This window comes from Scyliorhinus torazame, chromosome 23 (assembly GCF_047496885.1).
Source record: "Scyliorhinus torazame isolate Kashiwa2021f chromosome 23, sScyTor2.1, whole genome shotgun sequence".
Lineage (NCBI taxonomy): Eukaryota > Metazoa > Chordata > Chondrichthyes > Carcharhiniformes > Scyliorhinidae > Scyliorhinus > Scyliorhinus torazame.
In genome coordinates, this window is record NC_092729.1 from 8,100,167 (window position 1) to 8,388,524 (window position 288,358).

General features: G+C 47.8%; 1 protein-coding gene and 1 non-coding gene across 2 annotated transcripts; one reads left to right on the forward strand and one right to left on the reverse strand.

Moving 5' to 3' along the window:
* Nucleotides 1–41,612: 41,612 nt before the first annotated feature.
* Nucleotides 41,613–41,802, forward strand: LOC140399816 (U2 spliceosomal RNA). The gene has a single exon (XR_011937890.1). It is a non-coding gene; the product is annotated as a U2 spliceosomal RNA (small nuclear RNA).
* Nucleotides 41,803–66,864: 25,062 nt separating this feature from the next.
* LOC140399560 (Fc receptor-like protein 5) lies at nucleotides 66,865–161,474 on the reverse strand. The gene is made up of 14 exons (XM_072489102.1): nucleotides 161,345–161,474; nucleotides 157,389–157,496; nucleotides 140,392–140,421; nucleotides 128,458–128,730; nucleotides 100,662–100,943; nucleotides 97,683–97,949; nucleotides 93,535–93,819; nucleotides 87,488–87,766; nucleotides 84,175–84,462; nucleotides 78,367–78,477; nucleotides 75,460–75,525; nucleotides 71,204–71,235; nucleotides 69,884–70,054; nucleotides 66,865–69,754 (listed from the first exon to the last, which is right to left on the reverse strand). Exons 2-13 carry the CDS (start codon nucleotides 157,417–157,419, stop codon nucleotides 69,914–69,916), a joined length of 2,085 nt encoding a protein of 694 aa, XP_072345203.1. The 5' UTR covers nucleotides 157,420–157,496; nucleotides 161,345–161,474; the 3' UTR covers nucleotides 66,865–69,754; nucleotides 69,884–69,913.
* Between the last annotated feature and the right edge of the window lie 126,884 nt (nucleotides 161,475–288,358).

Below are 288,358 nucleotides of genomic sequence, written 5' to 3' on the forward strand. Positions count from 1 at the left end.
TGGGAGGAAACCCACTCAGGCACGGGAAGACCTGCAAACTCTGCACAGACTGTAACCCAATCCGGAATCGAACTTGGGACCCTAGAGTTGTGAAGCAACTCTGCTACCATACTGCAACACAGGTGGAGAAGGAAGACAAGAAGGCATACGGCATGTTTGCCTTCATTGGCCGGGGCATTGAGTATAAGAATTGGCAAGTCATGTTAAGACCATAAGACATAGGAGCGGAAGTAAGGCCATTCGGCCCATCGAGTCCACTCCACCATTCAATCATGGCTGATTTCAACTCCATTTACCCGCTCTCTCTCCATAGCCCCTAATTCCTCGAGAAATCAAGAATTTATCAACTTCTGTCTCAAAGACACGCAATGTCCCGGCCTCCACCGCCCTCTGTGGCAATGAATTCCACAGACCCACCACTCTCTGGCTGAAGAAATTTCTCCTCATCTCTGTTCTAAAGCGACTCCCTTTTATTTTAAGGCTGTGCCCCCGGGTCCTAGTCTCCCCTGCTAATGGAAACAACTTCCCTACATCCACCCTATCGAAGCCATTCATTACCTTGTAAGTTTCTATTAGATCTCCCCTCAACCTCCTAAACTCCAATGAATATAATCCCAGGATCCTCAGACTTTCATCGTATGTTAGGCCTACCATTCCTGGGATCATCCGTGTGAATCTCCGCTGAACTTTAGTTAGGCCACACTTGGAGTATAGTGTTCAATTCTGGTCGCCACACTGCCAGAAGGATGTGGAGGCTTTAGAGAGGGCGCAGAAGATATCTACCAGAATGTTGCCTGGTATGGAGGGCATTAGCTACGAGGAGCGGTTGAATAAACTCGGTTTGTTCTCACTGGAACGAAGGAGGTTGAGGGGCGACCTGATAGAGGTCTACAAAATTATGAGGGGCATAGACAAAGTGGATTGTCAGAGGCGTTTCCCCGTGGTAGAGGGGTCAATTACTAGGGGGCATAGGTTTAAGGTGAGAGGGGCAAGGTTTAGAGTAGATGTACGAGGCAAGTTTTTTACGCAGAGGGTAGTGGGTGCCTGGAACTCGCTACCGGAGGAGGTGGTGGAAGCAGGGACGATATTGTCATTTAAGGGGCATCTTGACAAATACATGAATAGGATGGGAATAGAGGGATATGGACCCGGGAAGTGTAGAAGATTGTAGTTTAGTCGGGCAGCATGGTCGGCACGGGCTTGGAGGGCCGAAGGGCCTGTTCCTGTGCTGTACATTTCTTTGTTCTTTGTTCTTGCCCTCGGTTCTTGGTATGTGGGTGTCGCAGGTTGACTCAGCATTTGTTGCCCGTCACTAATTGCCCGTGAACTGAACAGGTTGGGTCGCTAGGCAATTGCATCAGGGTCAGTTGTGAGTCACCCCCATTGCTGTGGTAGCCTGGCGTCATATGGAGGCCAGACTTTGTATGGACGGCGGATTTTCTTTGCTGAAGAAATTTCGTGAACCAGATGGATTTTCTACGACAATCGACATGCTCATGATTATACTTTTGATTCCAGAATTTTATTGAATTTAAATTTCACCATGTGCCGTGGTGGCAATTGATCCCTGGACTCGAGAGTATTAACCTGGGTCTCCAGATTACTGGTCTGATGACAATATCACTGCACCAGCACCTTCTCTCAGTCTACCGCTAGATATGGAGACAGACAAGTCAAGGAAGGGAAGGAATGTGTCGGAAATGGAACCTGTGAAGGTGAGAGAGGGGTAAAAATTGGAAGCAAAATCGATTCATGGTACTAGATCCACAGAGAAGCATGAAGTGTCACTAATAAAGTCATCGTTATAACATAAATTGAGTTGCAAGAGGGGGCCGGAGTCGAGCTGGAACAAGGAGTATTCACATAACCCACAGAATGACAGATCTCGCGGGGTCCAAGAGGGTACCCAGGGCCGTACCTTTGTTTTTCAAGAAGGGAGACAGGTTGAATGAGAAATGATTGAGTGACAAACAGGTTCAGAATGGTGGCAGAGGGCGGTAGTGGTCGTGGATCGTCCGGGTTTCCGATCCAGAAAGTTGCTTAGAGCCCGCAGACCTTCCTGATGTGCAGAGCTGGGGGATGTTTAGAGTGACTGGTCATCCACAGTAAAGATTACACGGTTAAGACCAAAAAAACTGAATCTTGTTTATATAACATACAGTATCAAAGGAATCAGGAATATTAACCAGATGGGCCGGAACGAGGACAAGGAGGATGGCCTCAAGATGGGAAGAAATCCGTTTGGTGGGGCTCAACAGGCTGAAATAATGGGTCCACGGGGATAGTGCTGATTGTGGATTTTGGGAAGGAGACAGCAGTGCGAGGTTGATGCAGGATGTGTGGGGTTGCGGAATTATGAAGTTGGAGGACGTGGGCGGAACATCTCCAGAGTCGATGAGGTCAGTGAAAGTCCTGGAAACAATATCATGATGTCGGGTCCGGATCCAGGGGGATGTGTCTGAGAGTTGACGCTCAGCCTCTTTGAGGAAGAGGTCAGTGCGCCAAATAATAATGGCACCACCCTTGTGAGCAGCTTGGATCACCAGGTCTGGGTTGGATATTAGATGGAGGAGTGAAGCAAGTTAAGAGGGAGAAGGGATAGAGTGGGCGTGAGGGGCAGAGAAATTGATAAGGTCGATGGGGCACTGACAGATCTCAATGAAAAGACCAAGAGCAGCTAGGAGGTCAGAGGGTGGGGCCCAGATAGAAAGAGGTTATTCGAAGTGGATTTATTTCAACCACACATATCCATAACATTGACAGTGACAAAAGCAGAGACGCTATTGCCTATTCACGAATCATCAACAGAATACTACCAAAGGAGCGAAAGGTAGCAGTAGATTTTTGTTATTCCTCAATTTAACTCAGAATAAAAACAAATTCAGAAAGCAATCTCCCAGTCACAACGTCAATGGTAAAAAAATGGAATTAAAGTTGTGAGGGGTAAATAAATCTTGTTACCAGAGTATAATAAATAGTCAGCACATATTCCAAAATGAACACCATTCCTGATATATTTGATTGAATAATTTAAAAACTATCAGAAATTATAGTTTTGAGTAGTATGATAAATTGAGAGTGACAGTGAATACAGCGGAAGAATACAAATAAATACAGTGACATATCCAGCATCAATTATAAACTTGCAAAGTGAGTATTTCAACGGAATCTTATTTTCCCGGCAACTCAGCCACCTGAATTTTGATCAGGACACTAAGTCTCCCAATCACCCCTTCAAAAACAATTGTCTGAATGGTCTGGAGGGCTTTCTGTGCTCAGCAAAGCGGATTCACAAATCGTTCGATGCAGAAACACAGTTTAAAAACACCCGAAAAAATTGAACGCATTGGATATCATTTCAGGATGAACAGAAATTAGAAAAATATCACAAAACCTTTATGAATACTGGACTATTAAGGGGATTTTCAATATCATAGTGTAGGTGATATCGGTTATTGTTTGAGCAGTTCAATAGAAAACATCGATGTCGAGGCTTTTCACTTCACACAACAAATATTAAACGTCTGCAAAACACAGCCACACTCTTTCTGTTTTCTATCTATTCCAAAGGTAAAATGGAGAGATAGAGAAGGAGAGATCCATAAAATGGAGCGACCACTCACCAATAAAATAAATTATTTCAAAATAGAACAAACCAATTTCAGTTCACTTCCTGATCCACGCAAGGAAAGATAGTTTCAGTAACAGATGGATAATTGGAGCAGATATTCCTCTCTGGTGAAATATCCACACTCAATACAATTCTGCACTGACAGATAATTCCAGTAATACTTACTCACTGCTGTTAGATATCCCACTATGGTGAGAGACCCACATGCAGTACAATTCTGATACTTCCAGTAATCCTTTTTCACTGTTGTCAGATATTACACTCTGGTTAGTGATTCACACTCAATGCAATTCTACACTGACCAAAGATTCAATTAATCCTTTTCCACTGCTATTAGATATTCTACCCTGGTGAGAGACCCACAATCAGTACAAATCTACACTTGCAGATAATTCCAGTAAGAATTGTTCACTGCCGTCAGATATTTCACTCTGGTCAGAGACCGACATTCAGTACAATATTACACTGTCGGATACTTTCATTAATACTTGTTCATTGCTGTCAGATATTCCATTCTGGTTAGTTCTCCACACTCTGTGTGATTCCATTCTTACTCCCACTAAACCTTCCATCAAAGAGATTGCCTTCACTGAGATTCAATCTCACATTGACCAAGATTCCATTAAATATAATAACTTCATTGATCAGAGCTCCCGTGAGTTACAAACAGCACATTATTTTCAGTTGATGCAAGGGTTCATCCCATTGGCATGCTTACAGACATTTGACTTAATTGGTTTATATCGATCATCAGGCGTCTGCATAACAATGAGCACTGTATCAGAATTAAACATTTTCGGCCACAGTTTAAAATCAGCGAGCCACTCACAGACAAACTTATACAACTTCAATGGTGATTGTCACATACCAGGAACACCGACAATAGCAAGAATTGGGTAGAATATTTTCGCAAACAGTTGAATTGGATAAAGCATGTTCAGAGAGCAGTGGCGTGTCCCTTCGAGCTGTTGGCAGATTCTCTGTCTTAAACTCCGAGCTTATATATTCCCCAAACCATTAATTTAGACACAGAGGCACAGCCTCTGGGATATCGAGGTTGCGACATCATTGAACTTATTTGTTTGAAAGGATGAACAAACAGATTAGGACACTGCGTTCAAAAAACATAATATTATTTATTTGAGTGAGTGACTTCCTTCCAAACACTGGACTGTGTTGATCAGATTGATCAACTAACAATAGCAGAAAGGATGCTGTCACCCAGATACCATCAGTCCCATCTCTAGACAGAACATTGTTCTGGGACATCTGTCACTCGACTGTGACCATTCAGTGATTTAGTTCCAATTGTCAGTGTCTTTCTCTGCGTGGTTCCACAGCATTCTGCGATGTAGCTGCCTCTTTCACTATGACCATTCAGTGATTCAGTTCCAATTGTCAGTGTATTTCTCTGGGTGGTTCCACTGCGCTCTGGAGTGTAGCTGCCTCTGTAACTGTGACCATTCAGTGATTCAGTTCCAATTGTTAGTGTGCTTCTCTGTGTGGTTCCACTGCACTCTGGAGTGTAGCTGCCTCTTTCACTGTGGCCATTCAGTGATTCTGTTCCAATTGTCACTGTGCATGTCTGGGTGGTTCCACTGCACTCTGGAATGTAGCTGCCTCTGTAACTGTGACCATTCAGTGATTCAGTTCCAATTGTTAGTGTGCTTCTCTGTGTGGTTCCACTCCACTCTGGAGTGTAGCTGCCTCTTTCACTGTGACCATTCAGTGATTCAGTTCCAATTGTCAGTGTGTTTCTCTGGGTGGTTCCACTGCGCTCTGGGGTGTAGCTGTCTCTGTAACTGTGACCATTCAGTGATTCAGTTCCAATTGTCAGTGTGTTTCTCTGGGTGGTTACACTGCACTCTGGGATGTAGCTGTCTCTGTAACTGTGACCATTCAGTGATTCAGTTCCAATTGTTAGTGTGTTTCTCTGGGTGGTTCCACTGCACTCTGGGATGTAGCTGTCTCTGTAACTGTGACCATTCAGTGATTCAGTTCCAATTGTCAGTGTGTTTCTCTGGGTGGTTACACTGCACTCTGGGATGTAGCTGCCTCTTTCACTGTGACCATTCAGTGATTCAGTTCCAATTGGCAGTGTATTTCTCTGGGTGGTTCCACTGCACTCTGGAATGTAGCTGCCTCTGTAACTGTGACCATTCAGTGATTCAGTTCCAATTGTCAGTGTGTTTCTCTGGGTGGCGCCACTGCACTCTGGGGCGTAGCTGTCTCTGTAACTGTGACCATTCAGTGATTCAGTTCCAATTGTCAGTGTAATTCTCTGGGTGGTTCCACTGCACTCTGGAATGTAGCTGCCTCTTTCACTGTGACCATTCAGTGATTCAGTTCCAATTGTCAGTGTGTTTCTCTGGGTGGTTCCACTGCACTCTGGGGTGTAGCTGCCTCTGTAACTGTGACCATTCAGTGATTCAGTTCCAATTGTCAGTGTATTTCTCTGGGTGGTTCCACTGCACTCTGGAATGTAGCTGCCTCTGTAACTGTGACCATTCAGTGATTCAGTTCCAATTGTTAGTGTGTTTCTGTGGGTGGTTCCACTGCACTCTGGGTTGTAGCTGCCTCTGTAACTGTGACCATTCAGTGATTCGTTTCCAATTGTTAGTATGCTTGCCTGGGTGGTGCTTGTCTGAGTGAGAGACAAAGAGGGCGGGAGAGAAACAGTGGGAGAGAAAGAGGGTGCAAGAACGAAAGGGTAAAACTCTCGATGGAGATCGTTTGTCTGAGGGTGTGGGGACTAAACAGACGAGTGGATGAGGGAGACAGATTATATGAGAAGTATGGGAGTGTAAAATAATAACGTAACATAGGGAGTAGTCATCTCTATTATAAATATCTCGAGTGTGAGTGTGTACACGTGAGGGAGTGAGAATGAGAGCGGGATAGAATGTGAGCGACAGTGTCAAAGAAGGACGGAATATGAGAGAGAGTGGGAGGGAGAGAGGGAGAGAGGGAGGGAGAGAGGGAGTGACGGAGTGAGAGAGAGAGAGAGAGAGACAGAGCGAGAGAGACGAAGAGTGCGGTATATGAGGTAAGTCTGAGGGAGGGATAATGTGTGAGAGTGGGGGATATTGTGAGTGAGGGTCAATAAGGGAGAAAGTATGATGGTCGGGGAGTGTGTGAGTGTAAGCGAGTGCGAGAGAGGGTGAAAGTGTGAGAGAAGGAGAGATTGGGTGTCAATGAGGGAGAAAGTACGAGGGAGGGGGAGTATGAGAGAGCGAGGGAGTGTGAGAGTGGAAGAGAGTGTGTGAGAGGATGATTGTATAAGTGTACGGGGTGTGAAACAGGGAGGTCGTGTGAGAGATGGAGAGAGTGTGAGAGAGGGACAGAGTTTTTAGAGAGGGTGGGAGTCTGATAGATGAAAAGATTGTGAGAGAGGGAGTGCTTGTGAAAGAGTGAGGGTGCGAGAAAGGGAGGATAAATAAAGGCCTTTGGGTACTGAGCCACCCTGTTCTGTTTGACTAAACGATGACGTCCCTTTAGGTTCTGTGGCAGAACATATAATGTTAAATTATTAGTCGTGGCGAACAGTCTATCGTTGGAAGTATTATTCGCAGACGTCTCCTATTGCTGCCTTTGATTGTTGGAGCCAGTTTGGATCTTCCAGCAGAAAGACGGGTCATATGAAGCCAGCTCCCTTTTGTCAGTTCTGCGAATGAAGCTCAGCTAGAAGGTAGGGGACAATCACCGTGCCACCTTCCTTCTCTTTGCCAGGCGATTAACAAACGCTTTCCTGCTGGACCTGTGGGGATGTTCTTGCTTAAAAGCACAGCAACCATCAAAACGTACAGAATAGAGAGGGGTACTGATTCATGGTTCCTTGAAGACGAAGTTGTAGTTGGACAGGGTGGTGAAGAAGGCATTCAGCATCCTAGATTGTATTGGTCAGAATATTTAATACTCGAGTTGGGACGTCTTGTTGAAGTTGCAAAATACCACGCATCGAATACTGTGTTCACCCGGTCACCCTATTATAGGAAGGATATTGTTAAACTAGAAAGAGTGCAGAAGAGATTTACGAGGATGCTACCAGGACCTGTTGGTGTGTGTTATAAGAGAGGCTGGGTAAGCTGGGACATTTTCCCTGAGCTTCGGAGGCTTAGGGGTAATCGTATTGCGGTCTATAAAGTGATGAAGAACATAGATAAAGTAGGTAGGCGACATCGTTTCCCAAAGATAGAGTGGTCTAGAACTAGAGGGCATAGGTTTAAGGTGCGAGAGGAGAGATGCAAAAGAAACCAAAGTGGATGTTTTTTCACACAAAGGGTGTTGACCATCTGGGACGAGCTGTCAGAGGCAGTGGTACAGGCGGGTACAATTCCTTCCTTTTAAAAACAGTTTGACAGATACATGGGCAGGGTTGGTATGGAATCATGTGATCCAAATGTGGGCAAGTGGGACTAGCTTAATGACAGAAACTGGGCGGCACGGATAAACTGGGCCGAAGGGTCTGTATTAATGCTGTAAACATCTTTGACACTATGAGCCGATAAATATATCACTTGAATAAGGAAGCACGAGCCGTTTTTCCACAGGTCAGTAGAACTCTCAACTCCCTGTCTGAAGTGCTGGGAAGAGCTCACTTTAAAACTTAAAGTAAGAGTATTAGTGATAATACAGCCAGTGTGATGTATAAGAATCCGGGTAATGAAAGTCTGCTAAATCCAGAGTGAAAGCCCAGTAATTTCACAAGGAGACGAAAACTCTGATCTGAACAACCCTTGTGCAGCATCACCTGAGCCGTCGATTTGATATTCTCTGGCCTGAACAACCTGTGCCAAGCTCCATCGGTGGTCAAACGACAGAACTCTGCGGATCTAATTTTCATGAGCAAATGTATTCCCAGAGGCCACAACCAGTGAAGTAAAGACTCACCTCAACCTTTTCCCTCTGATCCCTAATTTCTTTTAATCGTTTTCTATCCTTACTTTGCGTCTGTCTTGTGTGTGCCTGGGTCAAAGGTGGGAGGAGGTTGTGTGTTTAGGTAAACTGGCAGACCATTGACCCGTTAGATATATTCTTCTTGTTATTAGTAAATGGTGTGTTAATGTGTTACTGATAAATCTGGTACCTGTAACTGATCGGAGCAGTCAAGGATTAACGATATTCGGAAAACACGATTTATTCGATAATTCACTTACGTTGGGACAAATACTGGACCCGACACTGAATCGCACTCCAATTTTACTTCATACAATGGAATTAGGATGCAACTTCGACCTGTCCTCTTCACTCTTACCTCGACATTCTTTCAGATCTTGCCTAATCCGAGGGTTTGAGTACCACATGTGTCCATTCAAATAGTTATGGCAAATGGTTTTGGCTACCCCCGTCCCGGAAAATTGTGTGATCCTGCCCTTCGACAGAAATGAGGAATATCTCTCCTCGAGCGCATTCCGTACACCAGCTTCCGTAGCCGTGTTCACCTGGCGTCCTCTTAGGTCAGTTAAATCTACAGTGTGTCGTATCGTATTCCTTACTTTTCTTCCTCTTTCCAAAACTTTCTTATGGATTTCCACACGTCCATGGGCATTTTTTGCAACATCCACTATGGTGAATGAAATTGCTATTACATTGGTAACACCTTGGCTTTTGAGTATCAGCGTCACTCTCAGTAACTGTCTTCCTAGTCTGAGGAGGGGATCTGGCGGCATTCTCAGCTATCCATTCCGTTCCTCAACCACCAGTCTTCCATTCACTCGTCCACTTCCTAGCCGTTTAAAATTACGAGGTTGATGGAACTACGATTTGAATTTACTGATTATTTTATAATGGTCAGAGATAATGGCAGCTTTCACCCGCTCGTATTTAACATGCGTTCTTCTGATATAGAGGTAGGAATCGTTAAATTGATCTCATAGATTGATGTCTCCCAGAGCCACGCATGTAGTTTCACCATGCAATGCTCATGCACACCTATTATAAATGTTTTGCGTATCCCTTTCAAATCTGTCACCTTAAATTTCGAAACTTGTGTCTTTATGCATCAAAGACCAATGCACATGCATCCACTATAACCTGATTAACCGTGGAAACATTCTCAGATTCCTGCTCTGACAGGTAAGTATACACTTCCTTTGCTCACCCTGGCAATTTGTTCCACATGGGTAATGTCCGCTTTTCTCTTGGCCACTCCACTTGGGTTGCTACGTTCTCAAAACTCCTTCATTTTAAACATTTCGGGAAGGCGGCACTAATTTAAACTAATGATTACTGGCACCTGTACTGCGGTTAGGCTTCCCTCGAATGACGGGCAGCTTCCCGCCCATTTCCAATGCCTTAACTGGAATTCTCCCTCTTTTGAATGTTCCTCTCTCCCTGTCTCTAATTCTAAACACGTACTTCCAACTCCATGGCCTTTTGCTTTAATTTCATTTCCTTGTTAGTTTTGCCTCACCTCCTTCTCTCTTTGCTTCATCTCCACTTTTCTCCATTCATCTTTGCTTCATCTCATGTACCTTTTGCTGCGTCTCTAATTGTTTTAGTTGACACTATAAATTAGCTAATTCTAAATGTAGAGTTAGATTGAGGTGTACCCTGTATATCAGTCTGAAATAAACTTAAGGGCTCACATGAGCTCCTCGTTGGAGAGACTGGGAAGGTTATGGAGACAGATAACATAGATCATTGAAAAGACAGTAAGTAAAGAGCCCAATCACGTGTCGTCTCTGCAAGGATGCCTGCATGCATATATTTAATTGAGATCCAGCAGCTAGCGCTCACGTGATCATCAGAAAACATTGGACAATGGGAGGGGGTCTGAAGGCTGTAGCTCAGGCGTATAGCTTGCACTAAAAGTCTAAACTGAACTTCAACTCGAAGTGTCGTCTGTTCAGTGGGACATTGAAATACTCTGTATTTGAATAATTACCAGTGAATCTCCCACAATATTTGTTTATTGCATCTCTTTCAAATATAAATGTTGAGCAACAGGTCAATTTCCTCCATCTCGGAGCTCTACTTGGTACATTAATTTCAGTCTGACCTACGGTTTCGCCAGGAATTTCTTTTCGAAGCTCCGGTAAATATACCAGAGGCACATCTTCCACTTGAAGAAACCACGTGGCAGTTGAATCGCCCATCCTGTTAAATCACTACAAATGTGGTGCATCTTTTCAAGGTATACTGAGATCCAACTGAACCGTCTACCAATCCAAACATCCTGGGAATGCCACAAATGATGTGATGACACCCTGGGCAAGGGCGCAGTCAATACCAGCCCCAAGCTCCCCGGAGTCACCGCACAAGTGAATTGGCCAATAAATCTTATCAAAATAGCCGAAGTCTTTGTGTCTTGTCTGCTCAATAATCACAGTCACCAGGTTTCCAAAGCTTTTTAATTACAAATGTACACTACCCAATACTTGTTTTTCTAATTAAGGGCAATATAACGTGGCCAACTTTACATCGAACCTGTACATCTTTGGGTTGTGTGAGTGAAACACACACAGACACGGGGAGAACATACTGGCCCCACAGAGCCAGTGACCCGGTGTCGGTATAGGCCGCGGGTCCTCAGAGCCGTATACAGCAGTGCAAACCACTGCGCCATGTATGCAAATGTAAACACAATTACTGTTTACCTATACCCAGAGCTATCAGATAATATGCTGTAAATAAAACTGGCTGACGGGATGCTATGCCAAGTATCAGCTAATATTAACGACCCTTGTTTAATTGCCCTACACCGAATACCGACAAACACAAGGGGCGCGGGGAACGGGGGGCGGGGGGGGGGGCTTAAATATAACGAAAGTCAGAAGCTAAGAGTCTTTGCTTCAATTAGTGGTACCTTCGAAACCGATGTCCACAGCTCCTTGCAGATTAGAACCTTTGGTTTGCAGACTTGAATGATCGTCTTTGCAGCTCCGTTTGTCAGGGTCTATGCAATGTGTAAAATGCGGTACTCACAAGGCAGTAGGCTTTATGGAGAGACACCGTATTTCGCATTAAGCTGAGCCAACAGCTCGGGGATTGGATTTAGGCCGTTGGCTTGCTGGAGAAGTTGGTCGTGTCTGAACTTCATCTTTTAGAAGATAACTTTGCCTGTAGATAGACTCATGAGTGTTTCTGCCAGTTCAGAAACACAGGCTGTTGAGAGAAACACGGATAGGCGAGGTCTGCTGAGTACCTTCAGGGCTGCGCAGAGTCAGACTGAATCCAAAAATTAAACATCGGGCCTCAGAAAAATCACAGCGGAATAGCATACAATTCGCATTGACTACCTAGCAGTGCACAGCCGTCGGACCGAATCATTGGTCACCAGCCAATCACGTAAAACGATGCCCCGCTCATATCTCTGTTACTGGTCAAGCTCCATTTTAAGCCAATGGATACTATTGCATTCCTCTGCTTGAATAAAAGCTACAGGCTTCTTGCCTTAAAATGACGTGTACAATACTCATCCATTGATGAAAATGAAGGGCAAAATAGCATAAAGGTAATATAAGGGCATAGACAGGGAACAAACAGGTTCAACGAAAAGTAAAAGCAACAACATATGACCGTGAATTAAAAAAGAGTGCTGATTGTCTTTGGAGTAGACTCTGATAGGTCGTTGCGGTGCCATGGAGAATGTACCCGCAACCTGTTAACTGGCAGTTAACTGCCAAGATTATTTTGCGTTTAAAAAGGTCAAGATTTTGAGGAATGAAAAAATATCAAGCATGTCCGTGGACCATTTTAATTAGCTGAAAGAGGCAGAATCTTTGGACCTGCTGTTTCAGAAGCCGGTGAATGGTGTTCAGAAATTAATTTCCAGCCTAATATTTACCATGCGTCGGATAACTAAGCAAATCCTGTTCACTCACTGAATCACAGACTGTATTAGACACTGTCTTTTTGTATTACACTCAGCGGTTATTTCGTTACAGCCTGTGTCTTGTTCTTTGCGAACAACGTCAAGGCCGTGTTTTTTCTTACCATCCAGCGGACTTTTTGATTTATTGATTCCATTAATTTTTCAATCAAATCCGCAAATCAAATTTGGCAGTTGTGTGACGGACACAATGTCTTCTTAGCTTTGCGGCAAAATTCTAATGGTGGAGTCTACCATTCCTGCTGTTACTGTCTTGTATCGCCCTTAAAAGCTTTCTATAGATATGTCAGGAATAAATTAATGACTAGGGTCAGAGTAGGGCCAGTCAAGCACAGTAGTGGGAAGTTGTGCTTGGATTCCGAGGAGATAGGAGAGGTGCTAAATGAATATTTTTCGTCAGTATTCACACACGAAAAAGACAATGTTGTCGAGGAGAATACTGAGATTCAGGCTACTAGGCTAGAAGGGCTTGGGGTTCATAAGGAGGAGGTATTAGCAATTCTGGAAAGTGTGAAAATAGATAAGTCCCCTAGGCCGGATGGGATTTATCCTAGGATTCCCTGGGAAGCTAGGGAGGAGATTGCTGAGCCTTTGGCTTTGATCTTTAAGACATCTTTGTCTACAGGAATAGTGCCAGAAGATTGGAGGATAGCAAATGTTGTCCCCTTGTTCAAGGAGGGGAGTAGAGACAACCCCGGTACCTATAGACCAGTGAGCGTTACTACTGTTGTGGGCAAAATCTTGGAAAGGTTTATAAGAGATAGGATGTATACTCATCTGGAAAGGAATAATTTGATTAGAGATAGTCAACAGGGTTTTGTGAAGGGTAGGTCGTGCCTCACAAACCTTTTTGAGTTCTAAGAAGGTGACCAAACAGGTGGATGAGGGTAAAGCAGATGATGTTGTGTATATGGATTTCAAGTAAAGCGTTTGATATGGTTCCCCACGGGAGGCTACTGCAGAAAATACGGAGGCATGGGATTATGGGTGATTTAGCAGTTTGGATCTGAAATTGGCTAGCTGGAAGAAGACAAATGGTGGTGGCTGGAGGGAAATGTTGAGTCTGGAGGCCAGTTACTAGTGGTGTACCACAAGGATCTGTTTTGGGGCCACTGCTGTTTGTCATTTTTATAAATGACCTGGAGGAGGGCGTAGAAGGATGGGTGAGTAAATTTGCAGATTACACTAAAGTCGGTGGAGTTGTGCACAGTGCGGACGGACGTTACAAGTTACAGAGGGACATAGAGAAGCTGCAGCGCTGGGCTGAGAGGTGACGAATGGGGTTTAATGCAGAAAAGTGTGAGGTGATTCATTTTCGAAGGAATAACAGGAAGACAGATTACTGGGCTAATGGTAAGATTCTTGGCAGTGTGGATGAGCAGTGAGATCTCGGTGTCCATGTACATAGATCCCGGAAATTTGCCACCCAGGTTGAGAGGGTTGTTAAGAAGGCTGTGTAACGGTGTGTTAGCTTTTATTGGTAGAGGGATTGAGTTTCGGAGCCATGAGGTCATGTTGCAGCTGTACAAAACGCTGGTGCGGCCGCATTTGGAGTATTGCGTGCAATTCTGGTCGCCGCATTATAGGAAGGATGTGGAAGCATTGGAAAGGGTGCAGAGGAGATTTACAAGAATGTTGCCTGGTATGGAGGGAAGATCTTATGAGGAAAGGCTGAGGGACTTGTTTTCGTTGGAGAGAAGAAGGTTAAGAGGTGACTTCATTGAGGCAAACAAGATGATCAGAGGATTGGATAGGGTGGACAGTTAGAGCCTTCTTCCTCGGATGGTGATGTCTAGCACGCGGGGACATAGCTTTAAATTGAGGGGAGATAGATATAAGACAGATGTCAGAGGTAAGTTCTTTACTCAGAGAGTAGTAAGGGCGTGGAATACCCTGCCTGCAACAGTAGTGGACTCGCCAACATTAAGGGCATTCACATGGTCATTGGATAGCCATATGGACGATAAGGAAATAGTGTAGATGGGCTTAGAGTGGTTTCACAGGTCGGCGCAACATCGAGGAACTGTACTGCGCTGTAATGTTCTATGTTCTATTTTAAATGTTTCGTTTCAGCATCAACTTAGGTTCAGGAGAATGGCACCCTTATAGATGTATCTGCTGCAGAATGAGCACTTTGCATAATATAAGATCTGCTACCATTAACAATTCATGTGCAACAGAGAGCATGTAGGTAACTGATTAGGGGGAGCTAATTTCTCACAAGATGTCATTGGTCAACCCAATTTCAGCATTGGTGGAAGAAATGGCTCAGAACTTGTCTACATATTTGACGATGAGGCGATTTTTATTGCGCGCCCAACTGCGCAAATGTTGACCAATGTAGGGAAGCTGTTGTTAAACTGTGACAGGTAATCTTATGGTCAATTTCTCAACCGGAAAGAAACGGCAGACAAAATTTGAATTCTCAATTTGAATGGCGAATTTGAGAGCAGGATGAAGCCCTTTCAGGTTTGTAAGCAGATTATTCTATGCAGCTGCGGATACAAATATCAAATAACGGCAATTTACGAGGGTTTTGTGTCAATCCATCAATGTGAAACGCAGCACATGTGTGCAGGAGTTGAAATTGTCGGGTAACGCATGGCAGTATAATTGATGTGGGCACACATTGTGCAAGTAAAACTGAACGGAGCTGCTCGTGTTGCAGAGGTATTTGGTTCGGTGAATACTGGATCGCAAAATGCTGACGGGCCTGGATGGCCCTAATGTGTTGTCGCAATGCATGTATATGACAACCTTTAACGCTGTAACATTAAATGTTTGAAATCAGACATAAGCAGCTACTTGGTCAGCAAGTGGGTAAAATGTAGTTGGATGTACTTCTGAGTTGAGATGACAAGACAATCCCCCATGATGCTACCGAAAAATTAAGTGGCCTGACACGACCGAATGTCCTCCCAATATTCCTCATTCATGTGTTAGTCGGTTCGAGTGAACTATTACACAAAACGCTCCAACGTTGGGATCAACTGAAAATGGAGGTGAATGCACGTATTAACTTTTTTTCCAAATCAATGTCTTGAGTTTTATTGAACCACCGCGTGCACATGATGTTATGATACAGGACAAGGATGGCCACCTTAAAATGCTTTACAGGCCGAACTGCTAAACATTCAGCATCCGTTACATTATTTCGATTTTGGTAATCCGGCATCAAACATATTTACAGATGATCAGGTGAACGGTGTAAATTTATTCTCCGCCCTTAACTCCTAAAATAAATCTGAATTCGGGCGATACGTCCGGGAGCAAAAAACGAGATGAATTTTATTTATTTTTTACTAAAAACCTGGGGTCAATAAAGATGATTTAACTCTGAAATTCAACCATCGTTCGATGCGTGTGGTGGAAGGTGGCTGCATGCGACACGGAGCCGAGTATACTGGGAAATGGACATGTGGGAAAAACGACGGAAGAGGAGTGAGGGAAGGGTCTGGGTAATTACACGGTTCCGAATCAGTGCGATCAATCGATATATGTCCAAGTACAAAGTCCAATGGAAGTGGAAAGATCACAGAAAGAGTGGGAGTTTCCTGTGTCATCGCGATTATGGGACTCCATGTGGGTAACCTGGACCGAGCATGAATAAGGTGGGGAGCCACATGGTCTCAGGTCTCCCTATGCAATCTGTATGAGAAACTATAATGACGGATAGGACATCTGAGGACTGGCAGTGGAATTATGCCAGGAATGAGTGCTTTGGTCCAATTAGTTGAGGTCGCCGATTTTGAGTTTTGGAATCTAGGCTTTGAAAAAGAACATTGTGACATAATGCAGGCTACAGAGTTTGTTCCCAGAGTATTATAGACATACACTGGAACGACAGTGACTAATCTCACTCTGCCCTGCTTCCATAGAGAAACATTGATTACATGCTATTACAATCGGATCACGCCTTGTCCCAGCTGAGCTGCCACAGCTAATCCTCTGTCAAAGTTCCTCTGTAAAATATGTGATTCTCGCTTAGTTAAGACAGCCTCAGCGTTTAGTGTCCAGGAACCCAACTGACATTTACCGCTGGTGCAATCTACAGCCGTCTCTCTGTAATTATTTCAGGACCACGGGCCTGTGGCCTTTCTGGTACCAGCGAGACTAATTTCACGCGTTCTTCTCTTTCTCTCTCGGTTCCCAACATCTCTACACCGTTATCATAGAGCCAGCCCCAGCCGCTGCAATTCTATTTCCACAGGCCCTCCAAAACTTTACAAAAATAGAGACAATGGACGTGAGCCCTTTATAATCATATCAGGCCCATAAGTTTGCCGCATCGCTAAAGGGGAACCACATTGACTTCTTGGAGTGAGGACCGGCTGACATCGCTCTGTTACCGCAAAAAACGGTCCTTTTATACCTCCGTATTATAACTACAGCACCCCTTCTGTTCACTAGAATTATATTAGAAAATGCTGGAATGATGTCATGGCTTGTTTCTTCTAATTATTTATTGAATCATTTGACGAATATTTGAGTTAATGGGTATTTAAGAACATGCTTCAGTTGCACGCTGAACATAGTCTGCGTCACGGCATAAATAACAGTGTTGGTGCAGCAACTCAGAAGCTGTAGCATGAAGCCCAATTCCTGGACAAACGCATGTGTTGATACGGAAACATACTACAAACCTCTGATCCGCCCCCATATAAAATAGATCAAGAACATCAAGAACGAGATAACAAAAAGTAAAATGATGGATTTATTTTATGGTCGTCAGAAAACTTGAAAACATTGCATCTGTTTTCTTTATCCAAATTGCTGAAGTATGTTGTGAATAGACAGTGCCCAAGAACGGTAGCGTTGTGGATAGCACAATCGCTTCACAGCTCCAGGGTCCCAGGTTCGATTCCGGCTTGGGTCACTGTCTGTGTGGAGTCTGCACATCCTCCCCGTGTGTGCGTGGGTTTCCTCCGGGTGCTCCGGTTTCCTCCCACAGTCCAAAGATGTGCAGGTTAGGTGGATTGGCCATGATCAATTGCCCTTAGTGTCCAAAATTGCCCTTGGTGTTGGGTGGGGTTGCTGGGTTGTGGGGATGGGGTGGAGGTGTTGACCTTGGGTGGGGTGCTCTTTCCAAGAGCCGGTGCAGACTTGATGGGCCGAATGGCCTCCTTCTGCACTGTAAATTCTATGATGATTCTATGAACTGATCCCTGCTGACGCCACTAGTCATCAGCTGTCATAGGGGCAAAGGCCCATTTCTTCCTACTCTCTGCCCTGTATCTCTCATCAGTTCTCAATACACGCTAATATATTGTCCCTAACCTCATATGCTTCAATATTACTAACTGACATCGTATTTCACTTTTCTTTCAAAACATGCGAGCTGGAAATTATGGTGTTTGTGTGAACAGCAATACTGAACGTACATCAAATGTTCTCATTTGTATAGTTAATTAACGTGTTACAAATATTTGGAATGTGAAGATTCAAAGTCAGAAATAAACTGTATGAAACAACTCAATGTCCCAATCTGTTTGTTCGCTAACAGAAAGATAACTGATGTTGCAACTTCAATTTCCCTGCGGTGATCCACGATGGTATAACTGAAAAGCTTCCGTCATAAAGCCCCTTACAAATTAACAGCAAGGCATTAACTGCAGCCGGAAGGATCCTATCAATTCACAGTGAAGATGCTGGAAACATTTGCAACTATCAGGAAAGTCTTTTACACGTCCCTTGTTTTTATTGGTGTTCCTGGTAAGTTACTCTGCTCAGCGCAGTTATGTAAACCTGTGATTGAGATTGTCCGGTTTTACACTTAATATACTTATTAAACTTCCAGCTGAGCCGATGGTTACCGTTATGCAGGCACGTGATCATTGATCTCATCTGTCTTCAAACGAATTACCCGAATTAGCTCTGTGGGATCACACGATTTCCTCAACGAATGAGCCGCCCATGTTCATAACTTACAGCCCAACGGAAATCTCCAGTTATTGTGTTTCATTTCATATCTTGAAATTTGAACCCAGACTTAAATTTATACATCGTTTTGAAGGACGGTATTAGCAGGAATACGAAACAGAATGAGGGTTGCAAATCAGATAGGATTACCTGATTCAAGTGGCAATGTTTTCCTGAGAGCAATTGTCGGTGTAGAATTGTACTGACTGTGTTTATTAATCGCAGTCGAATACATAACCACAGTAAATATCTATTAGTGAGTGCATCTGTCAATTCTGGTTTTGTTTGTTCAGAAAGGTAACTCGGGTTGGATATCTGACCATTGATAAATGTAGATATCTGTCAGTTTTCGAGTTGCACCGAGTGTATGTTACTAAACAGAGTGGAATATGCGATTTCCCCTCTAGTGCCCATGTATTATGGGAGTACCTGTCAGTGTAGAATTGTGTGGAGTGTGCGTCGCAAACTGGTGTTAAATAATTCGATTCAATTTTGAGATCATTACTTGGGGTCTGAGTGATCACCCCATTCCAAGTATCTGGCGCTCTGTTTTACCAATCTTTCACACTGAAAATCTGAATCTGTTATGCAGGTGGTTGACGAAACTTTGTAATGGGTGCACACAGTACAATGTGCAAATATGTGTGTGTTTCGTATTGATGTGCTCAAACAGAAACTGCTGTTTCAGATATTTGAACAGCCCGAAAAGGCTCTAACTGTGTCCCCATCCACTTCCTGGTTTGGTTCACTTCCATTCTTCCAGAAATTAATTCCAATTTCTGTTGTATTGTGTCGGTGTTTGAACCTGGGGCAATGTATTAATTGATTCATGAATCTGTTAACCCGAACAGCTAACTGCCCCAATTCCGTTCCTGAATTCTGATTGTGCAAGGAATATTTGGAAACTTAATTTTCGAATTGATATGAAATACTTGACGGGGAACATTATTGGAATAAAAATCCCAGAAAAACGTCAACTGACGACTTATTATCCATGTATTTACAAATTTGTTGTGTTCCTCCTATCAATTATATTTTGTCTTTTGTTTTGGAAATTACCTTGTTGTCTTCCGATTGCATCTCAGTTATGTAAGTGTGGAACAATATTCATCCGAAAGCCTTTCGCCATGGTACAGCACTTCCCAACGTCTGCTGCTTGTGCACTTAATTCCAATAGTTCTGTCATTCGTCGGTAGTCTACTGTTGCAACTTTGCACTTTAATTCGAAAATCAGAGAGTTTGCCAAATATCTTATCAATTAAATCCATAATGTAGATAGTTATCCAAATAATTTAATAAGGTGTGACCTTTTTTCAATGTGTGTTGAAGACAGTTGATTATATTCTCTGGGTTTTCCGTCTTCTTTTATTACCGTTGGCTTACTTTCTTTCCGAAGTCATCAGTTAGCCACGTTAAAATTCGTTGATCTTTTGCTCGCCTCTGTTTCAAATCATCTGACTTTAAATCCTTTAGCAATGAACGATTGTTAATGAATAGGTAAAACATTATCTACTCTCTCGCGCCAACATATTTTCAGCAACATTTTTGAATTAGATCCATCTACACCAGCTATTTAGCCTTTCTTTGATTACGTTGCTAAATAATTGCTTTAACTTAATCAAATGTTTTCGTTGGATTTTAATCGCTAGCATCTCACAGATTAGTCGATCCCGTCGAGATGCATTTCCCTTCCTCAGGTACAGGGTCCGAATGCACATCCATCGGTTCCTCCCGCGCCCAACGACTCACATCAACAGTGAACCCCTTCCTTGGAAGCACGGACCTGTGTTTCAGAATTATTTTTCCATTTCAAACTTGTCAGTCTGGTTGTCCCTGCTGCAAACGCCAATACACCTCGTTAGCATTAAAATTAGTAGATGGCATCAGATTATTCCAGACTCAAATTGGACGACATTGGAGTTAATAACTTCGTATGTTCGTCGGATATAAGAGCAAAATTATGCCATTCTGCCCATCAAGTCTGCTCTGCCATTCGATCATGGATGATATGTTCCTCATCTGTTATCTATAATGTTAGAGACCACGAACTGCATGGCGTCATCAGCCAGAATATCTCCCCCCTAGAAGCTAAACTAGGAGCGGGAGTCGACAATTTAGCCTCCCGAGCCCAACGCCCTCAATGTGATCATGGCTGATACTTTCATGGCCTCAACGCCACTGTCCTGCCCGTTTATTATTACTGTTCACAGATTAACAATTAAAAATCTGTATAACTCCTCCTTAAATGTACTAACTGGTCTATATGTGTTCAAGCTATGTAAGATATTTGGGCCAGTTCTGTCTCCTCTCTCACATGTATATTTACTTGTAATTTCTTGACTCTGTTGGTGAAATCATCATTTGCTTTGACTTCGAACATAGAACATAGAACAGAGAACATTGCAGCGCAGTGCAGTCCCTTCGGCCCTCGATGTTGCGCCGACCTGTAAAGCCGCTCTAAAGCCCATCTACACCATTCCCTTATCGTCCATATGTCTATCCAATGATCAGTTGAATGCCCTTAGTGTTGGCGAGTCCACTACTGTTGCAGGCAGGGAATTCCACGCCCTTACTACTCTCTGAGTCAAGAACCTACCACTGACATCTGTCTTATATCTATCTCCCCTCAATTTAAAGCTATGTCCCCTCGTGCTAGACATCACCATCCGAGGAAAAAGGCTCTCATTGTCCACCCTATCCAATCCTATGATCATCTTGTATGCCTCAATGAAGTCACCTCTTAACCTTCTTTTCTCTAACGAAAACGGCCTCAAGTCCCTCGGCCTTTCCTCATAAGATCTTCCCTCTATACCAGGCAACATTCTTGGGAAATGTCATCATAACTGTTGAATTCAACCGCCGTTCTCACCACAAGCTCCCTCTCTGACAGAAAATTCCCTTCCCGCATTTCTTATTAATTCATGCTATTGTATCCCGGACTTCCCCAACTGCCTTGAATATACTATTAGCCTCCACTCCTTACCCAAAGGACTGATTTCCAATATGTACGACTTGCTCCACATCGTACCAAACGATTCAGATGATGCTTCCCTGCAATATGCTCCTGAAATGTATTCATTATCCAGTAACCCAGGTTCCTCTCCAATGTGTTTGAAGGGACACTCTGCCAGATTCACGTTTGTGGATTTTGCTTCACTCAAACTTTAGAGGTAGATGGGGAAGAGCTCACAGACCGTTCTTTATTATTATAAGAAATGCTTAACGGTTCATCAAAAGTTGATCTTTTTTATTTTGCTTGAATGTTAACAGGGTTAATCGTGTGTTCAAAATAAAGATTTTTTGTATAACCATAAATCCCTACTTGTCAGAAGAATCACTTCTGGGAGTGAAGCATCATTTCCTCTCAGTTTACAAATTGAACAGATTGTTGGGATTTCTCACCCGATTTCCGAATATAAACTGGGGGTTGGTCTGGTGCTGTAGAAAACAAGTCCCGAACATGTACAACGTTCAGCTCCACTACATATTCATGCTCGAAATGAAACAAACATTTTACCTTGTTATGTTAACACTCCTCAATCATACCCAACATCCGCTTCTCTTCATGTTGCTGTGCAATAAATGCAACACCTGTCCCTGCAGTTAACCACGCTTCACTTTCCACCCACTTCCTAACATCTATATTATTGCTCACCCTTACACAGACTCACACCCATACATTCCATCGCTCACAGACTTACAGACTCACAGCGTCCGCGGTCATGTAAACTAGTTAACTCAAACACACACCTGTGCTCTTTTGAATTTAGAATAATCAGCGGCGTCCTTATTGAGACATATGGGATGGACGGGAGGCTCTACATGGTGGATACTGAGAGTCTGTGTACAATTGTGCGAGAGTCTAGGTCCTAGGGTCTTATTCTCAGTATACCTGGTCACCCATTTCGGGCAGAGATGAGGAGGAATTTCTTCTCACAAAGGTTAGTAAACCTGTCAAATTGTTTACTGGAAAGAATTGTATGGGCTATGTCACTTAGTATGTTCAAGGTTCACATGTACATTATTTTACTCAGTAAGGAATCAAGCGTTTGGGCGATAAGGTGGGAGAGTAAAGTTGAGGATTATCAGAGAAGCCGCGATCTCACTGGATAGAGGAGCAGTATCGATGGGCCGAATGATTGACTTTTGCTCCTGTGGCGTATGGCTCAATGGTCTGCTCTCTGCCTCACAAGCTTGAAGCAGTAACAAAGGTTCACAGCCCCACAATCTCACATGGTAAATGTAGGAAGTTGTTACATCTTTGTATTATTTGTTGCCGTAATGATATTCAGAACCCTGGTTTAACACAGCCATACTGTCTGATAATACTCTCATTAACGGCTGGTAACGGCGTGTCATTATTGCTTTCAACCATTTGCTTGTTTGCTGATCGGTCGTTAATGAAGCATGGTTATTATTTTGAAGGTTCCCTGCTGTGTAGATAATGTTGTGACGGATGTTCCTTAATCCTGAATACATGGGACGTGTTGGAGGGAAGAGACTGAAGAATGTTTTCTGACATAATATAAGGGATGGAGCCAGGTCTGTCTGTAGTTTTGCAGCTTTCAATAGGTCCTACTCTGACAATACGGGCCTTGAGCCAAATCCTGGCAGATTCTCTCCAAGGTTTCTGCATTCGTTCCGTATCTGAGGAACTGCCTTGTACCCCAACTTCATTTTTCCTCTTGACTTTCCTGATACTTGTTCTAAACTCACACGTGCTGAAACTAGCCATGAATGTGGTTTATTCTGAAATACCGAAGGTGTTTTTTGAAATTAAAGTGCTGTGCTCTATCTTACAAATCTATTATATAAATCCTCATCGTTCTTCGAATATTTCAGTTTCTTATGGTTGTTCTTGGACTTTGCATTGACTACTGTTTTTAATTAGTGGGAGCCATTGGCATAGTGATATTGTCACTGGACAAGTAAACCAGACACCCAGCAAAATGCTCTGAGTACCAGGATGAAATTCCACTGCTGCACATGAAATTTGAATTTCATACAAATCTAGATTTAAAAGTCTAATGATGACCATGGAACCATTGTCAATGGTCGGAATGATCCATGTGCTTCCCTGTAGGGAAGGGAATCTGCCGCCCTTACCTGGTCTCACAAAATGTGCCTCCACACCCACAGCAATGTGGTTAACTCCTCACTGCTCCCTCGCGGGCAATTAGGGATGGCCAATAAATGCGGGCACAGCCTGCGATGCTCCACAGCCCCTGAATGAATGAAAAAAATAACATTCTGCATTTCCAGTTGATTTATTTTCTATTATGTTTTGCCTCAATTTTTTTTTTTAAACTGACATTGCTTAAAGTGGTACCTCATTGGTGTTCTACATTGTGTTTGAAGTAAATTTATAAGATTAGCTTCCGTTTAGGCTGAGTGCCACCATTCCTTGTTGGATTCTGTAATATATTGTCGGTAGGCAGTGGAAGGCAGACATGTTAGCATTGTGTTTTGATTTGATTTGGATTTGATTTGATTTAGTATTATCACATGCATTAGTATACAGTGAAAAGTATTGTTTCCTGTATGCTATGCAGACAACGCATACCGTACGCAGGGAAGGAAGGAGAGGCTGCAGAATGTAATGTTACAGACATAGCGAGGGTATAGAGAAAAGATCAATTTAATACGAGGTAGGTCCATTCAAATGTCTGATGGCAGTAGGGAAGCAACTGTTCTTGAGTTGGTTCGTAAGTGACCTCAAACTTTTGTATTTTTTTCCTGGCGGAAGATGGTGGAAGAGAGTATGTCCAGAGTGAGTTGGGTCCTGAATTATGCTGGTTGCCTTTCCGAGACAACGGGAATTGTAGACAGTCAATGGATGGGAGGATGGTTTGCGTGATGGACTGGGCTACATTCGCGACCTTTTGTAGTTTCCTGCGATCTTGGGCAGAGCAGGATCCATGCCAAGCGGTGTTATAAGCAGAAATAATGCTTTTAATGCTACATCTGTAAAAGTTGGTAAGAGTCGTAGGTGACATGCCAAATTTCCTTAGTCTTGTGAGAAAGAAGAGTAATGGGCTTTCTTAACAAGAGTGTCTGAATGGCGAGACCAGGACATGTTCATGATAATCTGGACACCTAAAAACTTGAAGCTCTCGACCCTTTCAACTTGGTTACCATTCATGTTCTCCTCTACGCTTCCTGAAGTCGATGATAATGTGTGTACCATGTGCGAAACAGGTTCACTGGGCTACAGGGTGGTCTCGGTCTGCACTGCAGATCATGCCCCACATGACCATCTCACAACTCGCGTTCTCGCAACACTCCCAAACAACCATCCTCCCAGGCTTCCTTCCGCAACGCAACATATTCCCCGTCGGTGCACGGCACTGCGCCTTTGATCACCCCCCCCCCCCCCCCCCCCCCCGCGATGCTGCCGCCCAGGGTACCTGTGGCTGACCCAATTCATGCCGGCGAATGCACTGCGACTCCCTCCGGCGCCCTCCTGTAGGGGTAACTTCGGACGACCCCGTTGGGCAGGCGACGCCCGGTTGCGTGGAAAGCTGTAGCCTTCCGTCCGCTGTCACTCTACGGAAGCAAAGGCCATGATGAACGGTCCATGAAATGCGCACCATGAGGACTACCGTGTATACTGCGGCAGGGGCGGTCCGTGGCTGGACACTGCGGATGCTAGCCCGACCTCGGGGCCAATCCCCTAGCCACCACCCGTCACTATACGCTAAACCCGCACCTCATTACACTCCCCCAACATCCTCTCCCCCCCCCCCCCCCTTTCCTCCCCCCGCTCCCCAGCCCGGCTTGGCCAGCCGCAGGACTAGCTCTACGCATTCGGTCCTCTGGGAATAGATCCTTCCTCCTCTCTCACTCAGCACATGATACCTGTTTCCCGATTTTCAAAAGTACGGGAGAAACTCCCCGTTGGTAATTCCTCCTCGCCGAAGCTGAACATCCCGGGTGCCGCGAGATTAGAGGGTCAGGGCGTTAATGAAATGCCAACGGTCTTTACCGTCCGGGAGGGGTTAGAACGCATTGACCCCGCTGTCCAGGCACTGGACCCTGGCCTTCTGCGGGGCGCCTGGCGCTAGCCACAATTGCTGGCTCACGTGGGAATCTCCGCCCAATGGAGTTTCGGGATTGCGGTGTCACTGGACGAAGATCCCCTCCCACGTGCGGTGATCTGTTGACATGGTTGCTGATAATGTGTTGGAGATCCCGCTAATTGATGGGCAGAGTAATTGACACAATCCCAGTGAAGTGATCTGTGACTGGGGAGCCTCCAAGGTCTGTTGTCCTTTTTGTGAGGGCTAATCCTGAGTCGCTGCCGAATCGATGAACAGTGTGTCGTGTTTTCGAGCGTGGAGATCGTCCCTCAGGGGGAATGATGATGAATAAAGGATATGATCAAGAGGAAAGTAACTGGGCACTTCTTCTGTCAGTGGTACTACCCCAATAATGGTTACACTTGAGCAGAAGGAAGGCAGGTTATCAGTCACATGGCTGTTGCCGAATGTCGTAAATATTCTTCTGAGTGTTCTGATCCGGCAGTGCGCTCTTGTTCCAGAGAGTGATGTCTGAACCTGGTGGTCGCTGATCGCTGGGAATTTGTTTCATTCCTGGAGGGGAGAATAATTCTGTGCGGCTCTCATTCTGAGAGCGGTGTCATTTGATTGTGCTGGGCAGATGATCGTGAACTGAGAGTACTTATTCCTGAATTGCTGAATCAGGCTGGAGGGCTGATCCTGGGAGAAAGGCGATTGGTGGTGATGTCAAATTCCAAGAGGTGGATCTGAACCAGAAAGCCGAGCATTCATTGTGATTTCCACATCCCTAGATTGGAACCAACCCTGTGTCAATTCCCAACACAGCTCTGAGTCTCTAATTATCTGATCATGGATGATATTCAATACTGGGGAGCATGGGAAGGTAGTTTGCGTCTGACACATGGCCTGGATGGTTGGAAAATGGGGCACATTGTTCCATACCTGGTAGGTGTCAAAACCTGGAGAGGGCCTGTTGCTGGGATTGCATGCTGTGGGGAGGGGGGGGGGGAAGCTGGCGATAGCCGATTCCTGAGTATTGTTTGTTCGGGCGCCGTCTCCAGCGGCGCTGCTGTTGCTTTCCCTATCGTGGTAGACGATGTGGTCACGTGGCATTGGTGGTAATCGTTGCAAAATGCCGTAATCCTGCTGCCTGTTGCATCCACGGAAGACTCCTGTTCCAGCATGCGTAAATCTGATTTAGGATCCGATAATTTATTGGCGGGTCGATGGTTCGTCCAATGCCAAACGTTGCCGCCTTCGTATATACTTTGTTTTCCATTGTCAAAACGGGACCTGTCACAGTGAAACCTGTCAAAGAGATGAAATCGGATAGCCAATCTCATAAATCATTTGGGTTATTGAACGAGCGTTCAGCTGTACCGACAGGGCTGAGGTTGGGCTATTTACATTATGAACTCAGACCAAGGACCAATCCAGGCGGTTTGTGAAACTCAGATTCCTTTGTGCCTGATTCAGAAAAGGACAATGTGTTATCAGTAACTGGAAATATTTTCTCTCGTCTCTGTTTTACAGCTAATTTAATGGCAATTCTCATCCTGTCCCGGAGAAATTGTGGCCTTTCCGTCTGCGTCACTCGGTACCTCATCGCCATGGCAATGGCGGATCTTCTGGTCATTATCTTCGTGATCATATTGACCATCATCAATGGTTATTATTTCCCAGTGAGTTTCCTGTACATCACCCCTGTGTGCAGTGGTAAAATTGTCCTGATTGGGGCAGCCACGGATTGTTCCGTTTGGTTCACTATAGCGTTTTCCTTTGATCGATTTGTGGCCATTTGTTGTCAAAAGCTGAAAACAAAATACTGCACCGGGAAAACAGCGACTGTGGTTCTAGCAACAACTGGGATACTGTTATTTTTAAAGAACATTCCCTTCTACTTTACAATTGATCCTGCTTTCATATTCAACAATGTGCCGTGGGGCTGTTTAACAAAGGCCAGATCGTATATTGATCCTGGATGGGTTGGATTTCAGTGGTTTGACAAGGTCACAACTCCGTTGCTCCCATTCGGTTTAATTCTGTTGTTAAACGCTCTGACAGTCAGACACATTGTTATGATCAGTCGGGTCCGCCAGGGACTGGTGACGCAGAGTAAGGGAAAAAATTACAGTGATCCAGAGATGCAAAGCAGAAGGAAATCTATGATTTTACTCTTCAGCATATCTGGAACCTTCATTCTCTTGTGGTCGGTCAATGTTATAAAATTCGTGTATATTAAAGTAATTGGATTATTTAATATCGGTGAATCTGCACATACATTAGAACGTGCTGCATCTATGTTGCTCAATTTAAATTGTTGCACCAACACATTTATTTATGTGGTAACTCAGGCCAAATTCAGAGAACAAATCAAGTTAACGCTGAAATATCCGTTCAGAGCCATTGCACAGAGACTCAACCAATCCAGGAGCTCCGCCTGATGACTGACAGCCGGATCAGCGAATCAGGCGTAACGCAGTCTCACTACGGTCTGCTTCAGCGAGGCAGAAATCTTGTTCCAATCACTGCGATAACCTTTCAATCAGATCTAATCATCCAGTCAGTAAACTTCACCTCAGCAAACCGTAGAATATGACCTGGTGAAATACGGACTCATAAGCCAATCTGGCAATCTAAGAGAAACACCCGCAGATTAACGTCGCCGTTGAACGTGTCTGGAGTGACCCAGCTACATTTTGTGATATCGGACAAACATTCGCCTTCCCATTTTCAATCGAGATATTCGCAACTTGAAATACAAGGGATAGTGGTGGGGACTCCAGGAAAGTCACAACTTTAAAAAGTATTTTTGTCCAGAGTAATGTACAGTCACATATTTCAACACACCGTCTTGTTTCTATGTTTCGAGAGCGAATTAAATGGAATAAAATCTGGTAGCTAACGCAAAAAACTGCCTCTAGTTTCAAACATTTTCAAGACATGAAGAATGAGAACACTTTCAGAAAGGCAGTGCGTCCTACCTAATTTATCAGTCAGAATTACAGTTTTGATTGGATATTATGTCAATATTGTTCACATGGCAAAATGTCCCAGTCGACAACAATTTGAGAATGCTCAGTAAATCTGTATTGGATGAAGGTTCAGGTATAAATATCATTCACGCCATTCCCACTCTTCAGTATAGCCTCATATAATATCATGCATCGAAAAATAGAACATACGAGCAGTAGGACGCCATTCAGCCACTCGACACTGTTCCGCCGTTTAATGAGATCATGGCCTGCAATAACCTAGCTCACCGTGCTTACCACGAATCAATACACTTCTGTGTACAATTGTTTAATGACTCCGCTTGCACCAGTTTTGCAGGAAGTGTGTTCTGTAGATGCATGAGCCTCTGAGTGTCACATAAATAAACGGCTCATCTCAATTCGAAAGGGGCAAGCACTTAATTTTAAACAGTGACAGCTAGTTCCTCATTGCCATTATATTTATACAGATTGTAAGTAGTTGATGTCCCGTGGCACGGTGGCACAGTGGTTAGCACTGCTGCCTCACAGACACAGGTCCCGGATTCAATTCCGGAGTTTGCACATTCTCCCCGTGTGTTTCCTCCCACAGTCGAAGATGTGCAGGTTAGATGAATTGCCCAGATTAAATTGCCCCTTAGTATCCAAAAAACGTTAGCTGGGATTACTGGGTTACGGGATATGGTGGATGTGTGGGCTGCGGCAGGGTGTTACTGTCAAGGGCCGGTGCAGAATCGATGGACCAAATGGAATCCGTCTGCACTGTAAGGATTCTATGATTCTATTCTGATCCCTCTGGGACGCCACAGGTTATATTTTGACACCTGATAAAAATGTCCACTCTCTAAATCCTGTAATCCTTCAGACTTCTAGCGATGGCAAAGTGTTTTACCCGAGAATGTTTTCAATTTCGTTTTGTTATCCAAAATCAGCTTTGATACGGTCCTTTTTGAATCGCCTCCTTGAAATCTGAGAAGAGTAGACGAACCGTTATCCATTATTCATTGTTCATTTGACATCCTCTAAATAACTCCTCTAAGTTGCTAACAGAGGCTCTCTCTTGTAAGAAATCAGACTGATTCTGCAGGAATGTCTCGAACTGGGCAAGCACCCCGTTTCAAGTTAATTAATACCAACTTCTGATATTAACTGCAAAAGAGATGTTAGGCTAACTGGTCTGTAGTTTCCTACCTTCTGATATGGTGCCTTTTTGAATAGTCGAGCTACATTTGCAAACTTCCAGCATACTGGAATCTTCTCCGAATCTTTGGAGGTTTGGATAATTAAAGGCAATGCATCAACTATCTCACCAATACTTACTTGAATAATCAAGAATGACTTGCATCGAGAGCCGGACTCCTGCCAGCCTCCATCTCCCACAACTTACTCAATAGCACTCCTTTAATGGTTGTTTTCCTGTGTTGCACTCTCCCTTCCATGTAGTGAATAATTGCTGATTCTGGGGTGCTTCTTGTACCCGCCACAGGAAAACTTGCACAAGATAAATGTTCTATTCATTTTCCATAGCAGGCTACTTATTTTGTTTTTAATATTTGGGAACACTTTATTTGTTTTGCGTCGCTTTATCATGTACTTCAATGTTCCCTTATTAATATTCCAGTCCTCCTTTCATGTTACTATCATATCCTGTCCGATCTTCGGGCCTGTCAACTGGCCGTCACAATTACGTGTTTATTTTTTTCAGTTGCATGTTCTCTTCAAACGATTAAGCTTTATATAATTACAAACAAATTCTGAAAAGTTTTAAATTTAAGGGGCAATTTAGCATAGACAGTCCACCTAACCTGCATATCTATTGGGCTGTGGGGGTGAAACTCACGCAGACACGAGGGGAATGTACAAACGCCACAAATACAGCATTGCAAACCACTGCGCCACCGTGAGGCCCCAGGAGGGGATTAAGGAGGTGGAGAGTGGGAGCAGGAGGGAACGCAGCCTCAGGAAGGGATTAAGGAGGTGGAGAGTGGGAGCAGGAGGGAACGCAGCCTCAGGAAGGGATTAAGGAGGTGGAGAGTGGGAGTAGGAGGGGACACAGCCTCAGGAGGGGATTAAGGAGGTGGAGAGTGGGAGCAGGAGGGAACGCAGCCCGAGGAGGGGAGTAAGGAGTAGAGTGGGAGCAGGAGGGGTCTGGTGACGAAACCCCCCCCCCCACCTCTGTATCCATTTTGGCAATAAAATAATTTTTGGGGGTAAAATGTTTTTGGGAGGGGGTGGATAAGTTTGGGAGGGGGGAATTGAGGGGGGTAATGACATTTGGGGGGAGAATAAAATGGGGGGGGCAAATTTGGGAAAGGAATAAATTGGGGGGAGGAAATTATGGGGTGGGCGAATTGTGGGGGGGAATAAAACTGGGTGGGGGGAATAAAATTGGGGGGGCGAATTGTGGGGGGGATAAAACGGGGGGGGGAATAAAATTGAGGGAGCAATAAATTGGGGCGCGAATTGTGGGGGGGGGGAATAAAATTGGGGGAGGAATAAATTGGGGGGAAATTATGGGGGTGGGTGAATTGTGGGGGGAATAAAACTGGGGGGTGAATAAACTGGGGGGGAGATAAATTGGGGGGGGGAGATAAATTGGGGGGGAGATAAATTGTGGGGGGGGAAGATAAATTGGGGGGGAGATAAATTGGGGGGGGGGAGATAAATTGGGGGGGGGGAGATAATTTGGGGGGGGGAGATAAATTGGGGGAGGGGGAGATAAATTGGGGGGCTCCCTAATACTTGCACTGCAGCCATGAACTCACTTTAAACGTGAAATATTGAATGAAAGAGGGAGGCTGAGAGAGAGGGCGACTGGCAGAGAGATCTCGGGAAATGGAGGAAGGAAGGGGAAACTGAACAGGGAGAGGCCGGGGTGTGTGAGAGGCTCATGAGCGGTAGTGGAAAGAGACTAGATTCCGAGGAGAGTAAGGGTTGTCCTCCTCTGAAGTGGGCATGCTACCAGATTTGCTGTACCAGAAATGCCTTCATTGCTACTGTAATCAATTCATTGACTGAAGGGGCTTTATCATCTGATGGTGTAATTTTAAACGTTGAAACATGACATGTCCAATGTGAGGGGGAATCTATTTCTAATGATACGACATGAACTTGTCTGAGGAGATTTTGATCGAGCGCTCCCAAAGGCCTGGAATAAAAAATGGCTCTGATGGAAACTTGTTTAATTTGTCAATGAGAACAGGGCCTGTGTTATGGTGTAATTAATGCCACGTTTACATGTAAAAGCACAGGAACCAGAACTATTTTAAGTCACGTTATTGGGTTTGTGACTGTAGAATATTCTAGTGTATCTGTCTCTGTCTCTCTCTATGTATCTCTCTCTCTATCACCCTCAGTCTCGCCATCTTTCTCCCTCATCGAGAGAATTGTGTGGAAAGAGAGGGCGAGAGGGAGAGAGAGAGGGATATGCAGCATTGTGTGGACGAAATGAAGGTCAAATGTCCCTGCCTCTGTCATAATTCCAACTTTCGCTCTACATTCCCAGCCATTTCTTCCCATATTTGATCGTGTAATAAGTGTAAATGATAATGTCAGTGTACAATTGAGCGACGGAGTGAGGCTGGATAAGCTTGGGTTGTTTTCCTTGGTAAGAACTCTGACAACATCAGGCTGAAGTCCAACAGGTTCCAGCCGTGCTCTGACAGATGATGATTCGAAACAAACCTGTTGGACTTTAACCTGGTGATGTAAGACTTCGTACTGTGCTCACCCCAGTCCAATGCCGACATCTCCACATCATGTTTACCTTGGGGCTGAGAAGACTGAGGGGGGAGGTGTATAAGATTATGAGGGACATAGACATGATGGATAGGAAGCAGTCTTTCCCCTCAGCTGAAGTGTCAATAACAAGGGGGCATCACTTTCAGGTGAAAGTGGCCTTGTGGAAAGAAATTTCACCCAGAGGGATGGGGAATCCGGGACAGTGGAATCCGGGCCTTAGGAAGAGGAATGAGGATGGAAACCTCCCAATCTTTCAAAAGTAGCTGGATGAGCACCTGAAGTATCGCTGCAGGCTTGATGGGCCGAAGGGCCTGTTCAGTACTGTGCAACTCTATGATTATTACATCAAAACATGAAAGGCTATGGTGGAGACATTTTCTGTGTAAATCCGTCTGTGTAAACGATGTTGAATCTGTCCGGTTGTGTTTTAAAATATATTTCATAAACTCTCAAGTCTAAAACACCTGTTTTCAAATCTGGCGGATAACACATTGCAGGGTATGTCTGTGGGATCCTGCTGTGCACGGTTGAAATACATATTGAAGTGGAGTAAGCACGGGATGTTTCTTAGGAGAGAGGCACAGTTTCTGGGGTGATCTCCTGATAGGGCAGTTTCTGCGATCTTGCTCAGCACTGCCTCTAGAAACACCAATACATTGACTTCCAAATGTTTCGGCGTTCCGAATGTTAATCACTGATCAATATAAAAGATGGCCACAGCACACCCTTTCATTTATAATGATGAAATAAATGCTGGGAAGGGTGAGTTTTAAAAAGTTTGGCAAAGGAATGAACCCGGCTTTTTGCGGGGTTAAAGAGGTGAGTTTTACTACTTCTGGGGACAGAGGGAGTGGGATTCCAAACTCGGAATACCATGGCTTTTAGATGGTGGGGTGGAAGGATTATACAAGGTACTAGGATGGGGGAATGCAATGTGTCCGGTTCTCCATACCTGATATTATCACATTGCTGCCTGTGGGATCCGCCAATGACCGGCGGTCTTCCTTGAACTGTAACTAGTTACCACACAATTAAAAAAAACACAGCTCAGTGAGTGAAAAGTAATCGACAGGGGGTGAGGCAATGGGGCTAAAATTAAAAGTGGAAAGGCTTGTCCTCAATAACAGAGAGAGGATTTGTGTTTCGGACAGGGCGGTGACAGTTGGAGGATATAATAATATTTATTATTATAATAATATTTTACCCTCACCAACTAGGTTTACATTAACACTGTGATAAAGTTACTGTGAAAATCCCCTAGTGGTCAAATTTCGGCGCCTGTCCGGGTACACGAAGGGAGAATTCGGAATGTCCAATTCACCAAACAATACCTCTTTGGGGACTTGTGGGAGGAAACCAGAGCATCCGGAGGAAACCCACACAGACACGTTCAGAATGTGCAGACTCCGCACCCAAGGCGGAAATCGAACTCCTGGCCCGAGCGCTGGGAAGCAACAGTGCTAACTACTGTCCGACCGTGGATGTGAAATGAAATGAAATGAAAATCGTTTATTGTCACAAGTAGGCTTGAATGAAGTTACTGTGAAGTTACTGGAGGTGAGGCCATAAATGTCCCTTCCTCTGTCAACCTGTTTCAAACTTTCTCTCTCTTCCAACAATTTCTTTCGATATGTGATTGTTAGGGCCTAATTCTGCTCGCATTACTTTTGGTCTCCAGTGTAGAGTCAGTGCCCAGTCCCCATTATCTGGAGAGAAATTCCCAGTCACAGAGGGGGAGGGTTGTGGAGAGTCAGACGAGAAGACGGTGAGGGACAATTCACAGGAGGATAGGGTGCGGAGAGACAGAGGAGGAGATGGGAGAGACAGAGGGGAAGGGGTGGGTGGGAGTCAGAAGCGGAGAGGGTAGGGGAGAGTCAGAGAGAAAGAGGATATGGAAGAGTCAGAGGAGAGAGGCTAGGGGAGTGCCAGTGGGGGATAGTATAGGGAGAGTCAGGGGGGAAAGGGTTGGAATTGTCTCAGGGGAATGGGGTGGGTGGGAGTCAGAATTAACAAGGGTAGGGCAGAGTCAAAGGCGAATAGGATAGGGGGAATGTCAAGGGAAAGCGTAGGGAAGAGTCAAAATGGGAGACGATAGGGGAGGCAGAGGACAAGGAGGTAGAGGGTCTCAGAGGGGGAGGGAGAGAGTCAGGGGGGAGGCTGGGGGAAGTCAGGGGGAGAAGGTAGGGGGTTCGGAGAGGGAGAGGGTAGGGGGAGTCAGAGTGAGAAGGGAGGGGAGTCAGCTCAGGAGAGGATGGGGGGAGCCAGAGTGGGAGAGATTGGGGGAGAGTCAAAGGGGCAGAGGGTAGGGGCAGTCAAAGGGGAAGGGAGGGGGAGAGGGTGGCATAGTTAAAGGGCCACAGCGTTTTGGGCAGTCAAATAGTGAGAGGGTGGGGAAGAGTCAGACAGGGAGAGGATGGGGTGTCAGAGGGGGAGAGTCAGAGAGGGATAGGGGAGGGCGAGGCAGAGTGGTCCAATCAGAAGTTTGCTTGGCAAGGAAACACGGCGGACACGTCGCTGGAGGGCATCCCAGTTTAATCTTGAAATCCATAGTCCAGGTTCTCCCAAAGCCTTACTCTGGGATAGGCATGCTCCAAATCATGTCGACAGTGGATGGATTCGAGTCAGATGTGTGACAGACCGCGGAACAGTGTCTGCGGGAAAGCGTCCGCACGGAAAAAAACGAGAGGGAGAATGTGCAAACTCCACACGGACAGTGACCCAGAGCCGGGATCGAACCGGGGACTTCGGCGCCGTGAGGCAGCAGTGCTAACCCACCGTGCTGCCAACTGCATCTTTAGCTTCATTGAGGTGTGGCAAGATGCCCACCTCTCTGGATTACATTTTGTAATGTCTGCCATTTCAACTCAAACCTTTTTAATCGTCATTTCATTGGTTGTTATGCCCTAGTGAGGAGTGGCATCTCTACTTGTTGTCACCCTAAATTGTTATTCCAGTGAGTGATTGGTTTCACCTCTGCTGCCGAGTTGAACATGAAGTGGCAGATTTCCATTGGCTCCCCCTTTTTATTGTGATGGGCCAATTGGCACCTCTGGTCAATGACCTGACCTGTGCCCACAGTCACTGATGAATGCTGGCATTTATCGGTCATTTAATTAACAGCGTGCTTGAAGCCGGATTCCTTTAGTCACTTTGAGAAATTAAAGTTACTTCTCAGTATTACAGTTTGGATGTTTCCTCACGGTTTTCCCACCATGAAAATGCACTTTCCATAAGGAGACTCTGATCTGTTACACACGCCCTCACACGTGCCATGTATTAGTTTGCATGACCACAGTTAACAAGTGACCGGTACAACAATGAATGCGGGCCCGCAGGTCAGCTGCTCTTTATACTTCCTGTAAGGGGAGGAGCCATGGGCGAGCCCGTACATGCCCCGACATATCCCCCTGTGGGTGAAGCCGTGCAATGGCCCATAGGTGGAGCCCACAGGGTTAAACACGTAACGTAACGCGATACAGAAGTAAACTGATATCACAGTGCACTGGTGAATTAACAGTAGTTCCATTCACCACATTCACCCCCTGTTTAAAAAATGGAGTCCGGCGGGGGTGACGGGTTTACAGATTCAGTCGGTCTGGTGCCCGGATCGTACGTTGCGACAGCCGAAGCACTGGTGTTGCAGCCGTTTCGGGGGGCTGTGGAGCTGGGCCCGGAGCGGGCACAGGCGTGGACTCCGGGAGCGGCTCTTCCGGAGCTTCATTCCTGTGGACCGGTGCGGCGGGTGGGAGGGAGCGCGAGAACCATATCGGGGTAGGGGTAGGGGCGCTGAACATGGGAGGTTGGACGGGACCTAGTGTGCGGGATGCAGTAGTGGGAGTGGTGGTGGAGCCTGTGGGCGCCAGGTCCCGGAGGGAGACAGTATCCTGCCGGCCATCGGGGTGTCTGATATACGCATAGTGTGGGTTGGAGTGCAGGAGCTGGACCCTCTCTACCAGGGGTCGGCCTTATGGCTCCGAACATGTTTTTGGAGGAGGACTGGACCCGGTGTCATCAGCCATAATGGAAGCGAGGCCCCTGTGGTAGCTCCCCTAGGGAAAACAAACAAACGGTCACGAGGGGTCTGGTTTGTGGCCGTGCAAAGGAGGGACCTAATAGAGTGGAGCGCACCGGGGAAGACCTCCTGCCAGTGGGAAACCGGGAGATTCCTGGACCGTAGGGTCAGTAGGACGGTCTTCCAGACCATCGCGTTCTCCACCTGCCCGTTTCCCCTGGGGTTATGGCTGGTAGTCCTGCTCGAGGCGATGCCCTTACTGAGCAGGTACTGACGCAGTTCGTCGCTCATGGACGACGAGCCCCGGTCGCTGTGGACATAACTGGGGAAACCGAACAGGGTGAAGACACTATGCAGGGCTTTGATGACTGTGGGAGTGGTCATATCGGGGCAGGGGATGGCAAACGGGAAACGGGAGAACTCGTCTATGATGTTCAGGAAGTACGTGTTGCGGTTATTCGAGGGGAGGGGCCCTTTGAAATCGATACTGAGGCGTTCAAAGGGTCGGGATGCCTTTACCAGGTGGGCCTTATCCGGTCGATAGAAGTATGGTTTACACTCCGCACAGATCTGGCAGTCCCTGGTTACAGCTTTGACCTCCTCGATGGAGTAGGGCAGGTTACGGGCCTTGATGTAGTGGGTGAGTCGGGTGACCCCAGGGTGGCAGAGGTCATCGTGAATAGCCCGTAGTTGGTCATCTTGCGCGCTGGCGCACGTGCCGCGGGACAGGGCATTTGGGGGCTCGTTGAGCTTCCCAGGGCGATATACTATGTCGTAGTTATAGGTGGAGAGCTCGATCCACCATCTCAAGATCTTGTCATTCTTGGTCTTGCCCCGCTGCGTATTGTCAAACATAAAGGCAACCGATCGTTGGTCGGTGATGAGGGTAAACCTCCTACCAGCGAGGTAGCGCCCCCAGTGCCGCACGGCTTCCACGATGGCTTGGGCTTCTTTTTCGACCAAGGAGTGTCGAATTTCGGAGGTGGTGAGGGTGCGGGATAAAAACGCTACCGGTCTGCCTGCTTGGTTGAGGGTGGCGGCGAGAGCGACCTCTGAGGCGTCGCTCTCCACCTGGAAGGGGGCGGACTCGTCCACCGTGCGCATCGTGACTTTGGCGATGTCCGCCTTGATGCAGCTGAAGGCCTGGCGAGCCTCGGCTGCCAGTGGAAAGAGGGTGGCCTTAAATCGCGGGGGGGGGGGGGGGGGGGGGGGGGCTTTGTCCGCATACTGGGGGACCCACTGGGTGTAATAGGAGAAAAATCCAAGGCACCTCTTCGGGGCCTTGGGACAGTGAGGGAGAGGGAGTTGTAGGAGGGGGCGCAGACGGTCAGGGTCGGGCCCTAGGACCCCGTTCTCCACGACGTAGCCGAGGATGGCTAGTCTGGTTGTGTGGAAAACGCATTTCTCCTTGTTGTAGGTGATGTTGAGTTTTTGGGCGGTTTGGAGAAATCGGTGGAGGTTGGCGTCGTGGTCCTGCTGATCATGGCCGCAGATGGTGACGTTGTCCAAGTACGGAAACGTGGCCCTCAGCCCGTACTGGTCCACCATTCGGTCCATTGTTCGTTGGAACACCGAAACCCCGTTTGTGACGCCAAAGGGGACCCGGAGGAAATGGAAAAGGCGGCCGTCTGCCTCAAACGCCGTGTCGTGGCGGTCCTCCGGGCGGATTGGGAGCTGGTGATATTCAGACTTCAGATCTACCGTAGAGACCACGCGGTAGTGCGCGATCTGATTTACCATGTCTGCAATCCGTGGAAGGGGGTACGCATCAAGTTGCGTAAACCGGTTAATGGTCTGGCTGTAATCAACCACAATCCGTAACTTTCCCCCGGTCTTGACGACCACCACCTGAGCTCTCCAGGGGCTATTGCTGGCCTCTATGACCCCCCTCCCGCAAGAGAGGCTGGAGCTCGGACCTAATGAACGCCCTGACCTGCATGCTATACCGCCTGCTTCTGGTGGCTACTGGCTTGCAATCGGCGGTGAGGTTCGCAAAGAGGGGGGGAGGGTCGATTTTTAGGATCGCGAGGCTGCATATGGTGAGCGGGGGCAGGGGCCCCCCGAATTTAAGAGTTAGGCTCCTGAGACTGCACTGAAAATTGAGTCCTAAGAGGAGAGAAGCGCAGAGGTCTGGGAGCACATCTAGTTTAAAATTAGCGTGCTCAGCGCCCTGGACCGCTAGGGTTGCAGTAGTGCACCCTTGGATTGGCACCAAGTGCGACCCAGAGGCAAGGGAGATAGTTTGTCGTGTCGTGAATATTGGGAGCGAGCAGCGTCTTACCATGTCCGGGTGAATGAAGCTCTCGGTGCTCCCGGAGTCGAAACGGCAAGGTGTCTCGTACCCGTTTACCCGGACGGCCATCATGGAGCTCCGGGGGTGCTTCGGTCGCGACTGGTCCAGGGTGACCGCGCTGAGCTGGGGGTAGCCGGCGGCGTGATCGGAGGTGCTGGGAATGAGCAGAATGGTGCTTAAATTGAGCGTAAGATTGACACGAATCAGCACTCAAATAACAAATTGCCTGTTGATTACAGTGCAACTATACATTTTGGTACCACAGAAGAAAACTGCAATTAAAAACAGAAGCACTTTGAAGTAGACAATGGCTAAAGAGAGAAGCTTTGCAGGCAACGCTTCACCCCGCATTTTCCCGACCTTCCACTGGTGGGATCCTCTCGTCCCATCAAAGTCGACTCCCCTTTGACAGGATCCCCAGCGGTGAGAAGAGCGATCCACGCAAATAGCCTGAGACATCGATGGGAGCAGAACATCCCGCCAGTGACCAATGTCGGGTCTTCTGGAAAATGCTCGGGGGGGGGGGGGGGGAGGGGGATCTTGCCCCTAGCTTGAAGATGTCCTGTGAGATTGGTGACTGGTAAATCGATTCAGCAAATCAAAATACGATGGTGGGCATGAGAGGAGAACATGAATCGAGAGAGCATAGTTAGCACTGTGGCCTCACAGCGCCAGGGACCCGGGTTCGATTCCCCACTGGGTCACTGTCTGTGCGGAGTCTGCACATTCTCCCCATGTCTGCGTGGGTTTCCTCCGGATGCTCCAGCTTCCTCCCTCAGTCCAAATACGGGCAGGTTAGGTGGATTGGCCGGGAGTGCAGGAGGCGAAAGAGGCCGGTATTCTGGCCTTTGCGTCCCTGGTAGCCCGGCGGAGGATCTTGTTAGTGTGGAAAGATGCAAAGCCCCCCAGTGTGGAAGCCTGGATAAATGACATGGCAGGGTTTATCAAGTTGGAGAGGATAAAGTTTTCCTTGAGAGGGTCAGTGCAGGGGTTCTCCAGGCGGTGGCAACCGTTCCTAGACTATCTCGCGGAGCGTTAGATGGAGCAGCAGCAGCAACCCAGGGAGAGGTGGGGGGTCTCTTTCGGGGGGGGGGGGGTATATGGGTGTGCGGGGGGGGGGGGGTTTCCGAGGAGCACTTGAAAAAGGAAAAACATAAACATATGGGAAAGTCAATCTGTGCGGGAGGAACCCACTGTACAAGTTCTGTATTATGTTGGATTGATATGTTTCTATCTTGATCTGGTACTTTTCTTTTCAGTTTTTTTGTTACGGGGGGGGGGGGCGGTTTGAATGGTTGAAAATTGTTGTTGAAAAATTCTGAATAAACATATATTTTTTTAAAAGGTTAGGTGGATTGGCCGTGCTAAATTGTCCCAAAAGGTTAGGAGGGGTTATTGAGTTACGGGGATAGGGTGGAAGTGAGGGCTTAAGTGGTTTGGTGCAGACTCGATGGGCCGAATGGCCTCCTTCTGCACTGTATATTCTATGTTCTAATGTTGAAATAAAAATTGATAATGCTGGGTAAACAGCAGGTCTGGTACCAGCTGTGGAGGGAAGAAATAGAGCTCATGTGACCCTTCCACAGAACTTTTCATTTCATAGAAATTACAGTGCAGAAGGAGGCCATTCGGCCCAACGAGTCTGCACCGGCTCTTGGAAAGAGCACCCTATCCAAGGTCAACACCTCCACCCTATCCCCATAACGTAGTAACCCCACCCAACACTAAGGGCAATTTTGAACACTAAGGGCAATTGATCACGGCCAATCCACCTAACCTGCACATCTTTGGACTGTGGGAGGAAACCAGAGCACCCGGAGGAAACCCACGCACACACGGGGAGGATGTGCAGACTCCGCACAGACAGTGACCCAAGCCGGAATCGAACCTGGGACCCTGGAGCTGTGAAGCAATTGTGCTAGCCACAAGGCTACCGTGCTGAAGAGGGATAGAATGTAATAATTACAGAGGTGGGTGGGGCAGAATGGAAGGCCAGAGCTAAGGAGAGATTGACAAAGATGTCACGGTCATGAGACAAGTGGGGTGTTAATGGTGCCATCGAGGGGGTGAGGGGGGGTGTTAATAGCGGCATAAAGGTGAGAGATATCAGAATGTGTTAATAGGAGAACAGAGGTCAGTGCTCAGTGGGAGCACTGTGGGGGAGGGCTGGGGTTGTACTGGGACCAGCGAAGGGAACCAAGGAAACAAAAAAGAAAGGTATTTTGAAAAGTTGGAAGAGATCTCTGTGAATGCCGGACACGCACCATCCTCATGAGGGAAAAGGCATGCACAGTAATGGAGTAAAGAAATCAGTCTGAAGAAGGACATGAAATAAACATTCCAGAATGGAGGTGCAGGAAACAGACCAAGTAGAAATAAAGAGAAAATAACTTGGTCGAATTCTGAATTATAAGAGAAAATGCTGGAAACACACAGCAGACACAAAGGGGACAAAACCACCCCAACTCCGCAGTGTCCCTATACGTCCATTCCTCCTCCCTGAAGCTGACAGGACTGCCAAATGCATCCCCAACACTCCTATTTTTAATAGCACAGCACGAGTGGTTAGAATCTGCAATGCGCTGCCTGAGAGTTTCAACAATAAGAAGTCTTCCAACACCAGGTTAAAGTCCAACAGGTCTGTTTCAAATCAGTAGCTTCCAGAACACTGCTCCTTCCAAACCTGTTGGACTTTAACCTGGTGTCAGACTCCTTACTGTGCCCACCCCAGTCCAACGCCGGCATCTCCACATCCTGAGAGTTCCAAGCCTGCCTTTCAAAAGGGGAATTATCTGAAGGGGAAATGTTCGCGGGGCTCTGGGAGAAGGCAGGGCGAGTGGCAGCAGCCGAGTTCCTTCCCTCTGCTGCTGCCCATTCAAGGGTTTCCCCAAAGCTTGCCTGCGACAGTGACGTGCGTGTGGATAGGCACCGCCCGCTCCCATCTGATTGGCGGCCCACTCCTCATCTACATAGGTGTCACGCGGTCCGGCTGAAAAAGGGGGAAAGAGGCCGGTTTTGTAAATGTGAATCTCCTGTTCCGATGGGAAAGGCCAGCAGCAATAAGCCTAGAGGGAAAGTCTCAGTGTTGACATCGGAAAGGCTTTGAATGCTGTCAGTCTGCTGTAAAAGAGGGAAGGCATATGGCACTTGGGCAACTCCAGAGCCCTGGGCATCGCTTCTCGGCCTTTTGGCTCAGATCAAGTGTAGTTTCTGTTCTTTTCAGTTTAATATCTGGAACGTCCCTTATTGGGGACTGTATATTAAATTGATTTTTAGAGCAGGGAGATGGACCTGGGGCTTGCTCTGTCCACTCCACGCATCAACCTGATATTGCAGTATTTCCAGGAATGGTGCACACCCCCGTTTATGGGGAATTTCCAAGTCAAAAATCAGATTGCACACACAAAGCTGCCCTTTATCTCTTTTTTCTTTCATCCTCTTCACTCACAAAACAAAATTACTGCCCATTCTCCACATCCCACACACTCAATGCACCGCACTGCATCACCACTCTTTCTCAGCTTTGACAGAGAGTCAGCGGACTCAAAACCTCTTTCCTCTCCCGACAGATGCTGCCAGACTTGATCAGATTTTACAGCATTTTCTCCTTCCTTTCTGCCTTACCACTTTGCTTCGCACAACACCTCCTGCTGCCCAGCCAAAGTGCTCTTGTATCTAAGCCAGCTCTGAGGCAGCGGAGGCTCTCAAGACAAGGCCTCCCCGTACAGGGACGACATCGCCGCCTTCCGCTCAGATCCCGTGTCGGTACGCAGGCTCTTGAACGCCTGCGACCAGTTTGAACTGGCCAAGGTAATCCACGGCAAGGGCGAGGCCGTGTTCTTTGGTAACTGGGCCGACCGGCCCTTTGTCCCCTTTACCGTCAGGTCAGATTACCTGAAGGTGCTGGGGACATGGTTCAGAGTGGCTGGGGCATGCACCAAAAGCTGGGCGGAGCGCATCGCCAAGATACGACAGATACTGGGCTGGTGGGAGCAACGTTCCCTCTCCATTGCGGGCAAAAACCTGGTCATCAGGCGTCAGGTACTCTCGGTGTTGCTGTACGTGGCGCAGGTCTGGCCCATTACCCAACCCCACACCACAGCAGTCACCCGAGCCATCTTTAAGTTCGTCTGGAGATCCAAGATGGACCGTGTCCGAAGGGACACCATGTACAAATCTCTGAATAAGGGAGGGAGAAATGTATCCAGCGTCTCCCTCATCCTGATGGCCACCTTTGTGTGTGACTGCATCAAGCTGTGCGTGGACCCCCAGTATGCAAACACCAAGTGTCACTACGTACTGAGGTTCTACCTGTCCCCGGTGTTACGAAGGATGGGCCCGGCCTCATTGCCGCGGAACGCTCCAAGTAGTTGGACCGTACCGTACCACCTGTCCCTCGTGGAATATTTTCCCCCAGAAAAACACCTTTGACCACAAGGCAATGAAGCAGTGGTCAGCACGTAATGTCCTCGAGGCCCTCGGGGAAAAGGAGACCGTAGAGGACGTTGTATGGTTCCCTGAGCAGACTGCCAGAGTCATCTGGCAGAACGCCTCATCACCAGAACTTTCAAACAAGCACCAAGACCTAGCTTGGCTGGTGGTGAGAAGGGCCCTCCCCGTCAGATTCTTCATGCACAACTAAAGGCTCTGCGCCAATTCACGCTGCCCTCGGAGTGGCTGTGGGGGAAATGAGACGGTCACACACCTCCTTGTGGAATGTGCCTTTGCAAAGAAGGTCTGGAGAGAGATGCAGTGGTATTTGTCAAGGTTCTTGTCAGATTAAACTGGGATGCCCTCCAGCGACGTGTCCGCCGTGTTTCCTTGCCAAGCAAACTTCTGATTGGACCACTCTGCCTCGCCCTCCCCTATCCCTCTCTGACTCTCCCCCTCTGACACCCCATCCTCTCCCTGTCTGACTCTTCCCCACCCTCTCACTATTTGACTGCCCAAAACGCTGTGGCCCTTTAACTCTATGCCACCCTCTCCCCCTCCCTTCCCCTTTGACTGCCCCTACCCTCTGCCCCTTTGACTCTCCCCCAATCTCTCCAACTCTGGCTCCCCCCATCCTCTCCTGAGCTGACTCCCCTCCCTTCTCACTCTGACTAACCCTACCCTCTCCCTCTCCGACCCCCCTACCTTCTCCCCCCTGACTTCCCCCAGCCTCCCCCCCTGACTCTCTCCCTCCCCCTCTGAGACCCTCTACCTCCTTGTCCTCTGCCTCCCCTATCGTCTCCCATTTTGACTCTTCCCTACGCTTTCCCTTGACTTTCCCCCTATCCTATTCGCCTTTGACTCTGCCCTACCCTTGTTAATTCTGACTCCCACCCACCCCATTCCCCTGAGACAATTCCAACCCTTTCCCCCCTGACTCTCCCTATACTATCCCCCACTGGCACTCCCCTAGCCTCTCTCCTCTGACTCTTCCATATCCTCTTTCCCTCTGACTCTCCCCTACCCTCTCCGCTTCTGACTCCCACCCACCCCTTCCCCTCTGTCTCTCCCATCTCCTCCTCTGTCTCTCCGCACCCTATCCTCCTGTGAATTGGTCCCTCACCGTCTTCTCGTCTGACTCTCCACAACCCTCCCCCTCTGTGACTGGGAATTTCTCTCCAGATAATGGGGACTGGGCACTGACTCTACACTGGAGACCAAAAGTAATGCGAGCAGAATTAGGCCCTAACAATCACATATCGAAAGAAATTGTTGGAAGAGAGAGAAAGTTTGAAACAGGTTGACAGAGGAAGGGACATTTATGGCCTCACCTCCAGTAACTTCACAGTAACTTCATTCAAGCCTACTTGTGACAATAAACGATTTTCATTTCATTTCATTTCACATCCACGGTCGGACAGTAGTTAGCACTGTTGCTTCCCAGCGCTCGGGCCGGGAGTTCGATTTCCGCCTTGGGTGCGGAGTCTGCACATTCTGAACGTGTCTGTGTGGGTTTCCTCCGGATGCTCTGGTTTCCTCCCACAAGTCCCCAAAGAGGTATTGTTTGGTGAATTGGACATTCCGAATTCTCCCTTCGTGTACCCGGACAGGCGCCGAAATTTGACCACTAGGGGATTTTCACAGTAACTTTATCACAGTGTTAATGTAAACCTAGTTGGTGAGGGTAAAATATTATTATAATAATAAATATTATTATATCCTCCAACTGTCACCGCCCTGTCCGAAACACAAATCCTCTCTCTGTGATTGAGGACAAGCCTTTCCACTTTTAATTTTAGCCCCATTGCCTCACCCCCTCTCGATTACTTTTCACTCACTGAGCTGTGTTTTTTTTAATTGTGTGGTAACTAGTTACAGTTCAAGGAAGACCGCCGGTCATTGACGGATCCCACAGGCAGCAATGTGATAATATCAGGTATGGAGAACCGGACACATTGCATTCCGCCATCCTAGTACCTTGTATAATCCTTCCACCCCACCATCTAAAAGCCATGGGCATTCCGAGTTTGGAGACCCCACTCCCTCTGTCCCCAGATAAGTAAAACTAACCTCTTTAACCTGGGATAAAGCCGGGTTCATTCCTTTGCCAGACTTTTTAAAACTCACCCTTCCCAGCATTTATTTCATCATTATAAATTAAAGGGTGTGCTGTGGCCATCTTTTATATTTATCAGTGATTAACATTCGGAACGCCGAAACATTTGGAAGTCAATGTATTGGTGTTTCTAGAGGCAGTGCTGAGCAAGATCGCAGAAACTGCCCTATCAGGAGATCACCCCAGAAACTGTGCCTCTCTCCTAAGAAACATCCCGTGCTTACTCCACTTCAATATGTATTTCAACCGTGCACAGCAGGATCCCACAGACATACCCTGCAATGTGTTATCCGCCAGATTTGAAAACAGGTGTTTTAGACTTGAGAGTTTATGAAATATATTTTAAAACACAACCGGACAGATTCAACATCGTTTACACAGACGGATTTACACAGAAAATGTCTCCACCATAGCCTTTCATGTTTTGATGTAATAATCATAGAGTTGCACAGTACTGAACAGGCCCTTCGGCCCATCAAGCCTGCAGCGATACTTCAGGTGCTCATCCAGCTACTTTTGAAAGATTGGGAGGTTTCCATCCTCATTCCTCTTCCTAAGGCCCGGATTCCACTGTCCCGGATTCCCCATCCCTCTGTGTGACATTTCTTTCCACAAGGCCACTTTCACCTGAAAGTGATGCCCCCTTGTTATTGACACTTCAGCTGAGGGGAAAGACTGCTTCCTATCCATCATGTCTATGTCCCTCATAATCTTATACACCTCCCCCCTCAGTCTTCTCAGCCCCAAGGTAAACATGATGTGGAGATGTCGGCGTTGGACTGGGGTGAGCACAGTACGAAGTCTTACATCACCAGGTTAAAGTCCAACAGGTTTGTTTCGAATCACCATCTGTCAGAGCACGGCTGGAACCTGTTGGACTTCAGCCTGATGTTGTCAGAGTTCTTACCAAGGAAAACAACCCAAGCTTATCCAGCCTCACTCCGTCGCTCAATTGTACACTGACATTATCATTTACACTTATCACACGATCAAATATGGGAAGAAATGGCTGGGAATGTAGAGCGAAAGTTGGAATTATGACAGAGGCAGGGACATTTGACCTTCATTTCGTCCACACAATGCTGCACATCCCTCTCTCTCTCCCTCTCGCCCTCTCTTTCCACACAATTCTCTCGATGAGGGAGAAAGATGGCGAGACTGAGGGTGATAGAGAGAGAGATACATAGAGAGAGACAGAGACAGATACACTAGAATATTCTACAGTCACAAACCCAATAACGTGACTTAAAATAGTTCTGGTTCCTGTGCTTTTACATGTAAACGTGGCATTAATTACACCATAACACAGGCCCTGTTCTCATTGACAAATTAAACAAGTTTCCATCAGAGCCATTTTTTATTCCAGGCCTTTGGGAGCGCTCGATCAAAATCTACTCAGACAAGTTCATGTCGTATCATTAGAAATAGATTCCCCCTCACATTGGACATGTCATGTTTCAACGTTTAAAATTACACCATCAGATAATAAAGCCCCTTCAGTCTATGAATTGATTACAGTAGCAATGAAGGCATTTCTGGTACAGCAAGATTATAGTAGCATGCCCACTTCAGAGGAGGACAACCCTTACTCTCCTCGGAATCTAGTCTCTTTCCACTACCGCTCATGAGCCTCTCACACACCCCGGCCTCTCCCTGTTCAGTTTCCCCTTCCTTCCTCCATTTCCCGAGATCTCTCTGCCAGTCGCCCTCTCTCCCAGCCTCCCTCTTTCATTCAATATTTCACGTTTAAAGTGAGTTCATGGCTGCAGTGCAAGTATTAGGGAGCCCGGCAACGTGCGAACACAGCACGATCCCACACTCACAAACTGGTCACGGCTGGGGTATCAAAGCGATCTACACATTGAAACCTGGAGCAGGAGGACACCATTTGGCTCTGCTATTTATTATTATGGCTGATCATTCAACTCAGTTCCCGCCTCCCCCGGCAAACATCCTTGGATTCCTTTAGCCCCGAAGAGCTGTCTCTAATTCGTTGAAAACAAGTCGACATTAACCAGCAGCATTGTCCAACGTGGATCTCTATAAACACAAAATATAGGCTGGCCAAGAGAGTGAGAGAAATCCGCAATTAGCACCTTAATAAACTCGGTTCAAAATGCTTCCTGCACATTGCAATGAATCCCTAAATCCATCGCATTGCGGAGGGGAAACTGTCACCAGCATTATCCAGGAATAAAATTTCACCTTAACCAACTTTCAATTCAGGTCCCTCTTCCACCAGCTTCACAAGTTGATGACGGATTTAAAAATAAAAACAGCGTGTGCTTCATTTGGCAACATCTTATTGGGTCATCTGTGCACAGCAAGACCCCAAGTTACCGTTTCCATTCTCTCTCCTCTTCCCTCCCTCTCGCCTTCCTACCCATTCTCTCTCTCCCCCTTTTCCATTCTCTCTCCCTTTGCCATTAACTCTCTCTCCCTTCGCCATTCTCTCTCTCTCTCCCTCTCTCCTCATTTACCATTTTCTCTCCCTCTCCTTGCCGATTCTCTCTCTCCCCTTTCTCATTTCTCTCTCTGCCTATTTCCCATTTCTCTCTTATCCTTTCCCATTCTCTCTCCTCGATTGCCAATCTCTCCCTTTCCTTTCTCATTCTCTCCCCTCTAGACTTCTCCCTCTACGCTTTTCCATTTCTCTCTGTCCCTCTTTCCCATTTCTCTCTCCTCCTGTCTCTTTCTTTCTCTTTCTTTCCCACTCTTTTCTCTCGCCCACCCTTCTTATTCTCTCTCTCCATCTTTCTCTTTCTGACCTCCTTTCACATTCTCTCACACTACCCCTTTCCATTTTCAGTCTCTCTCCCTTTCCCACTTCTCTCTCTCTCTCTCTCTCCCCCCCCCCCATTTATATTCTCCCTCTAACCACAAAGAAATAAGAGACATACAGCAGGGAAATCCTCAATAAAAGTATTTAAAGAGGTGTTGCACTGATTAGGAGTTGGACAAATGCAGAAATTCTCCTGAGGCCCTCTCAGATGACGCCTTGTATTGAGGCCTAGTCAGAGAGGTTGAATTAAACATCAGGGGACAAAGAACAGGCCCCCTACTCTTAACTCGCATTTAACCCCGTTACAGTACCAAGGAAGCCACAGGAAGCGCAAGGTTTTGAGCAACAGTGTGTTACTTTGACAGAGCACTTTACTCCACTCAAAGCTAATGTCACAAATTAAAGGTCAAATGGGCTGTCGACATTTTGCTTTGAGCATCATCGTTGATTCCTTCGTCTCTCACTATCTCCTACTATTCACACAAAATCGACACATCTTTTCTTTCTTTCATTTGCGAATTAGCACAGCCCTTGCATTGTGGAAGCTTTTGCAAATTAATGTCTCCACTCATTCCCAGCCAATCAAATAACTTCCCTTCAGTCCTTGCTTCTCCCCAACCTCGAACATTTGATCAAAACACACGGCCTGGCCAACTTTTCCTTCTCTGAGAAAATCTCACTGGATGTAAAGTTGAAGACTTTTTCCCCAATAAATTTCGGATCAATCTTCAAATTATCCGCAGCATTTTTGATATTGTCTCGCCTCCCGTCGTCGTGAGAGTGAACACACCCGTGTCCCTGCATTTCACTTCATTCTCTCATTGCATCCTAACTGCAGTCGCTCCACCTGTCTGTAAAGAGTTATGGAGTCACATCCACTGTCTCTGAATCCAATCCAATCGATCGCCCTCAGTAGCAATATCCCAATTCCCGAAGTGACTACATCCCGATCTCTTCAGTCACCATATGTTGCTCCGCACAATCAGTCAATATAACCCACTCCCTACAGACAAAACACCGCACCCCACTGAGAGAGCATCTCATCCTCCGGTTAGGAACGTCCCCCTCCCCCCCACATCTACATCAGTCACAGCGTACCCTCTGATTTTAGTTTCTCTGCTGTTTTGCTTTTCCCACCTTTTGTTCTCTCTGGGGGCTACCATTAGCACTCTGTTCCCTTAGTTTCGGTGAGTATTAGCACTCTGTTCCCTTGGTTTGGGTGGCTATTAGCACTCTATTCCCTTGGTTTCGGTGGGTATTAGCACTCTGTTCCCTTGGTTTCGGTGGCTATTAGCACTCTGTTCCCTTAGTTTCGGTGAGTATTAGCACTCTGTTCCCTTGGTTTGGGTGGCTATTAGCACTCTATTCCCTTGGTTTCGGTGGGTATTAGCACTCTGTTCCCTTGGTTTCGGTGGCTATTAGCACTCTGTTCCCTTGGTTTCGGTGGCTATTAGCACTCTGTTCCCTTGGTTTCGGTGGGTATTAGCACTCTGTTACCGGTTTCTGTGGCTATTAGCACTCTGTTCCCTTGGTTTCGGTGTCTATTAGCACTCTGTTCCCTTGGTTTCGGTGGCTATTAGCACTCTGTTCCCTTGGTTTCGGTGGGTATTAGCACTCTGTTCCCTTGGTTTCGGTGGCTATTAGCACTCTGTTCCCTTGGTTTCGCTGGCTATTAGCACTCTGTTCCCTTGGTTTCGGTGGCTATTAGCACTCGGTTCCCTTGATTTCGATGGCTATTAGCACTCTGTTCCCTTGGTTTTGGTGGCTATTAGCACTCTGTTCCCTTGGTTTCGGTGGGTATTAGCACTCTGTTCCCTTGGTTTCGGTGGCTATTAGCACTCTGTTCCCTTGGTTTCGGTGGCTATTAGCACTATGTTCCCTTGGTTTCGGTGGCTATTAGCACTCTGTTCCCTTGGTTTCGGTGGCTATTAGCACTCTGTTCCCTTGGTTTCGGTGGCTATTAGCACTCTGTTCCCTTGGTTTCGGTGGCTATTAGCACTCTGTTCCCTTGGTTTCGGTGGGTATTAGCACTCTGTTACCTTGGTTTCGGTGGCTATTAGCACTCTGTTCCCTTGGTTTCGGTGTCTATTAGCACTCTGTTCCCTTGGTTTCGGTGGCTATTAGCACTCTGTTCCCTTGGTTTCGGTGGCTATTAGCACTCTGTTCCCTTGGTTTCGGTGGCTATTAGCACTCTGTTCCCTTGGTTTCGGTGGCTATTAGCACTCTGTTCCCTTGGTTTCGGTGGCTATTAGCACTCTGTTCCCTTGGTTTCGGTGGCTATTAGCACTCTGTTCCCTTGGTTTCGGTGGCTATTAGCACTCTGTTCCCTTGGTTTCTCTAACTCATCTTTAATTCCCTCGCGCCACATATAAACATGTCCTACTTGCTCCGTATTTTAGCTTTCATAAAGGCTCATGTGGACTCGAAACATTAGCTCTTTTCTCTCCCGACATCTGTTGCCAGAGCTGCTGAGATTTTCCAGCATTTTCTCTTTTCGTTTCTGCCACCACGCTCCCTCTTTCCCCCGGACCGTCACTTTCCTCACCAGCGGTCTTCACACTGAAAGGATCAAACCCTCTATTTGCACCAAGTCCAGCATGATTCCAGCACAGCAACATCTTCTGCTCTCTCCAAACACCCCCGCCACACATCTCCCCCCCCCAACACACACACACGCATACAGTTATTTGCATTCTGTAGGTTCCGTTCCTCCTTTATAACTTTGCCCACTCATCCATCGCACCAAACACACCTTCCATGTCCCCGTGCCCCTTCGATTGCAGCCGCAGGTTGTGAAACAGCTGCTCATTTACCCCGTACCCGGTTCATGATTCTCGGCAGCAACTCTCCTTTCAGGCAAAGCAGCCATTCACTTTTGCAGCCTGCTATTTGACCGACCCCATTCACTGCTTCCAATAGAGTCTCCTGTGCCTTGGAGGTACTAACCGAAGACATGGTGACCGCTTTGCAGAACACCTTCACGCAGCCCCAAGAATGGCCCAACCTTCCTCTCGCCTGTCATTGTCACTCAGCACCTTGCTCTGCTGCCCACGTGCCTGTGCTAGCCTGCTGCAAGGATCGAGTGAAGCCCATGTCTGATGGAAAAAGTCAGTCGCTGACAATTAAAACAGTCGCCCTGGTGTGAGAAACTGCGAACTTAAAATCGTTTTTCTCGCGGAGCCACATCGAAATGCGTAACTGATTTTTGTTTCCTGCTACATTTGATACACTGAGGCTGGCGGCCTGACTGTTCTGGTGAGAAAATGCAAGTTGACCCATTAGCCCGCCTGCAGTTGGCAGGGACCGAAGAGATGGGCAGCTTCAATCTTTCCACCTCAACACATGAATGTGAGCACATTTTCCATGCCAGTATCTGAGGGCTCGTGTATTAGTCTGGTGCTGAACGCTGTGTAATAATCAGCCAGCTTCCCACTTCAGATCTTACGTTGCAGAGAAGGTAACTGATAAAGCAATCGAAGATGGTTGGGCGACAGAGGGTCTGTGGCTATTTCCTGGAATATCCTGCCTGACAGTGAGGTGAAAGTAGATTCCATCATGACTTCAAGAGCAAATTCTGTGCAATCTCAAAGCATTCCTACAGGGCATGCACGACTATGGGCGAAGTGCTTGAAAATCGGGTTAGAATGAGTCGGTGGAAGTGTTTGACTGGCGCATTCACAATGGGCCGAAGGGCCTTTTGTATGGTATGTGATTCTGTGACGCTATGTATACAGAAGGTAGCCATTTCGCCATTCGAGTATTCACCAACCTTCCGAAAGAGAACTGTACCTCGGTCCATTCATCGCGCCTCCCGACCCCCATCTCCATAGCCTAACGTGCACATCTCTGTACACGAAAGGCCAATTTAACATGGCCAATCTGCCTAACCATCGCCACCTAATACCCCTGCTGTACCTGTTTGGGGAGAGTCAGAGGGGGATGGATTGTCTGCTGAGATTGAAAGGCCCAGTGCGACACATGATCTTAACCTGACGTCTCTCTGCCTCCGAATTATTCAACACTGGGTCGGAATGTGTACGCCACCGGAAGCACCGGGAGCAAACACATGTCGGTGTTGGTTAAACCCAACTCTTCAGTTCGCCCTGGTGCCCCTTTGACACACCAGGTGAGAGGTGAGTTTGGAATCCCTGTTGTGTTAAGAGTCATGGGCAACGTCCAATCTCAGGATCACTTTTTATTTGTTCCAAGGACTTTTCACCTTGGACAGCATCATGCTTTCAATGCTCACCTGGTCAACGGCCATCATTGAGATTTACCTCAACAGGTTAGAAATGTGACGTTGATTCCTGAATCCAGATGCTGACATTTCCACCGTTTCGGCGTCAAGAGCACCACGGTAGCACAGTGGCAAGCACTGTTGCTTCACAGCGCCAGGGTCCCGAGTTCGATTCCCGGCTTGGGTCACGGTGTGTGCGGAGTGGGAACACTCTCCCTGTGTCTGCGTGGGTTTCGTAGGGGTCCAGCTTCCTCCCACTGGACCCGGAAAACGTCAATAAACGTACTGTTCGGTAGTTTGGACATCTTTAATTCTCCCTCTGTGTACCTGAAGAGCGCCGGAATTTGACGACTACGGGCTTTTCACAGTACCGTCAGTGCAGTGTTAATGTAAGTCTACGTGTGACAATAAAGATTAGTATTATTATCACCGTTTGTGCATTGGTGCTTGTCCACAGTTGGCAATAGAAGAATATTAAATGGACAGTTTGATTGGATGAAATCATCATTTGGATTTACAAAGTGTTACTAGGGCTGGGAAATTGAACTTGCAGGGACGCACTGCCTCACTCCGCCAGGAACCCGGGTTCAATTCTGGCAATGGGCGACTGATTCTGGAGTCCGTATGTTCTCCCCGTGTCTGCGTGGGGTTTCCTCCAGGTCCAGTTTTTTCACACAGTCCAAAGATGTGCGAGTTAGGTGGATTGGCCACAGTGTCCGGGGATGTGCAGGTTAGGTTATAGGATCACGGGGATAGGGTGGAGTGGACGGGGGGGGGGGGTGGATATGGGTACAGCGCTCATCCAAAGTGTCACCTCTTGGCCCGCGCCCCTGCCCGCGTCCGACACACAGATAAAACGCAAGACGGTTGCCGACCGTTTCCCCATGTTAAGATTTGACCACGGATCGTCAACCCAAGCAACGCAAGATGGCCACCCACCTTCATTTGCAGGATGGCACATCAGGGTGAGGCTGGCTGGTGTTGGGCAGTTTCACCAGCAGTGGACGTGCGGTTCGGGGGAAGGGAGATGACGTGCGGGCTGGTTTTCCTCTCAGGATTTAATAATCGGACGAAAGGGAAATTTCAGCACATTCTTCAACTGCTGTCTGAACTGAGTCTGTGTCACGGCGTAAATCGCAGTGTTTGTGCAGCAACTCAAGAGCTGCAACATGAAGCCCAGTTCCATAACATAATAATCTATCCATACAGACTTATACCCCAGAAACCGCATCCGACCCCATATAGAAAAAAACATTAATGTTGACCATAACAGGATGAAATTAGCCGAAATAATAAATAGTAAAATGATTGATTTCCTCCGGTTCTCCATCTCTGGGTCTTTGGATCTGTCTCCACTGCTGTGAGCCCGGAGTCTCCTGCGGGCCCTGCTGCTCAGGACAATGTGTCTGACGGTGCAAACATTGAGCAGCAGGATCAGGACAAATGGAACACACGGGGTCAGAATGTTGTGGAGAAACTCGATTATTCCCCAGACACGGGATTTCTGAACATCATCTGTGATATCACAAAACAAGGGGGCGTTCCACAGCGAATACCAACCTGTGAACATAAAATACCAGAAAATGTTCTTCAAACAGCTCAGCACAGTCACTGTCCCCAGAACCGCAGCTGCCGTTTTCTCGCTGCAATATTTACTTTTCAGCCTCGTGCAACAAATGGCCACAAATCGATCAAAGGTAAAAGTGACGGTGAACCAGACAGAACAGTCAGTGGCTGCATAAAGCAGGACGGCGTGGATCTTACACACGGGGATGGACCACAGGAAATAAAACTGTTCCCGAAAAACAATGGGAATGTGTCTCAATATCAGGTCGAGAATAACGACCAGCAGATCCCCCACTGCCATGGCCAACAGGTAACAAGTCACACATTTGGACAGTCCACACATTTTTCTCTGCAGGATAACAATTGTGATGAGGTTCACTGTGAGGAAGGGAAATAAACAATTATATGATACATCAGGCTGCGGAACACAATCAGTTTCATTGAGGTGGTATTGACAAAGGCTAACAGAGAAACAGAAATACACACACTCACACACACAGATACAAATACAGACTCTGACAGAGAGAGACATAAATACACACACTGACAGATACAGAGACACAAGTACAAACACCCAGACACAAGGAAACACAAATACACAATTTCAGACAGACACAAACGCAGTCACACAAAACCATACGCACACCCAGACGCAACCACACACACAGTCACACAAAACAGCACATACCCAAACACAGTCACACACAGTCACACAGACACATTCACACACCCACACACACCAACGCACAAAGACCCTCACGAATATTAACACGCACTCACAAACATTCGTACAAACGCATTCACAACCTCACACTCACACAAAAACAATTCACTCACATTTACGAATGCACCAACACAAACACACATCAACCCCACACACATATAGCCACACACAGATACCATCAAATACACTCGCCCACACGCACCCACAAAAAGCACTTCCACATGCCATGCACACGCACTCATACCCAGCCATTCACACACAGAGACACCCACACATACATGCTAATACACAGCCCTTTACGCACAGTCATGCAGTCACAAATTCACATCAATACGTACTGACCCAAACACACACACACACACACACACACACATACAAACCCTCATCGACATCCACATACACAAACGCACACAAACCCTGACACACACGGATTCACACACACTTGACGACTGTGATATAAAATAGTTACTTTAGAGATATTAGTTACTGTAATGTAGAGATAGGCCAGTCTCATCCTGGTGAGTTCACAGACAAAGGATTTCAGACCGCATGGCAAAACAAGGAAGAGGTGTGTCCAGCCACGGAGGGGAAAAGGATGCTGGGTAATAGGGGGCCAGAGGAAGGGATTGGAAGTGAGCCAATTAGGATGTATGGGCAGGTCAGGAGGGGTATAGGATGACCTCTGGGAATCGTGTATGTGAAACTTGATGCCATTTGTGTTATTAGTAGAGATCCCTTTGTCCTACAGACTCATTTGATTCCCGAGGTGTACGAAGCAAGATGTGCTTTGTACCGCTGTGAATTGAGAAAGACTTGCAAGTCAAATAAAATAACTAATGCTGTACCTGCAAATCCACCTCGACTTTTATTGAGGCCAGACTGACGGGTAAAGAAATTTGGGATTTGTCACACTCAAACCCACAAAATGACTCAATCACTCCTCCGAATACACACACACACAAACAATCAGAAAGAAACCCCATCACGTATTAATTTTTATTATTGTCACGAATAGTTTTGGATTAAGACTGCAATTAAGTACTGTGAAATGCGCTCGTCGCCACACTCCGGCGCCTGTTCGGGTACACTGAGGGGGAATTCAGATTATCCAAATGACCTAACAAGCCTTGTGGGAGGAAACCGGAGCACCCGGAGGAAACCCACGCAGACACATGGAGGATGTGCAGACTCCGCACAGACAGTGACCCAAGCCGGGAATCGAACCTGGGACCGTGGCGCTGTGAGGTAACGGTGCTACGCACGGTCCTACCGTGCCTCCCAGACTCTCACCCTCACACCCGCATCCACAGACAGCATCACACAAACCCGCAGACATACCCACACAAACACACGACTCGCACAGAGGTACACTCACGCACACACACATCCAGGCACACTCACACGTACAGATACACAGACCCATAACCATACACATGCAGTCGCACATCCAAAGAAGCAGCCACAGCCACACCCTCACACGCACCCACACAGATGCACACACGCCCTCACACACATAAACTCACACACGTACAAACCTAACCACTCACACTTACAAATACACGCCCACAGACACACACACTCACGCACAACACCACACACATACCGCCACACATTAACGCCAATATATACATTCACGTATACACACAACTACACACAGCCGCTCACAGAAACACCATCAACACACACACATACCACACACAATTTTCCACACACGCACACGTGACTCACACATCCACGCACCCACACACAGGTGCATACACATATGCACATACCCATACACAAAGCCATACCCAAACACACACAGTCACACGTCCCCACACAACCACACTCACACATACCCACCCGCACATATAAACACACACACATCCGGACCCACAAACACATTACCAAACACAGATCCACTTACATGAACCCATACAACCACAGAAACACACACATGCATTGTCACACAAATAAAACACACACATACACCCGTCTGCATAAACACAATGCCCAGACACTAGCAGACACACATAAACCTATGCAAACACACGCACTCGTAAACACGTCCACCCGCAAACACCCACACGCCCTCACACACAGGCACACACACCACCAAACACCGCCCCGAATCAGGGGTAACCAAGAAGATAGATGACGGCAGTGTAGGCCACGTTGTCTACATGGAATTTTGCAAGGCCGTTGACAAAGAAGCGCTTGGTAGGTTGTTGCACAAGGTTAAATCTCACGGGATCCACGGTGAGGTAGCGAATTGGATACAAAACTAGCTTGCCAACTGAAAACTGAGGCTGGTTGTAGAGGGTTGTTGTTTTTTTTCAAACTGCAGGCCTGTGACCTCAGAGATCAGTGCTGGGACCACTGTTATTTGTTATTCATATTATTGATTTGGGCGAGTATTTTGTAGGCATGGTTAATATGTTTGCAAGTGGCATAGTGGACGATGAAGAAGGCTATATTATATTTGATTGAAACGGGATCTTGTTTAATTGGGCCAAAGGACCGATGAATGGCAGATGGAGTTTACTTCGGATAAATGTGAGGTGATGCATTTTGGTAGATCTAATTGGGGCACGACATGCATATTTAATGGTAGGGGGTTGGGAAGAGTTAGAGACCAAAGAGATCTAGGAGTAAAGGTTCAAAGCTCCTTGAATGTGGTGTCAAAGGTGGACAGGGTGGTGAAGAAGACACTCGGCACGCTTAATTTCATTGGTCGGAGCATGAATGCACGCGTTGGGATGTCATTTTGAAGTTATATTAGACATTAGTTAAACCATAATTGGACTAGGGTCGACAGTTCTGGTCACCCTACAAGAGAAAGGATTTATTAAACAAGAAACATTTACTAGGATGCTACCGAGACTTCATTGCTTGTGCTATTAGAGGAGGCTGGATAGATTGTGCCTTTTTACCTGCAGCGTAGGAGGCTTAGCGTTGAACTTGGGAGTGATGATATCCCATAGAAGCAGTTCAGGGAGTTAGATCGTAAACTAAACAGCACGAGCTCTTGGGTTGTGATCTCAGGATTATTCCCTGTGCCACGTGCCAGTGAGGCTTGAAATAGGACGATCGTGCACCTAAACACCTAAAATAACTGGTGGTGTAGGAGGGAGGGTTTCAGATATCTGCACGATTGGGATCTCTTCTCGGGCAGGTGGGACCTGGCCAAGAAGGTAAGGTTGCATCTGAACAGGGAGGCACCAATATACTGTCTGGGGGGTTTGCTCCAGTCACTCGGGAGGATCAAAATTGGTATTGTGGGGATTAGTGAGGAATGAAGTTAAATCGATAGCAAGGAGCGATACAGTTTCAGAAGGCATAGAATCTCTATGGTAGAGTTGAAGAATCACAAAGGTGAAAAGACCCTGATGGGAGGAATGTACAGCCCTCCTATCAGTAGCCAGGATGTGGGACAGAAAATGAATCAGGAAATAGAAAAGGCATGTAAAACAGGTAATATTACAATAATCATGGGGGATATGAATATGCAGGTGGACTGGAAGAATCAGGTTTGCAGTGGATTTCATCAAAAGGAATTTGTGGGATGACTAAGGGATGTTTTTTGGAGCAGCTTGCGACAGAGCTTACAGGGAACAGGCAATTCTGGCTTTATTGATGTGCAATGAGGCATACTTGATTAGGGAACTTAAGGTGAAGGAACCCTCCGGCAGCAGTGACTAAAATAGAATAGAATTTACCCTGAAGATTGAGAGGGAGAAGCTGGAATCAGATGTCATGGTATTACAATTAAATATGGGTAACTACCAATTAGGGAGGAGCTGGCCACAGTTCATTGGAAAAGGAGCAAAGCAGGGAAGACAGTGGAACAGCTATAGAGGCTGTTTTTAGGGGTTATTCGGGAGGCGCAACAGAAATTCATATCGAGGAAGAGGAATCATGCTAAGGGGAGGACAAGGCATCGAAGGCTGACTAGGGAAGTCAAGGACAGCATCATAGCAAAATAAAAAGCATTCAACGTGGCAAACTTTAGTGGGGAGCCAGTCGACTGGAAAACCATTAAAAGCGAGCAGAGGAAACTATAAAAATAATCGTGGGGGGTAGGGGGAGAAGATGACATATGAGTGCAAGCTAGCTAACAACAGAGAAGATGATATATGTGGTGTATATGGATTTCAGTAAAGCGTTTGATAAGGTTCCCCACGGTAGGCTATTGCAGAAAATACGGAGGCTGGGGATTGAGGGTGATTTAGAGATGTGGATCAGAAATTGGCTAGCTGAAAGAAGACAGAGGGTGGTGGTTGATGGGAAATGTTCAGAATGGAGTACAGTCACAAATGCAGTACCACAAGGATCTGTTCTGGGGCCGTTGCTGTTTGTCATTTTTATCAATGACCTAGAGGAAGGCGCAGAAGGATGGGTGAGTAAATTTGCAGACGATGCTAAAGTCGGTGGTGTTGTTGATAGTGTGGAAGGATGTAGCAGGTTACAGAGGGATATAGATAAGCTGCAGAGCTGGGCTAAGAGGTGGCAAATGGAGTTTAATGTAGAGAAGTGTGAGGTGATTCACTTTGGAAGGAATAACAGGAATGCGGAATATTTGGCTAATGGTAAAGTTCTTGAAAGTGTGGATGAGCAGAGGGATCTAGGTGTCCATGTACATAGATCCCTGAAAGTTGCCACCCAGGTTGATAGGGTTGTGAAGAAGGCCTATGGAGTGTTGGCCTTTATTGGTAGAGGGATTGAGTTCCGGAGCCGGGAGGTCATGTTGTAGCTGTACAGAACTCTGGTACGGCCGCATTTGGAGTATTGCGTACAGTTCTGGTCACCGCATTATAGGAAGGACGTGTAGGCTTTGGAGCGGGTGCAGAGGAGATTTACCAGGATGTTGCCTGGTATGGAGGGAAAATCTTATGAGGAAAGGCTGATGGACTTGTGGTTGTTTTCGTTGGAGATAGGAAGGTTAAGAGGAGACTTAATAGAGGCATACAAAATGATCAGGGGGTTGGATAGGGTGGACAGTGAGAGCCTTCTCCCGCGGATGGAAATGGCTGGCACGAGGGGACATAACTTTAAACTGAGGGGTAATAGATATCGGACAGAGGTCAGAGGTGGGTTCTTTACGCAAAGAGTAGTGAGGCCGTGGAATGCCCTACCTGCTACATTAGTGAACTCGCCAACATTGAGGGCATTTAAAAGTTTATTGGATAAACATATGGATGATGATGGCATAGTGTAGGTTAGATGGCTTTTGTTTCGGTGCAACATCGTGGGCCGAAGGGCCTGTACTGTGCTGTATTGTTCTATGTTCTATGTTCTATGATAGGAAGAGTATATTTTAATCATATAAAAGGTAAGAGAGAGGCAAATAGACAATGGACCGTTGGAAAATGTCGCTGGAGAAGTAATAATAGGAGACAAAGGAATGGCAGAACAAGTACTTTGCATCAGTCTTCACGGTGGAAGACGCCAGAGCTCCAGGATAATCAGAGGTGAGTGCAGTGGCCATGAATAAGGATAGACTACACCCCAGGCTTCTCACAGAGATAGCTGAGGAGACTGTGGAGGTACTGGAGGTTATCTGTCAGGAATCACTGGAGACAGGAAGGTCCCAGAGAACTGAAACGCGGCTAATGTAACACCACTGTTTAGGAAGGGAGGGAGGCAGAAGCCGGAAAATTATAGACCAGTCAGCCTGACTTCGGTCATTGGTATGATTTTAGAGCCCATTATTACAGATGAGATTGCGAGGGCAGCACGGTGGTTCAGTGGTTAGCATTGCAATCTCCCGGCGCCGAGGTCCCAGGTTCGATCCCAGCTCCGGATCACTGTCCATAAGACATAGGAGCGGAAGTAAGGCCATTCGGCCCATCGAGTCCACTCCACCATTCAATCATGGCTGATTTCAACTCCATTTACCCGCTCTCTCTCTCCATAGCCCTTAATTCCTCGAGAAATCAAGAATTTATCAACTTCGGTCTTAAAGACACTCAACGTCCCGGCATCCACCGCCCTCTGTGGCAATGAATTCCACAGGCCCACCACTCTCTGGCTGAAGAAATTTCTCCTCATCTCTGTTCTAAAGTGACTCCCTTTTATTCTGAGGCTGTGCCCCCGGGTCCTAGTCTCCCCTGCTAATGGAAACAACTTCCCTACGTCCACCCTATCTAAGCCATTCGTTATCTTGTTAATTTCTATTAGATCTCCCCTCAACCTCCTAAGCTCCAATGAATATAATCCCAGGATCCTCAGACGTTCATCATATGTTAGGCCTACCATTCCTGGGATCATCCGTGTTAATCTCCGCTGGACCCGCTCCAGTGCCAGTATGTCCTTCCTGAGGTGTGGGGCCCAAAATTACTCACAGTATTCTAAATGGGACCTAACTAATGCTTTATAAAGCTTCAGAAGTACAACTCTGCTTTTATATTCCAAGCCTCTTGAGATAAATGACAACATTGCATTTGCTTTCTTAATTACGGACTCAACCTGCAAGTTTACCTTTAGAGAATCCTGGACTAGGACTCCCAAGTCCCTTTGCACTTCAGCATTATGAATTTTGTCACCGTTTAGAAAATAGTCCATGCCTCTATTCTTTTTTCCAAAGTGCAAGACCTCGCACTTGCCCACGTTGAATTTCATCAGCCATTTCTTGGACCACTCTCCTAAACTGTCTAAATCTTTCTGCAGCCTCCCCACCTCCTCCATACTACCTGCCCCTCCGCCTATCTTTGTATCATCGGCAAACTTAGCCAGAATGCCCCCAGTCCCGTCATCTAGATCGTTAATATATAAAGAGAACAGCTGTGGCCCCAACACTGAACCCTGCGGGACACCACTCGTCACCGGTTGCCATTCCGAAAAAGAACCTTTTATCCCAACTCTCTGCCTTCTGCCTGACAGCCAATCGTCAATCCATGTTAGTACCTTGCCTCGAATACCATGGGCCCTTATTTTACTCAGCAGTCTCCCGTGAGGCACCTTATCAAAGGCCTTTTGGAAGTCAAGATAGATAACATCCATTGGATCTCCTTGGTCTAACCTATTTGTTATCTCTTCAAAGAACTCTAACAGGTTTGTCAGGCACGACCTCCCCTTACTAAATCCATGCTGACTTGTCCTAATCCGACCCTGCACTTCCAAGAATTTAGAAATCTCATTCTTCAATGGATTCTAGAATCTTGCCAACAACCGAGGTTAGGCTAATTGGCCTATAATTTTCCATCTTTTTTCTTGTTCCCTTCTTGAACAGGGGGGTTACAACAGCGATTTTCGAATCCTCTGGGACTTTCCCTGACTCCAGTGACTTTTGAAAGATCATAACTAACGCCTCCACTATTTCTTCAGCTATCTCCTTTAGATGTAGCCCACCTGGGCGCGGAAATTTATCAATTTTTAGACCTCTTAGTTTCTCTAGCACTTTCTCCTTTGTGATGGCTACCATATTCAACTCTGCCCCCTGACTGTCCTGAATTGTTGGGATATTACTCATGTCTTCTACTGTGAAGACTGACGCAAAGTACTAATTTAGTTCCTCAGCTATTTCCTTGTCTCCCATCACTAGATTACCAGCGTCATTTTGGAGTGACCCAACTTTTGCCTCCCGTTTGTTTTTAATGTATTTAAAGAAACTTTTACTATCATTCCTAATGTTACTGGCTGGCCTACCTTCATATTTGTTCCACTCTTTCCTTATTTCTCTCTTTGTTATCCTCTGTTTGTTTTTGTAGACTTCCCAATCTTCTGACTTCCCACTACTCTTTGCCACATTATAGGCTTTCTCTTTTGCTTTGATGCATTCCCTAACTTCCTTTGTCAGCCATGGCTGCCTAATCCCCCCTCTGATAACCTTTCTTTTCTTTGGGATGAACCTCTGTACTGTGTCCTCAATTACCCCCAGAAACTCCTGCCATTGCTGTTCTACTATCTTTCCCACTAGGCTCTGCTCCCAGTCGATTTTCGTCAGTTCCTCCCTCATGCCCCTGTAGGTACATTTATTTAACTGCAACACCTTTACATCTGATTCTACCTTCTTTCTTTCAAATTGGAGATTGATTTCTACCATATTATGATCACTGCCTCCTAAGTCTTCCCTTACTTTAAGATCTTTAATCAAGTCTGGCTCATTACATAACACTAAGTCCAGAATGGCCTGTTCCCTCGTGGGCTCCATCACAAGCTGTTCCAAAAAGCCCTCCTGTAAACATTCAATGAATTCCCTTTCCTTGGGTCCACTGGCAGCATTATTTACCCAGTCCACCTGCATATCCACTGTCAGTGTGGAGTTTGCACGTTCTCCCCGTGTTTGAGTATGTTTTGCCCCACAACACAAAGGTGTACAAGGTAAGTGGATTGAACATGCTAAATTGCCCCTTAAATTGGAAAAAAAATGAATTGGGCACTCTAAATGTATTTTTTAAAAAGATGAGATTGCGGAGTACTTGGAACTGCCTGATAAAACAGGACTGTAAGCACGGCTTCATCAAGGGGAGGTCATGTCTGACAAATCAGTTAGAGTTCTTTGAGGAGCTAACAAGGAAGGTGGACAAAGGAGAACCAGTGGATATGATTTATTTAGATTTTCATAAGGCCTTTGACTATATGTCTCACAGGGGACTGTTAAATAAATTAATGCTCCATGGTGTTGCGGGTAGGGTTCTGGCATGCAAAGAGGATTGGTTGACTGGCAGAAGGCAGAGAGTGGGTATAAATGCATCTTTTTGAGGGTGGCAGTGAGCGAATAATGTTGTGCCTCAGGTGACTGTGCAGGGACCACAACGTTTCCTAATATATGTTAAAGATCTGGAAGGAGGAACTGAAGGCGCTGTTGCTCAGTTTGCAGATTATACAATGGTCTGTGGAGCGACAGGTAGTATTCAGGAAGCAGGGAGGCTGCAGAAGGACTTGGACAGGCCACGGGAGTGGGAAAAGAAGTGGCAAATGGAAAACAATGTGGAAAAGTGTGAGGTCATGCACTTTGGAAAAAGAAATTGAGGCATAGACTATTTATTAAATGGGGAAATGCTTAGGAAATCAGCAGCACAAAGGACTTGGGAGTCCATATTCACGCTTCTCTTAAGGTTAATGTGCAGGTTTAGTCGACAGTAGAAAGGGAAATGTAATGTTAGCATTCATGTCAAGAGGGCTAAAATAAAAGGCCAGGATGCACTTTTGAGGCTGTGTAAGGCTCTGGTCAGACTCCATTTGGAGTATAGTGAGCAGTTTTGGGCTCCGTACGTAAGGAAGAATGTGCTGGCCTTGGAAACGGTCCAGAGGATGTTCACAAGAATAATCCCTTGAAAGACGAGGTTGCCGTTTAAGCAACTGTTGAGGAATCTGGGTCTGTACTCGATGGAGTGAAGGATGAGGGGGGATCTTATTGTCAGCATATGGGATACTGCGCGGGTGGAGTGGACGCACAGAGCAAGTTTCCACTTGTAGGAAACACTAGAAGCAGAGGGCACAATCTCAGACTAAAGGGACAATCCTTTAACGCAGATATATGGAGAAATGTCTTCAGGCAGATTGTGATGAAGCTGTGGAACTCTGCCTCAGAAGACTGTGGCGGACAAATAACTGAATATCTTTACGACAGAGATAGTTGGGTTGTTGGTTAATAAGGGGATCCGGGGTTGTGGGGAGAAGGCAGGGGTTGGGGATGAGAAAAATATCAGCCATGATATCATGTCGGAGCGGAGTAATGGGCCGAGTGGCCTAATTCTTCTCCTCTGTCTTCTGGCCTTATGGTCTTATATCCATGGACCGTGCATAAGAACACGAGAGAGTGTTCCTCGCATTGCTGAACCTTAGAGTGTTGACACAGATGCCCAGTGGACCAACGCACACTAAGTTTCAAAAACATGTGTCAGAGCTGCTGAAAGCTTTTGTCCAACATGGAGCGCCACACGGGAGGCGGCGGGAACTAAAGCCTGAGGATTTCATGTTTTCTGAACTCTGTCACACCAGAACCAGTGACTCCATGGAGGCCAAAATCAAACCCATGGAGAGATAATGAGGGACAGAAATTCACTTTTGACTGGGATTTGGACACATGGTTAAAGGGGACACGTTGAGGAAATCCGGCAAAGTGGAATGTGTTAAATTGGTTGTGGAATTGACAGACAAGAATGGGGAAATTGTAATTCAGGGACTGCCAGATTGATGTAAACAAGCTGGTTTGTATCACATTCAGAAGTTGCCTCGCGTTCATAGTATCGTCATAGGGTCAGAGAATTTACAGTGCAGCAGGAGGCTATTCGGCCCATCGAGTCTGCACCGACTCTTGGAAAGAGCACCCGACTTAAGCCCACACCTCCACCCTGTCCCCGGAACCCCACCTAACCTTTTTGGAAACGAAGGGCAATTTAGCGTGGCCAATACTCGTTGACTGTACATCGTTGGCCTGTGGTAGGAAACCTGAGCAGCCGGCGGGAACCCACGCAGAAACGGGGAGAAACGTGCAGGCTCCGTACTGGCAGCGACCCAAGCCGGGAGTTGAACCCGGGACTCTGGAACTGTAAAGCAACAGTGCTAGCCACTGTGATATCGTACCGCCCATTACCTGACCAAACAAGATACAACGCGAGTCAAAGTCTGTCCAGCACGGGGAGACGGCCAGGCCACACTGGAAGTGATCAGCAGTGTGGGTGCAACATTTATGGATCGAGATTTCCGCGGCACAGGGCAAGAGGGGCTGTATCAGAGAAAACTGGTGCCAGTGAGATATAGGGGGCGGGGTTGGAGACGGGGGTATTATGGGGATCGGGATCTTTTCAGGCTCTGCTTCAACGTGAACAAACAGAAACGTTTTGGGACATGGACAGAGTTGGACAATCAGACTGACACAGCCATGTGATTGGTTCAGAGCAGTGAGCAACTTAAGGCTTTCAGAACGGCTGGTGATGGAGGTCAGTCAGCACAAGGGTGATGAGTGAAGGGGACTTTGTCAGAGATTCGGAGGCGGACAGCAGAGTTTGAGATGACCTTTAATTCTGCAGCGTTGTAACTGGGAGTCTGGTCAGCTGTGAATTGGAATAGTTGAATCTGGAATTCACATTGAGAGCTGGGGAAAGCCAGAGGATGATATTCTGGAGGTGACAGTAGACATTATTGTTAATAAGGTGGATATGGTGTCATAAATCTTCTCAGGTTTAAAGGGTAACAGAGGTGGTAATTAGTGTGGGCTAGCCTCAGGTACAGGAAGGGGGTCAGTCCACAGGGAGCAGAGTATATGCTGGGAACTGAAGTCTCTGTCCATGTTCTCGTGACTTTTTTAACAGGGAGAATAATACATCGTAAAGTCGATTCCAAATATAACAGCAGCATAGAGACACTTAGCAGCAATTCCACTGGACGTCAGACGAGAGAGTGAAGTCTAAAACATTACAACAGTTACCAGTGTTTTGCAGAGTTAGCTGTGAAGAAGGCCTATGGAGTGTTGGCCTTTATTGGTAGAGGGATTGAGTTCCGGAGTCAGGAGGTCATGTTGCAGCTGTACAGAACTCTGGTACGGCCGCATTTGGAGTATTGCGTACAGTTCTGGTCACCGCATTATAGGAAGGACGTGGAGGCTTTGGAGCGGGTGCAGAGGAGATTTACCGGGATGTTGCCTGGTATGGAGGGAAAGTCTTATGAGGAAAGGCTGATGGACTTGAGGTTGTTTTCGTTGGAGAGAAGAAGGTTAAGAGGAGACTTAATAGAGGCATACAAAATGATTAGGGGGTTAGATAGGGTGGACAGTGAGAGCCTTCTCCCGCGGATGGAAATGGCTAGCACGAGGGGACATAGCTTTAAACTGAGGGGTAATAGATATAGGACAGAGGTCAGAGGTAGGTTCTTTACGCAAAGAGTGGTGAGGCCGTGGAATGCCCTACCTGCTACAGTAGTGAACTCGCCAACATTGAGGGCATTTACAAGTTTATTGGATAAACATATGGATGATAATGGCATAGTGTAGGTTAGATGGCTTTTGTTTCGGTGCAACATCGTGGGCCGAAGGGCCTGTACTGCGCTGTATCGTTCTATGTTCTATGTTCTATGAAACAACAGCAGCAAACTGGGCGGAGTTAATGACAAGTTCAATAATACAGTTAAACAGGGTTTACAGAATTAATGTCTGGACAGGGAGACTTACCAGGGACACCAACAGTAGCCAGGATCGGATAGTATCCCGCTTGAATAATCCAGAGTACACATTGAATCCTGAATGATAATAAAATCCCATCTTGAGAAATGAAGAAAAGACCCATGGATAAAGCCCTGTCCATTGCTGTAATGTTCCGATCGATTGTTCGCAGATTCGGATCCATTGCTGGAATATCCCACTCGATCGATCTCGGATTCTGATCCCACCTCCCGGTCTCTCTGAAGCCGCTGATCCCTGTCAGTGTTGGAGTTGATGCTCCCGCTGACAGTCTGGATAACTCATAGAAATGAATCGCTTTTAATGGAAGAGGGACATTCTCCAGTGACACAATCAGAATCCATGGAGACTGACATTAATTGCAGTCACTGAACAAACAGGGTATGTTAACCCCTTCCGATCCAACACTTATTATACACAATGAATACACGATTAACCGGGTCCAGACTGGCTGTGAGTGAGTCAGATTTGATTGGATTTGTTTATTGCCACGTGTACTGAGGTATTGCGGGAAGTATTGTTCGGAGTCCAGTCCAGACAGATCATGCATAAAAAATAATCATAGGGTAAAGATAAATACACAATGTAAATATACAGACACAGGCATCGGGTGCAGCACACGGGAGGTTAGTACTACTCAGTAGAGTAGATGAGTGAAGATATCATATCAGTCCATAAGAGTGTCATTCAGCAATCTGGTAACTGCGGGCAAGAAGATGTCTTTGAATCTGTTAGTGCGTGTCCTCAGACTTTTGTATCTCCTGCCTGATGGCACACGTTGGAAGAGGTTACAGAGGGACATAGATAAGCTGCAGAGCTGGGCTGAGAGGTGGCAAATGGAGTTTAATGTAGAGAAGTGTGAGGTGATTCACTTTGGAAGGAATAACAGGAATGCGGAATATTTGGCTAATGGTAAAGTTCTTGAAAGTGTGGATGAGCAGAGGGATCTAGGTGTCCATGTACATAGATCCCTGAAAGTTGCCCCCCAGGTTGATAGGGTGGTGAAGAAGGCCTATGGAGTGATGGCCTTTATTGGTAGAGGGATTGAGTTCCGGAGTCAGGAGGTCATGTTGCAGCTGTACAGAACTCTGGTACGGCCGCATTTGGAGTATTGCGTACAGTTCTGGTCACCGCATTACAGGAAGGATGTGGAGGCTTTGGAGCGGGTGCAGAGGAGATTTACCAGGATGTTGCCTGGTATGGAGGGAAAATCTTCTGAGGAAAGGCTGATGGACTTGAGGTTGTTTTCGTTGGAGAGAAGAAGGTTAAGAGGAGACTTAATAGTGGCATACAAAATGATCAGGGGGTTGGATAGGGTGGACAGTGAGAGCCTTCTCCCGCGGATGGAAATGGCTGGCACGAGGGGACATAGCTTTAAACTGAGGGGTAATAGATATAGGTCAGAGGTCAGAGGTAGGTTCTTTACGCAAAGAGTAGTGAGGCTGTGGAATGCCCTACCTGCAACAGTAGTGAACTCGCCAACATTGAGGGCATTTACAAGTTTATTGGATAAACATATGGATGATAATGGCATAGTGTAGGTTAGATGGCTTTTGTTTTGGTGCAACATCGTGGGCCGAAGGGCCTGCACTGCGCTGTATCGTTCTATGTTCTATGTTCTAAGAGTGAGTAAACCGGGTGGGACGCGTCTTTCATTCCGCTGCCCACTTTCCCAAGGCAGCGGGAGGTATGGACAGTGTAAATACATGGGACGCGGGTTCACAGAGCGGGCGGCGTTCACGTCCCTCTGCAGTTTCTTGTGGTCTTGGACGAGCAGTTGCCATTCCAGGTTTTGATTCAGCCAGATAGGGTGTTTTCCATGTTGAATCTGTAGACATTGGTAAGAGTCAAGGTGGTACTTCTGAATTTCCTGAGATTCTTTAGGAGGGAAAGGCGCTGTTGTGCTTTCTTGTTCGTAGCGTTAACGTGGGTGGGCCAGGACAGATAGTTGGTGATGTGCACACCTAGAAATTGAAGCTGTCAACCATCTCCAATTAGGCCCTACTGATGGAGAGAGTGGTGTGTACGACACTTCGATTCCTGAAGTCAGTGACCAGCCCTTTTGTTTTTCTGACATTGAGGGATCGATTACTGTCGTTACACCACTCCCCTGGGTTTCCTCCCTCCCTCCTGTACTCTGATTCAAACTTATTCGATAACCGACCCACTACGGTAGGGTCACCAGCAAACTTGTTGACACATGTAGAGCCAAAGTTTCCCACACAGTCGGGTGTCTACAGCGGGGATAGTAGGAGGCTAAGTATGCAGCCTTGCGAGGCCTCGGTTCTGAGGAGTATCTTGAGGGAGGTGTTGTTTATTCTTACTGATTGTGATCTCTGTGTCTTGAATCGAGGATCCAGTTGCAGATGAGGAGGCACGTCTTCGTTTCTAGAGCTTTGATATGAGCTTGGCTGGGATAATGTTGTTGCAGGTGGAGCAGTAGACAATGAATTGAAGTCTGCCATAGGAGTGCGTGTTGTCAAACTGCTCCACGGATAAGTGAAGGGCCAGGGAGATGGAGTCTGCTGTGACCGGTTGTCGCGGTATGCAATTTGCAGTGTATCAAGGCATTCTGGGAGTGTGGAGTTGATGTTCCTCATGACCAGTATCTCAAAGCATTCTCCACTATGTTGTAGATTGGTAAACACACATTTACCACATTACTCCCCAGTGGAGAACGTCAAATATATTTTGTTCCCTTTTCACTGAGATTATTCCTGTCAGTGTGAAAATGCCATTGCGGTGATCGTCCAGAAATTAGCCCCGTTGGCAGCCTGCACACTGAAAGCCTACGAAAACCATCGATATTCCTGACATGGCGAAGGTCAGCAATTCATTATTCACTAATGTGTACGTGGATTACGAAGTATTCATGGCAGCGAAAAAATAAAAATACAAAGCTGAACTCATTCCATGAACAAGTCAATAATTAATTCTGGTGGAGACGGCCAATCGAGCCATTCCTTCAACCCAATGGTCTACAGTTGACGTGATGAGGTCCATTTATGAGCAAGACTTGTATAAAAAACAGAGATTGGCAATCAGTCAATCCTGGATGATTCCTTCGTAACCGCAGCAGAGTTGCAGGGACTGGTCGCACCGAATCTCCTGTGTCAATGGTGTCTTTCCCATTCTCAGGGGTTGGCCCAAAACATTGTGGCTGATGCTCAGTTAACCACTGACATGTCCGAATAGCCGGTCCTCATTGTTGTTGCAAAGGAAATATTTATGATCACGAAAGTAGATGGACATAAGCTTTAAATGTTAATTTTTACCATTTGGCATTTCCATCCACATAAGGTTTTTTCTCTTGAAGCAAGCTGGGTGGTGTACCCGTTCCATGGTGATGATTCCGTCCTAATGCAGCAGATAGTAGGAATAAGGTCATGTGTAATAAGGCTCTTTGTGGTGTGAAAAATATACAAATCTTACTTTGCTTGAATAATTCAATGAGGGACACTCCCTGGCAAAATGGAACATATTTACCCATCGGCAGGAGCACGGTTCAGTCAGTGACTATAACCTCCGCACATTTTGGTAGATTTCAACATAATCTGAAGACCTTCCTTCCTCTTCCTGTCGGGGCACCAAGTCGCCATCCCTTTCCATTTGTAGATGGTTCAGAGTCGCGTAAGTGACATAATAATCGGCCTTGCCCTGAAAGGGAGTGGAGAGGATATCAATACACACGCTGCCTGCTCGAATTTAAACCGTATCGGTCAGAACCTCCTCCTCCTCCAGGTACTGTATGCGGTCAGAGCACTGGGACTAATACGTTTACATAGGGACAGCTTGTGTGTGTAATTTTGTATCTGTTTGTGTCTCTGGGAATAAAGAACAAAGAAAGTTACAGCCCAGGAACAGGACCTTCTGCCCTCCAAGCCTGCCCATCTAACATAAAACCGTCCACATTTCCGCGGTCCGTATCCATCCAGCCCCATCTTATACCTGTTTTGTTTTATTCGTTCAGGGGACGTGCGTGTCGCAGGCTGGGCCAGCATTTATTGTCCATCCCTAACTGCGCTTGCAGGGCAGTTAAACGTCAAGCACATTGCTGTGGGGCTGGGGTCAGACCAGGCAAATTTGGCAGATTTCCTTCTCTGATCCAGATGGAGTTTTACGACAACCAGCAATGGTCATCATTGCACATTTAATTCCAGATTTTTATTAAATTCAAACTTCGCCATCTGCAGTGCCGGGATTCGAACCCGCATCCCCGGAGCATTACCTTGGGTTTCTGGTTTAGTCGTCCAGTGATAATACCACTACGCCACTGCATCCCAGTGCTTACAGCATTGGCTATTCTCCAGTCCTCTGGGACCTCCTCTGTAGCCAGTGCGGAGACAAGGATTCGTGTCAGGGTCCCAGCGCTTACGTCCAGTGCCTCCCTCAGTATTCTGGGGTACATCGCATCCGGCCCTGGGGACTTATCGATATTAATGTTTTTCAAGACGCCCAACACCGCCTCCTTTTTGATATTAACTTGACCCAAACAATCTTAACACCCTTCCCCAGTCTCCACATCCATCAAGTCCTTCTCTTTGGTGAATACTGACACAACGTAGTCATTCAGTACCTCGCCAATTTCCCCTGGTGACAATCATAGATTCCCTCCCGTGTCCTTGAGTCGGGCAACCCTTTATGTTGTGAGAGTTTTCCTCCTCTGACACTCTTTGTGACAGTGAGTTTTTGATCCGCTTATCTACCTGCCCTGCTGCCTTCAACAAACTATGGACATGTGCCCCAAAATGTTGCTCTCCTCTGACTCCCTCCAACATTAATGATGTGGTTAAATAAGACACTTACTGGGATTCTTCCAGCTCCATTTCCATTGTCACCTATAGGGAACAAAATACTCAACTTTGAGTTTGCGCTCCGGGTGATATTCCAATTCCAGCCCCCCCTTCCCTCCCCTCCCCCCATTATCCTCGTTAATATGTCAGTAAACATGGCTGTTCTTCCCACAAGGAGACAGAACCTCTGCCGTTGGTGAAGTGGGATTGCAATAGATATGATAAATAGGGGCTGGTTTAGCACAGGGCTAAATCGCTGGCTTTGAAGGCAGGCCAGCAGCACGGTTCAATTCCCGTACCAGCCTCCCCGAACAGGTGCCGGAATGTGGCGACTAGGGGCTTGTCACAGTAACTTCATTTGAAGCCTACTCGTGACAATAAGCGATTTTCATTTTTCATTTCATGAACGAGTTCAGACAAGTGACTTGGAAAACACTTTATTTTACATTTGGAGCTTGGGTGCGCGGGGGGAGAGGGGCGGGGGGAGTGCACCACTTTGGCCAATGAAAGCAGCACACAATGCTGTTGGCCGATTGAAGATCAAAGTAAGGAGTCACCTTTATTTCATGGGGGTGTGGGCAGTGGCGGCAATGGCAGAATTCATTGCAATTCCCTTACTGGTCTACAGGAGGTGGCGCTGAGCCACCTTCCTCTGCATTACCCGTGGTGCAATAAGGGTCAGGGCTCCATTCCTTTATTGCAACCTCTCTCGAGTGGCATTCTCCGCCACTTTACCAGCACAGTTAGGGGGTCAAGCAAATCCCTGTGGATCTGGATGAGAACAGTCAGGACGGCAGACATACCTCCGCTCATGGAGGGGCAGCAGTGGATCACATTTCTGCTGCAATTGCTAAATGCTCACCGTCACTCAGACTTTCCAATCCCACATACTCATCATTTGTCACAGTTGATCTCCGCGAATTCCTGTGGTGGATTGTGAACCCATATCCAGAGATTATTGGGCAGGACCTTTGGGTTACTATATTGATCTTATAAAGCTGTGACCATCTCCCCAGTGGGAATTTTCGGTGTGCGACTACCCCCCCACCCACTTCCCCACCCCACCTTATTGTGAGGCCCAGTCAAAAACGCCAATAAACTGGTCATCCCCAAATCATTCCAATGCAATAACACATGAAAGTAAGAGTGTGAGCACTCCTTGAATGATGGAAGCACAGCATTCCTACTATGCTAAAGTAAGTCATTTGGACCATGGAGTCTGCAGCGATCCTCTTAAAGAGCCACTAAACCAGACAGCCTCCTGTAAGACAAAACTAGACACAACTGCACATGTTTGGACACTAAGGGGCAATTTAACACGGCCAATCCCCGTAACTTGCACATCTTTGGGCACTAAGGGGCAATTTAACACGGCCAATCCCCGTAACCTGCACATGTTTGGGCACTAAGGGGCAATTTAACACGGCCAATCCCCGTAACCTGCACATGTTTGGGCACTAAGGGGCAATTTAACACGGCCAATCCCCGTAACCTGCACATCTTTGGGCACTAAGGGGCAATTTAACACGGCCAATCCCCGTAACCTGCACATGTTTGGGCACTAAGGGGCAATTTAACACGGCCAATCCCCGTAACCTGCACATCTTTGGGCACTAAGGGGCAATTTAACACGGCCAATCCCCGTAACCTGCACATGTTTGGGCACTAAGGGGCAATTTAACACGGCCAATCCCCGTAACCTGCACATGTTTGGACACTAAGGGGCAATTTAACACGGCCAATCCTCGTAACCTGCACATGTTTGGGCACTAAGGGGCAATTTAACACGGCCAATCCCCGTAACCTGCACATGTTTGGACACTAAGGGGTATTTTTAGCATGGTCAATCCCCGTAACCTGCACATGTTTGGACACTAAGGGGCAATTTAACACGGCCAATCCCCGTAACCTGCACATGTTTGGGCACTAAGGGGCAATTTAACACGGCCAATCCCCGTAACCTGCACATGTTTGGACACTAAGGGGTATTTTTAGCATGGTCAATAAAGCTAGCAGGTACATCCGTGCATACTGTGAGCGATATCCAGCCCTATATCTGAGGCAGAATGTGCTGGCCTTGTAAAGGGTCCTGGGAAGGATTACAAAAACGATCCCTGGAATGAAGAGTTGGCAAACGGTTACTGTGCAACTCGTCTGTACTCCTTAGAGTTTGGAAGGATGAGGGGATGGGGGGTATTATTCAACTTATAGGATGATGTGAGGCCTGGATAGAGTGAAGGTGGAGAGGATGTTTCGACTAGTAGGAGAAACTAGAACCCGAGGGCACAGCCTCAGACTGAAGGGCGATCCTTTAAAACAGAGATGAGGAGGAATTTCTTCAGCCAGAGGGTGTTGAATCTGCGGAACTCTTTGCCACAGAAGGCTGTGAGGGTCAAATTGCTGACTGTCTTGAAGACAGATAGATATTTTTGATGAATAAGGCGATCAGGGTTTGTGGGTGAAGGCAGGAGAACGGAGTTGAGAAACACAGCAGGCATTATTGAACCGTGGAGCAGATTCGATGGGCCGAATGGACTAATTCTGCTCCTATTCACGGCACCGAGGTCCCAGGTTCGATCCCGGCTCTGGGTCACTGTGCGTCTGGAGTTTGCACATTCTCCCCGTGTTTGCTTGGGTTTCGCCCCCACAACCCAAAGATGTGCAGGGGAGGTGGATTGGCCGCGCCAAATTGCCCATTAATTGGAAGGCATGAATTGGGCACTCTAAATTTATATAATTTATATAAAAAGAATAATTCTGCTCCCATGTCTTATGTTCTTATCTTTGGACACTAGGGGCAATTTAACATGTCTAATCCCCCTACGGTGCACATGTTTGGACACTAAGGGACAAAATAGCATTGCCAATCCCCATAACCTGTACATCTTTGGACACTAAGGGACAATTTAACACGGCCAATCCACCTAACCTTTACATCTTTGGACACTAAGGGACAATTGAACACGGCCAATCCACCTAACATGTACATCTTTGGACATTAACGGGCAATTTAACACGGCCAATTCACCTAACCTGTACATCTTTGGACACTAACGGGCAATTTAACACGGCCAATCCACCTTCAAACCTTCGTAGACTTCTATCAACCTCCATCGCCCATCAACCTCCATCGTTCAATGAGAACGAAACGAGTTTATCCAACATATCCTCACAGCTAATGCCCCCCGTACCAGGCACCATTCTGGTAAACCTCTTTTGTACCCTCTGCAAAGCCTCCACATCCTTCCGCTGGCGTGGTAACCAGCATTAGACCCAATGTTGCAAGTGTGCAATTAGGGATCTGTACAGCTGCAACATGACTTGCCAATTTTTATACTCAATACCCAGGTCGATGAAGGCAAGCATGCCGTATGCACGGTAGCACAAGTGATTAGCACTGTGGCTTCACAGCTCCAGAGTCCCAGGTTCGATTCCGGATTGTGTCACTGTCTGTGCGGAGTCTGCACATCCTCCCAGTGTGTGTGTGGGTTTCCTCCGGGCGCTCCGGTTTCCTCCCACAGTCCAAAGATGTGCAGGTTAGGTGGATTGGCCATGATAAATTGCCCTTAGTGTCCAAAATTGCCCTTAGTGTTGGGTGGGGTTACTGGGTTATGGGGATAGGTTGGAGGTGTTGACCTTGGGTAGGGTGCTCTTTCGAAGAGCCGGTGCAGACTCGATGGGCCGAATGGTCTCCTTCTGCACTGTAAATTCTATGAATGCCTTCTCGACCTGCGTTACCCCTTTCAGTGACCTATGGACCTGGACACCCAGATTCCCCTGTCAGTCAATAATCTTAAGGGTTCTTCCCATTTACTGAATATTTCCCACCTGTATTAGCCCTTGAAAAATGCATTACCTCACATTTGCGTGGATTAAACTCCATCTCCCATCACTCCTCCCAAATCTCCAACTGATCTATATCCTTCTGTGTCCCCTGACAGTCCTCATCGCTATCCGCAATTCCACCAATCTTTGTGTCGTCCGCAAACTTACTAATCAGACCAGTTACATTTTCCTCCAAATCGTTTCCATAAATATGCTACTTTCGATGTGGGAGGCAATGATTTCACGGTTTCGAGTTCAACCAGAACATTGTGCCAAACGCCAGCCGGCTAAAAAAGACAACGTTTGCTTCAGGGCTACTGATCAGGGGTCCTTCAGTAATTATTTACCCCCTAGTACAATGTTCTGAAGAGTTCCAGCTCCTTATGTTTCCTGTTTGCTTTAAGTGCAGACCTGTGCAAAAAAATAGATTTCAATGCATATTACCAGCCGCCTTCCTCTTCACTTGGACTTCGGCGTATACAATTCCACCAGCGGACGGCACTTTGTGTTCTAAAAGAGAGAAGAGATTGAAGGGTTACATGTCAAGCAGCTGTCCCTCACCGCCTGATTCTGGCCTGCTACACTTTCACAGCACTGAGCAGTTTGGAATCATGCTTGAATTAAATGTACGTCAACATGACCCAAATGCTTGATCAAAGGAATCCTCAATCAGAGATATCAAATTGAGATAAGACCATAAAACCATAATGCACGGTAGCAGAATTGGGCAACTCAGCCCATTGAGTCTATCCGACATCCAATCGTGGCTGATATTATTCTCATCCCCATTCTCCTGCCTTCTCCCCATAACCCCTGATCCCCTTATCAGTCAAGAACCTATCTCTCTCTGTCTTAAAGAAACCCAGTGATTTGGCCTTCAAAGGCAAAGAGTTCCACAGACTCACTCGACTCTGGCAGAATGAATTCCTCCTCATCTCTTTTTAAAAGGAGCGTCCCTTAAGCCTGATATTGCGCCCTCTGGTTCTCGGTTCTCCTCCTAATGGAAACATCCCCTCTATCTCCTCTCTCTCCAGGCCTCGCAGTATCCTGTAAGTTTCTGTAAGGCCCCCCCTCATCCTTCTAAGCTCCAACGTGTTCTGATCCAGAGTCCTCAGCCCCTCATCATATGACAAGCACTTCACTCCAAAGTTAATTCTTGTGAACCTCCTCTGGACCATTTCCAGGACCATCACAACAAATACCCGGGCCCAAACCTGCTCACAATCCTCCAAATGGGGTCTGACCAGAACCTTATACACCATCAGAAATACATCCTGCTCTTGTATTTTACCTATCGACATGAATGGCAACGCCCTGGTTAGCTGAGTTCTGTATAAAAGACAGACAGAAAGCGCACTTATTCAGCTTTGCGCAGGTGAAGGAGACACATCCAGAGTGGGGATTGGAACTGGGTAATTTGGTGCAGTGAGGTAATTCGGGGCAGTGGGAGAAGGTGCTTTTTCAATACTGTTTCGTTCTCTTTCTTCACCTGTTATTCCGGTCACACCCAAGGTGCAGGCAGAGAGATGGGTGACCACCAGAAAGGGCAGGCACTCAGTGCATGAATCCCCTGTGGTTGTCCCCCTCTCGAATAGGTATACCCCTTTGGATACTGTCGGGGGTGATAGCCTATCAGGGGAAAACAGCAGCAGCCAGAGCAGTGGCACCACGGCTGGCTCTGATGTTCAGAAGGGAGAGTCAAAGCGCAGAAGAGCAAGTCATAGGGGACTCTAAAGTCAGGGGCACAGATAGGCGCTTCTGTGGACGTGAAAGAGACTCCAGGATGGTATGTTGCCTCCCTGGAGACAGGGTCCAGGATGTCTCCGAACGGGTAGAGGGCATCCTGAAGGGGGAGGGCAAACAGGCAGAGGTCGTTGTACATATTGGTACTAACGACATAGGCAGGAAGGGGCATGAGGTCCTGCAGCAGGAGTTCAGGTTGCTAGGCAGAAAGTTAAAAGAGTAAAGTAAAAGTTACTCTAGGGTGGTAATCTCGGGATTACTCCCTGTGCCACGTGCCAGTGAGGCTAGAGATAGGAAAATAGAGCAGCTAAACACGGGGCTAAACAGCTGGTGCAGGACGGAGGGTTTCTGCTATCTGGACCACTGGGAGCTCTTCCGGGGCAGGTGTGACCTGTATAAGAAGGACGGGTTGCAACTCAACTGGAGAGGCATAAATATCCTGGCCGCGAGGTTTGCTAGTGTCACATGGGAGGGTTTAAACTAGTATGGCAGGGGGGTGGGCATGGGATACTGGGCACCATACCCCCCGTCACGAGGAGGCAACACACAACCGCTGGGAGGAAGAACTGGAGGGGGACCGCAGGATCTCACGACAACGAAGCATCGGGAACTAGACCTGGTTGGTGGACACGGAGAGAGAGCTCCCGAGATGGAGGTCGGCCTAACGCGAGCAAGTGAGGCCCAGCTGAGTGACAGTTCCCCATAGCAAGTGTAGACCGACACCCCACCCCCACAACCTCCACACCTTCCCCCACCAAGACCCACAACACCCGCCACAACATCTCCACACCCCCAACACCCCGAATCACCGCCAAACCAGCCACCCCCACCACCCCCACCACCCCATCGCCCAACACCACCCCAACATGCGATTCAATCACGTGTCATACCTATATATCCTTTTGGGTGTGGGGTTGGGGTGATCTTTGTGCGGGGTTTCCAGGCTGGAAGGCATAGTGATCACAAAGATACACAAAGCTCTTTTGAAGAACTTAACTAATTTTATTAGTACTACTAAATTTGAGTTCTACACTTATTCTAAATATCAAGCATACATGTAAGAATTAAACTGCACTCACCAACACTATCTCCATCTACTAATTATAGCTATTATATCTGAGCTAATTCTGCAATGCAATGAGAATCTTCTTCAGCTCCAGTCTAATGAGCTCCCCCCAGCTGATGGGTCAGTGCAATTTATAGTAGAGTCCTCTCGCTCCCTCTAGTGGCTAAGCCCAATATAACATTAACTCTTCACATGCTGAACATTTGTATAATGTGACATGGGGGAATGTGGGAACTCGACACGGACAGTGCCATGGGTCCGGATCAGCGCCAGTTCCTTGGCACGGTGAGGCAGCAGTGCTAACCACTGTCCCACCGTGCTGCACGATAGGATTCCGAGGGTTAATGCGCTGACAACGGTTCTCCTCGATTTTACGAGGTGGATTATCCCCAAGTGCCTTTAAACACTGAGAAACTAATGTTTGCATCAGCACTGTGAACTCCATCTGGCTATCTGAGACTCAACATCCTGAACTCAGATTCTCCTGAAACCTCCTTAAACGTGGTTATTCTGGCTCCATTGTCGTGTGAAGTGAGTTTTACTTTTGTTGTGACGACGCCGTTTGCAGCGAAACAGTAGAATCAGTAAGGCGAGAATCAGGAACGAAACCCCCACTGCCACGTAGATCACAACGAGGGACCGTTCAGAGGTAACTGAAAAATAAAATCGGTAAAAGAACGGGTATTAATAATTGAACAGAAAGATGAAGTCGGTGCAGACTCGATGGGTCGAATAAACTCCTTCGTTTGGCATAAATTCGATCTTTTATTCTGTCCTCGCCAACATATCAGAGGTTTGTAATATTAGGTTTAAAAGGGTGGCACAGGGATTGCACTGCTGCCTCACAGCTCCGTGCTGCTCTTGAGAGTCGCAGAGTTAACATCTATTTGGACTAATCCGCTCGAATAGTGTCTCTGTTCCACTGCTGCTATTCCCCACTCCACTCTTTGTCCCAGACACACCCTGAAGTCCCCGAACCTCTGAAGTGTGCATTGCAGAAAATAGATATCTTGCCTATTTCATCTCTGGCCCTATGCTATCCTGAGGTGTAGGCCTGAAACTTCTCCACACTTTTCCTTTACTCCATGAATGATCGAGTCGAGTAAATGTATGTAATGGAAAAAGAGGTCGCAGATTGCTCCAGTGCCGGACACCATTCGATCCATGAGCAACAGATCGGGTGTTAACCACCCCGACATCTCCCCCTACGTATGCACATCGTTTCTGATCATATAATCATCGGAATTCCACTAGAATGCCGCCATGAAACCTGCCTCCACCACACTCCCAGCAAGTGCATTCTAGATCCTGAACCACACGATGTATAACCCCCCCTCCCCACCCTCATATCTATGTTCCTTTCCTTTGCCAAATACTTTCAATCCATGATTTGATCCACCTTGATCCATACGTCAATGGGAACAGTTCCCCACACCCATAATTCTCGAGATTCCTCTTGATTTTGAATACCTATACTCACCCCTATTACTACATCTGAGGATCTGTAAGCTCTAATAACTGTTCTCTGCTCCTCTCCCGCCATCTTCAGTGACTGATCCACACAGCCGCCTGTGTCCCTCTGCGTCTTTTAGAATAGTTAAATATATTAAATTATGTATCTCCATGCTCCTCCCACTAAATTGTATATGTCTCCATATTGAATTTGATCTGCCATCCTGCTGTCCATCCCACCAATATGTCTACCCCAATCTAATGCCTGCACATATCAACCAATCGTGTCCCTTGCAGGTAACGCCGTTCACCAGAAGGCTACAATCCGCCGACTTCCCAATTCAAAACGTAACGTCTGATCTACTTGAAACAAACGGATCCAAGCTCTATGAGATTGGTCCGGAATCGACTTCCCAACAGAGGTGGCTGATTATCCTTGGCTCTTCACTGACACACAATGTTTCTTAAACCCATCAAACGTCCAGCAGTTTAAATGGTAACAGCTGGGAAGCCCCACCTAAAGAAAAAATGCTATTTTCGTTATCTCAAGGAATGGAAGTGTCACACTATATTAATGATTTGGATGAGAATTTAGGAGGCATGGTTAGTAAGTTTGCAGATGACACCAAGATTGTTCGCACAGTGGATAATGAAGAAGGTTATCTAGGATTGCAACGGGATCTTGATCAATTAGGCCAGTGGGCCGACGAATGGCAGATGGAGTTTAATTTAGATAAATGTGAGGTGATGCATTTTGGCAGATCGAATCAGGCCAGGACCTACTCAGTTAATGGTATGGCGTTGGGGAGAGTTATAGAACAAAGAGATCTAGGAGTACAGGTTCATAGCTCCTTGAAGGTGGAGTCGCAGGTGGACAGGGTGGTGAAGAAGGCATTCGGCATGCTTGGTTTCATTGGTCAGAACATTGAATACAGGAGTTGGGACGTCTTGTTGAAGTTGTACAAGACATTGGCACGGCCACACTTGGAATACTGTGTGCAGTTCTGGTCACCCTATTATAGAAAGGATATTATTAAACTAGAAAGAGTGCAGAAAAGATTTACTAGGATGTTACCGGGACTTGATGGTTCGAGTTATAAGGAGAGGCTGGATAGACTGGGACTTTTTTCCCTGGAGCGTAGGAGGCTTAGGGGTAATCGTATAGAGGTCTATAAAATAATGAGGGGCATAGATAAGGTAGATAGTCAACATCTTTTCCCAAAGGTAGGGGAGTCTAAAACTAGAGGGCATAGGTTTAAGGTGAGAGGGGAGAGATTCAGAAGGGCCCAGAGGGGCAATTTCTTCACTCAGAGGGTAGTGAGTGTCTGGAATGGGCTGCCAGAGGTAGTAGTAGAGGCGGGTACAATTGTGTCTTTTAAAAAGCATTTAGATAGTTACATGGGTAAGATGGGTATAGAGGGTTATGGGCCAAGTGCGGGCAACTGGGACTAGCTTAATGGTAAAAACTGGGCGGCATGGACTGGTTGGGCCGAAGGGCCTGTTTCCATGCTGTAAACTTCTATGATTCTATGATTCTATGTATGAAGGACCTGAGGAAATGTGTGACAGATACGGGTGAGCTCTGGCCAGTCATGTGCACACGTTTTGGTCGTGCCTGAAACTGAGGAAATTCTGACACACCTCCTGAAGCCCCATTCTGACAGTTAGACCTAGAACCCGGCCTCCCAGGAGCCTTGGGTCCCAGGGTGTCCGACTTGCTGCAGCTCCAGGCAGGGGCGGATGTCTTAGCCATTGCCTCGATGGTGACGAGGAGGGGGATGTGTGGTCAGTTTCTCCAGCCTGTGTCTCAGCGTGCTGGTTTAGCACAGGGCTAAATCGCTGGCTTTGAAAGCAGACCAAGGCAGGCCAGCAGCACGGTTCGATTCCCGTACCAGCCTCCCCGAACAGGCGCCGGAATGTGGCGACTAGGGGCTCTTCACAGTAACTTCATTTGAAGCCGACTTGTGACAATAAGCGATTTTCATTTTTCAATATGGCTGGGAGATTTAGTGGAGTTTCTCAGCCTGGATAAGGTTACATTTAATTGAAGAGGGAATGAGGACGCGTTCCATAAAAAATGGCGCCTGTTCACATCTCACTTTCAGGAATTAACCGCAGTCAGCAGCTAAAAGGGGATAGGGTGGTAGTTAGTTATTTAACTGTTTTATCGTTGAGGACGGGATTGTTAAATGTTACTTAAATATGTCAAATGGAATTTCTGTGAAAAAAAATTTAAAAAGCTAATCAAAACATTTCTGAAAACAGGACTTTAAGCCTCGCAGGCCACAACTAATTGACAATTACTCAGAATGCTGTTGGTTAACTTAACCAACAGCTGACAAGTCAACTGTGCGCACTTAAGCTGACTTGTCTCAATACATTAATCTGCTTTGAGGTACAGAATACTGAGAATTGCGGACACAACTCACGAGGATACTAAAGGAAGAAATCCCTTGGCGAGGGATGTGTACGGCCAGACACATGACTATCTACTGAGTCATTTCGTCAACTGAAATATGTAATGCCAATTGGATGCCGAAAATGTCTGCACACACGTTTTGAACGAGCAGCCTACTAGGGCCCAATCCCCCCTCCTATCTCTATACCTCCACTTAACCTGCCCATCGTAGGACACTGAGGGACAATTTAACATCGCCAATCCACCTAACCTGCACATCTTTGGATGCTGACAGTCAATTTTAGCTTGACCAACCCAGCGACATTTGGTATTAGCAGAACTGTCAGAACTGCAAGGGGTAATGAAGTGTCGAGAGTAGCCACTAGAGGGAGCTACTGTTACATCTATATAAGGCATTGATGCTAAGTATTGTTGGAGAATGTGTTCAGCAGTTAGGTAGTAAGAGTCAGATGTAAATATAGTATAAGTGCGTGCAGGTCATAGTGTAAACCAGTATTGAGATTTGGTGTAGATAAGTGTAATTTAGATGTAATTAATAAACTGTGCATTCTATACGAGTACGTGTCGAATCATGGTTAGTAGTGTTAATAAATATATAGCTTTATTTAAGTTAAAGCTATTTTGTGGTCTTTTGAACACTACGCCAACCATGCTGAAATAAACAACACAAAGAACACCTCAGAACCTGCACGTATTTGGACACTCAGGGTCAATTTAACATGGCCAATCAATCAAACCTGCACATCTTTGGACACCACGGGACAATGTTAGCATGGTCAATCCATCGACCTGCACATCTTAGGACGCTAAGTGACAATGTTAGACAATTACTAGGGGGCATAGGTTTAATGTGAGAGGGGCAAGGTTTAGAGTAGATGTACGAGGCAAGTTTTTTTGCGCAGAGGGTAGTGGGTGCCTGGAACTCGCTGCCGGAGGAGGTGGTGGAAGCAGGGACGACAGTGACATTTAAGGGGCATCTTGACAAATACATGAATAGGATGGGAATAGAGGGATACGGACCCCGGAAGTGTAGAAGATTGTAGTTTAGTCGGGCAGCATGGTCGGCACGGGCTTGGAGGGCCGAAGGGCCTGTTCCTGTCCTGTACATTTCTTTGTTCTTTGTTCTTTCTTTGTTAGCATGAGCAGTCCACCAAACCTGCTCATTTTTGGACACTAAGGGAAATTTAACATGACCAATCCACCTAACCTGTGACAAATGTTTTGCCAAAGGGTTATTTGGACTCGAACGTAGCTCCTTTCTCTAACCGACAGATGCTGCCAGACCTGTTGAGATTTTATAGCATTTTCTCTTTGGTTTCAGATTCCAGCATCAACAGTAATTTGCTTTTATCCACCTAATCTGTACATCTTTGGACACTAAGGGGCGATTTAACACGGCCAATCCACCTAGCCTGCACATATTTGGACACTAAGGGGCAATTTAAAACGGCCAATCCACCCAGCCTGCACATATTTGGACACTAATGTTTAATTCCACATGGCCAATGCCTCTAAATTGGATATCTCTGGGCATTACGGGACAATTTAACAAGACCAACCCATCGAAACTTCACATCTTCAGACACTCGGGGGCAATTTAAATTGGCCATTCCACCTAACCTGCACACCTTTGGACTCTTGGCGGTATATTTTTTGCCTGGCCAATCCACGTACGCTGCTGATCTTTGGACGCTTTGGAGTAATGTTAGCTGGGCTAATCCGCCTAATCTATTGACTGCAGGATGGAACCAGGGGCACCCCTAAGAAACCCATGCAGGCACAGGAGAAAGTCCATACTCCACACAGACCGTCACCCAGGGTAGGAATCGAACCCGGGTGAAGCAACGCTAACCATTGTGCCAGTGTGCTGGCCAACATGTTGGACTATATGTGCTGAAAGTTAGGGCAGAATGGTTGATGGGACTTCCAGAAGCGAAATTAGTCCATTCAGTTTGAGATGTTGATTCCCAAATTTCTTTCTCCGTCAGTCTGGCCTCAATAAAAGTCGAGATGGATTTGCACGTAAAAATAAGTTATTTTATTCAGCTTGCAAGCTTGATTCATTTCACAGAAACATAAGAGACATCCAGTCTCCTACATCCCAGAAAGCGAATGAACAAAGAGACAAAGGGATCTCTGCAAATCAATTCAAATGGTATCAAGTTTCACATACTCGACGCCCATAGGTCAGCCTATATCCCTCCTGACCTGTTTGCTCTATTCTGATTGGCTCACTTCCAATCCCTTTCTCTGGCCCCTATCAATGCAGCATCACTCTCGTAGACACACCTCTTCCTGCTTTCCCCATGCGGTCTAACATCCTTTGTCTCTGAACTAACCAGAGTCAAAGTGGCTTATTTCTACATTACATTAACTAATATCTCTAAAGTAACTATTTTATATCACATGCGTCAGAGATAGCAACCTAAAAATGTGTTCTAACCTCTTCCCATCAGTGGTCGTTGGTTCTGAGTCATACCTGCTACTGTGAGACGCATTGGTTCTCCACATTGGTCCATACGCCCAAACCCATTGTCAGCACCACAGGAGTACAGGCCTCCATCCGCCACTGACGCCACTGTAAAGGTGAAGTTCCCTGTGCCGGAGTTAGTGACTGTCCTGTTGTCAATGACCTGGCCATCACGGTTCAGCAGGTATTGGATGGGTGGCGTTCCTCTTTTGCACTTGCATGTGAGTCTCGCCCTGTCTCCAATAGCAAAGGTTGAATTACCCCAAACTGAGATGAAGTCTGGACAGCTTACTGGAACTGTAAAACAATGGAAATCAAATAAGCACATTTCAGAATGAATAATCGCAACATGGAATACCACAAGGTCTGCACAATGTGGGCTGGTGGTAGATATTCACCATGTTGTCTTAAAATAGTCCTGTGAAAAATTAACTTGACATGTATTTAAACAGAAATTTCCATTATAATAGTGCTTTAAGTGTGGGCGATAGTGTAAAATTGGGTGTCACCTTAATGTTCCCTAGTAAGCCTCAACTAGTGCGACCATGTCCTACATTCCTCACCCTCACAAATTAAAATCACACCGCAATGATTCCTACACATCCTCGTTCTTCAAAAGATCAAAGGCTAAGTCATTAATAATTAATTCTCTCACTCCCTCTCTTCCTATATTCTGTCTCTTTTTCTCTCGCTCGTTTCTGTGTTCTCTCACTCTGTTTCCATATTTTAACTCACACTTTATCTTCCCTTTTCCACGTTGTCCCCTTCTATCATTCCTTATTCTCCTGTCTCACTCTCCCTCACTTTCTCACTCTCACTCTTCCATGTTGTGCCTATCTCTCCTCCCATATTCTCCTCTATCACTCTTCCTCTGTTTCTCTCCCTCCCTCATCCATGTTGTCTCCCTATATCCTCCCATATCCTCTTCCTCTCTCACTCTATCTCTGGTTCCCTCTCTCCCTTTTGCGTGTTGTCTCCCTCTCTCCTCTCATATTCTCTCTCACACACTATCTCTCTTTGTCTCCCTCTTTCCATGTTGCCTCTCTCGCTCTGCCTCTCTCTCTCTCTTTCTGTCTATCTCTCGGTCTGTCTCTCCCTCTCTCTCTCACTCTCTCTCTCTCTCCAAGCTCTTCCTCCTCCTATACTGTTTCTCCCACACCCCATCACTCTCTCCACTCATGCTCTTACGCTCTCATAGAGAGACACATTTATCTGCTCTGACGCAGAAAGTTAGTTTCACACGGGTGCACTCTGGGTAATGTATCGCCGGCCACATTGTACGTACCGAGTTAGAGGTTCGAACCTTAAATGAATAATTGGCAATGGCGCCACTGCATTTTCATCAACCACGTAATGCACTAATAGTAGTAATTGTCAAAGGAACCACATTGATAGAGTTGGCTGCAGTGGGGGATTACAATGCGAGACAATAAAATATTAGTTGCAAATTAATTTATAATCGTGGGGGCCTCAGGTTGAAATAGTTTGGATTGTCTAATCCATTCGCCATACTGGAGGTTTCAATGCAAGTGGCAGCCGGAGGGCACTGTGGTACGCTGGTTAGCACTGCTACCTCACAGCGCCAGGGACCCGGTTTGAATTCCGGTCTTGGGTGACTGTCTGTGTGGAGTTTGCACTTTCTCCACGTGTCAGTGTGGGTTTCCTCCGGGTGCTCCGGTTTCGTCCCACGGTCCAAAGATGTGAAGGTTAGGCGGATTGGCCATGCATGTTAGATGGGGTTACGGGGATAAGGCAGGAGAGTCATCCAAGGCCGGGGTCTCTTTCAGAGGGGCGCAATGGCCTCCTACTGTCCGAGGGATTCTAAGGGATTCTATAATGAAGTACATTTCAAGTGAGGTCGGGAGTTGAGCAAATTGGATTTGCATGCTCTGGGTTTCGGAAGATTTGGAGATGATCTCTTTGGGGCCTGCAAGATTCTGAAATGCTGTGATAGGACAGGCATGAGGAGAATGTTCCCCCAATGGTCAGGGAATCTGAAACAATGGGAAATGATGCTCGGGATAATGGGGTTGGTCATTTTGCGCAGAGCTGAGCAGAAATCTCTCCGCTCAAAGGGTTGAGAATCATTGCAGATGTCCATCCCTAGAGGGTTGTGAGTGTTCCACCGCTGGCTATATCAGAGGCTGGGATAGAGATTGTTCATCTCGAGGGTTGTTAGTCAGGAATGCGGGTAGCCACCGGGAAAAATGTAGCTGGAAGACGAGGATCAGCCTCGTATCCAATTGGGTGCCTCCTTGGGTCATATACTCTACTCCTTATCTCATTTCATGTCTTACATCATGGACGCTGACAATGTTAATGCAATTGTTGCCCTCTTCAGATTAGAATTGGAGCCATTCCTGATGTATAAACTGATAGAAACAGAGAGTAGGAGCAGGAGGTGGCCATTCGGTCCGTCAAGCCTGCTCCACATTCCGTAGATTCATTCTAGTGCATAATATGAACAAATAATTTGGGGCAGCACGGTAGCATTGTGGATAGCACAAATGCTTCACAGCTCCAGGGTCCCAGGTTTGATTCCGGCTTGGGTCACTGTCTGTGCGGAGTCTGCACATCCTCCCCGTGTGTGCGTGGGTTTCCTCCGGGTGCTCCGGTTTCCTCCCACAGTCCAAAGATGTGCAGGTTAGGTGGATTGGCCGCGATAAATTGTCCATAGTGTCCAACATTGCCCTTAGTGAAGGGTGGGGTTACTGGGTTATGGGGATAGGATGGAGGTGTGGACCTTGAGTAGGGTGCTCTTTCCAAGAGCCGGTGCAGACTCGATGGGCCGAATGGCCTCCTTCTGCACTGTAAATTCTATGAAATAAGAATATAGCACAGGATCAGTCTCTTTGACCCTGCAGACCGCTACTGGTCATGATACCACACTTGGCCAAAACCGTCAGCACTCCCTATTGTAATATCCCTCTCTCTGCATCATATCCATGTATTCGTCGAGATGCCTTTTGAACGCCATTAATGTATCTGCATCCACTGCCTCCCCTGGCAACGCGTTCCAGACACTCACCACCCTCTGTGTAAAAAACCTGCCTCGCACATCTCCTCTAAACTTTGCCCCACGAACCTTCATTTTGATCACGGCTGATCATCCAACTCAATAGCCTGTTCCTATCATCCCCTCATATCATCTGATCCCTATTGGTCCACGTGCTATATCCAGGCTGACTTGAAAGCATACAATGTTTTGTCGGACATAAAAACCTACATGAGTTAGCGGCATGGTCAGATATTTGCACAGTCTTCTGGACAATGTGAGTAACCAACAATTTCCAATGAAAGACTCTTTCTCTTCCAGATGTACCTGCTGCAGTCAGCTCCATTGTCTCGTTGCAGTTTGTAACAGCAGCCACCCCATTGACAGCACCACAGGAATAGACGCCTCCTTCCTGTAATGCAAAGTTGAAGATTCCAGGTCCAGAATCGAGGACTGTCATGTTGGCAAGGAGACGATGGCCACAATAGAGCTGGTAGCGTACTGGGGGGGTGCCTCTGTGGGACTTACACGTGAAGGTCACCTCGTGTCCAAGGGCAACAAGCGAGCTGTTCAAGTTTGAGATGAGCGAAGGGCAGCTCACCGCGACTGGGAAGACAAGAAGTACGTGCGTGAACGGGTTTCGAGGAATAAAACATACAGCAATGCGAGACATGGCATTTACACAACACGGCTAACACACAAATGTTTAAAACAGGACCAATGCACTTAAACACAGAACAAATTAATGTGAATGAAAATCTTTTACTGATGTGATGTGATACACACACAGAAGTGCCCCTTTGCGTCTCATTGCCCAACAATACATCGCAAGTAAATAACCGTGTTTGATCCCCAAGCTTCAATGGTTATGATCCTGAATTTATCGTGTTCTTTATATTATTCATAGAAATATTATCCGACAATCCCTGCAGTGCAGAGGGAGGTTCTTCAGACCATGAAGGCTGCACCGACCCGCTGAAAGAGCCCCTTACCTAGGCCCACACCCCCTCCCTACCCTATCCCCAACCCCACCGAACATTTGGACACGAAGGGCAATTTAGCGTGGCCAGTCCACCCAGTCTGCTCAGGTTTGAACTGTTGGAGGAAACCGGAGCACCCGGAGCAAACCATGCAGATATGGCGAGAAAATAGAACCTCCACACAGACAGTCGGCAGAGGGCGGAATTGTACCCTGGTCCCTGGTGTGGTGCAGCATCCGTGTTAATCACTGTGCTATAGGGAGGGTTCCTCGCACAAGTCCCAGAAGGATGTGGAGAGGGCCGTTTACCAGGATATTGCCTGGTATAAAGAGAATTAACTATGAGGAGAGTTTAAATACACTCTGTCTGTTCTCCCTGGAATGACGGAGGTTGAGAAACGACCTGATAGAGGTCTACAAGATTATGAGTGGCACGGAGAGTGGACAGACAGATGCTCTTTCCTAGGCTAGGAGAGTCAAGCTCTTGAGGACATAGGATTAAAGTGCTCCGGGAAAGTTTAGGACAGATGTAAGACGCAAGTTTTTTACATCAAATTTCCAATCTCAAATTTTGTTTCTTACTTTTTTCCTGTTCAGGAGGTTTGTTCTAAGATTCTCCCTTTCTATTACATCTGCATTACCTCTTACTATAAGTATGGTAATGGTGTCCTCCACCACGAAAACTGAGGAGAATTATTGATTGAGTGTCTCTGCCGTTTCTGTATTTCCCCACGATCAACCTGACTCACCCTCCAAGGGATCAATATTGACTTTTTTTACTTTTATATACAGAGCCAAGCTTTTGATATCCTTTTTAATATTTTGCGCTGGGTTTCTTTCATAACTTACCTTTGCTTTTTTTGTTACTTTTTAGTAACCCTTTGTTGATCATTAAAATGTTCCCAATCTTCCAGCCTACTGCCTTTGCAATATAGCATCCTGAGTGTTTGTCTTTATGTCATCTTGGACTTCCATCTTTGCAATTGATAGTTCCCCCCTCTGAAAATCTTTATTATTCTATGGAATATATTTTAGTTGTTAGCAACTGAATATATCCTTGAAGCCCAACATACCATTTTCCTTCTTTACCACCTGATGCACCTACCTGCATGCTTACCTTCAATGATTGGCGCACGACGACACCCAGGTTTCGTTACACATTCCCTTCTCCTAATTTATTGACATTCAGATAATATTCTGCCTCCCAGTTTTTGATACCAAATTATACTGCATCTACCATTCAATCGCCCAGTTACTCAACTTGTCCAAATCACGCTGAGCGTCCTCTGCGTCCTCCTCGCAGCTCACTTTCCCATTCAGAATTGATCTTTCCCAACTTTGTAAAACATGAATTATCACAACAGCTCAGTTCTTATTCAACACAATCTATGTGACTAGTGACTGGCTAGTGGTGTTCCGCAGGGATATGTGCTGGAATCTTTGTTGTTTGCAGTATAGAAATGATTTGGAGGAACATTGCTAAGTTTATGGACGACGCAGAATTTGGTGGAATTGCGGATAGCGATGAGGATTGTCTGAGGGAACAGCAGGATATAGATCGGTTGGAGACCTTGGCTGAGGAATGGCGAGTTCAATCCGGACAAATGTGATGAAATGCATTTTGGAAGATCTAATAAAGGTGGGAATTATATAGTAAAAGGCAGAAACCTTAAGAATATTCATCGCAGAGGGATTTGGGTGTACCGGTCCACAGGTCACGGAAAGTAGCAACCCAGGTGAAGAAGGTAGTCAAGAAGGCATGCTTGCCTTCATTGGCCGGGGCATTGAGTATACTAATTGGCAAGTCATGTTGCAGCATTATAGCCAAATATGACAAATTTCGGCAACCTTGGATAACGAGAGATATTGTAGTCGGCGTCAAAAAGGAAAAGGAGGCATTTGTCAGGGCTCGAAGGCTGTGAACAGCCGAAGCCTTTGTGGAATATAAGGAAAGTCAGAAGCAACTTAAACAAGGAGTCAGGAGGGCTAAAAGGGATCAGGAAAAGTGATTGGCAAATAGGGTTAAGGAAAAGCGAAAAGCTTTTTACAAGTATATAAAAAGCAAAAGGATAGCCAGGGAAAGGGTTGGCCCACTGAAGGACAGGCAAGGGAATCTATGTGTTGAACCAGAGGAAATGTGCGAGGTGCTAAGTGAATACTTTGCATCAGTATTCACCAAAGAGAAGAAACTTGTGGATGTTGAGTCTGGAAAAGGGTGATCAGGTAGGGCAGTGGATGTTGTCCATGTGGACTTCAGTAAAGCCTGTGACAAGGTTCCTCATGGCAGACTGGTAGAAAAAGCGAAAGGCTTTTTACAAGTATATAAAAAGCAAGAGGATAGCCAGGGAAAGGGTTGGCCCACTGAATGAGAGGGGAAGGAATCTATGTGTTGAGCCAGAGGAAATGGGCGAGGTGCTAAGTGAATACTTTGCATCATGTGCAGCTGTATAGCAGCTTAGTTAGGCCACACTTGGAGTATAGTGTTCAATTCTGGTCGCCACACTACCAGAAGGATGTGGAGGCTTTAGAGAGGGTGCAGAAGAGATTTACCAGGATGTTGCCTGGTATGGAGGGCATTAGCTATGAGGAGCGGTTGAATAAACTCGGATGTTCTCACTGGAACGAAGGGGGTTGAGGGGCGACCTGATAGAGGTCTACAAAATTATGAGGGGCATAGACAGAGTGGATAGTCAGAGGCTTTTCCCCGGGGTAGAGGGGTCAATTACTAGGGGGCATAGGTTTAAGGTGAGAGGGGCAAGGTTTAGAGGAGATGTACGAGGCAAGTTTTTTACGCAGAGAGTAGTGGGTGCCTGGAACTCGCTGCCGGAGGAGGTGGTGGAAGCAGGGACGATAGTGACATTTAAGGGGCATCTTGATAAATACATGAATAGGATAGGAATAGAGGGATACGGACCCAGGAAGTGTGGAAGACTTTAGTTTAGACGGGCAGTATTGTGGGCACGGGCTTGGAAGGCCGAAGGGCCTGTTCCTGTTCTAGTGAAATTACCAAGATATGGCCCTCACTCCTCTATTGACCTTGTTGATTATCGGGTCAGGTTTGTGAAACTCTGCTAATGCGGAGAGGGTGGAATCATGGTAATGGTATTGGACTAATCATCGGGAGGTCCAACCTAACGGGACTGGAAACCCCAGTGTTGAACATTCGCCATGGCAGTTGGTGGAATGTCAATTGTTGAAAATCGGGAAAATATAGTGGTAGCACGTTGTGACATTGGTTAGCACTGCTGCCTCATGGCGCTGAGGGCCCGGATCACTGTCCGTGTGGCGTCTGCACATTCTCCCGTAGCTGTTTGGTCTCACCCCCACGACCAACAAATGTGCAGGGGAGGGGGGAATGACCACGTTAAATTGTCCCTGAAGTGGGAAAAAATAATTGGGCACTATAAATTTATTTTATAGACAATCTAGAAAATAAGGCTGGTCTGGGGAATGGAGATCACAAACCCTTTGCCCATCTTTCCAAAAGCCCCTCAATCTTTAATTTGACTTTCGGGATTGAAATATGCCATCTTCACCTGGTGTGGCCCACATATAACTCCAGGCACATGGCGATGTGATTGGGCGTTTGGTCCCCTTATCTAAGAAAATAGCCACAAAGAACTGTGCAGAGTTTTGTGGCTGAGGTTGAAAATGTGTCTTACAATTACCAATATTGTGAACAGCCTTCGATCCCTTATCTAAGGAGCGGTGTGCTGACATGTATAGGAGGTGGCGGCATCGCGGCGTTGTCACTAACTTGTATTCCAGAATTCCAGAGTAATGATCTGGGGTCCCAGTTTCAAATCCCACCATGGCAGTGAAAGAACATAGAACATAGAACAATACAGCGCAGTACAGGCCCTTCGGCCCACAATATTGCACCGAAACAAAAGCCATCTAACCTACACTATGCCATTATCATCCATATGCTTATCCAATAAACTTTTAAATGCCCTCAATGTTGGCGAGTTCACTACTGTAGCAGGTAGGGCATTCCACGGCCTCACTACTCTTTGCATAAAGAACCTACCCCTGACCTCTGTCCTATATCTATTACCCCTCAGTTTAAGGCTATGTCCCCTCGTGCTAGCCATTTCCATCCGCGGGAGAAGGCTCTCACTGTCCACCCTATCTAACCCTCTGATCATTTTGTATGCCTCTATTAAGTCTCCTCTTAACCTTCTTCTCTCTAACGAAAACAACCTCAAGTCCATCAGCCTTTCCTCATAAGATTTTCCCTCCATACCAGGCAACATCCTGGTAAATCTCCTCTGCACCCGCTCCAAAGCTTCCACGTCCTTCCTATAATGCGGTGACCAGAACTGTACGCAATACTCCAAATGCGGCCGTACCAGAGTTCTGTACAGCTGCAACATGACCTCCTGACTCCGGAACTCAATCCCTCTACCAATAAAGGCCAACACTCCATAGGCCTTCTTCACCACCCTATCAACCTGGGTGGCAACTTTCAGGGATCTATGTACATGGACACCTAGATCCCTCTGCTCATCCACACTTCCAAGAACTTTTCCATTAGCCAAATATTCCACATTCCTGTTTTTCCTTCCAAAGTGAATCACCTCACACTTCTCTACATTAAACTCCATTTGCCACCTCTCAGCCCAGCACTGCAGCTTATCTATATCCCTCTGTAACCTGCTACTTCCTTCCACACTATCGACAACACCACCGACTTTAGTATCGTCTGCAAATTTACTCACCCACCCTTCTGCGCCTTCCTCTAGATCATTGATAAAAATGACAAACAGCAACGGCCCCAGAACAGATCCTTGTGGTACTCCACTTGTGACTGTACTCCATTCTGAACATTTCCCATCAACCACCACCCTCTGTCTTCTTTCAGCGAGACAATTTCTGATCCACATCTCTAAATCACCCTCAATCCCCAGCCTCTGTACTTTCTGCAATAGCCTACCGTGGGGAACCTTATCAAACGCTTTGCTGAAATCCATATACACCACATCAACTGCTCTACCCTCGTCTACCTGTTCCGTCACCTTCTCAAAGAAACCCAAGCCGGTAATGGAACCTGGGACCCTGATGCTGTGAAGCCACAATGCTAACCACTTTGCTGTCAGGCCGCCCCAAATGTCTGGCCAACATGTCAGTCCAGTTCCATGCAGCGATGCGGTGAACTATTAACTGGCGTCACAAACCACTCCATTTGAAGGCTGGACTTACCCGGGATGGTCATGAAGCAATCTCTAAAAGTAAATGTTCCGAACTTCAAATATAGACAAATTGTGGTTGGCGTTTTTCAGCACACGTGGTTAGCCTACCTTTCTGCTGTGATGACTTTATTACTACACTGAGCACTTTGGCAATGACGCATTGATCTGTTCACACAAGGATGCTGACTGAAGATATTCCTCACCTTCAGCCTCCACTTCGACAGCTGGGCTGTGGACAGCGGTGCTCATGTTATTGTAAACACTGCAGCTGTAATTGCCATCGATCCCTTCATGGAAATTGGAGAGTTGGTGAGTGACCTCTCTGCTGGATGAGATTTCCTTGTAGATCTCCATCTCTCCCCTGTACCAGGTGAACTCTATTGGAGCAGAGCCTGCAGTGACGCTGCACCTCAGTGTCAAATTGCCTCCTTCTCTGACGCTCCCGTTCACCGGATTGATGTTCAAATGTGGGTTGGTGACCGGAAGTCCTGTGGGAGATACAACCACAGATCAGAGCCTGGATGACTTCAATTTACAGAAAGATGGGGCGGGATTCTCTCTAGGCTGATACCTAAATCGGGAAACGCGATTGGCTGGAGAATCGAGGCTGAAATCGTGGCGGGCGGCCTTTTTCTCGCCAAATCGCAATTCTCTGCTGCCTCGACAGCCACGTCAATGTGCTCCACTCCACCCGTACACTAAACGGCATTCGCATGCCATTAATGGACAAGACACAAGGGGCCTCCTTGATGCTCCTCATCCTCTGCGGCGAATTCCAGGGTAACAAGATGGCACTGGTTACCCTGGAGCGCGCCCATGCCGCTTATGGGTTGGCTGGGACCAGAGGGCATCTACAAGGGTGGCCCGGAGGTACACCCACACGACCGGTGCCCATACGTTCACAGTGGGCAATCAGCAGCGTGCGCAGCTGCGTGGCTGCCTTGCAGGCTGTGGCAATGGTAGTGCGCATCCACCCCGAAACCACAGCCAACCTCCTGGCCATCAGACGCTACTCCAACCAGTGGCACAAGTGACAGAAAACTATGGCGATGGTGGGCACTTTCCGGACCCCCCCCCCCCCCCCCCCCCCACTCAGCAGCCACAGCGCCTGGTTCACGATTTCTAAAAGCACAAGTTGACGGGATGAGTGTGTGGGGGGATTATAATGTAGAAATGCGACTGCGGTTTGCCAGTCTTCCAAGTGTCAACCATGGACCCTGTAAGTCCCACACGTTTCCTCATTGGAATCGATTCTGTTCCATGTGGTGTCGATGCTATGAAATGAAAAAAGAATCTTTATTGTCACAAGTAGGCTTACATTAACACTGCAATGAAGTTACTGTGAAAAGCCCCTAGTCGCCACATTCTGGCGCCTGTTCGGCAACACAGAGAGAGAATTCAGAATGTCCAATTCACCTAACACCACATCTTTCGGGACTTGTGGGAGGAAACCGGAGCCCCCGGAGGAAACCCACGCAGACACGGGGAGAGCGTGCAGACTCCGCACAGACAGTGACCCAGCGGGGAATCGAACCTGGGACCCTGGAGCTGTGAAGCGGCTGTGAAACCGTGCTAGTCCCTCACCAGTCCAGGTGCGGCGTCGGGTTCGCTGTCGCGGAAGTCCATGAATCCTGCCCGGCATCAGCACTTCGGGCGGGATTCTCCGGTCGCCCACTCCGGAATCGCGTTAACCTATTGGCCGCGAGAAATCGAGGGTGGCGCCGCTTTCACGATGCTCCGCCCCTCCAAATCGGCTTACTCTAGGAGTACGCCGGATGCCGTATGGACAGCCTCAGGAAGTTCCCTGAGGCCCTTCCCCCTATTCTCCGCCCCCGACCGGCCGAGTTCTGGACGGCGTGGGTCTCTATGCTATTACTTATCGGGAACTCGGCGTGGCGCCTGCGGACTCAGTCCAGCGCCGCCACCGTCGGGGAAGAGCCTATCCCCGGGCAGGGGCGGTGAGGGGTGGTGGGCTTTGGAAGGGGCTGGGTGCAATTTCGGGGGGTGGTCCGTCTTTAGCCAGCCAACCACATAGTGGGGGACACTATTTGGCATTGTGGTCTGCACTCAGCTGTGCACATGTGCAGTGACGGACCCGGCAATTCTCCGGGCCATGTTAGCAGCTGGAGCCAGGTGCTCTGCACGGCCTTGGTGCTCGGCCCGCACCAAACCGAGACCAGTGGCCGTTTTGCACCAAATCTTCGGTCGTAAAACGCCACCGTTCCCAAGCTGGCGTGAGGACGGGACCTGAAAATCGGATTATTCCAGCCCTCAGTCTGTGCAACAGAGAATTCCGCCAATAAATTTTATTGAGCCGAAGGTAGAGGCAAATAGGAAACATTAGAGAAGTTCAAAGAGGACATAGAGAAAAACGTGGATGCATATTTAAGGAAAGGGTTGCCGCTGAGTTGCCGTGCGTGGGGGATGCCCAGAAGGCCAGATCTGTTATCTGTGAGTGTCAGAGAAGCTGTGAGAGTTCTGATTTGGAGAGAGCCGCTGAGCGTTTATCCAGAGATCTCTTGGTTTCAAGAAACAGTTTGTTAAAGGACCTCTTTTAGAATTCCTCATTAGAGTGGGTGTTTGTGCTTTCATGTATCATTCCTTTGTGAATGGAGCAACACTTCCTTGCCTTGTGCAACATTTCAGGGGTTTTGTGGTTAAAAATATCGACAAGATGTTTGTTGCCAGGAGGGTAGTTTCTTGTGTACATTGGATCAAACAGTCAGTTTGGGGCACGTCTTTTTAAGACTGTTTCAACCATGTAACTTTAATCTTGTGCACTTAAGTTTGTCTTCAATGAAGAGTTTCATTTTTCAAATTCTAAGGGGGTTCCTGGAGTTCTACGCTGATGAGATCATTGGTGCTTTGTCCTCACTTTCACAACGAAAACAATATTTGTGAAGAGTTAAACAAACCTCTCTGTGGTTTTACCTGCTCAGCAACAACATCTACTGGGCCACAAGAACTGTTTTAATCTGTTTGGTAGTAGTCATTTTGGGGGGAAAAAACATTCTCACTTAATTTGTGATGGGGGTCTGGGAATCGTTCTCCGTAAATAAAGCACGGGTGCAAACCGGCATAGCTTTTTAAAAAATGGATATACACCACAACTGTGGTAACCTGCAGTGTTACAGTCCGAGTAATGGATCGTAGGCTTTCTAGATAGATAGGCAAGTGAGCTACTTCAGTGCCAGAAACCGTGTTATCATTCGATAAAGTCACATGTTTCGCCAAATCAAATGACTCGGAAACACAACGTGTAATTTTCTGAGGAAAATATGTCAGATTTGCGTCTCAATGTGTTTTTTTTTTTTACAGTATTTATTTTTCACATCAATGAAGGTGAATTAAGGGCAACACAGAGATTAGCACTGCTGTCTCACAGCGCCAGCGATCAGGGTTCCATTCTTGCCTCGGTGACTGTCTGTGTGGAGTTTTCACATTCTGCCCGTGTCTGTGTGTGTTCCCTTCGGGTGCTCCGGTTTCCACCCACAGTCCAGGGATGTGCAGGTTAGAGGAATTGGACGGGATAAATTGTCCCTTAATGTCCAAAAGGTGACGGGGTTAGAGTTGGTGCCGACTCGATCAGCTGAATAGCCTCATTCTGCTTGTAGAGGTTATTTAATTCTATATTTTCCACGTGCTCTGCGCAGCCAAGACCGTTTGCAAACTTAAAACCAAGCAATAATAGGAAAGTGGCATGAATCAACATTAGGCTCTCGGGTTAATTCAACAGCACAGTTCACACACGATATGGGTGGAGAATCAGAGGTAATTGTACATGTAGAGGACATTCTGTGAAAATGCAAGGCCAGTTCACCAGTTGTACTGCTGATCCAATTTATATTATGCCATATCAGTTCAGATCAGTATCCCTCTTTCACAGTTTTTGCTATATTCTTTCCACAGAACCACAGACTTTCTACAGTGCAGAAGGTCATTCGGCCCACTGAGTCTGCAGCGACCCTCTTGAAGAGTGCCCTACCTCTGCCGATTCCCTTGCCTTATCCTTGTAACCCCATTTGAGCTGCACATTAATGGGCACTAAGGAGTAATCCATGAGGCTAATCGACCTAACCAGCACATCTTTGTACTGTGGGAGGAAACCGATACAGGCACGGGGAGAACGTGCAACTCTACAAAGACCGTCTCTCAAGCTCGGAATCGAACCCTGATTTCTAGAACTGTGATGCAGCAGTGCTAACTACTGCGCTAACGAGCCGCCCAATTTATTATCGCATGAACTACCAGGCCCTGGGGAGGAAGCTCTCATATATCTTGCCCATGCCCGCGGACAAAGATATATTTGTTCAACCATTGGCCAAACACCAACAGATGTTTTTGTACTCACTCCTCACAGTCATTTCCACACTTTTGGCCGTGTGTGTTAAACTGTTGCTGAGAACGCTACAATGATACCGTCCAGAATCCATCACGGTGGCTTGTGGGATGAGATAGTCATTGTGACTGACCGAATCAGAATTGAGAAGACTGTTGTTTCTGTAGAATGAATATTGTCCGCTCCCACAGGCATCTGAATCGCTGCACTCACAGCTCAGCGTTATAGTGTCGCCATCCTTTGGCGTTTCCGGTTTTACAGACAGCCTCACTGGAATATCTGAAATTGAAGAGGAAAAGGAGGTCACTGTTCATGATCGCTCGGTATTCCAAAATATGTGCCTAAGAGATGTTGCTGTGTTCAAAAGGGGTGGAGTGGGGGTGGGGGGGGGGGGGGGGTGTTGTTCTTATGCAGGAATGCATTCGGAAACAGTGAGAAACGGACGGTTTTGGCCATTTTATTTCATCGATGTGTTTGAAACGTACTTTTTATCCGTTAATGTGATATGGACGTCACTGGCTGGGGCAACATTTATTGCCCATCCCTAACTCCCCTTGAGAGGTTGGGTGGTGAACTGCCTTCTTCAACCTCTGCAGAGGGGAGTAGGTGCACCCACTGTGCTGTTAGGGAGGTAGTTCCAGGATGTTGATGTATTTCCAAGTCAGGGTGGTGAATGACTTGAAGGGGAACATCCAGGTGGTCGGGTTCTACGGTATATGATGCCTTGTCCTTCTAGATGGTGGTGGTCGTGGGTTTGGAAGCTACTGCCTAAGGATACTCAGTGAGTTCCTGCATCTTGTAGATGGTGCACACGGCTGCCACGGTGCGTCGGTAGTGGAGGGTTTCAATGGTTGTGGAAGGGGCGGGGGAAGGGGGGATTCAAGCGGGGCTGCATTCTCCTAGATGCTGTAGAGCTTCAATGTCATTGAAGCTGCACTCATCCAGGCAGTGGATCAGAAATTGGCTAGCTGAAAGAAGACAGAGGGTGGTGGTTGATGGGAAATGTTCAGAATGGAGTTCTGTCACAAGTGGAGTACCACAAGGATCTGTTCTGGGGCCGTTGCTGTTTGTCATTTTTATCAATGACCTAGAGGAGGGCGCAGAAGGGTGGGTGAGTAAATTTGCAGATGATACTAAAGTCGGTGGTGTTGTCGATAGTGTGGAAGGAAGTAGCAGGTTACAGAGGGATATAGATAAGCTGCAGAGCTGGGCTGAGAGGTGGCAAATGGAGTTTAATGTAGAGAAGTGTGAGGTGATTCACTTTGGAAGGAAAAACAGGAATGTCGAATATTTGGCTAATGGAAAAGTTCTTGAAAGTGTGGATGAGCAGAGAGATCTAGGTGTCCATGTACATAGATCCTTGAAAGTTGCCACCCAGGTTGATAGGGTGGTGAAGAAGGCCTATGGAGTGTTGGCCTTTATTGGTAGAGGGATTGAGTTCCGGAGTCAGGAGGTCATGTTGCAGCTGTACAGAACTCTGGTACGGCCGCATTTGGAGTATTGCGTACAGTTCTGGTCACCGCATTATAGGAAGGACGTGGAGGCTTTGGAACGGGTGCAGAGGAGATTTACCAGGATGTTGCCTGGTATGGAGGGAAAATCTTATGAGGAAAGGCTGATGGACTTAAGGTTGTTTTCGTTAGAGAGAAGAAGGTTAAGAGGAGACTTAATAGAGGCATACAAAATGATCAGAGGGTTAGATAGGGTGGACAGTGAGAGCCTTCTCCCGCGGATGGAAATGGCTAGCACGAGGGGACATAGCCTTAAACTGAGGGGTAACAGATATAGGACAGAGGTCAGGGGTAGGTTCTTTACGCAAAGAGTAGTGAGGCCATGGAATGCCCTACCTGCTACAGTAGTGAACTCGCCAAAATTGAGGGCATTTAAAAGTTTATTGGATAAACATATGGATGATAAAGGTATAGTGTAGGTTAGATGGCTTTTGTTTCGGTGCAACATCGTGGGCCGAAGGGCCTGTACTGCGCTGTATTGTTCTATGTTCTATGTTCTATAAGTGGACAGTATTCCATTGCATTCCTGACTTTTGCCGTGTAGATAGTTTTGCGGAGTCAGGAGGTGAGTTCCACCCCCCCCACACGCCCCCTTCCAATTCCTGACCTCTGATCTCCTCTTTTAGCCACAGTATTGACATGGTTAGCGCAGGTCAGTGTCCTGCCACTGGTAACCACCATGGTGTTGATAGTATCTTGGGGCGTCGTATAAACTGGCTGTAGCGCACAAAGACTCCGAGAGACGAATAGAGTGAAGTCGATGAGGCTTTATTAAGCGTGACTGTTCCCCCGCAGTTCAGTAACAGACTGGCCTGCGGGGGAGAACTCCTGGTTCTTATACTCCGCCTTCAGGGCGGAGCTAGGGGCCAACAGCCAACCAGGACCCGGGATCTGTCAGCCAATGACATCACGGCTTCACAGTCCCACATGACCCCTAATGCATACTACCACACTGGCGCTATCCAATGTGCGATTCACCTAACGTACAGCTCCAGATCAGTCATGGTTCTCACTAAAGGGTGACGGATTATCCCTCTGTTCAAAGGAGGGGAATACTGTCGATAAACTATTGTGGATCATGCAATTCAGCCCTTTGCAATCGTTTAATGAAGAGGGATAATTGGGCAAATTCTAAGAATGACGGCCAGCGCCGATTCTGCACCAACGACAAAGCGAATAGCTGCATTCAATGGTCAGAGGTAATGTCTTCAAACAGGTGTTTAGAAGGTTGTATATTTCAGAAGATGAAGGGGAAACCTTGGCGACTGTCCAGGGCATTCCTCTTCATCCGCCTCTTGGGTAGAAGTGTGTGTTAAACAATGAAGCAACCCGCCATTTAGCCTGCTTGGTAAAGACATTGGACTGTCGTGTTCATCCCCATTTGCACTTTCCCAGTTTCTTCCTTCCAAACATTCCTCCTTTTTTCCCAATAACTTTGCTTTTTTTCTCTTACTTGTTGCTAATGTACAGTGGCACATACCTTTAATGTCCACAAATTTATATGCTGATGAGTAGATGGGTCCATTGGGAAAGTTAACAAAGTGCAATTCGCAGCGATAACGTCCTTTATCCTCCACAGAAACACGCTGAATTTCAAATGTACCACTTCCATTCGAAACTGTTGCCTCGCCCAAACGAAAACCTTCTCGGTAAAATGTGTAAATTGCATCCTTCGGGAAGGGGAAATGACATCTTAATAGCAGATTTTCGTTGACCCACAGAATTTCTGGAAGAGTCTCAATGGTCGTTGTGCGATCTGGCTCTATTGGATAGAAATAATGGAAATTAACAACAGGGCAGGCACTCGTTCCTTAAAACATAATCACACATTACATTTTTTATAGCAATCCAAACCCCGACCACTACCATCTCGAAGTACAAGAGCAGAAGACACTTATGAAACCCTAGCATCTGGAGGTTTCCCTCCAAGTTACTCACCACCCTTGCTTGGAAATATATCACCTTTCCCTCACTGTCACTGGGGCAAAATGCTGTAACTCTCTCCATAGGTTGTACCTACATTTCAAGGACTGCAACGTCTCAAGAAGGCAATTTTCTGTAGGCAACAAGGGATGGGAGTAAATGTTGGTCTAACCAGCGACGTCCAAGTCCCGGATATGAAAAACAATCATTCAGAGGTGTACGGTCGGGAGTTTGGTACATCCAAATTGGCAATGGGCCCAAACTAATCTTCAGTAACCTGGACCACATCCAAAAATCATACAATCCTCAATGATGGAGGGTATGTAGCAGAGATATCTAAGTACATAGCCAGTAATACAGAGAGACATAGTTTGTTTCTTTGTGTGATAATCTCATTCTGAACAGCAGACAGTAGGATTGATTGATTAACAAAAGTGACCGTGCACAGCAGATTGAAGGAACATGGTAACAGACAGATCACGGGGAAAGAGTAGTGCGAGTGTGGTATTACTATGATTAAATACGTACCTAGCAGGAGAAACAGCTTCCAGATTTTCGGCAGGGGAGCAGTGTCCAGGGGCCTGTAGGAAAGGTAAGAATAACTTTAAATACTTACCTGTGCAGCTGCAGGAAGACGGCCGTGGGAATTTCTGGGAAGATTTGTTCGTACCTGTGTATAAGTTGGGCGGTTGCTAAACCCGAGACACTACACTTGTAGTGTCCCCCACCCTTCATCTCCTCTAACCTAAGGGGTTGAGAGAATATCAGAGAAGCTCTTCTTTTCTTTTTCTTGTTTTATCTAGAGGGGATGGCAGGGGAGGCAGTGCAATGTTCCTCCTGCAGAATGTTTGAGGTGAGGGACGCCATCAGTGTCCCTGCTGATTTCACCTGTGGGAAGTGCACCCATCTCCAGCTCCTCAGACACCGCGTTAGGGAACTGGAGCTGGAGCTGGATGAACTTCGGATCATTCGGGAGGCAGAGGTGGTTATAGATAGAAGCTTCAGGGATGCAGATACTCCGAAGAATCAAGATAGATGGGTGACGGTGAGAGGGGCTGGGAGGAAGCAGTCAGTACAGCGATCCCCTGTGGTTATTCCTCTTAGCAACAAGTATTCAGATTTAGATACTGTTTGGGGGGGGGGCTTACCAGGGGTAAGCCATTGGGTGCAGGCCTCTGGCACAGAGTCTGTCCCTGTTGCTCAGAAGGGAAGGGGGGAGAGGAGTAGAGCATTAGTCATTGGAGACTCCGTAGTTAGGGGGATAGATAGGAAATTCTGTGGGAACCAGAGAGACTCGAAGTTGGTGTGTTGCCTCCCAGGTGTCAGGGCCGCGATGTCTCGGATCATGTTTTCGGGATCCTTAAGGGAGAGGGGGAGCAGCCCCAAGTCATGGTCCACATAGGTACCTACGGCATAGGTAGGAAAAGGGATAGGGATGTAAGGCAGGAATTCAGGGAGCTAGGGTGGAAACTTAGATCTAGGACAAACAGAGTTATTATCTCTATGGAAGAGTGCCAGAAGACTGGAGGATAGCAAATGTTGTCCCCTTGTTCAAGAAGGGGAGTAGAGACAACCCCGGTAACTATAGACCAGTGAGCCTTACTTCTGTTGTGGGCAAAGTCTTGGAAAGGTTTATAAGAGATAGGGTGTATAATCATCTGGAAAAGAATAGTTGGATTAGAGATAGTCAACATGGTTTTGTGAAGGTTACGTCATGCCTCACAAACCTTATCGAGTTCTTTGAGAAGGTGACCAAACAGGTGGATGAGGGTAAAGCAGTTGATGTGGTGTATATGGATTTCAGTAAAACGTTTGATGAGGTTCCCCACGGTACGCTATTGCAGAAAATACGGAAGCATGGGATTCACGGTGATTTCGCAGTTTGGATCAGAAATTGGCTCGCTGGAAGAAGACAAAGGGTGGTGGTTGATGGGAAATGTTCAGACTAGAGTCCAGTTACTAGTGGTGTACCACAAGGATCTGTTTTGGGGCCACTGCTGTTTGTCATTTTTATAAATGATCTGGGGAGTGTGTACAAGGATGGGTGAGTAAATTTGTAGATGACACTAAAGTCGGTGGAGTTGTGGGCAGTGCGGAAGGATGTTACAAGTTACAGAGGGACATAGATAAGCTGCAGCGCTGGGCTGAGAGGTGGCAAATGGAGTTTAATGCGGAAAAGTGTGAGGTGATTCATTTTGGAAGGAATAACAGGAAGACAGAGTACTGAGCTAATGGTAAGATTCTTGATAGTGTGGATTAGCATAGAGATCTCGGTGTCCATGTACAAACATCCCTGAAATTTGCCACCCAGGTTGAGAGGGTTGTTAAGGCGTACGGTGTGTTAGGTTTTATTGGGAGAGGGATTGAGTTTCGGAGCCATGAGGTCATGTTGCAGCTGTACAAAACTCTGGTGCGGCCGTATTTGGAGTATTGCGTACAGTTCTGGTCGCCACATTATAGGAAGGACGTGGAAGCATTGGAAAGGGTGGAGAGGAGACTTACCAGAATGTTGCCTGTTATGGAGGGATGATCTTATGAGGGAAGGCTGAGGGACTTGAGGCTGTTTTCGTTGGAGAGAAGAAGGTTAAGAGATGACTTAATTGAGGCATACAAGATGATTAGAGGATTGGATAGGGTGGACAGTGAGAGCCTTTTTCCTCAGATGATGATGTCTAGCACGGGGGGGACATAGCTTTAAATTGAGGGGACATAGCTATAGGACAGATATCAGAGGTAGGTCCTTTACTCAGAGAGTAGTAAGGGCGTGGAATGCCCTGCCTGCAACAGTAGTAGACTCGCCAAAACTAAGGGCATTCAAATGGTCATTGGATAGACATATGGACGATAAGGGAATAGTGTAGATGGGCTTTAGAGTGGTTTCACAGGTCAGCGCAACATCGAGGGCCGAAGGGCCTGTACTGAGCTGTAATGTTCTACATTCTATTTTCCATGAATAGAATGGTTAGTGCTGCTCCAGTTGCAGTGTTCTAGATGATTAAATACATTTACCAATAATATAGGTAGAATTGGTTGTTATACTACTGAGGGTTGGACAGAGATCTGAGGGACAATATTAAATTCACGAGCTAGGAGTTGCAAGAAGAGTGAAACTCTGGAAAGGTCTCCAAAACAAATCGTCATTGAGTGCTGTGGTGGAGCCGGCAAACCATAGTTTCAAAACAGATAGAGATCCATTTTGATCACCAAGATGAGTAGGTGTAGTTTAGGCACAGCTGAAGCATAGTTGTAGATATTCCAATTTCTGAATGGCCTGCTCCTCTTCCCCACTTACAATGCAACGTGCAAAATGGACTGAGTATTTTCTGAAAATTCAAAGCCAGGGGAATGAGCCATCAGACACATGGGGCGTCATTCTCCGACCCCCCGCCGGGTCGGAGAATGGCCGTTGGCCGCCGTGAATCCCGCCCCCGCCCCCGCCGAAGTCTCCGAAGGGAGAAAAGTCGGCGGGGCGTTAATGGCGCCGCTGCCGCGGAGAATGTCACGGGCCTGCGCAAGGCAGCCGATTTTCGGCCTGCCGATATTCTCCCTACCGGATGGGCCGAAGTCCCGTCGACGTGATGACCGTTCACGTCGACGTCAATCAAACCTCCTTTTCATCGGCGTGACCCGGTGCTCCAGGCTCACGCCGACCAGCGAGGAGGTGAGTGACGGCCTGGGGGGTTGGCTCTGGGCAGGAAATGCGTGGCCGCAGACTGATTGCCTGAGGAGAGGTGTGTCTCGGCTTGTGTGTGTGTGCGGCGGGGGGGGGGGGGGGGTGGTTAGAGTAGGCTGGGCTCCGGGGGAGTGCCGGGAGGGGGTCCGTGCCGGGGTGGAGGTTGGGGGTTGTGGAGGGGGTCCGTGCCGGGGTGGAGGTTGGGGAGGGGGTCCGTGCCGGGGTGGAGGTTGGGGAGGGGGTCCGTGCCGGGGTGGAGGTTGGGGAGGGGGTCCGTGCCGGGGTGGAGGTTGGGGGTTGTGGAGGGGGTCCGTGCCGGGGTGGAGGTTGGGGGTTGGGGAGGGGGTCCGTGCTGGGGTGGAGGTTGGGGGTTGGGGAGGGGTTCCGTGCCGGGGTGGAGGTTGGGGGTTGGGGAGGGGGTCCGTGCTGGGGTGGAGGTTGGGGCGGGGGGGGGGTCCGTGCCGGGGTGGGTGATGGGAGGGCAAATGAGTTGGTCCACCTGGCCAGGTGCCAGCCTCCAACAGTTGGACCCATGCGGTCCATGCCACCTGGCTGGGGGGAGGAGGGGATATGGGCAATGATGACATGTCGTCGTTCCCCTCCCCCCCACCAGGTCGTCATGTTTTCAGATCATCCAGCGATGTTGGCCGCCGTGGTGGCAGCCGCTCATGTCTATGTTGCCCTGGATGAGGAGGAGGAGGAGGAGGAGGAGGAGGAGGAGCGTGCCAGAGAGGCGGCGCAGGCTGCCGCAGAGGGGCAGGCGGCAGCCGCCCAGGCTGGAGGGACACCTGACCGACAGGACGAGGAGGGGGAGGAGGACGTCGCGGCCCCACGGCAACGGAGGCACCCGAGGGCGCCCCGTGTGTACCGGCCCCGGCAGTCATACCAGGACCTCACGGACCGGGAATGCAGGAGGAGACTCCGGATGAGCCGGGAAACCGTGGCACACATCTGCCACCTGCTGGCACACCTGTCACCGCGTGGCACTGGCGGGGGACACCCTCTCCCCGTGTCCGTCAAGGTTACGGTGGCCCTGAACTTTTATGCAACGGGGTCATTCCAGGCACCGAGTGGGGACCTGTCTGGCATATCGCAGACATCGGTGCATCGGTGCATCCGGGCAGTGACAGATGCCCTTTATGCCATGGCGCACCGCTACATCCGCTTCCCCGTGGACCGGGCCAGCCAAGATGCCCGGGCCGTGGGCTTCTCTGCCATTGCCGGGTTCCCCATGGTCCAGGGCGCGATCGATGGGATGCACGTCGCCGTGCGGCCACCTGCAGATAACAGGGCCGTGTTCACTAATAGGAAGGGGACCTATTCGATGAACGTACAGGTGGTCTGCGACCACCGCATGATGATCCTGCACGTCTGCGCCCGTTACCCAGGCAGTGTACACGACTCATTCGTGTTGTCGCGGTCATCCATCCCCGGCATGTACGAGGGACGCCATCCCCGGCTGAGGGGCTGGTTGCTGGGCGACAGGGGCTACCCATTGCGATCGTGGCTGATGACGCCTATACGGAGGCCACGCAATGAGGCGGAGAACCGCTACAATGATGCCCATGTAGCGACAAGGGGAGTGATCGAGAGGTGCTTTGGCGTGCTGAAGATGCGTTTCAGGTGCCTGGACCTCTCTGGGGGCGCCCTCCAGTATCGGTCAGATAGGGTCGGCCGCATCATTGTGGTGTGCTGCGTCCTGCACAACATAGCCCAGCAGAGGGGCGATGTGCCGCAGGCAGAGGAGGGCGGAGTGGAGGAGCAGCAGGAAGAGGCCCAGTCCTCCCCAGATGAGGGGGATGGGGGCAATGGTCAGGGCAGATGGGGTAGACACAGACGGGTGGCTGTCCACCGTTACCGGCTGGCCCAGCGGGCACGGGACAGACTGATAGACGCCCGCTTCACTGACTAGATGGGCGTGGGAATCGGGTAGTATGGCCACAGACCGCACACCATGACAACAGCCGACCACCCACACCCCCCACCCATCCATCCACCCAGCACCATCACCCCCTCCCCAACCCCACACACCCCACCCGCATGCACACCACCCCCCCACTCCCAATTGCCGATCCACCGGCGGCACAACGGGCCGGGCTCACCCAGTTGCGGGTGGACGCGTGTCTATCGCAGGCCATGGAGAATGATGACAGCCCGCCTCCGATGAGCTCCTGGCTCTACATCGTTGGACTATGTCTGACCCATGGCCACAGTACCACCATCCACCCGGACCATCCCTGCATGCGGCTGTGACACTGCAGCGCACGGTCCCGTCCTCTGCCCGGGGGATGTTGATGGCGGCCCAGGGGGAAGGGGGCAGACTCACCTGGGGCTGAGGTAAGACCACCCCTCACACACACACTTGCGCTCAACGTACATGACACCCCCGCACACTTTGGACAGAGCACAAAGGCAGCTTCGGTAGGTGTAACATTGACTTTAATAACCAAAGGAGTTCATGCACGTGCCCTAGCGCCTAAAACTCATCTGTGCCCTGCACCCGTGCCAACTTACTCAGTGTCTAATTGTTTGGCCTTACGGGCCCTTTGACTACGTCTACGTGGTTCCCCAGACGGTACAGCAGAACTGGAGGTGGACTCCTGTGATTCCTGCCCTCTGACACTGGATCCCTTTGGCGGCCGTTTCCTGGGGCGTCCTGGCCTAGATGTGCCAGGCTGCGGCCCGGGCGACTGGGATGGCGAGCTGCCAGCCTGTCCTGCCCGTTGCCCACCCGATGCACCTGGGACGGAAGGGGGGGAGTCCGAGGTGTCGCGGTGTACCGGGACCTCCCCTACAGAGGGAGCCGGGACGGACCACACCACCTCCTCCTCCCTCGGGGTGCCCGATGGCCCCCAGGCCTCTACATGGGTGGGGGATGCGAACGGACTGGCCATCCGACGCGCCCCCGACATCTGGCGCTGCCAGTCCTGGAGGCCCGTGCTGGTATCGACAGGGGTCTGCAGGTTTGCAGCCATGGAGCCCAGGGGGTTGTCGAACCCTGTCTGCGACAGTGCGACGCCAGCTCGCACATGGCCACTGGCGCCGATGCCCTCAGCGATGGCCTGCTGAGACTGGGCCATGGCCTGCAGAGACTGGGCCATGGCCTGCAGAGACTGGGCTATGGCCTGCTGAGACTGGGCCATGGCCTGCTGAGACTGGGCTATGGCGTTGAGCGCCTCTGCCATCTGGCGCTGGCACTGGCTCATTGCCTCCTGTGAGAGGGCAGCCATTTCCTGGGCCACAGACGCCGCCTGCACGGAAGGCCCCAGGCCTCGCAAACCGTTCCCCATGTCTGACACCGTCGCACCCATTGCCTCCACCGCGGACGCCACCCGTGCGGTGTCAGCCTGGGTGGCACGCATGACCGGGACCACTCCCAGCTCCTGGACGCGGGTGGACTCCTCCACCTGCGACCGCAGCCGCCGCAAGCCACCCGTCACCCTATTCGCTCGTCTCCGTGTCGGTGGTTGCATCGGATCTATGTGTGGGTGTGGTAACTGCAGGAACCCGGGATCCATCTGGGCGGCAGATGTTCGCTTGGCCTGGGCTGCCCTCCGACCGCCCGGTCCCTCTGCTGCTCCTACCTCCACCTGCTGTACCGGGACGGCTGTGTTGTGCGCACCAGTGAGTGTACCAGACGCCTCATCACTAAAGTGCCCAACCGTGGTGAGTGTTTCTGCGATGGTGGAGGGTGTTGGTGACAGCAGTGGCGTTGTGTCGTGCTCTTCGTCCCACTCTGAGTCCATGGCACTTTGGGGTGGGGGTTCGTCTCCACCCATCCACTCTGAGTCACTGTCCGGTATTTCGTCTTCCCGGGTAGGGGTGTCCTGGGTAGTGCTGTCCCGGGTAGTGCTGTCCCGGGTAGGGGTGTCCTGGGTAGTGGTGTCCCGGGTAGGGGTGTCCTGGATAGTGGTGTCCTGGGTAGTGGTGTCCTGGCTCGGATGTGACGGGGGCCTGTGGCTGCCCCCCTCATCGCTGGGTGGTCGCTCCCGCACGTGACGGGGGTGTCGTCTCCCTGTTGCTCCGGGTCTCTCCGTCTCCCGTGGTCTCCGAGGGGCATCCTGCGGGCATCGCATGCTGGAGGGTCCGGGTCTCTCCGTCTCCCGGGGTCTCCGAGGGGCATCCTGCGGGCGTCGCATGCTGGAGGGTTCGGGTCTCTCCGTCTCCCGTGGTCTCCGAGGGGCATCCTGCGGGCGTCGCATGCTGGAGGGTGCGGGTCTCTCCGTCTCCCGTGGTCTCGGAGGGGCATCCTGCGGGCGGTCTGCATCTGCGGGGATGGGTGCCTGGACGTTTGGTCCTGCGATACACAATGAAGCATGCATGGTTAGACATCAGGCAGTGATCAGGTGATACGGGAGAGGGGGATGTAGGGGAGGGGGGATATGGGGACGGGCTGTTGGTGGCTCACTTGCTCGTGGGGCCCCGACCTCTGCATCAGCAACCTCCCGGTCGTCAGGTCCGCCAGCCAGTTCCAGGGCCCTTTCCTCGTGTACGGTCAGTGGCCTCTCATCAGCGGGCCCTCCTCCAGTCCTCACATGCTCCCTATTGTTGTGTGCGCGCTTCTCCTGGGGGGGGGGGGGGGGTGGCAGGGGTAAAAGGCAACAGTGTTAGGCAGGTATATGAATGCACGCCATCGGTTGCGCGTGCATTGCAGAGGTTAAGGTTAGGGCTGGATTCACTTGGGGATATGGGGGATATGGGGGAGGGGGGATATGGGGGAGGGGGATATGGGGGATATGGGGGAGGGGGGATATGGGGGATATGGGGGATATGGGGGAGGGGGGGATATGGGGGAGGGGGGAATATGGGGGATATGGGGGATATGGGGGATATGGGGGAGGGGGGGATATGGGGGAGGGGGGAATATGGGGGATATGGGGGATATGGGGGATATGGGGGAGGGGGGGATATGGGGGAGGGGGGATATGGGGGATATGGGGGATATGGGGGAGGGGGGGATATGGGGGAGGGGGGGGATATGGGGGAGGGGGGATATGGGGGATATGGGGGATATGGGGGAGGGGGGGATATGGGGGAGGGGGGATATGGGGGAGGGGGGATATGGGGGATATGGGGGAGGGGGGAATATGGGGGATATGGGGGATATGGGGGAGGGGGGGATATGGGGGATATGGGGGATATGGGGGAGGGGGGGATATGGGGGAGGGGGGGATATGGGGGAGGGGGGGATTTGGGGGAGAGGGGATATGGGGGATATGGGGGACGCTCACCCTGCCTGCTCTGACGAGGTCGTTCACCTTCTTGTGGCACTGGGTGCCTGTCCGTGGTGTCAGGGCCACAGCGGTGACGGCCTCTGCCACCTCCCTCCACAGACGCCGGCTGTGGCGTGGGGCAACTCTGCGGCCGTGCCCGGGATACAGGGCGTCCCTCCTCTGCTCCACCGCATCCAGGAGCGCCTCCACATCGCGTGACTCGAACCTCGGGGCTGAGCGACGGCCAGCCATCAAGTCGGGTGTTGCGGTCGGCTGTTCCGGTCGGGTGGGGGGGAGCTGCGCGGCCTTATGAGCCGTCACGCCGTGCAGCGCGTATGACGCTGCACGGCGTGAACCACTGCGCAAGCGCGGATCCCGTTACGTCGCTGCTAGCCCATTTCGGGCCGCAGACTATCGGCCCATTTTTATGACGTGACGCAAGTGGGATTTGCGCCGTTTTTTGCGCCGATCGGCGGACTTTCCGCCGATAACGGAGAATTTCGCCCATGGTGCGTCATTCTCCCAGAAGATGACATTGCAAAACGTTTGCCTCTATTGTGAGTAACTTCTCCATGGTTAATTGGTATAGAAGATCCATAACGATTCTAATTATTCCTTGATGCAGCTAGATCATCTCACCAGGCCAGCTCGTTTGGGAGTATTGGTCAGGATTTTCTGAATGGAGGAATGTGACTAGTGGTGTTCCGCAGGGTTTCAGTGCTCGGACCTTTTCTGTTTGCAGGATATATAAATGATCCTGGGATATATAAATGAGAAAATGTAACTGGTCTGATTAGTATGTTTGCAGATGACACAAAGCTTGGTGAAATTACAGATAGCGATGAGTTTCGTCAAAGGTTACAGCTGGATGTAGATCGATTGGATACTTGGGCAGAATGATGGCGAATGGAGTTTAATCCACACAAATGGGACAGCACGGTAGCACAAGTGGCTAGCACTGTGGCTTCACAGCGCCAGGGTCCCAGGTTCGATTCCCTGCTGGGTCACTGTCTGTGCGGAGTCTGCACGTCCTCCCCCGTGTCTGCGTGGGTTTCCTCCGGGTGCATCGGTTTCCTCCCAGAGTCCAAAGACTTGCAGGTTAGCTGTATTGGCAATGATAAATTGGCTTTAGTGAACAAAAAAAGAGGTTAGGAAGTTTAATTGGGTTACAGGGATAGTGCGAAAGTGTGTCGGTGCAGAATCGATGGGCCGAATGGCCTCCTTCTGCACTGTATGTTCTATGTTTTCTGTTCTAAATGTGAGGAAATGCATTATGGAAGGTCTAATGCAGATGAGAAATATACAGTAAACGACAGAACCCTCAAGAGTATTGACAGGCAGAGGGATCTGGATGAACAGGCCCACAGGAAACTAAGAGTGGCAATGCAGGTGCAAAAGGTAGTCGAGAAGCATACGGCATGCTTGCCTTCATCGGCCGAGGCACTGAGTATACAAATTAGCAAGTCATGCTGCAGCTGTATAAAACATTAGTGAGGCTACACTTGGAATTTAGTGTCCAATTTTGGTCGCCACACTACCAGAAGAATGTGGAGGTTTTTTTTTTGGGGGGGGGATACAGAACAGGTTTACCAGCATGTTGCCTGGTATGGAGGACATTGGATATGAGGAGAGGTTGAATCAACTCGGTTTGCTGTCACTGGAACGACAGAGGTTGAGGGGCGACTTGATAGAAGTCTCCAAATTTATGAGGGGGATGGACTGAGTCGGTAGTCAAAAGCTACCAACTAAAAGAAGAGTCAATTACTGGGGGACATATTCAACGACCCAGCCTCTACAGCTCTCTGTTGTAAAGACTTCCACAGATTCACTGCCATCTGAGAGAAGAAATTACTCCTCACCTCTGTCAGAAATGGGCGACCACTAACTTTGGTCCTAGACTCTAAAACAAGAGGGAACATCCTCTCATTATTTACTCTGCCAGGCGCCCTGATAATTAAGTACCTGTCAATAAGCTCACGTCTCATTCTTTTGACTTCTAATGAGAATAGGCCCAATCCACTCATCTTCTCCTCAAAAGAAAATCCCTGGATTCCCGGGATCAACCTAGTTAAATCATCTTTGTACAACTTTCACTACCATTATATATTCCCTTCGATCAGGGGACCAAAACTGTTCACGGTATTAACAACAACTGACCCGAATGTTAACGATTGAAACCCACAAGTTCGATATCAGCTACAAGATTGTGCCCAGTTCTGGATGCTGGGTTTTTGGAAAGTCGTGAAGGCATTGCTGAGTGTAGAACTGATTCACTAGAATGGTGCCATGGAGGAGGGATTGGAGAAGTTGGGACGCTGTTCCTTGGAGAAAAGGTCGTCGAAGGGAGATTTGATAGATGCATTCAAAATTCAGGGGTCTCGGCAGTGTAGAGAGAGGGGAGTACTTTTCACACTCCTGAAATTATGTGGACGAAGGGACCCAGATTTAAGTGATTGGAAAGAAATAGCAAAACCGACTCAAAAGACAATTTTAACCACACGGGAATGCCTGTCGCCTGAAATGCTCTTACCGAGTGTATGATGGGGATAGGTTCACTCTCCGCTCCCATCAAAGAACTGAAATAAAGCAATATTCAAGGTTGTGCGGAGAAGGTGGGAGAATGGTGAAAGGCTCATTGGGAGATACAGTGAGTAAAGATGAGCCGAATGGCCTACCTATGTTCTGGAAGCGTCCTGTGATTCTATGTGATTGTGTGGTTGAGCCCACAAGGGAACAGTCAATTCTGGATTTGGTGATGTATAATGGGCAGACTTGATTAGCGGTCTCAGGGTGAGGAAACCCTAAGGGACCATTGACCACAATATAATAGAATTTATCCGGCAATTTGAGAGCGAGAAGCTGGAGTCAGATGTAGCGGTATTACAATTAAATAAGGGGAACTACAAAGACATGAAGGAGGAGACGGCCAGAGTTGATTGGAAAGGGAGACTAGCAGGGAAGGCAGTGGAACAGCAATGGCAGGAGTTTGGGGCGTTATTCGACAGGCACAGCAGAAATTCATCCCAAGGAGGTGGAATCATGATAAGGGGAGGACACACATCCATGGTTGACGATGGGAGTCAAGGACAGCATAAAAGCAAAAGATAAAAGCATACAAAGTGGCGACGTTTAGTGGGAAGCCGGAGGATTGGGAATCAATTAAAAACGAGCAGAGGACAGCAAAACAGCAATAAGGAGAGGGAAGATGAAATAGGAGTGGCAGTTAGCTCGGAATATGAAAGATGATAGGAAGAGTTTCTTTCAAACAGTAAAAGATAAAAGAGAGGTAAAAATATATATTGGACCACTGGAAAACTTGGCTGGAGAAGTAATAATAGGAAACAAAGAAATGGCAGAGGAACTGAATAGTTACTTCGCATCAGTCTTCACGGTGGAAGACACCAATGGGATGTCAGAGCTCCAGGGGGCAGAGGTGAGTGCTGTGACCATCACTAAGGAGAAGGTTCTGGGGAAACTGAAAGGTCTGAAGGTGGATACGTCACCTGAACCGGATGGACGACACCTCAGTGTCCTAAAAGAGACAGCTGAGGACATTGTGGAGGCATTGGTGGTGATTTTGCACGAATCACAGGAGGCACATAGGGTCACAGAGGACTGGAAAGTGGCTAATGTAACACCGCTGTTTCACAAGGGAAGTCATCGGTCAGTTAGCCTGACTTCGGTCATTGGTAAGATTTTGGATTATGTTATTAAAGATGAGATCGCCAAGTGCTTGGACGGCAAAGAAGTACTGAATCAGCACGGCTTTGTCAAAGGGAGGTCATGTCTGACAAATCTGTTCGAGTTCTTTGAGGAGGTAACAAGGAAGTTAGACAAAGGAGAAACAGTGGGCGTGATTTATTTAGATTTTCAGAAGGCCTTTGACAAGGTACCGCATAGGAGACTGTTAAATACGTTAAGAGCCCATGGTGTTCAGGGTAAGATCCTGGCGTGGATAAAGGGTTGGCTGACTGGCAGAAGGCAGAAAGTGGGGATAAAGTGATCATTTTCAGGATGGCAGCCGGTGACTAGTGGTGTGTCTCAGGGGTCTGAGCTGGGATCTCAGCTTTCCACAACATGCATTAATGATCTGGCAGAAGGTTTGCAGCAGGTTCGAAGATCTGTAGAGAGACAGATGGTATTGTGGAAGCAAGGGGGCTGCAGAAGGATTTGGACAAACTAGGAGAGTTGGCAATGAAGTGGCAAATGAAATACAATGTGGAAAAGTGTGAGGTTATGCACTTTGGAAAGAGAAATTTAGGCCTAGACTATTTTCTAAATGTGGAAATGCTCAGGAATTCAGAAGCACCAAGGGATTTGGGGGTCCTTGTTCACGATTCTCTTAAGGTCAATGTGCAGGTTCAGTCGGCAGCTAAGAAGGCAAATGCAATGTTAGCATTCATAACAAGAGGGAGAGAATACAAGACCAGGGATGCCCTTCTCAGGGTGTATAACGTTCTAGTCAGACCCCATTTTGAATATTGAGCAGTTTTGGGCCCCTTATCTGAGGAAGAATATGCTTTGCCTTCGAAAGGGCCCAGAGGAGGTTCACAAGAATGATCCCAGGAATGAAGAGCTTGTCGTATGAGGAACGTATATGGGTCTGTCCTTGTTGGAGTTTAGAAGGATGAGGGGGATCTTATTGAAACTTGCAGGTGACTGCGAGGCCTGGATAGAGTGGACGTGGAGAGGATGTTTCCATTTCTGGGAAAAACTAGAATCAGAGGACACCATCTCAGACCAAAAGGACGATCCTTAAAAACAGACATGAGGAGGAATTTATTCAGCCAGAGGGTGGTGAAGCTGTGGAACGCTTTGTCGCAGAAGGCTGTTGAGGCCAGCAGTAATTTTTCAGTTTACTGTTCGTGTTTTTTGGTAAAAAAATGTAGCCCATTTCTTCCCACTTCATTCGCTACACCTCGACCTGACGTTTAGGAGTTTAATTCTTTTTGCTTACTTTTTAACCCTCACGGGGTGAGCTGACGACGGCGGTATATAGACGGTAATGGCAAGAAGTGGTGAGGTTTAACGGGGATTATCGGTTATAGAACAGGCTCCTCTAGGTGGGTGTGGGGCACCACCAAGTCCTTTGGGTTTTAAACTAGCGCTTGTAGTACCCTGGCGGACAATATAGTAGATTATTGTCTAAGTTTATGGTAGGGCATAGTAGGGTATCTAATCCTAGTTTGGGGCCCATCTGTCGTGACATCAAGATTTCTGGTAATTTAGAGTCACTTTCGTCGTTGATTATTCTGTTCATGAGTGCGTACAACAGCTTGATGAGTTCATAACTGTATTTAATTGGAGATTAATCCTTAAATCACACTTTACGCCGGGAAATGTTACTATGAGTTACTCGCATAACCGCGGTGGCTGGCACGAGATTTACCAACTCTGTTGACTTTAACTGATTCAAGCTTTCGCTTATGTTATCAATGTTTATTACTGCTGAAGTCTCTTGGGGGTGTGGCTTAGCAAGGCGCCTTGGGCCACGTGACGTGTGCCTGATGCCCGCTCCTAATTATTTAATAGAATACTTGGGGCATTCTCACGGGGATGCTGAAACTTGCATGTATAATTTTAGTTATAATTAACACTCAGGTCAGGACCAAACCTAACGTGCCCACGGAAAATTTTATTTCCCATCTTAGCATCTTCAGTGCCATGCTTTAAATTAAGCTACGTTAGCATCACATTATAACACTATACAGTGATTTTTCCACATGCTTAGTAAAATAATATATGTCGGCCCTCGTTTTCGGGGTTTTTCGAGGTGTCCGTGTATATTAAGGGTTTTTTACCAACAAAAAGGTTTTGAAATTTTATTTTTTCTTTTTCTCTCAAAGCCGGGTAGAATATAATAATTATCAATTATGCCAGATATATAGCTTTATGCCCCATATAATGATATACCAACCTGCACTAATTAATTACGGAGGTGGATTTTTTGTGGATTAATAGTATGTTTTCCTTAAACCATAGTTACACTAATCAAAAAAATCGAAACGTGACATATATGACGTCATTATCTCTATTCCTTTCAGATATGGTCTTTTGACAATCATACCGAAAAAAAAAAGCTGGGAGGGAGATAAATCTTGAGACAGTCAAGGATTATGTGTCATTAAAGGGAGCTAGCATAATACCAGTTTGATGCAGTTAAGGGTGATATGTATATCGAGCATTAATCAGATGCCAGATTTGATCAATTAGTGGGGATTAATCAGTAATGTGCCACAAACCGAACAATTTTTTCCATTAAATAGGGAGATACGGGTTTCTATCCAGCCCTCGTTAATTATAATTAAGTAAATGAGGGTTAAATGAATAATATAATGGAATGGAAATTTTGATCATATATGAATGAGGGTTAAATATTTAATGTAATGATATAGTTGGCAGTAACTTAATGTGTATTAAACATAGTATGTAATGATATAGTGGATTATAGATTAATGGGGACTAAGCATAGATATATGATACTAGTAGGGGATAGTCTATTAAAATTGATATATGAATGAGGGTATTATGTATATATTAAGGTATGTGGGCCATGTCATATATATGTTAAACTGAGCAGCAAAAATCAAAATTTGCAAATAATCATTTTTTATTCAAAAATCAGGTGGTTGGGAAAAGCATAATTGTTGGAATTAAAATTTTTAGCATTGAAGAAGATTTAGATTTTGTAAATTGTCAGAGCCGAGTGAGCGTGAGGCTGCGACTAGGATTGCTAGTCCTGCACTAGCTTCGCAGGCTGAGAAAGTAAGGAGAATCATAGGTCAAATTGAACTAGAAGTAGAATTCAATATTAAGGATCAGGTTGCGGTAGCAACAAAGAGGGTTAGTATTATTCCTTCTAAACATAAGAGTGCGGATAAGAGGTGTGAGCGGTTAAATGCGAGGCCTATCAGGCCCAGTATAAATGCTGAACTGAAGCTAAAATATATTGAGGACATAAAGTGTTTATGGACTCTCACCATAATTTACTAAGCCGAAATTAGTGGTCTTAATTTTGGACTAAACACTTATTCTGCTCATTCCAGTCCTCCTTGAAGTCATTCAAGGTAAGAAGGTAAGAAGAACTAGAATAATTGCCGTTCAAAATATTGTGGAGAATGGTGAAAATAGTTGATTTCCTCATGGAAGGGGGAGAAGAAGGGCAATTTCTAAGCCAAAAAGTAGGAAGAGGATGGCTACAAGAAAGAATCGTAGGGAGAATGGTAGGCGTGCGCTACCTAATGGGTCAAAACCACATTCATATGGAGACAATTTTTCGTTATCAGGTTTTAATGATGGAAGTCAAAATGCAATAAAAGCAAGGATTAGGGAAACCAGGGCCGTGATTGCGACACAAAACATGATGAGGCTCATTACTTTTCCTTGGGTTTTAACCAAGATTAAGTAATTGGAAATCACTTGTACTAATTTATATTAGAAAAGTAATTATGAGCCTCATCAATAAATAGACACATAGAGGAATAACCATACTACATCAACAAAATGTCAGTATCATGCGGCAGCTTCAAAGCCAACATGATGTTCAGATGTAAAATGATATTGGACTTGTCGTAGAAGACAAACTGCTAAGAATGTTGTGCCAATGATAACATGGAGGCCATGAAAGCCTGTGGCTACGAAGAATGTTGTTCCATACACCCCATCAGCGATGGTAAAGGGCGCTTCATAATATTCTATGGCTTGAAGGGCTGTAAAATAAACACCTAAGATAATAGTTAGGCTAAGTGCTTTAATAGTTTCTTTTCGGTTCCCCCCTATTAAACTATGGTGGGCCCAAGTTACGGTTACTCCTGAGGCTAGAAGCACTGCAGTATTTAGAAGTGGTACTTCGAATGGGTCTAGTGGACTAATTCCAGTGGGTGGTCAACACCCCCCTAATTCAGGGGTAGGGGCTAAACTTGAATGGTAAAAGGCTCAGAAAAAGCCTAGAAAGAAAAACACTTCTGATACAATAAAAAGAATTATTCCGTAACGGAGCCCTTTTTGGACAGGAGGTGAATGATGTCCTTGAAATGTGCCCTCACGAATAATATCTCGTCATCATTGGATTATGGTGAGGAGAAGGAGGGTAAGTCCTAAGTCAAGGAGGAGTAATGTGTGAAAGTGAAATCAGATGGCTAGGCCTGATGTTATAAGAAGAGCAGCGGTAGCTCCGGTTAATGGTCATGGGCTTGGGTCAACTATGTGATATGCATGTGCTTGGTGAGCCATTATACATTTTCTTGTAGATATAGGCTTAAAAGGAGAACAAATACATATGCTTGAATCATTGCTACAGCTACTTCCAAAATAGTTAATAAGAGCAGTACGAGAGAGGTTAATATAGCTACGGTTGGCATTATAGTTAAAAGTACAAAGGCTGCAGTTGCGATTAATTGTATAAGAAGGTGACCAGCTGTTAAATTGGCTGTTAATCGGACTCCTAAAGCTAATGGTCGAATAAATAAGCTGATAGTTTCGATAATAATTAATACTGGTACTAAAGGAGTTGGTGTACCTTCAGGTAATAAGTGTCCGAGAGCAATGGTTGGTTGATTAAGTATGCCAATTAATACAGTTGTAAATCACAAAGGTAAGGCAAAAGCTATATTAATGGAAAGTTGGGTTGTAGGGGTAAAAGTGTAAGGGAGGAGTCCTAGAAGATTGATGGTAATTAAGAATAATATTAGGGCTGTAAATAAAATAGCTCATTTATGACCTCCGAAATTTATAGGTTGTATAAGCTGATAAATAAATCGGTGAATAAATCATGCTTGAAGAGTCAATAGTCGGTTATTTAATCATCGAGAAGTTGGGGTGGGGAAAATTAATCATGGGAGTGAAATAGCTAGGGCAATTAGTGGAATTCCTAGAAGAGAGGGACTTAAGAATTGATCAAAAAAGCTTATAATCATGGTCAGTTTCAGGGGGCTGGTTTAGATTTTTCTGTACTTTTCAAGGTAGGTTCATTATTAAATAAGTGGTTTATCACTTTATTTGGGAGAATGGTTACGAAAATAACTCATGAAAATAAGAGAATAATAAATCAAGGGCTAGGATTTAATTGAGGCATATCACGAAGGGTGGTAGGGAATCACCAATATTTAGCTTAAAAGGCTAATGCTTGGCCCGGTTTAGCTTCTTAGTGAAGCTTCTTCTAATATTAATGAAGATCAGGTTTCGAAGTGTTCAAGGGGAACTGCTTCTACAACAATGTGTATAAAACTATGGTTAGCCCCACAAATTTCAGAACATTGGCCGCAGTAAACACCCGGGCGAGAAATAATAAAGGCGGTTTGATTAAGCCGTCCAGGGACAGCAGCTATCTTTACTCCGAGGGCTGGAACAGCTCATGCATGAAGGACATCTTCTGCTGATACTAGAACTCGGATGGGGGATTCTATAGGTACAACTATTCGATGATCTGTTTCTAATAAACGAAATTGACCCGGGGCGAAGTCTTGTGTTTGAATTATATAAGAGTCAAAGCCCAAGTCTTCATAATCTGTATATTCGTAGCTTCAATATCAGTGATGGCCTATAGCTTTAATAGTTAAGTGAGGGTCATTGATTTCATCTATGAGGTATAGAATCCGCAAGGATGGTAGAGCAATTATGATAAGAATAATAGCAGGGAGAATAGTCCAGACAATTTCGATTTCTTGAGAATCAAGAATATATTTATTTGTGAGTTTAGTCGAAACTATTGCTGTAATAATATCGAGGACTAAGGTGCTAATTAAAAATACAATTATTAATGTGTGGTCGTGAAAGTGAATAAGTTCTTCCATAACTGGGGAGGCTGCATCTTGAAATCCTAATTGTGAGGGGTGTGCCATTATTAATTAAGATGCGCGAGGTTTAAACTCACAATTCTGCCTCGACAAGGCAGTGTAATATGTTTTACTAGAATCTTATAAAGAAAGTGGCAGAGTGGTTATGTAGTTGGCTTGAAACCAACTTATGGGGGTTCAATTCCTTCCTTTCTTGTTAAAATGATCGTTGGATTTGTACAAATGCTGGTTCTTCGTAGGTGTGGTAGGGGGGTGGACAACCATGAAGTCATTCTACATTTGCGTTAGGGAGTTCAATGGATAACACTTCTCGTTTTGAAGCAAAGGCTTCTCAGATAATAAATAGTAATATAATTACGGCTACAAGGGAAATTAAAGAGCCGATTGATGAGACTGTGTTTCACAGGGCATATGCATCTGGGTAGTCAGAATAACGTCGTGGCATTCCTGCTAGGCCTAGGAAATGTTGTGGGAAGAAGGTTAAATTTACTCCAATAAATATAATTATAAATTGGATTTTTGTTCAAGTCGAGTGAAGGGTAAAGCCTGATATTAAAGGAAATCAATGAATAAAACCTGCTATAATAGCAAAAACTGCTCCTATGGAAAGAACATAGTGGAAATGGGCTACTACGTAGTAGGTGTCATGAAGAACAATATCTAAAGAGGAATTAGCTAAAACAATCCCTGTTAGTCCTCCAACAGTAAATAAGAAAATAAACCCAAGTGCTCATAATAAGGGTGTTTCTCGTTTGATAGATCCCCAATGAAGTGTTGCTAGTCAGCTAAATACTTTAACACCTGTTGGAATAGCAATAATTATTGTTGCTGAGGTAAAGTAAGCTCGTGTATCTACATCTATTCCTACTGTAAATATGTGGTGAGCTCAGACAATAAAACCAAGTAGCCCAATTGCTATTATTGCTCAAACTATTCCTATATAACCAAAGGGTTCTTTTTTACCTGAATAGTAGGCTACTACATGGGAGATTATGCCGAACCCAGGTAAAATTAAGATGTAGACTTCTGGATGACCAAAAAATCAGAATAAATGTTGATAAAGAATTGGGTCTCCACCTCCTGCAGGATCAAAGAATGTTGTATTAAGATTTCGGTCTGTTAATAGCATTGTAATCCCGGCTGCAAGGACAGGGAGAGATAGAAGAAGAAGAACAGTCGTTACAAGAATAGATCATACAAATAAGGGAGTTTGGTATTGTGAGACAGCTGGGGGTTTTATATTAATAATAGTTGTAATAAAATTAATTGAGGCCAAAATTGATGAAATGCCAGCTAAGTGAAGAGAGAAGATGGTTAAATCAACGGATGCTCCGGCATGGGCTATATTACCAGCTAATGGGGGATAAACTGTTCATCCAGTCCCTGCACCAGCTTCTACTCCAGCTGAAGCCAGTAGAAGAAGGAAGGAAGGAGGAAGCAATCAAAAGCTTATATTATTTATACGAGGAAAAGCTATGTCTGGTGCACCAATTATTAATGGTACTAATCAGTTTCCAAACCCACCAATTATTACTGGCATAACTATAAAGAAAATTATTACAATGGCATGGGCTGTCACGATTACATTATAAATCTGATCATCACCCAAGAGTGAACCCGGTTGCCCGAGTTCAGCTCGGATAAGAAGACTTAAAGCTGTCCCAACTATGCCTGCTCATGCACCAAAGATTAAATATAGGGTACCGATGTCTTTGTGGTTAGTAGAAAAGAGTCAACGATTAATTGCCACAGGTAAGATGGCTGAGAGTCAAGCGGCGGATTGTAGCTCCGTGCATAGAGGTTAAATTCCCCTTCTTATCACAGCTCTGCAGTATTTGTTTATGTTGGATTGCAAATCCAAAGCAGGAGACTAAATTCTCCCGGGGCTTTCTCCCGCCCTACCGGTATGACGGCGGGAGAAAGTTAGATAAAATTTCGTTGGATTAAACGCTTAGCTGTTAACTAAGACTTTCATAGGATCGAGGCCTATTTATCTAGAAGATTTTAGCTTAATAAAAGCATCTGGGTTGCATTCAGAAGATGTGAGATAAAGTCTTGCAAATCTTAGCAGAAATTAGAGGGGTTTCACCCCTATTTAAAGCTTTGAAGGCTTTTGGTCTAATTAACCTAAATTTCTTATGTTAAAAGTATAAGAATTAGGGCAGTTATTGGGAGGAGGAATATGGAGATGGAGGCGGATATTAATAAAATTAAGGCGGGGGCATAAGATTTTGTTCGTCATGTAGATAATATATTAATGGGACCGGGGACATAAGTTAATGTGGTAGCATAACATAGGCGGATATAAAATAAACTGAGGCGGGTTATTAAAGCTATAGCTGTGGCTGGGATAATTAGGTTCTGTTTTGTTAATTCTTGTAAAATTAATCATTTGGGTATAAAGCCTGATAGGTAAACCACCTAATGAGAGAAGGGTTATTAAGGCAATGACTGATAATAGGGGGGATTTTAAGGAGGAAGAGGAAATGGAGTTAATTTCTGTTGAGTTAAGCATTTTAAATAAGAGGAATGTTGTAAGTGTTATAAATATGTAAAGGATCAGATTTAATAGGGTTAAACCAGGTGAATAATGTAGAATTGTAATTATTCAACCTAAGTTGGCGATTGATGAGTAGGCTAGAATTTTTCGCAGTTGTGTTTGGTTCAGACCCCCTCATCCACCCACAATTGTTGATGTTACGCCAAATAAGAGTAGGAGGTTAGGATTTAATAAAGGTGATAGTTGAAGGAGAATAGCGAATGGGGCAAGTTTTTGTCAAGTTGACAGGATAAGGCCTGTAGTTAGATCTAATCCTTGAAGAACTTCTGGTAATCAGAAGTGGAGGGGGGCAAGACCAATCTTTAAGGCTAGTGCTGCTGTTGCTAGTGTGGCGGAGGTGGGATTAATTAATTCAATTAAACTTCATTCTCCTGAAGTTCAAGCGTTTGTGACACTAGCAAACAAAAATAAAGCTGAGGCAGTTGCTTGGGTGATGAAGTATTTTGTGGTGGCTTCTACTGCTCGGGGGTGATGTTGACGAATTATAAGGGGAATAATAGCTAGAGTATTAATTTCTAGTCCTATTCAGACTAATAATCAATGGGACCCAATGAATGTTAAAGTGGTCCCGAGCCCTAGGCTTGAAATAATAATGGTTAGTATGGTTGGATTCATTAGTAAAGGAAGGAATTTAACCACCATGGCTGGGGTATGGGCCCAAAAGCTTTAATTAGCTGACTTTACTTAGGAATGGTATAATAGGAAGTACATAGAGTTTTGATCTCTAAGATATGGGTTCAAGCCCTATTTTTCTAGGAGGAAGAGGAAAGATTTTAACTTTCATTATCCACTCTATCAAAGTGGCCCTTTGTTCAGGCACGCTTCCTGATTAGGTTAGGGGGGGTAGACTTGTTGTGGCAAGGGGTAGGGCTATATGTCATAAAATAATTGCTAAGGTTAATGGCAAGAAATTTTTTCATACTAAGTGTATAAGTTGATCATACCGGAATCTATGCTCGGATTCATAAGAAAAATACGGTGAGTATTGTGGCTTTAATTATTAGGCTAAATGAGGAGATTTGTGGTATGAGGGGATTATAGGAGGTTCCTATAAATAGAATGACGGAAAGGGTATTTATTAGTAAAATGTTTGTATATTCAGCAAGGAAAAATAGAGCAAAGGGTCCCCCTGCATATTCAATATTGAACCCGGAAACTAATTCTGATTCCCCCTCAGTTAAGTCGAATGGTGCTCGGTTGGTTTCTGCGAGTGTTGAAATGTATCATATTAGGGCTAATGGTCATCCTGGAATTAAAAGTCAAATTGTTTCTTGAGCAAGATTAAAGGTATGTAGGGTAAAGCCTCCAGCGAAGATGATTATTGAAAGGAGGATTAAGCCCAAGCTAACCTCATAAGAGATAGTTTGTGCTACGGCTCGTAGTGCCCCTATTAGGGCGTATTTCGAATTAGATGCTCATCCGGAGCCTAAGATGGTATATACGGTTAGGCTTGAGATTGCTAGAATAAATAGGAAACCTAAATTAAGGTTAATAATAGAGTGAGGGAGGGGGAGTGGTATTCATATTAAAAGGGCTAGGGCTACTGTTGGGGTAATTAAAAATAGGAAGGGGGAGGATGCTGAGGGGCGAATGGGCTCTTTAATAAATAATTTTAACCCATCAGCAATGGGTTGAAGGAGGCCGTAGGGGCCTACAATATTCGGGCCCTTGCGGAATTGCATGTAGCCGAGAATTTTTCGTTCAATTAAGGTAAGGAAGGCTGTAGCAAGGAGAACAGGGATAATATAGGCAAGAGGGTTAATTAAATAGAGTATTGTGGACTGGAGCGTAGTTGAGAAGAGGATTTGAACCTCTGAATTAAAGGACTTAGGTCTTTTGCACTTACCAGGCTCTGCCACCTCAACAACCCTTTTCTTGGGCAATAGATAATCTTTTCTTATCTATTTTAGTTTGGTTCAATAGATGAAAATGGGGCGTGCCAATAGTATTGGCCCCATTTCTCCGGTCATTTCGTACTAGGAAAAATAAATTCATAGATAGAAACTGGCCTGGATTTCTCTGGTCTGAACTCAGATCACGTAGGACTATTAATCGTTGAACAAACGAACCCTTAATAGCGGTTGCACCATTAGGATGTCCTGATCCAACATCGAGGTCGTAAACCCTTTTGTCGATAGGAACTCTGAAAAAGGATTCCGCTGTTATCCCTAGGGTAACTTGGTTCATTGATCAGGAAATCCTGGGTCATTTTTCGATAAAAATTTTATCGGTTAGAATTGTAATTCTAACTTTTAAGTACTTGAGTACTCAGTCGATAAGGGGGATTTATTTTTCCCCTTGGTCACCCCAACCAAAAATAGTTAAATTAGAAGTATTATATTTTTTGTTTATGTCCTTGGATTATTAATATTTACATAATTAATTTATGTATTTGAAGCTCCATAGGGTCTTCTCGTCTAATGATGTTATACTCGCTTCTGCACGAGTAGATCAATTTCATTGATTAGAAAGTAGAGACAGTTAAACTCTCGTGGTGCCTTTCATACGGGTCTTCATTTAAAAGACAAGTGATTACGCTACCTTTGCACGGTCAAAATACCGCGGCCGTTGAACATTGTCACAGGGCAGGCGGGACCTCTTATAGGGGGCAAGAGGCGATGTTTTTGGTAAACAAGCGGAGTTTATGTTTGCCGAGTTCCTTTACTTTCTTTTAATCTTTCCTTAAGACATTCCTGTGTAGGGTTAACGAATGGTAAAATAGGCTTTTCTAGTTAAGAAATAAAATTATGATGGCCTCAGTCTGGGATCGTTTAATTATCAGTGATTTAATTCTTTCTGACATACACTTGTGTCGGGAGAGGTTTATCCTCCTATTACTCATTTTAACAAAAGTTCTTTTATAATCTTATTAAAAAAACCAATAGGGTTAAGGGGGTTTTGAGTAAATATCTAAATTATGGGTTTTTATAAAACTAGAGCTGTGACGCTTTCTTAATAGGTGGCTGCTTTTAGGCCCACTTAAGAAAAAACCTTAATAACTATGATCATTAACCACCTTAAAAAGTTGTATCTTAATTTAGAAGGGCTGTTCCTCTTCTAAATAACTATTAATTTCTATGTTTAACTTTGATAAGAAAGTTCTTATTTAGTAGAAAGGAAATTAATGCAGAATTAAAGTTCTTTTCTTGGGTAACCAGCTATCACTAAACTCGGTAGGCTTGTCACCACTACCTGGAAGTCTTCCCACTCTTTTGCCACAGAGACGGGTTAGCTCTATTGTGCTGCTTCGAGGTAGCTCGTTTCGTTTTGGGGGGGTAGACTTAAAGGGCGTCATTCTCCGACCCCCCACCGGGTCGGAGAATGGCCGTTGGCCGCCGTGAATCCCGCCCCCGCCGAAGTCTCCGCTCCCGGAGATTGGGCGGGGGCGGGAATCTGGCCGCGCCGGTTGGCGGGACCCCCCGCTGGATTCTCCGGCCCGGATGGGCCGAAGTCCCGCCCAGGAATTGCCTGTCCCGCCGACGTAAATCAAACCTGGTATTTGCCGGCGGGACCAGGCGGCGTGGGCGGGCTCCGGGGTCCTGGGGGGGGGGGGCGCGGGGCGATCTGACCTCGGGCGGTGCCCCCACGGTGGCCTGGCCCGCGATCGGGGCCCACCGATCCGTGGGCGGGCCTGTGCCGTGGGGGCACTCGTTCCCTTCCGCCTCCGCTACGGCCTCCACCATGGCGGAGGCGGAAGAGACTCTCCCCACTGCGTATGCGCGGGAAACTGACAGCGGCCGCTGACGCTCCCGCGCATGCGCTGGGAAACTGACAGCGGCCGCTGACGCTCCCGCGCATGCGCCGCATTTCCGCGCCAGCTGGCGGGGCAACAAACGCCATTTCCGCCTGCTGGCGGGGCGGAAATCCCTCCGGCGTCGGCCTAGCCCCTCAATGTTGGGGCTCGGCCCCCAAAGATGCGGAGACTTCCGCACCTTTTTGCCGGCGCGATGCCCGTCTGATTGGCGCCGGCTTTGGCGCCAGTCGGCGGGCATCCCGCCGTTGGGGGAGAATTTCGCCCAAGGTCTCTTCGCCTAATTTTTCTAATTAAATCATGATGCAAAAGGTACGAGGGTTAACCTCTGCTTTTTAGTACTTTAATTATTTGTTTCATTTCTTTTTCAGCATTCCCTTGCGGTACATAAGCTATTGCGCTATGGTCCTTGTTCTGTCGCCCATACTTAAGGGTGAAGAATGTTTTAGTTTAAGGTTGTGGTATAAGTGAAATTAATATAGTTAGGATTTAATAATTAATTAGGCTAGCTTTAAGGTTCAAAATGACCCGAATTGCACGGGTATTTCCTCAGTGTAAGGGAGGTGCTTTGCTAGTTTAGCCACAATTTGGTTCCAAGTGCACTTTCCAGTACACTTACCATGTTATGACTTGCCTCCTCTTGTTTAAGTAAGATGTTTTATAAAAAATAAGTGAATTTATTGAGGAGAGTGACGGGCGGTGTGTGTGCGCCCCAGAGCCAATTTCAGAGAAGTACTCTGTCCTCTTACTGCTAAATCCACCTTTAGGTTAGACATCCAACGTAAGCCATCCACCAGTTCGACGGCTGCCACCGAGAAGGTAGGCCTCTCATTTAATAGACTTAGCATCCTGGAGATAATGGATAAAGATTTACTAGCGAGACATTTTCACGCTTCGTGAAGCACATCCAAACCGCCGTAGACCAAACTTTCTCAAACGTTGTGGCGGAACGAGCAGGGCAGACTTTCAAGAGGGAATTGTAGAAAGAGTCCATGCGACCCGTAGATACGAGGTTGGCATGTTTTTTTCTTCAGCCACCATAACACACCACACGTTACGACCAGAGCGGCATCGGTACAACTGCTGATGGGCCGCAGGTTGATAATCTGCCTTAGTTTGGCGTTCCCGAGATTGGCGGGAAAGTGCAAAGGAATCCAGATCTCCAGAGGCAGTATTGAAGCAGGCGGATGCAGGACAGAGGTGTTCAACCGGGAGACACTTTATACGTCTGAACCTGTGGAGACAGTGATACTGGGGATACTAGGAACGATGATGGAATGGACGGGAACGGTATCTTGCATGGCGTAAACACGGGAGGGGACGGTGTGGGAATACCTACAACCGCTGAAGCAGGGAGACAGCGTCAGGACCAATTTCACCATTTTCCAGCCCCGCTTGGCCTGGCGCGATAACCCCCCCCCTCCCCACCCACCCAGTGGCTTGAACACTGAGAACGGACTTAGACGATAAGATATAAGCGCAGAATTAGGCCTGTCGGCCCATCGAGTCTGCTCCGTCATTCAATCATGGCTGATATTTTTCTCAATCCCATTCTCCTGCCTTCTCACCATAACCTCTGATCCCCTTATTAATCATGACCTACCTATGTCTTATAGAAGCTCAGTGAATTGACCTCCACAGCCTTCTGCGGCAAGAATTCCACAGATCCACCACCCTCTGGCTGAAGAAATCCTTCCTCATCTCTGTTTTAAAGGATCGTCCCTTTAGTCGGAGATGGTGTCCTCTGCTTCTAATTGTTCCTACAAGTGGAAACATTCTCTCCACACCCACGCTACCCAGGCCTCACACTGTCCTGTAAGTTTCAATACGCCTCCCCCCCCCCCCCCCCCCGCCCCGGCCCCGCCCTCGACTTTCTAAACTCCATTGAGTACAGATCGAGTGTCCTCAACCACTCCTCATATGAGCAGTGGACCTTTGGGGAGACGGACGTTGTAAGCACCACGGAACCACGGGAACGATCCGATCGCTCTCCCCAGGGGGCTTGTGGAATACAATTTGCTCTGCTTAGGGACGGAGGCCCAATTTCTGGTCTCGTTAATTCCCCGAGATAAGAGCCAATTCAGAAGGGAATCGACAGCTCTGGCTGACCCTGGATAGGTCTTGCGGTGCTGTTAGCTGTTGTGATCGGAAATCAGTTACTGTTGACTTCCCTTCCGGGATTAATCATCGACGACGATATCTCAACTTGCACTTGTCAAAGAAGCAACATTGGAGGGGATGGATTCACCTCGTCGGTATATTTTGTCAGACACCAATTTCAAAAGTTTTTCAGAACAGTTCCTCCATTCAATTGTTAATTGATAAAAAGTTCGGATGTAAAAGTGAGAGCAACTTAACTTACCAGTGATGTTCACGTGAATGGTGTTGCTGTAGGGGGTGCTGGGACCAGATGAATCTGTTGTGGTTTTACATTTATACACTCCACTATCGTTCTTTGAAGCATTCATGATGGTATAACTTTCCTCCCCAGTTCTGTCACCCCGATCACTTTTATGCCATATATACTTCTTGGAGCGAGAACGCCTTCCAGCATCGCATGTGAGAACGATTCTGTCACCAGTCAGGAATCTCACCCATGGTGGTTCCATTGTCAGGACTGGTGCTGTGGTCTCACCTGTGGAGGCCAATGGAAAACAAGGAGGACATTTAAGTCTGTCAATCGATAGAAGTGTGTGTTGTTCATTCACTAATGTTCACCACACCGGCCCCAAATAGTGACTTTCGATTCAGACAAGCAACAATCACCTAACACGATGTCTGTTACTTCATTATTGCGCAAATAGAGATGTTAGTCAATCCGGGTCATTGCTGTTAGCACAAGGTGATATGAACTGAGTATTTATCTTCAAAAGGAATGATGAGACTGGGGTCTTACAGTGGTAACTGGATACACACACTAGCATACCTCAAATCCCATCCAATTCACGCGCTGTATCATCTGTTTTGAGTTTGACCCCAAAATGAAGTTTAAAAGCAATTATTCAAAACGATTTATTTAACCAACAGATTGCCAACTGTCTTCTAGTTACGGTGATCAATGTCAAAATAGCCCAGTTGATTAGCACCACTCAAAAACAGGACAGCGTCTGAAGTAATAATAGACATTGATACGTGGGTTTAGTTCATGTGTTATCGTGGCTGAGAACTGGCCCTGGACGGTGGGTGGATGGGTGGCGCAGACGTTAGCACTACTGCCTTACAGTGTCGAGGACCAGGGTTCGATTCTGGCAGGATGACTGCCTGCGTGGGTTTCCTCCCGGTGCTCCCGTTTCCTCCCACAGGTCAGTTGGATTGGCCATGTTCAATTGCCCCTTAGTGTCCAAACATGGACAGGTTAATAGAATTCCTATAGTGCAGAAGGAGGCTATTCGAGTCTGCATCATAGGGATGAAAGTGCACACTACCTAGGCCCACAGCACCACACCATCCCCATAGGCCAATATCCCCCCTGAACAAGAGGACAGTAAGGGGCAATTTATCATGGTCAATCCACCTAACCTGCACCTATTTGGTCTGTGGGAGGAAACCGGAGCACCCGGAGGAAACCCACGCACACACGGGGAGAATGTGCAAACTCCAACCCAACAGTTACTCAAGGCTTGAATTGAACCCTGGACTCCGGCATAAGTGCTAAATCTGCCCTCCCTAACCACAGAGTTACTGCGCCTGAACTTCCACTGTCATTACCTAGGCTGGCCTACATGATGGTCATCACCATGTGGTTGACTCTTACATTGTGGGCTAGGCGCTAAATACATATATTTTTTAAAATGCACCTAAGGTGAGATCCTTAGTGATTTCACACAGATGAAATCAGCGCTAGGCGGAATGATACCTGTGGTAGATTTTCCTGTAATCAATGCGAGGTAGATCAAACTTCACCAAGGGGACAATTCTAATCTAACCGGCAGAATGGATGGGGAATATGAGAGTTCGAGACCCCCTTTGCAATCCACCTTTGTTTACTCCCCACAGACTGAGAAACATAGGAAACTGCAGCTCAGCAGCAGGCCAATATAATCCTATTACGCCATTCAATAAGATCATTCCTGGTCTATTCGTATCTGATCCTGACTACCCCCACCCTTCCCAGTCCAGCCGATTAACCTTTGAATCCCTTGTCTCGTAAAATAAGTTGCAGATCTCAGCCTTGGATATATTCAATGACGCTGCATCCACGCCCTTGTCCGAAAGAGAATTTCACAGATTAATGACCCACCTGCGCCAACCATGCTGTCCATCTAACCTGAAACCTTCTGTATTTCCGGGGTCCGTCGCCCTCTATTACCATCCCATTCATGTAGTTTTAAAAGTCACTATCGTACCTGCTTCCGTCCCCTTCGGCAGATAGTTCCAGGCACAACTGTGCAAAAACACCTTCCCTCGCTCACCTTTCAAAATGTTGCCCCTTGCACTTTATACCTATGTCCCCTAGTATCTGACTCTTCCACACTTCGAAAAAAACTTCTGACTATCCACGCTGTCCATGCCCCTCATAATTTTGTAGATTTCTACCAGGTCGACCCTCGACCTCCATCATTCCAGTGAGAACAAACTGAGTTTATCCAACCTCATAGCTAATTGGATAGTCAGAGGCTTTTCCCCGGGGTAGAGGGGTCAATTACTAGGGGGCATAGGTTTAAGGTGAGAGGGGCAAGGTTTAGAGTAGATGTACGAGGCAAGTTTTTTACGCAGAGGGTAGTGGGTGCCTGGAACTCGCTGCCGGAGGAGGTGGTGGAAGCAGGGACGATAGGGACATTTAAGAGGCATCTTGACAAATACATGAATAGGATGGGAATAGAGGGATACGGACCCAGGAAGTGTAGAAGATTGTAGTTTAGTCGGGCAGCATGGACGGCACGGGGCTTGGAGGGCCGAAGGGCCTGTTCCTGTGCTGTACATTTCTTTGTTCTTTGTAATGCCCTCCATACCAGGGAGCGTCCTGGTAAAACTCTTCTATACCTCGCCAAAGCCTCCACGTCCTTCTGGTAGTATGGCGACAGAATTGAAACCTATATTCCAAGCTTGGCCTACTAAGCTTCTATGCGACTGCAGCACGACTTGCCTATGTTTATACTCAGTGTCCCGGCCGTTGAACACAAGCATGCTGTATGCCTTCTTAACTACCTTCTCCACCTGTGTTGCATTTTCCGTGACGTTGGGCCTGTACACCCAGATACATCTGTCTGTCCTAAGGGTTCTACCATTTACTGTTATTTCCCACGGAATTAGACATTCCAAATGCATCACCTCACATATATCCCGATTTAACTCCATCTGTCATCCCTCCCCCAAAACCGATATACACCCTGCTGCTCATCGCTATCCGCAATCCCACCAAACGTTGCGTCTTCCGCAAATTTGCTGATGAGACCAGTTAAATGTTCCTCTAAATCATTTATTTATACTACAAACAGTAAAGGTCCCAACATGCGGAACATCACTCGTCACAGCCCACCATTTAGATGTGCATCTTCCACTGCTTCCCTCTGTCTTTTATGACCGAGCCAGTTCTGTATCCACCTGACCAGCTCACCTCTGAACCCGTGCGACTTCACTCCTCTGCGCCAGTCTGCCCTGAGTGACCTTTCCAGAGGCTTTACTAATGTCCATGTAGACAACATCTTCTACCCTCCCTAAACCAATCATCTTCGTCACTTCTCGAAAAACTCGATCAAGTTAGTGAGACATGACTTCCGCTTCACAAAACCATGCTGCCTCTGCTTAACTCGCTTCATAAATGGGAGTGAATCCTGTCTGGAAGAATCCTTTCCAAAAGATTCCCTACCAGACGTGGATGTCACTGGCCCATAATGTCTTGGATTATTCTTGCTGCACCTCTTAAACAAAGGAACAGCATTCGCAATTCTCCAGTCCTCTGGGGACTCATCTGCAGCCAGGGAAAAGTACAAATATTCAGACAAGGCCTCAGAAAGTTTCCTACCTTGCCTCCCTCAGGTTCCTGGGGAGATCCCATCAGGCCGTGGGGACTTACCTACCTGAACGTTTTTCAAGACGCCCAACACCTCCTCCTTTTTGATCTCAATGTGACCCAGATAATCTCAGAGCTTTGTTGCAAATATATATTTGGTGCACTGAGGCCCGAAGGTAACCTCCCCTCTAAAACTGCCAGGCTGACTTTTTACTGCAGGCACGCAGCATTGTGATTGGCTCTGAACTGCTGTTAATAGTGGCCCACAATGCCACTCAGTTCCAGGGATTGACAACAAATGCTGATGCCATCAATTCCGCCCACATCCTGTCAACGACAAAATCGCACTATCTGATTTGTTCGGTCTCCTCTGGATTTTTGATTGACCTTTCCTGACTATTGCAGCATTACATTTGGAGAATGCTTCATGACACAAGAGAAAGACAGACCTGCAACTCAGAAGCTTCCTGACCACACAAGAGAAAGGAGACGTCTGCACAGCCTCAACTGGTGTTTGCTGATGGGAACTGAACTCACTGACATGACCGCGTCAACTCGAGATGGCTGTTGTACAATCATCAGCAGTAGCTCCAACATAAGCATTTAAAACCGCCTTCAATGCAATTAAAAATGTACCCCAGCACTTGATGGGGACTTTGAATAAATATAACTTGGATATGACTTCAGGTTTTTGAAAAATGCATTAATGGGACGTGAGCAAGCATGTTAATTGGCCATTTCTAATTGTCCATGAGAATATGGAGGTGTACCACCTTCTAGAACGGCTGTTGTCCGTGTGGAGTAGGCACATCCACAGTGCTGTTAGTGAGGGAGTTCCAAACTTTCACCCAGCTGCAGCGAAGTAACAGCCGATATAGATCCACGTGAATGTGGATTTGTAGCAAATGCTTGTGTCCCCATCCTGCCCGTGCAGTTCTCGTAGAAGACGTGTGTTTGCAAGGTTTTGGCGAAGGAGCTTGGTGGTTTCTTTGAGTCCACTTTTTTCAGAATTTACGTGGTCCCGCCACCGTGTGCCGATGGTGGAGGAAAAAACGTTGAAGGTGGTGGATGGGGTGCCGACTACGACACATGTGTGTGTGTGGGAGAGAGTGAGTGTTGCACCGGAACGTGTGAAGCTTTGCGTGTGTTATTTTTATAGAGGGATTGGGAAACATGATAGAAAGTGGAAAAGGTTTTCAGGGGCATTCCAGGGAAAACGGCCGAGGGAACAGAAGGTTAAACTCAGAACGATGAAGCAATGCATATGGGGGATGCACAAACGACCAGGATTAGAGAAATTCAGTAAAGCACCCTTCCTTTGCTACTGTCTGTCGTCTGTGACCGAGCCCGTTCTGTATCCACCTCATCAGCTCACCTCTGACCCCGTGTGACTTCACAAAACCATGCAGCCTCTCGCTCATACGTCCACTTGTTTAGAAATTGGAGCAAATCCTGTCTCGGAGAATCCACAGCAAGAATTTCGCTACTTCTGACGGAAGGCAAACCGGCCTGTAATTTCCTGGATTAATCTTGCTACCCTTCATGAACAAAAGAACAACAATAGGTTTTTCCAGTCCTCTGGGGCCTCACCTGCAGCCAGTGAGGACAGAAAGATTTCGGTTCTGGCCCTATAAAGTTCTTTTTACTGCAGACACACAGTATGTTTCTGGCTCGAAACTGCTGTTTAAAATTATCAACAATGCCACACATTCCCAGTGATTGGCAAAAGCTGTTGATGCCATCATTAGAACACAGAACATGGAACATAGAGTGCAGAAGGAGGCCATTCAGCCCATCGAGTCTGCAGCAATCCACATAAGCGCTCACTTCAACCCTATTCCCTTAATCCAATAACCCCTCCTCACCTTTTTGGTCACTAAGCGTAATTTAACATGGCCAATGCACCTAACCTGCACGTCTTTGGACCGTGGGAGGAAACCTGAGCACCCGGAGGAAACCCACGCAGACACGGGGAGAAGGTGCAGACTCCGCACAGACAGTGACCCCGTGGAGGACGAACTTGAGACCCTGGCGCTGTGAAGCCACAGTGCTAACCACTGTGCTACCGTGCTACCTGTGCGCCCACATCTTGTGAATGAAAACTTTGCAGTAAATGTTTTGTTCGGTCTCCTCTGGATTTTTAATTGACCTATTCCAACTATTGCAGGGTAACTTTCGGAGAATGCTTCATGACACAAGAGAAAGACAGATTTGTAACTCAGAAGCTTCCTGACCACTCAAGAGAAAGGAGAAGTCTGCACATCCTCAACTGGTGATGGGATGTCAACTCACTGACATGACCACGTCAACTCGAGATGGTTCTTGTGTAATCAACAGCAGTGCCTTCAACACAAGCATTTAATACTTCCTTAAATGCAATTAAAAAGTGTACCACAGCACTTCATGGGGACCTTGAATAAATATGACCTGGATATGACTTCAGATTTTAAAATAAATTCTTTCATGGGACGTGGGTTAGCATTTCTTTGGGCAAGTACGAATTGTCGAAGAGAAAATGGAGGTGTATCATCTTCTTGAACGGCTGCAATCCGTGTGGAGTAGGTCGACCCACAGCGATGTTAGTGAGGGCGTTCCAGAATTTCGACCCAGCGACAGCGAGGGAACGCCGATATAGATCCAAGTGAGGATGGGTTTCTGGTAAATGATTGTGTGCCCATCCATTTGCTGTCCATGCAATTCTAGACGGTAGAAGTCGTGTGTTGGGAAGATGCTGGTGGAGGAGCTCTGGTGGGTTCTTCCTGTGCACTTTACTTCACATTGTATGCGTTCCTGTCACTGTCTGTCCATGATGGACGGAATGGACTTTGAAGTTGGTGGATGGCGTGCCCAGTCACGCCATGTGTGTGTCTGAGAGTCAATGATTGTGTGTGTTCTATCGGAATGTGTGCAGCTTTGTGAGTGTAATTTCTATGGAGGTATTAGGCAACTTGATAAAAGTGAAAAAGTTTCAAAGGGCACATTCCAAGGAGAATGGCCAATGGAACTAAAGTTAAACTCAGAACGATGAAGCAATGATGCACAAGATGCACAAGAAAGAAGGAATGTTTATATCCCTGGCGTTCTGGGTCCAGAGGAATTTACAAATAGATAATAGGACGGCACAGTGGCTGCAGTTATCATGTTGCTTCACAGCGCCTGGGAGCCGGGTTCGATTCCCCGCTGGGTCACTGGCTGTGCGGAGTCTGCACGTTCTCCCCGTGTCTGCGTGGGTTTCCTCCGGACGCTCCGGTTTCTTCCCACAAACCCCCAAAACATGCTGGTATGTGAAATGGACATACTGAATTCTCCCTCTGTGTCCCCGAACAGGCGCCGAAATGTGTTGGCCAGGGGATTTTAGCATTATCTTCATTGCGGTAGCTTCAGTCGGGTGGCACGGTGGCACAGTGGTTAGCACTGCTGTCGCACAGATCCAGGGACTCGCAATAAATACTGGCCTCGGTAAATGGCTGAATGGAGATTGCATTTTCTCTCCCCATGTCTGCGTGGGATTCCTCCGTATGATCTTGTTTCCTCCCAAAGTGCAAAGGTGTGCAGGTTAGGTACATTGGCCATGCTATATTGCCCGTCGTGTCCAGAAATGTTAGGTTGGGTTACTGGTTTAGGGGGATCTGATGGAGGTGTGGGCTTAAATAGGGTGCTCTTTCCAACAGCCGGTGCAGACTCCATGGGCTAAATGACCTCCTTCTGCACTGTAAATCGAATGATTCTGTTGCAATGTTAAGGTAAGACAGCTTGTGACACTACTAACGATTATTATTATTAGTTGAGGCATGGAGAGAGATCAAAAAAAAGCAATGAAGTTAGGAGTAGTGCACATGTATAATATTCTGGGCATGATCTTCCAGCCTCGTTACGCTGTTGCCCCCCCCCAAAATGAGGCCAGTGAACAGCGGGAGAGGCCAAAACCGAGATCCGGGCCAGACACCAAACTGTTTGCGATGCAACTGACCAGCTCCCATAGACAAAGTCAGGATGTTGCCAGAGCCTGCTGAGCAAGCAGTTGTCACAACTTAAACCCCATTTCCAAAGGAATAATGCCAGCCGCCGTTTATCCATCGGCCTCCTGTCATTCTGAGGCGTCTCCAGGAAGTGCTCACGGTGGCTCCGATTCATTCTCCTTTCTAAAACGTGGAGCAGGCGGAATGGCATCAGGGACGGGGTCTCCCAGGTCATCAGAGGCCCCTTGATGGGCTTCTGCGGGACATGTCCTGCTCTCAGGTGGGAATGGCCGAGTTGCTGCTGAGCTGGTCCCAGTAGCAGGTCAGCATGGCTCAGGCACTGCCGAACATGGCCCGGTTACTGGGCGATGTGTCCCAGTTTCTGAGGAGCATAGCCGAGAGCAGTGACACGATAGCGCGGGATGTGGAGAGCCACCAGGGGTGGCAGTGGGCACCGACCGGGAGAAGGGGGCGCTGAGTGCCAACCGGGGCCCGTCACATGGACTGGAGACGGTGACCACTAACACAACTAAGTTGTACCCTTCTGATGAGACCGTGTCTTGAGGTCTACACGCGGGATAGGGGGCACGGCTCTGAATGTGTCGTCGACAGGTGAGCCGCTGCCCTCCTGCCCCAGCACCTCTAGATGACGCCCTCCAGCCACACCGAAGGCCACGGATCAGCTAAGCATAAGACCATAAGACATAGGAGCAGACTTAGGCCACTCGGCCCATCGAGTCTGCTCCGCCATTCAATCACGGCTGATATTTTTCTCATTCCCATTCTCCTGCCTTCTCCCCATAACCGCTGATTCCTTTATTGATCAAGAACCTATCTATCTCGGTCTTAAAGACACTCAGTGAATTGGCCTCCACAGCCTTCTGCGGGGAAGAGTTCCACAGATTCACCACCCTCTGGCTGAAAAAATTCCTCCTCATCTGTTTTAAAGGATCGCCCCTTTAGTCTGAGATGGTGTCCTCTGCTTCTAGTTTTTCCTACAAGTGGAAACATTCTCTCCACGTCCACGCTATCCAGGTCTAACACTGTCCTGTAAGTTTCAATAAGATCCCCCCCTCCCAGCCCCTCGAACTTCTAAACTCCATCGAGTACAGACCCAGAGTCCTCAAACACTCCTCATATGAGCAGCGGACTTAATCCAGGCCTCGCAGTATCTTGTATGTATCAATAAGATGCTTCTAAGCTCCAACGAGTACAGACCGAGAGTCCTCAAACGTTCGTCATACGACAAGCTCTTCATTCCACGGATCATTCTTGTGAACCTCCTCTGGACCCTTTCCAAGGCCAGCACACCATTCCTTAGATACCGAGCCAAAACTGCTCACAATACTCCAAATGGGGTCTGACCAGAGCCTCATACAGCCTCAGAAGTACATCCCTGGTCTTGTATTCTCGCCCCCTTGACATGAATGTTAACACTGCATTTGCCTTCCTAACTGCCGACTGAACTTGCACATTAACCTTAAGAGACTCGTGAACAAGGACTCCCAAGCCCCTTTGTGCTTCTGCTTTCCGAATCATTTCCCCATTTTGAAAATAGTCTGTGCCTAGATTCCTCCTTCCAAAGTGCATAACCTCACACTTTTCCACATTGTACTTCATTTGCTACTTCATTGCCCACTCTCCTAGCTTGTCCAAGTCCTTCTGCAGCCCCCTTGCGTCCTCAATACTACCTGTCCCTCTACAGATCTTTGTATCATCTGCGAACTTAGCAACAGTGCCTTCAGTACCTTCTTCCAGATCATTAGTGTATATTGTGAAAAGTTGTGGTCCCAGCACAGACCCCTGAGGAACACCACTAGTCACCGGCTGCCATCCTGAAAAAGACCCCTTTTCCCCACTCTTTGCCTTCTGCCAGTCAGCCAATCCTCTATCCATGACAGGATCTTACCCTTAACACCATGGGCTCTTCACTTATTTAACAGTCTCCTATGCGGCACCTTGTCAAAGGCCTTCTGGAAATCTAAATAAATCACGTCCACTGTTTCTCCTTTGTCTAACTTGCTTGGTAACTCCTCAAAGAAAGTTAACAGATTTGTCAGACACGACCTCCCCTTGACGAAGCCGTGCTGACTCAGTCCTATTTTACCATGCACTTCCAAGTGCTTCGTGATCTCATCTTTAATAACAGACTCTAAAATCTTACCAATGACCGAAGTCAGGCCAACCGGCCTATAATTTTCCTTCTGTCTCCCTCCCTTCTAAAACAGGGGTGTTACATTAGCAACTGTCCAGTCCTCTGGGACCATTCCTGCCTACAGTGATTTATGAAAAATCATCACTAATGCCTCCACAATTTCCTCAGCTGTCTCTTTTAGAACCCTGGGGTGTAGTCCATCCGGTCCAGGTGATTTATCCACCTTCAGACCTTTCAGTTTCCCCAGAACCTTCTCCTTAGTAATGGTCACAGCACTCACCTCTGCCCCCTGGATCTCCTGGAGCTTGGGCATCCCACTGGTGTCTTCCACCGTGAAGGCAGATGCAAAGTAACCATTCAGTTCGTCTGACATTTCTTTGTTTCCTAGTATTACTTCTCCAACCACACGTTCTAGTTGCCCAATGTCTATTTTTGCCTATGTCTTACCTTTTAGATCTTTAAAAATCTCTTCCTATCTTCTTTTATATCACTCGCTAGCTTTCACTCGTCCTTCATCTCCCCCCCCCCCCCCCCCCAACCCCCCACGCTTATTGCTTTGTAGTTCTCCGTTCTCCTCTGCTCGCTTTTAAAGGCTTCCCAATCCTCTGGTTTCCCACTAATCCTCGCCACTTTGTATGCTTTGTGCATCCTGGGGAAACACCGAAATATAGTGGTAGAGCTGGGAAGGCAAAGCACGTTGAGGATCACTGAAGGCACAGAGGTAGGGGTGTGTGGGTTAGGTAGAGGGTGGGAAGGGGGTGGGTTTTGGGGCCGCGAAGGTTGGGGTCGGCACTCTCGGGAATGGAGTATTGGACAGCACATTAAAACACCTTTTTGCACAATCATTACGATGCCTCTGACACTTTCTTCCGCACTGCGGGCTGACCCCTGACCCTTTACCTGTCTCTCCAAGCAACGCGCCCCTATGAGCGATTGCCTTCAGCTTCGCGGCCGAAGGCCTCCGCAGCCCATGTGGGGTTATGGTGGGGCAGACGGGCAAGGTCGGGGGTTGTCCCCGGAATGGGGTTAGGATCCAAGGGTGGGCACGATGTTACCCGAGTGATTCCCCCCCCCCCCCCACAATTTCCCCAGCCCCATGTCTCCCCCACCCTCACATGGTGGCCCACGCCTGGGGAGGCCTTGCCATTGCCAGGGTGCAATGCCGAGCTGGGCAGTGCCAGGATAAAAACATTCCGGGGGCAGTAGACGGAGCCATTCTGCACTTCCCCAGACCATCAAGGACCTCCGATGGCCTGGGAGACCCCCGTAGCCATTATGCCTTGTCCACGTTGTTAAAAAGGAGTTCGAATCGGCGCCAGCGTGACCAATTGCTGGGGAAGCCGCTGAATGACGGGAGGCTATTGGATAACGATGGCTGTCGTTAATTGTATGGACATGGGGCAAAAGTGTTAATAATTGACTTCACACCACGCTCCGCTGAATCCTGAATTCGCCTACGGGAGAGTGCCGGTTTCATAGCAAACTCTTCAGTGCATTGGTGCCGATTAATTTTTTGGCCCTGTTCCGTTATTCACTGGCCTAGTTTTTCTTGAGCGAGAGCGAGAGCGTGATGAGGCCGGAAGCTCCCGCAAGTCCGTAATTCAGCCCTGTGAACCTGCTCCACAATTCAATCAGATCATTACTGATCTCTTCCTGGTCTCAAATTAACCTACCTACCCATTTCCCATATCACTTTAACCCGTTTATTTTTCATCAGAATTACATATTTTGCTTCTCGAAACCATTTAATGATTCAGATTCCACCGCACTCCGGGGCAGCGAGTTCCACAGGTTTACCATCCTCTGTGAGAAGTAGTTCCTCCTCATCTGAGTTCTACATCTACCGCCTCGCATCCTATAGATTGGCACGTGAGCACAATGGTTAGCACTCTTGCTTCACAGCACCAGGGACAAGGGTTCGATTCCTGGCGTATGTCATTTTCTGTGCGGCATCTGTGCGATAACCCCATGTCTGCTTGGGATTCCTCCGGGTGCTCCGGTTTCCTCCCATAGGGTGCGAAAGACAATCTAAATTCTCCCTCCGTGTAGCCGAAAAGCCATTGGAGGTTGACGACGAGGGGCTTTTGAACGTAACGTCGTGACAGTTTTAATGTAAGTCTACTTGTGATACTAAGAAAGATTATTGGCATCTGTGAAGCTCATGATGAATATTGACTATCATGTCGTTGCTTTAAAAGGCTGCGAATAGTCGTTCAAAATTCAACGTACCTTGTGCTGCCGACTGAGATGCCATTCCCACTGAAAAACATAACGAGAAATATAATTTTTAAGACTCTGTTGATTTGCTGCAATCTTGCGTTGAGAGACAAGAGGAAGCTTGAATCAACCTAGAGAAGTGACACATTCCTGTTTGCTTTTTCTCAGAGCCATGTCCTGAAATAGAACTTTTGACCAAAAGTGATCTGTTGAAGATCGTGACTGTCAATAATCATGAGACTAACATTCGGGAGAGAAAGTGCTGGTCGTTGCTTTAATCTGTAAAACGGAGTTAATTGCAAATGGATTGGTGCTGAGGTGTGAGTTTCTCCAGCACCTTAACAGTCAGTTGGTGATTTGTGTGAGGGAGACAGAGAGCAGGGATGTCTCTGATCCTGAGTGTGTGAGTGTTGGTTGTGTGTGAGAGAGAAGAGATAGATATAGATATAGATAGAGAACAAGAATTTCGCTGTCCCTGTGGGTGCGCGTGTGTGAGTGCAGTTTGTGTGTGTGTGAGAGAGAGAGCGAGAGATAGGTAGAAAGACATATAGATAGATGGATGGATAGAAAGGTAGATAGATAATTGATAGATAGACAGACAGTTAGATAGAATGAAAGAACAAACAAAGAACAAAGAACAAAGAAATGTACAGCACAGGAACAGGCCCTTCGGCCCTCCAAGCCCGTGCCGACCATACTGCCCGACTAAACTACAATCTTCTACACTTCCTGGGTCCGTATCCTTCTATTCCCATCCTATTCATATATTTGTCAAGATGCCCCTTAAATGTCCCTATCGTCCCTGCTTCCACTACCTCCTCCGGTAGTGAGTTCCAGGCACCCACTACCCTCTGCGTAAAAAACTTGCCTCGTACATCTACTCTAAACCTTGCCATCTCACCTTAAACCTATGCCCCCTAGTAATTGACCCCTCTACACTGGGGAAAAGCCTCTGACTATCCACTCTGTCTATGCCCCTCATAATTTTGTATACCTCTATCAGGTCGCCCCTCAACCTCCTTCGTTCCAGTGAGAACAAACCGAGTTTATTCGATCGCTCCTCATAGCTTATGCACTCCAGACCAGGCAACATTCTGGTAAATCTCTTCTGCATCCTCTCTAAAGCCTCCACATCCTTCTGGTAGTGTGGAGACCAGAATTGAACATTATACTCCAAGTGTGGCCTAACTAAGGTTCTATACAGCTGCAACATGACTTGCCAATTCTTATACTCAATGCCCCGGCCAATGAAGGCAAGCATGCCGTATGCCTTCTTGACTACCTTCTCCACCTGTGTTGCCCCTTTCAATGACCTGTGGACCTGTACTCCTAGATCTCTTTGACTTTCAATACTCTTGAGGGTTCTACCATTCACTGTATATTCCCTACCTGCATTAGCCCTTCCAAAATGCATTACCTCACATTTGTCCGGATTAAACTCCACCTGCCATCTCTCCGCCCAAGTCTCCAGACAATCTAAATCCTGCTGTATCCTCAGACAGTCCTCATCGCTATCCGCAATTCCACCAACCTTTGTGTCGTCTGCAAACTTACTAATCAAAGCTTGAGAATCATAGAATTTACAGTGCAGAAGGAGGCCATTTGGCCCATCGAGTCTGCACCGGCTCTTGGAAAGAGCACCCTACCCAAGGTTAACACCTCCACCCTATCCCCATAACCTAGTAACCCCACCCAACACTAAGGGCAATTTTGGACACTAAGGGCAATTTATCACGGCCAATCCACCTAATCTGCACATCTTTGGACTGTGGGAGGAAACCCACGCACACACGGGGAGGACGTGCAGACTCCGCACAGACAGTGACCCAAGCTGGAATCGAACCTGGGACCCTGGAGCTGTGAAGCAATTGTGCTATCCACAATGCTACCGTGCTGAATAGAATAGCATGTGTGTCTGTGGCTGTGTGTGTATGAAAGAGGGGGAGCGATAGATAGAGATAGATAGATAGATATGAAGAGAGAATTAATGCCACTGTTCCTGCGTCCATGAGCGTTGTCTGTTTGTGTATATGAATGATATATATATATATATATATATATATATACAGAGAGAGAGGATGGGGGGGGGGGAGTGCATTAATACAACTGGTCCTTTGACCGTGGTTGTCTGTGTGTGAATGAAACAGAGAGAGAGAGATAGAGAGATAGATAGAGAGAGAGAGAGCATCAATGCCTCTGTGTCTGTGTATGCGCGCGAGTGTGAATCTTGTTTGTGTGGATGGAATAGAGAGATCGAGAGCTAGATAGACAGTCTGTACGCCTGTGCGTGTGAGCGTGAGTGAGTGCTGTTTGTGTGTATGAAAGAGAGAGAGAGAGATAGAGAGAGTATTGATGCCTCTGTGCCTGTGTGCGCGGAATACAGTGAGTATTGTATGTCTGTGTATGAGAGAGAGAATGGATGGAGAGATACTTAGATAGAGTGATAGACAGAGAGAGAGAGAGAGAAAGCGCCCGGAGAGAGAGAGACAAAGAGGGCGAGAGAGATAACAATACCCAAAGGTACCATTTGACAATACACTGACACAGTCTACAGTAGTATGAGAGGTGGGCAGAGTAAGGCCAAAGAGACTGAGTGAGAGAGGAAGTTAAGGACTGAGAGACAAGTTAGTCACAGAAATGACACATGAGATAGAGATAGGGAATGTGTGAAAAAAACTTATTTTTCTTCCAGGAGGTGATTGAGTGTATTTATGAGGGTAATGAGCTTGATCATAACTGCCAGGCGCAAGGACAGAAAACAAAGGGGAATATTGAATGATTTACATTGGAGAATGTGCAGTGATGTTTCGCACTGATTAGTCTTTGTATATACTATTGACTTGAACTTGTACATTGATCGGAAGTTAAGTGTTTGCAGTTTTGATATTAATTGCAAAGGGATTTGGGGCCCGGAGTAAAGGTTTCCTGCTGCGATTGTACAAAACGTTGACGAGTCCAAACATGGAGCATTGTGGACAGTTTTGCTCTCATGCGCTCAGAAACGCATGACTGCCCTGGAGGGAGCGCTGGACAGGTTCACCAGGCTGACTCCTGGGATGACAAAGGAAAATGAACCCAAGAACAGTACAGCACAGGAAAGGCCCATCGGCCCCCCAAGCCTGCGTCCACCACACTGTCCGTCTAACCTAAAAGATTTTACACTTCGGGGATCGGAATGGTGCTGTTACCATCTTATTCATGTATTTTCAAGACGCTCCTTAAACATCAATGTTGCCTTCTCCGGCAGCGAGTTCCAGGCCCCCACTACCATCTGTGTAAGAAATCTTCCTTCCCACATTTCCTCTAAAGTTTGCCACGTGCATCTTAAACTTATGCCCTCCTCGTAATTGACACTTCCACCCGTGAAAAAGCATCTGACAATCCTCTCTGTCCATGCCCCTCATAATTTTGTAGACTTCTATCAGGTCGCCCCCCAACTTCCGTCGTTCCAGTGAGAACAAAACAGTTTTATCCAACCTCCCTCATAGCTAATACCCTCCATACTAGGCAACATGCCGGTAAACCTCTTCTGTACCCTCTACAAAGCCTTAACCCTTCTGGTAGTGTGGCCACCAGAATTGAACACTATATTCCAAGTGAGGCCTAACTATGGTTCTGCACAGCTGCAACATGACTTGCCAATTATTAAACTCAATGACCGGGCCAATGAAGGCAAGCATGCCGTATGCCTTCTGGACTTCTTTCTCCACCTGCCTTGACACATTCAGTGACCTGTCGACCAGTGCACTCAGATCCCTCTACCTGTCAGTATTCTAAAGCTTTCTGGTATTTACTATATTACCTGATTGTCTTCTGAGAGGCAATTATCGATTGGGCGCTGGAGTGGGCCGAGGAAGGCGCACATTAAAAGGTTCGGTGCAGACTCGATGGGCCGAATTGCCTCTTTCAGCACTGTCGCAATTCTTTGGTTCCAAGACATTAGGCGTATTTTGGCGTACTTGGGTGATCTGAGCTCAATGTCAAAACTTCTTACATGTCATGACTGGGAACATGCACGTCGTCCCCTTTCGCTTTTGCGGCTGGGTCCAAAACCTCTCGAAATAAGGGGCAGGTCATTTAATATTGAGGTGCGAAGGAATGTTTTCACTTAGAAGGTGGTGCATCTTTAGAATCCCCCCACCCATTCCATCCCAAGGGATATTGAATGCCAATCAATCAGAGTCGGATTTCGATGGATGTGTGGATACCCATGACATTAAGGGACGTGGGGAAAGTGGGGAATTCTTGTAGCAGCAGACGATTTTATGACCGTGCAGATTAGGCCAGACTAATTAACAACCTTTGCTTCAATGTTCCTTTGAGAAATAATGCAATAAGAACGCGTCGATAGCAACAGGTCTCTGGTAGCCCGTTGGCAGTTTGCTAACATTGGCCTACATCTATTTGGTTGAGATAAACACAGGAAATTGTGCAGGGTTAAATCTTGGTGGGATATAGGGAACAGGCTAGAAGGACTGAATGGCCTACTCCAGCTGGTATTGTCGGTGTTTCTATAATAAGAAAGCGTTTATGATGACTAAATACCGAAATTTCAGTTCCAGTCTGATGGGAGGAATGGGGGGATAAGCTTTGCCAAAGACGCTTCTAGACTCAAAACATTAGCTCCGTTCTTTCCCCACAGATGCTACAAAAGTATGAGGGACAGAGCGGATACTCCCAAAAACATTTACCAGGGTGGAAGAATTAATTACAAGGAGATAGAGGTTTAAAGTGCGAATGGCAAAGTTGAGAGGGGATGTGCGAGAGAAGTTGTTTTTTACACAGAGGGTAGGGGGTGCCTGGAACTCGCTTTTCGAGACGTGTTGGAAGCAGGGACGAAAGGGACGTTTAAGAGGCGTCTTTACAAATACATGAATAAGATGGGAATAAGGGGATGCGGACCCCGGAAGATTAGAAGGTTTTAAGTGAGGCGGGCGTCATGTTCGGCGTGGGCTTGGAGGGCTGAAGGACTTGCTCCTGTGCTGTACCGTTCTTTGTTCTTTTTTCATTGGAAAAGCCAGGAGCAAAAGCAGTGGCGACATTAGTTGACCAACATGTTTTCAGCCAAGTGCTAGGGCTGGTTTAGCACACTGGGCTAAACAGCTGGCTTGTGATGCAGAACAATGCCAGCAGCGTGGGTTCAATTCCCGGACCGGCCTCTTCGAACAGGTGCCGGAATGTGCCGACTAGGGGCTTTTCACAGTAACTTCATTGAAGCCTACTTGTGACAATAAGTTATAAAACAAAGAAAAACAGCCATTCCCATGTAAAAAATTGGGGCAAGTGTCGCATATATTACCTGGAAGGAATCTGAGGAACAATGATCACAATATATTCAGCATTAGAATCGTTCTAGATAAGGAACACGTGAGATTAAATGGATTTGAGTAAAAGACAAGAGAAGATTTGGTACATTTGTACAAAGTCAGGTCCAGGTTGTCTCTGGAGTACCATGTGAAGTACTCATCATTCGGAAAAGGTCTGCTTACATTAGAGGCTGGACAGCCAAGTTTCACGAAACTTAACCCATGGATGAGTGGATTTCCGTATCATGTGACGCTGAGTAAATTGCACAATATTCTATGAAGTTTAGTAGAATGACAGGCCACCTCACTGAAACATTTAAGCTTCCGAAGATGATGATCGGGTATCTCTTGTTGTTTCCTCTGGTGGGGTAATCGAGAACACGGGACTCAGCCTCAGGAGGAAGCACAGTTCGTGTAGCATTGAGATAAGGAGGCATTAGTTAACGCAGAGGGTTGTGAAACTTTAGAATTATCTGCACCAGAAGGTTGTTAAATCTCCATTGCCGAATTGATTTCAGGCGGGGATAGGCAGATTATTGGCGTTTTGGGAAAATAAGCGATATGGGTAGAGGGCGGGAAAATGGAGTTCAAATTCTAGCTAAACCATGACCACATTGAATGGAGCGCCAGGCCCTATGGGCCGAATGGTCTCCTCCATCAACTGTATCATATGTTCATTATTTACTTAGAGCAAAGATGAGAATAATTATTGGATGTGGGCTAATCACAATGGTTAGAACAAGAATCTGTCCCAGATAAAATGCAAGGAACAGCCACAAGGGCGGCACTCTAGCATAGTGATTATCACTGTTGCTTCACAGCGCCAGGGTCCCGGGTTCGATTCCCGGCTTTGGTCACAGTCTGTGCGGAGTCTGCACCTTCTCCCCGTGTCTGCGTGGGTTTCCTCCGGGTGCTCCGGTTTGTTCCCACAAGTCCGCAAACACGTGCTTGTTGGGTGAATTGGACATTCTGAATTCTCCCTCTGTGTACCCGAACAGGCGCCGGAATGTGGCGACAAGGGCTTTTTCACAGTAACTTCATTGCAGTGTTAATGTAAACCTACTTGTGAAAGTAAAGATTATTATTCTCATTATTATAAAAGAGTAAAGGGATAATATTAGGCCTTCAAACAACGGGTAGCTGATGTACAGACCAGTTACATCACAAGGCAGAAGGTTGGTACTCCACGGTGGCACAGTGTTTAGCACTGTTGCCTCGCAGCACCAGGGTCTCAGGTTCGATACCCGGTTTGGGTCACTGTCTGTGATTTGTTTGCACGTTATTGCCGTCTCTGCATGGGTTTCTTCCGGGTTCTCCCGTTCGACCCACAGTCCAAAGATATCTGGGTTAGGTAGATTGGCCAGGACAATTTGCACCTTCGTGCCCAAAGATGAGAAGTAAAATAAAAGGGAGCTTGAGAGGCTTTTAATGAGCACCAATAACCAGATGACTCACTGATCGATACATCCCTGTGGTTGACTTTCTGAATCTATATTTTGCATTTCCTTGCAATGAAAATTAAAACTGACAATGTTTGCGGTCACCAGGACATGAAGAGGCATTGTAAAGGATGATTCATATCAGGAGGGAATTAATGATCTGCAGTCACTCAATCTAGAATAGAGAATGGAAAGGGCACTTTCGCTGTTGAGGGATCAAAGAGGAATCGTGAAATTTCCGTTTTCCGCATACAAAGGGCAAAGAAAAGTACAGCATAGGAACAGGCCATTCGGCCCTTCAAGCCTGCGCTGGCCATGCTGCCCGTCATGCCTAAAATATTCTACATTTCTGGTGTCCGTATCCCTCTATTCCCATCAATTCTTGTGTTTGTCAAGTCGCCCCTTCAACGTCACTATCGTACGTGCTCCTACCACGTCCTCCCGCAGTGAGTTCCAGGTACCCACTACCCTCTGTGGAAAGCACTTCCCTCGCACATCTGCTCTAAGCCTTGCCGGTCGCACCTTAAACCTATCTCCCCTAGTAATTGACTCTTCCACCCTGGTTAAAAAGCTTCTGACTCTGTGCATGCCCTTCAAAAATTTGTTATCTTCATCAGGTCCCCCATCAACCTCCATCGGGCCAGTGAGAAGAAACCTAGTTTATCAAACCTCTCCTCATAGCTAACGCCCTCCATAACCAGGCAACACATTGGTATACCTATGCTGTACCCTCACCAAAGCCTCCGCATCCTTCTGGTAGTGTGGCGACAGTATTGAACACCAAATCCAAAGAGTGGCCTAACTCAGGATCTAGACAGCTGCAACCTGCAAATTATTATAAGGAAGTCCAGTTTGATGAAGGCATGTATGCCGTATGCCTTCTTGACTACATTCTACAACAGCGTTACTACTTTCGTTGGCCAGTTGACGTGTACGCCCAGATCTGGTTGCTTGTCAAAACTCTTAAGGTTTCTGCCACACATCATAATGATGCCGGAAAAAAAGGAGATTTTCAAATGTTGAAAAGCTCATGTGAATATAATAACGAACGGCTAGTCAAATTCTTATTTGTGGGGGTCGAGGGTTGGGTGATGTGGGCGGGGAGTGTGGGCCAGTTTAAGAGTCATTCATCCAGACAAAATGAATTGTCCCATGTTTCAAATTCTAGTCTGCAAGGATTTGATTTTGAGACAAATTAAGGTTTAATAATTCAATTGCATTCTCTGGTAGCAGTGGAGGGAGTTAATGAGGGCAGTGTGTTTTGAATCAAAGAGGTACATAGTCATTTCTGGGAGAGAACAATGCCATTTTTGGTCACTGAGCCCAGGATGGGACTTCATAGAGAGACCCAATTCATTCCTTTTCCCCCAGTCACTCGCCCCAGCGAAATGTAGGAGTATTTTCTTCAAGGGCCCATTCAATTTCCTTTCAGCATCATCCATGACATCCCCATCTACCAGCCTCGTGTGCAGTGAGTTGCAGGTTACTAGACTCAATGAATTAAAAACTCGGAATCGCGCGGTACCTTTTACTGAGAATCTGGTCCTTGTGTCTTCAGCTATTTAACATATTTTCTTCGTCTACCTCAACCAAACTTCTTATACTTTTGCGCACTTCTGTCAAATCTATCTTCAGCCCATTTTCTTCAAGTAGAGCAATTTCAGCTTTCCCAAACTAAAACTCGAACTCCCAACCCCCAACTTTCGAAACATTCTGAACCCTCCCCATTCACCTGACATCCGCCCTAAACTGTGGCTGTCGGCAGTGGATTATGTTCAATCTCAGAAAGAGTTTGCTAAAAAAGAAGTGAAATATGAAAATATGAAAATCGCTTATTGTCACAAGTAGGCTTCAAATGAAGTTACTGTGAAAAGCCCCTAGTCGCCACATTCCGGCGCCTGTTCGGGGAGGCTGGTACGGGAAATGCGCTCCGCCTGGCTGACATTTGAGGAAAACACTGTCGGCCCATTGAAGCTCTGGACGCGGTGTTTACTTGGAGGTGATATTTGTTTAAAGAATGCAGAGACCAGACTGGATGCAAGTGTGACGTTCTGCAGGCCCTAATCCGGACGAAGAGGTACCCGACACCTCAATAACACCGACCCCCACACCTCCAGGATTCGATGGCGGTAGCTTCCGAGCATTATACTTATGAATCTGTGGCTGTAACGGGAGATAGGGAAGTGGAAAGATCGTCAGACACCCGGAAAGTTAGGTATATCAGTGCAAAGGTAGGCAGGCATTTGGAATAGTTATATCTGTGGAACGTTGGCTCGGTGTTTGGAAAGGTGGGTGGACAGGTGGAAAGTTAAATAGGTATTTGAAAATGTAGATATATAGGTGGAAAGTTAATTTAATCTATAACCTGTATTAGTGTCATAAGAAGGCGTACTTATGAAGTTAAGTCATGGATTTGCTGTGAAAATCCATTCATCACCACACACCAAATCCTGTTCGGATACACTGAGGGAGAACTCAGAATATCCAATTAATCTAACAAGCAGGTATATTGGGACATTTGGGAGGAAAACCGGAGCACCAAGAGGAAATCCATGCAGACGGGGAGAACGTGCATACTCCGCACAGACAGTTCCTGAAGCCAGGAATGAAACCCGCGTATTTGGCGTTGGAAGGCAGCATTGCTAACCACTGTGCTACCGTGCCGCCCATTAGGTGGGTAGGTAGTTATGTAGGCATTTGGAAAGGTGGGTGTTTAAATGGAAAGTTAGATGGGTATTTGGATAGATGGATGTATAGGTGGAAAGTTAGATGGTTATTTGGTTAGATGGGTGTATAGGTGGAAAGTTAGATGGGTATTTGTATAGATGGGTGTATAGGTGGAAAGTTAGATGGTTATTTGGTTAGATGGATGTATAGGTGGAAAGTTAGATGGGTATTTGGCTAGATGGGTGTATAAGTGGAAAGTTAGATGGGTATCTGGCTAGATGGGTGTATAGGTGGAAAGTTAGATGGGTATTTGGATAGATGGGTGTATAGGTGGAAAGTTAGATGGGTATTTGGATAGATGGGTGTAGAGGTGGAAAGTTAGATGGGTAATTGGATAGATGGGTGTATAGGTGGAAGGTTAGATAGTTATTTGGTTAGATGGGTGTATAGCTGGAAAGTTAGATGGGTATTTGGATAGATGGGTGTATAGGTAGAAAGTTAGATGGATATTTGGTTAGATGGGTGTATAGGTGGAAAGTTAGATGGGTATTTGGATAGATGGGTGTATAGGTGGAAAGTTAGATGGGTATTTGGTTAGATGGGTGTAGAGGTGGAAAGTTAGATGGGTATTTGGATAGATGGGTGTAGAGGTGGAAAGTTAGATGGGTATTTGATTAGATGGGTGTATAGGTGGAAAGTTAGATGGGTATTTGGATAGATGGGTGTATAGGTGGAAAGTTAGATGGGTATTTGGCTAGATGGGAGTATAGGTGGAAAGTTAGATGGGTATTTGGTTACATGGGTGTATAGGTGGAAAGTTAGATGGGTATTTGGTTAGATTGGTGTATAGGTGGAAAGTTAGATGGTTATTTGGTTAGATGGGTGTATCGGTGGAATGTTAGATGGGTATTTGGATAGATGGGTGTATAGGTGGAAAGTTAGATGGGTATTTGGATAGATGGGTGTATAGGTGGAAAGTTTGATGGGTATTTGGTTAGATGGGTGTATAGGTGGAAGGTTAGATGGGTATTTGGTTAGATGGGTGTATAGGTGGAAAGTTACATGGGTATTTGGATAGATGGGTGTATAGGTGGAAAGTTAGATGGGTATTTGGATAGATGGGTCTATAGGTGGAAAGTTAGATGGGTATTTGGATAGATTGGTGAAAAGGTGGAAAGTTAGATGGGTATTTGGATAGATGAGTGTATAGGTGGAAAGTTAGATGGGTATTTGGATAGGCGGTGTATAGGTGGAAAGTTAGATTGGTATTTGGATAGATGGGTGTATAGGTGGAAAGTTAGATGGGTATTTGGATAGATGGGTGTATAGGTTGAAATTTAGATGGGTATTTGGATAGATGGGTGTATAGGTGGAAAGTTAGATGGGTATTTGGATAGATGGGTGTATAGGTTGAAAGTTAGATGGGTATTTGGATAGATGGGTGTATAGGTGGAAAGTTAGATGGGTATTTGGTTAGATGGGTGTATAGGTGGAAAGTTAGATGTGTATTTGGATAGATGGGTGTATAGGTGGAAAGTGAGATGGTATTGGATAGATGGGTGTATCGGTGGAAAGTTAGATGGGTATTTGGTTAGATGGGTGAAGAGGTAGAAAGTTAGATGGGTATTTGGATAGATGGGTGTTTAGGTGGAACGTTAGATGAGTATTTGGATAGATGGATGTATAGGTGGAAAGGTAGATGGGTATTTGGATAGATGGGTGCATAGGTACAATGTTAGATGGTTACTTGGTTAGATGGGTTTATAGGTGGAAAGGTAGAAGGGTATTTGGATAGATTGGTGTATAGGTGGAAAGTTAGATGGTTATTTGGTTAGATGGGTGAAGAGGTAGAAAGTTAGATGGGTATTTGGATAGATGGGTGTTTAGGTGGAACGTGAGATGATTATTTGGTTAGGTGGGTGTACAGGTGGAAAGTTAGATGGGTATTTGGTTAGATGGGTGTATAGGTGGAAGGTTAGATGTGTATTTGGATAGATGGGTGTATAGGTGGAAAGGTAGATGGGTATTTGGATAGATTGGTGTATCGGTGGAAAGTTAGATGGGTATTTGGTTAGATGGGTGTATAGGTGGAAAGTTAGATGGGTATTTGGTTAGATGGGTGTATAGGTGGAAAGTTAGATGTGTATTTGGATAGATGGGTGTATAGTTGGAAAGTGAGATGGTATTGGATAGATGGGTGTATCGGTGGAATGTTAGATGGGTATTTGGTTAGATGGGTGAAGAGGTAGAAAGTTAGATGGGTATTTGGATAGATGGGTGTTTAGGTGGAACGTTAGATGAGTATTTGGATAGATGGATGTATAGGTGGAAAGGTAGATGGGTATTTGGATAGATGGGTGCATAGGTACAATGTTAGATGGTTACTTGGTTAGATGGGTTTATAGGTGGAAAGGTAGAAGGGTATTTGGATAGATTGGTGTATAGGTGGAAAGTTAGATGGTTATTTGGTTAGATGGGTGAAGAGGTAGAAAGTTAGATGGGTATTTGGATAGATGGGTGTTTAGGTGGAACGTGAGATGATTATTTGGTTAGGTGGGTGTACAGGTGGAAAGTTAGATGAGTATTTGGTTAGATGGGTGTATAGGTGGAAGGTTAGATGTGTATTTGGATAGATGGGTGTATAGGTGGAAAGGTAGATGGGTATTTGGATAGATTGGTGTATAGGTGGAAAGTTAGATGGTTATTTGGATAGATGGATGTATAGCTGGAAAGTTAGATGGGTATCTGGGTAGATGGATGTATAGGTGGAAAGTTAGATGGATATTTGGATAGATGGGTGTATAGGTGGAAAGTTAAATGGGTATTTGGACAGATGGGTGTATAGGTGGAAAGTTAAATGGGTATTTGGACAGATGGGTGTGTAGGTGGAAGGTTAGATGGGTATTTGGTTAGATGGGTGTATAGATGGAAAGTTAGATGGTTATTTGGATAGATGGGTGTATAGGTGGAAAGTTAGATGGGTATTTGGATAGATGGGTGTATAGGTGGAAAGTTAGATGGGTATGTGGATAGATTGGTGTATTGGTGGAAAGTTAGATGGTTATGTGGTTAGATGGGTGTCTCGGTGTAAAGTTAGATGGGTATTTGGCTAGATGGCTGTAGAGATGGAAAGTTAGATGGTTATTTGGTTAGATGGGTGTATAGGTGGAAAGTTAGATGGGTATTTGGATAGATGGGTGTATAGGTGGAAAGTTAGATGGGTATTTGGATAGATGGGTCTATAGGTGGAAACTTAGTTGGGTATTTGGATAGATTGGTGTATAGGTGGAAAGTTAGATGGGTATTTGGATAGATGAGTGTAGAGGTGGAAAGTTAGATGGGTATTTGGATAGACGGTGTATAGGTGGAAAGTTAGATTGGTATTTGGATAGATGGGTGTATAGGTGGAAAGTTAGATGGGTATTTGGATAGATGGGTGTATAGGTTGAAATTTAGATGAGTATTTGGATAGATGGATGTATAGGTGGAAAGTTAGATGGGTATTTGGATAGATGGGTGTATAGGTTGAAAGTTAGATGGGTATTTGGATAGATGGGTGTATAGGTGGAAAGTTAGATGAGTATTTGGTTAGATGGGTGTATAGGTGGAAAGTTAGATGGGTATTTGGATAGATGGGTGTATAGGTGGAAAGTTAGATGGGTATTTGGATAGATCGGTGTATATGTGGAAAGTTAGATAGGTATTTGGATAGATGGGTGTATTGGTGGAAAGTTAGATGGGTATTTGGTTTGATGGGTGTATAGGTAGAAAGTTAGATGGGTATTTGGGTAGATGGGTGTTTAGGTGGAACGTTAGATGAGTATTTGGATAGACGGATATATAGGTGGAAAGGTAGATGGGTATATGGATAGATGGGTGTATAGGTACAATGTTAGATGGTTACTTGGTTAGATGGGTGTATAGATGGAAAGTTAGATGATTATTTGTTTAGATGGGTGTATAGGTGGAAAGTTAGATGGGTATTTGGATAGATGGGTGTATAGTTGGAAGGTTAGATGGGTATTTGGTTAGATGGGTGTATAGGTGGACAGTTAGATGGTTATTTGGTTAGATGGGTGTATAGGTGGAAAGTTAGATGGGAATTTGGTTTGATGGGTGTATAGGTGGAAAGTTAGATGGTTAATTGGATAGATGGGTGTACATTTGGAAAGTTAGATGGGTATTTGAATAGATGGGTGTATAGGTGTAGAAGTTAGATGGGTATTTGGATAGATAGGTGTATAGGTGGAAAGTTAGATGGTTATTTGGATAGATGGGTGTATAGGTGGAAAGTTAGATGATTATTTGGTTAGATGGGTGTATAGGTGGAAAGTTAGATGGGTATTTGGATAGATGGGTGTATAGGTGGAAAGTTAGATGGGTATTTGGATAGATGAGCGTACAGGTGGAAAATGAGGCGGTTATTTGGATAGATGGGTGTATAGATGGAAATTGAGGTAGGTGTTTGGAAAGGGAGGTAGATAGGTGAATAGTTAGGATGATGTTTGGAAAGTGGTTTTATTGGTGGAAAGTTAGGTAATTATTTGTAAAGGTGGGTGTTTCAGTGGAAAGTTAGGTGGGTATTTGAAAAGATGGGTACATAGTTGGAATGTTAGGTAGCTATTTGCAAAGATGGGTGCATATTTGACGTTAGGTGTGTGTTGGGAAGAGGCGGTAGATAGGTGGAAAGTTATGTGGGTATTTGGAAAAGTCTATGACTTCCATATCTATGGCCATCAGTTCTCGAGGGTACCGCAGCACATCTCTTCACTGCTACCTATTACTACAAGCTGTGTTTTACCTGTAATTCCATCCCCCACCTCTTTCTAACGTTCTGTCATTGTTATCGTGTGAACGACGTGTGTCGAGGGTGCAAAGTTTCCTGTTCAAACATTAATCCACCCTCGCTGTTCACGTGTGGATTGACTCGTCTCTACCTCTGGAGCAATCTCTTGTCACATTTAGCCTCCATTTGGAGAAGTCCTCTAATTTCAATTCAGTACTAGAAGCAGCGGTCACTCGCACACGTCAGATATCTGTAGCTTCAGCTACCACTGGAAGCAATGTCAATGGAATATAAGCACAGGAATTGTCAAATAGAAGAATACCTTTCTGCTAATGAATGCCTACCCTGGGCCTTTTGCTATAATGTATGGGCTGCCCTTAAACAATACGATGCCGGTTCACAGCTAATCCTGCTCGGGATCCTTTGCAGGCTGTCTCATTCCTTAAATATAATCACACGCACACTAGCACAAATACACACATAAACAGACTCACACACACAAGTTCACACCTGTACATACATACCTATATATAAACACACATACAAATGACTCCAGACAGATTCCCTCTCTTATACACACAATCACAGAGAGTGTGGGAGTGTGTGAGAGGGAGCATGTGGGGGAAAGAATGTGTGACTGTGTGTGTGTTACTATGTGGGGGAGAGAATGTGTGTGAGGGTGTGTTTATGCGAGAGAGATTGTGTGTGGGGGCAGAGCGGGAGAGAGTTTGACTGCGTGTATGAGACTCTGTGGTAGTGTGTGTGGGAGAGAGTGTGTGATGCGTTGGAATGTGTGCGAGAGAGTGTGGGGGGAGAATGTGGTGGGAGGTGGTATGTGTGTGTGTGAGAGACAGTATGTGGGAATGTTGTCGAGAGAGTGTGTGATTATGTGTGTGACTGTGTGTGGCACGGTATGAGAGAAACTGTGTGAGAAAGAGTGTGTGAAGGAGTGAGTATGTGGGGGAGAGAGTGTGTGACTCTGCGTGTGACTGCGTGTGTCACCTCTACGAGAGACTGTGTGTGGGAGAGAGTGTGTGGGAGAGAGTGTATGTGACAGACAGTATGTGGGGGAGAGAGTATGTGGTGGAGAGAGCGAATGCATATGAAGGTGTATGTGAAGTGCGTGTGGGAGGAAAGCGGGAGTGTTTGGCTGCATGTGAGTGATGAATTGGGTGAGAGAATATGTGTTCGTGTGAGGGAGCGTTTCTCGGTGCATGTCTGTTAGACAGACAGAGAGAATAGGTGTGCTTGTAATTTCTCCCTCCGGTTCTCTGTATTACTATTCCAGTTATAATACCACTGCGCTACTGTCTCCCCGTGTGAGAGATTGAGTGAAAGGCGACAATGTGTGTGTGAAAACATATCAGTACAAGAGAGTGTGTGGTTATGTATGTGTCTGTGAACATATGTGTACATAGAACATAGAAAATACAGCACAGAACAGGCCCCTCGGCCCACGATGTTGTGCCGAACCTTTGTCCTAGATTAATCATAGATTATCATTGAATTTACAGTGCAGAAGGAGGCCATTCGGCCCTTTGAGTCTGCACCAGCTCTTGGAAAGAGCACCCTACCCAAACTCAACACCTCCACCCAACACCAAGGGCAATTTGGACATTAAGGGCAATTTATCATTGGCCAATTCACCTAACCCGCACATCTTTGGACTGTGGGAGGAAACCGGAGCACCCGGAGGAAACCCACGCAGACACGGGGAGGACGTGCAGACTCCGCACAGACAATGACCCAAGCCGGAATTGAACCTGGGACCATGGATCTGTGAAGCAATTGTGCTATCCACAATGCTACCGTGCTGCCCTTAAGAACAAATAAATCTACACTATATCATTTTCCCGTAATCCATGTACCTATCCAACAGCTGCTTGAAGGTCCCTAATGTTTCCGACTCATCTACTTCCACAGGCAGTGCATTCCATGCCCCCACTACTCTCTGGGTAAAGAACCTACCTCTGATGTCCCTCCTATATCTTCCACCTTTCACCTTAAATTTATGTCCCCTTGTAATGGTGTGTTCCACCTGGGGAAAAAGTCTCTGACTGTCTACTCTATCTATTCCCCTGATCATCTTATAAACCTCTATCAAGTCGCCCCTCATCCTTCTCCGCTCTAATGAGAAAAGGCCGAGCACCCTCAACCTTTCCTTGTAAGACCTACTCTCCATTCCAGGCAACATCCTGGTAAATCTTCTTTGCACCTTTTCCAGAGCTTCCACATCCTTCCTAAAATGAGGCGACCAGAACTGTACACAGTACTCCAAATGTGGCCTTACCAAAGTTTTGTACAGCTGCATCATCACCTCACGGCTCTTAAATTCAATCCCTCTGTTAATGAACACAATTCAATCCCTCTGTTAATGAACGCAATTCAATCCCTCTGTTAATGAACGCAATTCAATCCCTCTGTTAATGAACGCAATTCAATCCCTCTGTTAATGAACGCAATTCAATCCCTCTGTTAATGAACGCAATTCAATCCCTCTGTTAATGAACGCAATTCAATCCCTCTGTTAATGAACGCAATTCAATCCCTCTGTTAATGAACGCAATTCAATCCCTCTGTTAATGAACGCAATTCAATCCCTCTGTTAATGAACGCAATTCAATCCCTCTGTTAATGAACGCAATTCAATCCCTCTGTTAATGAACGCAAAGATTCCATGGACAGAATTACTCAGTATATCTTGTGATCAAACGCTCCATCAATAAATATATCAGTCGGCTTGTTACATCAGTAGTAACAATGAAGTTACTGTGAAAACTCCTTAGCCGCCACTGACATACTGATACTTACAAATGAGAAGAAAAGACCAGGGGCGATCCATAGAGACTCCTGCCTCTATCTCGTCTTGCTCCCAGTGATCGATTCCGATTCCGGCCTGGGACAGCGAGGACAGGGGGCCTGAAGGAGATAGAGGGGGAGCAGTGTATTACCTTATACCCCACACTTGCATAAAGTTGCAGTCGCTATTCCTGTGAGATGCTGCTGTCTGAACAGATGGTGACAGTTATTTAACAAAGTGTCCCCCAGGAGTTTAGACGGGGTGAGTAGGTTTTTTCAGAGCAGAGAGAGAACTTCTTCAAAAAGGTTTCCGTTCCTTTTTCGTGGTCTCCACTAGCAGCAGAGGCGAGAATGTGGCATCACACTACCCTGTCAGGCTGGGAATGAGAAATAAGACACTCAGGCCAATGATTCACAGCGCAACCAAGTAGGAGGAAGTGTGGAATTGAGTCTGCAAGAGTCCAACTCAGAAGTGTAAATCTAAACGGAAACATGTGCAGCGGTTGATTGGCTATCTTGTGACTTCAGGAAACAGCAGAGGGGCAAAAGGAGGAAGCTGTTCCTTTCTGATATCAACTCTCATCTTAAAGTGAACTTGTTCCAAACCGCAGCTGGGCTGATAAAGAAGAGTTTCCAACTCCCAGCTGGAGAAAAGAAGAAACGCTTTTCACCTCTTGTTCTCATCCTGGGGGGATTGATACTTCCACTTTTAGTCTTCCAGTTCCTCGTTCGGACCATCTCTCTGGAGACGGGGCCAATCTGCAGTTACTTAATTTATTTTTGATTGTTTAATTCTTTGGCATGTTGCCAACCAGGCCAGAATTCTTTTTTTTACCGGGGATAATCAAGGAAATTACAGGCTGGTGATCCTTAGGTCAGAGGGAGGGAAATTATTGAAGAGGATTCGTCTAGACAGCATTCAGTCCTTTTTGGAAGTGATTGGGCGTTTCAGAGTGAGGCAGCAAGGTTTTGTGAAGGGGAAGTCGTGCCTCACTAACTTGATCGAGTTTCTCGAGGAAGTGACAAAAGTGCTTGATGTTGTCCACAGTCCTTTGACAAGGTCCCTCATGGCAGGCTGGTACAGAAGATCAAGTCACATGGGATCAGAGGTGAGCTGGCAAGAAGGATACAGAACTGGCTCTGTCATAGAAGGCAGAGGGTAGCAGTGGAAGGGTGTTTTTCTGAATGGAGACTTGTGACTATAGGTGTTTCTCAGGGATCAGTGTATGACCCTTGCTTTTTACAATATCTATAAATGATTTCAAACAAAATGTGACTTTCTGATGAGTAAGTTTGCGGGCGACGCAAAGGTTGGTGGAATTGCGGATAGCGATGTGAACTGTCAGAGGTACATCAGGTATAGATCGGTTGGAGACTTGGGAGGAGAGATGGAAGATGGAGTTTAATCTGGATAAATGTGAGGAAATGCATTTTGGAAGGTCTAATACGGGTGGGGAATGTACTGTAAATGGCAGAACCCTCAAGAGTATTGACAGACATGTGACGCAGTGGATAGCTCGGGGAGTGTGGTGCTGAGGTCCAGGGTTCGAATCCCGGCCCTGGGCCACTGTCCGTGTGGAGTTTGCACATTCTCCCCATGCCTGCATGGGTTTCACCCCCACAACCTAACGATGTGCAGGTTAGGTCGATTGGCCAAGTCCCTTACTTGGAAAAACAAAAATTGGGTACTCTAATTTAAAAAAAAAAAAGAGTATTTAAAGACAGAGGTATCTGTGTATACAGGTCCACAGGTCACTGACAGTGGCAACGCAGGTCGAGAAGGTAGCGAAGAATGCATACGGCATGCTTGCCTTCATCGGCCGTGGCATTGAGTATAAAAATAGGCAAGTAATGCTGCAGCTTAGTTAGGCCACACTTCGAATATCGTGTCCAATTCTTGCCGCCACACTACCAGAAGGATGTGGACGCTTTGGAGGGGTTGCAGAAGAGATTTACCAGAACATTGCCTGGTATGGGGGCATTAGTTAATAGGAGAGGTTGGAGGAATTTGTTTTGTTATCACTGGAACAACGGATGTTGAGGGTTGACATGATATAAGTCTACAAAATTATTACGGGCATGGAAGAGTGGATTGTTAGAATGTTTTTCCCAGGGTGGAAGATCAGTTACTTGGGGACATATGTTTATGGCGCGAGGGGCCAAGTTTAGCGGAGATGTGCGATGGACGTTTTTTTACACAGAGGGCAGTGGGTGCCTGGAACTCGCTGCCGGAGAAGGTGTGGAAGCAGGGACGATAGGGACGTTTAAGGGGTGCTTGATAATGACATGAACAAGATGGGAAAAGAGGGATACGGACCCGGAGTGTCGACGGTTTTAGGTCAGTCGGGCAGCACTGTCGGCGCAGGTTTGGAGGGCCGAAGGGCCTGTTCTTGTGCTGTAGTTAATGTGTTCTTTGTTTGTTTACTCATCACTAATTGCCCTTGAACTAAGTGACCTTGCTAGGCGATTTCAGAGGGCAGTCAATCATACTAATATGGGCCTGAAGGAACATGTTGGCCTGGCCAGGTATGGATGGCAGATTTCCTTTCCTGAAGCATACCAGTGCCTTCAAAAGAGGAGCTGCGTTTAATCGTTCAGCATTTTGTCATCATTTAAACTAACATTACATCCCAGACAATTCCATGTTGGAATATGAATCCATGCCAAACAAGACATCAATTCTTGGGATCTGGTGATCCTGCCACACGCCAGGTTCTGTCCCTCAATGTGCAGTATCAGTTACAATTGATGCTCTTTTCACCCACCACACCACCTCTTCCCATCTTATAATCATGGAACGTTACAGCACAGCCATTCTGCCCATCATGTCTGCACCGGCTCCCGAAAGAGTTCCAGAGCTCGCCCCATTCCCCAGTTTGATCTCCTTGGCCTTTATAATCACCACTTTCAAGTATAGAACCAGATCTCTTCTCAAAACCTCCTATTGAATCCACCTCCGACACTCTCCCGGCACCGAATACCAAACTCCAACAACTCTCTGAGTAAATAAGTTTATCCTAAACTCATTCCTAGCTCTCTCGCAGGTCATCTTGAAATTCTGACCCCCCTCGTCACTGACTTACCAACTGGTGGAAATAGAATATCCGTCATTTCCCTTTGAAATGTTTTCAGTCTTTTGAACCCTTCATTAAAGTGGCCTTTTAATCTTCCCTGATCCAAGGGTTACATTGCGAATTTCTCCAATCCTTCCCTACCTAAAATTCCTCGTTCCTGGCATCACTCTAGTTAATCTCCGCTGCAGGGCTTTTGTATTGTTCCTTAAATAAATTTCCCACAACTGAACACAATACTACAAAAGTGATGTGGCCAATCATTTGCAGAGGTGTCCATCACTTCTTGCATTGATACATGTTGCCCCTATTTATAACCCAAGAATCCTGTTAGCATTCTCGACAACTGTGACAACTTGCCTGGCCAACTTCAGTGAATTATGTACTTGAACCCCAGCTCCCCTGCTCCTGTACTTCCTTCAAAGTTGTACAATTGAGTTTGTATACTCGCTCTTGTTTATGCTCCCAAAATACATTTAAACCTACAGTAATATTGGGGCAAGGAACATTTATATTACAACAGTTACAGCTTAAACTGAATCGAACCGACTCCCCTTGACATTCATAGAATTATACAATCCCTAAAGTACAGAGGGAGGCCATTCAGCCCATCAATTATGCACCAATCCTCTGAAAGAACATTCTGCCTAGGCCCACCACCCCACCACATTCCTGAGACCATGTTACCAAACGGACACACCGTTGGACATTAAGGGACAATTTATCATTTGTCTGGATTCTCCGATTGCCGATGCCGAAATCGCTTGGACGTTTGGCCGGAGAATCCCTTTGGAGGCCGAATTCGGGGCCGGCGCCTGTTTCCGGTACCCCGCCTGCTCCAAAACGGCATCATTGGTGGGTACGCAGCACGCTTTTGGGACCTTTTCAGGACCTCACCTGAAGGCCCTCTGCCTTGCACCGTCCCCGATGGGTCTACTTCCTGCTGGTGTGGATCACTCGTGGTCTGAGGTTTCGTCGCATGCAGCTGTGGACTCTGTCCGGCGCCGGCACAGGCGTGGGGGGGGGGGGGGGGAATTGGCGGGGGTTGGTCCGGTGGTGGCGAGGGTGTTACAGGAGGGCACGATTTGGCAGGCCAGCTCCGCGCACGGCTCGCGCCACGTGTCCAGTGCGATCGGTGGGGGCGGTCACCGTGCGCATGCGCAGCCACAGGTCCGGGCCTTCTCCGTCCAGTGCAGCCACAGTCGGGAGAGGGGGGAGCCGCTCCGCTGGGGCGGGGGCAGGGGGAATCACACTTGTAACCAGCAGCTCCTGGCAGCAGAGACCTTAGTGTTACCGACTGAGCCACATTACACAGATTGAGGTAGATGTGCTCTGCTAATGGCGGAATAGCACAGGAAACCGCAGCAGCTGTGTTCCTTCAGCCCCTGGTGCCTACATTTTGCCACTCTTACCAGTAAGAGGAGGTGGTGGGCATACATGTAATATTGGGGCGGGAGGGGAGGGGGTGAGAGGGAGAGAGGCAGAGAAAAGGGGGAGACAAAACAAGATCTAAATGTGTTAAAAATCTAAACAGAGTGAAGTCTATGGGTGTCATGGGAAAATAGAACCAATAGTGCTGAAGCAGGCCATTCGGCCCATCCAGTCTGCACCGACCCACTTAAGCGCTCACTTCCATAGAAACCCAAAAACCCTCCCAACATTTTTGGTCACTAAGGGCAATTGTTCATGGCCAATCCACCTAACCTGCACATCTTTGGACAGTGTGAGGAAACCGGAGGAAACCCACGCAGACACGGGGAGAAGGTGCAGACTCCGCACAGACAGTGACCCAGCAGGGAATCGAACCTCGGTCCCTGGCGCTGTGAAGCCACAGAGCTATCCACTTGTGCTGCCCAGCTCACTGACTTGATTTGATAAAAGCTCGTGTTAATATTCTGTGGGGAAGTGTTCAAGTCTTCCACTCCGTGACGCACTCCAACAGCAGCTCGTGGAAATTTAAATTCAGTTAATAAAATTTGGAATTGAAAGGAAGTTCCAGTAATTCTGACATGAATCCAACATAAATTGTTGATGTTGTTTTCATATTCGATACGGGATGTGGGCATCGTTGGCTGGGCCAGAATTTATTACCCATCACAAGTGGCCCCTTGAGAAGGTGGCGGTGAGCTGCCTTCTTGAACTGCTGCAGTCCCTGAGATGCAGGTGCACCCATTGTGCTGTTAGAAAGGGAGTTCCAGGATGTTTCCCCAGTGACAGTTAAGGAACGGTGATGTATTTCCAAGTCAGAGCGGTGAGTGACTTGGCGGGGAATCTACAGGTGGTGGGTATCTGCAGCTCTTGTCCTTCTAGATGGGCTGTGGGTTTGTAAGGTGCTGTCTCAGGTGCCTTGGTGAGTCCCTGCAGTGCAGCTAGTAAATGTTACACACGGCTGCCACTGTTCATCAGTGGTGGAGAGCACAAATTATTGTGAATGGGATAGCAATCAATGGGCTGCTGTTTCCTTGCATGGTGTCAATCTTCTTGAGTGTTGTTGGAGCTGCACTTACCCAGGCAAGTGGAGAGTATTCCATTGCACTCCGTGTACGTTTAGATCGTAGATGGGCTTTCGGGAGGTGGGAAGTTAGTTCTCCATCCCAGGAGTCCCAGCCTCTGCCCTCCTCTTGTATCCACACAATTCCTTTGGCTAGTCCAGTTGAGTTTGTGTTTGCAAAATAAATGGAGGGTTGATTTCTTCGATTTTGAGACTTGTTTTGAGTGTCTAGTTTTACAATGAAAAGGTTGGTGCAGCCCCCGCATCGATGCTCCGCCCAGTGGGGGGCCAGCGGTGGATCCGAGTAAAACTCCGCACGTTCCCGACAGAAACGGCCGGAGAATTGCCAGGTCCGTGGCCACGGATAAGGGAGGCACGATGACAGAAGGGGCTACCACTGTGGCTTCACAGCACCAGAGGCCCAGGCTCGATTCCCCACCGGGACGCTGCCTGTACGGAGTGTGCACGTTCTCCCCGTGTCTGCGTGGGTTTCCTCCGGGTGCCCCGGATTCCTCCCACAGTCCAAAGATGTGCAGGTTCGGTGGATTGGCCATTCTAACTTGCTGTTAGTGTCCAAAAAGGATTAGGGGGGTTATTGGGTTATGGGGATTGGGAAGAAGTAAGGGCTTAAGGGCAGCATGGTGGCGCAGTGGTAGCACTGTGGTCTCCCGGCGCCGAGGTCCCAGGTTCGATCCCAGCTCTGGGTCACTGTCTGTGTGGAATTTGCACATTCTCCCCGTGTTTGTGTGGGTTTCGCCCCCACAACCCAAAGATGTGCAAGGTTGGTGGATTGAACTCTCCTGAATGCTCAATAGATCTGCCCCCTCAAACCTTTGGGGCAGCACGGTAGCATGGTGGTTAGGACAATTGCTTCACAGCTCCAGGGTCCCAGGTTCGATTCCGGCTTGAGTCACTGTCTGTGTGGAGTCCGCACATCCTCCCCGTGTGTGCGTGGGTTTCCTCCGGGTGCTCCGGTTTCCTCCCACAGTCCAAAGATGTGCAGGTTAGGTGGATTGGCCATGCTAAATTGCCCTTAGTGTCCAAAATTGCCCTTAGTGTTGGGGTAACTGGGTTGTGGGGATTGGGTGGAGATGTGGACGTGGGTAGGGTGCTCTTTCCGGGAGCCGGTGCGGACTCGATGGGCCGAATGGCCTCCTTCTGCACTGTAAATTCTATGATATTAAGTGGGTCGCTGCAGAATAGATGGGCCGAATGGCGTCCTTCTGCACTGTGTGTTCTGTGTTCACGCGTGCGCACGGTCATGACCTCATTTACATTTTGCAGCTGCACGGACCCGGCCCGCCAAACAGTTTCCCCCTAAACAACTCCCCCACCCTCCTCCGCACCCCGGCAACACACCCCACCACTCCTCCCAGCCCCCTCCGACACCCCAGTGGCCAGCAGCTCGGCTCTCTCCCGGCTGTGGCAGTGGGGGACACAGTCTGCATCGCCACGCCGAGGCTCGGAAAACTGAGACCACACAGGATCCACCGGTCATGAACTCGGCCCATCGGGGGCGGAACATTGATGGGTTTCAGCGTCGGACAATGAACAATGCCACCTCTAATATTCTCTTGGAAGTAAATGTGCCAGCCTATCGGAATCTCGACTACACGTGACTGCAGATCTATAGCAATGGAGCTGAGTCCACAAAAGTTCAGCCATGATCTCATTGAATGGTGGAGCAGGCTCGAGGGGCCAGATGGCCGACTCTTGCTCCTAGTTCTTATGTTCTTATGTGTCTGACCCTGACTTGCCCTCTCACATTGCCGAGTGAGCCACCCATGTCTGGCTCACAGCAATGAGTCCAAATTGAAGGCACTCGGGCCTCCCACGTCCACTCAACTCCGCTCCACACAGACGGGATGTTCCACTGAAAATCACGGCAGTAAGACATCCCTGTGAAGAAAGGAGAGGAGTACCCGGAGATCCTGCAGTTGACATTTTGTCTGCCAATTGGGCAGGCTTCTCATAATCGAGAAAAAGTGGGGCAGCCCCTTTCTTCTCCATGTTGTAGTTATTGTGCTAACCAGTTGTGCTAGCCACAGTAGCACAGTGGTTAGCTCAATTGCTTCACAGCTCCAGGGTCCCAGGTTCGATTCTGGCTTGGGTCACTGTCTGTGCGGAGTCTGCACATCCTCCCTGTGTGTGCGTGGGTTTCCTCCGGGTGCTCCGGTTTCCTCCCACAGTCCAAAGATGTGCAGGTTAGGTGGATTGGCTGTGATAAATTGCCCTTAGTGTTGGGTGGGGTTACTGGATTATTGGGACAGGGTGGATGTGTAGGCTCTTTCCAAGAGCCAGTGCAGACTCGATGAGCCGAATGGCCTCCTTCCATACTGTAAATTCTAGTATTCTAAATTCTAGCACTACTCTGTCTGCAGGAGGTGTCCTTTTGAACAAGTGTGGGGCGGAGTTCAGGGGAGACGGAGGCCCCAACTGAGGTAGTAATAAATGCGAATTGCATTTGGGAGCATGGGTTCAAGGGCAAAGGACAGAATTTAAATTTATCTCATTGAACAAAATCTGGAATTGAAACCTAGTCTCTAACTGTGATCAAAACACTACCATTGCATTCAACACGCTTTGAAACTTAATTGCTCCATCGTTCTCTGGGCTGGAGTGTATGCGAATATCCATGTGGACATCGATGTGCTTGATATCGTTCACGGAGATTGGCGAGGCTGGCCCTGAGTGAGAGTTCGACCTCCATTGACGACATATGAAAAATAAATCTTTATTTTATTCGTTCGTGGGGCGTGCCGCAGGCTGGGCCAGCTTTTATTGCCCATTCCCAATTGCCATTGAGAGAACATAAGAACATAAGAACTAGGAGCAGGAGTAGGCCATCTGGCCCCTCGAGCCTGCTCCACCATTCAATGAGGTCATGGCTGATCTTTTGTGGACTCAGCTCCACTTTCCGGCCCGAACACCATAACCCTTAATCCCTTTATTCTTCAAAAAACTATCTATCTTTATCTTAAGAACATTTAATGAAGGAGCCTCTACTGCTTCACTGGGCAGGGAATTCCATAGATTCACAACCCTTTGGGTGAAAAAGTTCCTCCTAAACTCAGTCCTAAATCTACTTCCCCCTATTTTGAGGCTATTCCCCCTAGTTCTGCTTTCACCCACCAGTGGAAACAACCTGCCTGCATCTATCCTATCTATTCCCTTCATAATCTTATATGTTTCTATAAGATCCCCCCCTCATCCTTCTAAATTCCAACGAGTACAGTCCCAGTCTACTCAACCTCTCCTCTTAATCCAACCCCTTCAGCTCTGGGATTAACCTAGTGAATCTCCTCTGCACACCCTCCAGTGCCAGTTCGTCCTTTCTCAAGTAAGGAGACCAAAACTGAACACAATACTCCAGGTGTGGCCTCGCTAACACCTTATACAATTGCAGCAAAAACTCCGTAGTCTTAAACTCCATCCCTCTAGCAGTGAGGAAAGAGTAAACTACACTTTTGTGCGTCTGCACTCGAATCGTGGTTCGTGGACACAGAATGTCCAAATTACCGAAGAGGACGTCTCTCAGGGTTTGCAGAAGGAAACCAGAGCACTCGCAGGAAACCCACGCTGACACGGGGAGAACTTGCAGACTCCACCCAGACACTCACCCAAGCTGGGATTCGAACCTGGGGTCCTGGCACTGTGAAGCCACTGTGCTAACCACTGTCCTACTGTGAGAGTGAGTTCAATTAAGCTGTTATCACAGCGGACTACATCCCACCCCAGCAGGTGAAGAAGGCACTGGACAAACTGTACACTGTTGTGAATAACAAAAAAACAAAACACTTGGACGCCTTGCTCATCGCAGCCGGGGACTTCAACAAGTCCAACCTCAAGAGTGTACCGCCAAAGTTCCACCAACACATCTCCTGTTCCACCAGTGGCGGCAACACTCTTGGCCAAAACTACACAAAACTCAAAGGTGCCTACTGTTCCATCCCCGACAGCACTTTTGAAAAGCAGACGAGAAGACGGTTCTCCCTTTCCTGGCATACAAACAGAACCTTAAGTGGGAGAATCCGGCGAGGAAGGTCATGCAGTGTTTGTCCGAGGAAGCAGAAGAACTCTTGCGTGACTGCTTGGAGACAGTGGACTGGTCCACATTTAAGATTTCGGCATCAAACGTAAACGAGTATGCCACCCCCATCACAGACTTCATCAAAAAATGTGTGGACGACTGCGTGCCAAACAGAGCAGTACGTACGTTCCCGAACCGGATACCATGGCTCAGTCGCGAGATTGACTCGCTACTAAAGGACAGGTCTGAGGTGCTCAAAGTAGTTGACCCTGACCTATACAAGAAATCCACTGCAGGATTCGAGCAGGAAACCATCGATCAGCTGTCTAATGCTCCAGCAGCCCAGGACACATCCATACCCACCATCACAGCTTCCAAAGTCAGATCGGCTTTCCTGAAAGTGAACCCTCGGACGGCGACGTGTCCAGTCGGGATCCCTGGTCATGCACTCAGAGTCTGCACCGCCCAGATGTGTTCGATGACATCTTCATTCTGTTCCTAATCCGCTCCGAGGTCCCACCTGCCGCAGGAAGACACCATCACACCGGTGCCAGAGAATAACCAGGCAACGTCCCTCAATGACTACCATCCATTGGCCCTGGCATCAAGCTGAGTGTGTTGAGTTTGGGTAGGGTGCTCTTTCCAAGAGCCGGTGGAGACTCAGGGGGCCGAATGGCCTCCTTCTGCTCTGTGAATTCTATGATAATCTATGATCAATCTAGGACAAAGGTTCGGCACAGCATCGTGGGCCGAAGGGCCTGTTCTGTGCTGTATTTTCTATGGTCTATGTACATCCGACTCCTATTTATTGAATACAGCTCCACCGTCAACACCATAATCCCAGCCAAACTCATATCAAAGCACCAAAACGGAGGAATTGGCTCCTCACTCTGCAACTAGATGCATGATTTGCTGACCCATGGAACACAATCAGTAAGAATAAAGAAGAACACATGCTTTACAATAGTCCTCAATACCGGGGCGGCGCAAGGCTGCGTACTTACCCCCCTACATACCTCCTCTACACACACGACTGTGTGGCTAAATTTGTTTCCACCTCCATCTACAGGTTTGTTGATGGCACGAAAATAGTGGGTCGGATCTCGAACAACGCCGGGTCATACAGGAGGGAGATAGAGAACCTAGTGGCGTGGTGCAGCGACAACAATCCTTCCCTCAATGACTGCAAAACTAAAGAACTGGTCATAGACGTCAAGAAGCAACACACTGTACACGCCTCTGTCAGCATCAAGGGGGCCGAAGTAGAGATGGTTAACAGTTTCAAACAGGTTCGGAGGAGGAGGAGCAGTTTTTTTGTCTATTTTCCATCTGTAGAAGCATGGGCACAAGACGGAGAATGGGTGATGGATGGCCGGTCTGATTGTTTCATGTTCAGTTGGGATTGGAGGTCAAAGTTGGAACAATAAGAGACAAGTGAAGGGAGATGCATTTCTGTGTGTACTGTGTGCAATTCCGCTAGCCACATTATAGAAGGATGTGATTGCACTGGAGGGAGTGCAGAGGCGATTTACCAGGATATTGCCTGAGATGGAAGGTGTTAGTTATGAAGTGAGGTTGGATAGGCTTGGGGTGTTTTCGAAGGAGCAACGAAGACTGAGGGTCGACCTGATCGAGGTGTGGAAGATTATGGTTAAGTGGTATGACAATTTTCCACACGGGGATGGCGCGATAGTTATACATTCCTATGTGTTCATGTTAGAATTAGACACTGTTGAGGTAATTTGGACATTCTGAATTCTCCCTCTGTGTAACGGAACAGGTGCTGGAATGTGGCAACTAGGGTCTTTTCACAGTAACTTCATTGCAGTGTTAATGTAGGCCTACTTGTGATACTAATAAAGATTCGTATTGTTATCATGAGGGGCATGGACAGGGTGGATAGGTGCCGCTGTTCCGCTGAGTTGATGGGTCATTTACGATGGCACAATTTCCAGGTGAGTTTAGGGGAGATTGGAGGACACCCAAAGAGCGGTGACGATCTGGAATGCACTGCCTGGAAGTGGGGTAGAGTCAGGCCGCCTGACCTAAGTTTTTAAAAGTACCGGGATGAACACTTTGCACGTCGCACCATTCAAGGCTATGGGTCGTGAGTTGAGCTATTGTTCATCAAAGCCTTCTGCATTCCAAACTCCAAATCGAGGCAAAACTCTGACTACAGATCATGATAATAAATACACAGATTATACTAAATAACCTACATCATACAGGCCGTATATGTTCCTCCATGGGCCTCAATGGGGACATGATAATATTTCATTACAAAATCAGTTTCCTGTAAAAATATGGCTGAAAAATGGACTAATTCTAACATGAACAAATCGATCATAGAATTTACAGTGCAGAAGGAGGCCATTCGGCCCATCGAGTCTGCACCGGCTCTTGGAAGGTGCACCCTACACAAGGTCCACACCTTCACCCTATCCCCATAACCCAGTAACCTCACCCCAAACTAAGGTCAATTTATCATTGGCCGATTCACCACCTTGCACATCTTTGGACTGTGGGAGGAAACCGGAGCACCCGGAGGAAACCCACGCACACACGGGGAGGACGTGCAGACTCCGCACAGACAGTGACCCAAGCCGGAATCGAACCTGGGACCCTGGAGCTGTGAAGCAATTGTGCTATCCACAATGCTACGTGCTGCCTACGGTAGGCATATAGAACTATTTGGTATGTCCCTGTAAACTGTAATATTGTCATGCCAGTTGGATAGACTGATAAAACGCTGAAGGGAGTTGCAGCACCCTGGGCGTAATAATTGGTCTCGACCAGAAGGCAAGTGGACAGCAAGACAGTGCGGAATGAATTCTAACCCAGAACCAGGAAGAGTATTGACCAGTACGGCTACGGCAGTACAGACACTGATCACAGGCCTGTCCAAGTTTATATACATATTTGGAACAACATGAATCCATTACCCGGTCTGCTGTACAGATTCCCACATGTAATTCACAAAGTACAGGTTGTACTCATCGGATTTTATAATTACAGAATGAGGAAAATTTATACTCCTGCGCCAAACATTTCATTTTTACTTCATTAAGTGTTACTGCCGCCCGAGTATTGTGGGGTTCGTCGCACTGTGGTCGTTATTGGGCTAATTAGTCACAGATCCGGATATAACAGTGAGAACTTTCAGAACAGATCGTCCATGATAAAGATCTGAAATATCTAGATGCCGGTCGACGCATTCAGAGGTGCTTGTTCTTTTAAGCTCTTATGGAATGGCATCATATCATTGGATTCCCTGGGTCCAACTAAAGGTATCTTTTCCAGCTGTTAGGACGAGTGTGAGCAGTTGTCTCAGCTGAAGATGCTTCCGGAGATAAGACCTCGTGTTCGACTTCAATCATTTGCGAAGCAAATTCCGTTTTGGAAACTCGGTGTTGATTTGAAAACGTATCTCTGCTGGAGGAAACCCGGCTCAGCTTTACATTGTCAGCTCACGGCAGCCCTTCACTTTCACTCCTCCTCAGAGTCAGGCTCTGCAGTGAGCTAAACAAGGGCTTCCATCTGGGGACATGGGCTCCAGCACAGGGGACATTGCGGGAGGAATCAATCACATTTGACATCAGTTTCCAGTGAGGCCAACTTTGCAACTGCTTTCATTCGGTCAGGTTTTTGTACTTGAACTGGGCAGGGCTAAGTTCCCCTTTCCACTGCAGCACGGCATCTGCTGGAACTTCCCCTGGTTGCAGAAGCAACAGGAGAGGCTGAATTTGTGAGGCTGCGTTCTCAGGAGCAGGAACTGCCCACCGGCCCAAGCTGTGTGTGAGCGACTGATTTCTTATGTCTCTCCGTGACCGTATGATCCTCACCTGCCTTAATGGGAGCTGCATAGAAGTAAAAAGAACATAGCAGTTTATTTTGCATTTGTAAGCTGATGTTAGTAACGCGAGCTATTGACCCCAGTTAAATAAGCACATAAAACAGTTCAAATGCTGCGGGAAGGAGCCTGGTGTCCAGTTGCAAAGCTGGACGAGCAGCCGGCAGGCGTGCCGAGGATAGAATCCCCTCCTTCCATCCTCAATGATTCTCAGATTGGATGTTTTTCAGGAAACCGGATCACACAGCAGTTGGCCGGAACAGCGTGTCCTCCGAAACATATTGAATTTCAGCTCAGAATCCTCCTCGCAATCAACACGAGACTGTTGCCTCCTTCTGACCTCCAGTAAGTGAAATATTTCTGGGCTCTGTGGCAATAACTTTGGAAAGCCACCATTGGCAATAATCACTGTATATAGATACATTACTTCGACTAATCTTAACAGGACCTAATCATCAGTATATGCAGTGAAATATCTTGAATGTTGGACGGGATTGTCAGAGGAACGATACCTCATTCTAATATACAAAGAATATAATTCCATAACCTCAACCGGGACAATTTAAATTCAATGGATTGAAGTATCAGGATTGGAAACATAACTGATCTCCTAGAATGCACAGAATTTTCAGTGCAGAAGAAGGTCGTTCGGTGCATTGTGCCTCCGCCTGCCCTGAGGAAGAGCAGGGCACTGAAACTCATGCCTCCACATCATATTCACATCACCCAGTAACCATACTAGCGTTTTAAATTAGAGTACCCAAATCAGGGGCGTCATTCTCCGACCCCCCGCCGGGTCGGAGAATGGCCGTTGGCCGCCGTGAATCCCGCCCCCGCCCCCGCCGAAGTCTCCGAAGGGAGAAAAGTCGGCGGGGCGTTAATGGCGCCGCTGCCGCGGAGAATGTCACGGGTCTGCGCAAGGCAGCCGATTTTCGGCCTGCCGATATTCTCCCTTCCGGATGGGCCGAAGTCCCGTCGACGTGATGACCGTTCACGTCGACGTGAATCAAACCTCCTTTTCATCGGCGTGACCCGGTGCTCCAGGCTCACGCCGACCAGCGAGGAGGTGAGTGACGGCCTGGGGGGTTGGCTCTGGGCAGGAAATGGCGTGGCCGCAGACTGATTGCCTGAGGAGAGGTGTGTCTCGGCTTGTGTGTGTGTGTGTGCGGCCGTGGGGGGGGGGGAGGGGGGAGGGGGGGGTGGTTAGAGTAGGTTGGGCTCCGGGGGAGTGCCGGGGGGGGTCCGTGCCGGGGTGGAGGTTGGGGAGGGGGTCCGTGCCGGGATGGAGGTTGGGGGTTGGGGGGGGGTCCGTGCTGGGGTGGAGGTTGGGGAGGGGGTCCGTGCCGGGGTGGAGGTTGGGGGTTGGGGGGGGGGTCCGTGCTGGGGTGGAGGTTGGGGATGGGGTCCGTGCCGGGATGGAGGTTGGGGGTTGGGGGGGGGTCTGTGCTGGGGTGGAGGTTGGGGAGGGGGTCCGTGCCGGGGTGGAGGTTGGGGAGGGGGTCCGTGCCGGTGTGGAGGTTGGGGGGGTGGCGTGCCGGGGTGGAGGTTGGGGAGGGGGTCCGTGCCGGGGTGGAGGTTGGGGGGGGGGTCCGTGCCGGGGTGGAGGTTGGGGGGGGGTTCCGTGCCGGGGTGGAGGTTGGGGGTTGGGGAGGGGGTCCGTGCCGGGGTGGAGGTTGGGGAGGGGGTCCGTGCCGGTGTGGAGGTTGGGGGGGTGGCGTGCCGGGGTGGAGGTTGGGGAGGGGGTCCGTGCCGGGGTGGAGGTTGGGGGGGGGGGTCCGTGCCGGGGTGGAGGTTGGGGGGGGGTTCCGTGCCGGGGTGGAGGTTGGGGGTTGGGGAGGGGGTCCGTGCCGGGGTGGAGGTTGGGGAGGGGGTCCGTGCCGGGATGGAGGTTGGGGGTTGGGGGGGGTCCGTGCTGGGGTGGAGGTTGGGGAGGGGGTCCGTGCCGGGGTGGAGGTTGGGGGTTGGGGGGGGGGTCCGTGCTGGGGTGGAGGTTGGGGATGGGGTCCGTGCCGGGATGGAGGTTGGGGGTTGGGGGGGGGTCCGTGCTGGGGTGGAGGTTGGGGAGGGGGTCCGTGCCGGGGTGGAGGTTGGGGAGGGGGTCCGTGCCGGTGTGGAGGTTGGGGGGGTGGCGTGCCGGGGTGGAGGTTGGGGAGGGGGTCCGTGCCGGGGTGGAGGTTGGGGGGGGGGGTCCGTGCCGGGGTGGAGGTTGGGGGGGGTTCCGTGCCGGGGTGGAGGTTGGGGTTTGGGGAGGGGGTCCGTGCCGGGGTGGAGGTTGGGGAGGGGGTCCGTGCCGGGGTGGAGGTTGAGGGTTGGGGGGGGTGTCCGTGCTGGGGTGGAGGTTGGGGAGGGGGTCCGTGCCGGGGTGGAGGTTGGGGGTTGGGGGGGGGGTCCGTACTGGGGTGGAGGTTGGGGAGGGGGTCCGTGCCGGGATGGAGGTTGGGGGTTGGGGGGGGGGTCCGTGCTGGGGGAGGAGGTTGGGGAGGGGGTCCGTGCCGGGGTGGAGGTTGGGGGTTGGTCCGTGCTGGGGTGGGTGATGGGAGGGCAAATGAGTTGGTCCACCTGGCCAGGTGCCAGCCTCCAACAGTTGGACCCATGCGGTCCATGCCACCTGGCTGGGGGGAGGAGGGGATATGGGCAATGATGACATGTCGTCGTTCCCCTCCCCCCCACCAGGCCGTCATGTTTTCAGACCATCCAGCGATGTTGGCCGCCGTGGTGGCAGCCGCTCATGTCTATGTTGCCCTGGATGAGGAGGAGGAGGAGGAGGAGCGTGCCAGAGAGGCGGCGCAGGCTGCCGCAGAGGGGCAGGCGGCAGCCGCCCAGGCTGGAGGGACACCTGACCGACAGGACGAGGAGGGGGAGGAGGACGTCGCGGCCCCACGGCAACGGAGGCACCCGAGGGCGCCCCGTGTGTACCGGCCCCAGCAGTCATACCAGGACCTCACGGACCGGGAATGCAGGAGGAGACTCCGGATGAGCCGGGAAACCGTGGCACACATCTGCCACCTGCTGGCACACCTGTCACCGCGTGGCACTGGCGGGGGACACCCTCTCCCCGTGTCCGTCAAGGTTACGGTGGCCCTGAACTTTTATGCAACGGGGTCATTCCAGGCACCGAGTGGGGACCTGTCCGGCATATCGCAGACATCGGTGCATCGGTGCATCCGGGCAGTGACAGATGCCCTTTATGCCATGGCGCACCGCTACATCCGCTTCCCCGTGGACCGGGCCAGCCAAGATGCCCGGGCCGTGGGCTTCTCTGCCATTGCCGGGTTCCCCATGGTCCAGGGCGCGATCGATGGGATGCACGTCGCCGTGCGGCCACCTGCAGATAACAGGGCCGTGTTCACTAATAGGAAGGGGACCTATTCGATGAACGTACAGGTGGTCTGCGACCACCGCATGATGATCCTGCACGTCTGCGCCCGTCACCCAGGCAGTGTACACGACTCATTCGTGTTGTCGCGGTCATCCATCCCCGGCATGTACGAGGGACGCCATCCCCGGCTGAGGGGCTGGTTGCTGGGCGACAGGGGCTACCCATTGCGATCGTGGCTGATGACGCCTATACGGAGGCCACGCAATGAGGCGGAGAACCGCTACAATGATGCCCATGTAGCGACAAGGGGAGTGATCGAGAGGTGCTTTGGCGTGCTGAAGATGCGTTTCAGGTGCCTGGACCTCTCTGGGGGCGCCCTCCAGTATCGGTCAGATAGGGTCGGCCGCATCATTGTGGTGTGCTGCGTCCCGCACAATATAGCCCAGCAGAGGGGCGATGTGCCGCAGGCAGAGGAGGGCGGAGTGGAGGAGCAGCAGGAAGAGGCGCAGTCCTCCCCAGATGAGGGGGATGGGGGCAATGGTCAGGGCAGACGGGGTAGACACAGACGGGTGGCTGTCCACCGTTACCGGCTGGCCCAGCGGGCACGGGACAGACTGATAGACGCCCGCTTCACTGACTAGATGGGCGTGGGAATCGGGTAGTATGGCCACAGACCGCACACCATGACAACAGCCGACCACCCACACCCCCCACCCATCCACCCACCCAGCACCATCACCCCCCTCCCCAACCCCACACACCCCACCCGCATGCACACCACCCCCCCCCCCCATTGCCGATCCACCTGCGGCACAACGGGCCGGGCTCACCCAGTTGCGGGTGGACGCGTGTCTATCGCAGGCCATGGAGAATGATGACAACCCGCCTCCGATGAGCTCCTGGCTCTACATCGTTGGACTATGTCTGACCCATGGCCACAGTACCACCATCCACCCGGACCATCCCTGCATGCGGCTGTGACACTGCAGCGCACGGTCCCGTCCTCTGCCCGGGGGATGTTGATGGCGGCCCAGGGGGAAGGGGGCAGACTCACCTGGGGCTGAGGTAAGACCACCCCTCACACACACACTTGCGCTCAACGTACATGACACCCCCGCACACTTTGGACAGAGCACAAAGGCAGCTTCGGTAGGTGTAACATTGACTTTAATAACCAAAGGAGTTCATGCACGTGCCCTAGCCCCTAAAACTCATCTGTGCCCTGCACCCGTGCCAACTTACTCAGTGTCTAATTGTTTGGCCTTACGGGCCGTTTGACTATGTCTACGTGGTTCCCCAGACGGTACAGCAGAACTGGAGGTGGACTCCTGTGATTCCTGCCCTCTGACACTGGATCCCTTTGGCGGCCGTTTCCTGGGGCGTCCTGGCCTAGATGGGCCAGGCTGCGGCCCGGGCGACTGGGATGGCGAGCTGCCAGCCTGTCCTGCCCGTTGCCCACCCGATGCACCTGGGACGGAAGGGGGGGAGTCCGAGGTGTCGCGGTGTACCGGGACCTCCCCTACAGAGGGAGCCGGGACGGACCACACCACCTCCTCCTCTCTCGGGGTGCCCGATGGCCCACAGGCCTCTACATGGGTGGGGGATGCGAACGGACTGGCCATCCGACGCGCCCCCGACATCTGGCGCTGCCAGTCCTGGAGGCCCGTGCTGGTATCGACAGGGGTCTGCAGGTTTGCAGCCATGGAGCCCAGGGGGTTGTCGAACCCTGTCTGCGACAGTGCGACGCCAGCTTGCACATGGCCACTGGCGCCGATGCCCTCAGCGATGGCCTGCTGAGACTGGGCCATGGCCTGCAGAGACTGGGCCATGGCCTGCAGAGACTGGGCTATGGCCTGCTGAGACTGGGCCATGGCCTGCTGAGACTGGGCTATGGCGTTGAGCGCCTCTGCCATCTGGCGCTGGCACTGGCTCATGGCCTCCTGTGAGAGGGCAGCCATTTCCTGGGCCACAGACGCCGCCTGCACGGAAGGCCCCAGGCCTCGCAAACCGTTCCCCATGTCTGACACCGTTGCACCCATTGCCTCCACCGCGGACGCCACCCGTGCGGTGTCAGCCTGGGTGGCACGCATGACCGGGACCACTCCCAGCTCCTGGACGCGGGTGGACTCCTCCACCTGCGACCGCAGCCGCCGCAAGCCGGCCGTCACCCTCTTCGCTCGTCTCCGTGTCGGTGGTTGCATCGGATCTATGTGTGGGTGTGGTAACTGCAGGAACCCGGGATCCATCTGGGCGGCAGATGTTCGCTTGGCCTGGGCTGCCCTCCGACCGCCCGGTCCCTCTGCTGCTCCTACCTCCACCTGCTGTACCGGGACGGCTGTGTTGTGCGCACCAGTGAGTGTACCAGACGCCTCATCACTAAAGTGCCCAACCGTGGTGAGTGTTTCTGCGATGGTGGAGGGTGTTGGTGACAGCAGTGGCGTTGTGTCGTGCTCTTCGTCCCACTCTGAGTCCATGGCACTTTGGGGTGGGGGTTCGTCTCCACCCATCCACTCTGAGTCACTGTCCGGTATTTCGTCTTCCCGGGTAGGGGTGTCCCGGGTAGTGCTGTCCCGGGTAGTGGTGTCCCGGGTAGTGGTGTCCCGGGTAGTGGTGTCCCGGGTAGTGGTGTCCCGGGTAGTGCTGTCCCGGGTAGTGGTGTCCCGGGTAGTGGTGTCCCGGGTAGGGGTGTCCTGGGTAGTGGTGTCCTGGGTAGTGGTGTCCTGGGTAGTGGTGTCCTGGGTAGTGGTGTCCTGGCTCGGATGTGACGGGGGCCTGTGGCTGCCCCCCTCATCGCTGGGTGGTCGCTCCCGCACGTGACGGTGGTGTCGTCTCCCTGTTGCTCCAGGTCTCTCCGTCTCTCGTGGTGTGCGAGGGGCATCCTGCGGGCGTCGCATGCTGGAGGGTCCGGGTCTCTCCGTCTCCCGTGGTCTCCGAGGGGCATCCTGCGGGCGTCGCATGCTGGAGGGTTCGGGTCTCTCCGTCTCCCGTGGTCTCCGAGGGGCATCCTGCGGGCGTCGCATGCTGGAGGGTGCGGGTCTCTCCGTCTCCCGTGGTCTCCGAGGGGCATCCTGCGGGCGTCGCATGCTGGAGGGTCCGGGTCTCTCCGTCTCCCGTGGTCTCCGAGGGGCATCCTGCAGGCGTCGCATGCTGGAGGGTTCGGGTCTCTCCGTCTCCCGTGGTCTCCGAGGGGCATCCTGCGGGCGTCGCATGCTGGAGGGTGCGGGTCTCTCCGTCTCCCGTGGTCTCCGAGGGGCATCCTGCGGGCGTCGCATGCTGGAGGGTGCGGGTCTCTCCGTCTCCCGTGGTCTCCGAGGGGCATCCTGCGGGCGGTCTGCATCTGCGGGGATGGGTGCCTGGACGTTTGGTCCTGCGATACACAATGAAGCATGCATGGTTTGACATCAGGCAGTGATCAGGTGATACGGGGGAGGGGGATATAGGGGAGGGGGGATATGGGGACGGGCTGTTGGTGGCTCACTTGCTCGTGGGGCCCCGACCTCTGCATCAGCAACCTCCCGGTCCTCAGGTCCGCCAGCCAGTTCCAGGGCCCTTTCCTCGTGTTCGGTCAGTGGCCTCTCATCAGCGGGCCCTCCTCCAGTCCTCACATGCTCCCTATTGTTGTGTGCGCGCTTCTCCTGGGGGGGGGGGGGGGGGGGGGGAGAATGGTGGCAGGGGTAAAAGGCAACAGTGTTAGGCAGGTATATGAATGCACGCTATCGGTTGCGCGTGCATTGCAGAGGTTAAGGTTAGGGCTGGATTCACTTGGGGATATGGGGGATATGGGGGAGGGGGGATATGGGGGAGGGGGGATATGGCGGAGAGGGGAATATGGGGGATATGGTGGAGGGGGGATATGGGGGATATGGGGGAGGAGGGATATGGGGGATGGGGGCTATGGGGGAGGGGGGATATGGGGGAGGGGGGATATGGGGGAGGGGGGGATATGGGGAATATGGGGGAGGGGGGATATGGGGGAGGGGGGGATATGGGGGAGGGGGAATATGGGGGAGGGGGAATATGGGGGAGGGGGGATATGGGGGAGGGGGGATATGGGGGAGGGTGGAATATGGGGGATATGGGGGAGGGGGGGATATGGGGGATATGGGGGAGGGGGGATATGGGGAGGGGGGATATGGGGGAGGGGGGCATATGGGGGAGGGGGATATATGGGGGAGGGGAGGATTTGGGGAGAGGGGATATGGGGGATATGGGGGAGGCTCACCCTGCCTGCTCTGACGAGGTCGTTCACCTTCTTGTGGCACCGGGTGCCTGTCCGTGGTGTTAGGGCCACAGCGGTGACGGCCTCTGCCACCTCCCTCCACAGACGCCGGCTGTGGCGTGGGGCAACTCTGCGGCCGTGCCCGGGATACAGGGCGTCCCTCCTCTGCTCCACCGCATCCAGGAGCGCCTCCACATCGCGTGACTCGAACCTCGGGGCTGAGCGACGGCCAGCCATCAAGTCGGGTGTTGCGGTCGGGTGTTCCGGTCGGGTGGGGGGGAGCTGCGCGGCCTTATGAGCCGTCACGCCGTGCAGCGCGTATGACGCTGCACAGCGTGAACCACTGCGCAAGCGCGGATCCCGTTACGTCGCTGCTAGCCCATTTCGGGCCGCAGACTATCGGCCCATTTTTATGACGTGACGCAAGTGGGATTTGCGCCGTTTTTTGCGCCGATCGGCGGAGTTTCCGCCGATAACGGAGAATTTCGCCCCTTATTTCTGTCTTTGTTTGACATTTGTTCCCTCTGAATTTCTGACATGTTGGGAATGACCATTCGTCTGTCGCCTTAGGAAGGCTTTCCATAGAATGAGTAAAAACCAGCAAGAAATCACAGAATGTGAGTTAAACACAACTTCATTTCTGCCTCCATTTAGAGAGAAGATTCCTGGCCAGACAAACAAAGCTCATTGCAAAGTTTCACTTCATATTTTACTTGTTGTTCACGGACAAATTTCTTTAATGAGCTGCTTGAGAAATTTGGATTCAATTTCATTTTTTCACTCTGTGAGATGTAAAGTTTATTCCTGAATAAATACAGGGTCATCGGCAACAACATCATTTTATCAGACAAGGAGTTTCAATGGGATCTTTCACTGAAATCCTCTGATGTCAATTCCTGAGATTAGAATTTATAATGAAACAATTTATATTCAATGAAAACGGTCAGTTTGATAACCCCAACTGCTTTCTGTTACCTCGCCCCTCACTCTCCTCTCTCACCTTGTTTTTAATTTGGGGAATTCTGCAGGCAGCTTGTGCACAGGAAGAGCCCAAAAATGGGGCACTTTCAAAATTAAGTTCAGAGTCTCTGAAGATGGATTTCTTTCTCTCTTTCTACTTGAACCTGTACAAACTGACAGCAGGCATATTGATTGCACAGTAAGATTCCACAATCAGAAATGTGATCATGGTGGAAAATTCCCCCACGTCCCCTGTGGAAAGGATGAATTAACTCCCTCATTCCCACCTTTAAGTTTAAGACTTTTAACTCAAGACCTTCAAACCCATTTTGCAGTCCGTGAGCTAATTTTTTAAAAATGTGGTCACTGTTGCTGTGTTTTTTGAAAATATTATCATTCCGATGAGGACGGACATAACAAAATACAAACAATCAGTCACAACACAAACAAAATACTATTCTCCTCATTTGAGATTTATTCCTTTATTTCCATTAAACCTTTCCCCTCTTCCCTCCCCTTACCCACTGGCAACAAACAGATCTGTAAATAGAGACAAGAACAGCCTCCATCTCGTCCAGAAACCCCCACCTCAGCCACAAAGGGCTAACTTTAGTTTCTCAAGTTTAAGGAATTCCGCAATATCCCTCAACCATGTCGATATTTTTGCGGATCTTCTGACTTCCCTTCCAATAATATTAGCCTCTGGGCGATCAATGTGGCAAAGGCCACCACATCGGCCCCGTCCCCATCTATTAGTCCCGGTACTTCCGACACCCCAGAAATTGCCTCATGTGGTCCCAGTAATATTTCCACCTCCACAACTTTTGTTACTGTTTTAAATAGCGAGAGCCAGAAGCCCAATAATCGTGGACGTGACCAGAAGATGTGGACGTGGTTCACTGGTCCTCCTTTACACTCTCACATTTATCTTGTTCCTCTGTGAAGGATCTGCTCGTTCATCCCTGTGTCATATCGCCCCTGTGTACATCCTTGAATTGTATCAAGCCCATCCGAGCACGTGAAGAGTTCACATTGACCCTGTGTACAACCTCACTCCATAGTCCCCATTCCAACGCCACACCCAACTCTTCCTTCCACTTTTGTTTTATTTCCTCAATTGCTGCTTTCTTTCTGTCCATCAGCCAGCTGTAAATGTTAGTAATTCTCCCATCACCAACTCAGCTGGGAGGAGCAATTTATCCAGCAGCTTGTTCTCTGGTAGGCAACGAAAGAGGACAACTCCTTTTTCACCAAGTTTCATCTTTGAAGATAATTAAACTTCACCTCCCTCGGCATTTTATGTTTCTCCCTCAATTCTTCAAATCTACTTTCCAACAACAAGTCTGTAACCTGTCTCAGCCCAGCTTTATGCCGCTGTTTAAATATTGTATCCAGTCTTGCCGCCGGGGTGAATCGGGGGTTTCCATAAATAGGGGCTCGCACCGTCAAGTTTACCAAAGCAAAATGGCGTCTCCGCTTGCTCCAGATGTTGAAGGAAGATGCCAGCACCGGGCTTTGTGTAAACTTCCCCGGGGGAAATGGGAGTGGGGCCGCAGCGAAAGTCTGCAAACTAGCCCCCTTACACGATGCTTACTCCACCTGTACCCATTCCGCTTCTTCCTCTCCTCACCATTGCCGAATCTTCTCTAAATTCACCGCCCAATAATAATACAAAAGATTGGGAAGCACCAACCCTCCCACCCACCCATTCTTTTTAAATGTGTGCTGGTCCTTTTGAAGAGAAATCCAAAATCTCCTTCCATTTACCGATGGAGAAGTGATCTGCAGCATTTTCTATCTGTTTAGAGCAGGGTGTCTGTGTGAGGGTAAGTGTGTTACTGTGTGTGTGGACTTTTCTCTATCTGTCTATCTGCCAGTCGCCCTGGTCCAACATTCTATTTCTCTCTCCACAGATGCTGCCTGACCTGCTCAGTATTTTCCCTCATTGGTACAAGAGCAAGGAGGTAAGGCTGTACTTATACAAGACACTAGTTAGACCTCAGCTGGAATATTGTGGACAGTTCTGGGCGCCACACTATAGGAAGGATGTGAACACACTGGAGCGAGTGCAGAGGAGGTTCACAAGAATGGTTCAGGGATGAGAAACTTCAGTGATGAGGATAGATTGGAGAGGTTGGGTCTGTTCTCCACGGAGAGAAATGGCCAAGAGGAGATTAGATAGAGGTGTTCAAATTCTTGGGGGTGCCGGACAGAGTAGACAGGGAGAAACTGTTCCCAATATTGAGAAGCTCAAGAACGAGATGGCACAGAATTAAAGTGAATTGGAAAAGAAGCAAATATTTGTGAGAAAATGGAAACAGTATAGTGCAGAGAGAGCCCTGCTCGGTATCACACCCTGTGCTGTACCTCTCCTGGGAGTGTTTGAGAGGAAAAATGCAGAGGGAGCTTTACTCTGTATCAAACCGCGTGCTGTACCTATCCTGGGAGTGTTTGATGGGGACAGTGTAGAGGGAGCTTTACTCTGTATCTAACCCCGTGCTGCACCAGTCCTGGGAGTGTTTGATTGGGACAGTGTAGAGCGAGCTTAACACTGCATCTAACCCCGTGCTGTACCTGTCCTAGGAGTGTTTGATGTTGACAGTGTAGAGGGAGCTTTACTCTATATCTATCCCCGTGCTGTACCTGTGCTGGGAGTGTTTGATGGGGACAGTGTAGAGGGAACTTTACTCTGTATCTAACCCCGTGCTGTACCTGTCCTGGGTGTGTTTGATGTTGACAGTGTAGAGGGAGCTTTACTCTATATCTATCCCCGTGCTGTACCTGTGCTGGGAGTGTTTGATGGGCACAGTGTAGAGAGAGCCTTGCTCGATATCTAATACCGTGTTGTACCTGTCCTGGGAGTGTTTGATGGGCACAGTGTAGAGAGAGCCTTGCTCGATATCTAATACCACGATGTACCTGTCCTGGGAGTGTTTGCCAGGGACAGTGTAGAGAGACCTTGCTCGATATCTAATACCGTGATGTACCTGTCCTGGGAGTGTTTGCCAGGGACAGTGCAGAGGAATCTGTGTCTAACCCCATGATGTACCTTTGCTGGTCGTGTTTGACGGAGTTTCAAAATCTCAAATAAATGTCTTCTATTAGTTTCTCCATCACTCTGTTTCTGCTTCTCTCTCTGTCTGTCTGGGAATATTGTCAGAACAAAATCCACGATCAGCAGTCAGCCATTTTAAGTTACTTAATGGTGGCCATTTTAGGTGAGCACAGCACAGTCATTTCTGACATTTGTACACGTTGGTATAACAAAATCCTGATGGAAAGTGTCTGATTTAAACAGCGATTTGTTGGGGAATGTGGATGTAGAAAAGGAGCTGGCTGTCCTTGTACACCAGTCACTGAAAGTGGAGAGGGGGGTGCAGCAAGCAGTTAAGAAGGCCAATGATATGTTGGCCTTCATTGAAAGAGGGATTTGAGTTCAGAAGTGGAGATGTCTTACTGCAGTTACGCAAGGCCTTGGTGAGACCACACCTGGAGTACTGTGTACAGTTTCGGTCTCCCTAACTAAGAAAGGATAGAGTTGCCAGAGAGGGAGTGCAGCGGAGGGTCAATCGGCTGATAGGGAGGTTGCCGGACTGTCCTACAAGGAGAGATTGGTTTGACTGTGGCACAGTGGTTAGCACTGCTGCCTCACCGTGCCAGTGACCCGGGATAAATTTCGGCCTTGTGTGACTGATTACGTGGAGTTGGCAGTTTCTCCCCGTGTGTGCGTGGGTTTCCTCCGGGTGCTCCGGTTTCCTTCCACAGTCCAAAGACGTGCAGGCTAGGTGGAATGGTCCTGCTAAATTACCCCTTAGTGTCCAGGAAAGATTGTTTAGATTAGGTTAAGGAGTTATTGGGATAGGGCGGGTGACTGAGCTGACATAGAATGCTGTGTCAGAGGGTTGGTGTAGATTCGATGGGCAGAATGGCCTCCTTCTGCATTGTAGGGATTCTATCATTGTGCCTGTATTCACTAGGGCCTAGAAGGATGTGAGGAGATGTTTGCTGTGCTAAATTGCCCCTTAATGGCCCAAAGGTTAGGTGGTGTTACTGGGGTTATTTGGATAGGGTGGAGGCGTGGGCTTGGGTAGGGTGCTCTCTCCGAGGGCCAGTGCAGGCTCGATGGGCCAAATGGGCTACTCCTGCAATGTATATTCTATCATTCTGTGAGCTCTGATTGAAATGTATCACATTCCAACAGCGCTGTGCAGACGATACACAGGGATGGTGATTTCCACATTGTACTGCCTCTGCCATGTCTTGGGAGTGATCTTGGAGACAGTGCAGAGGGAGCTTTACACTGTATCTAGCCCTGTGCTGTAGCTGTCCTGGGAGTGTTTGGTGTGGACAATGCAGAGGGAGCTTTACTCTGTATCTAGCCCTGTGCTGTACCTGTCCTGGGAGTGTTTGATGGGGAGAAAGTAGAGGGAGCTTGACTCTGTACCTAGCCTCGTGCTGTATCTATCCTGGGAGTGTTTGATGGGGAGAGTGCAGAGGGAGATTTACTCTGTATCTGGCCCTGTGCTGTACCTGTCCTGGGAGTGTTTGATGGGGACAGTGTAGATGGAGCTTTACTCTGTATCTAACCCCGTGCTGTACCTGTCCTGGGAGTGTTTGATCGGGACAGTGTAGAGGGAGCTTTACTCTGTATCTAACCCTGTTCTGTACCTGGCCTGGGAGTGTTTGATGGGGACAGTGTTGAGGGAGCTTTACTCTGTCTCTAACACCGTGCTGTACCTGTCCTGGGAGTGTTTGATGGGGACAGTGTCGAGGGAGCTTTAATCTGTATCGAACCCCGTGCTGTACCTGTCCTGGGAGTGTTTGATGGGGACGTGTAGAGGGAGCTTTACTCTGTATACATCCTCGTACTGTAGCTGTCCTGGGAATGTTTGCTGGGGACAGTGTAGAGGGATGTGTAATCTGTATCTAACCCCATGATGTACTTTTGCTAACAGTGTTTGATGGCGATTCTAAATCTTGAATTAATGTATTCTGTTATTCTCCCCACCTTCTCTGTCTCTGCATCTCTCTATCTCTCTCTCTGGGAATCTGTCTAAACAAATCCACGATCAGCAGTCAGCCATTTTAAGTTACTGAACGGTGGCCATTTTATGTGAGCACAACACTATGACAATTGGGACAGTTGTCCAAGTTAATGTCAAACAAATTTAAACGGTGATATGTTGGGCAATGTGGATGTACAAATGGAGCTTGCACACCAGTCACTGAAAGTGGAGAGGGGGGTGCAGCAAGCAGTTAAGAAGACCAATGATATGTTGGCTTTCATTGAAAGAGGGATTTGAGTTCAGAAGTGGAGATGTCTTACTGCAGTTACGCAAGGCCTTGGCGAGACCACACCTGGAGTATTGTGTACAGTTTCGGTCTCCCTAACTTAGAAAGGATATAGTTGCCAGAGAGGGAGTGCAGCGGAGGGACAATCGGCTGATAGGGAGGTTACCGGACTGTCCTAGGGGTAGATATTGGTTCAATAGGGCCCGAACGAGCCCTGTTTCTCCAACCTAACCCTGGAGATCTAATCCCACATTCCTGCTGATGTCTCCACTCTCAAAGATGGAAAGTTATTGACCAAGTTTAAAGCAGAGATTGACTGATTTCTAAATCGAAATGACGTAAAGGGACATGGGGATAGTGTTGGGGAAAAGACATTGAAGTGAAGATATTTCACAGCTGGATTCACAGAATACAGACAGCAAAGTATCTTAAATTTTGGAAGTGCCACAAATGTTGTGAAACATTTGGGAAGTGATTGGAAACAGTTTGGACTGAGATCTCCTCAGTGACCTGTGTGCTGTCCCCACCCCCGACTTTCTGTCAGGAATGTCCCCCTCGATGTGTTTCCTGTGTCTGCAAAGGTAACACTTCTCCTGTCTATGGTTATGTTAATTCAGCAGTTAACAACAGATTCACAATGTCCTGTCCTTATTTCTGTCTTTGTTTAACATTTATTCCCTCTGAATCTTTTACATGTTTGGAATGACCATTCGTCTGTCGCCTTAGGAAGGCTTTCCAGAGAATGAGTAAAAACCAGCAAGAAATCACAGAATGTGAGTTAAACACAACTTCATTTCTGCCTCCATTTAGAGAGAAGATTCCTGGCCAGACAAACAAAGCTCATTGCAAAGTTTCACTTCATATTTTACTTGTTGTTCACGGACAGATTTCTTTAATGAGCTGCTTGAGAAATTTGGATTCAATTTCATTTTTTCACTCTGTGAGATGTAAAGTTTATTCCTGAATAAATACAGGGTCATCGGCAACAACATCATTTTATTAGACAAGGAGGTTCAATGGGATCTTTCACTGAAATCCTCTGTTGTCAATTCCTGAGATTGGAATTTATAATGAAACAATTTATATTCAATGAAAACGGTCAGTTTGATAACCCCAACTGCTTTCTGTTAACTCGCCCCTCACTCTCCTCTCTCACCTTGTTTTTAATTTGGGGAATTCTGCAGGCAGCTTGTGCACAGGAAGAGCCCCAAAAATGGTGGCACTTTCAAAATTAAGTTCAGAGTCTCTGAAGATGGATTTCTTTCTCTCTTTCTACTTGAACCTGTACAAACTGACAGCAGGCATATTGATTGCACAGTAAGATTCCACAATCAGAAATGTGATCCTGGTGGAAAATTCCCCCACGTCCCCTGTGGAAAGGATGAATTAACTCCCTCATTCCCACCTTTAAGTTTAAGACTTTTAACTCAAGACCTTCAAACCCATTTTGCAGTCCGTGAGCTAATTTTTTAAAAATGTGGTCATTATTGCTGTGTTTTTTGAAAATATTATCATTCCGATGAGGACGGACATAACAACATACAAACAATCAGTCACAACACAAACAAAATACTATTCTCCTCATTTGAGATTTATTCCTTTATTTCCATTAAACTTTCCCCTCTTCCCTCCCCTTACCCACTGGCAACAAACAGATCTGTAAATAGAGACAAGAACAGCTTCCATCTCGTGCAGAACCCCCCACCTGAGCCACAAAGGGCTAACTTTAGTTTCTCAAGTTTAAGGAATTCCGCAATATCCCTCAACCATGTCGATATTTTTGGCGGATCTTCTGACTTCTCTTCCAATACAATTAGCCTCCGGACGATCAATGTGGCAAAGGCCACCACATCGGCCCCGTCCCCATCTATTAGTCCCGGTACTTCCGACACCCCAGAAATTGCCTCATGTGGTCCCAGTAATATTTCCACATCCACAACTTTTGTTACTGTTTTAAATAGCGAGAGCCAGAAGCCCAATAATCGTGGACGTGACCAGAAGATGTGGACGTGGTTCACTGGTCCTCCTTTACACTCTCACATTTATCTTCTTCCTCTGTGAAGGATCTGCTCATTCGTCCCTGTGTCATATCGCCCCTGTGTACATCCTTGAATTGTATCAAGCCCATCCGAGCACGTGAAGATGTCGCATTGACCCTGTGTATAACCTCACTCCATAGTCCCCATTCCAACGCCACACCCAACTCTTCCTTCCAGAGAGTAGCAATGGAGGGATGCTTTTCTAATTGGATGGCTGTGACCAGTGGTGTTCCACAGGGATCAGTGCTGGGACCTTTGCTCTTTGTAGTATATATAAATGATTTGGAGGAAAATGTAACTGGTCTGATTAGTAAGTTTGCAGACGACACAAAGGTTGGTGGAATTGCGGATAGCGATGAGGACTGTCGGAGGATACAGCAGGATTTAGATTGTCTGGAGACTTGGGCGGAGAGATGGCAGATGGAGTTTAATCCGGACAAATGTGAGGTAATGCATTTTGGAAGGTCTAATGCAGGTAGGGAATATACAGTGAATGGTAGAACCCTCAAGAGTATTGAAAGTCAAAGAGATCTAGGAGTACAGGTCCACAGGTCATTGAAAGGGGCAACACAGGTGGAGAAGGTAGTCAAGAAGGCATACGGCATGCTTGCCTTCATTGGCCGGGGCATTGAGTATAAGAATTGGCAAGTCATGTTGCAGCTGTATAAAACCTTAGTTAGGCCACACTTGGAGTATAGTGTTCAATTCTGGTCGCCACACTAGCAGAAGGATGTGGAGGCTTTAGAGAGGGTGCAGAAGAGATTTACCAGAATGTTGCCTGCTATGGAGGGCATTAGCTATGAGGAGCGGTTGAATAAACTCGGTTTGTTCTCACTGGAGCGAAGGAGGTTGAGGGGAGACGTGATAGAGGTATACAAAATTATGAGGGGCATAGACAGAGTGGATAGTCAGAGGCTTTTCCCCAGGGTAGAGGGGTCAATTACTAGGGGGCATAGGTTTAAGGTGAGAGGGGCAAGGTTTAGAGTAGATGTAGGAGGCAAGTTTTTTACGCAGAGGGTAGTGGGTGCCTGGAACTCACTACCGGAGGAGGTAGTGGAAGCAGGGACGATAGGGGCATTTAAGGGGCATCTTGACAAATATATGAATAGGATGGGAATAGAAGGATACGGACCCAGGAAGTGTAGAAGATTGTTGTTTAGTCGGGCAGCATGGTCGGCACGGGCTTGGAGGGCCGAAGGGCCTGTTCCTGTGCTGTACATTTCTTTGTTCTTTGTTCTTGTTTTGTTTTATTTCCTCAATTGCTGCTTTCTTTCTGTCCATCAGCCAGCTGTAAATGTTAGTAACTCTCCCATCACCAACTCAGCTGGGAGGAGCAATTTATCCAGCAGCTTGTTCTCTGGTAGGCAACGAAAGAGGACAACTCCTTTTTCACCAAGTTTCATCATTGAAGATAATTAAACTTCACCTCCCTCTGCATTTTATGTTTCTCCCTCAATTCTTCAAATCTACTTTCCAACAACAAGTCTGTAAACTGTCTCAGCCCAGCTTTATGCCACTGTTTAAATATTGTATCCAGTCTTGCCGCCGGGGTGAATCGGGGGTTTCCATAAATAGGGGCTCGCACCGTCAAGTTTACCAAAGCAAAATGGCGTCTCCACTTGCTCCAGATGTTGAAGGAAGATGCCAGCACCGGGCTTTGTGTAAACTTACCCGGGGGAAATGGGAGTGGGGCCGCAGCGAAAGTCTGCAAACTAGCCCCCTTACACGATGCTTACTCCACCTGTACCCATTCCGCTTCTTCCTCTCCCCACCATTGCCGAATCTTCTCCAAATTCACCGCCCAATAATAATACAAAAGATTGGGAAGCACCAACCCTCCCACCCACCCATTCTTTTTAAATGTGTGCTGGTCCTTTTGAAGAGAAATCCAAAATCTCCTTCCATTTACTGATGGAGAAGTGATCTGCCGCATTTTCTATCTGTTTAGAGCAGGGTGTCTGTGTGAGGGTAAGTGTGTTACTGTGTGTGTGGACTTTTCTCTATCTGTCTATCTGCCAGTCGCCCTGGTCCAACATTCTATTTCTCTCTCCACAGATGCTGCCTGACGTGCTCAGTATTTTCCGCATTGGTACAGGAGCGAGGAGGTAAGGCTGAACTTATACAAGACACTAGTTAGACCTCAGCTGGAATATTGTGGACAGTTCTGGGCGCCACACTATCGGAAGGATGTGAACACACTGGAGCGAGTGCAGAGGAGGTTCACAAGAATGGTTCAGGGATGAGAAACTTCAGTGATGAGGATAGATTGGTGAGGTTGGGTCTGTTCTCCACGGAGAGAAATGTCCAAGAGGAGATTAGATAGAGGTGATCAAATTCTTGGGGGTGCCGGACAGAGTAGACAGGGAGAAACTGTTCCCAATATTGAGAAGATCAAGAACGAGATGGCACAGAATTAAAGTGAATTGGAAAAGAAGCAAATATTTGTGAGAAAATGGAAACAGTATAGTGTAGAGAGAGCCCTGCTCGGTATCACACCCCGTGCTGTACCTGTCCTGGGAGTGTTTGAGAGGAAAAATGCAGAGGGAGCTTTAGTCTGTATCTAACCCCGTGCTGTAACTGTCCTGGGAGTGTTTGATGGGGACAGTGTAGAGGGAGCTTTACTCTGTATCTAACCCGGTGCTGCACCAGTCCTGGGAGTGTTTGATGGGGACAGTGTAGAGCGAGCTTTACTCTGTATCTTACCCCGTGCTGTACCTGTTCTGGTAGTGTTTGATGGGGACAGTGTAGAGGGAGCTTTACTCTGTATCTTACCCCGTGCTGTACCTGTTCTGGGAGTGTTTGATGGGGACAGTGTAGAGGGAGCTTTACTCTATATCTAACCCCGTGCTGTACCTGTCCTAGGAGTGTTTGATGGGTACAGTGTAGAGGGAGCATTACTCTGTATCTAACCCCGTGCTGTGCCTGTCCTGGGAGTGTTTGATGGGGACAGTGTAGAGGGAGCTATACTCTGTATCTAACCCCGTGCTGTACCTGTCCTGGGAGTATTTGATGGGGACAGTGTCGAGGGAGCTTTACTCTGTATCTAACCCCGTGCTGTACCTGTCCTGGGAGTGTTTGATGGGGACAGTGTAGACGGAACTTTACTCTATGTCTAACCCCGTGCTATACCTGTGCTGGGAGTGTTTGATGGGCACAGTGTAGAGAGAGCCTTGCTCGATATCTAATACCGTGTTGTACCTGTCCTGGGAGTGTTTGATGGGCACAGTGTAGAGGGAACTTTACTCTATGTCTAACCCCGTGCTGTACCTGTGCTGGGAGTGTTTGATGGGCACAGTGTAGAGAGAGCCTTGCTCGATATCTAATACCGTGTTGTACCTGTCCTGGGAGTGTTTGATGGGTACAGTGTAGAGAGAGCCTTGCTCGATATCTAATACCATGTTGTACCTGTCCTGGGAGTGTTTGCCAGGTACAGTGTAGAGGAATCTTTGTCTAACCCCATGATGTACCTTTGCTGGTCGTGTTTGACGGAGTTTCAAAATCTCAAATAAATGTCTTCTGTTAGTTTCTCCATCCCTCTGTTTCTGCTTCTCTCTCTGTCTGTCTGGGAATATTGTCAGAACAAAATCCACGATCAGCAGTCAGCCATTTTAAGTTACTTAATGGTGGCCATTTTAGGTGAGCACAGCACAGTCATTTCTGACATTTGTACACGTTGGTATAACAAAATCCTGATGGAAAGTGTCTGATTTAAACAGCGATTTGTTGGGGAACGTGGATGTAGAAAGGGAGCTGGCTGTCCTTGTACACCAGTCACTGAAAGTGGAGAGGGGGGTGCAGCAAGCAGTTAAGAAGGCCAATGATATGTTGGCCTTCATTGAAAGAGGGATTTGAGTTCAGAAGTGGAGATGTCTTACTGCAGTTACGCAAGGCCTTGGTGAGACCACACCTGGAGTATTGTGTACAGTTTCGGTCTCCCTAACATAGAAAGGATAGAGTTGCCAGAGAGGGAGTGCAGCGGAAGGTGAATCGGCTGATAGGGAGATTGCCGGACTGTCCTACAAGGAGAGATTGGTTTGACTGTGGCACAGTGGTTAGCACTGCTGCCTCACCGTGCCAGTGACCCGGGATAAATTCCGGCCTTGTGCGACTGATTACGTGGAGTTGGCAGTTTCTCCCCGTGTGTGCGTGGGTTTCCTCCGGGTGCTCCGGTTTCCTTCCACAGTCCAAAGACGTGCAGGCTAGGTGGAATGGTCCTGCTAAATTACCCCTTAGTGTCCAAGAAAGATTGTTTAGATTAGGTTAAGGAGTTATTGGGATAGGGCGGGTGACTGAGCTTACATAGAATGCTGTGTCAGTGGGTTGGTGTAGATTCGATGGGCAGAATGGCCTCCTTCTGCATTGTAGGGATTCTATCATTGTGCCTGTATTCACTAGGGCCTAGAAGGATGTGAGGAGATGTTGGCCGTGCTAAATTGCCCCTTTGTGGCCCAAAGGTTAGGTGGTGTTACTGGGGTTATTTGGATAGGGTGGAAGTGTGGGCTTGGGTAGGGTGCTCTCTCCGAGGGCCAGTGCAGACTCGATGGGCCAAACGGGCTACTCCTGCAATGTATATTCTATGATTCTGTGAGCTCTGATTGAAATGTATTACATTCCAACAGCGCTGTGCAGAGTATACACAGAGATGGAGATTCTGAATATTGAATTAATGTATTCTGTTATTCTCCCCATCTTCTCTGTCTCTGCATCTCTCTATCTCTCTCTCTGGGAATCTGTCTAAACAAATCCACGATCAGCAGTCAGCCATTTTAAGTTACTGAACGGTGGCCATTTTATGTGAGCACAACACTGAGACAATTCGGACAGTTGTCCAAGTTAGTGTCAAACAAAAACTGAAGGAAAGAGTCAAATTTAAATGGTGATATGTTGGGCAATGTGGATGTACAAATGGAGCTTGTACACCAGTCACTGAAAGTGGAGAGGGGGGTGCAGCAAGCAGTTAAGAAGACCAATGATATGTTGGCCTTCATTGAAAGAGGGATTTGAGTTCAGAAGTGGAGATGTCTTACTGCAGTTACACAAGCCCTTGGTGAGACCACACCTGGAGTACTGTGTACAGTTTTTGGTCTCCCTAACATGGAAAGGATATAGTTGCCAGAGAGGGAGTGCAGCGTAGGGTCAATCTGCTGATAGGGAGATTGCCGGACTGTCCTAGGAGGAGAGATTGGTTCAATAGGACCCGAACGAGCCCTGTTTCTCCAACCTAACCTTGGAGATCTAATCCCACATTCCTGGTGATTTCTCCACTCTCAAAGATGGAAAGTTATTGACCAAGTTTAAAGCAGAAATTGACAGCTTTCTAAATCCCAATGACATAAAGGGACATGGGGATAGTGTTGGGGAAAAGACATTGAAGTGAAGATATTTCACAGCTGGATTCACAGATGCAGACAGCAAAGTATCTTGAATTTTGGAAGAGCCACAAATGTTGTGAAACATTTGGGAAATGATTAGAAACAGTTTGGGCTGAGATCTCCTCAGTGACCTGTGTGCTGTCCCCACCCCCGACTTTCTGTCAGGAATGCCCCCCTCGGTGTGTTTCCTGTGTCTGCAAAGGTAACACTTGTCCTGTCTATGGTTATGTTAATTCAGCAGACAGCCACAGATTCACAATGTCCTGTCCTTATTTCTGTCTTTGTTTAACATTTGTTCCCTCTGAATTTCTGACATGTTGGGAATGACCATTCGTCTGTCGCCTTAGGAAGGCTTTCCATAGAATGAGTAAAAACCAGCAAGAAATCACAGAATGTGAGTTAAACACAACTTCATTCCTGCTTCCATTTAGAGAGAAGATTCCTGGCCAGACAAACAAAGCTCATTGCAAAGTTTCACTTCATATTTTACTTGTTGTTCACGGACAGATTTTTCACTGAAATCTTCTGATGTTAATTACTGAGTTTAGAATTCATAAAGAAACAATTTGGATTGAATGAAAACGGTCAGTTTGATAACCCTAATGTCCTGACTGCCTCACGTCCTGGCACCCTCACACCATCACACCCTCATGTCCCCTAACCCTCACATCCTGACCCACTCCCGTCCCCGAAACCTCAGATCCTGACCCGCTGTGTACCTCTTTCTCTGTGTGTGTCCCTCACTCTCTCCGTGTGCCCACCTCTCTCTGTCCCTCTCTCCCTCTGTGTCCCTGTTGCTCTCAAAGTGTCCTCTCACTCTATCCCTCTCTTTCACTGTCTACCTCTTTCTCTCTGTGTCACTCTCCCTGTCGCCCTCTCCCTTTCTGTATCCCCCTCTCTCTGTCTCCCTCTCTCCCTCTCCCTCTATCTCTATCCCTCTTTCTCTTTGTCCCACTATCTCTCACTGTGTACATCTCTCTTTCTATCACTCTATCGCTCACTCTCCTTCTCTCGCTGTGTCCCTCGCTCTTGCTGTGTCGTCGCTCTCGCTGTGGCCCTCGCTCTCTGTGTATCCCTCACTCTCTGTGTGCCCCTCACTCTCTGTGTGCCCCTCACTCTCTGTGTACCCCTCACTCTCTGTGCGTCCCTCGCTCATTGTGCGTCCCTCGCTCATTGTGCGTCCCTCGCTCATTGTGCGTCCCTCGCTCACTGTGCGTCCCTCGCTCTCTGTGTGTCCCTCGCTCTCTGTGTGTCCCTCGCTCTCTGTGTGTCCCTCGCTCTCTGTGTGTTCCTTGCTCTCTGTGTGTTCCTTGCTCTCTGTGTGTCCCTCGCTCTCAGTGTGTCCCTCGCTCTCAGTGTGTCCCTCGCTCTTTGTGTGTTCCTCGCTCTCTGTGCGTCCCTCGCTCTCTGTGTGTCCCTCGCTCTCTGTGTGTTCCTCGCTCTCTGTGTGTCCCTCACTCTCTGTGTGTCCCTCGCTCTCTGTGTGTGTCCCTCGCTCTCTGTGTGTCCCTCGCTCTCTGTGTGTGTCCCTCGCTCTCTCTGTGCGTCCCTCGCTCTCTGTGCGTCCCTCGCTCTCTGTGCGTCCCTCGCTCTCTGTTTGTGCCCCTCGCTCTGTGCGTTCCTCGCTCTCTGTGTGTCCCTCGTTCTCTGTGTGTCGCTAGCTCTCTTTGCGTCCCTCGCTCTCTGTGTGTCCCTCGCTCTCTGTGTGTGTCCCTCGCTCTCTGTGTGTCCCTCGCTCTCTGTGTGTGTCCCTCGCTCTCTCTGTGTCCCTCGCTCTCTGTGCGTCCCTCGCTCTGTGCGTCCCTCGCTCTGTGTGCGCCCAAGCGCACGGTATCATTGTGGATAGCACAATTGCTTCACAGCTCCAGGGTCCCAGGTTCGATTCCGGCTTGGGTCACTGTCTGTGCGGAGTCTGCACATCCTCCCCGTGTGTGCGTGGGTTTCCTCCGGGTGCTCCGGTTTCCTCCCACAGTCCAAAGATGTGCAGGTTAGGTGGATTGGCCTTGATAAATTGCCCTTTGTGTCCAAAATTGCCCTTAGTGTTGGGTGTGGTTGGTGGATTATGGGGATAGGGTGGGGGTGTGGGCTTGGATAGGGTGCTCGTTCCAAGATCTGGTACAGACTCGACGGGCCGAATGGCCTCCTTCTGCACTTAAAGTTCTCTGATAAACTGTGATCGCTCTCTGTGCGTCCGCCGCTGTCTGTATGTCCCTCGCTCTCTATGTGTCCCTCGCTCTCTGTGTGTCCCTCGCTCTGTGTGTCCCTCACTCTCTGTGTGTCCCTCGCTCTTTGTGTGTCCCTCGCTCTCTGTGTGTCCCTCGCTCTCTGTGTGTCCCTCGCTCTGTGTGTCCCTCGCTCCCTGTGTGTCCCTCGCTCTCTGTAGTCCCTCGCTCTCTGTGCGTCCCTCGCTCTCTGTGTGTCCCTCGCTCTCTGTGTATCCCTAGCTCTCTGTGACTCCCTCGCTCTCTGTGTCTCCCTCGCTCTCTGTGGGTCCCTCCCTCTCTGTACGTCCCTCGCTCTCTGTCGTCCCACGCTCTCTGTGTGTGTCCCTCGCTCTGTGTGTCACTTGCTCTCTGGGTGTCCCTCGCTCCCTGTGTGTCCCTCGCTCTCTGTGTGTGTCCCTCGCTCTGTGTGTCCCTCGCTCTCAGTGTCTCCCTCGATCTTTGTGTGTCCCTCGCTCTCTGTGTGTGTCACTCGCTCTGTGTATCCCTCACTCTCTGTGTGTCCCTCGCTCTCTGTGTGTGTCCCTCGCTCTATGTGTCCCTCGCTCTGTGTGTCCCTCGCTCTTTGTGTATCCCTCGCTCTCTGTGTGTGTGTCCCTCGCTCTGTGTGTCCCTCGCTCTGTGTGTCCCTCGCTCTCTGTGTGTGTCCCTCGCTCTCTGTGTGTCCCTCGCTCTCTGTGTGTGTCCCTCGCTCTCTGTGTGTGCCCCTCGCTCTGTGTGTCCCTCGCTCTCTGTGTGTCCCTCGCTCTCTGTGTGTCCCTCGCTCTCTGTGTGTCCCTCGCTCTCTGTATGTCCCTCGCTCTCTGTGTGTCCCTCGCTCTTTGTGTGTCCCTCGCTCTCTGTGTGTGTTCCTCGCTCTGTGTGTCCCTCGCTCTCTGTGTGTCCCTCGCTCTCTGTGTGTCCCTTGGTCTCTGTCTGTCCCTCGCTCTCTGTGTGTGTCCCTCGCTCTGTGTGTCCCTCGCTCTCTGTGTGTCCCTCGCTCTTTGTGTGTCCCTCGCTCTCTGTGTGTGTCCCTCGCTCTGTGCGTCCCTCGCTCTCTGTGCGTCCCTCGCTCTGTGTGTGTGTCCCTCGCTCTGTGCGTCCCTCGCTCTCTGTGTGCCCCTCGCTCTGTGTGTCCCTCGCTCTCTGTGTGTCCCTCGCTCTCTGTGCGTCCCTCGCTCTGTGCGTCCCTCGCTCTGTGTGCGCCCAAGCGCACGGTATCATTGTGGATAGCACAATTGCTTCACAGCTCCAGGGTCCCAGGTTCGATTCCGGATTGGGTCACTGTCTGTGCGGATTCTGCACATCCTCCCCGTGTGTGCGTGGGTTTCCTCCGGGTGCTCCGGTTTCCTCCCACAGTCCAAAGATGTGCAGGTTAGGTGGATTGGCCTTGATAAATTGCCCTTAGTGTCCAAAATTGCCCTTAGTGTTGGGTGGGGTTGCTGGGTTATGGGGATAGGGTGGGGGTGTGGGCTTGGATAGGGTGCTCGTTCCAAGATCTGGTACAGACTCGACGGGCCGAATGGCCTCCTTCTGAACTTAAAATTCTCTGATAAACTGTGATCGCTCTCTGTGCGTCCGCCGCTGTCTGTATGTCCCTCGCTCTCTATGTGTCCCTCGCTCTCTGTGTGTCCCTCGCTCTGTGTGTCCCTCGCTCTCTGTGTGTCCCTCGCTCTTTGTGTGTCCCTCGCTCTCTGTGTGTCCCTCGCTCTCTGTGTGTCCCTCGCTCTGTGTGTCCCTCGCTCCCTGTGTGTCCCTCGCTCTCTGTAGTCCCTCGCTCTCTGTGCGTCCCTCGCTCTCTGTGTGTCCCTCGCTCTCTGTGTGTCCCTCGCTCTCTGTATGTCCCTCGCTCTCTGTGTGTCCCTCGCTCTTTGTGTGTCCCTCGCTCTCTGTGTGTGTCCCTCGCTCTGTGTGTCCCTCGCTCTCTGTGTGCCACTCGCTCTCTGTGTGTGTTCCTCGCTCTGTGTGTCCCTCGCTCTCTGTGTGTGTCCCTCGCTCTCTGTGTGTCCCTCGCTCTCTGTGTGTCCCTCGCTCTCTGTGTGTCCCTCGCTCTCTGTGTGTCCCTTGGTCTCTGTCTGTCCCTCGCTCTCTGTGTGTGTCCCTCGCTCTGTGTGTCCCTCGCTCTCTGTGTGTCCCTCGCTCTCTGTGTGTCCCTCGCTCTCTGTGTGTCCCTCGCTCTTTGTGTGTCCCTCGCTCTCTGTGCGTCCCTCGCTCTGTGCGTCCCTCGCTCTGTGTGCGCCCAAGCGCACGGTATCATTGTGGATAGCACAATTGCTTCACAGCTCCAGGGTCCCAGGTTCGATTCCGGATTGGGTCACTGTCTGTGCGGATTCTGCACATCCTCCCCGTGTGTGCGTGGGTTTCCTCCGGGTGCTCCGGTTTCCTCCCACAGTCCAAAGATGTGCAGGTTAGGTGGATTGGCCTTGATAAATTGCCCTTAGTGTCCAAAATTGCCCTTAGTGTTGGGTGGGGTTGCTGGGTTATGGGGATAGGGTGGGGGTGTGGGCTTGGATAGGGTGCTCGTTCCAAGATCTGGTACAGACTCGACGGGCCGAATGGCCTCCTTCTGCACTTAAAATTCTCTGATAAACTGTGATCGCTCTCTGTGCGTCCGCCGCTGTCTGTATGTCCCTCGCTCTCTATGTGTCCCTCGCTCTCTGTGTGTCCCTCGCTCTGTGTGTCCCTCGCTCTCTGTGTGTCCCTCGCTCTTTGTGTGTCCCTCGCTCTCTGTATGTCCCTCGCTCTCTGTGTGTCCCTCGCTCTGTGTGTCCCTCGCTCCCTGTGTGTCCCTCGCTCTCTGTAGTCCCTCGCTCTCTGTACGTCCCTCGCTCTCTGTGTGTCCCTCGCTCTCTGTGTGTCCCTCGCTCTCTGTATGTCCCTCGCTCTCTGTGTGTCCCTCGCTCTTTGTGTGTCCCTCGCTCTCTGTGTGTGTCCCTCGCTCTGTGTGTCCCTCGCTCTCTGTGTGCCACTCGCTCTCTGTGTGTGTTCCTCGCTCTGTGTGTCCCTCGCTCTCTGTGTGTGTCCCTCGCTCTCTGTGTGTCCCTCGCTCTCTGTGTGTCCCTCGCTCTCTGTGTGTCCCTCGCTCTCTGTGTGTCCCTTGGTCTCTGTCTGTCCCTCGCTCTCTGTGTGTGTCCCTCGCTCTGTGTGTCCCTCGCTCTCTGTGTGTCCCTCGCTCTCTGTGTGTCCCTCGCTCTCTGTGTGTCCCTCGCTCTCTGTGTGTCCCTCGCTCTTTGTGCGTCCCTCGCTCTCTGTGCGTCCCTCGCTCTGTGTGTGTGTCCCTCGCTCTGTGCGTCCCTCGCTCTCTGTGTGCCCCTCGCTCTGTGTGTCCCTCGCTCTCTGTGTGTCCCTCGCTCTCTGTGTGTCCCTCGCTCTCTGTGCGTCCCTCGCTCTGTGCGTCCCTCGCTCTGTGTGTCCCTCGCTCTCTGTGTGTCCCTCGCTCTCTGTGTGTCCCTCGCTCTCTGTGCGTCCCTCGCTCTGTGCGTCCCTCGCTCTGTGTGCGCCCATGCGCACGGTATCATTGTGGATAGCACAATTGCTTCACAGCTCCAGGGTCCCAGGTTCGATTCCGGATTGGGTCACTGTCTGTGCGGAGTCTGCACATCCTCCCCGTGTGTGCGTGGGTTTCCTCCGGGTGCTCCGGTTTCCTCCCACAGTCCAAAGATGTGCTGGTTAGGTGGATTGGCCTTGATAAATTGCCCTTAGTGTCCAAAATTGCCCTTAGTGTTGGGTGGGGTTGCTGGGTTATGGCGATAGGGTGGGGGTGTGGGCTTGGATAGGGTGCTCGTTCCAAGATCTGGTACAGACTCGACGGGCCGAATGGCCTCCTTCTGCACTTAAAATTCTCTGATAAACTGTGATCGCTCTCTGTGCGTCCGCCGCTCTCTGTATGTCCCTCGCTCTCTATGTGTCCCTCGCTCTCTGTGTGTCCCTCGCTCTGTGTGTCCCTCGCTCTCTGTGTGTCCCTCGCTCTCTGTGTGTCCCTCGCTCTCTCTGAATGTCCCTCGCTCTCTGTGTATCCCTTTCTCTGTGTGTCCCTCGCTCTGTGTGTCCCTCGCTCTCTGTGTGTCCCTCGCTCTCTGTAGTCCCTCGCTCTCTGTGCGTCCGTCGCTCTCTGTGTGTCCCTCGCTCTCTGTGTATCCCTAGCTGTCTGTGTCTCCCTCGCTCTCTGTGTCTCCCTCGCTCTCTGTGCGTACCTCGCTCTCTGTGCGTCCCTCGCTCTCTGTCTGTCCCTCGCTCTCTGTGTGTGTCACTCGCTCTGTGTGTCCCTCGCTCTCTGTGTGTCCCTCGCTCCCTGTGTGTCCCTCGCTCTCTGTGTGTGTCCCTCGCTCTCAGTGTGTCCCTCGCTCTATGTGTGTCCCTCGCTCTGTGTGTCCCTCGCTCTGTGTGTGTGTCCCTCGCTCTGTGTGTGTGTCCCTCGCTCTGTGTATCCCTCGCTCTCTGTGTGTCCCTCGCTCTCTGTGAGTGTCCCTCGCTCTGTGTGTCCCTCGCCCTCTGTGTGTCCCTCGCTCTTTGTGTGTCCCTCGCTCTCTGTGTGTGTCCCTCGCTCTGTGAGTCCCTCGCTCTCTGTGTGTCCCTCGCTCTCTGTGTGTGTCCCTCGCTCTCTGTGTGTGTCCCTCCCTCTGTGTGTCCCTCCCTCTGTGTGTCCCTCGCTCTCTGTGTGTCCCTCGCTCTCTGTGTGTGTCCCTCGCTCTGTGTGTCCCTCGCTCTCTGTATGTCCCTCGCTCTCTGTGTGTCCCTCGCTCTCTGTGTGTGTCCGTCGCTCTGTGTGTCACTCGCTCTCTGTGTGTCCCTCGCTTTCTGTGTGTCCCTCGCTCTTTGTGTGTCCCTCGCTCTCTGTGTGTGTCCCTCGCTCTGTGCGTGTCCCTCGCACTCTGCGTCCCTCGCTCTCTGTGCGTCCCTCGCTCTCTGTGTGCCCCTCGCTCTCTGTGTGTCCCTCGCTCTCTGTGTGTGTCCCTCGCTCTGTGTGTCCCTCGCTCTCTGTGTCCCCCTCGGTCCCTGTCTGTCCCTCGCTCTGTGTGTGTGCCCCTCGCTCTGTGTGTCCCTCGCTCTCTGTGTGTCCCTCGCTCTTTGTGTGTCCCTCGCTCTCTCTGTGTGTCCCTCGCTCTGTGCATCCCTCGCTCGCTGTGTGTCCCTCGCTCTGTGTGTGTCTCTCTCTCTCTGTGCGTCCCTCGCTCTCTGTGTGCCCCTCGCTCTGTGTGTCCCTCGCTCTGTGTGTGTCCCTCGCTCTGTGTGTGTCCCTCTCTCTCTGTGTGTCCCTCGCTCTCTGTGTGTCCCTCGCTCTCTGTGTGTCCCTCGCTCTCTGCGTCCCTCGCTCTCTGTGTGCCCCTCGCTCTGTGTGTCCCTCGCTCTCTGTGCCTCCCTCGCTCTCTCTGTGTGTCCCTCGCTCTCGGTGTGTGTCCCTCGCTCTCTGTGTGTCCCTCGCTCTGTGTGTGTGTCCCTCGCTCTGTGCGTCCCTCGCCCTCTGTGTGCCCCTCGCTCTGTGTGTCCCTCGCTCTCTGTGCCTCCCTCGCTCTCTGTGTGTCCCTCGCTCTCTCTGTGTGTCCCTTGCTTTCGGTGTGTGTCCCTCGCTCTCTCTGTGCCCCTCGCTCTGTGTGTGTGTCCCTCGCTCTGTGCGTCCCTCGCTGTCTTTGTGCCCCTCGATCTGTGTGTCCCTCGCTCTGTGCGTCCCTCGCTCTCTGTGTGCCCCTCGCTCTCTGTGTGCCCCTCGCTCTGTGCGTCCCTCGCTCTCTGTGTGTCCCTCGCTCTGTTTGCCCCTCGCTCTCTGTGCGTCCCTCGCTCTCTGTGTTTCCCTCGCTCTCTGTGTGCCCCTCGCTCTGTGCGTCCCTCGCTCTCTGTGTGCCCCATGCTCTGTGTTTCCCTCGCTCTCTGTGCATCCCTCGCTCTCTGTGCGTCCCTCGTTCTCTGTGTGCCCCTCGCTCTGTGTGTCCCTCGCTCTCTGTGCCTCCCTCGCTCTCTGTGAAGGGGCTGCACGCTTTTTTGGGCGAGCCTTGAACTTGGCCCCAATCAATTGGGCCGTTTCTCGATGGTTCCTATCGATTTCATCCAATAAAGGGGTGGGTGCCCTGATTGCTGGGCGTGTCCTAGGTGGCCGTTGGCCTGCTTTGTTCTGGTCTCCTCTGGTGCCGGGGTGTCTGCCTGAGTATCGGTTACTCAAATGTTACTCTTTTGATCCCGGAGATGGGCCATTAGTATACTAATGGACCTACAGTTTTTGGTCTTGTCTGGGAGCTGCGGCTCCAATCAACAGACAAACCCTGAACCTGCTTGTTTTCTCAGTATTGTCCAATTTCCCTGCAATCCTTACAAAGTGTCGATTTTGTAATCGGGAAGTGGCCATCCCAGATGGCTACAATACCACACTTAGTACTTCCTGGCGCCGTATCCCTCTATATCCATCTTATCCATGTATTTGTCGTTAACCCCTTTGAACGCCGTTAATATATCTGCTTCGACAAACTAATCTGATAATGCGTTCCTGGCAATCACCACCCAATCTAATAAAACCTGTCTCGCACATCTCCTCTAAACATTTCCCCACTGACCATAAATCCTCCTGGTGCCTGACTCCTCCACCCAACAGTAGAGTGCCTGCTCATCTACTCTCTGCACGCACCTCAAAATATTTTATGCCTTACCTCGGTTCCAAAAAAATGAAAAATGACTTTTTATACTGATATTCTCCAGCCTTATTCATCAACCTCCGGCGTTCTGATAAAAACAGTCCGGGTGTTTTCAGCCTTTTCGCATAGCTAACACCCTGCAGACCAGACAACATGCTGGTAAACCTCCTCTGCACCCTCTCTCAAAGCCTCCCCATCCTTCTGTGGACAAAAATCGTGCTCAATGATTCAAGTGCGGCCACACATAGGTTGGAAACAACTGCAGCATGAATTGGCAGTTCCTATGCTGACATACAACAGCGTTATTCTTTAAGTTGGCTCGCCACTTACCCAGAGAGCTTAAATTCATGGCCCTTTTCTGTAACTGTGTCTCCCAGTTCACCAGCGAGCTTATATACCTGAGCTATAATTCTGTAACTGTGTGCCCCATTTCCGCAGCTAGCTCTGATTAATGTCTATTGAATAGAACATGTGTTCTATTGCAGTGTCTCCAAGTTCTATGGCTTTGTATTTTTATGGAAGTATTATATTTATTTTCAATTATTTCATAACTTTGGTTATATCGTTTCCTCTAAGTTGTCATCCAAAATTAGGTCCAAAAATTATATTTCTTAATGTTATTTAAACTTAGTCTGAGCTTCCCTCACCCTGACCCCGATGTCCAATAGGGAAATACACTCAGAAGATCACCAGCAACTCTTGCAAATAATTCAAATCTAGAAGGTATATTTGCAAGTTGACACACCAGCCTCATTCACAGAGACAGCCTTTTAAAGATAATATCCTCAGCAGCTGAAAATTCACAGCGTTCTGGGGTAGAGAATTCAGAACATCCCAAAACCTCTGAAATAAATAATATGCCCCTTTTTACAGGCGTCAGTTGCTGCCAATTATTTCGAGACTGTATTTTCCAGTACCCGGGTTAGTGTCTGTACAAAAACGTGGATAAGTCACTGAAATAGCAATAGTTAACAAACAAAATTAAAGCAGAAAGACTGTGTCTAGCTTCCGGCATTATTAATCTTGTTTGTACATATCCTGAGTATAAATAATAGATTAAATGACTCCAGCCACAAAATTTAGCTTGCGGGTTACAAGATGGCAGCCATGACAGAATCATGAATGCAAGATTGTCACAGTTGTAAATGGTGACAAAGCAAGAGTAAAATACAAATAAATGGAGCATGAAAATAAACTCGCAATACTAAAATCATCACAGGGAGCTTTTGCAATTAATTATGAAAGTGAGAGTGGTCACATGGAAGGTCGTCCCTTGTTAACAGTTGATGGTGCATTTGTCAATTAAAATAAGGAAATGACAAACGTGCTTTTTAATGACTGTTTCAGTATTTACAAGAGAGGAAGAGTTCAAAATGCCAGCGATACGAGGAGACATATTATTGAAACAGGAGCAGGGTCTGGGCAAAATTCAGATATCTAGGAACCCCACTACCGGGTGATTTCCCTCCAAGTCACTCACCACCCTGATTTGGAAATATAGCCAAAGTCTGTAACTGTTTCTACTATTTCCCAACAAGCTTCACTTAATAACCCGTGCTGTGGCTGTGTCTCCAAGTTAAAAATCTTGTGTATTTACATTGCCCACACAATGTAACTGTGTCTCCTATTTTCATAGCCAGCCTCTTCATACAGTAATGGTATCTCCATGTCCCCATATAACTTAAGTACCTGAACATCATTCTATAACTGAGTCTCCTAGTTCCCAAGCTAGCTGAGATACATGAACATTATTCTGTATCTGTACCTCCTTGTTTCCCATAGAGCATATATAGAACAAAAAACAATATAGCACAGGAACAGGACATTTGGCCCTGCAAGCTTGTACCGGTCATGATACCATTCTTGGCCAAAATCCATAGCACTCCCTAGTGCTGAATCTTTCTATATCCAATCTAGCCATGTTTTGTCGACATGCCTTTTGAACGCCATGAAAGTACCTGCTTCTACGACCTCACCATGCTGTGTGTAATAAACCAGCCTCGCAGATCTCCTCTACACTTTTCCCCACTGACCTTAAATACATGACCCCTGGTGACAGACACCAACTTGGAATAGAGTTCCTGCCCATCCACTCTATCTATGCCCCTCATAATCTTGTAGACCTCTATCAGTTCGCCCCTCAACCTCCGGGGTTCTAATGAAAACAGTCCTTGTCTATTCATCCTCTCCACAGAACTAACATCCTCCTGACCAGGCAACATCCTGATAACCGTCCTCTTCACACGCAACATCATTCTGGCAGTGGTCGGCCAGAATTGAGCGCAATAATCCAAGTGCGGCATTACAACTGTTCCATATAAATGAAGGATGACTTGCCAATTTGTATACTGATATTCATCAGCCTTATTCATAACGTTGGTCCGTCACTTCGTCAGAGAGCTGGTATACATGACTCTTATTCTGTTACAATGCCTCCTAGTTCACCAGCTAGCTGATATTCATGACCTTATTCAATAACCGTCACTCCTCGGTGCCCAGCGAGGTTACATACATGACCCGTATTCTGTGTGTCCAATTTCCGCAGCTAGCTCATATTAATGATATGTCTTCTATTGCAGTGTCTCCAAGTTCTCTGGTTATGTACTTTTCAAAGAGTATTATATTTAATTTCAATGATTTCGAACCTTTGTTTACATCGTTTCCTCGAAGCGAGCTCCTGTAGAACAATGAACACGAAGATGACCTTCGGTCCTCCAATGCTTTCACGGTCATGATACCACACTTAGCACTTCCTCGTGCCGCATCCCCCTATATCCATCTTATCCATGTATTTGTTGTTGACTATTTTGAACGCCACTAATATATCTGATTCCACAACCTCATCTGATAATGCGTTCCAGCACTCACCACCCTGTGCAATAAAACCTGCCTCGCACATCTCGAAACTTTGCCTCACTGACCTTAAACCTATGCCCCCTGGTGGCTGACATCCACTCAAGAGTAAAGTGCCTGCTCACCCACTCTATGCATGCTCCTCATAATCCTTTAGGCCTTACAGCGGTTCCAAACACATGAAGGATGACTTTTTGTACTGATATTCATGGGACTTAGTCATCATCCTCCGGGGTCCTGATAAAAACAGTCCGGGTCTATTGAGACTCTTTGCATAGCTAGCATCCTGCAGACCAGGCAACATCCTGGTAACCCAACTCTGAACCCTCTCCCAAAGCCTCTCCATCCTTCTGGGGACTACAATCGTGCTCAATATTCCAAGTGCGGCCTAACATAGCTTCGAAACAACTGTAGCACAAAGTGCCAGTTTGTATGCTGACATACATCAGCGTTATTCTTTAAGTTGGCTCGCCACTTACCCAGCGAGCTGATATAATGGCCCTTATTCTCTAACTGTGTCTACCAGTTCAGCTGCGAGCTTATATACATGAACTTTATTCTGGAACTGTGTGCCCCATTTCCGCAGCTAGCTCTTATTAATGTCATGTTTTCTATTGCAGTGTCTCCAAGTTCTATGGCTATGTATTTTAATGGAAGTATTATATGTATTTTCAATTATTTCATAGCTTTGGTTATACTGTTTCCTCTAAGTTGTCATCCAAAATTAGGTCCAAAAAATTATATTTCTTAACGTTATTTAAACTTAGTCTGAGCTTCCCTCACCCTGACATCGATGTCCAATAGGGAAATACACTCAGAAGATCACCAGCAACTCTTGCAAATAATTCAAATCTAGAAGGTATATTTGCAAGTTGACACAGCAGCCTTAGTTACAGAGACAGCCTTTTAGAGATAATATCCTCTGCAGATGAGAATTCGCAGCGTTCAGGGGTAGAGAATTCAGAACATCCCAAAACCTCTGAATGAAATAAATATGCCCCTTTTTACAGACTTCAGTGGCTGCCCCTTGTTCCGAGTTTGTATCTTGCAGTATCCGTCTCCCGGGTTAGTGTCTGTACAGAAACGTGGATAAGTCGCTGAAATAGCAACAGCTACCGCGTTTGGGTAAAACAAAATTAGAGCAGAATGACTGTGTCTAGCTTACGATATTATTAATTTTGTTTGTACAGACACACACAAAACGTTTGAAGAATAGATTAAATGACGCCAGCCACAAATTGAACTTCCGTGTGACAACATGGCAGCCATGATAGAATCGTGGATGCAGGATTGTCACAGTTGTAAACAGTGACCAAGCAAGAGTAAAGCACAAATAAATAGAGCATGGAACTAAAATCGCAAGGAATCATCACAGGGAGCGTTTGAAATTAATTATGAAAAGGAGAGCCGTCGCATGTAATGTTGTCCTTTTTTAACTGTTGATGGTGTATTTGCCAATTAAAATAAGGACATGACAAACATGCCTTTAATGACTTGGTTTCAGTATTTACAAGAGAGGAAGAGTTCAAAATGCCAGCGATACAAGGAGACAAATAATTGAATCCGGAGCAGGGACTGGACAAAATTCAGATATCGAGGAAACCCACTACCGGGTGATTTCCCCTCCAAGTCACTCACCACCCTGACTTGGAAATATAGCCACAGTCTGTAACAGTTTCTACTATTTCCCAACAAGCTTCACTTAATGACCCGTGCTGCACCTGTGTCTCCAAGTTAAAAATCTTGTGTATTGACATTGCCCACACGATGTAACTGTGTCTCCCATTTCCCTAGCCAGCCTATAGACATGGCTCTTCATTCAGTAATGGTGTCTCCATATGCCCATATAACGTAAATACCTGAACATCATTCGGTTACTGAGTCTCCATGTTCCAAAGCTAGCTTAGATACATGAACCTTATTCTGTAATCGTATCGCCTTGTTTCCCAGCGAGCTTATATAGAACAAAAAACAATATAGCACAGGAACAGGACATTTGGCCCTGCAAGCTTGTACCGGTGATGATACCATACTTGGCCTATATCCATAGCCCTTCCTCGTGCTGTATCGCTTCATACCCAACTGATCCATGTATTTGCGACATGCCTTTTCAACGCCGCAAAAATTATGTGTTTCTACAACCTCCCCTGGCAACGTGTTCCAGCCACTCTATACGCTGCGTGTAATAAACCTGCCTCGCAGATCTCCTCTAAAAATTTCCCGTCTGACCTTAGGTCCATGACCCCTGGTGGTAGACACCACCTTGGGATAGGGTGCCTGCCCATCCATTCTATCCATGCCCCTCATAATCTTGTAGACCTCTATCAGTTCGCCCCTCAACCTCCGGGGTTCTAATGAAAACAGTCCGAGTCTATTCATCCTCTCCACATAACTAACATCCTCCTAACCGGGCACCATCCTGATAACTGTCCTCTTCACACTCTACATCATTCTGGCAGTGTGGCGACCAGAATTGTGCACAATAATCCAAGTGCGGCTTTACAACTGTTCCATATATATGAAGGATTACTTGCCAATTTGTATACTGCTATTCATCAGCCTTATTCATAATGTTGGTCCGTCACTTCACCAGCGAGCTTATATACATGACCCTTATTCTGTTACTGTACCTCCCAGTTCACCAGCTAGCTGATATGCATGACCTTATTCAATAACCGTGTCTCCTTGCTCCCCATAGAGGTTACATACATGACTCGTATTCTGTAACTGTGTGCCCAATTTCCCCAGCTAGCTCATATTAATGTATGTCTTCTATTGCAGTGTCTCCAGGTTCTTTGGTTATGTATTTTTCAAAGAGTATTATATTTAATTTCAACTACTTCGGAACTTTGGTTACATAGGTTACTCTATGTTTTCATGTAAAATTAGGTCTAAAAACATATTTCGTCACGTTATTAAAACTTACTCTGAGCCTCCCGGACCCCAGGGATGAATGTCCAAAATGAAATACACTCTGAAGATCAGCAGAAACAATTGCAAATTATTCAAATCTATAAGATATATTTGCAAGTTGACACAGAAGCCTCAGTCACAGCGACAGCCTGTTAAAGGTAATATCCTCTGCTGCAGAAAATTCACAGAGTTCTTGGGTAGAAAATTCAAAAGATACCAAATCCTCTGAAATAAGTAATATGCCCCTTTTTACAGACTTTACTGGCTGCCCCTTATTCCGAGATTGGCGAATGTCGTGCCCCTGTTCAAAAAAGGAACTAGGGATAACCCTGGGAATTACAGGCCAGTTAGTCTTACTTCGGTGGTAGGCAAAGTAATGGAAAGGGTACTGAAGGATAGGATTTCTGAGCATCTGGAAAGACACTGCTTGATTAGGGATAGTCAGCACGGATTTGTGAGGGGTAGGTCTTGCCTTACAAATCTTATTGAATTCTTTGAGGAGGTGACCAAGCATGTGGATGAAGGTAAAGCAGTGGATGTAGTGTACATGGATTTTAGTAAGGCATTTGATAAAGTTCCCCATGGTAGGCTTCTGCAAAAAGTAAGGAGGCATGGGATAGTGGGAAATTTGGCCAGTTGGATAACGAACTGGCTAACCGATAGAAGTCAGAGAGTGGTGGTGGATGGCAAATATTCAGCCTGGATCCCAGTTACCAGTGGTGTACCGCAGGGATCAGTTCTGGGTCCTCTGCTGTTTGTGATTTTCATTAATGACTTGGATGAGGGAGTTGAAGGGTGGGTCAGTAAATTTGCAGACGATACGAAGATTGGTGGAGTTGTGGATAGTAAGGAGGGCTGTTGTCGGCTGCAAAGAGACATAGATAGGATGCAGAGCTGGGCTGAGAAGTGGCAGATGGAGTTTAACCCTGAAAAGTGTGAGGTTGTCCATTTTGGAAGGACAAATATGAATGCGGAATACAGGGTTAACGGTAGAGTTCTTGGCATTGTGGAGGAGCAGAGAGACCTTGGGGTCTATGTTCATACATCTTTGAAAGTTGCCACTCAAGTGGATAGAGCTGTGAAGAAGGCCTATGGTGTGCTCGCGTTCATTAACAGAGGGATTGAATTTAAGAGCCATGAGGTAATGATGCAGCTGTACAAAACCTTGGTAAGGCCACATTTGGAGTACTGTGTACAGTTCTGGTCGCCTCATTTTAGGAAGGATGTGGAAGCTCTGGAAAAGGTGCAAAGAAGATTTACCAGGATGTTGCCTGGAATGGAGAGTAGGTCTTACGAGGAAAGGTTGAGGGTGCTAGGCCTTTTCTCATTAGAGCGGAGAAGGATGAGGGGCGACTTGATAGAGGTTTATAAGATGATCAGGGGAATAGATAGACAGTCAGATACTTTTTCCCCAGGTGGAACACACCATTACAAGGGGACATAAATTTAAGGTGAAAGGTGGAAGATATAGGAGGGATATCAGAGGTAGGTTCTTTACCCAGAGAGTAGTGGGGGCATGGAATGCACTGCCTGTGGAAGTAGTTGAGTCGGAAACATTAGGGACCTTCAAGCAGCTGTTGGATAGGTACATGGATTACGGGAAAATGATATAGTGTAGATTTATTTGTTCTTAAGGGCAGCACGGTAGCATTGTGGATAGCACAATTGCTTCACAGATCCATGGTCCCAGGTTCGATTCCGGCTTGGGTCATTGTCTGTGCGGAGTCTGCACGTCCTCCTCGTGTCTGCGTGGGTTTCCTCCGGGTGCTCCGGTTTCCTCCCACAGTCCAAAGATGTGCGGGTTAGGTGAATTGGCCAATGATAAATTGCCCTTAATGTCCAAATTGCCCTTGGTGTTGGGTGGAGGTGTTGAGTTTGGGTAGGGTGCTCTTTCCAAGAGCTGGTGCAGACTCAAGGGGCCGAATGGCCTCCTTCTGCACTGTAAATTCAATGATAATCTATGATTAATCTAGGACAAAGGTTCGGCACAACATCGTGGGCCGAAGGGCCTGTTCTGTGCTGTATTTTCTACGAGACTGTACCTCCCAGGAACCTGATTGTCTAGTTTCCAGACATGACCCTAAATGTGTAAATGCATTTCCCAGTTCCCAGCTGGCTTATATATAAGGCCTTGATTCTGTAATTTTTTTTCTGCTACTTCTCCAGTCAGCGATACACATTATCCTTATTCTGTATCCGTTTGCATGCATGACTCTTATTCTGAACATAGGCCTCTCAGCTTCTCAGTTGGCTAATAAACATCAAACTGACCCTGCGCATGTCTCTGTTCCCCAACTCAATTCTCTACCTGTCCCTTATTCTGATCTTGTGCCTCCTAATTCTTCATCAAATCTGTACACATGACCGTGATTCTGTCTCTGTACCTCCGAGTTCCCCTTTGAACTTATCTCGCCAACCTTCCTTCTTAACCGTCTTTACTCGGTCCATCGTTACTTTTGAAACTTGAGACTTATTCTGCACCCGTGCCTCCTGGTTCTCCAGCTAGCGTATTTACATTACCTAATTCTGGAAGTTTCTCCAAGTTCGCCAGCAAGCTTATCTTAATGATCCATATTCTGTAACTGTGTCTCCTTGTTCCCCAGCTAGCTTTGATACATGACCCTTGATTTGTAACCATATCTCATTGTTCCACAGAAGCTCACTTGGAAACAATGAACACGAAGAGGACCTTCTCCTCCAAGCCTTTCACGGCCATGATACCACACTTCGCCAAAACCCTCGGCACTTCCTAGTGCCGTATCCCTCTATATCCACCTTATCCATGTATTTGTCGAGATCCATTTTGAGCGCCGTTAATAGATCTGCTTTCACAACCTCATCTGATAACACGTTCCAGCGTCATATATATAAGCTAGCCGGAGAACTCAGGGTCGCAGTTATAGAACATGTGTAAGGCGTATAAGCACAATGGTGAATTGGGAGACACCGTTACACAATAAGAGTTATGCATATTCACTTGCTGTAGAACCGAACTGGGGGTCAGCGAGCAGGTTATTACTGAGAGTAAGTGTCACTTGGTCGCACTGTCAGTGGGTGGCACAGGAACACATTGGTTAGCACTGTTTCTTCACACGCCAGGGTCACAGGGTCGATTCCTGGCTTCGGTCACTGTCTGTGCAGAGTCTGCGTGTTCTCCCAACGTCTGCGTGGGTTTCCTCCGGGAGCTTCGGCTTTCTCCCACGGTCCGGGAATGTGCAGGTTAGGTGGAGTGGCCATGCTAAATTGCCCATTATGTCCAAAAAGGTTTGGGTGGGGTTACTGGGTTGCGGGGAGAAGGTGTACTTAAAGTAGGGTGATTTTTCTAACGGCCTGTGCAGGCTCGATGGGCCAAATGGTCTCCCTCTGCACTGTGAATTCTATGAACTTGGAGGCACAGTTAACATTGCGTGTTTCATCTCTATAAGCTAGCTGCGGGACTGTGAGACACAGTTGCAGAATAAGAGTATGTATGTAAGTTCGCTGGGGAACTGGGTGACAGTTTCAGAATAAGTGCCACGTATTCATGGTCGCTGGAGAACATAGAGACACTAGGCGACATAGGTACACACTAAGGGCCATGTATATACGCAAATGGGGAAATTGGGAGTCACGGGTACATAATAAGGGTTAGTTAAACATGCTAGCTGGGGAATGGGAGACACGAGTACAGAATGAGGGTCCTGTATATAAACTAGCTGGGAAACGAGGCACGACAGGCACAGAATAAGGGTCTTGTCTAAAAGGTAGATGGGAACTAGCAGACACAGTTTCAGAGTAAACCTTACCTATGTAAGTTAACTGGGGAACTAGGCGATACAGGTACGGAGTAAGGGTCATGTACGTAAGTTAGCTGGGGAACTAGGAGACAAAGTTACAGGATGACAAGGAGCCAGCTATAGAATAAGGGTCATGTATATAAGCCAGGTGGTTATAGAAGATACAGTTACAGAAAACATGTATATACTCTACCTGGAGAACAAGCAGACAATGTTGCAGAATAAGAATCCTGTACAAAAATTAGTTGGGGTACAAAGAGGCAAATTTACAGATAATCGAGCTGGGGAAAGTCTATACACGTTACAGGATGGGTGTCATTTTTATTAGCGAGGTGGGAAACTAGGAGACAGATTTTTAAAAAATATAATCATGCATATTACCTAACTGTTACCAGAAGACACAGTTGCAGAAACTGGATCATTTGAATAACCTAGTTGGGGACCTCTGAGACAGTTACAGAATAAGGGTTATATGTATAAGTCATACAGAGAGCCAGGCGACATAGTTACAAAATAAGGGACAGGTATACTATGTGTATGTGGAACGAGGAGCCACATTTCAGAATGAGGGTCATGCATATAATTCAGCTGGGGAATTAGGAGACACAATTATAGAACAATGGTCTGTATCTCAGGTATCTGGGTTCTACTGATTTCAGGAATCTGCAGTGTTTGTATCTCCCCCCTTGAAGACCCTGAAATGGGAACGGTCTGTTGGTGGGGAGTTTTCACGTTCGAACACTATTAATTTCACCATTAGTGACACCCCGACTGAATTTTTTTCAGTCCCTGCTCCTGTTCAATAATAGTTTCTTAGGCTCCCTGACATGGAAACCGCGCCCTCAATGGTGAAAACTGTAACACATTCATCCTACATGTTTTTCATCACTTTATTTTCATTGAGAACAGAACCATTTTGAATTTACAAGGAGCCACATTCTCTCCGACCACTCTCCTTTTCCACATAAAACTACACATTTTCTGTGAATGTTTTGTTTTCACTTGCGAGTTTATTTCAATACTCCATTTTTACGGATTATACTATCTACTTTGTCACCCTTTACAGTTGCAACCATCTCCAGACATGTCTTTTCTGGCTGCCATGTTGCAACCCCAAGTTGAATTTGAGGCTGGGTTCATGAAAAGTTTTCTTCATACTCCATCAGTTTATATCAGGAACAGTGTTGATACTGTAAACTGCAAAGTGTTCATCTCTAATACATTACCCAAATGTTTAATATTCATCTTAAAGTGGCATATCCACCCGTTTCTGTACACTATGCGGGGAGACCGATATGAGGTGATACAATCTCAGTGTAAGGGGCAGGCACTAAAGACTAAACCGAGGGGAATATTATTTATTTCAGATGATTTTGGATCTTTTAAATGTTCTACCCCATATGTCTGTGCATGTCCAGCCGCAGAGACTATAACCTTTGACAGGCAGTCTCTGTAACTGAGGCTGATGTGTCAACTTGCAAATGTATCGAGTGTATTTGAATAGTTTGCAAGTGTTTCTGCTGATCTGCTGAGAGTATTTCACTGTTCGACATAAGAACACAATAAAAACATAAGACCCAGAGAGAGGAGTAGGCCATCTGGCCGCTCGAGCAGCTCCGCCATTCAATTAGATCGTGGGTGATCTTTTTGTGGACTCATCTCCACTTACCCTCCCGCTCACCATAAACCTTAATTCCTTTACTGTTCAAAGATATATCTATCTTTGTCTTAAAAACAGATTCAACGAGGCAGCAATAACTGCTTCACTGGGCAGGGATTTCCACAGATTCACAACCCTTCGAGTGAAGGAGTTCCTCCTAAACTCAGTCTTAAATCTGCTGTCCCATATTTTTAGGCTATGCCTTCTAGTCCTAGATTCACTCAGCAGTGAAAACAACCTCCCTGCATCTATCCTATCTATTCCTGTCATTTGTTTCCAGAAGGTCCCACCTCATTCTTCCAAATTCCAATCAGTATAGTCACAGTCTACTCAGTCTCTCGTCAAAAGACAAGCGTTTCAACTCCGGAATAAACCTGCTGAATCTCCTCTGCACCCCTCCAGTGTCAGCACATCCTTTCTCAAGGAAGGACACCAAAACTGTGCACAGTAGTCCAGGTGTGGCCTCACCAGCACCTTGAACAGCTGCAACATAACCTTACTGTTCTTTAAATTCCATCCCTTTGGCAATGAACGACAACATATCATTTGCCGCCTTAATCACCTGCTGAACCTGCAAGCTAACATTTTGCGATTCATGCACATGGGAACCCAGGTCCCTCTGCACACCAGCAAGCTGACATTTTTTACCATTTAAATCATAGTCCATTTTGCTTTATTCCTACCAAAATAGATTGACACATTTACCAAACATGTACTCCACCTGCCAGATCCTTACCTACTGACTTAAACTATCTACAACCTTCTGCAGACATTCAGTGTCCTGTAAACTTTGCTCCAACACTCATCTTAGTGACATCTGCGAACTTTGACACGTTACAATTGGTCCCAAACTCCAAATTATCTATGTAAATTGTAAACAATTGCGATCTCAACACTGATCCACGAGGAACACAACTAGCCAATGATCACCAACAAGAAAAAAACTGTTTTCCCCACTCTTTGCTTTCTTTCAGTTAACCAATCCTCTATATATTCTACTGTATTACCCGTAACAATTTACACCTTTAACTGATGTAGCAGCCTTTCGTGCGGTACCTTGTCGAATGTCTTCTGGAAATTCAGATTCCTCACATCCGCGAGTTCCCCGTTGTCTCCCGAGCTAGTAATGTCCTCATAGAATTCCAGACAATTAGTGAAGCATGACCGGCCTTTCATGAACCCATGCTGCGTCTGCCTATTGGGACAAATTCGATCCAGATGTCTCGGTATTTCTTCCTTGATGATAAATTCTAGCATTTCCCCCACTACAGAAGTTAAGCTAACTGGCCTTTTGTCTCCCTCCTTTTTAAATCAGTGGCGTCATATTTGCTGTTTTCCAATCTGCCAGAATCGCCCCAGGTTCCAGCGACATTTGGTAAACTATCACGAGTGCATTTGCTATTTCCGCCGCCATCTCTTTTAGTTCCCTGGGATGCATTCCATCATGGCCAGGAGACGTGTGTACCTGTAGCCCCAATAGCTTACCCAACACTATCTCATTAGTAATAATGATCGTTTCTAGGTCCTTACCTGCCATAGCCTCCTTGCCTTTAATTATTGGCATGCTGTTTGTGGCTTATACTGTGAAGACCGACACAAAATATTCGTTCACTCCATCGCCATTTCCTCAATTCCCATTATTAAATCCCGTTCTCATACTCGAAAGGAACAATGTTGACCCTAGCCACTCCTTTTCATTTATATTCTCAGCTACTTTAGCCTCTTAATCTATCTTCCTTTTCTTTATTTCTTTTTTTGTGGCTTTCTATTGACTTGCAAAGGTTTCCAAATGATCTAGTTTCCCACTAATCTTTGCCACTTTGTTTAGATTTTTATTCACGTTTTCCCTTCGATATCCATGGCTGATTATCCCTTTTCCTCCACTCCTTCAATTTCACTGCAACATACCTTTGCGGAGCACTATGAATAAACTCTGAATGTACTCCACGTTTCGTCAATTGTCCAACCATGAAGTCTTTGCTCCCAGTCTACATTAGCCAACTCCTCCCTCAGTGTCGTCTCCTTTGCTTAAGCAGATGAAGCTGCAATAGGATTTTAGCTTCTTACCCTCCATCTGTATTTTAAATTCAACCATACTGTGACCGCTCCTTCCGAAAGGATGTCTACCTGTGAGATCTTTAATTATTCACCAGATCCGTCGGTGAGGCAGAATCCGAGTCAGTTTAAATAACGTGAAGGAAGATCATTATTGAGGCCAAAGTTTGCAAGAAAATTTAGACGGAAATATAGAAGCAAAGGTCGGAAAAAATTGGACATGAATATTAAAACCATTGAAAATTTCATAGGCAGCGACCTAGGAGAAACAGCAATAGAACAAGTGACATTTAAATGATGTCGCTATAGAACTAGGAGACAACGTTGCAGAATAACGATCATTTTTACAAACTACCTGTTAACTGGGAGACACAGTTACAGAGTAAGGATCATGTGTGCACATTGCCTGTTAACCAGGAGATACAGTTACAGAACAAACGTCATGTGTGTCAGTTCCCTGTGGAACTGGCGGGCCCAGTTACAGAACAAGAGTACTGTAAGGAAGCTTGCTTGAGAATTTGGCGACAGTTACATGAAATATATTACGTGCATACACCTCTGGGTGACTGAGAAACACGGTTACAGATTAATGGTCATGTACATGAGCTCGCTGGAGAACTAAGACTCACATTTACAGCATGAGGATTATGCATACGAGCTCACTAGTTGAACTCGGAGACACAGTTCCAGAATAAGGGTCATGTTCATTGCTAGCACGGGTACTCGTCATTTCAGGAATCTGCAATGTTCCCAACTCCTTCCTTAAAACCCCTGGAATGGGAAGGGCCTATTCCTTGGTATCTGTCACATTCCAACACTAGTAATTTCTCCATTAGTGATGCGCAGACTGTGTGAATTTTAATAAATCCCTGCTCCTGTTTAATAATATTGTCCTTGAGACCTCTGGCATGCCAATCTCTTCCTCTATTGTAAATATTGAAAGCAATCCATCCTTCAGCATATCTGTCACCACCTTCTTTTAATTGAAAACAGCCCCATTATAAGATTAAAAGGGTCCACATATATTCTAACTTTTCTCATTTTCTTAATAAAATTGTAAATATTTCCTGTGATGCCGATGTTTTCACTTGCGAGGTTGCTTTCAGGCACCGTTTTTGTGGATTTTATTAGCTGTTTGGTCAGCCTTTCTAGTTGTGAGCATCTTGCAGTCATGTCTCTGTCATGTCTGCCATGTTGTGACAGCCAAGTTGACTTTGTAGCTGAGATAATTCAATTTGTTCTTAACACTCTGTGTGCCTGTACAAGGAAGACTATTTGTACCATAAACCTCACACTGTCCTTCTGCTCTCATGTCTCACTCAAATACCTACTCCGCATCGCGATATATCCACCCTGATCTGGAGACACTCACCGGTCAATCTGGATAGGGGAGACGCAGTCTCAGGGGCCGCCACAAAAGACTGAAACGAGGTGAAAATTATTTATCTCAGAGTGTTTTGGATCTATTGAATTCTCTGTTCCAATACCCTGTGGATATTCAGCCGCTGAGGGTATTATCTTTGACACTGTCTCTGTAACTGAGGCTGCTGTGTCAATTTGTAATTGTAGACGTATCTTATAGATTTCAATATTTTGCAAGTGTTGCTCCTGATCTTCTGAGTGTATTTTCCTATTGGACATCGATCCCTGGTGTGAGGGAGGCTCCTAGTTAATTTAAAAAATATGGAGAAAGATATTTTGTAGACCTAATTTTGGAAGACAATTCAGCGGAAAATCTGTCATATAAGGTCTGAAATTAGTAAGACATAAATAATAGTTATGTATATATTTTACATATGGTTACAAAGAAATAGAACATGAATATAACCTAGATGAGGAACGAAGCGACACGTAACAGAGGAAGGGCCATGTTGATAGGGAGATGAGATCCAGGTAGAGGAGTCCAGGAGGTAGAGTTACAGGATCCTCAGCCCGTGTACATCTCCAAAAGTTTGACATTCATTCCTCCTGTGTGGGTGGAATCGGGGACTGGAGAGAGGATGACCAAATTGACCATCGTACAGGCATCGGTCAAAGTGTGAGTAGGGGTGGGGCGGGAGGGGGGGCGGCTGGGGGCGGAGAAACAAATGGAGGCGTCATTGGGGAGAGTATAGTTACGGGCATTGACATTGTTTACTGTGACCAAGATGGATAATCTCGCAGGGACTGGTGCCTGCCTGGTGCACGGGTTGGGCCTTCTCGTCTGGGGTGAAGATGAACAAAGAACAAAGAAAGGTACAGGACAGGAGCAGGCCCTTAGGCTCCACAAGCCTGAGCTGACCAATGTAACCCACCCTTCCCCAGACACATCATCCCTCAAGTCGTTCTCTGTGGTGAATGCTGATGCAAAGTGCTCATTCAGTACCTCGCCGATTTCCTCTGGTTCCAAGCAGATATTCCCTCCGCTGTCCTTCACTTGGCCAACCGTTTAACTGGCTCATCTCTTTCCCGTTATATTTGTCGAACAGACTTGGGCTTTTTTTTAATCCTGTTTCCCGATGACGCTTTTCATGACCCTTTAAGCCCTGACTACGAGCGTATGTTCCTTCCTGTTTTATTTAAATTCCTCACAGGCTTTGTGTGTTCCCAGCCATCCAGCCCTTACACATGCTTCATTTTACTTTGGACCTGGCTCACAATATCCCTCGTTATCCAAGGTTCCCAAAACTTGTCCTTCTTATTCTTCCTCACAGGATCATCCCGGTCCTGACTTCCTTCAACTGACATTAGAAACCGTTCCACATGCCAGGTGTTGATTTACTCTCAAACCTCCGCCTCCCGCGCCCCCCCCCTCCCCGTCTCCCAATCTGGACTGTTCAGTTCCTGCCGAATATTGTTATAATCAGCCTTCCACCAAATTAGCACCTTCACCCGAGGACAACTCTTATCTTTGTCTAACAGTACCTTAAAACAAAATAGATTATGGTCACTCTACATGTAATGTTCCCCAACTGAAATTTCGAAAGCCTGGCTATGGTCATTCCGCTGTGCCTGATCCAGTGTGGACCCTTTCCCAGTTGGACTATCTATATATTGTTTCAAGAAGCCCACATAGATGCTCCGTACAAGTTCTACCAGATCCAAGCCCCTGGAAATAAATGCGTCCCAGTCAATATATGGACAGTGAATATGACCCCCACAACAATCCTGTTAATTTTAAACCTTTACAAAATCTGCCTGCATATCTGATCCTCTATCTCCCGCTGGCTGAGTCCTATAGTAAAACCCCAAAAGTTTGGCTGTACCCTCCCTGTTTCTGATCTCTACCCACATTGCCTCGCTGCATGATCCCTCTCAGGTCTTCTCTCGCGGTACTGCTGTGCACTCGGAGTAGGAGAGTAATGATCCAGTTCTAGTGGTCTACGTTGGTACCCAAGGCATAGCTAGAACTAGGACAGAGGTTCTGCTACGTGAGTGTGAGTTCTAGGAATTGAATTTTTAAAAAAGAGAACTGAAAAGGTAATAATCTCTGGATTGATATCTGAGCCACGAGCTAATTGTGACATGGGCCAGGGTTTAGAGAACACCAAAGTATATCATGGAGTTCACCTGACCCACAACTTTTAATAGATTTTGGTTATGGGGTGCACAAGGGCCCACTTTACAGGTGTGATGCAACAGAGATCTAAAGTATTTTTAAAACGAAACAATGTTTATTCTATGAATTCAGTTAAAATTTTATAAACTGACCAGTAAACGTCTTTCCAACTACCAACACTGATAACCCCCCAAAAAGATACTGTACTCTATAGGTAACTCTTAGTAACTTTCCTAACAACACCCATCAGCCAAAACACTTTTTACCAAAGACAGAAGGTTTGAGTTCTTTACAGAGAACAGCTATCACTTTTAAATTATCAAGTGATGTGAACATCTTGCTTAACATAGAGGGAGAGAGACCAGTATACACCTGCTTGGTTTGAACGCAGCTCTCCAACTGAAAGTGAAACTAAAGCACAGAGCCAAAAACAGCTTCCAGCTCAAAACGCAGGAAGTAAAACGCAGAATCACATTCCAGATCCACCTACAAATGACATCACTGCAGCCATTTGATAAAACACACTTTTATTAAAGGGACTGTCACATGACAATTGGTACTGGTAAATAAGATAAAGGAGGGTAAGATAGTTTTTGGGAGAAATCGGTTCAAATCCATGTAACATTGGCACGTTCATCTGAATCATACTTGCACCAGAGTCTTGGCGAATAGCAGACCTCGGGCTGTAGGCGCGGCTTTTAACTAAATAGTGGCGCGGGGTGGGGCGGGGGGGGGAGGCGGGGGCGGGTGCGGGTGGTGCTTCAGTTGTATGAAGAATGAGAAACACCATCTTAAAGGAGAAGGTAGAAGTGCATTTCAATGGCGAGGACTTTAATTTAATTAAAGGGGCCGAGGCCTCCACAAAGGATAATAAAGTTTCCAGAACACCTAGTACAACAGTAGAAGGTGGCAGAAGTCTAACTTCAGCTGAAGCAAAAGAGGGGACAAATATGATAACGTAGTGGGGCGTGGTGGCGGTCTATTCTGGAATGAGGGGGGTTGCACCTAATTGCCCGCATTATACGAAACAAGGTGAATAAGATGGTCGCGCACATTGAAATTTGGCCGGTACGATGTTGGGGGCATCATAGACTCGTGGTAGCAAGGGGATCAGGGTGGGATTTGACTATCCAATGATATATGTCCTCCAGAAAGGACAAGAAGATGGGACGAGGGAACGTGGTTGTATTGTTCGTATGGAAATAAATCCAATTGATGGTCAGAAGCGATATTGGGTCGGAAGGCATAGAATCTGCGTGGGTAGAGTTGAGGAGCAGAAAGGGGAAAAAGCCTGATGGGAGTTAGGTACAGACGCCCTATCAGTAGTCGGGATGTGCGACAGAGATAAAAAAGGAGTATAAGAAAGGCATCATGAAATACACGAAGATGATGTTCCACTGTGAAGGCGGTGGCTGACTGGTATCGTCGCTGGACTCATAATCCAGAGACACGGGATAATAATCTGGGGACCTGGATTCAAATCCCACTCGGAGGAAACTCTGAGCGTGGCAAGGATGCAGCATGTGTTCCGGGTGAGGCACTTCAATGTTTGTCACCAAGAGCGACTTGGTAATACCACCGCAGACCGCGCTGGCTGGGTCCTAAAGGACATAGCGGCCAGACTGGGACTGAAGCAGGTGGTGAAGGATCCAGCAAGAGGGAAAAGCATAGTTGACCTCTTCCTCACCAATCTGCCTGCTGCAGATGCGCATGTCCATAACAATATAGGTGCAAGTGACCATCGTCCAGTTCTTATGTAGACAAGGTCCCGTCTTCAGTTTGATGATACCCTCCATTGTGTTGTGTAGCACTAACAACGAGCTGAATGGAGTAGACTTCGAAAATATGTAGCAACTGAAGACTGGGGATCCATGAGGAGCTGTGGGCCGTCAGCAGCAGCGGAATTGTATTCAACTACAATCTGCAACGTCATGGCCTGGGATATCCCCCACTCTACCATTACTACCAAGACAGGGGTTCAACCCTAGTTCAATGAAGAGTGCAGGAGAGCCTGAAAGGAGCAACACCAGGCGTACCGAAAAATGAGGAGTCAACCTGGTGAAGCTACGACACAGGACTGCGTGTGAGCCAAACATCGTACGCAGCAAATAATAGACAGAGCAAAGTGATTCCACAAGAAACGCATGAGATCTAAGCTCTGCAGTACTCCTACATCCAGCCGTGAATGGCGTTGGACAATTAAATAACTCACTGGAGGAAAGAACTTCACAAATATCTCCATAATGGAGGTGCCCAGCACGTATGTGCAAAACACAAGGCTAGGCATTCGCAGCAATCTTCAGCCAGATGTGCCGTGTGGATTACATAGCTTGGTCTCCTCCGGAGGTCCCAAGCATCACAGACGTCAGTCTTCAGCCAATACGATTTGCTCCACGTGATATGAAGAAACGGCAGAAGACACTGGATTCTGCAAAGGCTATAGGTCCTGACAATATTCCGGCAAGAGTACTGAAGACTTATGCTCCAGAATTTGCCGCACCCCTCGCCAAACTGTTCCAGTAGAACTCCAACAATGGCATCTACACGGCAATGTGGAAAATTGCCCAGGTGTGTCCTGTACACAAAACACCGAACCCATCCAACGCAACCAGTTACCTCCTTATCAGCCTACTCCTCATCATCAGCAAAGTGATGTAAGGAGCCATCAACAGTGCTATCAAGCGACACTTACTCAGCAATAACCCCTTCACGGATGCTCAGTTTCAGTACCGCAAGTGTCACTCAACCCATGACCTCATTACAGCCTTGGTTCAAATATTGACGAAAGAGATTACTGCCAGAGGTGAAGTGAGAGTGACGGCATTTGATATCAAGGCAGCATTTGACCGAGTATGGCATCAAGGAGCCCTAGCTAAACTGGAGTCAATGGGAATCGGGGAAAACCCTCCGCTGGTTGGAGTCATACCTGGCAGAAGGTACGATGGTTGGACATCGCTGCAGGAGTTCCTCAGGATATTGCAGGGGCCCAACCATCTACAGCTGTATTGTTCGGGTGGGTTTAAACTAATTTGGCAGGGATGGGAATCAGAACAGTCAGCGAGCAAGTGCATAAACTGGGTATGAGCATGGCACCAGTGTCAGCCTGGATAACAGGAAGGGTAGGCTGAGGGAGGTCGAACTCAGTGGGCCTGGAGGTCTGGAGTGTATCTTCTTCAATGCACGGAGTATAACAAGTAAGACACATAGCATACAAGCAAGCCTCCCAGTCAGGGTAATGGTGCCCCTCTAGTTCAGGTGTAACCCGCCCTTGTACAGGCCTCGCCTTCCGTGGAAGACATCCCAGTGATCAAACAAATTGAAGCCCTCCCTTCTGCACTAGTTCTTTAGCCACGTGTTCATCTGCACTATATCCCTGTTGCTAGCCTTGTGAGTACAAGGCACCTGGAGTATTCCTGAGATTACAACCCTAGAGGATTTGCTTTTTAACCTTGTACCGAGCTGCGTAAATTGCGGTTACAGGACCTCGCTACTCCTTCTCCTATCTCATTCCTGCCAATGTGGACAATGACCTCTGTCTGATTTCTTCCGTTTGAAGTGCTCTGCAGCCGCTCAGAGACGTCCAGGACTTTGGCATCAGGGAGGCAAACTACCATCCTGGAGTCCTTCCGCAGCCACAGAAGCGCTTTTCAGACGGGCAGCAAAGTGGCTGCAGTCTTGAAGGGCCGAAGGGCCTGCTATTGTGCTGTAATTTGCTTTGCTCTTGTTTTCCTTCGTTGTGACGTGATGCATTTTGACAAGAGTGATAGGGAGGGACTACACGGAAATCATGTCTCCGTTCTGAAGAGTGCTGGGCTACAGTGTCCGGACCTACATGTGGATAGGGATCTGAAGATGGCCGTAGACAACGAGACAGGATCTGAGATACAGATGTGCTATTAACCTTCACAACAAAGGACGTTCGTCCAAATTCAGGGGTTTTGATGAACATTTTACAGGCACTGTGTCTGTATATGCACTCTAAGCACAGCTTCATTTCGGAGGGAGAGGCTGTCAGCAAGAGGAACACATCATGTGGAACACTAGCGAGGTACACTGCTGTCCCCTTTCCATTGTTCAGTTTAGCAGCTGTGTGGATCTGGCTTTGCTAAAGGCGACATTCATGGAAATAAGGCAGCATTAAGGAAAACAGTTTCCAATGATATTACTAGGAAGCAGTCACGCCATCTCGTGGGATAATAAAAGCAGCAACACTCCGTGATTAGATAGAGAAGAGATCTACACCAGCATTCTGACCGTAACTCTGACAGACCCCAGCGAAGATGCAGAAAGCGCTGTTCCTGGTGCTTGTACTTCTCGTGCTGACTCAGAGCAATCCTACTGGAGCGAGACTAGATATTATGGAAGGAAGTAAGAATCTCTTAACGTTCTCCAACACTAAAGCCGCTGGGGTTCATGCAGATTAATTTTAAATCGATTGTATTTTCTTTGTGTGCAATAGTTTGATAGGTTAAGAGATGTGGATTGTGAGATTCTAAAACAAACTGAAGAATTCAGGATAAACAATCTCCATTGGTAAATCTCTGATATTTTAGTCACTATCGGAGTGTTTCGCGGGGCTTGTTGGTTTTGTGAGCTGGTCCACACGGATCAATAATGAAACCACAGGTTACTGGGCGGGGCACGTTGCTGGGTCATAGTGGGATCATTGATCCGGAAACTCTGTCATTGTCCTTATTGCAGAATTCAGTTACTGCTCCTGGTCACTGACACTGCAACAGATTGTGAGAGTGTGGACTGTGTGTGAAGACAGGATCAGCATCTCCATCAGCCATTTCTCCCCATTTAATTTTCACTGTACTTCGGTACAGGAGGTAGAGGGTGGGAGTTCGTACAGACCAGGATGTGGAGGGACGGAGTGAATTTGTACAGAACAGGATGTGGAGGGACGGAGTGAATTTGTACAGACCAGGAGCTGGAGGGAGGGAGTTTGTAAACACCAGGAGGTGGAGGGACTGAGTTTGTACGAACCAGGAGGAGGAGGGAGTGAGTTTATACAGGCCATGAGGTGGAGGGAGTGAGTTTGTAAACACCAGGAGGTGGAGGGAGGGAGGGAGTTTGTACAGACCAGGAGGTGGAGGGAGGCAGTGTACTTGTACAGACCAGGAGGAGGAGGGGGGAGTGGGATTATACAGACCAGGAGGTGGAGTGGGTGAGTTTGTAAACACCAGGAGGTGGAGGGAGGGAGGGAGTTTGTACAGACCAGGAGGTGGAGGGAGTTAGTTTGTGCAGACCAGGACGTGGAGGGTGTGAGTTTGTACAGAGCAGGAGGAGAAGGGTGTTAGTTTGTACAGACAAGGAGGTGGAGGGAGGGAGTTTGTACAGACCAGGAGGTGGAGGGAGGGAGTTTGTACAGACCAGGAGGTGGATGGAGTGAATTTGTACAGAGCAGGAGGTGGAGGGAGTGTGTTTGTGAAGACCAGGAGGTGGAGGGAGTGAGGGAGTTTGAACAGACCAGGAGGTGGAGGGAGTGAGTTTGTAGAGACCAGGAGGTGGAGGGAGTGAGTTTGTACAGACCAGGAGGTAGAGGGAGTGAGTTTGTACAGACCAGGAGGTGGGGGCAGGGAGTGAGTTTGTACAGACCAGAAGGTGGAGGGAGGGAGTGAGTTTGTACAGACCAGGAGGTGGAGGGAGGGAGTTTGTACAGGCCAAGAGGTGGAGGGAGCGAGTTTGTACAGACCAGTAGGTGGAGGGAGTGAGTTTGTACAGACCAGGAGGTGGAGGGAGGGAGTTTGTACAGGCCAAGAGGTGGAGGGAGCGAGTTTGTACAGACCAGTAGGTGGAGGGAGTGAGTTTGTACAGACCAGGAGGTGGAGGGAGGGAGTTTGTACAGACCAGGAGGTGGAGGGAGTGCGTTTGTACAGACCAGGAGGAGGAGGGAGGGAGTGGGTTTGTACAGACCAGGAGGTGGAGGGAGAGAGTGAATTTGTACAGACCAGGAGGTGGAGGGATTGAATTTGTACAGACCAGGAGGTGGAGGGAGTGAGTTTGTCAATACCAGGAGGTGGAGGGAGTGAGGGAGTTTGTACAGACCAGGAGGTGGAGGGAGTGAGTTTGTACAGACCAGGAGGTGGAGGGAGTTTGTACAGACCAGAAGTTGGAGGGGGTGTATTTGTACAGTCCAGGAGGTGGAGGGAGGGAGTTTGTACAGACCAGGAGGTGGAGGGAGGGAGTTTCTACAGACCAGGAGGTGGAGGGAGGGAGGGAGTTTGTACAGACCAGGAGGTGGAGGGAGTTTGTACAGACCAGGAGGTGGAGGGAGGGAGGGAGTTTGTACAGACCAGGAGGTGGAGGGAGACGGTGAGTTTGTACAGACCAGGAGGTGGAGAGAGTGAGTTTGTACAGACCAGGAGGTGGAGGGAGGGAGGGAGTTTGTACAGACCAGGAGGTGGAGGGAGTCTGTACAGACCAGGAGGTGGAGGGAGGGAGGGAGTTTGTACAGACCAGGAGGTGGAGGGAGTGAGTTTGTACAGACCAGGAGTTGGAGGGAGACGGTGAGTTTGTACAGACCAGGAGGTAGAGGGAGTCTGTACAGACCAGGAGGTGGAGGGAGGGAGGGAGTTTCTACAGACCAGGAGGTGGTGGGAGTCTGTTCAGACCAGGAGGTGGAGGGCGTGAGTTTGTACAGACCAGGAGGTGGAGGGAGGGAGTTTGTACAGACCAGGAGGTGGAGGGAGGGAGTTTGTACAGACCAGGAGATGGAGAGACGGAGTGGGCTTTTTCAAGTTCTGGAGTGGGAGGCTGTAAACTGTGGAATATTATTATATACAACAGACCTAATGTTGCTGCTTTGTGCCGAGTGTGTCCCACTCCGGCTGACAGATTCTGCTTTCTGTTTTCTCAATGTTCTCCATCAGGCTGAAGAACCCGTATTTAATTCCATCATCATGTTTTATTTTACTTTTAGGGGGTTTTCATTCAAAACATCCGCCGAGTGACGTGACCAGACTCAGTGATGAGCCAATCACTGAGAAGATGATACCTGACGTTCCCCTTTCCCGGAAAAAAAAAATTCTATCGAACGATTAATGGTCAAAATGGTATTGAAGGTAGAGATGAATGATCCAGTGAGGGGCGACCATCAACCCGAGATCTCCATGTTCTCTCTGAATGGAAGCTTCTTTCCTGGACAACAGGCTAATTTATTACTTCACTCCTCTGACACCTGACCTTGTATTCCTGCTGTCTGGATAATGGCCTGTAATCAGAAATAAAACTTACTGCATTGGTCACTGCTTCATGTCTTGTTAACCCTCAGGATCAGGCTGTCTGTAGCGAAGGTGTCCGGTTTGAATTGAGGCTGGGAACAGATGTGTACATTCCAGATAAAGGGGAGGGGAGGTGGATGCAAATGGTCTGAGATAAGATAGGGGGCCACAATATCAGCTCTCTGACCACTTACATGTGAGGGTGTCTCACAAATACTGGGCTATGGAGAACGAGCTGGGGGTCTGGAAGTGATAGAAGGTAACCATGGAAATGGTTCTGGAGCTCGGCAATTGATTCAGAAAATAGGGAAGAGATTTAGTGGGTGGGTAAGAGGATGGTAAAGTGATTCCGAAGCTGAGATCATAATTCAGGGGATGGTGCAGGAGATCAGAGTGTGGAGGAAATGTTGAGTGGGTGCTGAGGTTTGCTTTCATTTTTCTCGGCACCCCGGATGTTTTCAGGTGACCACAAAAGTTTTCCGGGAACCGTTAACGGTTTCTAGGCGCCGTAAAGTGTTTCAGAACACCGTTGCGGGTTTCACGGCATCATGGACGGGGTCAGGACACCGTGAAGGGTCTCTGGGCGCCATGGAGGGGGTCAGGGCACCGTGAAGGGTCTCTGGGCGCCATGGAGTGGTTCAGGGCACCGTGAAGGGTCTCTAGGCGCTATGGAGGGGGTCTGGGCACCATGAAGGGTCTCTAGGTGCCATGGAGGTGTTCAGGGCATCGTCACGGGTCTCTGGGCGCTTTGGAGGGGTGTAGAGCACCGTTAAGGGTTTCCAAGCGCCAAGGATGGGTGCAGGGCACCATTATGGGCCTCTTGGCGCCATGGAGGAGGGCTGGGCGCTGGGAAGGATTCCAGGCGCTATGGGGGGTGGCAGGGCACCGTGAAGGGCCTCTAGGCGCCATGGGGGGGGTTCAGGAAACCGTGAAGGTTCTCTCGGCGCCATGGAGGGGCTCAGGGCACTGTGAAGAACCTCTCGGCGCCATGGAGGGCTTCAGGACACCGTGAAGGGTCTCTAGTCGCCATGGGGGAGGGGGGGGGGCAGGGGGTTCCGAACACCATGCGTGGTTGTAGGTTACCGCAAAGGTAGAGGACTGGGAAAGGTTTTAGCGGACGGAACGATATTCGCTCTGGAGGGGAAGAGGTTTTATGCGTCACAGGTGGATTGATCTTGCTACAAGATATTTTGAACGGTCGGAGGGAGAAGAATAGTGAGGGGAATTTCCAGTGAGTGCAGATGGAGCTGGGAAACGTTTCAGCGGAGAGAAAAGTGGTGGTGACAGGGGTCAAGGTAACTTTCAATGGGTGGGGAGGGAATGAGTAGCTAAGGAAGATTTTCAGTGTGTTTAGAAAGGATTCGGAGAGATGGGAATGACTGTCACTGGGTGCGGAAGGCAAAGAGAGGGTGGGGACGAGATTCGGTTACTGCCAAAAGGAATCAGGAATAGGTGTAGAGGGGAGGCGGTGGCGTAGTGGTATTTTCATTGGACTAGTTAAGGAAAGACTCAGAGAGCCTAAGTAATGCTCTGGGGACGCAGGTTCAAGTCCCACCATGGCAGATGGTGACATTTGAATTCACTAAAATCTGATGGCGACCATGAAACAATTGTCTGTTGTCGTAAAAACCCATCTGGTTCACAAATGTCCTTCCGGGAGGAAATCTGCCGCCTTTACCTGGTCCGGCCTACATGTGACATCAGACCCACAGCAATGTTGTTGACTATTAACTGCTGCAACATTGAGGATTGACCGAAAATTATGGCACAGACGGCGGTGCCCACATCCCATGAACGAAGTTTTAAAAAGATCTTTGAATGAGTGTCCTACATGAAGCGGACATGAAGAAACTAACATTAAAAATATAGCTGTTTTAGAAATAGTTTATTTAACCAGTGTCCTGAATTTAACAGAGACTATTTAAGCCAAGTACAATATTAAACACAAACTACTACAGCAATGTGAGGTCATTTAAACAATGTCACACATTAAATAAATCAATGAAACAGTTTCCTACATTAAACTGCGTCCATTTAAATACAGTCCGACATTCAAAAGAGATGATTGAAAAAGTGTTCTCCACTCAACAGAGAGAGCTAAAATAGTGCCCTGCACTACATTAAAGGGAGAACATTTAAATAGTGACCTCCAGTCAGCACAGATTATTTAAAAGATTATTTAAAAGAATTACTTTAAAGAGCCGATTTTAATAGTGCTTTCCCCGCAAAAATGGCCATTTGAACAGTTTCAAGAACAAAGAAATGTACAGCACAGGAACAGGCCCTTCGTCCCTCCATGCTGACCTTGCTGCCCGACTAAACTACAATCTTCTACACTTCCTGGGTCCGTATCCCTCTATTCCCATCCTATTCATGTATTTGTCAAGATGCCCCTCAAATGTCACTGTCGTCTCTGCTTCCACCACCTCCTCCGGCAGCGAGTTCCAGGCACCCACTACCCTCTGCGTAAAAAACTTGTCTCGTACATCTACTCTAAACCTTGCCCCTCTCACCTTAAACCTATGCCCCCTAGTAATTTACCCCTCTACCCTGGGGAAAAGCCTCTGACTATCCACTCTGTCTATGCCCCTCATAATTTCGTAGACCTCTATCAGGTCTCCCCTCAACCTCCTTCGTTCCAGTGAGAACAAACCGAGTTTATTCAACCGCTCCTCATAGCTAATGCCCTCCACACCAGGCAACATTCTGGTAAATCTCTTCTGCACCCTCTCTAAAGCCTCCACATCCTTCTGGTAGTGTGGCGACCAGAATTGAACACTACACTCCAAGTGTGGCCTAACTAAGGTTCTATACAGCTGCAACATGACTTGCCAATTCTTATGCTCAATGCCCCGGCCAATGAAGGCAAGCAAGTCGTAAGCCTTCTTGACTACCTTCTCCACCTGTGTTGCCCCTTTCAATGACCTGTGGACCTGTACTCCTAGATCTCTTTGACTTTCAATACTCTTGAGGGTTCTACCATTCACTGTATATTCCCTACCTGCATTAGACCTTCCAAAATGCATTACCTCACATTTGTCCGGATTAAACTCCATCTGCCATCTCTCCGCCCACGTCTCCAAACAATCTAAATCCTGCTGTATCCTCTGACAGTCCTCATCGCTATCCGCAATTCCACCAACCTTTGTGTCATCTGCAAACTTACTAATCAGACCAGTTACATTTTCCTCCAAATCATTTATATATACTACAAAGAGCAAAGTTCCCAGCACTGATCCCTGTGGAACACCACTGGTCACAACCCTCCAATTAGAAAAGCATCCTTCCATTGCTACTCTCTGCCTTCTATGACCTAGCCAGTTCTGTATCCACCTTGCCAGCTCCCCCATGATCCCGTGTGACTTCACCTTTTGTACTAGTCTACTATGAGAGACCTTGTCAAAGGCCTTACTGAAGTCCATATAGACAGCATCCACTGCCCTACCTGCATCCATCATCTTAGTGACCTCCTCGAAAAACTCTATTAAGTTAGTGAGACACGACCTCCCCTTCACAATACCATGCTGCCTCTCACTAATACGTCCATTTGTGTCCAAATGGGAGTAGATCCTGTCTCGAAGAATTCTCTCCAGTAATTTCCCTACCACTGAAGTAAGGCTCACCGGCCTGTAGTTCCCTGGATTATCTTTGCTACCCTTCTTAAACAGAGGAACAACATTGGCTATTCTCCAGTCCTCCGGGACATCTCCTGAAGACAGTGAGGATCCAAAGATTTCTGTCAAGGCCTCAGCAATTTCCTCTCCAGCCTCCTCCAGTATTCTGGGGTAGATCCCATCAGGCCCTGGGGGCTTATCTACCTTAAAAAATTTTAAGACACCCAACACCTCGTCTTTTTGGATCTCAATGTGACCCAGGCTATCTATACACCCTTCTCCAGACTCAACATCTACCAATTTCTTCTCTTTGGTGAATACTGATGCAAAGTATTCATTTAGTACCTCGCCCATTTCCTCTGGCTCCACACATAGATTCCCTTGCCTATCCTTCAGTGGGCCAACCCTTTCCCTGGCTACCCTCTTGCTTTTTATGTACGTGTAAATAGCCTTGGGATTTTCCTTAACCCTATTTGCCAATGACTTTTCGTGACCCCCTTCGAGCCCTCCTGACTCCTTGCTTAAGTTCCTTCCTACTTTCCTTATATTCCACGCAGGCTTCGTCTGTTCCCAGCCTTTTAGCCCTGACAAATGCCTCCTTTTTCTTTTTGACGAGGCCTACAATATCTCTCGTTATCCAAGGTTCCCGAAAATTGCCGTATTTATCCTTCTTCCTCACAGGAACATGCCGGTCCTGAATTCCTTTCAACTGCCACTTGAAGCCTCCCACATGTCAGATGTTGATTTGCCCTCAAACATCCGCCCCCAATCTATGTTCTTCAGTTCCCGCCTAATATCGTTATAATTAGCCTTCCCCCAATTTAGCACATTCATCCTCGGACCACTCTTATCCTTGTCCACCAGTACTTTAAAACTTACTGAATTGTGGTCACTGTTACCGAAATGCTCCCCTACTGAAACATCTACCACCTGGCCGGGCTCATTCCCCAATACCAGGTCCAGTACCGCCCCTTCCCTTGTTGGGCTGTCTACATATTGTTTTAAGAAGCCCTCCTGGATGCTCCTTACAAACTCCGCCCCGTCTAAGCCCCTGGCACTAAGTGAGTCCCAGTCAATATTGGGGAAGTTGAAGTCTCCCATCACCACAACCCTGTTGTGCTTACTCTTTTCCAAAATCTGTCTACCTATCTGCTCCTCTATCTCCCGCTGGCTGTTGGGAGGCCTGTAGTAAACCCCCAACATTGTGACTGCACCCTTCTTATTCCTGATCTCTACCCATATAGCCTCACTGCCCTCTGAGGTGTCCTCCCACAGTACAGCTGTGACATTCTCCCTAGCCAGTAGCGCAACTCCGCCACCCCTTTTACATCCCCCTCTATCCCGCCTGAAACATCTAAATCCTGGAACGTTTAGCTGCCAATCCTGCCCTACCCTCAACCAGGTCTCTGTAATGGCAACAACATCATAGTTCCAAGTACTAATCCAAGCTCTACCTCATCTGCCTTACCCGTAATACTTCTTGCATTAAAACATATGCACTTCAGGCCACCAGACCCGCTGTGTTCAGCAACTTCTCCCTGTCTGCTCTGCCTCAGAGCCCCACTGTCCCTATTCCCTAGTTCTCCCTCAATGCTCTCACCTTCTGACCTATTGCTCCCGTGCCCACCCCCCTGCCATACTAGTTTAAACCCTCCCGTGTGACATTAGCAAACCTCGCGGCCAGGATATTTATGCCTCTCTGGTTTAGATGCAACCCGTCCTTCTTATATAGGTCACACCTGCCCTGGAAGAGCTCCCAGTGGTCCAGATAACGGAAACACTCCCTCCTACACCAGCTGTTTAGCCACGTGTTTAGCTGCTCTATCTTCCTATTTCTAGCCTCACTGGCACGTGGCACAGGGAGTAATCCTGAGATTACAACCCTAGAGGTCCTGTCTTTTCACTATCTGCCTAGCTCCCTGAACTCCTGCTGCAGGACCTCATGCCCGTTCCTGCCTATGTCGTTAGTACCAATATGTACAACGACCTCTGCCTGTTTACCCTCCCCCTTCAGGATGCCCTCTACCCGTTCGGAGACATCCTGGACCCTGGCACCAGGGAGGCAACATACCATCCTGGAGTCTCTTTCACGTCCACAGAAGCGCCTATCTGTGCCCCCTGACTATAGAGTCCCCTATTACTATTGCTCTTCTGCGCTTTGACCCTCCCTTCTGAACATCAGAGCAAGCTGTGGTGCCACTGCTCTGGCTGCTGCTGTTTTCCCCTGATAGGCTACCCCCCCCCCGACAGTATCCAAAGGGGTATACCTGTTCGAGAGGGGGACATCCACAGGGGATTCCTGCACTGACTGCCTGCCCTATCTGGTGGTCACCCATTTCTCTGCCTGCACCTTGGGTGTGACCACATTTACATAACTGCGATCTATGACGCTTTCCGCCACCTGCATGCTCCTAAGTGCATCCAATTGCTGCTCCAACCGAACCATGCGGTCTGTGAGGAGCTCCAGTTGGGTGCACTTTCTGCAGATGAAGCCATCCGGGACGCTGGAAGACTCCCGGACCTGCTACATCTCACAGTCAGAGCACTGCACCCCTCTAACTGACATTGCGTCAATTAATTTAAATTTAAAAAAAAATTCTTTTTTTTTTTATATATATATTTTTTTAAATTTCAAAGTTACTGCTAACTATCTGTTTCCTAGCACTAGATTTCTAATAGAAATGCGAAAACTAAATATAGTACTCTCCGATCTCTGGCTTAGATACCCCTCTAAATTATAATTTAGTAATTATGTTTAATTAGTTACCAATGCTTAATTTTTAAAATTAAGTGTAGATTCCCAACCAGCCACTCAGGTCACAGCTTTTCTGTGATGTCACCTCAATTTCCCCCGACACACAATTTGAAAAAGTTATAAAAGTAAAAATGAGTAAAAATCACTTACTTACCTTCTTACCTTCTGAGTGTCTTAGATGTTCTCAGGTTCTCTCCCTGACAGAGACTGCTCCTCCACCTCCGAACCTTGACCTGCACAATGCTAATAATATAATATAATAAAATATAATATGGCACTTACCTCACACCAATGGGTCTTATTATTAGGTTAGAGGAGGAGGGCGGGTGGGAGACACTACACGTGTAGTGTCTCGGGTTTCCTCTCCACCAGAATTTATTTGTTGGGGTGGGCGGGGGGGGGGGGGGGGATAGGGGGGTCTTCCCAGAAATCCCCGGGTCGAAAAAAATAAAACAGAAAAGAAGTGTTTTTTTTTAAAGGATACACTTACCTCCCAGAAATCACTTGCGCACCGCTCCCGCTGAAATCGACTGGCCTGTTCCTGTGAAGGTAAGAGTTTTTAACGGATACACTTACCTCCCAGAAATCACTTGCCCACCGCTCCCGCTGAAATCGACTGGCCTGTTCCTGTGAAGGTAAGAGTTTTTAACGGATACACTTACCTCCCGGAAATCACTTGCCCACCGCTCCCGCTGAAATCGATCTGTTTCTTATATTAAACAGAGACCATTTGAACAGTATACACACAAAAAAACAAAGATTATTGAAACAATGTCCAACATTAAACAGGGACCATTTAAACAATATACATTATCAAACAGATTATTAAAACAATGTCTGAAATTAAACAGCGGCGAGTTAAAACAGTATACACAATAAAACAGGTATTATTGAAACAATGTACGACATTAAACAAGGACCATGTCAACCATTTTCTCCATTAATACGAGGCTAGAAAATGACTCCTTCCTCGAAAGAGACCATTTAATCATAGAATCACAGATTTTCAGTGCAGATATCCTTAAAGGCGTGGGTACACTTCCGTTCAAGTGTAAGGTCCTGTTGAGGACTGATGCAAAATCTTTGGTACATCGTCCTCGGAGAATTCCTGCTCCACTAAACGAAAGACTAAAACTAGAATTGGGAAGGCTCAAACAACAAGGAATGATTTCATGAGTCACTGAACCGACTGACTGGGTCAGTTCGATCCTTTGTTTGAAGAAGCCGTCAGGTGATCTACGGATATGTATGGACCCCAAGGATCTCAACAAGAGCATCATGAGGGAACACTAACCCATTCCAAAACGGGAGGACATCACCAGCGAGGTGGAAAATACGCCTGTTAGTGTCCAAAACACACTTTTTCAATTTGAGCATTTCGACATTCTGTTGGTGTAATCGCAGTAGATGCACATGCAACAGGAACTAAAGACGAACTGTCGTCTTTTTGCAACAGTACAGCTCCTATCCTGTCCTGACTCGCATCAGTATAAATTTTCATCTTCCGATTTGGATCGAAAGATGCTGTTATAGGTGCAGTCGTTAATTGCGATTTCAAATCAAGCCACTCTGATGATCACTTGTCCATTCGAAAGAGGTGTATTTTGTGATCAAGTTTCTCAGAGCTGTTGTTCTGGTTGATAAGAAAGGTATGAATTTGCCTAAGAAGTTGTCAACGCCTAAAAAATGTACAACTGCTAGACTGGTAGTGGTTCAAAGCAGGGGTGGAATTCGTCAGTGTAGCTGCTGCTTACAAGAATGGAAATTAGTCGGGGTAGGGGCTGTTCATTGGCAGGGGAATTAGTCAGGGTAGAGGCTGTTCACTGGCAGGGGAATTAGTCAGGGTAGGGGCTGTTCACCGGCAGGGGAACTAGTCAAGGTAGGGGCTGTTCACTGGCAGGGGAATTAGTCAGGGTAGGGGCTGTTCACCGGCAGGGAAATTAGTCGGGGTAGGGGCTGTTCACTGGCAGGGGAATTAGTCGGGGTAGGGGTTGTTCACTGGCAGGGGAATTAGTCGGGGTAGGGGCTGTTCACTGGCAGGGGAATTAGTCGGGGTAGGGGTTGTTCACTGGCAGGGGAATTAGTCAGGGAAGGGGCTGTTCACTGGCAGGGGAATTAGTCAGGGTAGGGGCTGTTCACTGGCAGGGGAATTAGTCAGGTAGGGGCTGTTCACTGGCAGGGGAATTAGTCAGGGTAGGGGCTGTTCACTGGCAGGGGAATTAGTCAGGTAGGGGCTGTTAACTGGCAGGGGAATTATTCAGGGTAGGGGTTGTTCACAGGGAGGGGAATTAGTCAGGGTAGGGGCTGTTCACTGGCAGGGCAATTAGTCAGGGTAGGGGTTCTTCACTGGCGAGGCAATTAGTCAGGGAAGGAGCTGCTCACAGGGAAATGATAATTAGTCAGTGAAGGGGCTGATCACAGGGGATTGGAATTAGTCATGGGATGGTAAGTTCACAGGCAGGAGGAATTAACTAAGGTAGGGGATGTTCACAGGGAGGGGGCATTAACCACCATAGTGGTTAATTAGTCAGGGTAGGGGCTGGTAACTGGGGAGCAGAATTAGCCATGGTACCGTGTAGTCACAGAGAGGAGGAATTGGTCAGTCTGGGATCTGTCAAAGTGAAAAGGAAATTAGTCATGGTATTGTCTGCAATCAGTGATCATAGAATATAGAATTTACAGTGTAGAAGGAGGCCATTCGGCGCATCGAGTCTTGGAGAGAGCACCCTACTTAAACCCAGACCTCCACCATATCCCCGTAACCCAGGTCCCCACCTAAACGACATAGGTTAAAAAAGGGATGAATCCCCAAAAGCAGAATACAGGGAATTAGGACGGGTTAAGAAATCGGACCTGAAAGGTAGTGATCTCAGGATTACTACAGGTGCCACGTGCTAGTCAGAGTAGAAATGTCAGGATATATAGGATGAATACGTGACTGAAGAGATGGTTTCAGGGGGAGGGTTTCAGATTTCTGGGGCATTGGGACCGTTTCGGGGGGGGCGGTGGGACCAGCAACACACAGGACGGGTTACACCTGGGCAGGACTGGGACTGATATCCTCGGGGGCTATTTGCCAGTGCGATTGGAGAGGGATTAAACTAATATGCCAGGGGGATGGGAACCTATGCAGGCAGACAGAGAAAGAGGGAGCGCAGACAAAAGCAAAAGGTAGAAAAGTGAAGAAGAGAAGTGATAGGTGGAGAAACCGAGAGTAAAATTCAAACAGGGCAATAGAGAAAAATATTGGGAGCAAGTAAAACTCTGTGAAAAAGACAAACTGAAAGGCTCCGTGTCTTAATGCACCGAACATTTGCAACGAAATGGATTAACTAATCGCGCAGATAGAAATCAATGGATATGACATCATTGGGATTGCAGAGACATGGCTGCAGGGGGAACAGGGATGGGAACTGAATTTCCCAGGATTTTCAATATTTAGGAAGGACAGGCATAACAGAAAAGATGGTGGCGTGCCGCTGCTGATTAAAGACGAAAATGAGCAGTAGTGCGAAAGGATATTAGCTCTGACAATGTGGAATCTGTATGGGTACTGTTCAGAAATACCAAGGGACAAAATACATTAGTGGGTGTCACATATAGGCCTCCATACTGCAGTGGTGCGGTTGGGATTGGCATTAAACAAGAAATTAGAGATGCATGTAACAGGGGACCTGGCTGTCCTTGTGCACCATTCGCTGAAGGTAAGCATGCAGGTGGTAAAAAAGGCTAATGGTATGTTGAACTCCAGCAGAGGGTAGTAGAGCAGAGCTGCTGATTGGCTGTTGCGAGGGAAATTTGCATACTTCCGTGTGCTCATCCTAACTTGAAGGTGGTTTGTATAGGAGCTGTTGTCAAGTGGCACTTAAACCCGAAACACTTCTTCAGTGTTTCCCACCCTTCCCCCTCCTCGAAACAAAAAAACAACCGCTGTAAAGATCAAGAGGAAGGCTCGCGGGCAGGTAGAAGTAAAAAGAAGTTGAACCGTAACATTACTGCCTGCAGGTAACAGATTGGCTGGTGACTGGTAAGTAGTTTTTAATTTATTTTCCCTCAGGTGTTATCGTGCGGGGCGCAGAGGTTGCTGAGTGAGTGCTTGCTGAGAAGGGGAGTGAATAACAGGTAAGCTCTTTCTTTTTTTTATCTGGAGGGGATGGCAGGGAAGGTGGTGCAATGTTCCTCCTGCAGAATGTTTGAGGTGAGGGACGCTGGCAGTGTCCATGCTGATTTCATCTGTGGGAAGTGCACCCATCTCCAGCTCCTCAGAAACCGCATTGGGGAACTGGAGCTGGAGCTGGATGAACTTCGGATCATTCGGGAGGCAGAGGTGGTCATAGATAGAAGCTTCAGGGATGTAGTTACTCCGAAGAATAAAGATAGATGGGTGATGGTGAGAGGGGCTGGGAGGAAGCAGTCAGTACAGGGATCTCCTGTGGTCGTTCCCCTTAGTAACAACTATACCGCTTTGTAGACTGTTGGGGGGGGGGGAGACTTACCATGTGTAGGCCATGGGCTCCAGGTCTCTGGCACAGAGTCTGTCCTTGTTGCTCAGAAGGGAAGGGGGAGAGGAGTAGAGCATTAGTCATTGAAGCCCATAGTGAGGGGGATAGATAGGAGATTCTGTGGGAACGAGAGTGACTCGCGGTTGGTGTGTTGCCTCCCAGGTGCCAGAGTACGTGATGTCTCGGATCGTGTTTTCGGGATTCTTAAGGGGGAGGGGGAGCAGCCCCAAGTCGTGGTCCACATAGGTACCAACGACATAGGTAGGAAAAGGGATAGGGATGTAAGGCAGGAATTCAGGGAGCTAGGGTGGAGACTTAGATCTAGGACAAACAGAGATATTATCTCTGGGTTGTTACCGTGCCATGTGATAGCAAGACGAGGAATAGGGACAGAGAGGAGTTGAACACGTGTCTACAGGGATGGTGCAGGAGGGAGGGTTTCAGATTTCTGGCTAATTGGGGCTCATTCTGGGGTCGGTGGGACCTCTACAAACGGGATGGTCTACACCTGGACCAGAGGGGTACCAATATCCTGGGGGGGGGGGGGGGGGGGACATTTGCTAATGCTCTTCGGGAGGGTTTAAACTAGTTCAGCAGGGGCTTGGAAACCTGAATTGCAGCTCCAGTATACAGGAGGTTGAGAGTAGTGAGGTCATGAGTAAGGTTTCAAAGTTGCAGGAGTGTACCGGCAGGCAGGAAGGTGGTTTAAAATGTGTCTTTGTCAATGCCAGGAGCATCCGGAATAAGGTGGTGAACTTGGGGCATTTGTTGGTACCTGGGACTTCGATGTTATGGCCATTTCGGAGACATGGATAGAGCAGGGACAGGAATGGTTGTTGCAGTTGACGGGGTTTAGATAGTTCAGTAAGCTCAGGGAAGGTGGTAAAAGAGGGGGAGGGGCGGCATTGCTAGTCAAGTACAGTATTACGGTGGCAGAAAGGACGTTTGATGAGGGCTCGTCTACTGAGGTAGTATCGGCTGAGGTTAGGAACAGGAAAGGAGAGGTAACCCTGTTAGGGGTTTTCTATAGACCTCCGAAAAGTTCCAGAGATGTAGAAGAAAGAATTGCAAAGATAATTGTGGATAGGAGCGAAAGCAACAGGGTAGTTGTTGTGGGGGATTTTAACTTCCCAAATATTGAATGGAAACGCCGTAGTTCGAGTACTTTAGATGGGCCCGTTTTTGTCCAATGTGTGCAGGAGGGTTTCCTGACACAGTATGCATATAGGCCAACGAGAGGCGAGGCCATATTGGATTTGGTACTGGGTAATGAACCGGGACAGGTGTTAGATTTGGAGGTAGGTGAGCACTTGGGTGATAATGACCACAATTCGATTACGTTTACTTTAGTCATGGAAAGGGATAGGTATATACCGCATGGCAAGAGTTATATATGGGGGAAAGGTAATTATGATGCGATGAGGCAAGACTTAGGATACATCGGATGGAGAGGAAACCTGCAGGGGATGGGCACAATGGAAATGTGGCGCTTGTTCAAGGAACAGCTACTGCGTGTCCTTGATAGGTATGTACCTGTCAGGCAGGGAGGAAGTAGTCGAGCAAGGGAACCGTGGTTTACTAAAGAATTCGAAACACTTGTCAAGAGGAAGAAGGAGGTTTATGTAAAGATGAGACATGAAGGTTCAGTTAGGGCGCTCGAGAGTTACAAGTTAGCAATGAAGGACCTAAGGAGAGAGCTAAGAATAGCCAGGATGGGACATGATGAGTCTTTGGCAGGTAGGATCAAGGATAACCCTAAAGCTTTCTATACATATGTCAGGAATAAATGAATGACTAGAGTAAGAGTAGGGCTAGTCAAGGGCAGTAGTGGGAAGTTGTGCTTGGAGTCCGAGGAGATAGGTGAGGTGCTAAATGAATATTTTTCGTCAGAATTCACACAGGAAAAAGACAATGTTGACGAGGAGAATACTGAGATTCAGGCTACTAGACTAAAAGGGCTTGAGGTTCATAAGGAGGAGGTGTTAGCAGTTCTGGAAAGTGTGAAAATAGATAAGTACCCTGGGCCGGATGGGATTTATCCTAGGATTCTCTGGGAAGCTAGGGAGATGATTGCTGAGCCTTTGGTTTTGATTTTAGGTCATCTTTGCCTACAGGAATAGTGCCAGAAGACTGGAGGATAGCAAATCTCCTCCCCTTGTTCAAGAAGGGTAGCCGAGACAACCCCGGTAACTATAGACCAGAGAGCCTTGTGGGCAAAGTCTTGGAAAGGTTTATAAGACTTAGGATGTATAATCATCTGGAAAGGAATAATTTGATTAGAGATAGTCAACACGGTTTTGTGACGGGTAGGTCGTGCCTCACAAACCTTATTGAGTTCTTTGAGAAGGTGACCAAACAGGTGGATGAGGATAAAGCAGTTGATATGGTGTATAGGGATTTCAGTAAAGCGTTTGATAAGGTTCCCCACGGTAGGCTACTGCAGAAAATACTGAGGCATGGGATTCAGGGTGATTTAGCAGTTTTGATCAGAAATTGGCTAACTGGAAGAAGACAAAGGGTGGTGGTTGATGGGAAATGTTCAGACTGGAGTCCAGTTTCTAGTGGTGTACCATAAGGATCTGATTTGGGGCCACTGCTGTTTGTCATTTTTATAAATGACCTGGAGGGGGGCGTAGCTGGATGGGTGAGTACATTTGCAGATGACACTAAAGTCGGTGGAGTTGTGGACAGTACGGAAGGATGTTACACGTTACAGAGGGACATAGATAAGCTGCAGAGTTGGGCTGAGAGGTGACAAATGGAGTTTCATGCAGAAAAGTGTGAGGTGATTCATTTTGGAAGGAAGAACAGGAAGCCAGAGTACTGGGCTAATGGTAAGATTCTTGGCAGTGTGGATGAGCAGAGAGATCTCGGTGTCCATGTACATAGATCCCTGAAAGTTGCCACCCAGGTTGAGAGGTTTGTCAAGAAGGCGTACGATGTGTTAGCTTTTATTGGTAGAGGGATTGAGTTTCGGAGCCATGATGTCATGTTGCAGCTGTACAAAACTCTGGTGCGGCTGAATTTGAAATATTGCGTGCAATTCTGGTCGCCACATTATAGGAAGGATATGAAAGCATTGCAAAGGGTGCAGAGGTGATTTACCAGAATGTTGCCTGGTATGGAGGGAAGATTTTATGAGGAAAGGCTGAGGGACTGAGGCTGTTTTCGTTAGAGAGAAGAAGGTTAAGAGGTGACTTTATTGAGGCATACAAGATGATCAGAGGTTTGGATAGGGTGGACAGTGAGAGCCTTCTTCCTTTGATGGTGATGTCCAGCACGAGGGAACATAGCTTTGAGTTGAGGGGAGATTGATATAAGACAGATGTCAGATGTAGGTTCTTTACTCAGAGAGTAGTAAGGGTGTGGAATGCTCTGCCTGCAACAGTAGTGGACTCGCCAACATTAACGGCATTCAAATGGTCATTGGATAGACATATGCACGATAAGGGAATAGTGTAGATGGGCTTTAGAGTGGTTTCACTAGTCGGCGCAACATTGAGTGCCGAAGGGCCTATACTGCGCTGTAATGTTCTATGTTCAATGTTCATTGCGAGAGGTTTTGTGTATAAAAGCAGGGATGTGTTGCTGCAATTGTAAGGGCCTTGGTGAGGCCACACCTGGAGTATTGTGGGCAGTTTTGGTCTCCTTCTCTGAGGAAGGATGTTCTTGCTCTCGAGGGAGTGCAGCGAAGGTTTACCAGACTGATTCCAGGGATGGCGGGACTGTCGTATGATGAGAGATTGACTGGGTTGGGATTGTGCTCGCTGGAGTTCAGAAGAATGAGGGGGATCTCATAGAGACTTATAAAATTCTAACCGGACTAGACGGTGGATGCAGCGAAGATGTTACCAGTGATGAATGTGTCACGAACCAGGGGTCACAGTCTGAGGATGCAGGGTTAACCATTTCGGACTGAGTTAAGGAGAGATTTAGTCAGAAAAAGAGTGGTGAGCCTGTGGAATTCATTACCACAGGAACTAGTTGATGCTAAAACTTTGAACATATTCAAGAGGCGGCTAAATGTAGCACTTGGGGAGAATGGGATCAAAGGCTACGGGGAGAAAGCAGGATTAGGCTATTGAGTTGGATGATCAGCCATGATCGTGATGAATGGCGGAGCAGGCTCGAAGGGCCAAAAGGCCTCCTCCTGCTTCTATCTTCTATGTATCTCTGTATCTAGGTAAACTTTTTAAACACGAAGCAGTAAACTAGCATGGACAATCTACCCAACCTGCACATCTTTAGACTGCGGGAGGGAACAGGATTCCCCGAAGGAACCTCACACAGACACGGGGAAATACTGCAAACTCCAAACAGGCAGTCACGTTAGGTCGAAATGCCACCGTGCCTCCCAGGGGTATTCGTCAGGGTGGTCACAGTGAGGGATATTAGTCAGGGTAGGGACTGTTCAAAGGGAAGGGAATTAGTCATGCTATGCTCTGTCCGGAGGCTGGGGGAATTAGTGAGTTTAGGGGGTTACACCGGGATATTCAATTAGTCAGGGGAGGGATCGATACGAGTGAAACACATTTCTCCAACGGTCACCTCAGCCAACTCGTGAATAATAAAACAACCAAGCAGGATCGGACAGTGACTCACGGCTACTGGTGAGGAACAGAATCGCCGATGCAGGTGATCTGCATCCTGCGATATTCAAACAACTGTCTTCGAACCACGATTAACATGCAAAAACTGTCCTCCAAATGTAATAATTTGAAGTACTGGATCACCTCTCAACACGCACCACTCTCAATCCAAGAAATGTCGAGCAAAGTGAGGCACAGTCAATTCTCCTTAACCGTGGTTCCTAAATTTGTCTTTTATTCATCTTTTCTTCACTGCTCTTCCCATTATAACGAAGTAGCGGGAAATGAAATCTGCCTTACAGTGTATTGAATGTCATTGATGCGCCATGCAGACTCCGTCCCGCAGAGACTGTCCCCGGTCCCCCAAACTTCTGAAACTAATGTACCCACCGTCGACGTGATTAGTGATTTTGGAACCTGTCTATCCCACCTCTCTTTATTCTCTGTCCTGTTGGTGAGTAAGACAGTTTAATTCAATGTGTTTTCTGCGAAAAACAAATATACGAATCCCTGATTTGCACAAAAGTCTGATGTATAATGTTCGTTGCTGACGTTATAAATAGTGGGCCTGCTTAGGCAACTGGTCAATCCAAATCGTTTTTTTTTTTAAATGGAGCCAAATATAATTCGGTGACGAATTTCTGCTGCATCTCATGTCTCTGGAACAGATCGCCTGAATATTCCTGTGAGGAGCTGGCAATTGAGCCATGAGCCCTCCTGCAGATGTCAGGGTCTGAATTGAACAACCGCCTCACTGCTTGCAGCTCAACGCACGCCGAAGCGTTTGGCTGCTTCTGCATTCTGTCTTCCAAAGTTAATCTGGGAGCATCTTCATTTAACACAGTATTTATTTGCCACGGCAATTACTGATTTCACAGGCAAAGCGAGCAACTGCAGTGAACCGAGTGATTTTAGAGGAGAAGCAAACCTCTGTCGGGCACTGGGGGAAATCAAACCGCAGTTCCTCGTTAGTGTAGTGGTTAGTATCCACGCTTATCACGCGGGAAACCGGGGTTCAATTCCCCAACGGGGAATTTGTACCTCTCCAGAAAAACGACGGGGGATCCTTTTGAAAGTTGGCACAGCGGCTGCCAAATCCGCCAAAGCACATCGCTCAAAAGTTGTATTCAACGGGGCGGACTTGACACCACTCCTCAAAACCGCCCGCACCAATTTTGTTGTACAATACTTCGGTCAGCGAACAGAACACATATCGTTTCAGTTCACAAATTTGCCCGTTGAAAAGTCCAAATGCTGCCTTCAACGGGAGCCATTTTTCGCACAAGATATGCGCTCGCAAAAGCGATACGAGTGAATCACATATCTCCAACGGTCACCGCAGCCAACTCGTGAAGAATAAAACAATCAAGCAGGATTCCAGTAATGGTGCACTCGACCCTCACCAGGGTATCAGAGCTGGGCTTGATCTCCCAACTAGGGGAGGGGAAGCCTTCCAGCCCGTCAATCTCGCCTCCGAGCCATCGACTAGGTGAAATACGTCCCGTTTCCGACCCCCCGTATACAACGCCAGGTGAGTCGGTGGCCAAGGCTCCAGCTCGCTACCAAGACCCCCTGACATGGCGTTAAAGAGGGGATCCGGGATCTGACAAGTTTAGAGCAAAACCAGAAGGCATGATACCCCGCACCTCAAAACTAACATATGCACATATCCCCCACCCCTGAGGAAAATACCACTCATCCTTGCCCTGGTCAAGGCCGCCCTGTGCACCATCCTCAACCGGATCAAGATGAGCCGAGTGCAGGGGAAGAACATAAGAACTAGGAACAGGAGTAGGCCATCTGGCCCCTCGAGCCTGCTCCGCCATTTAATGAGATCATGGCTGATCTTTGTGGACTCAGCTCCACTCTCCGGCCCGTACACCATATCCCCGAATCCCTTTATTCTTTAGAAAGGCATCTATCTTTTTCTTAAAAACGTTTAAAGAATGAGCCTCAACTGCTTCAATGGGCAAGGAATTCCAGAGATTCACAACCCTTTGGGTGAAGAAGTTCCTCCTACACTCCATCCTAAATCTACCTCCCCTTATTTTGAGGCTATGCTCCCTAGTTCTGGTGTCCCTGACCAGTGGAAACAACCTGCCCGCACCTATCCTATCTATTCCCTTCATAATTTTATATGTCTCAATAAGATCCCCCCCGCATCCTTCTAAACTCCAATGAGTAAAGTCCCAGTCTACTAAACCTCTCGTCATAATCTAATCCCCTCAACTCTGGGATCAACCTAGTGAATCTCCTCTGCACTCCCTCCAGTGCCAATATGTCCTTTCTCAGGTAAGGAGACCAAAACTGAACACAATACTCCAGATGCAGCCTCACCAACACCCTATACAATTGCAGCATAACCTCACTAGTCTTGAACTCCATCCCTCTAGCAATGAAAGACGAAACTCGATTAGCCTTCTTATTCACCTGTTGCACCGGCACACCAACTTTTTGCGACTCGAGCACCAGCACACCCAGGTCCCTCTACAGAGCAGCATGTTTTAACATCTTACCGTTTAAATAATAATCCATTCTGCTGTTATTCCTCCCAAAATGGATAGCCTCACACTTGCAGACCCTAGCCCATTCACCTAACCTATCCAAATCCTTCTGCAGACATCCGGTATCCTCTGCACTTTTTGCTTTACCACTCATCTTCGTGTCGTCTGCAAACGTTGACACATTGCACTTGGTTCCCAACTCCAAATCGTCTATGTAAGTTGTGAACAACTGCGGGCCCAACACTGATCCTTGAGGGACCCCACTAGTTACAGGTTGCCAACCAGAGAAACACCCATTCACCGCACTCTCTGCGTTCTGTTAGTTAACCAATCCTCTACCCATGCTACCACTTTACCCTCAATGCCATGCATCTTTAGTTTATGCAGCAACCTATTGTGTGGCACCTTGTCAAAAGCTTTCTGGAAATCCAGATATACCACATCCATTGGCTCCCCGTTATCTGCTGCACTGGTAACGTCCTCAAAAAATTAGTCAGACACGACCTACTCGCTGACCCCGTGAACAGCCTCACTCCTGACTCTCAGATTCTGACATTTTCTACAGGGGATGGATTAGTAGAGGTTTATGTGTGTAATTCTGACGTTTCCCATTAGAGGGTAGATTGGTAAAGGTTTACCTGTGTGCGATTCTGATATTTTGCATTATGGGGTAGACTGGTACAGGTGCTTCTGTGTGACCCTGTCATTCCCCATTAGGGCAAAGGATTAGGAGGATGGGGGGTGAAAGGAGAGAACCAGGGTGAGAGAGAGTTAAACAGAGAGAGGGGGCTTGAGTAATGTTGGAGACGCAGTGGGAGAAATACATGGCTGTATCTGGATGTGGGGGTGCGGGTGCGTTTTCCTGCATGGTGAGACTTGTTGCAATGTCTTCATTGCAACTTTAATTATTCACTCATTGACGAGTGGGGGTACGAGTTTTGGAATTTTGTTGTATAATACTAAAGCATTCCAATGTTCACTCTGGTGGGGACATTTAATGCAAATGGGAAGACAGGAGCCTTTCAGAATGCATTTTAATCCAGCTCTCACAGGGCCTGGATTGAAAAAGGCTGCAATTGGGGCTCAGTTTAATTCGCCAATCACAGTGTCCGAGGTTTGCTGTAATGAATGTCACTGTTCCCGGTAAAAGCCCAGGGGAACGTTTGAATTGAATTTTATTGAGTTTCTGCTTGTAAATGGGGCTGTTTAGCACAGGGCTAAATCGATGGCTTTGAAAGCAGATCAAGGCAGGCTAGCAACACGATTCAATTCTCATAACAGCCTCCCCGAACAGGCGCCGGAATGTGGCGACTAGGGGCTTTTCACAGTAACTTCATTGAAGCTTACTTGTGACAATTAGCGAATTTCATTTCATTTCATTCATTTCCATTTCATTTCAAATTCCTCGTCTGTCTCTCTCTCTCTCTCTGCCTCTCTCCCTCCATCTCTCTCTCCCTCCCTATCACCGTTTCTCCTTCTCTCTCTCTCTCGCTCTCCCTCTTCCTCTCTTTCTCCATGAATAAGAGAATAGAAAGAGAGGAAGGGGGAGTGAGGGAAACAGGAAGAGACAGCAGAATAGAGGTAGCATTTGATGGGGGATCTCAGGGGAGGGAAGGTGATAGTCAATTCCCACCCAGACCCCCTTTATAATGGGATACTGTCGGTGAACTCTGTCCCTCATTCCCCTCTCCCCTCATTGGGAGATATTGTCTGGAGATTGTACTCGGGGTGTGTGCGTGCATGGGATGATCAAATTCTGCAATGTGTGCATGTTGGGTCAGTTATCCGATCACAGACCCATTCAGAATGAGAGTTCAGGGAAGCTTTGCTGAAACTCTCTTATTCCTCTGACACATTCTCAATGTAGGCGCTGATTTTTTTCATGTCTGGAAAGAAAATGTGTCCATTTCATAAACCTGGTTGTCTCAATATTTTTAAAAACTTAGAAATAATGCTTTTGCCAGGGCATCTATTTCTTGAGAGAACTTTTGCAGCCTTTATTCCCATTGTGGCTGCTCTTCCTCCTCCTCCTCCCGCCGGCCATGGGCTCCATAGCTCTCCTTGCGGCAGCTGCTGCTCCTTCCAGAGTCACCTCTTGGCATCGCATCCCCTGCTTCCCACACACACAAAACGCAGGTTGAACGCCGACCGTCACCAATGCAAGATGGCTGCCTACCGACTCCAAAGAGAATGCAACATAGCTACCTACAGTCTCCAATGGGAATGCAAGATGGCTGCCCACAGTCTCCAATGGGAATGCAAGATGGTTACCTACAGTCTCCAATGGGAATGCATGATGGCTGCCCACAGTCTCCAATGGGAATGCAAGATGGTTACCTACAGTCTCCAATGGGAATGCATGATGGCTGCCTGCCATCTCCAATGGGAATGTAAGCTGGTTACCTACAGTCTCCAATGGGAATGCATGATGGCTGACTGCCATCTCCAATGGGAATGCAAGATGGCTGCCGACCGTCACCCCGGAAATGCAAGATGGCCACCGAACGCCTGACCTGACAACACACGATGGTCCCTCACCATCTCCCCGGCAACTCAAAATGGCCACCGAACGCTTCACCAGGTAATGCAAGATGGTCGCTCACTCTCTCCCTGGCAACGCAAGATGGCCATCGAACGCCTCACCAGGTAACGCAACATGGCAAATTAGGGTAAGGTGGCTGGTGATGGGCACTTTCACCGACAGTGGCAGGAGAAAATACTGGGAAATATCTGACGGACTGGCAGCATGTTTAAGTGGAGAAAGCAGCTAACATTTCGAGTCCAGGTGACTCTTTATAAAGGTCTGATAAGGGATCATCTGGACTCGAAACGTTAGCGCTGTTCTCTCCTTTCAGATGGGAACAGGCCTGCTGATATTTTCCAGCAGTTTCTCTTTTGGTTTGAGATTCGAGAATCCCCAGTAATTTGCTTTAAAATATGAGGAGAGTGATGCCGTGTAGGAGGGATTTCTGCTCAGGGTTTAATTAGTTGAATAATCGGAATAAAGGGAAATTTCAACACATTCTTAAAATGCTGTCTGAACTGAGTCTGTGTCACGGCATAAATCGCAGTGTTTGTGCAGCAGCTCAGGAGCTGAAACATGTAGCCCAATTCCCGAACATAACTATCTAACGATATAGGCGTAGACCTCAGATAAAACATCCGGGTCCATATGGAATAAAACATTAACACTGACCACAGCAGGATGAAATTAGCCGAGATAATAAACAGTAAAATGATGGATTTCCTCCGACACTCCATCTCCGGGTCGCTGAGACTATTTCTACTGCTGTCAGCCGGGAATCTCCTCCGGGCCCTGCTGCTCACGGCAATGTGTCTGACGGTGAAAACATTCAGCAGTAGAATGACGGCAAATGGAACACACGGGGTCAGAATGTGGTGGAGGAACTCGATTGTTGCCCAGACCGGAGAGAACTTCACAGTCCTTGAGACAACACAAAACCAGGGTTCATTCCACAGCTGATACCGATATAAGAACATAAAATACCAGAAAGTGTTCTTAAAACAGCTCAGCACAGTCACTGTTCCCAGAACCACAGCCGCCGTTTTCTCGCTGCAATATTTACTTTTCAGCTTCGGGCAACAAATGGCCACGAATCGATCAAAGGTGAAAGTGACGGTGAACCAGACAGAACAGTCAGTAGCTGCATAAAGCAGGGCGGCGTGGATATTACACACGGGGATGAACCGCAGGAAATTAAACTGTTCAATAAAAACAATGGGAATGTGCCTCAATATCAAGTCGAGCACAACGACCAGTAGATCCCCCACTGCCATGGCCACAAGGTAACAAGTCACACATTTGGACAGTCCACAGTTGTTTCTCTTCAGGATCACAATTATGATGAGGTTCGCTGTGAGGAAGGGAAATTAACAATGACATTGATCATCAGGCTGGGGAAGACATTACCAGTTTCATCGAAACCAAAGAGAAAACGTTGGAAAATCTCAGCAGATCTGGCAGCATCCATAGGGAGAGAAAAGAGCTAACGTTTCGAGTCCAGGTGACGCTTTGTCAAGTTTGACTAGTTCGACGGAGGTGGTGTTGACAAAGACAAACAAATGCACACAAAAACACTCTCACAGGCACAGAGATAAAAATACACACACTCACACACGCTGAGAGACACTAATGCAAACACTGACAGACACAGACACACATATATACACACTCACAGAGACAGAGAGAGGCGCGATTACAAAATATAGACATATATGTTCACACACTCACAGACATAGAGACAGAAATACACACACTCACAGACATAGAGATACAAATACACACACTCACAGACATGGAGACAGAAATACACACACTCACAGACATAGAGATACAAATACACACACTCACAGACATGGAGACAGAAATACACACACTCACAGACATAGAGATACAAATACACACACTCTAAGAATCAGAGAAACACTGATTCCACTGATTCACCACTCTCTCGGTGAAGAAACTTCTCCTCCCCTCAGTCCAAAAGGGTTTACCCCGTACCCTCAAACTGTGACCCACAGTTCCGTACTCTCCCACCATCGGGACATACTTTCTGAATCTAGCCTGTCTAATACTGTTCGAATTTCGCAATTTTCCACAGGACCCCCTCTCACTCTTCTAAACGTCAATGAATGTAATCCTAACCGATTTATTATCTCCTCGTATGACAGTCCCGCCATCTCAGGAATCACTCAGGTAAATCTTCGCTCCACTCCCTCCATAGCACGAAAATCTTTCCTCAGATAAGTGCACCAAAACTGCAGACAACACTCCAATTCCCGATATAGTTGCAGTCAATAAAAATAATAATCCTGGAACTCCCTGCCTTAGAGCACTGTCGGTGTTCCTACACCACGTGGACTGACCGATATCCATAAGCAATCCTGGAATTCACTCCCTATCCGCACTGACGTTGTACAGAAGCTACGTGGACCGAATGATTAATAATAGCAATTATATTACGTATTAGCTGACAGCACTCTGGGTGTACCTATGCCACAGGGTCAGACTGATGTGCAATAAAGAAAATGGATCCCCTCCCAAACAGCACAGTGGGGTTGTTTTTTTAATTCATTTACGGGACGTGGGTGTCGCTGATTCGGCCCAAATATATTGCCCATCTCTAGTTGCCTAGTTGAAGATGGTGGTGAGTTGCCTTCTTGAAAAGCTGACGCCCTACAGGAGTAGGTACACCCACTCTGCTTTTAGATAGGGAGTTGAAGTTTAGTCCCCCAGCGATAGTGAAGGGACGGCGATATGTATCCAAGTCAGGATGGTTACTGTTTTGGAGGGGAATCTCTAGGTGGTGGGGTTCCCAGCTCTGCTGCTCTTGTCCTTCTTGACAGCAGTGGTCGTGGGATTGGAGGGTTTAGTCTAACCAAACGTGCTGTGTTGCGGCAGTGCATTTTGTAGATGGCACACACGGCTGTCACTGTCTGTGGAAGGGGAAGAAATCAAGCGAGCAGCTTTGTCTTGGATGGTTATTTCAGGACATTCTGGAATGGTCCACTCCAATCGCACGGACTACGAGGTAAGATCCGGGAAATAAAGACGGGTCATCATCGGATCTGAGGAAACAGCACAAGGCATCAGCGACCTCCAGAGGCCGGACAAAACAGCACATTGTTCCCAGGATTGCTTGAACCCAGACCAAACAGCACATTACACCAAGCGGTCTGCTGAGGTTGGTCCAAACAGCACATTGTACCAGGGGGTCTCCTGAGGCCGGAATAAACAGCACATGGCACCATGTGGCCTGCTGAGGCCGGACCAAACAGCACATGGTACCATGCGGTCTGCTGAGTCCAGTCCAAACAGCACATGGTATCATGTGGTCTGCTGAGTCCAGTCCAAACAGCACATGGCACCATGCGGTCTGCTGAGTCCAGTCCAAACAGCACATGGCACCATGCGGCCTGCTGAGGCCAGACCAAACAGCACATGGTACCACGCGGTCTGCTGAGGCCAGTCCAAAGTGCACATTACACCATGCGGTCTGCTGAGGCCAGTCCAAACAGCACATGGCACCATGCTGTCTGCTGAGGCCAGTCCAAACTGCACATGGTACCATGCGGTCTGCTGAGCCCAGTCCAAACAGCACATGGCACCAAGCGGTCTGCTGAGGCCAGTCCAAACAGCACATGGCACCATGCGGTCTGCTGAGTCCAGTCCAAACAGCACATGGCACCATGCGGTCTGCTGAGTCCAGTCCAAACTGCACATGGTACCATGCGGTCTGCTGAGGCCAGTCCAAAGTGCACATGGTACCATGCGGTCTGCTGAGTCCAGTCCAAACAGCACATGGTACCATGCGGTCTGCTGAGGCCAGTCCAAACAGCACATGGTACCATGCGGTCTGCTGAGGCCAGTCCAAACAGCACATGGTACCATGCGGTCTGCTGAGGCCAGTCCAAACAGCACATGGTACCATGCGGTCTGCTGAGGCCAGTCCAAACAGCACATGGTACCATTCGGTCTGCTGAGTCCAGTCCAAACAGCACATGGCACCATGCGGTCTGCTGAGGCCAGTCCAAACAGCACATGGTACCATGCGGTCTGCTGAGTCCAGTCCAAACAGCACATGGTACCATGCGGTCTGCTGAGGCCAGACCAAACAGCACATGGCACCATGCGGTCTGCTGAGGCCAGTCCAAACAGCACATGGTACCATGCGGTCTGCTGAGGCCAGTCCAAACAGCACATGGTACCATTCGGTCTGCTGAGTCCAGTCCAAACAGCACATGGCACCATGCGGTCTGCTGAGGCCAGTCCAAACAGCACATGGTACCATGCGGTCTGCTGAGTCCAGTCCAAACAGCACATGGTACCATGCGGTCTGCTGAGGCCAGACCAAACAGCACATGGCACTATGCGGTCTGCTGAGGCCAGTCCAAACAGCACATGGTACCATGCGGTCTGCTGAGGCCAGTCCAAACAGCACATGGTACCATGCGGTCTGCTGAGGCCAGTCCAAACAGCACATGGTACCATGCGGTCTGCAGAGCCCAGTCCAAACAGCACATTACACCATGCGGTCTGCTGAGTCCAGTCCAAACAGCACATGGTACCATGCGGTCTGCTGAGCCCAGTCCAAACAGCACATTACACCATGCGGTCTGCTGAGGCCAGTCCAAACAGCACATGGCACCATGCGGCCTGCTGAGGCCAGTCCAAACAGCACATGGTACCAGGTGGTCTGCTGAGGCCAGTCCAAACAGCACATTACACCATGCGGTCTGCTGAGGCCAGTCCAATCAGCACATGGTACCATGCGGTCTTCTGAGGCCGGAATTAAACAGCACTTTGTACCAGGGGGGTCTCTTGAGGCCGGACAAAACAGCACATTGTACCAGGGGCCTGCTGAGGCCGGACAAAAAAGCACATGGTGCCATGCGGTATGATGAGGTGAGTCAAAACAGCACATTGCACCAGGGGATCTGCGGAGGCCAGGTTCAACAGCACATTGTACCAGGGGATGTGCTGAGGCCAGACTAAACAGCACATTGTACCAGGGGGCTCCTGAGGCCGGAATAAACAGCACATTGTACCAGGGGGCTCCTGAGGCCAGACCAAACAGCAAATTGTACCAGGGGTCTCCTGAGGCCAGACCAAACAGTTCATTGCACCAGGGGGTTTCCTTCTTTTAAAATTGAAAGTGAAATCCATCTTCTTTTTATAAGCCCCAGTAAGTATCCAGATAGTAAAATTATAAAATCCAAACTAACAGAAAATAAAGGGAAGCAAGGTGGCTGATACACAAGATTTACAAGAGGATCCTTACATATGAAATGAATGAAAAAATTAAAATCGCTTTTTGTCACAAGTAGGCTTCAAATAAAGTTACTGTGAAAAGCCCTTAGTCGCCACACTCCAGCGCCTGTTCGGGGAGGCTGCCGTGGGAATTGAACCGTGCTGCTGGCCTGCCCCCGGTCCGCTTGCAAAGCCAGCGATTTAGCCCTGTGCTAAACAGCCCCAGCGAATGGCCCTGACTGATGGCATCGGGACAAATCAGACCAATTTAGGCCACATCTCATCAGAAAAGATGCACTCCGTTGTGAGGACAGAGTATTCCTCTTGGTTTCCCGGGAGGTGTTTCCCCCCCTAGAAAGACAGCCACTGCTGCAGGAATTACAGTGCACACTGTAAGTAACGTGCGAAATCTTTGTCTGTTTTGTGTTCCTCTTTTCAATCCCTCTCTCCGCAACTTTGCGGTTTCATTTTGGAACGCGGAACTAAGCCAATTTGCTCAAACCAAAAACACTCCGTGTCTACTGCCTGCGTCCTTTTTCTGCCTGTCCAGCTGGCTGGGCTGAAAATCACAGCCTTTTATTTTTGAACTGAACCCACGCTGCAAGCTACTATTTGGACTGATCCCAGATCTCCCCTTTTCGCTAATTGGCACAGCCCGTGATGTCAGTTTGTTGGAATTGGCAAGCACCCAATAAATGTGGTTTAAATTCTGGAGCAGCGCCTTCTCTCGGTTGATGTTGGCGGGGCCATTGAGAACCTTCTGGAAGAAAGTCGGGTCTTGTGATGTCTACATTTTTTGTCCTGGGTTCCTAGAAATATCCAAGGATGAAGCAGCTTTAAAACTCTCTTTCTCTCAGCTCTCTCTGCCCGGCGAGTTAAAGCTCTTCCAGCCACACCTGTGGAAATCACACCTGTTTGTAAAATTGCAGACAGCAGCGAGACCTGTGAAAGGAACTATTGGTTTAAATCTTCCACCACCTCTCCATCAATGTTATCCAAATAGCCTTCAGGCTCCGGCTGAATCCATCATTAGGTAATCACTGGCAACAAAGGTCGTTGCCCCGGCAGTAAAAAAGAAACACCTCACACCCATTAATCCCTGTTACCTACCCCCTCTCTCCACGTGTATCAGTCCTGGGATGCGGTTTGTGGAACAGTTTGATTAGCAGACAATTGCTCCATTCTTGTCATTGTTTATTCGTCCTTTCCTGTTATAAATAAACAGTTTGAATGCATTATGTGGTGCCTGTAACTCATTGGAGCATTCCTGGCCCAAATATTTCAACAGGTTTTTAAGAATTATTCGATAATTCACATACGTCGCTACTCCGGGTCGAGGGAGACTGGAATTGATGGAACGCTCGCCCAGCGCTTCATAACAAGACCCTGGGGATAAAATATGGGAATGTTGGCCAGAAACTACATATGGTGACCCGGCATTCATAAGGATATTGAGCCACGGGAGCAGAGCAAACTTTGCCACACAGGGTCCACCTGAATCCATTAAAGTACCTGGTCCTTCGTGGACGAGATTACATATTGAATTCACAGGCGCTTTCCTGGGAAGAATATTCCTGATACTAGTGGATGCCCACTCCAAGTAGTTGGATATTCAGGAGGTGTGGGCTACAGCCGCACCTGCCACCACACACACTCTGCTTGGCATGTTTGCGATCCACGGCCTTCCAGGCAATGGTGTCTGACAATGAATCTACGTTCACCGGGGAGGAATTTTAGAACATTATAAAATAAACCACATCCATCACATTCAAACAGCCCTCCAGGAGCCCCCGTCGGGCGGATTAGCAGGAGAGCAGTTCAGAAGTTCAGTCTGTTGTGAGGAAGAAACCCAGCTAACCCAAGTTGGCTAACTTCCTTCTCTGGTACAACACTACCCGCCTCCCCCTGCTTACAACCACTGGAGTTAGGTCGGCAGGGCTATTCATTTGTCACCAATACCAGAGTCATTCAGAACTCGTTTTCGCCACCTTGGCGGGGAAGCTGGAGGCCAGTCAATAGAAGCAGCAGAACTCGGTAAAAGGAAACACGTCACGTAAAGTTGGCAACCTGGTCTTTCCTTCAGGCCCACATTGGTTACCCGGCAGAATTGTGGTGAAGACTGGTCCAGTCTCATACATGTTGGAATTGCAAAGCAGACGAGTGAGGAAGTACTTGGACCATTTAAAGAGGTGAGCGGTCACACAGCCAATGTTTGAATAGTTGGAACCACTGTCCCCGTTGCAGAGCCGGAAAAGAGGGAACTGGGGAGTTCCATGGAGGACCCGCCGATGACCTCGATGGGCCTCGATGGAGCTTTTACCGAGTTCTGCTGCTTCTATTGACGTGGTAATCCACGAACTGCTGACAATGAAACTGTGCCATTGGTGGAGGATCCGGGTGGTGGACTGAGGCGATACACCATGCCTCCGAAGTTCCTGGGAGATCCATCCTCTGAAAGGCTGTTTTAAATTGCCTCTTTTTCATGTCTCAAACTTTTCTGAGATAGTTGATGCAAAATGACTCATGTTTTATGTCTGTTACTGAGGGACATTAATGGGTAGGAATGTAATAGCGCTGCTCATTTCAGGGGTGACCCCTTGCGATCCACGTGACCAACTCGAGGCCTCTTATGTGTGAGCTTGGACTGCGGCCAATAGGGAAAACGTGGGGAACCTGGAGCAGGGAGCCTGACACTGTGGACCCGTGAGTCCCAGAGTAAAAAGCTGCTTCAGGTACCTCTGTGCCTGTAATTAGTTCCCCCATCCTTGTTCTCAATACAACCGAGTTGTTCTACAGGAAGTGTCCGCAGTCTTGCCTCAAACCAGCAGTTTCAGGGTCACCGTTACTGAGACAGGCTTTTCAATTCCGGATACTGAGAAGGTCAATGAAGTTGTGATTGAAACGGCCACTGACAGCTCCATCCTCACCCTGGTGTGAGGCTCCAGGTTGATTTGGAGGAGGGGATGCAGCTCTGTGACCATCGCCATGTTGAATCAGAGTCACCTCAATCCTGCTTCTTCATTAGGTGTAGGATTGAGTTTGATTCGATCCATGAGCTCACAGAACCACGGAAACATACATTGCACATTAATGCCCTTCGGCCCATCGAGTCTGCCATGACGCATGGAAAATATCTGGCCGACAGATCTAACCCATTTACTAGTATCAGGCCTCGATACTAGTATTGAATACTCGATACTAGCCTTGAATTTTATGACGTGCCAAGTGCTCATCAAGGTACTTTTTAAAACATAAATTTGGAGTAACCAATTCATTGTTTTTTCAATTAAGGGGCATTTTGGCGTGGCTAATCCACCTACTCTGCACATCTTTGGTTGGGGGCGAAACCACCGCAAACACGGGGAGAATGTGGAAACTCCACTTGGACAGTGACCCAGAGCCGAGATCGAACCTGGGACCTTGGCGCCGTGAGGCAGCAGTGCTAACCACTGCGCCACCGTGCTGACCTGTCAAGGTACGTTTTGAAGGATGTGAGGCAACTCGCCTCTACCACCCTCCCAGGCAGTGCGTTCCAGACCGTCACCACCTGTGTTTAATTTCACAGGGGAAGTTAAACACTGGAATTGTTACCCAGGCGACAACAGACTAACAATGACTAAGCATGTTCAAGAAAGAAGTCGATAGGTTTCGAGGTTCTAATGATGACAAGAGAGATTGGTATTCTACAGAAAACTGGGTAAGTGGAAGCTTATCTACCACGACACTGTGAATGGAAGAGTGGGCCTTACTGTACCAATAGCCTCGTCCGAGGAATATCCCTGTGTTTTCCTGTTCGTAAACATCTCAGTTTAGGCCTTCACCTAATATCAAACCGCTTTGCTGCAGACTAGAGGAATACCGGACAGACAACTACTCTCAGGGTACGTGTTGCAATTTACAGACGATAATGGAACCTCCAAACTCCAGAAGGAGGCTGTTCGGCCCATCAACTGTTCCTCAATCCTCGGAAAGAGCACCTAATCCTCACCATGTCACAGTTACCCCACCGAACATTTTGGACAACAATAATCAGTTTAGCATGGCAAATCCACCGAACCTGCACATCTTTGGACTGAGTGATGAGACCTGAGCACCCGAAGAGAGACCATGTGGAAATGGGGAAAATGTACAAACTCATGCAGAGTAACCGAGCACGGAATTTAACCCGTCTAGCTGGCACTAATGAGGCATCTGTGCTAACCGCTGTCCAACGTGCCGCGCCTTGAGATGGTTCACAAATGAAAGGCTGCAGCAGCCAGGTTCATGGCACCGTGTCTGGCCCTGCTGAACTTGAGGGCAGGAAAAAGAGTGGCAGAGCTATAGTGATAGGGGATTCAATTATGACGGGAATAGACAGGCGTTTCTGCGGCCCCAATCTAGATTTAGGATGGCAAGTTGTCTTCCAGGTGCAAGGGTCAAAGATATCTCGTTGCAGCTGCAGGTCATTCTGGGGGAGAGTGTGAACAGACGTCTGCCGTAGTGCATATGGGGACCAATGATACAGGCAGGAAACGGGATGAAGTCCTACAAGCTGAAATAAGGGAGTTAGGATTTTAATTAAAAAGCCGGACCTCAAAGGTGGAATCTCAGGATTAGAACCAGTGTCACATGCTGGTGACAGTAGAAATGACAGGATAGCTAAGATGAATACGTGGCTTGAGGGATGGTGGAAGTGGGAAGGATTCAAATTTCAGGACATTGGAACCATCTCTGGGGGGAGGTGGAGCAGTACGAAACGGATGATCTGGGCAGGATCCGAACAGATGTCCTCGGGGGAGAATTTGTTGTGCTGTTGTGGAGGGTTAAACCTAATATGGCAGGGGTTAGGAACCGATGCAGGAGATCAGATGGAAGTAAGGTGGGGACAGAAACAAACAGCAGTAACAGGAAAAGTGGAAGGCAGAGAAACCAAAGTCAAAAATGAAAAAGGGCCATATTACATCATAATTCTAAATGGGCAAAAAGAATATACGAAGAATATATATGTCTACAAGGTGAATTTGTAATAAGTTTGATGAATTTTCTGCGCTGACGATCATCAACGGATATGATATAATTGGGATCACTAGACTTGACTCCATGGTCACCAAGGGTAGGAACCCAATGTCCTGTGGTATTCAATATTCGGAAAAGCTAGAAGGAAAGGAACGGGAGGTGCGGTACCGTTGCTGGTTAAAGAGGAGATTCACGCAACAGTAACAAAGAACATTAGCCTGACGATGTGAAATCTGTATGGGTGAAGCTGCGGAACGCCGAAGGGCAAAAACGTCAGTGGGATTTGAGTGCAGACCAAAAAAACAGTTGTTGTTTGGGGATGGCATCAAACAGGACATTAGAGATGCGTGCAGTACGGGAACAACAGTTATTATGGGTGATATTAATCTGCATATTAATTAGCCTAATTGAACTGGCAGCAATACGATGGAGGTTAATTTCCTGGAGAGTTTAAGGGATGGTTTTCTCGACCAATATGACCAACTGGAGAACAGCAGATTGTGCAATGAGCGATATTAATTACCAACGTTGTTGTGCGAGTTCCTTTAGGGAAGAGTGGCCCTAATAAGGTAGAATTATTGATTAAGATAGAGAGTGCCACAGTTGAGTATGAGAATAGAGCCTGAAATTAAAGAAAGCTAACTTTGATGGTTCGAGACGTGCATTAGCTAGGTGAAGTTGGCAAATGATGCTGAACGGGTTGACGGCGGATAGGCAATGGCAGACATTTAGCGAACACAAAGATGAACTTCAACAAGTGTGCATCCCTGTCTGACGCAAGAGTACATCGGGGAAGGCGACTCAGCCATGGCGAAAGAAAATTAGGCATAGTGTTAAAGCCAAAGTGGAGGCATATGAATAATCAGAAAAACCAGTAAGCCTAAGGAGTGGGCGAAATATAAATTTCAGCACAGGAGGACAAAGGGTTTAATTCGTAAAGGGGAAAACAGAGTACGAGAGTAAGCGTGCACAGGACATAACCAATGACTGCAAAATGTACTATAGATAAGCGAAGAGACAAAGAGTGGTGAAGACAAATGTACGCACCTTACAGTGAGAATCAGGTGAATTCATAATGGGAAACAAAGAGATGGCAGACCAGTTGAAGAAATAGTTTCGACCTTTTTCACGAAGGAGGGTAATTGTAGCCTTCCGAGCACAGACGGTCCAGCATGAAGGAGAATCTGAAGGACATCCTTATTAATCAGGAAATTGCATTGACATTGAGATTAATCCCCAGGGCCTGATGCTCGACATCCCAGAGTACTTAAGGAAGTGGCCCCTCGAAAAAGTGCAACCATTCATGATTATTTTCCAGCATTCAATAGAGTCCGGAAGAGTACCAATGTATCGGAGGGTAGCTAATGTAACCACTCTTTTTAAATAAGCAGGGAGAGAGCAAACGGGGAATTATAGACCGGTTAGCCTGACATTGGTAGTGGGGAAAATACTGGACTAAACTAGTAAGAATGAAATAACTGAGCATTTTGAAAATGGGGCCAGGATCGGTCCAAATAAACATGGATTCACTGAAGGAAAATGATGCTTCACAAATCTTCTGGAATAGTTTGAAGGTCTGACCAGTGGAGTACACAACGGTGAACCAGTGGAAGTTGGAATTTAAGAAGGCTTTTGACAAGAGATTATTGAGTTAATTAGAGGTCATGGGATTATGCGTAATGTATTGACGTGATAGACGTTGGCAGTCAGGAAACGGAGTGTTGGAAGAAACGGGTTATTTACTGAGTGGCATGCAGTGACTCGTGGCGCAGTGGTTCAGTGCTGTGGCCTCAGCTGTGAACAATATACATCATGATTTGCATGAAGGGATTTCATGCAATATCTTCAAATTTCCATACGACACTAAGGTGCCTGCAAGTGTGCTGCAAAGAGGCTGCAGTGTGATTTCGACAGGCTGGCTGGGTGGGTACATACTTATCAAATGCGATATAATGTGGGCAAACTTAGCCAGAATGCCCCCAGTCCTGTCATCCAGATCGTTAATATATGAAGAGATGAGCTGTGGCCCCAACACATGATAATGTCATCAAATATATGTTAGTAGAAAACAAGAATAATGGTGGGATGTATGGAAGATGGGACTGTCGGGCCAGAAGTATATATACCTTTAGCTCCCGCCTTTTTAAGGCGAGATGAGTTTCGTCTAACTCCATAATCGAAGGATAAGACAGACTTAATCTCCGGCCATTTTGCAACCTTGAAACATGCATTTGAACAGAATGAAACGTTTGATCCTCGTCTACATTTTCTAGTCTAACACAGTATGTCTAATGGCCATAAGGAGAATGGGATTGGTGAGAATGGGCGTCGACCCATTGGAGACAGGACAGGTGAAATGATAAATGAGAATTGAAGATGTCAAATGGATTAAAGAAATAAATTGTAGCTGACATCAATTTGAAATTGCCAAGAAAAAGGCGTCACAATAATTATAAGAAGTCACGCTCTCGTGCGCATTTTGCACAGATAGAAAACACTATGAATGAACAAAGATAAATGGAGCGATTAGTTGTCAAATTAACAAAATACGCCATGGACCAGATGGGCAGCATCACTGGAATTACAAGAGATTGCGCTGAACAGAAATCAGATGCATTACTTCTGTTACTTTCCGAGCGTTTGAAAGGTATAATGCAAGAATTGTTGAAAGAATTGGTGGAAGAAGAAAATAACAATAATAGGATGTTGGAATCTACCATTAGTAACGTTGTGAAAGCCACTGAAAGATAAAATTTAAGGCAGTCGCCAGGGAACCGGATTCGACTCGTATGTTTGCACATTCTCTCAGATTTAGCGTGATCATGTGGTTTCCTCCCACAGTCCAATGATGTGCAGATTAGATGGATTGGTCATGCTAAAGTAACCGTTAGTGTCCAGAGATCTGGTTCGTGTCCAGAGGATAGAAATTAATATCGTTTTTTTAAAAATTCGCTCATAGGATGTGGGCGTTTATTGCCCATCCCTAATTGCCATTGAGGAGGCAGTTAAAAGTCAAGCACATTGAGTTGGTATGAGTCACATGTAGGGAAAGTGCGGCAGATTCCCTTTCCTAAAGGACAGTAGTGAACGAGGTGGGTATTTATGAAAATCGACAATGGTTTCATGGTAATCATTTGACTTTTAATTCCAGATTTTTTGTGAATTCAAATTTCACCATCTCCAGTTTTGGTATTCGAACCGGGGTGTCCACAGCATTACTCTGGGTCTCGAGTATACTAGTTCAGTGACAGTACCAGTACGCTACCACTTCTACCGCTATTTACCGGGACAGGGCGAAACACTCTCTCAGCATCTACCCCGTCAAGTCCCCTGATAGCCCAGCACGGCTCAATATGGTGGCCTCTCATTCTTCTAAACTGTAATGAGTATAGTCCAAATCTCTCAAACACATCTCTTATCAATATCCCCTCAAGAGGTCTGTTCCCTCCTTGGTTTATCGCCACTCATCCAGTGCATTGGAGGGTTATTCAGATTACTAGCGTATATTTGTTTTACATCTTATCCTGTGGGAGACCCTGGTTTTCAGTGTTACTTGGACTTGCCGCTGCCTGTCCTGTCTTCATTACTTTTGCCAATATGATTGCCATTGATTCTCTCCCGGAACTGAATGATGGCTCGACTTTTTGGGGGTACCGATGTAACCTCTCCTTCGAGCTAGTATTTTAGTGGACTTCATTTTTTTTGGAGCGTTGAGCATGACAGATCCTTCCTTGGCTTTTGCATGATTGTTGTTCAAATCCGATTCTGGGAGTTGGTGGAAATTACATTTAGCTGAACAATCTAGACGATGATGCCGCCTCCGTAATGCTGGAAACTGCTTTCCGTTGTTGCAACAACGTATTTTGATGAAGAACGTCCTTTAATGACGGAAATCTTCCATCATTGCCTCGCCCGATTTCCTCCCATAATCCAGAGGTCTGTAGGTTAGGTGGTGATGCTTTGATAAATTGCCCCTTAGTGTCACAAAGTTTAGGTCGGGTTAATGGGTTATGGGAATAGAGTGGAGGCGTGGACTTAAATTCAGTACACTTTCCAAGGAACTGTGCAGACTCGATGGGCCGAATGGCCTCCTTCTAAACTGTAAATCTATGATTCTATGATCGAGGAATTGGCAACGGCTGTTAACCTTGTAGCAAAGTCTAGATCCATCAATTCACACACAGGACAGAAGAGGGAGATGAATTAGTAAAATCTATGCTACCATCGATGCAAATACTTACATGGACCAATATAGCCTCACAAAACCGTGCAACGTTATCCAATCCAATATTTCCAAACAAGCTCTTTGCAATATATTTTCACTGAATTCACCCCTTGGTCAATCCTCCATGGACCTGCATAATCTCCACCCACCACCTGCCCCTCTTTACTTCCAGAGAGAATGATTTTTTAACATCCTGTAGGAAATGCCCTAATAAAGCACGACAGTTTCTGTATTACAGAAAAGATTGACTTTCAATGTGTCAAGGCAGAACTTTCCCTCCCCTCTTGCTCGTTTATCATATTTAACTTGCAATACCGTTGATCAAAATATCGTAAGCCTTACAGTGAGTTCACATCCTCCTTTTCCACTCTGTAAAAACACGTTTAGAATCTTGACCACAGCTTTTAATTCGTTCTGTGTTATGCCCACATGTACGTGCACCAACAGCCCCTTCTCAGTTCAGATGGTGTCATATTCAATTTAGCGTGAAAATTTAACTTCAATAGTTAAGTACGTTTACTAAACCTGTGGAGACTCATCATAGTGAGAAGTCTTACAACACCAGGTTAAAGCCCAACAGGTTTGTTTCGAATCACTAGCTTTCGGAGCACTGCTCCTTCCTCAGGAGAATGAAGAGATATGTTCCAGAAACATATATAGAGACTAAGTCAAAGATGCAAGACAATGCTTTGAATCCGAGCATTTGCAGGTAATTAAGTCTTTACAGACCCAGAGATAGGGGTAACCCTAGGTTAAAGAGTTGTGAATTGTCTCAAGCCAGGACAGTTGGATGAATGTAATGCAACATGAATCCAAGGTACCGTTTGAGGCCGAACTCATGTGTGCGGATCTTGGCTATATGTTTCTGCTCGGCGATTTTGCATTGGTGCGCGTGCTGGAGGCCGCCTTGGAGAACGCTTATCCGGAGATCAGGGGCTGAATGTCCTGCACAGCTGAAGTGTTCCCCGACTGGAAGGGAACATTCCTGCCTGGCGATTGCCGCGCGATGCCCATTCATCCGTTGTCGCAGCTTCTGCATGGTCTCGCCAAACAACCACGCTTCGGGACATCCTTTCCTGCAGCGTATGAGGTAGACAACGTTGGACGAGTCACACGAGTACGTACCGCGCACCTGGTGGGTGGTGTTCTCACGTGTAATGGTGGTATGTCGATGATCTGGCACGTCTTGCAGAGATTGCCATTGCAGGGTTGTGTGGTGTCGTGGTCGATGTTCCGAAGGTTGGGTAGTTTGCTGCAAACAATGGTTTGTTTGAAGGCAAGTAGTGGGGGGTGGGGATGAATTTGGCAAGATGTTTATCTTCATCAATGACGTGTTGAAGACTGCGAAGAAGATGTCGTAGTTCCAACTGTCCTGGCTTGAGACAATTCACACCTGGGGTTACCCTTATCTCTGGATCTGTAATCCACATTTCAAGGGATTAAACTCCTTCTTAATCAAATCACGGGGACATGGACAATGACTTCAGTTCCACTCACAAACTCTGCTCCCATCCACTGACTCCATTCCTGCACCTCAGGGTGTTACCATCTCTGTTACCCTTTAACGCTGAGCATATTTCTGACTGCATATCAACCCCATCATTCACCACGTCTACTGTCACCTCCAGAATATCATTCTTTGGCACGTCGCAGCTGTTAATGTCGATTCCAGACTTAGCTATTCCAATTCTCTGCTGACCAGCCTCCCAGTTACAAAGCTGCCGAATTAAATCTCATCTGAAACTCTGCTGTCCATATCTCAATCTCTGACCAAATCCCCGTGATCCATCGTCCTTGTTGAACACACCTTCCCGTCATTCCCCCTAGCAGCGTTCCACAGAGACCGTTCCCTCCCGGATAAGCAATCCACTTGGAGATCATCCCAACACCACTGTCATCACCAATGGCACCTTCCCTTGAAATCTCAGCAGGTGTAACATCTGCCCCTTTACCTCTTCATGATTAACATCCCAGACTCAAAACACTCATTCCAAGTAAAGCAACTGCTCCCAATGTGGTCTCCTGTATATCGGAGACACCAAAAGTAGACTGTGCGATCGGTTGCTGAATACCTTCGTTCTGTGTGGATTCAGGATCCTGATCTCCCCGTTACTTGCCATTTTAACACAAGGCCCAGTTCCCATGCCCACACGTCTGTTCTTGGCCTACTGCAATATTTCAGTGAAGCTCGGCAAAAACTGGAGGAACAGCACCTCACTGTCCGGTTAGGCACGATACAGCCTCCCGGTCTCAACATCGAATTCAAAAACTTCAGATGATTACCTCTACATGACGTCGCTCCCTTTTATTTACTTATTGTCTTTCTTTATGTATATTCCACCCACTCTTTCCCCCTATCTCCCCCCCCCCCACACACACAGACATTCCTTACATTTTATTCCCCCTTCCATCTTTTTTGCCATTTTTCTCTCTCCCACCCATGTCCCCCCTCACCCCACATCTGCATCTGTCACAGCTGACCCTGATTTTAGTTTCTCTGCCGTTTGGACTCCCACACCTTTTATTCTTTCTGGGGACTGCCATTATCACCATCTTCCTTTGGTTTCTGTGGCTAAGACTCATCTTTCATTCCCTCACCCTGCAGCATAACTATCTCCCACTTTCTATGCCTTTCAGCTTTGCAAAGTGTCATCTGGACTCGAAACGTTAGTCCTTTTCTCACCAGACAGACGCTGCCAGACCTGCTGAGTGTTTCCAGAATTTTCTCGTTTGGTTTCAGATTCCAGCATCTGAAGTAATTTGCTTTTACACAGAGCACACCCTTCTGCAACCCGAAAGTCCATGAGCTCATCTCATTTGTCCGTCCGCTTGCCGCTGGATCCAAGGACAGCAACTGTCCATGCCACAAACTTTGGCCCAAACACGAAACTTCTCAGAAGCTCGAACAGATATTGTAATTCCATCACGTCAAGAGCCTGCACCGCGTCCAGAGACACCACGACCTCCGGTACCCGTCCCCTCGGTGGGGTCATGCCCACATTCAATAACCGCCGAATATTACTCGAAAGTTGCCTCCCCTTCACAACGCCCTTTTGGTTCTCGGTAACCAACCCGGAACACATGTTTCCATCCTCCGCCACCAACAGAGCCACCACTTTCAGAGGCTCTTTGCCAGTGATCTGGGCCTGTATGACCCACACTCCAATGGGGTTTCCCTTGCTTTGAAAATACCGTGATCGTTGCTTATGTCATTGTCTCTGGCACCTCCCTATTCTCCAGAGACTCACTAAAAGCGCCCACTATATACGGTGCCAAGTCTGTCACAAACTCCTTCTAAAACTCCGCTGGACAACCGACTGGCCCCAGGGCCTCCCCGAATTCAACCCTCCTATGCTTCCCATCACTAATCTCAACCCAAATGGCTCTTCTACCACTGGATCAGACTGTAAACGACCATAAACCAGGCCTCCCAGATACCACCCCATATCCCCTTCTTACCCACCTGCCTCCTGCTGTGTACTGGAGAATGTCACATAATAATCCCTGGACGCATCGTTTACCCTCGCCAGATCTGACACGACCTACCCCTTCACTAACTGCACCCTCCAAATTTCTCTGCACGCGGCCTGCCTCCGCAGCTTTTTGGCGAGCAGGCAGCTTGTCTTTTCTCCGTGTTCACATTGCGTGTCCTCGCCGGCCACAGCTGCCCAGCAAACATTCCAATCGTCAGCCTGTCAGACTGACCCAGTAACGTCTTTCTTTTCGCCAATCCCTTTGCACTGTGGTCCCTCGAATATTTCCTATATCCCGCGACTATCTCATCCTGTAATCCTCCACACTCCTCTCCCCTCTTCCCCTCCTTGTGCGCCTTGAAGTACAAAATAATGCCCCCGAAGCACCGCCTTCAGTGCCTCACAGAATACAGCCGCTGATGCCGCCTCCTGTCGGTTCAGCCCTACATAGCGCACAATCACTGATCGCACCTTATCGCAGAACCCACTGTCTATTGACGGCCCTGAGTCTAGGCTCCACCCTTACCTCTGTAACTGCCTCAAGCAAAACCGAACCTCCAGTCAGTGTGGTGCGTGGTCACTCTGCTCCCACCACACCCACTAACACCTCCCAGCTCCCAAAGAAAAAAGCAATGCCGGAGTACACTTTGTACACGTGAGAGAAGAATAAGTAGTCCCTCTCCCCCGGGGTCCTGATGCTCCACGGGTCCAACCCCACTCAAGAAAAGGACACATAAAAAAAACGCAGGTCACCTAGAGAACAAAGAACAAAGAAAAATACAGCACAGTAACAGGCCCTTTGGCCCTCCAAGCCCATGCCGACCATGCTACCCGTCTAAACTAAAATCTTCCACACTTCCTGCCTCCGTATCCCTCTATTCCCATCCTATTGATGCATTTGTCAAGATGTCTCTTAAATGCCACTATCGTCCCTGCTAAAGAACAGAGAAAAGTACAGACAAAGAAAATTAAACATCGTCACAAGCAGTTGGGGGAAGGAGTGAGCACCCTTCTCAAATAATCGTCACTATGAAATCATCCCACACAAGACTAGATAAACCCCCACGCCCATCACGCGACCCCCACGCTACCGGCATCTTCCGAACTCCATTGTTCCAAATCGTCCACCTCTCATCAAAATTCAGTTCTTACTCAGTTTCTGTTCTGTGATGAAGTCATTGGCTTCCTCTAGGGGTAATAATAATTTTCTCGGCCTTCAAACCCCCCCCCCCCCCCCCAGTCCCCCGGATACAGCACCCCGGACCTGATCGGGGCCGCTTTGGCCCTGGTAAAACCGGCTCGCCGTTTCGCCAGTCCGCTCCAATGCCGGCGTATATTGGGAACTTGTAACGCTCCCATTCGCAGTTCCGGTTCTCCTTGGCCAACGCAGGATCTTCTCTTTCTCACCTAACTCGTGGACCCTCACAATCACCGCCATTCGCGATTCCCAAGCTCTTGTCTTCTGCCTTAGAAACGTGTGCGCTCCATCCACCTCCAGGGCCTTGATCTGAAGCCCCTCCACTACCAGCCCAGCAGGCATCCTCGACAATTATCTCGTCGCACTCGTGCCGTCCACGCGTTCAGTCAGGTCAATGAAACGCAGTCTCTGCCTTCTATATCTGTTGCCCTGCTGCTCTAACATTGCTCTCTTTCTCCAGGATCCCCACCTCCGCCTCACGATCACTGTGGTCAGATATCACCCTCTCCATCTCGCCAATCTGCGACCCCTGCACCTCCAAGCGCATCCATCGAACCTTTCACAGGTGCGGCTGCGCCACCAATTGCCTTCGATTGGTCTTCCTGCATCTCCATTCTTTGCTGGCGGAACTCCCCTTGGATGAACGTCATCAACTGATCCACCTGCGACTCTCCAGCCTGCGTCACCCCTTCCCCTTCCGCCATCTTTCCAAAATACTGCTGTGCTACAGGTCGATTCCAATTTCTTGCCCAGGTCTTTCACCTTCTTCTGCCGGGGCTGATAGCCGGCAGATATGCCATTCCCGCGGGAAACTTCTCCTCTACTCCTCAACTGCACATTTCCATTACAATTCACCCTTTTTCTGATACAACGAGCTCAAATCTAGGCCTTCGAGCCGGAGCTGCCCTGTTTGCGACCACTCACTCCATGGCCGCCATTGATGTTCAATACTTCCCTGGGTTGTCATTGCCACCAGGAATATAGGGGCCTGGATAGAGGTGGGAGAAACGCGAGGACGAGGATAAAGCAGCGACGTAATTACCTGAAGTTGCTGAACCCTGACAGACTATCTTCCCATTGGACAACTTCCCTTTGCCAGCTTTGATCCCCATCCCACTGTTACAGCCGCCTGAGACAATCCCATCCCAGCTTCTCCTTGATCACCATCCTGTCATTAAACCCAGCAACCAGAACTTTTCATCATCATCTATATCCACCAACAAACCAAATTATATAAAATCAAAACGCACCCCTATGTCGTCCCTTAGTTCCTGTCTTGCGGGACCTCTCGACTTGCCGAGTGCTCGACATGGGCAGCATCAGTCTGGGCTAATATGAAACAGCAGGGACAGAGGTGGTGAAGAGAGTACAGGTATTGCCTGTAATTCCTTTGTAAAAGGATCGATTGGCTGAATGCAAACATCCTCATCCTCTTCAAAAAGGACTGAATAAATCCACCTTCTTCCAATACAACTGACCCAAGATACTGAATCGCCTCCTACTCATCCTATTCGTAGTTTACAGAGATGAGGGATTGAAAGATCACCACCACTTTTCATCTAACAGACACGAGGGACTGAGGGGCTTCCTCCTCCTGTTGTGCAGTAACAGACTAGAGGGCGGAATGGGCTCCTCCTCACATGCTGTTCTTGTGTAAAAGACACAAGGGACTGAATGGCAGTCTATTCCTGTTCTGCTGTAACAGAGTTGAGGGAGTGAATCGCCACTTCGGCCTCCTCCTCTGGTTTAACAGGCAGGGTGGATTGAATGGCCTCCTCCTCCTGCTCTCGGGGAACAGGCTGAGGGACTGAACGCCCTCATCTGCCTCCTGTTGCAGTATAACAGAGTGGAGAGACAGAATGGTCTCCTCCTCCTCTCCAGCAGAACCAGCAACGGCGACAGCAGGCACCACTGCCTTGTACCCCTCTGTACGTCAATGCTCCGCAGACTCATGATATTGATCCTCACACTCGCCTTTGGTGCCACATACAGCATGGTCGGCACGGGCCTGGATAGCCGAAGGGCCTGTTCCTTTGCTGTACATTTCTTTGTTCTTTGTTTGACGCACATGCCACGAATCACGGCGAAACCCAAAACTTCCCAAAACCTCGAACAAGTACATCGAAAATGTACCACCACTCCTCCCGATGAAATGCCCCCCTCCGCGTCCATGGACACCATCACCTCTGGTGCCAGGGCATCACGACATACAACAGCCGTCTGATATTACTCTCGAAGGCTGCCTCCCCTTCACAAAACTTTTTGATCTTCTGCAACCACCCCCCGGGACTGAATCCTCCATCCTCCCCGCCAACAACTTAGCCAATACTTTCATTTCCGTGTTCAATAGTCATATGGGCCTTTACGCTCCACTTTCGATTGGACCTTCCCCTTTTTCAGGATTCGCGTGATTACTGCCTGCGTCATCGGATCCAGCATTGCCCTGTTCTCCAGAGATACATTAAACGCCCCCAATAGATGTGGTGCCAGGTCCGTCACAAATTCCTTTTCAATTTGCGCTGGGTACGAAACAGGCCCAGGGGCCTGCCCACAATTCATTCTCCTGACACTATGCTGCACCTCCCTCAGACCCAGGTGCTTCTCCAACGCCTGCATCTTTGCTTCTTGGGTAAATTCCAGCTAATCCAGAAACCGCCGCATGTCCCCCTCCTCTCCCCTTGGGTCCGCCTCGTAAAGTCCATGGTAATATCCACTTAACGACTCCGACACCACATCTCCAGCTCTAGTCCGTATCTGCAATATTTCCATGGACGCAGCCTACCTCTCCAGCCAGCATGTGGCTCACCTTCTTGCCATACTCATATTGCACCCCTCTTGCGCTACTCAGTTACGGTCCTCCCCGTTGCCAATCTGTCAAACTGGCCCTGCAACCTTTTCCTCCTATCTAATCCCTCGAATTCTCCCTGTGCACCTTCACTATCTCGCGACCCTTTAACCGGCTCATTTAGTCCCCGGACGTTCCACGTTACCAGCCATACCGGATACTGACGCCTCCATTCCCCTTTACTGGCCGTCATCCCCCCCATTTAACTTCCGCCACCTTAATATCGGTGTGACATGAGCTACCCTCCAATCTGCAGGGACAGATCCAGAGTCTAAAGAATCTCGGAAGATGAACACCAATTCATCCATTAGTTCCAGAGCTACTTCCTTAAGCTCTCTGGGATGCAAATTCTCGGGCTTTTGTGCGACCACTCACACCAAGGCCAACACCGGAAGTCAACAGAGACAGACTATTTGAACTGCTGCGGAACACAGGCTGCCGCCTGGACACCTGGGCGTCAGTTCTTCTTTCCACGGGAACTTATACATTTAGTCAGTGACGATGAAGCATCATCAGAGTCTTCCCCCATCAGTCACTGGGAAAAGCAGGACTGGGACCTGCTGCTCACTGTCTGTGACATATTGGTCGAAAGTTTGCGAAATTATACTTTTGACAAGTTTGGGTATCGGCCAGTATGACAAAGCTGACAACAAGATATTCAACTTGGGAAGGCTGCACAGAAAGACCGACGTGTGTAATGTCCTGGTCAATGAGTTGCTGTTTACTAATGATACCGCGCAGACATCTCATACTGAAGTTCACTTACAGCAGCTTGTAGATCGGTTCACCTGAAACTGCAGGGAGTTTGGATGGACAATCAGTCTGGTAGTGAGATTTCAAATTAATCCTGATTGGAGACGATACTTGGGAAGTCGGTAATCCCAAGCAAAGTGTCTGGAGACAAGCTGTCAGGAAGGTTCTGGAAAAAGCACAGGACAATAAAGAATGTCTGGATGACAGAACTGAGAGCTCGCTGGAAGGGTAAAGAACAGTCCACCTGTGGCAAGATGTTTATCTGTACCAGCTGGGGAAGGGACTGCCACTCATCCATCAGCCTCTCCAGTCAGAACAGAGGGTGATCAATCCAAAGTGACTTTCAAAACAATAACAATTATCATCTCTGAGACGTTGGGTGAACGTTATCAGGCCCGAGGGGCAGAATAGCCTCCTAACATTACTGTGGAAGAAGCTCAACTGGACAAACAACATCCCAATGTTCCACCGTAACAGCCTCAAGGGACTGAATGGTCCCCTCCTTTTCATATCGAGGATGTCATTGGCTGACACTTGTGAGACCTGAATGTAAATCGCCACTGCACAGCCCCGATATTGTCCATCTTCAGTATCTGAGTCATGGACTGTGCTGAACATTGTTAAATCATCAGTGAAAATCCGCACTTTCATTCTTATGGTGAATGGAAGGACATTGATGAAGCAGCTGAAAATGGCTGGGCCGAGGACACCGCCTGCGGAAAACAAGGGGTTATGTCCTGGAGCTGAGAAAAGACACTCCAAGAATCACAACCATCTTCCTTTGTGATCGATATGTTTCCAATCAACGCAGAGATTTCACCCTCATTCCCATTGACTCCAGTTTTGTTCGGGCACCATGATTCCACTCTCGATCAAATGCTGTCTTGATATCATCTAACCTGTTACTTCAGTGTGTTGTCCATGTTTGTCCGAAGGCTGTAATGTTGTCAGAGGTTGTGTGATCCTGGCACAACACAAACTAAGCGTCTGTGAGTCGCTTGTTGCTCAATAAGTGCCACTTGATTGCACTGTTGTTGATGCCTTCTGTCACATTGTCACACTGAAGGGGCGGGAATGACCCAGGTTGTATTTGTCCTGCTCTTTGTATGCAGGTCGTAGCTGGGCAATTTTCCACATTGCCGGGTAGATGCCAGTGTTGAAGCAGTACTGGAACAGCTTGGCTAGGGGCCAAGGTCTGGAGCACAGGCCGTCAGTGCTATTGCTCGAATATTGTCAAGGCCCAGAGCCTGTGCAGTATCCAATGCCTTTTGCCGTTTCTTGATGTCATGTGGAGTGATTCAAATTAGCTGCTATGTGATACACGGAACCTCCGGAGATGATTGAGATGGACCGTACACTCGACACTTCTGGCTGAAGGTAGTTGCGAATACATCCATGTCTTTTGCACCGATGTGCTGAGAGCCCCGATTATTAAAGATGGGGTTACTTGTGGAACCTGCTGCTGCAAAGGATTGTTTAATTGTCCACCACCATTCACGGCTGGATGTGGCAGGGCTGCTGAGTTTAGATCTGATCTGAGGGGTTTCATACCTCTGCTTCTCCTGTTCAGTGTGTCGCTCCTGTGTTGTAGCTTCACCAGGTTGATCCCTCATTTTCAGCTCAGCCTGGCACTGCTCCCGGCATGTTCTCCTGCACTCCTCATTGGACCACGGTGCATTCCCTGGATTGATGTTATTGGGAGAGTGGGGAATGTTAGCGGCAATGAGGTTACAGTTTGTGGTTGTTACAGTTCTGCTGCTGCTGCTGGCCCACAGCGTCTCTTTTTTGAGATGCTCGATCTGTTTGAAATCACTCCTGTTTAGTGCGATGGTGGTGCCACACAACACGATGGAGACTCTCCTTAGAGCCAAACTGATCTACATTCCTTCCCGGTCTGGCTGCACCTCAGTATTGGTTTATTCGTTTACGGTGTGGGTGCCGTCGGCTCGGCCAACATTTGCTGTCTCCCCCCCCCCCCCGCTAGTTGTCCTGGTGGTGAGCTGACGTCATGGCCTGGTTGTCCCTGAGGTGTAGGTGCAGCTATTGTGCTGTTAGCGAGGAAGTTACATGATTTTGACCCAGCGACAGTGACAATCAGCGTTATATTTCCAAGTCAGGATGGTGACGTGGAAGGGAAATTCCAGGTGACTATATTCCCAGGGATATGCTGCTCTTGTCCGTCGATTTGGTAGTGGTTGTGAGTTTGGAAGGTGATGGCCAAGGAACATAGGCGAGTTCCACCATTTCATATTGAACATGACACACACGGCTGCCACTGAACCCATGACTGTGAGAGTGTGAGTGCGTGTGCCTGGATTTGGGTATGTCTAGGTGTGAGTGTGGATGCGTGTGCCGGTCTGTGAGTGTGTGAGTATGGGGGATGCGTCTGGGTATGTCCGTGTGTGTGTGTGTGGGGTGTGTTTATGGGTGTGTGGGTGTGTTTGGGTCTGGATCTGAGTGTGTGGGTGTAATTGTGTGCTTGCGTGTCTGTTTGTATCTGGTGGGGCACCTGTGCCTAGTTCTTGTATATGTGTGTGTTTGTGTGTGTGCGTGTGGCTGATTGTGCTTTCATGTGTTTGTGTGTATCTATCTGGATGTGTGTGTGTCTGTGTGGGTCTGTTTATGCGTGTGCACATCAGTGTATTGTGTGTAGGTGTGTGTGTATGGGTGTGTGTCTGTGTGGGTGTCAGTGTGCGTGTTTTTGTGTGTATATGTCTGTGTGTATATGTCTCTGTGTTTGTGTGTGGATGCGGGTGTTTCTGTGTGTGGGTGTGTCTGTGTGTGTACGACTGGCTGTGTATGAGGATGATACGTGTGGCTGTGGGCGTGAGTGTGGGTTAGTGCGTTTGCCTGTGGGTGTTTCGGTGATGGTCTGTCTGGTTGTGCGTTCCTGTGTGGGTGTATTGATCTGGGTGAATGGGTGTGGTTATGTGTCGCTGTGTGAGGGAGTGTGGCTATTTATGAGTGTGTCTGTGAGGGTGTGTGTCAGTATGAATGTCGGTGCGTATGCGAGCGAGTAGGTGAGTGTGTGAGAGAATGTGTATTGGAGTCCGTGTGTGCATGTGGGGTGATTAGGTAGATATGTGGGAGTATGTGTGTTATTGAGTATGTGCGCGTCTACATGTGGGTGTGAGAGAGTCATAGTGAGTGTGAGAGTGTGCATGTGTGGATGTGTGCGTTTGTGTGTGTGAGAGAGCATCGGTGTGTGGGTTGTGTGTGCGCGTGTTCCTGGTGCGTGTTCCTGTGCCTGTGTCTGTGTGCTTGTGTATGTAGGCGTGTTGTTGAATGTCTGTGTGTATGTGGTTCTGTGTGAGTGTGTGAGAGTGCATGTGGGTATATGTGCGTGGATGTGTGCTTGGGAGAGTGATAACGTTTGTTTGACGTGTGTGTGTGTTAGTGTGTATGAGTGTGTCTGTTTGTCTGTGTGAGGGTGGGTGTTTGGTTTTCGGTGTTCACCTGTGGGTGGGAGCGTGCGTGTGTGTCTATGTGCGTGTCTGTATGTGGATGCGTGGCTGTGTGTGTGTGTGTGTGTGGTTATGCGTTTGTGTGTATGGCTGTGAGTGTGGGTGGCTGTAAGTGTCTGTGTGGAGGGGAGGGTGTGTGTATGTAGGTGTGTCTGAGTGTGTGTGAGGGTGTCTGTGCATCTTTATGTGTGGGAGGGTGCATGAATATATATGTGATTTTGTGCGTGTGTCGTTGTGTGTGGTGTGTGTGCGTGGGTTCGGGTTGGTGTGTGTGTGCTTTGGTGTGTTTCTGCGAGAGCGTGGGTGTGAGTATGGGGCTGTGTGTGTCTGTTTGAGGCAATGTGCGTCGTTGTGTGTGGGGGAGGTTGTATGTGTGCGTGTGTGCGTGAGTTTGTGTTTGTCTTTATGTGTGGATGTCTGTGTGGGTGCGAGTTTGTGCGTGGGCGTGGGTGTGTTTGTGAGGGTGTGGTGGTGTTGATGTGTTCGTGTGTATGTGCAGATTTGTGTCTGTGGATGTGAGTGTATGGAATTGTGTGTGTGTGTGAGTGCGTCTTTGTCTGTGTGTCCATGTATGTGTGAGGGTATGTGTGTGCGTTTTTATGTGTGGATTTGCCTGTGGGAGTTTGTGTGTGTGGGTATGTTTTGGTGTGGTTGTGTGCATGTGAGTGAGGGTGCAGGTGTGGTTTGTTAGAGTGATTGTGTGCATGTGACATTTGTGGATCTGGGTGTTGCTGTGCGTGTGAGTGTATGTATGTGCGGGTTTGTAGGTCGGTTTTGGACGTTCTGTGTGTGTCTGTTGGGGTGGGGTGTCTGTGTTTGTGTGTGTGTGTGAAGGTGTGTGTGCGCCTGTGTGTGTGGATTTGGATGTGAGTGTGTGGTTGTGTGTGGGTTTTATGTGCGCATGCGTGTGTGTGCGTCTTTATGTGGATGTGTGGTTTTGCATGTGTGGTTTTCGTGTGTCGATTTGAGCCTGTGAGTGAGTGTGTGTGTGTGTTTGCTTGTGCATGTTAGTTTGTGTGTGAGTTTTGTGTGTGTGTGTGGAGGTGCATTTGTGGGTGTGAGTGAGCGGGAGTGTGTGTGTGGGGGGTGGTGTGCGTCTTTGTTTGTGCGGGAGGGTGCATGGGTGCCTGCGCGTGAGTTTGTGCCAGCGTGCCAGCGTGTGAGTTGTGTGTGAGGGTAAGTGCATCTGCCTGTGTGCATAGGTGGGGTAAATGTTTGATTTGATTTGATTTATTGTCACATGTACCGAAGTACAGTGAGAAGTATTTTTCTGCGGTCGAGGAACGTACACAGTACGTACATAGTAGACACAAGAATAATCAACATGGGAACATTGACAAATTTTTCATTGACAAAATAGTGATAGCTCACAGTGCGGAACAAGGGGCCAAACAAAACGAACAAAGCAAATAGATCAGCAAAAGCAGCAGAGGGCATTTGAGTGGGTATGTTTTGCCGTGTATTTGAGTGCCGGTGATTTAAACGGGGAAGAGACGACACAGGTAGTGTCTGCCACCCATCCTCCTCCTCAAACCAAAAAAAAAGACTGTGTGGTGAGTTGGTGATTTAAGCTTTTCTTCCCTTTTCCTCTCTCCATCCTTCCGCCACCTCTAAATTGCGGTTGGTGTGAAAATCAGGTACGCTTTTTTTTCTCTCTCTGCAATTGTCACGTGGATAAATAGAAGGGATGGCAGAGAGGGCAGTGCAGTGTCCTTCCTGCAGGATGTTCGAGGTGAGGGACACCGTTAGTGGCCCTGCTGGATTGACTGAATGCCCTTCACAGCTGAAGTGTTCCCCAACTGGAAGGGAATATTCCTGCCTGGCGGTTGTCGCGCGACGTCCGTTTATCAGTCTGCATGATCTCGCCAATGTACCACACTTCAGGGCATCCTTTCCTGCAGCGTATGAGGTAGACAACGTTGACCGAGTCGCACGAGTATGTACAATGTACCTGGTGGGTGGTGCTCTCACGTGTCATGGTGGTACGTCGATGATGTGGCATGGCTTGCAGAGATTGTCATGGTGGGGTTTTGTGGCGACGTGGTCGCTGTTCTGAAGGTTTGCTGCAAACAATGGTTTGTTTAAGGTTGCGCGGTTGTTTGACGGCAAGTAGTGGGGGGGGTGAGGATGACTTTGGCAAGATGTTAATCTTCACCGAAAATGTTTTGAAGGCTGCGAAGAACATGTCGTAGGTTCTCCGCTCCAGGGAAGTACTGGACTACGAAGGCTACTCTGTCTGTTGTGTCCCTTGTTTGTCTTCTGAGGAGGTCGGTGTGGTTTTTTGCTGTGGCGCGTTGGAACTGTCGATCAATGAGTCGAGCGCCATATCCCTTTTGTACGAGGACATCTTTCAGCGTCTGTAGCTGCCTAATACGCTCCTCATCCTCTGAGCAGATCCTGTGTATACGGAGGGCTTGTCCATAGGAGCTAGCTTCTTTAATGTGTTTAGGGTGGAAGCTGGAGAAGTGGATCATCGTGAGGTTATCTGCGGGCTTGCGGTAAAGCGAAGTGTTGAGGTCAACATCCTTTATGGAGGTGAGAGTGTGCAAGAACGTAACCGATTGAGGAGAGTAGTCCATGGTGACTCTGGGGTGGAATAGAACTTATTGATGTCATCTTGTCGTCGTTTCTGTGATTCTTCGCCATGGGTCCAAAGAAAAAAATGTAATTTATGTATCTGGTGTATAACGTCGGTTGTAGGTCCTGTGCGTTGAGGAGGTCTTGTCCAAAATTTTGCATGAAGATGTTGGCATATTGAAGTACGAACTTTGTCCCCATGGCTGTTCCGGGCGTCTGGGTGAAGAACTTGTTGTCGAAGGTGAAGACGTTGTGATCCAGAAAGAAGCGGATGAGTTGCAGAATTGCGTCTGGAGATTGGCAGTTGTCGGTGTTGTGTACTGAGGCTGTTGCAGCAATGCTGGTCGTCATGGGAGATGCTGGTGTAGAGTGCCGAGACGTCCATTGTGACGAGGAATGTTCCTGGTTCAACTGGTCCATGGGTGCTGAGTTTCTGTAGGAAGTCCGTCGTGTCAAACGGAGAATCGCCGAGCAGAAACATATTACCAATTTCCACACACATGAGTACCACCTCACCTGGGACCTTGGATTCATGTCGCATTACATTCATCCCCACTATCTGGCCTGGGTTTGCGTAATCCTACCAACTGTCCTGGCTTGAGGCAATTCACACCTCTCTAAACTGGGGTTACCCCTATCTCTGGATCTGTAAAGACTTAATTACCTGCAAATGCTCGGATTCAAAGCATTGTCTTGCATCTTTGACTTTGTCTATATATATGTTTCTGGAACATACCTCTTCATTTATCTGAGGAAGGACCAGTGCTCTGAAAGCTAGTGATTCCAAACAAACCTGGTGTTGGAAGACTCCTTACTGTGCTTCACCTAGTCCAACGCCGGCATCTCCACATCACAGCGACATATCATGTTTGCAAGTTAATTTGGAGAGATTTGAAAAATGAATGGAAAATGAAAATAGCGTATTGTCACAATTAGGCTTCAATGAAGTTACTGTGAAAAGCCCCTAGTCGCCACATTCCGGCGCCTGTTCGGGCAGGCTGGTAGGGGAATTGAATCGTGCTGCTGGCCTGCCTTGGTCGCCTTTAAAAGCCAGAGATTTAGCCCAGTGTGCTAAACCAGATTTGGCTATTATCATGTAACATAATATATTTTTATATGTGAGAGTTTGATTAATTTTCATAGAATTTGCATTTCAGAAGGAGGCCATTCGGCCCATCGTGTCTGCACCGACCCTGGTAAAGAGAACTCCATCCAGGCCCACGCCTCCACCTTATCCCCGTAACCCAGTAACCCCGTCACCCAAACTAACATTTGTTCTGGGCACTAAGGACAATTTCTCAAGGCCTAACCTGCAGAGCTTTGGACTGTGGGAGGAAACCGGAGCACCCGGCGGACACCCACGCAGACACGGGGAGAACGTGCAGACTCCGCAGAGACAGTGGCCCAAACTGGCCATCGAACCGGGGAGCCTGGAGCTGTGAAGCAACTGTGCTCACCACTGTGCTAACTTGCTGCCAATATATAAATATATATATTCACATACGTATTTCTTCTGAAATGCGCATCTTTGGAGGGCAGCACGGTAGCACAACTAGATAGCACTGAGGCTTCACAGCGACAGAGTCCCAGGTTCGATTCTACGCTGGGTCACTGTCTGTGCAGAGTCTGCACGTTCTCCCCGTGTCTGCGTGTTTCCTCCCACAGTTCAAAGGTGTGCAAGTTAGGTGGATTGGCCATGCTAAATTGCCCTTAGTAACCAAAACGATTAGGAAGGGTTATTGTGTTACGGGAATCGGGAGAAGTGAGGGCTTAAGTGGGTCAGTGCAGACTCGATGGACCGAATGGCGTCCTTCTGCACTGTATGTTCTATTAGCCGTGCTCCTGATCACTAATAACATAATTTTATGGCGAAGAACCTTTTTTCCCATCCGATATTCTCACCTCTAGAAATGTCCTCAAGATTAACATTATACTGACGGCTCTGTCGCTCCAGGATTTATCTCTCTCTCTGAATGGAACATTGATTATCCTCCAATCCCCTGGAAGCACTCATATATCAAAAGGGGATTAAAGATTATGGTCAATATTTTCACTATTTGCAAAATGTCATCCCTCAGTCAATCTCACACTGCCAATCTCGACACGGTTGATCTTCTACTTTGTTGTGATATAAAAAGTATTGGATTGAAAAGGGTTAACTAACCCTGTTTGTTCAGTGACTGTAATTAATGTCAGTCTCCATGGATCCCAACCGTGTCATTGGAGGGTTTCCCTCTTCTATTAATAAGCGAATGCATTCAATGTGTTATCCTAAACTGGCAGCGGGAGCATCAACAACACTGACAGAGATCAGCGGCTCCATGGAGAGTAGGGATCAGAATCTGGTAAAAATCGAGTGGAATAGTCCAGCAATCGATCAGAATAAGAGAACAATCGATCGGAACGTTCCAACAATGGACAGGGCTTTATCCACGAGCCTCTATTTTATTTCTCAAAATTTGATTTCTTTAGAAAGTATGATTAGACATGTGCTTATGATTATTCAAGCGGGATACTATCCGATCTTGGCTATTGTTGGTGTTCCTGGTAAGTCCCCCTGTCCAGATATTAATTCTATAAACCCTGTTTCACTGTATCACTGATGTTGTCAGTTACTCCGCCCTGATTGCTGCCGTTGTTTCAGCTGAGTCTCGAATCATGTTATTAACTCTACAGAACACTGCTAAATATTTTAGTATTTTTAATACTTCACTCCTCTTGCTCCGACTGAAATTTCTGTGAAGTCTCTACATGCAGCTATTGTATTTGTAATTCACATTTCAAAGTATTAAACTCCTTCTTATATGTCACGGGGACGTGGACAATGACTACTGTTCCACTCACAAACTCTGCTCCCTATCCACTGACTCCATTCCTAACCCTGAGCATCCTTCTGACCGCATATCCACCGCATCATTAACACGTCTACTGTCACCTCCTGAATATCATCCTCTGGCTCTTCGCAGCTGCTAATGTTGATTCCAGACGTGACTATTCCAATTCTCTGCTGACCAGCCTCCCGGTTACAAAGCTGCCGAATTTAATCTCATCTCAAGCTCTGCTGTCCGCATCTCAATCTCTGACCAAATCCCCGTGATCCATCATCCTTGTGGAACACATCTTCCCTTCACTCCCCCTAGCAGAGTTCCACAGAGACCGTTCCCTCCCGGATAATCTAGTCCACTTGGAGTTCGTCCCAAGACCTCTGTCATCACCAATGGCACCTTCCCTTGAAATCTTAGCAGGTGTAGCATCTGCCCCTTTACCTCTTCCATGCTTGACATCCCAGGTTCAAAACAGTGATCTGCTGTATATCAGAGACACCAAACGTAGACTGGGTGATCGCTTTGCTGAACATCTTCGGTCTGTGTGGATTCAGGATCCTGATCTCCCCGTTGCTTGACATTTTAGCACAAGGTCCATCCCCCATGCCCACACATCTGTCCTTGGCTGCTGCAATATTCCAGTGAAGCTGGGCGAAAACGGGAGGAACAGCACCTCATCGTCCGGTTAGGCACGATACAGCCTTCCGGTCTCAACGTCGAATTCAACAACTTCCGATGATTACCTTTTCGCGACCTTGATCCCTTTGTTTTCATTCCATTTCATTTTAACGGTCTTTTACCTTTTATTTATGTATTGCCTTTATGTATATTCCACCCACTCTTTCCCTCTATCTTATCCCCCACATTCCTTACATTTTCTTCCCCCTTCCTTCCTTTTTGTCATTTTTTCTCTCTCCAACCCATGTCCCCCCTCAGCCCACATCTACATTTGTCACAGCTTACCCTGATTTTAGTTTCTCTGACGTTTGGCCTTCCACATCTTTTATTCTCTCTGGGGACTGCCATTATCACCCTCTTCCCTTGGTTTATCTGGCTAAGACTCATCTTTCATTCCCTCACCCTGCAGCATAACTATCTCCCACTTTCTATGCCTTTCAGCTTTGCAAAGTGTCATCTGGACTCGAGACGTTAGTCCTTTTCTCACCAGACAGACGCTGCCAGACCTGCTGAGATGTTCCAGAATTTTCTCTTTTGGTTTCAGATTCCAGCATCTGCAGTAATTTGCCTTTATACAGAGGACACTCCTCTGCAACCCGAAACTCCATGAGCTCATCTCATTTTTCCGTCCGCTTGCCGCTGGATCCACGGACAGCAACTGCACATGCCACAAACTTTGGCTCAAACACGAAACTTCTCAGAAGCTCGAACAGATATTGTAATTCCATTCCGCCAAGAGCCTGCACCGCGTCCAGAGACACCACGACCTCCGGTACCCGTCCCCTCGGTGGGGTCATGCCCACATTCAATAACCGCCGAATATTTCTCGAAAGTTGCCTCCACTTCACAACGCCCTTTTGGTTCTCGGTAAGCAACCCGGAACACATGTTTCCATCCTCCGCCACCAACAGAGCCACCACTTTCAGATGCTCGTTACCAGTGATCTGGGCCTGTATGACCCACACTCCAATGGCGTTTCCCTTGCTTTGAAAATACCGTGATCGTTGCTTATGTCATTGTCTCTGGCACCTCCCTATTCTCCAGAGGCTCACTAAAAGCGCCCACTATATACGGTGCCAAGTCTGCCACATACTCCTTGTAAAACTCCGCTGGATAACCGACTGGGCCTGGGTTCCTGAATTCATCCCTCCTCTGCATCGCATCATTTTTCTCAACCCGAATGGCTCTGCTACACCCGGAGTCCTGATCCTTCACGGGTCCAACCACACTCAAGAAAAGGACACATAAAAAACCGCAGGTCACCTCCTCCAAAATTAAGCATCGTCACAAGCAGTTGGGGGAGGAGGGAGGGGCGTGGCACCCTTAACAAATAATCGTCACTATGAAAGCATCCCGCACAAGACGAGATAAACCCGCACGCCCATCACGCGACCCCCACACTATCGTCATCTTCCGAAATCCATTGTTGGAACTCGTCCACCTCTCATTAAAGTTCAGTTCTTACCCAGCTTCTGTTCTGTGGTGAAGTCATTGGCTTCCTCTGTGGGTTTGGGATCATTTTCTCGAACTTCAAAAGTCACCCCCAGTCCCCCAAGGTACAGCACCCCGGACCTGATGCGCCGGCGACAAGGACCCGGCTCGCCGTTTCGCCAGTTCCGCTCCAATGTCCGCGTATATTCGGAAAATGTACCCCTCCCATTCGCAGCTCCGGTTCTTCTTGACCAACGCAGGATCTTCCCTTTCCCCACTAACTCGTGGACCCTCACAGTCACCGCCAGTCGCGGCTCCCAAGCTCTTGTCTTCTGCCTTATAAACATGTGGGCTCCATTCACCTCCAGGGCCTTGTTCTGAAGCTCCTCCACTACCAGCCCAGGCGGCGTCCTCGACGAGTATCTCGTAGTACTCGTGCCGTCCACGCGCTCAGTCAGGCCAACGAAACGCAGGTGTCGCAGATCGGCGAGATGGAGAGGGTGATATCTGACCACAATGATCGTTTGGTGGAGTTGGAGGCGGAGCTGGGGATCCTGGAGAAAGAGAGCAACGATAGAAACGCAAGTTCTGACATCTACATCTGTTGTCCTGCTGCTCGACCTTGCTCTCTTTCTCCAGGATCCACACCTCTGCATCCAACTCCACCACACGATCATTGTGGTCAGAATGCACCCTCTCCATCTCGCCGATCTGCGACCCCTGCCCCTCCAAGCGCATTCATCGAGCCTTTCAGAGGTGCGGCCGAACCTTCAATGGCCTTCGATTGGTCTTCCTGCATCTCCTTTCTTTGCTGGCGGAACTCACCTCGGATGAACGTCACCAACTGATCCACCTGCTGTTCTTCATCCTGCATCACCCCTTCCCCTTCCGCCATCTTTCCAAACGCTGCTGTGCTACAGGTCGATTCCAATTTCTTGACCAGGTCTTTCACCTTCTTCTGCCGGGGCTGATAGCCGGCAGACATGCCACTCCCGCGGGGACCTTCTCCTCCACTCCCTCAACTGCACATTCACATCACAATTCACCCGTTTTCTGACACAAAGACTTCAAATCTACGCCTTCGAGCTGGAGGTGCCCTGTTTGAGACCACTCACTCCATGGCAGGCATTGATGTTCAATACTTCCCTGGGTTGTCATTGCCACCAGGAATACAGGAGCCTGGATAGAGGTGGGAGAAACGCGAGGACGAGGATAAAGCAGCGATGTAATTCCTTGACGTTGATGAACCCTGACAGACTATCTTCCCATTGGACAACTTCCCTTTCCCAGCTTTGATCCCCATCCCACTGTTACAGCCGCCTGAGACAATCCCATCCCAGCTTCTCCTTGACCACCATCCTGTCATTAATCCCAGCAACCAGAACTTTTCATTATCATTTTTATCCACCAACAAACCCAATTATATAAACTCAACACCCACCACCATGTTGTCCGTTAGTTCCTGTCTTGCGGAACCTCTCGGCTGGCCGAATGCTTGACATGGGCAGCATCAGTCTGGGCTGATATGAAACAGAAGGGACAGTGGTGGTGAAGAGAGTACAGATGTTGCCTGTGATTCATCGGTAAAAGGATCGATTGGCTGAATGCAAACATTATAGGAAGGACGTGGAAGCTTTGGAGCGGGTGCAGAGGAGATTTAACAGGATGTTGCCTGGTATGGAGGGAAAATCTTATGAGGAAAGGCTGATGAACTTGAAGTTGTTTTCGTTGGAGAGAAGGTTAAGAGGGGACTTAATAGAGGCATACAAAATGATCAGGGGGTTAGATAGCGTGGACAGTGAGAGCCTTCTCCCGCGGATGGAAATGGCTAGCACGAGGGGACATAGGCTTAAACTGAGGGGTAATAGATATAGGACAGAGGTCAGAGGTAGGTTCTTTACGCAAAGCGTGGTGAGGCCGTAGAATGCCCTACCTGCAACAGTAGTGAACTCGCCAACATTGAGGGCATTTAAAAGTTTCTTGGATAAGCATATGGATGATAATGGCATAGTGTAGGTTAGATGTCTTTTGTTTTTTGACTTCCCATGTCGGTGCAACATCGTGGGCCGAAGGGCCTGTACTGCGCTATATCGTTCTATGTTCTGTTCTAACCTGATCCTCTTCAAAAAGGACTGAATAAATCCCCCTTCTTCCAATACAATTGACCCAAGGGAATGAATTGCCTCCTACCCGTCCTATTCGTGTGTGACAGAGATGAACGATTGAAAGATCACCACCACTTTTCATCCAACAGACACGAGGGACTGAGGGGCTTCCTCCTCCTGTTGTACAGTAACAGACTAGAGGGCGGAATGGGCTCCTCCTCACATGCTGTTCTTGTGTAAAAGACACAAGGGACTGAATGGCAGTCTATTCCTGTTCTGCTGTAACACAGTTGAGGGAGTGAATCACCACTTACGCCTCCTCCTCTGGTTTAACAGACAGGGTGGATTGAATGGCCTCCGCTCCTCCTGTTGTCGTAGAACGGGCTGAGGGACTGAACACCCTCATCTGCCTCCTGTTGCAGTATAACAGAGTGGAGGGACAGAATGGTCTCCTCCTCCTCTCCAGCAGAACCAGCAACGGCGACTGCAGGCACCACTGCCTCGTATCCCTCTGTAAGTCGATGCTCCGCAGACACACGATATTGAACCCCATACTCGCCTTTGGTGCCACATACAGCAACGCCGCCATGACACGAATCACGGCCAAATCCAAACCTTCCCAAAACCTCGAACATGTACCGCCACACCACCCGATCAAATACCTCCTCCGCGTCCATGGACACCATCACCTCTGGTGTCAGTGCATCACTACATAAAACAGCCGTCTTATATTACTCTCGAGGGCTGCCTCCCCCTCACGAAACTGTTTGATCTTCTGCAACCACCCCCCCAGGACTGAATCCTCCATCCTCCCCGGCAACAACTTAGCCAATGCTTTCACTTCCGTGTTCGATAGTCATATGGGCCTCTAAGCTCCACTTTCGACTGGGACCTTCCCCTTTTTCGGTACTAGCGTGATTACTGCCTGCCCCATTCTCCAGGGATTCATTGAACGCCCCCAACAGATGTGGTGCCATGTCCGTCACAAATTCCTTTTAAAATTCCGGCGGGTACCAAAGAGGCCCAGGGGCCTGCCCACAATTCATACTCCTCACACTATCCAGCACCTCCCTCAGACCCAGGTGCTCCTCCAACGCCTGCATCTTTGCTTCCTCGACTTGGGTAATTTCCAGCTCATCCAGAAACCGCCGCATGAACCCCTCCTCTCCCCTCGGGTCCGCCTCGTAATGTCCATGGTAGCATCCCCTTAACGACTCCAAAACCACATCTCCAGCTCTCGTCCGTGTCTGCAATATTTCCATGGACGCAGCCTACCTCTCCAGCCAGCATGCGGCTCACCTTCTTGCTATACTCATATTGCACCTCTCTTGCCCTACTCATTTATACTACGGTCATCCCCGTTGCCAACTTTTCAAACTGGCCCTGCAACCTTTTCCTCCTCTCTAACCCCTCGAATGCTCCCTGTCCACCTTCACTATCTCGCGACCTTTTAACCGGCTCATTTAGGCTTTTGTGCGACCACTCAACCACGGCCACCACCGGAATTCAGCAGAGACAGACTCGTTGAACTGCTGTGGAACACAGGCTGCCGCCTGGACACCTGGGCGTCAAATCTTCTTTCCACAGGAACTTACACATTTAGTCAGTGACCATGAAGCATCATCAGAGTCTTCCCCCATCAGTCACGGGGCAAAGCAGGACTGGGATCTGCTGCTCACTGTCTGTGACATATTGGTCGAAAGTTTGCGAATTTATACTTTTGATAAGTCAGGGTATCTGCCTGTATGACAATGCTGACAACAAGATATTCAACTTGGGAAGGCTGCACAGAAAGACCAAAGTGTGTAATGTCCCGGTTAAAGAGTTGATGTTTGCTAATTATACCGTGTAGACATCGCATACTGAAGTTCACTTACAGCAGCGTGTTGATCGGTTCACCTGGGGCTGCAGGGAGTTTGGATTGCCAATCAGACAGTCTGGCAGTGAGACTTCAAATTAATCCTGATTGGAGACGATACTTGGGAAGTCGGCAATCCCAAGCAACGTGCCTGACGACAAGCAGCCAGGAAGGTTCTGGAAAAAGCACAGGACAATAAAGAATACCTGGATGACAGAAATGAGAGCCCGCTGGAAGGGTAACGAGCAGTCTACCTGGGACAAGATGTTTATCTGTACCAGCTGGGGAAGGGACTGCCACTCATCCATCAACCTCTCTCGTCACAACAGAGGGTGATCAATCCACAGTGACTTTCAAAACGAAAAACAATCACCATCCCTGTGAGGGTGGGTGAACATTAACAGGCCCGAGGGGCAGAATGTCCTGCTAACATTACTGTGGAAGAAGCTCAACTGGACAAACAACATCCCAATGATTCACCCTAACAGCCTCAAGGGACTGAATGGTCCCCTCCTTTTCATATCGAGGATGTCATTGGCTGACACTTGTGAGACCTGAATGTAAATCGCCACTCAACAGCCCCGATATTCTCCATGTCGTGTTGCATACAGACAAGGACCTCTTCAGTATCTGAGTGATGGACTGTGCTGAATATGGTTTAATAATCAGTGAAAATTCCTTCTTTTATTCTTATGGATCCTGATTGGAGACGATACTTGGGAAGTCGGCAATCCCAAGCAACGTGCCTGGCGACAAGCAGCCAGGAAGGTGATGGATGGAAGGTCATTGATGAAGCAGCTGTAAATGGCTGGGCCGAGGACACCTCCTGCGGAAAACAAGGAGTTATGGCCTGGAGCTGAGAATATTAACCTCCAAGAATCAGAACCATCTTCCTTTGTGATCGATATGTGTCCAATCAGCGCAGAGATTTCACCCTCATTCCCATTGACTCCAGTTTTGTTCAGGCACATTGATTCCACTCTCGATCAAATGTTGTCCTGATATCACCTCACCTGTTACTTCAGTGTGTTGTCCATGTTTGACCGAAGGCGGTAATAATATCAGAGGTTGTGTGATCCTGGCACAACACAAACTAAGCGTCTGTGAGCTGGTTATTGCTCAGTAAGTGCCGCTTGATTGCCCTGTTGTTGACCCCTTCCGTCACATCGCTAATGATCGACAAGAGAATGAAGAGGGGCAGGGGGGGGGGGGGGGGTGACCCAGGTTTTATTTGTCTTGCTCTTTGTATCCAGGACATAGCTGGGCAATTTTCCCCATTGCCGGGTAGATGCCAGTGTTGTATCTGTAATGGAACAGCTTGGCTAGGGGCCAAGGTCTGGTGCACAGGCCGTCAGTACTATTGCTCGAATAGTCAAGGCCCAGAGCCTGTGCAGTATCTAGTGTCGTCAGCCGTTTCTTGATGTCATGTGGAGTGATTCAAATTAGCTGCTATGTGATACACGGAACCTCCGGAGGTGACTGAGATGGACCGTCCACTCGACACTTCTGGCTGAAGGTAGTTGCGAATACATCCATGTCTTTTGCACTGATGTGCTGAGAGCCCCGATTATTAAATATGAGGATACTTGTGGAACGTCCTGCTGCAAAGGATTGTTTAATTGTCCACCACCATTCACGGCTGGATGTGGCAGGGCTGCTGAGTTTAGATCTGATCTGAGGGGTTTCATATCTCTGCTTCTCCTGTTCAGTGTGTCGCTCCTGTGTTGTAGCTTCACCAGGTTGATCCCTCATTTTCAGCTCAGCCTGGCACTGCTCCCGGCATGTTCTCCTGCACTCCTCATTGGACCACGGTGCATTCCCTGGATTGATGTTATTGGGAGAGTGGGGAATGTTAGCGGCAATGAGGTTACAGTTTGTGGTTGTTACAGTTCTGCTGCTGATGATGGCCCACAGCGTCTCATTAAAACCCAGTTTTGAGATGCTCGATCTGTTTGAAATCACTCCTGTTTAGTGCGATGGTGGTGCCACACAACACGATGGAGACTCTCCTTAGAGCCAAACTGATCTACATTCTTTCCCGGTCTGGCTGCACCTCAGTATTGGTTTATTCAATTACGGTGTGGGTGCCGTCGGCTCGGCCAACATTTCCTGCCCCCCCCCCCCCCCCCCGCCCCCAGTTGTCCTGGTGGTGAGCTGACGTCATGGCCTGGTTGTCCCTGAGGTGTAGGTGCAGCTATTGTGCTGTTAGCGAGGAAGTTACATGTTTTGACCCAGCGACAGTGTCAATCAGCGTTATATTTCCAAGTCAGGATGGTGACCTGGAGGGGAAATTCCAGGTGACTATATTCCCAGGGATATGCTGCTCTTGTCCGTCGATTTGGTAGTGGTTGTGAGTTTGGAAGGTGATGGCGAAAGGAACGTAGGCGAGTTCCACCATTTCATATTGAACATGACACACACGGCTGCCACTGAACGTATGACGGGGAGAGTGTGAATGCGTGTGCCTGGATTTGGGTATGTCTAGGTGTGAGTGTGGATGCGTGTGCGGGTCTCTGAGTGTGTGTGTATGGGGGATGCGTATGGGTATGTCCGTGTGAGTGTGTAGTGTGGGTGCGTGTGCGTGTGTGTGAGTGTGTGGATGTGTTTGGTCTGGATATGAGTGTGTGTGTGTAATTGTGTGCGTGTGTGTTTGCGTACGTGGGTACTTGTATCTGGTGAGGCGCATGTGCATAGTTCCTTGTATGTGTGTGGTTTTGTGTGTGTGCGTGTGGCTGATTGTGCTTGGATGTGTTTGTGTGAATCTATCTGGGTCTTTGTGTGTCTGTTTATGCATGTGTATGCCTCCGTGTTTGTGTATGTGAGTGTGTGTATGGGTGTGTGTCTGTGAGGGTGTCAGTGTGTCTGTGTTTTTGTGTGTATTTGTCTGTGTGTCTGTCTCTGTGGGTGTTTGGGTGTGTTTATGAGTGTGGATGTCCGTGTGCTTATGTGAGGGTGGTTGTATGTATGTGTGTCTGAGTGTGTAGGGGTGTATGTGAATATGTGTGTGTGTTGATGCGAGTGTGTCTGTGTGTGGGTGTGTCTGTGGGTGTACGACTGGTTGTGTATGATGGTGATACGTGTGGCTTTGGTTGCGAGTGTGGGTTAGTACGTTTGCCTGTGGGTGTTTCGGTGATGGTCTCTCTAGTCGTGCGTTGCAGTGTGGGTGTATTGATCTAGTGAATCTATGTGGTTATGTAAGTGTCCGTGTGGGTGCCGATGTGTGAGTGTGTGTGGCTATTTGTGAGTGTGTCTGTGAGGGTGTGTGTCAGTATGAATGTCGGTGCGTATGCGAGCGAGTAGGTGAGTGTGTGAGAGAATGTGTATTGGAGTCCGTGTGTGGATGTGGGGTGATTCGGTAGATATGTGGGAGTATGTGTGTTATTGATTGTGCGCGCATCTACGTGTGGGTGTGAGAGAGTCATAGTGAGTGTGAGAGTGTGTATGTGTGGGTGTGTGCGTTTGTGTGTGTGAGAGAGCATCGGTGTGTGGGTTGCATGTATGCGTGTTTGTGGTGCGTGTTCCTGTGTCTGTGTCTGTGTGCTTGTGTATGTAGGCGTGTTGTTGAATATTTGTGTGTATGTAGGTCTGTGTGAGTGTGTGAGAGTGCATGTGGGTATATGTGCGTGGATATGTGCTTGGGAGAATGATAACGTTTGTTTGACGTGTGTGTGTGTTAGTGTGTATGAGTGTGTCTGTTTGTCTGTGTGAGGGTGGGTGTTTGGTTTTCGGTGTTCACCTGTTGGTGGGAGCGTGCGTGTGTGTCTATGTGCGTGTCTGTATGTGGATGCGTGGTTGGGTGTGTGTGTGGTTATGCGTTTGTGTGTGTGTGTGTGTGTGGTTGAGTGTGGGTGGCTGTAAGTGTCAGTGTGGAGGGGAGGGTGTGTGTATGTAGGTGTGTCTGAGTGTGTGTGAGGGTGTATGTGCATCTTTATGTGTGGGAGGGTGCATGTATATACGTGTGATTTTGTGCGTGTGTCGTTGTGTGTGGTGTGTGTGCGTGGGTTCGGGTTGGTGCCTGTGCGTGGGTGTGTTTCTGTGAGTGCGTGAGTATGAGTGTGGGGCTGTGTGTGTCTGTTTGAGACTATGTGCGTCTTTGTGTGTGGGGGAGGGTGTATGTTTGCGTGTGTGTGAGTGTGTATTTGTCTTTATGTGTGGATGTCTGTGTGGGTGCGAGTTTGTACGTGGGCGTGGGTGTGTTTGTGAGGGTGTGGTGGTGTTGATGTGTTCGTGTGTGCGTGTGTATGTGCAGATTTGTGTCAGTGGATGTGACTGTATGGAATTGTGTGTGTGTGAGTGCGTCTTTGTCTGTGTGTCCATGTATGTGTGAGGGTGTGTGTGCGCGTTTCTATGTGTGGATTTGCCTGTGGGAGTTTGTGTGTGGGTATGTTTGCGTGTGGTTGTGTGCATGTGAGTGAGGGTGCCTGTGTGGTTTGTTACAGTGATTGTGTGCATGTGACATTTGTGGTTATGGGTGTTGCTGTGCATGTGAGTGTATGTATGTGCGAGTTTTTAGGTCGGTTTTGGGCGTTCTGTGTGTGTGTGTTGGGTTGGGATGTCTGAGTGTGTGTGTGAAGGTGTGTGTACGCCTGTGTGTGTGGATTTGGATGTGAGTGTGTGGTTGTGTGTGTGTTTGGTTTATGTGTGCATGTGTGTGTGTGCATCTTTATGTGGGTGTGTGGTTTTGCATGTGTGGTTTTCGTGTGTCGATTTGTGCCTGTGAGTTAGTGTGTGTGTGTTTGCTTGTGCATGTAAGTTTGTGTGTGAGTTTTGTGTGTGCGTGTGGAGGTGTATTTGTGGGTGTGAGTGAGCGGGAGTGTGTGCGGGGGGGCTGGTGTGCGTCTTTGTTTGGTTGGAGGGTGCATGGGTGCCAGCGCGTGAGTTTGTGTGTGTGTGTTGTTGTGTTGGAGTCTTTGTGTGTGACCGTACGTGCATCTGCCTGTGTGCATAGGTGGGGTAAATGTTTGATTTGATTTATTGTCACATGTACCGAAGTAAAGTGAGAAGTATTTTTCTGCGGTCGAGGAACGTACACAGTACATACATAGTAGACATAAGAATAATCAACATGGGAACATTGACAAATGGTACATTGACAAAATAGTGATAGCTCACAGTGCGGAACAAGGGGCCAACCAAAACAAACAAAGCAAATAGATGAGCAAAAGCAGCAGAGGGCATTTGAGTGAGTATGTTTTGCCGTGTGTGTGAGTGCATGTGCGTGGGGTTTTGTGGGTCTCTGTGGGAATGTCAGTGTGTTGTGTGAGTGTGTGCGTGCGCCTGTGTGTATGTGTGTGGGTATATGTGTGTGTCTGTGTGTGTTAAAGCGGTGTGTTGG

Coding starts and splice junctions, on each gene's coding strand:
- LOC140399560 (XM_072489102.1), bottom strand. CDS start 157,419: ATGGATCGCCCCTGGTCTTTTCTTCTCATTT. Junction 87,767..93,534: donor TGTCGAAGTGGAGGCTGAAG/GTGAGGAATATC, acceptor TTGTCTTCCCAG/TCGCGGTGAGCTGCCCTTCG. Junction 78,478..84,174: donor AATGCGTCTCACAGTAGCAG/GTATGACTCAGA, acceptor TTTATTTTTCAG/TTACCTCTGAACGGTCCCTC.